At 49.2% G+C, this 207226-nt stretch overlaps 1 protein-coding gene across 2 annotated transcripts; it reads left to right on the top strand.

Annotated features, from left to right (window-relative positions):
• Nucleotides 1-7562: 7562 nt before the first annotated feature.
• Nucleotides 7563-146120, top strand: LOC144807490 (rho GTPase-activating protein 11A-like). 2 transcript variants are annotated; one of them, XM_078673128.1, is made up of 10 exons: nucleotides 7563-7655; nucleotides 15031-15287; nucleotides 18471-18634; nucleotides 25970-26116; nucleotides 26638-26712; nucleotides 31711-31881; nucleotides 87758-87893; nucleotides 115371-115476; nucleotides 117399-117537; nucleotides 142654-146120. In XM_078673128.1, exons 3-10 carry the CDS (start codon nucleotides 18487-18489, stop codon nucleotides 144255-144257), a joined length of 2526 nt encoding a protein of 841 aa, XP_078529254.1. In that variant the 5' UTR covers nucleotides 7563-7655; nucleotides 15031-15287; nucleotides 18471-18486; the 3' UTR covers nucleotides 144258-146120. The 2 variants fall into 2 exon arrangements, with proteins under 2 accessions (XP_078529254.1, XP_078529255.1); XM_078673129.1 differs by lacking the exon at nucleotides 26638-26712.
• Nucleotides 146121-207226: the final 61106 nt, after the last annotated feature.

Here is a 207226-nt window from a genome sequence, read left to right as displayed (position 1 = left end):
CGCCGCCTACGGGTCCTCCACATCCTAGGCTTCCGGTTCGGCCTCCTCTGCTTTCCCCTCCAGTACGACCAGTGGATCGGCCTAGGCCTAGGAGATCAAGGTCACGGTCAAGTAGGAGACACCGGTCAAGGAGTGACCGTCACTCTTCAACGCGGACAAGACGCCGTCACCGGAGGGACAGATCTAGGTCCCGTCACACGAACTTTTCAAGTGCCCGCGGCTACTCGCCCACCTTATCGGATTCACCACTTACGAGGGTGTCACCGGTGGATGACATCGTGTCGTTCCAAGAGGTGTTGTTGAGAGGGGCGGCGAAGCTGGGAAATACGCTGGCGGTCCCCACACCTTCTACGTTGGTGATTTTCGAGACCCTGCACAAGAAGCTATTGTCTCGCCCCCTGGTGCCAGGGCTGGAGGAGCCGGCTATGGAGCTCTTCCTGACTCCAGCATTGACGAAATCTGCTCCTTCCCGACTGCAGAAAAAATACAAAGCCCCAGACTCCTATCCGACGTTCCTTAGATCTGACCCGGTGCCGGATTCAGTGATTGTCACAGCGGCTAGGAAGCAGCACGCTACTGCCCCTTCCTCTACGGTGCCTCCGGACAAGGAGAGCCGTATGATGGATTCTGCAGGAAGGAAGGTGTGTGGTACGGCAGCAACGTCAATGAAAGCCGCTAGTTCCACATCACTCCTGGGTCGGTATGACCGGTCTTTATGGGACTCCTTACAGCAGTTTCTGGAGCACCTTCCTAGGGACAAGAGGGAGGACTTTCAGGAAATCATCGACGAGGGCATGATGGTATCCAACCAGGTGATCAGCTCGGCTGCAGATCCCTCTCTCTTGGTGGCTCACGGCTACTGCCACAGGATTAATCTTAGGCGTCATGCCTGGTTGCGCCTGACTTCGCTAATACCGGTGCTATGCTATTTGGAAGGCATGCGGATGAGGAGATGGCCCGCATGAAGGCGGAGGCGGAAACCCTGAGGGCCGTTGGGTTAGAAAAACCCTCAAGAGAAGAAGACCGTCTGTCCCTTCCAGAGACGTTTTGGTGTCCAAGGTAGAGGGCAAGGGCGTCTAGCTGGGCAGCAGCAACACCAGCTGCAGCAGTACCAGCGGCGTCCATTCCAGAAGCGCCAGAGAGGTAGAGGCGGCCAGCAGTCCTCCCCGACGCCTAAAGGCCCGGCCGGGTCTAGGCCCTGAGGTGCTACTTCCCCCTCGTCCGTTACCCACTCTGCTGGGGGGAAGCATACAAAATTACTTGGCAGAGTGGGAGAAAAATTACTCCGGACAAGTGGGTGCTGAATATTGTTCAATGGATACAGTCTGCGTTTCGTCAGCCCGCCTCCAACGATTCCACCGGTTTGCTTGCGGTTCCAACTGCGCGAGCTCCAAGTGGAGGCCGATACCATGCTAAGAAAAAGCACGATAGAGGACGTCCCTCTGTCTCAAAGGGGAAAGGGTCTTTACTCACGGTTCTTCCTGGTGCGCAAGAAGGACAAGAACGAGTTCAGGCCCATTCTGGATTTGCGACAAGCAAACAAATGGATTCGCAGAGAAAATCTTTGCATGCTGCCTTTGCACCAGATTTATCCTCCGCTGCAGAGAGGAGACTGGCTTTGCGCGATAGATCTGCAAGATGCGTACTTCCATGTGCCCATTGCACGGAAACACCGGAAGTTCCTGCGCTTCCTAGTCGGCACCAATCACTATCAGTACACCGTACTACCGTTTGGACTGAAATCTGCACCCAGGACTTTCTCGAAATGCATGGCTGTGGTGGCAGTGCACCTGAGAAAGAACAAGGTGTTTGTCTACCCGTACCTGGATGATTGGTTGCTCAAAGCCTCCACCTTCCAGGAAGCGCAATTGCATTTCAACAGGACGGCCGTTCTGTTGAACCAGCTGGGATTGCACATAAACATGTCCAAGTCTGTCCCGACTCCTGTCCAGTGCCTACAGAACTTGGGAGCCTCCATCAATACGCTGTCAGCAAGTGTGCCTCCTTCGGAGGAGCGACGCTTATCGATCCTTCGGAAGGCTCTGGCTCTCATGGCTGCTCCATCTCAGACAGTGAGGACGGTGTCGTCTCTACTGGGGTCAATGGCCTCTTGCATCTTCCTCACGCCACATGCAAGGCTCCACATGGAATGTCAGGAGGACCAGTGGGATCAGAGGCGAGGGAGCTGGGACGATAGGATCAGGCTGTCCCTTCACGACCTACAGTCCCTGAAAAGGTGGTGTTCAAAGGAGAACATCCTCAAGGGGGTTCCATTCCACAAGGACATTCCGAGTCGTCACGAATGCGTCTCTCCTCGGCGGGGGAGCGCATTCAGACCAGCTACAGATTCAGGGAACGGGGTCCCCAGCGGAATCCACGTACCACATCAACTTCCTGGAACTCGGAGCGGTTCACTTGGCCCTGAAGGCTTTTGATCCATCCTTCCAAACCAACTCCTTACTTGGGCAGACTGACAGATACGGACAAATACGACTACAATGTATTACCTCAACAAGCAGGGGGGCTCGAGATCGCGCACTCTGTCACTGGAAGCGCTGGCGATCTGGCACTGGCTGCTAGCCAGAGGACTGACGATAATGGACACTGATCTGCCAGGTGTGCAGAATGCTCCAGCGGATGCCCTCAGCAGGCTCGTGCAAGAAAACCACGAATGGGTTCTGAACGACTATGTTCTAGAAGGCATCTTCGGGAGGTGGGGCACTCCAGACGTAGATCTGTTCGCCACCGCCGAAAACAGAAAATGCAGACTTCGCCTCCAGGTATTACCAACCGGGGACTCTGGGGAATGCGCTATGGATCACCTGGTCGAACAGCTTTCTGTACGTTTTTCCACCCATTCCCCTGATTACGGCGGTGCTCATCTAGCTGTCCCGGTCCAGAGCACGGATGATCCTCATTGCTCCGGAGTGGCCTTGACAGTGGTAGTTCATGGATCTGCTCCACCGGTCTCTTCAGCCTCACATGCAACTGCCGTGTCGGCCGGACCTTCTCACGAAGTTCGGGGGGCAGATGGTGCACCCCAACCTCTCATCGTTTAGTTTGGCAGCATGGCTCCTCAGAGAGTGCAATATGGACTCCTTAATCTGGCTGAGGATTGCATGAACATTCTCAAGGAGGCTAAGCGGCCTTCCACTAGGACGTCTTATGCCTACAAGTGGAAGAGGTTCTGTATCTGGTGTACGTCCAAGAACTATGATCAGACGACCTGCAAGGAGGATGTGGTCCTTCCATATCTCTTGCATTTGGCTTAGTCTGGCCTTAATTTTCAATCTTTTACGGTTCATTAATTTGTCAAGAACCTTATACTGTTTTTCATGCTGCTAAGGTTGTGATGCGTACTCACCCTAAGTTCCTTCCTAAGGTGATCTCTGATTTTCATGTTAATCAGACTATAACTTTACCTACGTTTTTCCAGAATCCTTCCGCTCCAGAGGAAAGATCTCTTCATTCCCTGGGTGTGAGAAGGGTGTTGAAATTCTATCTAGATAAGACCAAGGACATTCGTCAGACCAACTGTTTGTCAACTATGGGTCGGTCAGGACTGGTCTTGCTACCTCGAAACAGTCCATCTCTAGGTAGATTGTGTCCTGTATACAGTTATGTTACCAGAAGGCTAATAAGACCTTAGGAGGGAAGCCTAAGGCTCATTCCAAGGGGCAAAGCGGCTAGAACGGCTTTGCTACGTAATGTTCCCATTGCAGAGATCTGCAGGGCTGCCACGTGGAAGTCGGTCCATACCTTTGCTAAGCATTACTGTCTGGACTCTGATGCCAGAGCAGATGCTCAGGTTGGGCAGGCTTTGTTAAGAAATCTGTTTGCACAGTAATGGTGTTGTCTTTTTCTCCACCGCCGGTTAGATTGTTGGGATGGGCTTGCCATTCCAGTCACTAGATTATGACTATACACCGAGATCCCTTTCTACAGAAGGAGTAGTTGCTTACCTGTAACTCCAGTTCTGTAGTAGGGGTATCTATTATAGTCATAAGCGCCCGCCCTCCTCCCCGGTGGATAAAATGGTACTGTATGGTATGCTACAGGCCTTTCGTTATACGCCTTCAAAAAGAACTGAAAGTAAAAGGAGTTTGCTGTGCATCATGGGATACCGAGGGTCTCTGGAGAGTTCCTAAAGGCACGGTATCCCTTTTCCAGACATATAATGGCAGCCTATGGGGGCTTGTCTGTCCATCCATTCCGCTCTATCATTCCAAGGATTTTGTGAAGGGGAAGTTTCTCTATGTGTGAAACTTAACAGACTGTGTTAGATGTGATGTTGGTGGAATATCCTTTGCATTTCTAGTTGAAGTACTGGACAGTGTAGCCTTGTAGGTATAGGCTGCATTATTGTCTTTAATTTTCTCTCAAGTGTCTATGCATGTCTGCACTGAGGACAGCTTAAGAGATTATTTTTGATTGCTCCGGGGTCCACACACATGGGCGGGACTATTCACTAGATTATGACTATAACAGAGATACCCCTACTACAGAACTGGAGTTACAGGTAAGAAACTACTCCTTTCTTGTCGCTCCTATTGTCTCGTCTGCTTATTCTAAGTCTTTCTTTCCTCTTCCTGTTTTCGCCAACCAGCTTAGCTTTACCCCATTGTATGTGTGATGGCTTGTATCCTTCCACTGCTCACATTCAGGGAACTACTTTTTATTTAGGCAGTGAGTCACAAGGTTTAGGATTTGCATGTCCTTCATAGCTCACTCCGCTATATTGGAAGGATTACAATTTATGGGCTGCAAGTAACAGAAGGATCTATGTTAAAGACAGTAACCCATTTACCCAACTACATAAAATAAAAATCTGTCATCTTTGTTACATGATGTGCTTTGCAGAAGACCTATTAATCCTCTATGCTACTTTGATTCAAAACTCGAACTAGACAAAACGCAAACAAAACATGTTATCCCTCCGTTATCTTACCATTTTCATCATTTCTGAAGATTTACGGGCAGACAAAGATCTCTGTAGCAGGTTTTTAGTTTGAGTGCGGACTGAATAAAATCACTTGCTGTATTCAATTTTCAGGGTGCATTTATATTATAAAGTAAGAGAGGACGTTGGAGGTTGGGGAAGACTTGGAAATGTGTAAGGGATGCAAGTAATTCCTAACTGAGGAAGGTGGGCCTTAACAGTTTTCAAGGCAGAAGGCATGGAAACGATACTAGGTAGAGAAGCAGGGCGTTGGATGGAAGTGCGAAGGTAGAAGGTTAGTGAGTGAGCACGGAAGAGAGTTCTTCAGAGAGGAGGTGAAGGTTGGCATTTCTTGGAGAATCGAAGGAACCAGTCATTTTATTTTTGGTCAAATAGTACACCAGCATGTAAGGCACAAAGGTTAAATGGGTTTGCAAGCCCTGCCAGTGCCATCCAGTGTTTAATTGCAGTCGTTGGGTGTAATTTCTAGGCAGTAGACCAGATGACCTAGGACTAAATCTCCTGCATATGAGAGTTAAATGTGGCTAGGGGTGAGCAGCAAAAGGCTGAAGGAACAGTTTCGTTTGTGTTAAGATTGGGAAACCAAACTGTAGAGGACTAGAGTGGAGATTGTCTGTTAAAGACTACCCACTCTAGGACTTTAGAGAAAACGGCAGCTGAGACCGGGTGGTGCTTGAAAGAGAGGATCGCCTGTGTTTTTATTTTAGTTTTTCCCCCTCCTTCATTACAGGAGTGGTGTTATGTACTGTGTGTATTGGCGCATTTCAAGTTTATACCTAGGGTTAGAGACCACTTAGATTAAGATAACAGCATGCGGGCACAATGGGTCATAGGAGGGATTAGCAGGTTAATTTAAAGGATTAACACGTCGGGATAAAGTAAGAAGGAAGGTAACGTGCGTTGAGCCTTATGGGGAAGCCTGCGAAGGGAGCAAGAGGGGCTAAGCAAGGTGCAAGTGCGGCTTAAAGGGTATAGATGTTAATGTGAAAGTAACCGGAGGATCAAATGGAATTTGTCCTGGAAGGGGGAAGAGTGTTTTTTTTTTCTTTTAAGTGCCTTAGATGAGCACTGACTAATGTGAATAAGTCCTGGCGGCAGCGGGCTGCGGCTGCATTGAGGGAGCTGAGCACATATAGGTATATTTTCCTCTGGACCCCATGCACGCCCAGTATATTGCATCTGAACCATGTCTTTTTTATTGATATGCAATACTTTGTTATTGCAATACACATTCTTCGTGCTGATTTTTAAAAAACAAACGTGCTAAATCTCACAATGACGTTTAGAGTTTGAACTTACTGATTTGCATCCTAGTTAAAAATTCTATATATGAAAGCACCGCTTATTTACTAAGGCTGCACCACTGGAGCTTCAAAAAGAGCTCGCGTTCGTTGGCTGTCAGCTCTAGAAACCAAATGTTTGTCTCCTTGATAAATAAACGTATGTAGTACAAATCTCAGCTGTGCAGTCTTAGCCGCATGGAATTTCAACAAACGTGTTTCCCAGTCTTCATGTGCAAAGTTCAGCAGCTCTCATCATCTTCCAGATCACCAGATATAATCTATTTGGAGCCAATCAGCCTTTCTTTCTTCTGATGACTCTTTTGAAATGCTTACAGTAGATATAGCTTATGGTGTCCCCTGTTGCAAAGCTATAGAACTGGAACTCTCTATACCTAATAATGCTTGAATTATGCACATATGAGACGTCTGTTAGGAAAAAGGTGTCCATACCTTGTGCATAACTGCCCCGGTGGTTTGTGTAGGCTTTTAGTTTTTGTTTACTTTAGGCTTCGGTGTATAGTCCAAAACAATTGACCTTTCAGCCCTCTCCATGCCTCCCCCACCCCCATATCCTTCACACACAGCAGTAAGTAGAAGGAAGTTGCCAACGCTGTCCACATCCATGTGCTTTAGAACTGCAAAATCAAATTCAGCTTTTATCTGTAAGGAAACCTTTGAGGACCGTCTCTTCTCTCATTCAGCCACCAGTGAGTGGAGTTTTTAGACTTACAAAGCGCTTGTGACCATGGATGGGTTTCAGTGCAGCATGCGTTTTACCATAATATGACATAAACATTCTTGCTAGAATTTTCCATCATGAATTGCATATCTGCAAGAAGAGTAACATTTGGCTTCTTACTCACAGGTGACCTAGTCCGGATAATGTACGCCATACAGTCCTGCAGCTGAGACCAGGACAAATATTACTTTGAATTGCCTTAAACTACGACACTAGCTCTGATCTCTGTAGAGGTTCCTCACCTTTCTGAGCTGCTTCAAAACTCAAAGTACAACTCTTGATGCTAAAGGAGCTAAGACCATGCGCTTCAAATCGGACACCACTGCTAGTTGTTCTGTTCTGAGCAGTCTGTCATCTACTCGCTGTTTCTACTGTCTCAGTGTGTCGTGGTAGCCATTGCTTCTGTTGCCTAGTCTGATTTTGTGCATAAGTCTGTTTCTTGTGTCTTTAATTAATCTTCGGCCATCTGTAGAAAGCGCTGTCCCTTACTATTGGTGTGCGGATTATGTATGATCTTACAACTACTCTGAACATGCAGTGTCCTGACAAATGTAACCATTATGTTCTTTTCCTTAGCTTTGTTGTTGCCGCGTGCAAACATTTGGAACTCCATGCCAGCACAGAGGGACTTTTTAGAAAATCTGGTTCTGTTGTTCGGCTGAAGGCATTGAAGGTATGTAGATAGGTGGGGTTATTAGCAATATTACGTGGAAGTAGTTTATAGAGCAGAGGTTAATTCATTGGCTTATATGGGTTTCATCAACCTGTGTCCATGATTTTCCGCTCGTATGGGCTCTATGCTTGCCTTGAGCAAATATCAGGGTACTCCATTGTGAAGCCAGTCTGGCACATTTATAAAAAAAAAAGGGGAATACTCCTTGTTGACATTGCAAATGTTAATTATGTGAATTATGATGTAGCTGCATTTAAAAAAAAAACATTTTTATTATTTTCAGCACCTGAAAACAAGTACAGAGCAAGCATGTCACTGTCAGGCAAAAGGCCTCACGTCCCCCACCACACCCCCCCCACACGTTCGAACAAAATTTAGGTTCTCCCTAGCAATAATCAAACACATATGTATTAATAACCGAACAATACTTTCGTAGTGCATAGCACCTTGGGCTCGAACAGCTCTTCCTTGTGGACACATCGTAGTTACACACAAACAGCAATTCTCATAGTCCTCCATCCAAACCATGGTAACGCCTCCACTTGCACCATACTCTACGAAATTTCTTCGGGCACCCTCTCGTCCTATACATGACCCTTTCGGTCGCCATGTACAAATCCATTCCCCTCCTCCATTCACCTAATTGGGGTGTATCCGGTGCCCCCCATTTCCTGGCTATGTCCCTCTTGGCCACCACCAGCGCTAGGGCTAAAAAGATCAGCAGTGGATGGGCCAGGTCCACATCATTCGTCATCCCCAGGAGAATGAGCTTCGGGTCCAACGGGATATCCACCTCTAGTAACTCACCCAGTTCAGCGGTGACCTCCCCCCAATAGGTTTGTATATGTGGGCACGACCACACTGTGTGTAAGAAATCACCATTCGCCATTCCACTTCGCAGACAGCTAGGGTCAGACACTCTCCCCATCTTAAAGAGCCGCAGTCTGTCGAAGTACACGCTGTGTAGGATCTTAAATTGTATCAGGCGGAGTCGCGATTTAATCGCTACCTCCCTAGGGTGCATTAATACTACCCCCCAGTCTATATCATCCATCTCTCCCACTTCTTTCTCCCAAACGGCCCGTAGTCCAGTCAGCCTATCTGGTTTATTATTCATGATTGACTTGTATGTCAGGGAGACAGCCATTTCCGGGATCTTTTCCTGTAACAGGCGGCCTTCCAGAGGGGCGTATTCAGGGAGTGTCTCCTGTAATGTCCTTTCCGCCCGCCACGCATGTCTGAGTTGTATATATTTGAAAAACTGTGAGCGGTGCAGCCCAAATTCAGCCTGTAGGAACTGAAATGACTTAGTCCCGCTCTTTACCACATCCCCCAGGGAGGAAATGCCTATGTCATCCCAACCTCGGAAGCCTCTCAGCTTACTAAGTTCTTTCAGCCATGAGCAGTCCCAGATCGGGGTCTGCCTCGTGGGTCTATGTGTCCATCCCGTAGCTTTCGTGGCCCTCTGCCATGCTCCCAATGTGAGTCTAGTGGCCGGTAACCGCCTGGCTCGTCCCTTCCCCTCATATATGTAGTGTAAGCAATTGTGCGTGCCCATAGTGCGTCTCTCTAGCGCGTAAGTAGGATGTGTGGCCGGTGCATGGACCCATTCATTGATGGGGGCCAGGTGTTCCGCCCAGTAATAGGCCTCCAGGTCAGGAAGCGAGATCCCCCCCATCATACTGGTTTCTCTGTAGGGTCGCCAGCGCAACCCTGGGGTGCTTCCCTACCCACAAGTAGGACCTCAGTTCCGCGTGCACCTCCTGGAAAACCTTGGGCTGCAGCTCAAAGTATTCATTTTGGAATGCATAGAGAAATCTCGGTAATGAGATCATTTTGAACATGGCTGCCCGTCCAAGAAGTGTCAGGGGAAGCAATTGCCATCTACTCGCATCCGTTTTAAAGTTACGAACAACACGGTTGATATTGCGGTCATATGAGACGGTCCTGTCCTTTGTGATAAATATCCCGAGGTATAGGAATCCCACGTTAGTCGTCTGCAATCTTTCAGGTAGCTCAGGCCACTCTGTCTGACCCCGGGGATCATAAAGTGTTGACTTATGCCAATTGATTTGGTATCCAGATCTGGCCCCATATTGATCCACTTCAGAGAAGAGCGCCGGTATGGTAGTCTCCGGCCTCGTCACATATACCAGCACGTCATCGGCATATAGGGACAGTTTCTCCTCCTGTAGCCCTGCCTGTCTCAGTTGGAAACCCGTCACCCTAGGGTTCTGCCTAATCGCGCATGCCACGACCTCGATAGATAAAGCAAACAGGAGGGGGGACAAGGGGCACCCCTGCCAGGTTCCCCTTTGTATGGGAAAGGTCCTGGACAACGTACCATTTACCCTGATTCGGGCACTAGGGCCTGAGTAGAGGAGGCGAACCTTGCGTCGAAACTTGGGTCCAAAACCCAGATGCTCCAGGACTCCCTCCAAGAAGGGCCAATGTACTGCATCAAACGCCTTTTCAGCGTCCAAAGACAGGAACCAATGGGGCTCCACCCTACCTTCCACTTCACAGAGCCAGTTATGTCTCCTACGGAGATTGTATCTAGTCGCCCTTTCCGGGATGAACCCTGTCTGGTCCATATGTACCAGAGGCGTTATGACTCGGCGCAATCGAAGAGCCAGTATCGTGGCATAGAGCTTTGCCTCAACATTCAGCAGGGAGATGGGGCGGTAAGACGCGCAGTCATCTGGAGGCTTCCCCGCCTTATGAATTGGGATAATCGTGGCCTGTCTGAGGTCCAAGGGTAATTGACCTTCCGTTTAGGCATCACGGAATAGGCCCAAAAGGAGTTTAGTCAAAAGGTCTGCCGTCTTCTTGAAGAACTCCGCGGGGAATCCATTGGGGCCTGGGGCTTTACCCGCTCGAAGTTTCGTGAGTGCTATCCGAACCTCTTCCACCGTAATATCGGCCTCTAAGTCCTCGCAGTCTGCCTCGTCAAGCTTTGGGATATCAATAGTAGCTATATAGTTCAATGCGTCCTCCTTGGTCCCCAGATCACGGGCCTCATAAAAAGTCCAATAGTAGGCAGCGAAAGCGTCTGCTATCTCAGCATCAGTACATGCCCATGCATTCGAGCACATCCTTACTCTGTCCACCCACCTCTCATCCCTCTCTTTTCTACTCAACCACGCCAAAAGCTTCCCGGACTTATCACCCACATCATAGATGCGGTGCAGGGTAGCCAGCGCCTGTGTCTTGGCCTCCCCGGTCACTAATTGTCGATATTGGGTTTGAACATCTACCAGTTGTCGCAAGGTCCCTTGGTCTTTAGTTCGGTGGAGGTCTGTCTCCAATTGCATTATCTGCGTTTCAAGCGCTAGGATCTCTGCCTGCCCCTTCTTCCTAGCGTCCGCCAGCCTACAATGTGCCCTGTCTCTAAGCACCACTTTAAGCGCTTCCCACAGCACAACCTTGGAGTCTACTGATCCCACGTTATCAGCCAGGTATACCCTTCAAGAGCTCTGGGCTCTGCAGGTCCCAGGCCGAGAACCGAAGAATGCTAAGTCCAACTTGTCTCCTCCCGCCCACAGCTAATAGTAGCGGCGAGTGGTCAGACACCCCTCGAGCACAGTATTCCGCTGAATCTGACATCTGTAGCGACTATCTCGGCATGAAAATATAGTCCAAGCAGGAGTAGACTTTGTGGGCCCCAGAGAAGTAGGAGAACGCCTGAGCAGTCGGGTGCAACCACCTCCACACGTCTAGGAGGCCAAGGGCAGTCATGGTTTTGGCTAACGGAGTCAGGGTCGTGGGTCTATCTCGATCTCCCGTCCTATCAACCGGTGGGCTCATTACATCATTGAAGTCCCCCCTCAAGGATCTGCACCGTGTCTGATGTGTTAAGAATAATGTCTGATATTCCCCTGAGCGTATCCGCCTGCAGTTTGGGTGGAGCATAGGCAGAGATAAATGTATATTCCCTCCTTCCCCACATTTCTCGCACTCCTACATATGTCCCCCGTGGATCGGTCCAGACTTGCGCTACTCTCATTGGAGGGCATTTCTTTATCATTATCGCAACCCCCCTGGAACCAGAGGTAAACCCAGCGTGGGCCAGGACTTTATATTGCCCTCTCGCTAGGAAGGCACATTTCGTACCCTTCAGATGTGTCTCCTGTAGGAGTACCACGTCTGCTCCAGAGCGCTTTATATAGTTATTAACCAGACCTCTCTTAACCCTACAGCCAAGACCATTAACGTTCCAAGTCATCACCTTGAAGCCTTCCCCATGCGATGTGTCTCTATCTGGAGTCCCCATAACCATTGTGATGGAATCTCATCAAACGGCCCCGGACGCCCCTTGCCGGCATGCGCCGAGAGGTGTTCAAGTGTTGCCGCCCTGTGTGTCAAAGAGCCTCTGGTGGCACCGCCGAAATCGTGGTGGTGCAAGGTGTACAGTGTGTGTGCCTGTCCGACAGGTGAATGCATTACTCATGTTGTTCATCCCCCTCCCATCCAACTGCCCCTTCCTGTCAACCCCTCCCCCCCACTACCCCAACCTGCCCATCCAATCAGATTCAACAGAACCAAACTCCCCCTCACCCCCACCTCCCCCCCCCCCCCTTTCAGTCCCATCCCTCTGCAAGGCGGAACTGTGAGTAGGAGAGGGTCTGTCGCCCTCCCAAAGATTCCCCCCCCCCTTTCAACCTACTCTGTCCACCTCAGTGTAAAACATGTAATACATACCCAGCTAATCAGCCTCAAGAGTCAGAGCTAAGGAATTTGATCAAATAAAAGCCAGAAACCAATGAAAGCAATAGGTATAAAGAGGGTGTATCAACTTGCGTGTCCCCTTAACGACGAGCTGCAATCTCAGGTGCCCGGACTGCCCCCGTTCAAGAACGTGAGTCCTGGGTGTCCGGCCAGGGGTCAGTCGTGTGCCCTGAAGCGTCCCGCTCCAAATCTCGGATCGCCTTTTCCAGTGAGTGGACGGAGCGCGCTCCCCCCCCGCCCCCCATTTCACCTCCCGATGAGTGGCCTTCCGAGTCTTCTCTCTCTTCTCCTTCCGATCGGGCGGTTCTTTCCAGGCAACTGAATCTAGATCCAGTCGCGCCGCTCCTTCCGGGTGAAGCCGATCGTCCTTGCCGTCTGTTCACCGTGGCGCGTCCTGGGTATGGCGTAGGCGGCATCAGTCGCCGATTCCTCTGTGCCCTTTGTCTCTGGGCCTTCGGCCGTTCCCATTGTGGTCTGTGAGGAGTCGACCTATCCTGCCCTCCTTGTCTAACGTTGTCCTGTCTGTGGAATATGGGCCGTTCCTCCAACCACTGCCAGGCATCTTCCGGATGGTTAAAGAAGTGTGTTTTTGTCCTTATAGATCACATTTAGCTTTGCCGGGAAGAGCAGCATATAGGTAATGTTCATGTCCCTCAGCTTCGCTTTGACCGCGTCAAAGGAGCGACGTTGTTTTTGCACTTCCTGGCTGTAGTCTGGGAAGATCATAATATTCGTGTTTTCCACGCGGATCTCCCCCAGCTTTCTGGACTCTCGCAGTATCGGGTCCCAATCCGCAAAGTTGAGGAAGCGTGCAATGACAGGTCGGGGTCTCGCTCCCTCCGGCGGCCTTGCCAGAAGGGCCCTGTGTGCCCTTTCGATGATGAAGCAAGTCGGCCCTGGCCGCCAAGAACAGCGAGCTCCTCTGGTCTCCCAGTGAGGCCGTCCATGCACCAAACGAGCGTTGGCGGGTCCGGTACCTGCAGCGGGCAAGACAGCACACCCCTCTCCTCTCACGGCCGCCGGTGATATACCGGTGTCAGGGGATTGTACCGCCGAGTGCCACGGGTATGTTCCTCCCGTCCCAGCGGGTGCCTCCGTCCCTCGTCGCGCTGCCTTCGTGCGGCCTCCTTCACTCCGGTGTCTGCGCCGCCCACCAGGGGGGGTTCAATGGCCTCGCCGGAGCCCGTAGCGGAATGCCTCAGGTCCCCAGAGCGCCACACTCCGAGGCACGGCCACCCCCACACTGCCGCGGAGCACTTGCCGTCCGTTCCAGATATGCGGCGGCGGTCCCTTCTTCCGGTGGGAGGCCCCGTCCGCTCTCCCCTCTCCAGGCAGATCCCTTCCGATCAGCGCGCTGCCGCCATCTTTGTTCTCGCGGCCGGGCTCGTTCCGATCTTTACTCCGCTGTTTTCGGCCGATTTCCGCCTCTTTGGTGTACAATTGCAGCCCACAAGGAAAGGCAGTACCCTTACGTTTCTTCGAATGTCGAAACGGGGTTTTGGGCATCAGTATAACGACGGATTCAGAGCAGCTCGCCCGGAGCTACGAAGGAGCACGTCTTAGCCGGCCATGCTGTTGGCCACGCCCGATGTAGCTGCATTTTTATTTGGGGAAATGCAAACGTTTAAAAAAAAATCTAAATAAATCAATGTTGGATTATGAAAGCGAACATAATTTATTTTAAATTGGTTTTGCTCGTTTAACCTCGTGCTGGAGCTAACCATTTTTCAGTTCAGCATTTTGTCAGACTGATTTTTGTAGTGGCCATAAGCTGCCTTTATCATCCTGTGTCTGCTCATGAAAATAATGAGCTATTCCAAGCTACCAAGCATGGGTAAAGACCTGCACAATGGAGCTTTGTGCCTGCTGCGTCCTTTTTTCCCCGGTCTACAGTTGACTTTATTTTAACATTTTAAGTTTATTTTATTTTTATAAAACCGGTTTCAATCCTTCAGTAGTCATAAACGTTTTAGGATTTTATGAAGTATTTGCAAGGTAAGAAAGTGTGTTGTAAATCTACTGCTGCTGCAAGTATTTGATTTCTAACGTTGGAGACCATCATGTCAATTAGATGCTTCTTTCATAGGAAGCTTTTTCCATAGGAAGAGAATTCCACCAGTTTCTCACAGGTGATCCGTAAGTTTTTATTGCAATTTGTCCATTCATTATATTTTTTTTATTTACAGTTTTATATACTGTGGGCCGTGTCTGACAGTTGTTGGTTTACTATCCATAGCGACAAAACATAAGAACATTGAGGACTACGTTACAAAAAAACAGACATTAAAAGAATTATTGAAGCAAATATGGGTAGATCTGTTAAGAAATGAGTTGCATTAAATGGCGTGGTTTTTGTCTCCTCACTGTGTAATACTCTGCCAATCCCTTAAGGACAAGTCGGGTTATCGTTTGTTAAACCTTAGTGCAACCCTGGGTAGCTGTGGCTCTGAGCAGTCTCGGACTTACACCAAGGAACAGGTGTAAAGTTTGCTCACAGCTGAGGTTACTCTGAGCTTGGAATACAGTATGTTCGATTCTTTGCAATGCTGATATTGATGTTTGGTGAAATAGTATTGAAATAATAATGTCCGTATTCCTTCCTCTTTGCTGCGGAAAGATACATTAATTAAAAAACCCATTTCTGCAGAACCAGTTGGATGTTGGCGATGGCTGTTTGGCCGCCGCTCCACCTTGTGATGTTGCCGGACTCCTCAAGCAGTTTTTTCGGGAGCTACCTGAGCCCATTCTGCGACCCGATTTACAGGATTCCTTCTTCAAAGCCCAGCAGCTGGGCAGTGAGGAGGAGAGGACTGCTGCAACACTGCTCCTTTCCTGCCTGCTGTCAGACCGAACCATTGATACTTTGCGGTACTTCTTTGGGTTCCTCCAAAGGGTGTCCCTGAAGTAAGTAAAATGTCAGTCTGTTTTGAAGCTCCTGTGAAGTTCCTTGAATGTGCAGTGTTTTGAAGAGCAACTTGCAAATGTAAATTTCCACTTAAAACAGTGCAAATTTTATAATTTGTACTGGGATTGTGATTCCTTTGTATACATTTTCCTCTGTCTGGAATTTCACTTGGTGTCTTAGACAGTATTCTTGTCTTCTACCACAGGGTCCTGCTTGGTACGAGAATGTATATGTCCGTGTGCCTGTCCTGCACCTTAATTAAACGTTTATTTCTCCTCCTAATTCTGGCAATGTTGCAGTGAACTGAAGCAGGCCTTGGGCAGGCATAGCATATGACTGAGTTAATGAGAAGGCCAATTTTGACACGATGTTCATCACATTTAGCTAGGCTCTTTGTGGTGCATGTCGAGAGTATGTGCAAGAGGGTAGAACTCCGTATTCTTGCATGATGGTTAGCATTTATTGATCACCTGTTTCTTAAGCTCCATGTGCTTGCTGCAAGCTGATTCAGGGCACTACCCGCCATCTTAATCTCCATGATTTGCTCGTAAGAAGTAGGAAAGGTGTCATTTTTTTTATGCACAGTGCAACTTTTCTAAAAATAAATAACCTTTTTCTACTACTAGCCAAATAAATCTATGAGAAGGATTTGCAAATGTTGGACAGACTGTGATTCGGGTGCTTAGTTGCAAAGATGTCATTTAACTTCGTGTCGGCAAGATTGTTTGTTATAAAAGATTTCGAGTCTCTACTGGTCCATAAGCCAAGCTCTGTGGCACTTCTCCTAATAAGCCATGACTTCTGATAAAACAATAACTGCAGGTTTACCGGACCCTTGAACAACTCGCTGCGATCCATTCCGCTCTAAACTACGAATGAGCTATTTACTATTTATCGCCCAAATTTGCATTTGCTAAGGAACTTAATTGGATATAAATGCTGGCTTAGCGAAAGAGTTGTGTGGCATGCCAACACTTGAGAGACTGACTTCAGTGTGCCATGTTAACATGGTTCGAAGCTCAAATCCAGAATTATTGCAGGGTGGTTGCTGCCTTGAGGTGGCATGAGTGGGTCCCCTGTCCAATGTGTCCCAAAGTGGGAGAGGTGTGGCGCCGCGGCCAGGGCGACTGACGCTGGAATCTGGGGATCAGGGTTCGATCCCCGGCTCCGGCGGCAGGTTAGCCCAGCACCATGTGACTCTGGGCAATAGCTTGCTTAATCTTCCCGACGGCCCCCAGCGCCTAGAGACCCTTACGGGTGATTGTGCGCTTTACAAATGTGGATTATTATTTATTATTATTATTATTATTATTATTATTATTATTATTATTATTTTATTATTATATTATTTCTGGTATGGATGCTGAAGAACACAAGTCTGTCTGGAGTCTTATTCCTGGGGTGTGGCTGGAGGTGCAGGTATTGACATCCTGAATCTTAAAGGAGAGCTGGCGGCCAGCGATTGGCTGACCACCTGGTCCTCTTGAGTTCATACCTGATGAGTAGGTTCTTTCCCTCAATATTGGTCCTTAACCTGAAGAACCGGGTTATTTAATACCCAGCGGCGCCAGGGGCACGCCCAAAGTCTTCGGGTTCCACCTGTCTTAGAATACAGAGACACAGGACTCTTCTTGGTGGCGTCAAAGATCAAATTTATTGGCTGCAGCCAGTAACAGAAGTCCTAGAAATCATCACGGTATGAGTTCTCAGGAGACTGCTCAATAATTTTACACAGCAAGTCATCCCTTTTTATGCCAAACATTATGTTCAGGCAAACATTCCTTGTTTACAGTTTAACCAATCACATGTTTCCACAACTAAAGTATCACATGACGACAAACCCACTTTTCAGTTGCCCAGCCCATGATCAATCATCGGTCAAACCCAACATTCTTCTTTAGACAGGTCAAACGAACCCATAATAAAAAAAAAGGCACAACCCAATCGTAAATAGACCATAAAGAAAGGAGCAGAAACAGGTGAGAGTAGGATAAGGCATATTTGTGTGCAATAAAACTTTTACGATGTCCTGTGCTCTGATCCTTAATCTTGATCAGCTAAAGGGCAGGAACTGGTTTAACAAGGTCAGCTTCAGGCAACAGGGTCAGTTCACTCAGGTCAAACAGGAGTCAGCATGAACTGGAGCTAAGGTGTACACGTACTTAAAAGACTTGTTCAGCCACAGTCATCGGCCTATGTGAGGGCAACCACAAAATGGCTGCCATACACAAAATGGAACCCAAGGGTTCAGAACGAAATCCCTAAATACGTAGTGAATCCATTAGTCTAACATGATGAAAACACTCATACTTGCAGCACTAACTAGTTATGGTTCGCTAATATCAAATTCATAACGAAACCATGACCTTTATGGAACGCGTTCAGAATTCACGGAACCTCAAACCTTCATTACACACCTCCAGTGAAGGCGAGGTATGCTAACTGGGGGGCGCTTATCTCCTAGAGACGTTAAGATCTTTGTGTTTGTGTCATTTTGCAGTGTAGTTTGAAGTCTTTAGTGTTGCTGCGCCACAGACTTCTATGTAAACATGATCTATATCTATTTTACAACTTAACCACTGCTCTATAGGTATGAGTGGTGTCAAGTTGACGTTTTTAAGTCCCATTTTCTTGTCCTCACGACTTGAGTAAGAGACTTGTGTTGCTAATAAATTAAGGTATTGCATTGGATAAGAACAATGTCAGTTATGGTCTCACTGAGCTGGAAATAGTAGTGCGTAGTCCACTTACATTGCAGGTAGTTTCGATTGCTTGAGTTTCCCTCTGAAGGGGAACTGGAGCAACCCCAGACTGACCAAAATGGCCGACCCATTTTTGGCATTGCATGTGTTTTAGTTCAAAGAGAACCTGGCCTGGCAGTTTGGGTTGCATTTGTTCCATTTGGAGCAGGGCCAAGGCTGAGTTGCACAACTGGTTCCTGTCTGAGATGGCATGATGGTCAAAAAACGACGAACAGCAATGCAACCCAAAGTAATTACCAATGGCTGAGATCATTCAAATATTATACCTACCGCTTTTTTTGTACACCCCTCCCACCCCCCAAATCTGTAGAGGTAGATGTTTTTTCCGAATTTACATAATTCAAGACTTTCTAATTTTCCTAGGCATTTATTGTAAAATATTCAAAGTAAGCTGGGCACGTTCTTTCTTCTAATTTTAAGGTCCAGTGAGAACAAGATGGACAGCAGCAACTTGGCTGTGATCTTTGCCCCCAACCTTCTACAGTCGAGCGACGGAAGTGAAAAAATGTCATCAAGCACCGAAAAGAAGCTACGTTTGCAAGCTGCTGTTGTGCGCACGCTGATTGATCATGCTCAAGATATCGGTGAGCACCTCACAGTCTATGGGTGTTGAGATTTTGATTTTGCTTATTTGATGATTCTATATCCCTGCATGAATCCAAATCACCCTAGGAGAGGCAAACGGTGTGTACAAGTTATGACATGTCTTATGTTGTGAGCGCCATGAGATTACCTGTCCTTAGCAGGAATCGGTTTTGTGATTGCTAAGTTTGTGTGTGTATTGAGTATTGCACTTGGCTGTGTATCTAAAGCGTCTGCACGACAATCCTTTGGAGTAAAGATTCTTTTGAATTGTGCATCAGTATAACTTGTTTTTCTAGAATACAATTTCCTTTGTCCTCTTAAAATTAAGTTTCATAGATAGATCTTAATAGTGAATGTTTTCTTTTGTTCATTGATATATATACGGCATGAACAAGGCTGTAGGGTGGAAACGTGTAACAGAGGATGCATTTCATACAATAAAACATTTCTAAGTACTTCAAGTGCCTGTCTATGCTCTTGTCCGGAAGATTGTGGAGATATATATTTTTACAGACCTTGAAGCATTATATAAGTATTAGGAGGAAGTTGTATGCCTATAGATATTAAGAAATCCGTGGGAATTGGCATTAAGCTTGTATTGCATATTTCCACATTGACGCATCTTTGCACTTTACTAAAGTACTGTATAGAAGGCCTTAATTAGAGCAGCTATCATCCATGGGTATTTAACCCGCGAACCGCAGGAACTGCATCATTTATGGGGTTGGACAGCCTCATAAGTTTTTGTGTATTAGGTTTACATTGCGTTTTCATACTGCAGCATTGTTTTAGATTATTATATACTAGGGCTGAGTGCAATAGGGATGCAGTGAGGCACCCAGATATTTTAAATCCAAGAGGATGTTTACATTGCTAATTTGCACTGAGACCACATTTGCACTTTATGGGCAGCCACAATAGCCTATGTGTATTACGTTTACATTATGTTTTTACACTAGCATTGTTTGAGCATTCCATATACTGTAGCTGAGTGCAACTGGGATGCAGCAGGGCACCCAGATATTTTAGTCTATAACATGTTTACATTGCCAATTTGGACTGTCAACACACTTGCACTTTACAGGATACTCAAAAAACTTAAGAACAAGAGAAATGCCTACTTTAGGAAAATAAAGCGCACAAAGTCGGACTTCTTCAGCCGCCAGTTGGACCAAGCGAAGAACAGGCCGAGAAAACTGTTCGAGCTAATCAAGACCCAAACAAAGGCACAACCCACACAATCAAACAGCACAACAAATGACACACCACACTGTGAAGCCTTCTCTGCTTTCTTTAAACTAAAGACTGACAACATAAGAAATGACCTCATCATGGATGTAAGCCGATACCCCAACCACACCAGAATGGCAGACACTCAACCTAAAAACAAGGCATCCTGGCAGTACTTTGATACCTATTCGGAAGAAGCAATACACAAACTGCTCTGCACCTTGAAGCCCTCTAATCACCTCACAGACCCTCTACCTGCTAATGCTGTAAAAGACTTTATCCCCTTGCTCCTCCCTCTCTGGACCAAGATCATCAACAGCTCTTTGCAACAAGGCCACATTCCAGACTCCCTTAAGGTGGGGCAAGTCACGCCTATACTCAAGAAACCTACAGCTGATCCGTCTGACCTAAACAACTATCGGCCCATCACCAATATCCCCACCCTGGCCAAACTGCTGGAGAAATGTGTCCAACTCCAACTAACAAAACACATTGATCAATTTGACCTCCTCAACCCTCATCAATCAGGCTTCAGAGCGAAACATAGCACGGAAACAGCTATGACACACATAATTGATGACGCCCTCCAAATTCTGGATCGCAATGAGTCCTGCCTCCTCATCCTTCTTGACCTCTCGTCAGCATTTGACACGGTCAAACATGAGAACTTGCTGGAGCTGCTAAATACTCGAATGGGGCTATCGGGAACTGTTCTCAAGTGGTTTTCGTCCTTCCTTCACAACCGGTCTCAGAGGTTCAAGATCGACAATGTGATATCTACACCTATGCCTGCAGATCTAGGTGTTCCACAAGGATCCACCCTCTCCCCTACACTGTTCAACCTCGTTATGGAACCGCTCGCCACCTTGCTTCAAGCATCCAATGTTCAATTCCATATGTACGCCGATGACACACAACTCTATCTAAAGTTACAATCCCCGGAAGATATCAAACATCTGAATTCCACGCTTATTAACACCCAATCTTGGCTGGCCGATAATCACCTCAAACTAAATGCTCTGAAAACTGAGTTCCTACTCATCTCACCCCCGGCGAAAACCTCCACCACCCAAACCTGGCTCAACAACCTAACGGCACTCAATGTCCAACCTACCATCGTGGACTCTGCGAAATCCCTAGGCATCACACTCGACGCCAAGCTCAACATGCAGCAGCACGTCAGCAAAGCCACAAAAGCAGCTAATTTCCAAATTAACACGCTGAGGAAAATTAAACCCTTCCTCCCGGCCAAAGACTTCCAAACTGCTGTACAAGCTTTAGTCATCCCTCGAATAGACTACGGAATTGCGGCCCTCAGCGGTCTCCCGCTATCCACAACAGCACCCTTAAGAGCCTCCCTGAACGCTGCCGCGAGACTCATTACTGGCTCTAGAAAGCATTCGCACATATCCCCAGACTTAAAGTCTCTAAAATGGCTGCCTTTTGAAGCCAGAATACAGCTAAAAATTGCAGTTATGACTCACGCGGCCGTGCACCACAAGGCACCCAACTACCTCGCTCAAAAGCTGTCTATATCAGGAGGTTCGAGAACCAATAGGAGTACAAAAAATCTACTCCTGAAACCTCGTAGATTCCGGAAAGGGAAAACCTACAAGCGCTCCTTCTCAGGAATGGCACCCAGGATCTGGAATGCGCTCCCTCCGGAAACCAGGCTGATCTCCTCCACGGCACTCTTCAAGAAAGAGGTGAAAACCATCCTTCTGGCCAAGATCTCCTGATCGTTATAGATGTTGGTTCAGAGTCTCTGCATTGCCTTGTATCACTGCTCACCCTATCCCTTGGCACTACACTCTACTTGTAGAGTGGCACTACTACGCTACTCTCTTACTACCGACCAAGATATGATACACGTTGGTTTACTGATCCACCTGAACACCTCTGTATTGGATCAATGACTTGTGCTGTCCTATATTACTTCCTTACCTGATTGTATATGGATTGGTTTTATGTATGTTTTTTTATTATCCATGTTATTACCATGTTATTGACTTTTATACTGTTCCCAGTATCTCTGTTGACCCCTTTCTGCCCCTACCCTGTCTTTGTGAAGCGCTCTGATATCTGTAAGGATCCTGTTCGCGCTATATAAAACTTTGAATAAATAAATACCAATAGCAGCCAATTATTAGAGCATTTATGCCGTGATTGCAGCTAACAGTAATATACATATATGGATGCAGAACTACAGTAGGTTGTCAGTAAAATACATGTATTAATATGCCGAAGCTACTTTAAGCAATTTCACATTAAATAAATGGCTGCGACCTGCGGTGATATAATATGCTCAGTGGTGAATGACTAGGACAATGTGTTATTTTAGCACGAGTATACTAGGTTGGCACTGCCGAAGTAATATATGTTCATTATTAACATGAGCATTGATTTACTTGCAATCTTTGCACAACGTGTACAGTTATTTTGTATGTATTTAAAAAGTCAGGAGTATTTGACACAGGCAACCGATCTTACAAATCTTTCTTCCATGTTTATGCTGCAGCAAGTCACGAGGTCTCAATCAATTAAACACTGTCACTTTAAATATGAGCACTGTGATTATACACGTTGTCATGTGATCAAGGCTCCACGGAGCCGAAACGTTATGCGACTAAATCTGCAAGGAACTAAATAAATTTGCACTTATCTGAAGGTCTGTGTCCGAGGTTTTTGTCGAAGCAAGGCGGGAATCGTTGGTTGCTGACGGGAACATGGTGAATTGGATATATATATATATATATATATATATATATTATTCTTCACGTGCTTCCCTAGTACATCAGACAACTTAGTCCAGAAACATAAAAAAGGCCTGCTTTAGGCGTGCAAACACATCTATGTCCACCCTAGAGTCACACTTTTGCTTCGGGGGAGAGGGTGCCCCTCCCTCCTGGGGTGTTTGGGGGGCCTTTGGTAGATCTGGCGCTGGTTCAGCCCATTTGGCAATCTGCGCTGACATGCCCTGCTCCAAAGGCTCCATGGCCTGGTTTACTGCCCTATGTATGGAATCATCCACTGCCTGATAAAACTCATCGTCCTATTGGAGGAAGGACAAGGAGCCCATCTCCTGGTACTGATCTTGGTCTGACTGCATGGCAAGTCTGGCTATAGTGACTCAATGTGTGAAGCACACGCGTGACACTACCGGCAATTTCTGCGAGTGCTGGGAGCAGAGATTATGGTGGGGAGGGGTCCCAGAATGAAATGGGTGGACCAGAGGCACACAATTCGCGAGCTGATCCCTTGGGACACACTCTGTTGGCTAATGTGGGCTAGTGCCATCGGAGACAGTGTCCCACACTGCGCTCTCAACTGCACATTCAGACCCTGCAGGGTGTCGGGAGCAGACCTCGTATGGTGTAAATACACTTGGGGAATAAAGACCCAGCAAGTGTCACTCGGGTAGCTAGAGACCAGGTTTGGCTTCTCCTCAGGACCGCGTGCATTTGGCAGTAAGTTTGAAGGGAAACTCGTGCTGCCGAGAGAGGTGCCACAGCGCCCCCAAGCGATGGGAGGATCTCAACCGCAGTAAATAGTGGGCAAAACGGTGCGTAAAGCACACAAGTTTCCCGCGACTGGCACGGAATCTGGAAAGGATTCAGATTATCACATAAAAGAAACATACTACTGTACGCCCTCAACAACATTAAACACCATATTATACAGCAGAAGAGAAAAAAGCAACTTAACTTGCAGCAAAGAAAGAGGAGTGAACAGAGGAAGGACCACGTTGGGACCATGCTACAGGCCGAGAGGAAGGACTTTTGGACTTGGACTTTTGCCTGGTGTTCATGGAAAAAGTAGTTTTGTGTTTTAAAATGGCTGCTGTTAAAATGAAGCGAAGGAAGAAGGCATAATCCGCGCCTCCGTGTCCTTAATAGAATTGAAACTTACCTTTACTAAAGCTAGGCGAAGTTTAATTCTGAACCATAAAAAAATACAATGAGCCTGGAAAAAAAGGGATGGCTTGCATATTCTGGATGTAAAGATTCCATTATGTTGGTGAGCTAAAATGCGTGGTTTACTATCTCAATGACGCAGGTTATAAACAACCTTTTCTTCAGTTAACTTTATTTTTCCCTTTCTTATTGTGATCCATAACTCCCACTATTTAATATATTGTGGTTAATATAGTGCAGTGGCCATAAACTTGTATTCACTATGGAAAGTATTCTGCCCTATTGATATGATGGGGAGTAATATTCAGGGAACTATTGCTGCAGATGCAACAAGGTGATAGCTAAAATTTACTTTCATGGTTATTTAAGGTGCTTGGGTGTTTTGGTAGAGGACTTGGAAGATGAGTAGGACTAGGGATCAGATTGGAGCACAGGTAAAACTTGGGGAAGCAAATAGGTGGAGAGAGGACTTGGGAGAAGATGGAAATGACCTGGGCAAGTACTGGATGAGGATTGCATGGGGTGCAGGATTTGGGGTTTAGTGGGAAGAGAACGTTGAGGAGGATTAGGTTAAGTAAGGGGGCTTGCAAGGACTGGGATAAGTTTCAGGACTGGGAATTAGGAGGATTGGGGAGGAATGTTTGGGGTGGTAGGATTGAGGAGTGTTTGGGGAGATAGGCTTGAGGAAACGTCTAGAGAGGATTGAGACAGAATTGAGAAGAGAGGATTGGCGTAAAAAAACGGCGGGAGATGGGGGAGGGGGGATTGAAGGAGGAAGAGTATTTTTGTGATCATGTCTAAAACTGGCCCTCTTGACTGTTTTTGGTTTGTGGGTGCCAGTCCTGAAACTTGTTAATTCATGATTGCATTAAATATTGTGTCTGTGTGTTTTTCCCCTACTTAGTAATCTCCCAGCCGACTCCCCCAGGGAGTTAATGGCAAGGTTTTGGGCTAGTCTACTCCCAATCTTGATACTAGGTAGGCATAGAAGCACATGCTAATGTTCTTGTGTCGGGGTCTTTGCTGTTGAAATCAGTGAACGTGGCAAGTAATGTGTTGCAGCTCAGGAGAAAGTTGCAGATTCTTTGACTTGCAGACATGTGTTGCCATGAAGATAGGGGGAAAAAAAATCAAGAAACTTCACTGGGACTGAGTGCGCACTAAACCACACTGTGGCTGTGGCACCTGCTGTTCATGAAAGTTGTTTTAAAAAGGATTTAATACCAGTGGGTACTTTGAATTCTATCTTGGGACGGCAAAGGCTGTCCGTCATTTAAAAGCAGTGGTTCAGGTAGTTGCGCCTCTTTCTATGACACTATGCAATTCCTCCTTGTATTCCAGAACTACAGACAGCTGGAAAGCTGTTTGGATTGTCCTATTGTTGAAAAATAACAGGCGCCAACCCTGTAATTTCCTCTAATTTTATGTTTATTTCTTAGTTTCCATTGGCAGCTAAACTCACTGAACATGTAGTTTGTCTTTCAACCTTGAAGTCAACAATATTTTAAATGAAACAAAGTATCCTGGGATTTTAAGTCTGTAAAAAGGGCACTGCAGTCCTACACCTGAATAATAAACAAGAAATCCCACTGGTTTAAAGTTCTAATGTATAAAATAATTATTTTCAGAGAGAAGACAATCTAAATTATAATAGTAATATAAAGCAAAACATAACGTTACCTTTATTAAATCATTAAAAAAAGCTATAGTACAATCTTTCAGATTCATGATTAGATAATTACAGGTGCATCTATATGTAGATATGTTGGGTTGTTCTGGTAAGTATCACAAAGTAGAGCCTTTGGGAAAACATTTATGAAGGTTATTTTAGCAAATACTATAAAAACATATGCTAAAGTAGTCTTTCAAATCTTGAGTGCATAATTACAGAATTTATATAGAAGTATAGTACATTCTTTGGGTTTCGCTTTGTGCAGTCAGTTCTTGATATAGCATATGAGTTCCTAAAATCTAGAAGTTCAGTTTCAAATAATTCATTGTCTATTTCCAAAGATGATCCTCCAGTTCATTTTCCCATATATAGGTTGCGCATGTCGGTACGATTGTCAACTAGATTGGCCGCCCCCTGTTTAACAGACCTAGTTGGTCGAAAGTTCCCATCACTTTCCTTGTTTCAATGTACTGTCTAAATCTACAGTTTCTGAAATACTCGTTCTCTTGGTGACGCAGGGCGTATTCCTGATTCCATTCTGGAGAAGATCCCTGCTATGCTTGGAGTTGATGCTGGCTGTCCCATGCCCTTCTTGGAGAACTACGAGGATGGTGAATGGGAGTCTCCTGGTGAGCGTAAGAAGAGGAGACGGCGCAGTGTGGGAGGTGAGGAGGATGTTCTTGCATGTATGTCAAGAATAATGCGTATCAGGATATGGTATTTTTGAGGTTTGTCCATAACCCCTATGCAAAATTAAACCTTACTGGTGCGTGTGCTGGAAAATACTGATTCAAGCCCCTGCTGCACGCAGTATTTTACAAGTTGTAGTATTTTCTATGTGTAAACATGTTCCCACAGCACCTTCCACTCTGGAAAAACCCTAATGACCTGATAGTCATCTTCAGTGTGCACTATGGCAGTAGTTACCTCATCTGTGGCCCAGTTCCCTCTGCAAATTTGACCTTCAACTACGATCTCCAAATAGTGCGCATGAAGAAAAATCTTGCTTCAATAGGGAATCTGAGCACTGCACAATGTGTATTCCTTTCACTGCCATGCTTTTTGCCCAGGACTCAACTTGTCCTTTAGTACAACCACACCATAAGTAAGTGTACTCTCTTGGTTGTAGAACAGCAAGATGATCTGATTTTTAAGTTGCATTAGCTTTGTGTATCTTACATTTCAGATATTGTTAGTGGAGCGTTGAACAAACTTAAAACTAATCGCACACCCACCACTACTCCCCAGACCGACCGAAACGGTAGGTACATGTAATGCTGCATGTGGTAGACCAGCTCCAACATCCCTAATGAAGTGTTTTATAACCGCTTATAATTATGCTTTTTTTATATTGTTTTTTTTTTTAATAATCCACTAATGTGGCAGCCATTTTGAACAAATTCCTATTGCTGGTACTTACTGAGTAACATTTCGGAGGGATATTGGACTTGATTCAGAAGCAGCTATGGTAATTGCTTTTTGTGCACTTTGCTTCTTCAGGGTTGACCTTGGCACTGCTGCTTGTAGTTTACAGATAATACCCTTTCCTGGCTTTTGAAGTAGTGTTTTTCCCTACTAGTGCTCCCCATGTCCTCTATTGTTCATTACTAAAGAAGTGCTTTGGCTTGGACAAACATCACTTAACAACATTTCTTTAGTTAATAAGTTAACGCCTTCTTTCTGCATTGAATGGCTATAATTAACGTTCCTGCTTCAGTCTTGCGCCTCGTAGTTATATTTGTTAATGTTCTTTTGGATGAATGTGTACATTGTGATTGTTTTGCAGTAGATTCAAGCGTACCATTTCTAAGCTTTATTCAGAGCATAATTTTCAGAAACCCATGACAACCAGTCTGTTGGAATTCTTTTTTTTATAATACACACCTGTTTCTTAAAGATTCTTATTTCAAGATGGCTGGCTGCGTTTTTTACACAATGGTCACTGAAATGTGTTCTCTGAATTGCACTGTCATCAAATGATTTAAACTAGGATACGCACATTTCCCCTTTATCTCTTGATTGGTCTTCAGGTATACCCTTTACTTCCATAAAAGGGTTTATATGTTGCATTCCTTTTGGTATCCGTCAAAACGGGACGTCACTTAATTTGGGAAAGGTGAGACGATAAGACCTTGTATTGCTATAAACAGGTTTCACAGTTAATGTGGCTTGTCTTTGTTTGAGCAGTGAGTGTTTCATCTCAAATTCCTGGAGCTGTCTCCAATAGTCCTTCACCTTTAAGGTAAAGCATCACTGTACTGAAAATTGAACAAAATGGAGACTCAAAGGTATTAGTTCCTTTTTAAATGTGCTACCACTTGTAGGTGAAGAAAGCTCATTTTCTGAAACCTGCACAGGTACTACGATTATTTTGATCATTGTTGGTATCCATAGAAAATATAGACGGTGGAACTTCCCAAGCCTGAGCATTCTTCATGTAACACCTCTGAATCTATGCGGTACATGTGGTTTTTTTTTCATCTGGATGCTGGTGTTCTAAAACATTTTCTGGAGAGCCCCTGATCTCATGTCAACATCAGTTTCTAATGGAAAGTATGACTATCCATAGAACATTCTGTGTAATTGATCATGGAACCTTGTACTTCTGTTGGATACTTTTTACTGCTGATTCCTCAGCTTTAAAATATCCCCAGACAGACTCGGACCAGAGAATTCGGCAGCAATGCTCCCACATGCCGATTGTTTGGGATGTGTGGATCTGTGGTGATTGGGTTCTACCACAGAAGTGGTGGAGCAAAGCTGCAGATAAACACCATGCCTTGTCCGGTTCTAAATCTTTCTCATACTGTGTCCTCCGAAGTAGATCACTAAAAAAAAGAAATGCAAGTAAGAGTGTGCCAAAAACTAACTTGGTACCTTTAGATGTTCAGGATTTCACTTAACAGAATGGGGAGGTTGAAGGGCAGTGAGAAATCTGCGGGTAGAGTATCCACCAGAAAAAGCATTTCCAGAGGTAAGTAACTTTTTTTTTTCTGATGGATCGTTCTTACCCAGGGGTCTCCAACCTTTTCTATGGTGAGACCTATTTTGATCATTCAAAAAATGTCCTGTGCAATTGCCCAACATTAAGATTATGAAAGGGTGCACCAATTAAACACCATGAATCAAGCCTTCCCAATTATGCTCCAGTGAGCATTAAAACTTAAAGGAAGAATGAAGCAGGAATGGAGGGAAGTAAAAAGAAAAAGCAGCGGAGAAAAGAAAAAGGTCCTGCAGAAAGAGCTTACAGACGGTGATGGGGGGATGGGGGCAGGTCTGGCTAAACCCAAGTGTGGGCTCCGTCTTAGATGGCCTCAAGACCATGTTTGCACAGTTGCTCAGAGACCCCATGCTGTGGGGTGAGGGTGCAAGAGGGCTTTGGGCTGCGGTCAGTCTGAGACTCACTCAAGTCTTTGTGACCTAGTGAAGAGGGGAAGCAGGGCCACTCTTGATGCTGCCCTGGTGGATCCTGATGTCCTTCAGTGGTAGGTCTTGCTTCATGCTGTTGGAGTCCTCACTGGACCACCAAAAAGCCTTAGTTACGGCAACTGCTCCAGTACCCAGGGTTTTGGAGCTGGGTGGCTCCTGGAAGACCTGGCGTCTGCAAACTTGGCCAGGAGACCGATCCAACCCCCCTGGAGTGCGAAAACAGTCTCCTGTTGAGCTGCATGTTTAGTGAGCCCGATGGCTAGCAACACCTTGGAGTGGCAGATGCTTTGTGTCGCAGGGAAGCAGCTCCTTTTGTGGTTGTTGACGTGCCAGGAAGTCCTCCAAGGATTTTAGGAAGAGTGTCCAGCACTCTGTGAAGTTTGTTCCAGCGATGGCCCAAGTGCCAGCAACCTGGCAGGGTTTTGCGCCAGTCTTGGGTGCAGGTCTTCAGTTCTCGCTCTCTTCGGTCCTTCTTACCTCCTCAGTTCCCAGTAGTCGAATTTGATTTCTTGGTGTCAGGGGCCACCTAAATGTTCAATCTAGGGACGTTAAGTGGAGTGAAGGGTCTTAGCCAATTTGCTACTTACTCCTGGGGTCACTATACCCCCCTAGATGTAAACACAAAAACTGAGGCTCTTACAGCACACCATTTGTCCTTATTTGGTACTGGTTGGGTTCGTCAGACCCTTAGGTATGTATAACCCTAAATTATAAACCGAGCAGGCACAACAGTATTGAACAGAAACTGAAATCCAGAAAGTTCATTTATTCATGCTGTTTAGCTGTCTTTATTCATGTTATAAAAGTATTAAAATTCCCAGCACCCGATTATCCGACACCTGTTTAGTCTTTGCTTAGACTTTTTCAAGGCATACACGTAGGAGTCCAGAAACCAATATCGAAAATCCACCGCATTTATTTTTGCGTTGTGGTATGCATACGGAAATCCTCAGTCCCAGTATTTATATACACAATTCAGCTCAAAGTGTCCCACACAGACCCACGGGCATAATCTAGATATCCGTCCTTTTGGTCCAGGAAATCCAATCGGTTTCAGAGCTGGGTGTAAGCAATAATTTGGTCATTAGAAATGATTCGCATCCAGGCTTTTTTAAGTTATTTTACAAGGTGTAGTGCTGTGCCATTTGAGCAGCTCCACATTAGAAAGTTCGAATTCCCCCCTCGTACGTGGATCCCTATTCATGTCCATGCTGCAATACGGGCTCTAACCTCATACTCTGCCAACCTGTCCTTCTATTGTTGCATGCGAGTCACCACATTAACATCCTATCAAAGGCTTATAATAGTGCTCTTGAGGAAACAACCAACAAAATATTTCTTGTTTCATGATCAGTATGGTCCAACCATCATTCGTTGTTTTCTAAAATATCCAATATCTTTATCCCATCCGCATGTCGCCACATTCCCGAGAGCGACCCACCCAGATGACCACTTTCTGTGCAGACTGGGCATCACCCTGTCCTAGAGTGCCTAATTCCACCACACACAAGATGGTGGAATCCTAACTTTCGTGTTCACTTCAGGCTGCTCACCCTGTAGGGGGTGTCCAGCCTGGCAGTGCAACACCCTACTGCATTTCTAATTTACTGCCTGTCCTGGTGCTAAAAGGGTCTACGGGCGGGGACCCCTTCAGGTCTGGGTGAAGGCAGGCTCACACATCAAAGGCAGTGTGCTCTTTGAAGCTCCCTGCCTTGACATGCTAATTTACTAGCCATCCTGCTGGAGGAGGTGTAAACATCTGCCAGAGCAGGCATTGTGTCTGCCCTCTGAGAGCGGGCCTCTCACCTCTTAGGGGTCCGAAACCAGTCTGTGATGGCAGGCTGGGAGGATCAGTCCGCAAGCCAGGACACTGGAGAACTGGTAGGGTTCAGAGAGTACCTCCTAAGGTAACCTCTGAGTGCATATATTAATACATTTATTTCTGGAATCAGTGTGGGCTTATTGATATGTTTTGATACTGAACACCATAGGTTCAGTGAAGCCATTAGGTAGCTGAGAAACTAGTTTTGACCAGTGCCCAGTACATACCTTTAGATGGCTTCCCTGCTATCTAAATTACAGTGGCATATCTGCTCATGCCGATATGTCCTAACATGCTCTGATGCACCCTGCCTTGGGGCTCCATGGCCTACTGGAGTGGTGACTTGCATAAAGCTCATGTAGTGTCTTTGGCATGGCACACAGGAGTACGCCATGCAAGGTTTTGAATCATGGTTTGCACCATGTCACGCTTTCTGCAAAGGCAGTCTTTGTGGAATTCTTGTGGGTCCTTTTGGCTGACATAAAATATGTTGCAGCCCTTAGGGACCCTCTTTAGCACCTAGGCGCTAAGTACCAGGGGTATCATTAACTAGGAACCTACCTACAGGAGGTGGTAAAGTCCTGTACAAATTGTGAAACAATCAGACATCACTTTGTTCTAAGGAAGGAGTCCTGGCCCTGAGGTCGGGTTAGCAGGCCTCAGTGCACTGTCAGTCGAAAATCCGCTTCTAGCAGCAAAAAATGTGGGGACAACTCCAACAAAAACCTAGTTTCCTACTCCCCTGTTCTAACTTCCCCCTTATAAGCAATACCACAACAGTACCTCCCAAGATAGTGGGTCTAGGCAGGCGCATCTGACAAAACTATTTGCATCTAGTCTACTGCCCGAGGGTATTCTGAAGGTGAGGAATATGTGGTTTCATAGAAAGAGGATTAATTTCATCCAGTGCGTTGCTTGTCGCCATTTGGCTTTCTTGTCTACAATCATCTATGTCCAAGGACGAATGCAGTTTCAAATGTGCTTCATACTGTTATCTTTTCTGTTTAGTTTTTTCTTCTATGGTGACTCCTGTGATCCTTACTCCAAGTACAAAGCGCAAACTCCCAGTGGATTCTGGTACAGGCTTTTCCAACAAGAAAAGGAGGTCGTTGAAACATAACCTGGGCTTTGATCTTCTGCCCAGTAGCCTTTTCAGTGGAGGCTTTTCTCCATCATCAGGTGAGTGATTTTAGTAACAAATGAAACAAAGGTCGGGTTTTAGGGAACGGCACAAGGGTAAAACCCTAAATACAATTGAAAAAATACAAGAGTACCCTGCCAAGGTAAGGAATTGAGTGGGGGAAAAAGTGAATCATTGGTCTCCAACGTGAATTCTCTTTTATAGGCCAAAAGCCCTCACCCATTGGCCAGGTGCCATGCTTCATCAGACTCCTCACTCCTGTGGGTGTGGATTACAACCCTGCTGTTGGAGTCTTCACTTAGGAGTTTTATGATCAGGATTGTATGGGGGAGGCTGTAAAGGGTAAGAATGGTCCCTCTTGTTAGTGTATACCGAGATGCAAGTAAGCTATAAAAAATCTCTCAGGTGCAGTTTTCATCTATTATTTCTGTTCCCTGATGGGTATGATTAAAATAAATAGGAGAATAATTAAACTCTTTGATAGGTCAACATGTTTCAGCCCACCATGTAGTCCCTTCATTCAGGTGCAAATGGGCTTTCTTCACGAGCATGACGTGGAAGCAGTTGCTCTGTATTAATGTACCCTAAATGGACTGTAATATAGTGTACTGCAGAGGGCTATACTGGTTGTTAAAGGCCTTGAACCCAAGTTCTAAGCCTGAGCTGAAGACCCGAGCTCCCCAGTATAGCCTAAGGGAGAAGGGCTATAAGGCTATTAGAACGTTCCACCCACAAAGGTTGGAATGTTCTCAAATAAGAAACCGAAAGATCAACATTGGAATGTTGGAGCAGAAGGCTTATACCAGCCATTTATAAGCACAGAGCTCAACCACTGTCTTCAATGGTGCTCTCAACATTCCAATGTTGTAATAGTTGATAAATACTTGATCCTTAGATCTTTAAAGACTCTAATGTCGTCTAGTGGAATCCTTTTGGCAGGTAGAGGCACTGTTTGATGAGGAAATGATAAAAAATTATTTATTACAGTGATCAATCAATATTGAGGACATGCACACGTGATCATGATGCAACATTGCATACTTGTGTAATTTCTCGTGAAACAAACCAAATTGTTGTCTGTGCATCCATCACATTGTGAATAATTACAAAGATCATGCCCCTAATAACCTTATTAGCTTATGGTCCTGCGTGGGCCCTCTGCTCTGAGAATGGAGGTTCAGGGGACAATTATAGTTGGAGTGGAGAATGATCACCTGATCTTAACTAGCGAGAGGATGTAGCCTTACGGCTAGAGCGGTCAGCCTCGAAGCTGGGAAACCGGGTTTTGAGTCTCGGCAACGACACTCAACATCCTGTGATTATGTGCAAATCACTTATTCTCCCCGTGCCTAACAAAAATGAATGTGTCTGTGTGTAACGAAACTAACTATCTTCCGGTCTAGTTCGCGCTATATAAAACTCTACAAAAAAAAACCTGTGAACATGATCCTAAATGTAAAGAGGATCTGTGGTTCTCTTATTCCCACTCACAAATGCTTACCTCGGCAGGGTACTTGAGTGTTTTAGTAGCTAGTTTGTATTTTTAGATCTTCTTGTGGGTGTTAAACATTTTATTTTATGTTGGTTTGAACTGAACAGTAGGCACAGAGTGTGTGTTATACATTCTAATTTTACTTAAATGCGTAATTGGGGTGGGTGATTAATCAACACTGCAGCTTCAAATCGCCACTTCTGCGCCCTTTTATGCTCTTTACCCGGGACTTCTTTTCAAGAGCCTAGGCAATACCATGATGTCCTGGTAGTCGCAACCATATTCCAGGAATGTTCTAGCCTTTTCAATTCTATATTAACTTTGAATTACTTTGCAAAAGCGTTTACTTAGTCTAATAAACAATTATTGTATTAATTGAATGTATTTACTTCAGCAGACTGTTTGCTTGAACCATAGAATGTCAGAACTGATCCATAAACTTTTGCTTTATGAATCTTCCAGCATCTGCAACATAACAGCAGCATTTTGCAGCTGTACTGGAAATAGACCTTGATATAAGAACGTGTTGGACCTCTATAAGGCGCCATATGCGACGCAGACATTGTTTCAGTTTCTGTGGCTACAGTGGACACTGGATCTGGAGCAGTTGTTTACTCAATGGCCGTTTAAGCCATTTCATTTTTTCAAACCCTGTTTAGAAATGTTTGCACATCATGTGTCTTAAGTCTTAGCTTAAAGCTGTACAGTAGTTTTAGAAGACTGTCTGTTACTGATTCTTGTGCCGCTTATATCTGGTGCTTGAGTAAGTAGCATGACAAATTGTTGTAAGACTTGTGCCAAAAATTGCTCCCATAGGCACTGATCGAGAAGATAAGCCAAACTTTATAGGCTTTAGAGGTTGTAAAATCTAGATCAACATCATGATTTTAGACTGGATCCAAATATCTGGAATAAGAGAAGAGCATTGCTCCCAACCCAGAAAGAAAACGTAGGCTGGATCTGATGACAGCCCTGCATTGGTCTCGCATTTGAGCTTCCCTGTGCCAGGGATTTTGGCACCTTGGATTGAGACCTTTAAGGATGTACAGCAAAAATCTTTAAGGCTGCTCCTTAGTTTCCCTTGCCAGCTCCGAACCAGTCTGTTTCAGCACCATCTGAGCCAAATGGCACAGCTGTGATGCTGGTAAGTTCACCCTGGTTCCTATATGGAAAAGTAAACCATAAATCTTTACTGGGTTGAAGTTGCTTTTGAAGCTCTCTGAACCATTTATAGCTCTGCTCTTGGCACCTGTATTGGAGTTGGTGGTGTTATTATCACCTTAGTCTGGCACTGGTTTCAAAAGTGCCTTTGGGAAATCACAATGTTCATGTTACAGGAGTGTCCAGAGAAGGCGACATTACCTCTAAAGATGACAAAGGAAGCGTCTTAAAACACAATGCCGGATTTGTTTGATTCACACTGATGCCGTTGTCCTATATAACACGATACAGGGATTCAGATTTGTTTATGTGCACTTTAGACTGATGCTGCTTTACCTGCAGATACCTGCAATGCAGACAAAGCATCTGTAATGAAGCAGATGAGATGTTGAATAAAGATTGTTACTGGCAGATGCATAAGTCTTTCTTGTTCACAAATTCTTACAGGTTAGCAGGCGACTTGGGAGTTTCTCCAGTTAATGAGACTCTTACCGACTTTAATTCATCCAATACCACACACATGGGTCCTTTTAGGGTGTTGCTGCAGGTTGGAATGGCAAAGTCCAGACAGATCTGCCTGGATACTGGGATCTGTTGTATGTTCCATGATCTTGCCAGTTTTCTTGTGACAAAGCAAGCACAAGGAGATGATGGACGGAGCGCTGAAACTTTTCAGACACTCCCCTCCAGTCACAGATCGCAGTTGAATCCATCATCGTTCTTTAGCTCACTTCGCCACCCCAGTATACCCGACTGTTGGACTTGGCCTTTTCCCCCCAAAATATTTCGCTTTTCACCCCTGTTAGACCTGTCTGACTTTTTGGCGAAGTCCCTCCTAATTTTTATTTATTTTGTCCCCTTTTTGCCCCTCATACCCTTATTAATTTTTGTGTCTACTGGATTTTTATAGGTGTTGGCCAGGGGGATAGGTGTTCCCTCTCCCCCTCATAGTTTTTTACCTCAGGTTCAGAGGCCTGTTCTGACAGGAAAGTTGGCACCACCTAAAATGGTGGCCACCAACTGCCCCAACTGTCACCAACAGAACCTGGCTATAGACCAACATAGGGCATTCTAGAACCTTCTGGTCCATTCTGGACCACTGAAGGGCAGCCTATATAAGGCGGAATGCGGGGCAGCCATTTTGTCTACCTGTGAGAGTCAGCTGGAGGACAGGCTATCCTGGCAGGTGGGAGGAGACTAGTGTAAGGGTTGAACTCCTGGACTGGGAAGCAGCCTAATAATTCCACTTCTCTATTCCTCCTGTGGGTTCCTTGTCCTGTCCCCGCTGGGAAAGTTGAGGGAGACCCTGGGCGCCTGACTGACCCCTAACTTCAAAATAGTAGGGTGTAGGTAGGGTAAGGAGACTGCAGCGCAGTGGAGCGCAGTCCTCTGCCCAGCAGTGGAAACAAGAAGATAACTGTTGTCCTGGGTGGCGCTGGGCACCTCTTACCTGGGACAGAACTGGCAAGGAGCTGACCCTGTGTTAATGGACCAGTGGTTGGAGCCTGGTGGAGGATTCCCTTGAGCCTGGGCAACCTTGTGAGGCCAGCGCCGAGAACGGGACCCCGGGGGCACCTGTCGCGCTGTGGGTCAGTGTCCAGTGAATCCTGAGATAAGTAAGAGCGCAGTGCTCCTTCCCGGCGCCAGCGCGCTAATCCCCCAGTGAAATTGCAGGACTGTGGTGAGAGAGAGGGCCGAGCATTGAGCAGGCCCGGAGCGGAGTCGCTTTTCCCCCGCGCATGCGCAGTGGAGGCCGGGGGTGTGGAAATCGACGTCGTCACCTTTTGCTGAGGAGGCGGCTTCGGCGAGTGTTTGTAAGTGACCTGCGCGCCGAGGGACAGATCCGGTTGTGAGGAGGCGGCTTCGGCGAGTGTTTGTAAGTGACCTGCGCGCCGAGGGACAGATCCGGTTGTGAGGAGCAGCCTGGCAAGCGGCTGACGCGCTGTGTGCAGCGCTCCGGTTCTGTTCTCTCCAGAGGCGGAGAGATCGAGGCTGTGTGAGGAGCAGTCCCAAGGTACAGGGGGTGGGCGGAAGATCCGTCTGCCGGCCCCCCTTTTCAAGTAAGCAGGGAGGAGTGTGGGATAGCGTGGGAGAGCTGGTCAGGCCTCCTACGCGTTCAGCTTCTTCCTTCCACTGACCCTAATTAAGCACAAGAGGAGGAGAGCCTGAAAACAAAAGCCTTATTAAATAAAATACTGGCTGACTCAAGAAGCCGATTACCAGTGGGGGTTCCAGGAGCATAAAGTCGCTATAACACCCTGGGCTCTTGATCACTTATGACAGTTTGCCCCCTCCCCCCTTCTGCTACTGGAGTTGAGTTCTTGGGTAATCCTTGCTATGAAAAGTTGGTATATTTGAACCCTCAGAGTTTATGCAGTAAGAAGAAGGAGGGAACTCTGGTGCTGGGGGAGACGCCTATAGTACATTGCATAATACCCATACACAGTGTTTCTGGAGTCTAAGCTAGTGCACTGTTGAGGCTTAACTTACATTAATAGACCTGAGAGTGTTAATATTGACTAAATGACAAATGTATTGTAATGTTAAATCTATCTGGAGAATTGCCTAGCCGGTTAGAAGTGCTTGCTATTACTAAGTTAACTCGAAATGTATTAAGTGACAATCTGCCAATAATTTAAAAAGCGTAATTGTTGACCCTGAAAGTGATTTAAACTGCTTTGAATTATTTACATGTGAGCTACTGAAATTTGACCACAGAGAGAATATTATTTTTACATAAAGCAGCACGTATTTTCATATAATTTTGGTGTAGTGTTTTTCTTTTTGAGTGCTATTGCGTGAAGTTACCTTTGGGTGGTCTGCAACCTTTACACTGTGCCTCTAGATGTTAGTCTTGCCCTAGGCCAGGCTACCTAATTCCAACATATTGGTGCCTAGCGGTGGGATTGCGGACTTGGTTGCAGCTACTTACTAGTAATTTGACGTAATACACCTAACCTACACCAGGAGTTTTCTCCTTGCGGCCCTCCCAATTAGTCCTTTTGTTTTTTCTAAATTTATTCCTGGTGGTGGGTGGAGTTGGTTTTAGGTTACCCTTACCCCTCTGAAATTTCTGGTGTGTGTCCAGGTTTGCCAGACTCACAATGGAGTTTGCAGTGGAAAACCTGGAGGTCTATTCCGTGCCCCAATTGAGAATGTTCTGCCAACAAATGGGGGTCTTTTTCAAACAGGGTGCCAGGAAGGGGGAGCTCCAGACTAGCCTTAGGGCCTGGGTGGAGGCACACCAAGAGACAAAGGAGGAGGATGAAGAGGTTGACCAGGACATGCTGGGGGAGGTAGAAGAGTTATTCCGCGATAAGGGGGAAAACTTACTCACCAAACCAATGTCCTATTCCAGTAAGGGCAGTAGCATCTCTGGGAGAAGCCTAACAGAAGCCGAGCTCACCGATAGGAGAGAGAACAGACAGCTAAAGTGGGAGTTGGCTAAGTTGGAGCAGGAGAAAGAGGAGAGGAGGATGGTCCACGAGTTTAGACTGAAGGAACTGGAGCTCCAAAGTCTGCAACGGGGGTCCTCTCCTGTTAGGAATGGTGGCAGCGAACCAAAAGAGTCAGCCAGGGAGACCAAACCCTATATCCCAAAGGACCTGATAGCGAGTTTCAGTCAGGGGGATGATGTAGCTAAGTGGCTGGCCGCTTATGAGGTTTCTTTGAAGGTTCATGGAGTGCAGGAGAAGCACTGGGGGGGTAGTTTGTACAAGTACATGCCTCCTGCTGGTCGGGACACCTTGCTGGCCCTGGATCCAGAGGAACAGACAAACTACCCCACCATGAAGTTGGCGTTATTGAGGAAGTTTGGGCTCACCCCAGAGAGGTACCGACAGAAGTTTAGGGGGAGTCACAAGATGGGCACTCAGAACTGGGTGGACTTCCTTGATTATGCCAGAAAGGCCTTAGAGGGTTGGGTCAAGGGCAGTGAGGTAAAGGATTATGAGGGGCTGTACAATCTATTTTTGAAAGAACACCTCCTCGAGAAATGTTTTCCCGAGCTGCGCCAACACCTGGTAGACAGCAAGCTGACCAATCCCCGGAAGCTTGCAGAGGAGGCGGACATCTGGACAAGTACTCGGGTGTCCTCCAAGGGGACTGGAGGGGAATCTCAAAAAGCCGGACAGGGCGCCCCCCAGAAGAAGGAAGGGGGGGAGAAAAAGAAAGAGTTCTCTAAAGGTCCCCAAAATAACTTCCAAGGGAAGGGAGCAGGTTTCACCCCTAGGGCAAACCCGCCCCGGAACCCTTATCCTGGCCAAAGCCAGCAGCCCAGGGTTCCCCACTGTTTTGAATGCGGTGGCGTTGGACATTATAAGGGAGATGTCAGATGCCCAAAGAGACCACCCCCTCCCACCGGAGGAAAGTCACCGGGAGTAGCTAGTGTAGCGCTCGGGGAGGAGTTGCCCTTAGATAAGGGGGGTGAGTGGGCGGGTGTCACCTTAGTGTCCCTGGGAGAGCGGGAGATGGTGCCAAAGATCCAGGTGCCCCCAAATACTACAAAGTATGGGCAATGGGTTACCATCAATGGCCAGAGAGGGGAGGCTCTGAGGGATACAGGAGCCAGCATGACTATGGTGAGAAGTCAGCTGGTGTCCCCAGAGCAGGTTGTTCCTAATGTACTCCACCCCGCCGCGATGGCTGACGGCAGAATGGGCCACTATCCAGTGGCTGAGGTTCCCTTTGAGTGGGAGGGGGTTGCAGGTTCACTTCGAGTTGCCGTAAGCCCTGCCGTGCCAGTCGATTGTCTGTTGGGGAATGACATGGAACACAACACTTGGAGAGAGGTGGAATACCGGACGCATTCTGCGATGCTGGGTACACCTAACTGGGCCTGTGTCAGCACAAGGTCTGCGACTGCCCGGAGAGGGAGTTCGCCTGGGTTGGAGCCTGGAACAATGGCCCAACCCGCTGCTAAAAAGGGTCAGAAACGGAGACAGGGACAGCCTGCTCCTGCTTCCACGCCCCATGTGACAGATCGGCCACCTGCAATGGTAGGCCAGGAGTCCGTGGAGGGGGAAGTAGACTCTCTGGAGGATTTGCCCATCCCTGCTGAATGGCATGTGGAGGGAGGCCCTACCAGAGAGGAATTCTGTAGGGGGCAGAGGGAGTGCCCTACCCTTGAGGGACTGAGGCGTCAGGCTGAAGCCCAGGCAGCAGGTGATGCTACGGGACACCACCATATTTACTGGGAGGATGGCCTCCTCTACAGTGAACCTAAGGTTCCTCTACCTGGCTCATCAAGGGCCTTGGTGGTCCCGCAGCAATACCGAGCCTTTCTGCTGGAATTGGCTCATGCGATACCACTGGCAGGACACTTAGGCCAGGACAAGACCTTTGCACGGCTTGTTCTCCACTTTTACTGGCCTCAGATGAAAGCGGCGTCCAACACATACTGTAGGACATGTGTATCCTGCCAGGCCAGTGGGAAGACAGGGGTGAAGCTAAAGGCTCCCCTGGAACCACTTCCTGTCGTTAGCACCCCCTTTGAAAGGGTGGGCATCGACATTGTAGGGCCATTGGATCCACCAACAACAGCTGGTCACAGGTTCATCCTGGTTCTGGTGGATCATGCCACACGGTACCCAGAGGCCATCCCTCTGAGGACTGTTACTGCACCTGTGGTGGCTAGGGCCCTGATGGGAATCTTTACTAGGGTAGGATTCCCAAAGGAGGTTGTGTCTGACAGGGGGACTAACTTCCTGTCTGCTTACATGCGGACTATGTGGAAGGAGTGTGGGGTGACCTACCGGTTCACCACTCCTTATCACCCCCAGTCCAATGGACTGGTTGAGAGGTTCAATAAGACCCTGAAGGGCATGATAAGAAGTCTGCCAGAGAGTTTACGGAGGAAGTGGGACATCCTCCTACCTTGCTTACTGTTCTCCTACAGAGAGGTGCCACAGAAAGGAGTGGGCTTCAGCCCATTTGAATTGTTGTATGGGCATCCAGTGCGTGGGCCTCTCAGCCTGGTGAAGGAAGGATGGGAGAAGTCTCCCAGAAAACCTCCCCAGGATGTGGTGAGCTACATGTTGGCCTTCAGAAGCCAGATGGCCAAGTTGTGGAAGCAGGCTGCTGACAACTTGGAGGCCAGTCAGGCAGTCATGAAGGAATGGTACGATCAGAATGCTCACCCGGTGGAGTTGGAGCCTGGCCAGAAAGTCTGGGTGATGGAACCTGGAGAGCTAAGTGCCCTTCAGGATCGTTGGACAGGCCCCTTTGAGGTGTTGGAGAAAAAGGGTAAGGCCACTTACTTGGTGGATCTTAAGACCCCGAGGCAGCCCCTACGGGTGCTGCATGCCAATCGCCTCAAACCCCACCATGAGAGGCCAGAGGTCATCCTGATGTTGGTGACTGATGGTGCTGAGGAAGCAGAAAGCGAGCCTCTCCCAGACCTCTTTTCATGTCAAGAGAAGGATGGGTCGGTGGAGGGAGTGATTCTCTCCCCGTCTCTCACTCCTGAGCAACGAGAGGACTGCCGACAGGTATTGGGGCAGTACTCTTCACTGTTTTCCCTTGTCCCAGGCAGAACCCACCTGTGTACCCATGATGTGGACACAGGAGACAGCCCCCCAGTGAAATCCAAGACCTATAGGCTGTCGGACAAGGTGAAGGCTAGCATCCATGGCGAAGTTGCCAAGATGTTGGAGCTAGGGGTGATAGAACCGTCCAGCAGCCCTTGGTCCAGTCCGGTGGTGCTAGTCCCAAAAGCTGCCCCACCGGGCACCACACCAGAACTGAGGTTCTGTGTGGATTACCGAGGACTGAACTCAGTTACCAAAACTGATGCTCATCCCATCCCCAGGGCGGATGAGTTAATTGACCGGCTAGGAGCTGCCCAATACCTCAGTACCTTTGACCTCACTTCAGGGTACTGGCAGATCTCCTTGACAGATGGAGCAAGGGAAAGGTCAGCCTTTTCCACGCCCGAGGGACACTTCCAGTTCTGCGTGATGCCCTTTGGTCTCAAGAACGCTCCTGCCACATTTCAGCGACTGGTGAACCAGGTCCTCTCTGGAATGGAGGGATTCTCGGCTGCTTACCTGGATGACATTGCTGTCTTCAGTAGCAGTTGGGAGGACCACTTGCAACATTTGCAAGCAGTTCTCCAGGCGCTGAAACAAGCTGGATTGACCATCAAAGCCAGCAAATGCCAGATTGGGCAGGGGTCGGTTGTGTACCTTGGACACTTGGTGGGTAGGGGGTCAGTGCAGCCCCTGCAGGCAAAAATTGAGGCAATCATGGCCTGGGAACCCCCCAAGACACAAACTGAGGTCCGGGCTTTTCTGGGCCTCACAGGTTACTACCGTCGCTTTGTGAAGGGGTATGGCACTATTGTAGCGCCCCTCACAGAGCTCACCTCTAGGAAACAACCTCGACGGGTAGTATGGACAAAGGCTTGTCAGCAAGCCTTTGAAAAGTTGAAGCAGGCAATGTGCGAAGCACCGGTCCTGAAGGCTCCCGATTTCTCCAAGGAGTTCATTGTTCAAACAGATGCATCCGAACATGGCATTGGGGCAGTGTTATCGCAACTAAATGAAGAGGGCCTGGATCAACCTATAGTCTTCTTATCCAGGAGACTGCTTCCCCGGGAACAGAAGTGGAGTGCCATTGAGAGGGAAGCTTTTGCGGTGGTGTGGGCTCTGAAGAAGCTGCGGCCATACCTCTTTGGCTCGCACTTCCTGGTTCAGACTGACCACCGCCCCCTTCGTTGGCTGATGCAAATGAAGGGGGAAAATCCCAAGCTGTTGAGGTGGTCCATCTCCCTACAGGGAATGGACTTCCGGGTGGAACATCGGCCTGGAGTGGACCACGCCAATGCAGACGGTCTCTCCAGGTATTTCCGCCTTAGTGATGAGGACTCCCAAGGGGTTGGGTAGTTCTCCCCACTTTCAGCTGGGGGGGACGCGTGTTAGACCTGTCTGACTTTTTGGCGAAGTCCCTCCTAATTTTTATTTATTTTGTCCCCTTTTTGCCCCTCATACCCTTATTAATTTTTGTGTCTACTGGATTTTTATAGGTGTTGGCCAGGGGGATAGGTGTTCCCTCTCCCCCTCATAGTTTTTTACCTCAGGTTCAGAGGCCTGTTCTGACAGGAAAGTTGGCACCACCTAAAATGGTGGCCACCAACTGCCCCAACTGTCACCAACAGAACCTGGCTATAGACCAACATAGGGCATTCTAGAACCTTCTGGTCCATTCTGGACCACTGAAGGGCAGCCTATATAAGGCGGAATGCGGGGCAGCCATTTTGTCTACCTGTGAGAGTCAGCTGGAGGACAGGCTATCCTGGCAGGTGGGAGGAGACTAGTGTAAGGGTTGAACTCCTGGACTGGGAAGCAGCCTAATAATTCCACTTCTCTATTCCTCCTGTGGGTTCCTTGTCCTGTCCCCGCTGGGAAAGTTGAGGGAGACCCTGGGCGCCTGACTGACCCCTAACTTCAAAATAGTAGGGTGTAGGTAGGGTAAGGAGACTGCAGCGCAGTGGAGCGCAGTCCTCTGCCCAGCAGTGGAAACAAGAAGATAACTGTTGTCCTGGGTGGCGCTGGGCACCTCTTACCTGGGACAGAACTGGCAAGGAGCTGACCCTGTGTTAATGGACCAGTGGTTGGAGCCTGGTGGAGGATTCCCTTGAGCCTGGGCAACCTTGTGAGGCCAGCGCCGAGAACGGGACCCCGGGGGCACCTGTCGCGCTGTGGGTCAGTGTCCAGTGAATCCTGAGATAAGTAAGAGCGCAGTGCTCCTTCCCGGCGCCAGCGCGCTAATCCCCCAGTGAAATTGCAGGACTGTGGTGAGAGAGAGGGCCGAGCATTGAGCAGGCCCGGAGCGGAGTCGCTTTTCCCCCGCGCATGCGCAGTGGAGGCCGGGGGTGTGGAAATCGACGTCGTCACCTTTTGCTGAGGAGGCGGCTTCGGCGAGTGTTTGTAAGTGACCTGCGCGCCGAGGGACAGATCCGGTTGTGAGGAGGCGGCTTCGGCGAGTGTTTGTAAGTGACCTGCGCGCCGAGGGACAGATCCGGTTGTGAGGAGCAGCCTGGCAAGCGGCTGACGCGCTGTGTGCAGCGCTCCGGTTCTGTTCTCTCCAGAGGCGGAGAGATCGAGGCTGTGTGAGGAGCAGTCCCAAGGTACAGGGGGTGGGCGGAAGATCCGTCTGCCGGCCCCCCTTTTCAAGTAAGCAGGGAGGAGTGTGGGATAGCGTGGGAGAGCTGGTCAGGCCTCCTACGCGTTCAGCTTCTTCCTTCCACTGACCCTAATTAAGCACAAGAGGAGGAGAGCCTGAAAACAAAAGCCTTATTAAATAAAATACTGGCTGACTCAAGAAGCCGATTACCAGTGGGGGTTCCAGGAGCATAAAGTCGCTATAACACCCTGGGCTCTTGATCACTTATGACAGTTTGCCCCCTCCCCCCTTCTGCTACTGGAGTTGAGTTCTTGGGTAATCCTTGCTATGAAAAGTTGGTATATTTGAACCCTCAGAGTTTATGCAGTAAGAAGAAGGAGGGAACTCTGGTGCTGGGGGAGACGCCTATAGTACATTGCATAATACCCATACACAGTGTTTCTGGAGTCTAAGCTAGTGCACTGTTGAGGCTTAACTTACATTAATAGACCTGAGAGTGTTAATATTGACTAAATGACAAATGTATTGTAATGTTAAATCTATCTGGAGAATTGCCTAGCCGGTTAGAAGTGCTTGCTATTACTAAGTTAACTCGAAATGTATTAAGTGACAATCTGCCAATAATTTAAAAAGCGTAATTGTTGACCCTGAAAGTGATTTAAACTGCTTTGAATTATTTACATGTGAGCTACTGAAATTTGACCACAGAGAGAATATTATTTTTACATAAAGCAGCACGTATTTTCATATAATTTTGGTGTAGTGTTTTTCTTTTTGAGTGCTATTGCGTGAAGTTACCTTTGGGTGGTCTGCAACCTTTACACTGTGCCTCTAGATGTTAGTCTTGCCCTAGGCCAGGCTACCTAATTCCAACATATCTTATCTAGATTGTCTCCCCCATGGGATTAAACCTGTATAGGCCATGAGTGGTGTGAGACACCTTGTGAAAATGTAATTACCTGACATAATGTGAGCACTTGTAAAATCCCCCATTTTAAAACTGCACTTCCATTTTAAAACTGCACCTGACTGAAATGTATTGCTTTTAAAATGGATGCCATGGCCATGGGTTTTGCCACTGGACTGACATAGGTCAGCGGTCTAGATAATATTACCCAGCTACCCCTAGCTTTTGGAGGGAAAGCCTGGCACCCAGGGTGCTCACCCCCTCCCCTAGAACCAGTTTAGGCTAGATGTGCCAACATTCTAGAAGGTCCTGGCACTGCCTGGGAGGAGGGTATAAATAGGGAGAAGTGTCACCAGAGAGTCAGTCAGCGCAGGGACAAGAGAGGGGACCTGCTGTGAGGTGCTACCGCCACATGGGCCTGTGAGCTGGGCCCTGCACCCCTAGAACCCCCCCCTCTGCTGTCCCCATGGGCCCCTGACAAGGGAGGGCCCCTGACTAGGTCCCTGTCACAGTTGGGATCTTGAACCATGCCAGCGCCGCGCTGAAAGAGTACTGGGAAGGGAAGGAGCTAATTGGATTCCCCCCAGGAGGTGAGGAGTTGCCCCTGAGGAACTGCAGTGGGACTGTCTACCCCCTCTGGAGGAGCTGTGGCCCCCCTTGGAAGTGCTGGGCCGGGTGGAGCCGCCTGGGGAGGATTGAGCCCCTGTGAGGTGTACCTGCTGGACGCTGTGCTGTGGAAGCGCTGTTTTGGGGAGGTTGGTGCCCCCAAGGAAGCTGTGGCCCCCTTTGCCAGCTGTGTGAGGAGCAGTGCGCTGTAAATAGCGCCATCTGCTGAGGAGAATCGCGCTGTGCAGGTGCTGAGGAAACTGTGAGGAGGAATAGCGCTGAGGAGCCTACCCTCGTTCCAGCGCGCTGTCCGCTATATAATTAATTAATTACAAGGGAGCCTACCCCTTATCGCCGCTGGGAATCACCGCCGTGGCCCGGCGTGTGTGGGACCCCCCCCCCCCCCCACATTGCTGTGGGCCTCGTTGCGGCGGCCCCCGGTGCCAGGAGAGGGCCGCCGAAGTGGAGTGAGGGCCGCGCTAGGCCCTGAAGCCGCCGTCTACCTCGTCACGTGACGGGGGCCTGACCGCGTCATCGGCCCGCCCCCGCCACGCACTGATTGGCCTGCGCGGCCGTGACCCCTGAAGGCCGCGCAGGGATTGGCTATAGGCCGGGAGATGGGGAATCGAAGCCCCGGGTCCCCGTGAGGTAGGAGGGGGACCCGGGTGAAGCTCCGTTGCGGGGCCCCCGTGCTGAGGAGGGAGCCCCGAGAGAAGCGACCGGAGCGGGAGGCCACCCCGCCGGTCTGTGCCCCACGCGAGGGGCCGGTGGAGAAGGCGGGGCCGGGGCACGCTGTCGGTGCCGGCCCGCCAGAGCGAGGAGAGCGTCGCCAAGCCCTGGGTCCCCGTGAGGGAAGGGGACCCAGGTGAAGTGTTGGTGCGGGGCCCCCGTGGTCAATGGGGAGCCCCGAATTGGAGCGACCGGAGCGGGAGGCCACCCCGCCGGTCTGCGGTCCTAAGTGAGGGGCCGGGGCACATTGTCGGTGCCAGCCCCGCCCCCTCCAACGAAGCCGGTTGCAGGAGCCTTGTAACGTGGGAGGAAAGCCAGGCAGGCTTCCCCCACGGGTGCCCAGACACCGTGTTGAAGCCCCAGGCCCCTCTGAGAGAAGGAGGCCCGGGTGAGGCGAGTGTGGCCGTCCAGACGCCGTTTTGGAACCCCTGGGCCCCAGGTGACGCCGCGGAAAGGGGGGCCTCGAGGCACATTGTCGGTGCCTGGTCCCCCCCTGCAGAGGAGATCCCAAAGGACGCCCTGCAGAACCTATTGAGCCCGGTGAGTGGGGCCTACATTTAACTGTGTGGGGGATAAAGAGGTCAGCGGGGTACATTGCCGGTGCCCGCCCCGGGGACTATGGTACTTTATCAGGCGGCCCGTCTGGCAGAGGGCACCTGCAACTTGGGCACGAGAAGTATTGAACTGCCCTACATCGCCTGTACCTAACTGTCCTTCTAGACAACTCAGGAGCAAGCCGGTTGTCCTTATCGCATATTTTGGGGTAGAGAGTTTTATTCTCCCTTAGTGCAAATATAGGTCCCTGCTGAACGGGTTGCCCTGAGGTCCCCAGTTATTAAGGTACCCTGAGGAAGGAAATGTCTAAGGGAGTCCCGAAGTAAGAAGGGTTAACTGCTGTGTACACCCTGATGTTGATACCCCTTAGTGATGGTAAAGGGAGCCTAGTTGAGTCCTGACAGGTGTTCCTGATCTAAGAGGAGGGCCCCTACCTGATATCATGCTGGGTGATGTATATTCCGCCTAGGTTGGTTAACGGGTTGGCCTGATGTTATTCCAGGCCCTTGTTATGTACCAGATTGATGGGCCAGATAGGCTGATTTATTGCAGGTGTTCCTGCCCATGTTATGCCGTGATGCCCTAATGTTTTCTTTCCCTAACAGGGGTTGGGTTGGTATGGTCACGCATGAGGTGTACTTACGCTAATGTTGCAACTTACAATTTCAGCCAACCCCCTAAGGATGAGAGCCTGAGTTGGCCCCGCCAGATTGGCCCCAGGACTACTGTTATTTAATCACAATTGTTCTTTATTTCAGCATGGACTACTTCCTATGTAAATAATTCCCCCCTTTATTCACTTGGCTCTGGCGCCATTTGGCGTCCTGTGTGACACTACTGTTTTGCATTCTTTTGCCTTGCAGGTTGGAAACCCTACTAAACGACGTATCTTTTTCCAACTCAAACTGGTGTCCTGCCTCTTTTGTGGTGTGCCTGGTGTGTTGACTGAGGGTACTGCGTGAGTGCTTCACATGTCCTCGAAGTTTGGCCTGCCCGCTTGATGCCATGCTACCCCCTTTGAGACTTGGGCAACCCCCATTTCCAACATTTGGTGGCAGAGCGGTGGGATAGGACTTGTGTTTACGCAGTACCACAGCGGCCACGGGTTACACTACAAATAGAGCTTTGGATGTAATCCGAGCCTTGTTGTGGGGATTATTGTTGTGTGCTAAATTGCTTCCTCCTGAAAGTGTTTGACAATTGTGTCCCCTTGTTCCACTGGGAGGGTGTGTCCCGGGTGTACCTTGCCACGATGGGGTTGATTTACCAGGAAGTGGAACTGATGGAATACACCGAACAGGAGGTGATAGACTTCCTCCTGGAGAGAGGGATACCCCAGTAGGGAACATTAGGAGGAATTTGTTTCTCTATGAGGCCCTCAAGAGGGGAGAGCCCTTAGAGATTAATGGGGACTTGTCTGACTACCCTCCCGAAGTTTTGAAGGGTCAGTGGGTTAGAGACCAGAGAGAGGGCTCCCCATCCAGAACCCTGGGAGGTAATTGCTCCGATGAGGAGGAGGAAGAGTCTAGCAGGGCAGAGACGCCAGTAGCTGTGGAGGACACCGAAGATAGGGAGTCTCGCACTGGGTCCAGTCCCGGGGGCACTGCCCCATCCCTTTCCCTGTCCCCAGAAGAGTGGGTAGATAGGAGAGAAGTAAGGGAGTATCAGCTGGCGCTGGCAAAGCTCAGGCATGCCGAGGGCTTAGCGTAGCTGAGGGTAGAAGAGCAGCGACTAGAGACTGAAAAAGTCCTAGCGCTGGAGAGGATGGCGGAGGCGGAGAGGGCCTTCGCCAGAGAGAGATCAGCTCAGGTGGGTAGGTTGTCCCCTGAGAGTGGTTTTAGGAGTCTGGATTCACTGAAGAGGGTGGGATCCAGTGGTGGCAGCGAGTGTAGGTCCAGTGCAAGGAGTCCCACTCCCGAAACCCAAGAGACTGTGCCTGATTCCCCGGAAGAGGAGGACGGGTTAGTGTTTAAGGGCAGGGGAAAGCTGTTCCATCAGTCCTGGGGAGAGTTCGAGGAGGAGTGTTGGACTGTACTGGAGGATTGGGTGGTGAGGAGAGCAGTGGAGGATTGGGAAGGGCTGTGCCATGCCGTTATCCGGGAGCACATGCTGAGGAGTTGTTTCCCAAGACTGCGTCACCATCTGTTGCGGTGCGGGTTCTCAGACCCCAGGGAACTCGCACGGGAGGCAGACCTCTGGGTAAGTGCCAGAGCGTCTGGGAAGGCTGAGGGAAGTGATCCTGAAGGGAGTGAGACGGGGAGGTGTCCCGAGATGCCCCAGCTGTGGTCACCGGGCCTGGAGTGTTCTTTAAGAGAACCCCAGGTTGGGAGACTAGGCTGTCCCGATGTGTCATCCAGAGGAAGGGATCCCCTCATGTCAGGAGGACCCGGAGCATCAATAATTGGAGCTCCAGTGGTTCGGGGGTCTGACCAGTCACAGGGTTTAGATCCTGGACTGGGGTTCCAGGTTAAGTGGTTGCCTGACCTGGAGGGTGGGGTACCTGTAATTCAGGTCCCTACCAATTTGACTCCCAGGGGTACTACTCCCAGTGGGAGGGTGCGGAACTCTGGGAGGGGGTGCAGAGGGAGGAAGGTCTCTTCTCTGTCACCAGCTCAGCCACAGGGCGCAGATCCTGGGTTGGGTGGCCAGGGACAGGGTTTGCCTGCTCTGGTGGGAGGGACCTCTGTAATCAGAGTCCCCCCGGAAGTGACTCCCAGGGGTACTACTCCAGTTAGGAGGGTGCGGGACTCTGGGAGGGGGTGCAGGGAGAGGGAGGACTCGCCCCTGTCACCGGTTCAGCCTGTGGGTTTCGGCTCCAGGTTGGGGAGAGAGTTGTGTGAGGGTGTCCCCCAGCGTAGGAGATGGAGGAACCCTAGGAGGAGAAGTAGGGGGAGGAGAGCCTCGCCCCTAAGGGCTGGTCAGTCTGAGGGTGTAGACCCCAGATGGGTGGACCAGTGGCAATTTGGAGAGAGAAGAGTGGTCCAGGAGAATTACAAGCCTGAGGCTAGAGCCTCCCACTCTAGGAAGGAGAAACATCCCACTAGGGAACACCAGTGGGGTGGTTTTGTTGGTGAAGGGAGGGTTGCGAAAGAGAACCATCGGGTTCCAGAGTGGAGGAGAGACTGCAGGTGCTCCTGTAGTTGCAGGCCTGCGTCCACCTTTTTCCGCCCCAAGCAGGGAAGCCCATCAAGGCATTGATATGTCTACCCTGACTTTTGGCTGGGGGGGAGTCGTGTTGGACTTGGCCTTTTCCCCCCAAAATTTTTCGCTTTTGACCCCCTTATCTAGATTGTCTCCCCCATGGGATTAAACCTGTATAGGCCATGAGTGGTGTGAGACACCTTGTGAAAATGTAATTACCTGACATAATGTGAGCACTTGTAAAATCCCCCATTTAAAACTGCACCCCCATTTTAAAACTGCACCTGACTGAAATGTATTGCTTTTAAAATGGATGCCATGGCCATGGGTTTTGCCACTGGACTGACATAGGTCAGCGGTCTAGATAATATTACCCAGCTACCCCTAGCTTTTGGAGGGAAAGCCTGGCACCCAGGGTGCTCACCCCCTCCCCTAGAACCAGTTTAGGCTAGATGTGCCAACATTCTAGAAGGTCCTGGCACTGCCTGGGAGGAGGGTATAAATAGGGAGAAGTGTCACCAGAGAGTCAGTCAGCGCAGGGACAAGAAAGAGAGGGGACCTGCTGTGAGGTGCTACCGCCACATGGGCCTGTGAGCTGGGCCCTGCACCCCTAGAACCCCCCCCCCCTCTGCTGTCCCCATGGGCCCCTGACAAGGGAGGGCCCCTGACTAGGTCCCTGTCACAGTTGGGATCTTGAACCATGCCAGCGCCGCGCTGAAAGAGTACTGGGAAGGGAAGGAGCTAATTGGATTCCCCCCAGGAGGTGAGGAGTTGCCCCTGAGGAACTGCAGTGGGACTGTCTACCCCCTCTGGAGGAGCTGTGGCCCCCCTTGGAAGTGCTGGGCCGGGTGGAGCCGCCTGGGGAGAATTGAGCCCCTGTCAGGTGTACCTGCTGGACGCTGTGCTGTGGAAGCGCTGTTTTGGGGAGGTTGGTGCCCCCAAGGAAGCTGTGGCCCCCTTTGCCAGCTGTGTGAGGAGCAGTGCGCTGTAAATAGCGCCATCTGCTGAGGAGAATCGCGCTGTGCAGGTGCTGAGGAAACTGTGAGGAGGAATAGCGCTGAGGAGCCTACCCTCGTTCCAGCGCGCTGTCCGCTATATAATTAATTAATTACAAGGGAGCCTACCCCTTATCGCCGCTGGGAATCACCGCCGCGGCCCGGCGTGTGTGGGACCCCCCCCCACTGCTGTGGGCCTCATTGCGGCGGCCCCCGGTGCCAGGAGAGGGCCGCCGAAGTGGAGTGAGGGCCGCGCTAGGCCCTGAAGCCGCCGTCTACCTCGTCACGTGACGGGGGCCTGACCGCGTCATCGGCCCGCCCCCGCCACGCACTGATTGGCCTGCGCGGCCGTGACCCCTGAAGGCCGCGCAGGGATTGGCTATAGGCCGGGAAGGCCGGGAGAAGGGGAATCGAAGCCCCGGGTCCCCGTGAGGTAGGAGGGGGACCCGGGTGAAGCTCCGTTGCGGGGCCCCCGTGCCGAGGAGGGAGCCCCGAGAGAAGCGACCGGAGCGGGAGGCCACCCCGCCGGTCTGTGCCCCACGCGAGGGGCCGGTGGAGAAGGCGGGGCCGGGGCAAGCTGTCGGTGCCGGCCCGCCAGAGCGAGGAGAGCGTCGCCAAGCCCTGGGTCCCCGTGAGGGAAGGGGACCCAGGTGAAGTGTTGGTGCGGGGCCCCCGTGGTCAATGGGGAGCCCCGAATTGGAGCGACCGGAGCGGGAGGCCACCCCGCCGGTCTGCGGTCCTAAGTGAGGGGCCGGGGCACATTGTCGGTGCCAGCCCCGCCCCCTCCAACGAAGCCGGCTGCAGGAGCCTTGTAACGTGGGAGGAAAGCCAGGCAGGCTTCCCCCACGGGTGCCCAGACACCGTGTTGAAGCCCCAGGCCCCTCTGAGAGAAGGAGGCCCGGGTGAGGCGAGTGTGGCCGTCCAGACGCCGTTTTGGAACCCCTGGGCCCCGGGTGACGCCGCGGAAAGGGGGGCCTCGAGGCACATTGTCGGTGCCTGCTTCCCCCCCTGCAGAGGAGACCCCAAAGGACGCCCCGCAGAACCTATTGAGCCCGGTGAGTGGGGCCTACATTTAACTGTGTGGGGGATAAAGAGGGCAACGGGGTACATTGCCGGTGCCCGCCCCGGGGACTATGTTACTTTATCAGGCGGCCCGTCTGGCAGAGGGCACCTGCAACTTGGGCACGAGAAGTATTGAACTGCCCTACATCGCCTGTACCTAACTGTCCTTCTAGACAACTCAGGAGCAAGCCGGTTGTCCTTATCGCATATTTTGGGGTAGAGAGTTTTATTCTCCCTTAGTGCAAATATAGGTCCCTGCTGAACGGGTTGCCCTGAGGTCCCCAGTTATTAAGTACCCTGAGGAAGGAAATGTCTAAGGGAGTCCCGAAGTAAGAAGGGTTAACTGCTGTGTACACCCTGATGTTGATACCCCTTAGTGATGGTAAAGGGAGCCTAGTTGAGTCCTGACAGGTGTTCCTGATCTAAGAGGAGGGCCCCTACCTGATATCATGCTGGGTGATGTATATTCCGCCTAGGTTGGTCAACGGGTTGGCCTGATGTTATTCCAGGCCCTTGTTATGTACCAGATTGATGGGCCAGATAGGCGGATTTATTGCAGGTGTTCCTGCCCATGTTATGCCGTGATGCCCTAATGTTTTCTTTCCCTAACAGGGGTTGGGTTGGTATGGTCACGCATGAGGTGTACTTACGCTAATGTTGCAACTTACAATTTCAGCCAACCCCCTAAGGATGAGAGCCTGAGTTGGCCCCGCCAGATTGGCCCCAGGACTACTGTTATTTAATCACAATTGTTCTTTATTTCAGCATGGACTACTTCCTATGTAAATAATTCCCCCCTTTATTCACTTGGCTCTGGCGCCATTTGGCGTCCTGTGTGACACTACTGTTTTGCATTCTTTTGCCTTGCAGGTTGGAAACCCTACTAAACGACGTATCTTTTTCCAACTCAAACTGGTGTCCTGCCTCTTTTGTGGTGTGCCTGGTGTGTTGACTGAGGGTACTGCGTGAGTGCTTCACATGTCCTCGAAGTTTGGCCTGCCCGCTTGATGCCATGCTACCCCCTTTGAGACTTGGGCAACCCCCATTTCCAACACCGACTATATGAAAATTAGTCTTGACCGTGTTCCTCATGGAAACAGCCCAGCCCGAACTGCCAAGCCAGGTCTTCCCTAGACCGGAAACAAGCATCATGGAACCGGTTTCGGGGTAACACCCCTCATCATCCAGGCTAGCTTGAATCCAGTGGCAAAGTGAGCAAGGGACCCAGGGACCCAGATCTGGGCATACCCTGCCAACTTAGGGCGAAAAAGCAAACACAAGGAGATGATGGACGGAGGCAGAGGTCAAGACTGATTTGCATTTGGCTGGGTTCAAACTGGATTGGCATGTTGAGCAATAAAACATGGCTTTAGACCCAGATCGCTGTACTGAAATGAATGTATGGCATTGTTCTGCATTCTGTAAATCAATTGTCATATTTCCATTTGTCACCCGAGTGTGGCGGGTAAGCCCAGGCGTGAGTCCCTTGCTCATTTGGACACTGGATACAAGCTAGCCTGGCTAATGAGGACTGAAAGCCCGAAACCAGTCCTAGGATGCTTGTTTCCAGTTCAGGGAGGACCCGACCTGGCAGTTCGGGCTGGACTGTACCCATAAGGCACAGGGTCAAGACTGATTTGGATATGGCTGGGTTCAAACTGGAATGGGGGTTCAAACTGGAATGGCATGATGAGCAAAAACACGATGGATTTAGGCCCAGATCTCTGTACTGGGGTGAATGTATGACTTTGTTCTGAATTCTGTCCATCAATTGTTCCTTTTGCAGTTTTCTTGTGACAGCATGCCTGGATGAGAGCCACAATTTTTCTTATATAAAGACTCAGTTCAAAACTTTTGTTCTTATGGTCCCCATTAGGTAAATACCGCAGCCCCCAAGATTAATTGTTGTCTTCCTCCTCAAGTTCTTAGCACAATTGATATCACACCAGCTATTGTTCATTTTTCTCATGTTGTGGATTGGATAGTAGGATTTCTTCTGAAATGGAATGAGATTATCTCAAACCATTGAGTCTTGCAGATAATCAGAAGTGTTTTTTTTCCTGTAGGCAAACTTCTTGATGGAGCTTTCCACTCTCAGAGAAGCGTGCCATATAGGTGGTTGTGTCTTCTCAGAGAGGAAAGGTCCTTTGTTCACACTAATTTCTAATTCCAAAGAATTGAGGCTTGTGGCATATTTTGTATTTCTCCTTTCTAAATAGATTTCTTACGAGATGAGTTTAAGATCTCGACTTTGTCATATTCTGACTTTTCAGGAGCAGGAATGGATTATGTACCAAGACTTTCAGAGATCCTACTTCTACATTACTATACTTCAGGATCACTGGAAGTTTTTCAGCAATTTAGAAGGTGATCATCTCCTCCATTTTAAAGTTATTTCTTTTGACCTTTCATGAACAAAGTGTCATTATTAAAGTCATGGCAGTAGTAGCAGTTCATTTGAGAAGAATGTCAATTGTTTCTCTTTTTCTGGGTAATTGACTGATGAGTGTCCTCTCCTTCCATTGTGATGGAAAATGTGGCCATTGCAACTTTTCTTTTTTGGAAGAGATTGGTTTGCTTGCAAACTCTTTTCTCAGGTGGTCTCCTCCTCCTCCTCCTCACCTCCTTCAGAAACCATTATATTGGTACCGTTCTAGACTCATGTAATAACCTGGTGTTTCTTCCTTCAGATAGGGGTGCCAGTATTAAAGTGTTCATGGTGTTGGAAAAAGAGCCCTGTTTAATCAGCTACCAGTACTTTGAATCTTTGTTGGCCACGTGTAAATACCAGATTGTTATTGTGGTACCTGAAGTGGGACCTACATATTAAATGGAACCAGTTTCGGCATAAATAAGAGGTTATGACTCGGTCCTCAGGTTCTGAAATTGTTGCCTTGGTTGAAGTGCTACTTGACCTCTTATTCTGGACCATTTAATCTCAAATTTGAGAGCTCTCCGATTATCATTGTAGGTGTACTAATAGTCCTACATGGGAGATATATGCTGATTCTGACAGGCAATACAGTGATGTCTATAAACAAGCACACAGTGAGCAGGTTTTTTGCCTCCTGTGCATTGTCGATCTAAAGCTTTAGCAGTGGGCATCAAACTGGCATATTTTGTCAGCAGTTCTATAGAATGGCAAGGAGAATAAAATGGCATGGTTTCTGAGCAGACTGTCCGTGACTAGCCATCTTGATGGCTACTGTTTAGGAAAACACTCTTAAGATGAGTCTATGGGGGAATGCGATGTTTCTGGACTGGACGGTTTCTCCAATACAGTTTTCTACCTCCGTCATTGATGCAAATTGTGACTTGCAAGATTTTGCTTCATGTGACGTTTGCTCCATAGGACTTCTTTTGCTTTGAATGTTCTGAGCTGGGGTTGCCTTTGTTGGTATCATGTTTTTCTCCTTGAAAAGAGATTCCTGCATGGCCTCTTCCTTGGAGTGAAAATGTGTGTTCACACAGTGTGGAGGACCATAATTCCACTCCAATGTAATGAAAGTTTAGGTCTTATTCTTTATTGCCTTCAGCTTGATAGGTTGAATATTGTTTTTGCATCTTGTAGATCATCACACAGCTATTTACACTTGCAGATTGCATTTGCGCGAAGGTCGCTGTAGGCTCCGAGTGTTCCTAATTTTCAAACTGCTTTTTCGCTGACACGCACGGTAAGACGAAGTACAAGAAGTCTAAGAAGCGACGCCGCTCTTCGCCTGCCACTAGCCTGTTGCACGACACGGCTGAGGGTGCGGGTGGTGCCACACCCGCGGTTCCGGCAGAGCCTACGCAGTTGCTGACAGACTACCCGCCCTTCCCGGGTCTGTCGGCGACTCCGGCCCAGCTGCCGGAATTTCTCTCAGCCATGGCCTGCCTCTTTGGCCCATTAGGCCCCGCCGGCTCGCCTTCCGGGCGCCCGACATAGTCGATGGCTCCAGTCTCGGCACTGCGAGACCCCCATGGATCCTTGCATGGATCCCAGCCAATGTCTGTTGGCCTTGTATGACCTCCACCAACATCGACGTCTATGGCACCGGCGTCGACCTGCTGCCCGGCTGACGTCTACGGCTTCCACCCCGACATGGATACTGTGCCAGAACGGTGCTGATCGACGCCGATTCTGACGCAGCTGGGAGATTTCTATCCCTTTCTCCATCCTCCTCCTTTTCTGCCTGCCCGTCAAGTTACGGAGGACAGGGAGGGGTATGTAGACCCTTCGCAGCCCAATGCGAGTTAGACCCGGACTGGGAAGAGGATTTGGAGGACGCAGGTGGACTGGACTTTTCTCCAGAACCTGCCACACTATCTCCTTCTACCGTGGCTACAGAGGAGGGTGGTACTTATTCAGTGGTGTTGCGTAGGGCGGCAGAGGCCCTCCACCTCGAGTTCTACTGTGGCCGTCAGGACTAACCTCCTGACGGAAGTGCTTTGGCTGGTTGCTTCCTCTGAGGAGCCCCTGTTGCCCTTCAATGACTCACTTACTGACGTTCTTTTTGGCACCTGGTCCAGGCTCTACACAGTGGCTCCTGTGGATAGGAACGTAGCCCGACACCATCGCCCGTCCCCGGGTGACACCATTTTCCTCTGCCAACAGCCTACCCCCTGAGTGCTTGGTTGTCCAAGCCTCTGCGTCCCCAAGCGCATTCCCTCCCGCCCCTCCGGACAGGGAATCCAAGAAACTGGAGCAGTTTGGGAAGAAGATTTTCTCTTCCGCCAGTTCAGGGCTACTGTCTGTGACCACCACATGCCTCTTGGGCCGTTATTCCCACTCTGTGTGGGATACGGTAGTGCAGGTGCTGCCTCAGTGTCCAGAAGAGGCCCGGACAGTGCTCTCCCAAGCTATTGCTGAGGGGAAAGATGCAGCCAAGTTCACGATTTGTTGTGGCCTTGACACCGCCGACTCGCTGGGCAGAGCGATTTCCACGACAGTGGCGCTGCGGCGTCACGGCTGGCTGAGGGCGACTGGTTTTTCTGGAGATGTCCAGAACACTCTAATGGACATGCCCTTTGATGGCACTCTCCTTTTTGCCCCCAAAGCAGACACTGTGTTGGAGCGTTTTAAGGACTCACAGGCTACGGCCAAGTCCTTGGGCCTTTCGGCCACGCGCACTCCTTCGGCTTCTGCTTTTCGCTCCTTTCGTGGCCAAGGAAGGGGCACCCTAACGCATTCGTTTCAGAGCCACAGGCCTGCGCAGCAACAGTCTCGGGGCAGCCGCGGAGGTGGGACCCGCCTCGGTGGGTCACGGGGCCAACAGGCGGATCAGTCCACCACCTCCCCTGCCAGTGCCTCCAAACCTTCCTAGTCCGGTGTTTCAGGACCACCAAACGCCAGTGGATGGCAGAATTTGCCATCACCTCCCCCATTGGCGCACCATCACTATGGATAAGTTGGTTTTACAGATAGTGCGAAGGGGCTTCTCCCTCCAATTCGAGACTACTCCTCCAGCCATGCCACCTCAGTACCACCGCGTGTCGGGGGATCACTTGGTACTTCTCCAACATGAAGTTGCAGCCCTCTTGGCCAAGGGGGCCATCGAGCGCGTTCCAATGCCAGAAGTAGGTAGTGGTTGTTACTCCCACTACTTACTGGTTCCAAAGGATAAGGGCCTGCATCCTATCTTAGACCTTCAGAACTTCTGTAGTAGGGGATCTCTGTGTATAGTCATAATGTAGTGAATAGTGGCGCCCATGTGCGTGGACCCCAGAGCAATCGAAATAGTCTCTTAAGTTGTCCTCTTCTGCAGTCCTGCATTGACACTTGAGAGAAATTCAAAGACAAATAATGCAGCCAGACACTAACAAGGCTATATTGGCCAGCACTTCACCCTGAAGTGAAAAAGGATAGCCAAATATAGAAATGTACACATTTTACAGAGTTTCACACAGAGAAACTCCCCTTCACAGAAATCCTTGGTCATGATAGAGAGGAAGGGTTGGACAGACCAGCCCCATAGGCTGCCATTATGTGTCTGGAAAAGGGATACCGTGCCTTTAAGGAACCCTCCAGAGACCCTCGGTACCCTATGATGCACAAAGGACTGGCCCCTCTGTTGGTATTGCCAGTGTTGTTTTTGCTGGCCTTGTTGCGTCTGGGTGTCGCCCTGGTGGGACTGGTGGAAAGTCTGGTGCGACGTTCCCGGCTGGTTTCCCCCCACTCCCGTTTGGTCTCCGTGATGGGGTTCCTCTCTTTGTTCCTCTGAATTGCAAGGCCTCCATGGATCTTGCGGTGTCGTTGTAGGAGAGTAGGGTCTGCAATCCTATGGTCCCCCCAGATTTTTGCTTTTTGCTTCACTGGTATACGACTCCCTGGCTGTGGGCCTGCTAATTAGACCCACAGCCTAGCTGTTCTCTTTCTAAATTGACACACATGTACTTTAGGTGCATTTACCAATTGGTATTGGGACACCTTATCAGCCCCTGTACAATGTACCGTAGGTACCCAGGGCATAGGTGCACCCAAGGCCTACCAGGGGCTGTAGCATGTATTATGCCACCCCTGGCTGGCCATCTAAACAGACACAACTGGCTGGTAAGACAGCTGGGGCAAGGTGGTGTAATCACCCTTTGATGTAGATATAGTATACCTATATCTAACCCCAAAATGGACACATATACTCCTATCAGTCACTCCTATGGCAGGCCTTATCAATCCTGAAGGCAGAGTGCTTGGAATTATGTGAGATGGTGCTCTAGCATGAGCTGAGCCTGTCTGCAGCTTGCGGAACCAAGTCCTTAGAGCTGTTCCATGATAACGCTATACCATATACTCTTAAGTGCATTATAATCCTCGCTGTTATTGCTAACTTTGGTATAGCATTATCAAAACATGTCGAGTAAGGTGTCGTACGAATTGGAATACTACCCCCTCGCCAGTTCTGGCGACGGGGGTAGCATTCCACCCTTTTAGAGGGACACGACATGTATGTAACTGTGAACCCCGGTTAAAGTTAAACGAAGCCTCAGCATCACAAAGGTGTCTCGCGTGTGAGTTCACACTCTGCACACGTGTCCCGTGGGCCTGCTGCTACTTACCTAAGGTTAGGGTAGTGTAGTCCCAGCGATCCTACAGCCTCTGGGCATCTTCATTTCCTCTATCGATCTCCTTATATCATTTACTTAGTATATGGTTTGTCGTGCCCCTAGGGCACCATTGTAATTTGTGCAACTTATTGTGTTTTTCTTAAAGAGATGGTTATGTGCTTAGCCCTCTGATCTCATAAAGAGTTCAGAGGTGTTTGTTAGTAATAAATATATTGTTTATTTTCATAACAACCTGTGTTGTGTCCTTTCATCTGGTATTCAAGGGGTTATATATGGTAAAACAGCTGGATTCACATGCCAAAAGAGTTTAGCCTAAGACTGCTTTGTCCATGCTACCATTAGGATAGCTGGTCTATAAGGTTGACTTACAACCAATCACCATAAGGGTTGTTTGGACTGATACAAGGTGATCACTAGAACTAGTGAGCATCATATATCAGGCCAACTTCGCACAGTCGTTGTCCTTTTTCAGCTGGGTGAGCTTTTCGTCCACTGGTGCTCCGAACAGTGTCTCACCGTTAAACGGGGTGTTCAGGATGTTGTGTTGCACCTCTGGTTTAAAGCCTGACATTCTGAGACAGGCTTGTCTCCTTTCCGTGATGCCCAGCATCATAAGTCTGCTGGATATGTCTGCACCGTCCAGTGCTGTTTTTAGGCAAGAATTTGCCACGTTCTTCCCCTCCTCTACCAGGTGCGTAGCTCTTTGCTGGTATTCTTGTGGGAGGTGTTTGACTAACTGGCCCAGTTTGTCCAGGATCTGGTATTGGTGCCTGTGCAGCAGGGCGTTGGAATTAGCCATGCGCCAGTGCGTTGCGGCATTCCTCTCGATCTTTCTCCCTGTCGGGTCCATCCTTCTGCTCTCCTTGTCTGGAGGTGGTCCTGAAGTTGTCGGGACATTTGCCCTTTTCCTTGCTGTTGCCGCAATGATGGAGTCTGCAGTAACCGATCCCTGGATGTAGGGTGGGTCCTTGGAGGAGTGCTTGTACTTCTTCTCCGTCCAGGCTGTGACGGGTTTACAAGTCACAGGCTCTTTGAAGGCCTCTCTCCCTTGTCCTTGATGCTTTCGAACATTGGCAAGTACTAGCTCCTAGTTTGTATTGGGAGCAGTGTTTCCACGAGGAAATCTGCCTTCGGCTATTTCTCCTCGAATTTTACTCTGAACGCTGTTGCTGCGGTCTTGATGACTTCATTTTAAAGTCCAATGTTGTCAGGCGGTGAGGACCTCGCAGAATATGTGTCCGCTCCCTCTTCTGGACTCTGTTTCGAGGTCCTGCCACTCTAGGTCCTGTGTGTCCGAGTATGTCGAGCCCTGAAATGTTCTCTGGTTGTCATCTGCTGCCTCCTCGTGGTAGGGGGTCTCTTCTTCCCGATATTCCAGATCTTCCTGGCTTTCCGACTGTCCTTCGACAACGAACTCTTCTTCTTCCTCGACGAACTTGACCACCGGTGGCTTTGGCTTCGACGGAATTGTATACACTTTCATCCTTTCGTCGAAATCTTTCTTTCGCTGCAGGATGTTCTCCATGTCTGCCTCGAGTCTTCTCTTCTTTCTTTCCATCTCGGCAGCCTGTTCGGCGTCGAGGGATTGTGCCGGTCTCTTTGTCTGGCAAGATGGCGTCGAGACGGGTTTCGGCGTCGAGACTGGTTTCGGCTTCGAGACGGGTCTTGTGTCCTTCATTGACGTCGAAGAGGTCTTCAGCGTCGAGCGTTCCCTTTCGTGGACGCTTTTCCACGACCTTGGCTGGTCGCTGTCCTTCGGCGCCTGGGAGTCCTTCTGTGAGGATCCGCTGGCCCTGGATGTTGCTGCGGACGCCGAAGCTTTCGGCGTCTGCGCTTTTGGGGTCTTGCCCTCGTTTTTTCGAGAGTCTTGGGCAGACTGTCGAGTCTTTCGGGCCTTTTTGGGGCGTCGAGTCTCCTACCTTTTCTGGAGTCTTCGTATTATCGGTGTCTACGACCGTGTAGCCGTCGTCTTCGGCGACGTGATCCTCCTCGTCGGTCGAGAGTCCCAGGCCTCGAAGGGACGGTGGTTGGCCCATGCCCTGCATGGCGAAGATAGCTCTTCTTTGCCTCTCTCTCACTAGAAGGGTCTTCGGCGTAAAGGCGGAGCAGGAGTTGCAGTCCCTGCTTTAGTGGTCGACCGGCAGGCAGAGGTTGCAGACTGGGTGTTGGTCTTTCTGCGCGTACTTGTGGTGGCAGTTCCGGCAGAATTTGAAAGGTTTGTTGTCCATCTCTTGCGTTCAGGGTGCCCCCTGATTGCGCATTCTCTTCTGGACGTCGAAGTTCCTTGAAGATCCTCTTCCTTCGTCGTCCCCTTCGATGATGTAGTCTCACTTTGTCTTCTCAACTCTTTTCTTCCCAAAAACTTGGCTTTTGCCTTCTCTTTTCTCCAAATCTCTGGAGCCCTCTCGGGAACGATCCAGATCCAACGGCGGAAAAAAGAATCTGAAGATGGCGCCCAAGGGTGGGAGCTTCCGCAGGAAGCTTGCCGACGTCACAGGAAGGACACCAAAAGGTGGGACGTCGACCCCCCCCACCTGGGCTACAAAAAAAAAAAGAAAAGACTAAGATTCCGGACCCAACCACTGGACTGCGGAATAATGCACATTATAGTGAATCCAGAAGGATCTTCAAGCTGCAAAACTACACCGACGGGTAAGAAACTATTCGTTACTTTCAGTTCTTTTTTCCGGCGCCTGCTAGCAGGACCCTGGAGCATTGTGCACTACCTTTATTGGTATCACCTCAATTTTTGGAGCATTTTGATAAGTCTCAGTGTTTCACTCGACGTCTGGGGCCTTTATCTTCCATTTGCTGTCTTTTTTGAGCAGCTAAGCCACCTCTTTCTTGTCAAAATGCAAGCTTTATATGACAAGTGCCATGAGTGTGGCAGGGAGAAGGCCAAGTCAGACTCCCACAGAGTTTGCAAACTCTGTCTTCCATCTTCTCATGTTCCTGACTTCTGTGTCATCTGCAAGTCATTCTCCAGGAGGAACCTGCCTGACAGGGAGAAGATTTGTCCCAAGGCCTGGAGCAGAGAAGACATCAGGATGCAGGTGGGACCTCGGCATGGAGGGAATCCATCATCTTCCACTTTCCGTGCTTCGGCCTCTGGGGGGCTCCCCAGTCACAAGAAGGCCCAGAAACTACATCGGTCCCGGTCGACGTCAATGGCTGTGATGTTGAAAGGTATGACGATGATATGCTCCTCATCGACCCGTCTGCGTCGAGGGGAAAGACGTCAAACCTCGGTCGAGGACTTCGCAGACTACGTCGACACACCATCGTCGTCGATCTGAGTCCCAAAGACATTGGCGCTCGCCGTCGAGGCGACACCGCCGTTCGCCGTCGACCCGCAGGTCGCCGTCGAGAAGGAGATCTTCCCCGTCGAAGAGCAAGTTGACATCGAGAGGAAAGTAGACGTCGTGCAGGAAATCAACGTAGAGGAGAAGTTCGTCTTCAATGAGCAGGTCACACTCGATGGTCAGCATTTGAACATCTTACAGCCCTAGGTCAGGGCGGCGCTGGCGTTCTCCGTTAGGGGATACTGCCTCCAGCGCGCCATCTTCGAGGCTTGCCCGTAAGAGGAGAAGAGTGATTCGTTCCTCGGACTCTGAATACTCCAGGACCTATTCACCACCTAGGTCTCCGGAGACGGCCCAACATGTGGTCCCTCACCTGTCGTCTCCACGGCCTCGGACTCCTCCTCCTCCACAACCTCCTCTACTTCTTCTGCCGCCTCCTCCACCTCCGCCTCTGGTTCCGCCCATACTACCACAGCCTCATCCACCGATGCCAGTGATTCTGCCTGTGCCCAGAAGGCCGAGATCTCTCTCCCGAACGAGACCTCGCTCTTGTAGCCAGCACAGGTCTTCCACCAGATCTCGACATCGCTACCACCGTGAGAGATCACGCTCAAGGAACACTAGGGACACAGATTCCTCTAGAGGTGGCAGATATTCGCCGACCTTGTCGTACTCTCCTCCTACGAGGATGTATCCTGTTGATGACATCGCCACTTTCCACGATATGCTGCTACAGGGAGCGGCTAAACTGGGGATTGCGCTGGCTGAGCCTACCCCCTCCACTTCTGTCATCTTCGAGACACTGCAGCGGAAACTCACGTCCCCTGCTTCCTCTAGTGCCTAGTTTGGAGGACCCAGCTATGGAACTACTTCTGACTCCTGCCTCTGCGAAGTCGGCTCCATCACGACTTCAGAAGAAATACAGGCCCCCGGACTCTGACCCCGCATTACTTCGGACGGATCCTCCTCTGGATTTGGTTATAGTGGTGGCGGCAAAGAAACAGCACTCTACGGCTCCATCGTCCACAGTGCCAGCGGACAAAGAGAGCCGAAGACTGGACTCGGCAGGAGGAAGGTCTGCAGTACAGCAGCCACTTCAATGAAGGCAGCAAGTTCAACTGCCCTTTTGGGCCGCTATGACCGCTCCTTGTGGGAGTCTCTCCAGAAATTTATTGAACTCCTCCCGAGGGATAAGCAAGAGAACTTTCAGGAGGTTCTTAATGAGGGGATGATGGTGTCAAACCAAATCAGTGCGGCTGCAGACACATCTCTCCTGGCAGCCCATGGATATTGTCACGGTGTGACTTTGAGGTGGCACGCCTGGTTGCGGCTTACCTCCCTCACACCGGAGGCGCAGCAGCGGATTGCCAATCTGCTCTTTTCGGGTTCCACGCTTTTCGCTGCCCATGCAGATGAGGAAATGGCTTCCATGATGGCGGAAGTTGAGACACTCAAGGCTGTGTGCTTGGAGAAGCCCAAAGAACAGTGTAAAACTTTCCACCCCTACCAACGACGCTATTCCTCCAAGCGGTTCCAACATGGGCAGGGTCGTCAAGCTGGGCAACAGCAGTTTCAGTGGCGGCCTTTTCTGAGACTCCAAGGGGACAGGGGCAGAGACGCCAAAGGGACAGAGACAACCAACAGTCCATCCCTCTTCTGTTACCCACTCCGGTGGGGGGGAATATTTCAGAACTACCTGGCCGAGTGGAGAAAAATTACTCCGGACAAGTGGGTGCTGAATATTGTTTGCAATGGATCCAGTCTACGTTTTATCAGCCCTTCTCCAGCCATTCCACCAGTTCGCTCACAATACCTGCTACGCAAACTTTTAGTGGAGGCCGATACCCTGTTAAGAAAAAGGGCGATAGAATCTGTCCCTCCATCTCTGAGGGGAAAGGGTCTATACTCAAGGTTCTTTCTTGTGCGCAAAAAGGACAAAAACGAGTTCAGGCCCATTCTGGATTTACAGCAAGCAAACAAATGGATTCGCAGGGAAAAATTTTGCATGCTGTCTTTGCACTAGATTTATCCTCAGTTGCACCAAGGAGACTGGCTTTGCGCCATAGATCTGCAGGACGCGTACTTTAATGTTCCCATTGCACAGAAGCATCGGAAGTTCCTGCGCTTCCTAGTCTGCACCAACCACTATCCGTATACCGTACTTCAGTTCGGTCTGAAGTCTGTGCCCATTTTTTTTTTTAATGCATGGTGGTGGTTGCAGCGCACCCGAGGAAGAACAAGGTGTTTGTGTATCCATATCTGGACGACTGGTTGATCAAAGCATCCACGTTCCAGGAAGCGCAACTACACTTCAACAGGACGGTCGTTCTGTTAAACCAACTGGGTCTGCACATCAACATGTCCAAGTCTGTCCCGACTCCTGTTCAGTGTCTGCACTACTTGGGAGCCTCCATCGCTACTTTCGAGGCAAGAGTGTGTCCTTCGGAGGAGTGACGCTTATCGATCCTACGGAAGGCTCAGACTCTCATGTCCGTTCCATCAATGACAGTGAGGACGGTGTCCTCTCTCCTGGGGTGGTTGGCCTCGTGTGTCTTTCTCACCCCACATGCACGCCTCCATACAAGGCCGCTGCAGTAATGTCTGGAGGATCAATGGGACCAGAAAAGAGGGAGCTGGGAGCACAGGATCCGACTGTCTCAACATGCTCGACAATCCCTGAAGTGGTGGTGGTAAGCAGGAAATCTCCTCAAGAGGGTTCCGTTCCACAAGGACAACCCGACACAGACCATTGTGACGGATGCATCTCTCCAGGGCTCGGGAGCGCATTCGGACCATCTTCAGATCCAAGGCACATGGTCTCAGACAGAAGCCACGTAACACATCAATTTTCTGGAACTCAGGGCTGTTCTTCTGGCGCTGAAGGCCTTTTACTCGTCCTTCTGGCCCCGCTCCCTGCTTGTGCAGACGAACAACACAACAACGATGTATTACCTCAACAAGCAGGGGGGCTCGAGATCGCACACACTGTCTCAGGAAGCGCAAGCGATCTGGCACTGGTTGTTGGCCAGGGGACTAACGATAACGGCTACCCATCTGCCAGGTGTGCAGAATGCTCAGGCAGACGCACTCCCCTGACTCGTTCAAGAAAATCACGAGTGGGTCTTAAACGACGAGGTGTTACGAAGCATCTTCGCAAGATGGGGCACTCCAGAAATCGATCTGTTCGCCACTGCAGACAACAGCAAATGCCGAGACTTCGCCTCCAGGTTTTACCAACCGGGGACGCTGGGGAATGCACTGTGGATCAACTGGTCGAACAGCTTTCTATACGCTTTTCCGCCTATTCCCCTGATCCCAGCAGTGCTGGTCAGGCTGTCCCACTCCAGGGCCCGGATGATCCTCATTGCTCCGGAATGGCCTCGGCAGTGGTAGTTCACTGACCTCCTACACCGGTCTCTCCTGCCCCGTCTTCGGCTTCCATGTCGGCTGGACCTTCTCACGAAGTTCTGAGGGCAGATGGTGCACCCCAACACTTATGATTCACTACTTAGAACAATCACTTTCTTTAAACTGGCCCAGCTTTCTAGGCTACTACTGAAAATGTTTGTATGTTTCCAAAGATTGTAATGAAATGAAATTCCAGCATTTGTAAAGCGCACAGCTACCTCCGGAGAGGTGTCCTGGCGCTGGGGTCCATCGGGAAGATTAAGCAAGCTATTGCCCAGAGTCACATGGTGCTGGGCTAACCTGCTGCCGGTGCTGGGGATCGAAACAGGAGTCCGACAACCTGGCCGTTGCGCCACACCTTGAGGTTCCGTGAATTCTGAACCCGTTTTATAAATGGCATGGTTTCGGTACGAATTTGATATTAGCGAACCGTAACTAGTTAGTGCGACAAGTATGAGTGCTTTCATCACGTTAGACCGATGGATTCACTACGTATTTAGGGATTTCGTTTGAACCCTTGGGTTCCATTTTGTGAATGGCAGCCATTTTGTGGTTGCCCTCACATAGGCCGATGACTGTGGCTGAACTAGTCTTTTTAAGGACATGTACACCTTAGCTCCAGTTCGTGATGACTTCTGTTTGACCTGAGTGAACTGACCCTGTTGCCTGAAGCTGACCTTGTTAAACCAGTTCCTGCCCTTTAGCTGATCAAGATTAAGGATCAGAGCACAGGACATCATAAAGTTTTACTGCACACAAATATGCCTTATCCTATTCTCCCCTGTTTCTGCTCCTTTCTTTATGGTCTATTTATGATTGGGTTGTGGCCTTTTTTATTATGGGTTCGTTCGACCTGTCTAAAGAAGAATGTTGGGTTTGACCGATGATTGATCATGGGCTGGGCAACTGAAAAATGGGTTTGTCATCATGCAATACTTTTGTTGTAGAAACATGTGATTGGTTAAACTGTAAACAAGGAATGTTTGCCTGAAGCATAATGTTTGGCATAAAAAGGCATGACTTGCTTTGTAAATTTGAGCAGTCTCCTGAGAACTCATACCGTGATGATTTCTAGGACTTCTGTTACTGGCTGCAGCCAATAAATTTGATCTTTGACGCCACTCAGAAGTATCCCGTGTCTCTGTATTCTAAGACAGGTGAACCCGAAGATTTTGGGCGTGCCCCTGGCGCCGCTGGGTTCTAAAACCCGGTTCTTCAGTTGGCGCTTCCAACGTGGGGCGGCTTCTGCGGTACCGGTCCAAGCCTGAAGATCGTGAGGAGCTTCGTGAGGAAATTCTGGAGGACGGCCACCACTTCATCCACCCCGGCATGTCGAATGTGGACTGAAGGTCTTTTCTGCGAGGCTTCCCGCTTTCCTGACGGCTACTAAGGACTGCTGCCCTGACTGTCGCCCTGTCTTGGACCCATTTGTGATGCTTTGTAAGGCGAGATGATAGACGGGTCTTCTGGTGGCGTGACTGATACCTCAGTTAAGTATAAGTGGGTCGCTCCCAGTCCTTCGTTTTTGGATCTTTGGTTCTTAGTTTGTTTGGTCCTTAGTTTTGATTTGAAAATTGCATTTTCCAAAGCCGAGGGACTCGTATATTTGCGAGACTATCGTTGTAGATAATCCCTTGAAGTTTGATGCTAGATTAGTGAGCGAAGATGCCTGGTTTTAGCAAAATTGGGAGAATATTCTGTTGTGGTTGTAACAGGGATTCCCGATTGGAGGATTCATGTCCGATACCTACAATTGGAACTCCGACTTATGAGCTCTATTCTAAACACGGCGTGGGCCCCATTATGTTCAATAAAGTATGGATCCGTTATACTAGGAAGGATGGTGACTTACGATGGCCCCAATATGGTAGTTTTGATACTGAGATTTTAGATAATTTGGAAACGAAATTGTTTAGGAAGAAAGCCCGGCCGGCAATGTTTGACTCCTTTCGCCTTTGGTGTAAAGAAGCCAAAAAGAGAGAAATCAAACAAGCTAAACGAGATAGGAATGTCGGTACTACAAGCTGCTAGGCAGTATAGGGATGACGGAGAGGAGCGAGCGAGTGAAGTTTTAGATAGACAGCGTTGCATGGCCATAGATAAATGTTATCAGGCCTTGCCGTCTTCTCCTCCGAAAGTGACGGAAGACCCTGAAAAAGATCCTTTGATGTCTCATTTACGGAGATTGCCACCCCCTTATGTGCAGGGTGCTACTGCGCCTCCATTACCCCCGGTTGTTCCACCCTTTGTTGTGCAACCTCCTGCTGTTGCTCAGCCACACGGTACTCCACAGATGGCTTTACCTCCTACTGCGCAACCCGCTCTAGGGTCGCAAGCTTCGCTACCAGCTTTGCCTCCAACTCCTTTGCCTTCCGCTTCTGCATCTGAGACTCTTACTGTTCTTATTCCTACACCTTCTTTGCCTCAAAATACTTATTCTCCTGTTCTTATGTCTGCTTCTTCTCCTACTGTTCGAAAACGAATGACAGAAACTGTTTCTAGTTTGTCTCCATTGTTTGGGTCATTGAATATGACCCCTGTTTCGAAACGTAAGCAGAGTCGTAGCCAGCTTCCTGGTTCCGAGGAACGGGCTGTGTTGGATTTGTTAGCTCGTAAATGGATTAGAAATGCCTCAAGGTATAGTTTGCCAGCGGTTATGGAGGTTTTCTTTCAGTGGGAACCGCCCAAGCAAAGGTATGTTTTTAATGTAATGTGTATGTTTCTGCGTCAGGAATGGGAAGATAATGATTTGGGTTTGATCCCGCAGGAACTACTTGATGATCAGTCGAATTTTGCTAAAGGGATGATATTGGAATCTGATATTACAGATGCCGTAGAGACGATACTGGCTTTTAGATCTAGCCTTCCGCCTCAGACATTGTGCGAACCTGATTCCTCTGTTAGAAGAAAAGCGAGACCGTATCCCATGAGAGAAGTTCCTCCTGTATGGAAGGAAGCAGTTCAGGCTAATGTAAATCAGGGTATTGTTGCCGCACCGGCTCATTTTCAGCAAGTATGGGTACATGTCCCTTGGAAGAGAGCAGAGGTCTTGGCTCTTAAGCAGACCTTACCTGATCCTCGTAAGAATCCTGCTGGTTATTACAAAGAATTGTCTCAGACAGTAGATGCGTGTATTATGAATTTAGCCGACATCGACATGTTGATGGGTAATGTAGTTCTGTAGTAGGGGATCTCTGTGTATAGTCATAATCTAGTGAATAGTCCCGCCCATGTGCGTGGACCCCGGAGCAATCAAAAATCTCTTAGTGTCAAAAAATGCAGAAATGCATAGACACTTAAGAGAGAATTTAAAGACAGATAATGCAGCCTAAAAAGGCTACACTGTCCAGTACTTAAACTAGAAATTCCACCACAAAATCCACAAAACAGCAAAAGCCTGTACAGATTTCCATTGCTTTAACAGCAAACTCCCTCAGGAATGATAGAGAGAAGAACCTGGACAGACAAGCCCCATAGGCTGCCATTATGTGGCTCAAAACAGGATACTGTGCCTTTAAGAGAATCTTCCAGAACCTTCTCCCAGTATCCCAGAATGCATAGCAGGTCCAACTTACTTTCAGTTCTTTTTTCCGGCTCCTGCAAGCAGGACCCTGGAGCATTGAGCTCTCCCTTTTCAAGGGTTTTGTTGGTGTTTTTTCACTAAATTCGATTTTGTGTACTTTTAAAGTACTTTGGTGTCTTTCTTCTTGGTTTTCTGCACTCTTTTGTTGTCCATAATGCCTGCATTATTTGACAAATGCCCGGAGTGCTCCAGGAAGAAGGCCAAGTCAGACCCCCATGAGGTGTGTATCCTCTGCCTTCCCTCTTCCCACATCCCAGAGGAGTATGTGATTTGTAGAGGCTTCTCTGGCAGGACCCTGAAGGACAGGAGGAAGATCAGACTTCAGTGACTTGAAGAAAGAAGACTGAAGGCTCGAGATGGGTCTGGAGGGGCTTCTACTGCCCATGCTGAGGCCTCTGGGGGCTCCCCAGGGGCAGGAAGTCCAGCAAACGTCCAAGGTCTCCGTCTGGGTCGGTTGCTCTGACCACGACGTCGAGAGGAAGGTCCACGGCCAGTTCCCGGTCTCCCCAGGGCTCTGGGTTGAGAAAACGTCGCCCGTCGACGTCGAGGGACTTACACAGGCCGCCGTCGAACCCGGTGTCGATTTCTTCGCCGTCGGCGTCGAGTGGACGGCATCGGAGGGCCCGGCGTCGGCGCTCGCCGTCGAGGCGGCTTCGCCGGCGAGGTCGTCGTCGAGGCCGCCGTCGAGGAAGGCGAGGTCGCCGTCGAGGCGGAAGAGGTCTCCGGCGCTGAAGAAGTCGACGTTGAGGCGATCAAGGTCGACCTCGGGGCGATCGAAGAGGTCGTCGTCGAGGTCGCCGTCGAGGCGTCAGCGCCCGTCGAGGTTTAGAGGATCGTCCATCTGGTCGGGGTCGACGTCGAGGCATAGAAGCCGGTCGACGCCGAGGTGCGTGGAACGGTCGACGCCGAAGGGCCACTCGACGTCGAAGGAATCACGGTCGACGTCTGAACACCGGTCTTCGACGTCAGGGGGTCGTAAGGACAGGCCGAGGACTGTGGGGGGCTCCCCTCAGTCAGGACTGGATGGTGGCTCGCCGGGAACGGCGTACTCAGAGGTGTATACCCCGAAGAAGACTGTTAAGCCGCCTCCTCCTCCTCCTTTGCCTAGAGGTCCTCCTCCGAGGGCTTCGACCCCTCCTCCATTGCCTCCTCTACCTGCTCTTCCGTCAGGACCGCAGTCCCCGGTGCCGGGTGCTCCTCCTCCGGTTCCACCGAGATCGGTGTCGATGCCCAGACTTCCGACACCTCCGAAGAAGACTCCTAAGTCGAAGGTTCCTCCTAAGCCCAAGACGTCCGACCCGGGGAAGCCGGCGGAGCGTCCCAGGCCCAGGAGATCGAGGTCACGCTCCGGGAGGAGAGACAGATCTAGGAGTGGACGCGGTTCCTCCTCGAGATCCAGACATCGCCATAGGAGGCATAGGTCCAGGTGCCGTTCGGCCTCTGGGACCCGTTCATATTCACCTACATTGTCGGATTCACCGGAGACGAGGGTGTCTCCGATAGATGACAATGGCACATTCCAGGAGTGTAGGAGAGTAGGGTCTGCAATCCTATGATCACCCAGATTTTTGCTTTTTGCTGCACTGGTTTACGACTTTCCCTGGCTGTGGGCCTGCTAATCAGACCCACAGCCTAGCTGTTCTCTCTATCCAAATTGTACTCAGGTACTGAATTGGCACTGGGCCCTCTCCAAGTCCCTGTACCCAGGGCTGAGGTGTACCCAGAAGTCTCCCAGGGGCTGAAGCATGTATTATGCCACCCCCGGGCCGACTAACTAAACTGACACAACTGGCTGCACGACAGCTGGGGCAAGGTGGTGTACTCACCCTTTGCTGTAGATATAGTATACCTATATCTAACCCTAAAATGGACACACAGATCTCCTATCAGTCACTCCTATGGCAGGCCTTAACAATCCTGAAGGCAGAGTGCTTGGAATCGTGTGAGATGGTGCTCTGGCATGAGCTGAGCCTGTCTGCGGCTTTCGGGATCCATCCCTTAGCCGTTTCCATGATATCGCATACCATATACTCTTAAGTGCATTATAATCCTCGCGGTTATATGCCAACTCTGGTATCGCTTTATCAAAACATGTCGAGTAAGGTGTCATACGAATTGGAATACTAACCCCTCGCCAATTCTGGCGACGGGGTTAGCATTCCACCCTTCTAGAGGGACACGACATGTATGTAACCCCTAACCCCGGTTAAAGTCAGACAGAGCCTTAGCATCCACAAAATGGATGCTGCCACCGAGACACAAGTCTGCCCACCTGCTGCTGGGAGTCCTCCCAGAGCAGGAGATAAGGACAAAGGGTTTCCTGCCAGGGGCGGTGCCAGCACCGTCCCAGACAGGATTTTGTGTAGCCTAGGTAGGCAGGGCTTCAGAGGAAGGTGACTGCACGTGGCACCCCGATGCTCACTGTGCATAGGCTGGCTTGAACCAGTTCCAGGGACACTCCAGACCCTGTGCTGGGGAAAAGCCCGCCAAGGAAGTGGGTGTACCCACCCCCCTCCTGGTCCCACCCCTAGGGCAGGACTTAGTCGCGTGCCAGCCCCCTTTTCCCAGATAAAGGTAGGAGCAGGCCCCCTTCCAAATTAGATCATCTTTGAATCCTGAAACTACTTTCCACGAAAGGAACTCAAGACTTCTTCCTAAGATTTCTCCCTTGTGACTAAGGAGTAGTCACCCTGCATCCGCAGGCACCATCTAAAGAACACTGTGGTCTGCTGCAAGTCCTTCCTCCGGAATCCGACTGCCCAGCTCGACGAGAACCGGCTTCCCTGGCACCTCTGACCTCTACAGCCCAGCTGAGAACCGTGGGTGCGACGAGACCTCGAGGGACCGGCCATCTGCAAGACTGCACGACTTCGGCACAGCAAGCCCGCCGAGTAATTTCCTGGTGAGTGCTTTGGGGTACGAGAAGCCCCGACCCTGAGCAGCTCCAGCACCGAAGTGCAGCCTCCCAGCATCTCCACGATCTGCGTGGGGCCCTTCTGCTTTTTGCTGCTCACCGCGTTGTTTGGCTACTAGCCGCTAGCTGGTGGCCTTCTGAACGACGCCCGACGACATCACTGCTGCTGGTCTGGTTGCTCCAGACTGGCCCTTGCTCCCTTCCCGAAGAGGAGCACCCCGGACCTTCCTGGTCCACTCAAGACGCCATTTTGAGTCCACCGCGTGGGCTTGAATTAGCCAAGGCTTGTTGCCCAATCCTGGGTAACTTCGACGCCGACAGCTTCATCCATCGTGGGACAGCTCGCCTCTCCATCCTGGTCGCCGACAACGCCTCCTGGTCCGTGAGATCTGCAGAGCCAGCGTCGCCCACTCACCTAGTCGAGGTGACTACCATCCGGTGCCCTCCTGGTGCCCACTGACTACAGGCTAGTAGTCACGAACTTGGTCCCCTCTGCTTTCAGGTGTCATCCATCTTCCAGATCCAGGCTTGGATCAACTCGAACTATCTTCACTGGTCGCCTGCCAGCATCTTTCTTCCAGGCTCCTGGTCCGGCAACGAGGATTCCAGACGTCTTTTGAGACCTATGCAGCTGCAGCCCCTGGGCTAGGTAACTTCGGCATTTCGGTGCCCCAGCATAGCCTCACTATCCAAGGGTCAGGATCCACTGTCGTTTTCTCCCTACCAGGTCGGGTTCGCCCGTGAACACTAACTTTAGCGTTACTAGCTACCATAGACTTTGTCCCGCATCCCGCGTGAGAGTGCACACTCTGCACCCGAGTCCCCTAGGCCTCCTAGAAGTAATCTAACGATTCTATAGTCAAGTCCTAGCGATTCCAAAGTCTATTAGTACTGTACTTACCTGCTAGTAATTTCGCATTCCACTTTTAAAGTATATGGTTTTTCGTGCCCCTCGGGCATTTGTGTATACCGTGCTAACTTAAGTATTTTCGTAAGAGTTTTGTTGTGTGCTTAGCACCCTGTCCTCATAAAGAGTACAGGGTTGTTGTGATTCTAATAAATACATTGTTTATTTTCATAACACTTGTGTGGTGTCCTTTCACTGGGTGTTCAAGGGGTAATGTGATGGTAAAACAGCTGGCTTAACACGCCCTCTAGAGTCTTAGCCTTAGACTGCTCGTATCCATGCTACTAGGATAGCTGGTCTATAAGGTTGACTTACAACCAATCATCAATAAGGGTTGTTTGGACTGATATATAGTGATCACTAGAATAGTGAACACTGCACATCAGGCCAACTTCTCACAAGGAGGTTCTCCTGAGAGGGGCTGCGAAGTTGGGGATCAAGGTGACGGCCCCTACGCCCACAACTTCTGTGATCTTCGAGACTTTGCACATGAAGCACCTGTCTCGCCCCCTACTGCCTTTGGTGCCAGGAATGGTCGAGCCTGCTGAACAGCTCTTCCTTACGCCGGCGGTGGTGAAAGCTGCTCCCTCCAGGCTTGTCAAGAAGTACAGGGCTCCAGAGTCGGACCCGGCCTTCTTACGGAAGGACCCAGTGCCTGATTCGGTGATTGTGACGGCGGCTCGGAAACTACATGCTACCTCCCCGTCCTCCACTGTGCCTCCGGATAAGGAGAGTCGCTGGATTGACTCAGCTGGACAGAAGGCGTGTGGGACGTCTTCCACGACGATGAAGGCCTCCAGCGACTCGGCGTTGTCGGGGCGATACGACCGTGCACTGTGGGATTCCATGGAACAGTTTGCGGACCTTGTCCCGCGCGAAAGGAAAGAGGACTTCATGGAGATCGTCCAGGAAGGGATGCTGGTTTCGAACCAGGCTATCAGCGCCGCGGCGGATATCTCCCTGCTGGCCGTGCATGGATACTGCCACGGTATCAATCAGAGACGCCATGCTTGGCTCCGGCTGACGTCGCTCAAGCCTGAAGCGCAACAACGAGTGGCAAATATGCCGTTTTCCGGCGACACCCTCTTCGGGAAACACGCAGATGACGAAATGGCCAGGATGAAGGCCGAGGCTAAAACCCTGACGGCAGTGGGCTTGGAGAAGCCAAAAGAAAAGAAACCCTACCGCCAGTTCCAACGACGGTTCGGGTCGCAGGGTAGAGGAAGGGGACAGTCTTCTGGGCAACAACAGCAGCAGCAACAACAGCAGCAATACAGAAGACCCTTCCAGAAACGTCAGAGGGGTAGAGGTGGACACAGTCCTCTACCGCGAACAAGGGCCCGGCTGGGTCTCGCCCCTGAGCGGTTACTTCCCCTTAGTCCGTTACCCGCTCCGGTGGGGGGAAGCGTTACATTTTTTCTGGCAGAGTGGAGAAAAATTACTCAGGACAAGTGGGTGCTGAATATTGTTTGCAATGGATACAGTCTTCGGACGAACTCAAGAGCTCCAAGAAGAACTGCAGAGCACTCGAGAAAACCTGGCGCACAGACCCAACACCGGACAACATGACTGCCCTCAAGCTCGCCACCCGAAAACACCACCAGCTGATCCGCGCCACCAAGAAAACTGCATTCAAGGAACGACTGGACAACAACGCACACAACAGCAAGGAACTCTTCAACATCGTGAAAGAGCTCTCCAACCCCAACGCCGGAAACAACGACATCACCCCTTCGCAAGACCTCTGCAACTCCCTCGCCTCCTACTTCCACAACAAGATCGCGGACATACACAACAGCTTCAGCACTCAACCAACGCACGCCACGACCGAACCACCGCCCCCCACCACCACCCTCTGCGCCTGGACCCCGATCAGCACCGAAGACACCATCCGCACGATGAACTCCATCCACTCCGGATCTCCGACAGACCCCTGCCCTCACCACGTCTTCAACAAGGCCGATGCTGTCATCGCACCCCACCTGCGGGACATCATCAACACCTCCTTCGACATCGCCACCTTCCCGGAGAGCTGGAAGCACGCCGAACTCAGCGCTCTACTCAAGAAACCATCAGCAGACCCTACCGACCTCAAGAATTACCGCCCCATCTCGCTGCTCCCGTTTCCGGCCAAAGTCATCGAGAAGACCGTCAACAAGCAACTGGCCGCCTTCCTCGAGACGAACGGCTCCCTCGACCTCTCGCAGTCTGGCTTCCGGGCCAACCACAGCACCGAGACCGCCCTGATCGCAGCCACAGACGACATCCGAGCCCTGCTCGACAACGGAGAAACAGCGGCCCTCATCCTCCTGGACCTCTCCGCGGCCTTCGACACTGTCTGCCACCGCACCCTAGTACAGCGCCTCAGCAACGTCGGAATCCAGGAGAAGGCACTGGAGTGGATCACCTCCTTCCTCACCGGAAGGACACAGAGTCCGCCTCCCCCCGTTCAGATCGGAGGCCACCGAAGTCATCTGCGGCGTTCCTCAAGGCTCCTCGCTCAGCCCAACTCTCTTCAACGTCTACATGAGCCCCCTCGCAGCCATCGCACGCCAGCACAACCTGAACATCATCTCCTACGCCGACGACACCCAGCTGATCCTCTCCCTCACTAACGACCCCGCCACCGCCAGAGCCAACCTGCACGAAGGGATGACAGAAGTAGCCAAATGGATGTCGAACAGCCGCCTGAAACTGAACTCAGACAAGACGGAAGTCCTCATCCTGGGATCCTCACCCTCCGCCTGGGACGACTCCTGGTGGCCCCCCGCCCTGGGCAGCGCACCCAAACCAACTGACCACGCACGCAACCTGGGCTTCATCCTGGACTCCTCCCTCTCCATGACCAGACAAGTCAACGCCGTCTCCTCGTCGTGCTTCCACATCCTGCGAATGCTACGCAAGATCTTCCGATGGATCCCCACCGAGACCAGGAAGACGGTCACCCAGGCCCTCGTCACCAGCCGTCAGGACTATGGCAACTCCCTCTACGCCGGAACCACCGCCAAACTCCAGAAGCGACTCCAGCGGATCCAGAACACCTCAGCACAACTCATCCTGGACATCCCCTGCCGCAGCCACATCTCCGGACACCTGAGAGACCTGCACTGGCTCCCGGTCAACAAGAGAATCACCTTCCGGCTCCTCACCCACGCACACAAAGCCTTACACAACCAAGGACCAGGATACCTCAACAGCCGCCTCAACTTCTACGCTCCCACGCGCCAGCTTCGATCGACCAGCCACGCCCTCGCCGCCGTCCCCCGCATCCGAAGAGCCACCACAGGAGGAAGGTCCTTCTCTTACCTGGCCGCCAAGACTTGGAACTCCCTTCTGACCCACCTCCGCCTGACCCAGGACCACCTCGCCTTCAGGAAGCAGCTCAAGACCTGGCTATTCGAGCAGTAGCGAACCTCCCCCCCCCCCAGCGCCTTGAGACCCTCCGGGTGAGTAGTGCGCTATACAAATGCTCTGATTGATTGATTGATTGATTCGGTTCATCAGCCCTCCTCCATCGATTCCTCCGGTCAGCTCGCAGTATCAACTGCGCGAGCTCCAGGCGGAGGCCGACATCCTTCTAAGGAAAAGGGCGATAGAAGATGTACCTCTGTCTCAAAGAGGAAGAGGTCTGTACTCCCGGTTCTTTCTAGTCCGCAAGAAGGACAAGAACGAGTTCAGGCCCATTCTGGACTTGCGACAGGCAAACAAATGGATTTGCAGAGAAAAGTTTTGCATGCTGTCGTTGCATCAGATTTATCCTCAGCTGCAGCGGGGAGACTGGCTTTGCGCCATAGACCTACAGGATGCGTACTTCCATGTGCCCATTGCACACAAACACAGGAAGTTCCTGCGATTTCAAGTCGGCACCAATCACTATCAGTACACGGTACTTCCGTTCGGGCTGAAGTCTGCTCCCCGGACGTTCTCGAAGTGCATGGCAGTGGTAGCGGCACACCTGAGGAAGAACAAGGTGTTTGTCTACCCGTACCTGGACGATTGGTTGATCAAGGCCTCCTCCTTCTCGGAAGCTCAAGCACACTTCCAGAAGACGTGCGTTCTCTTGAACAAGCTGGGGTTGCACATCAACATGTCCAAGTCTGTCCCGACTCCGGTCCAGTGCATCCAGTACTTGGGAGCCTCCATCGATACGCTGTCAGCAAGCGTGTCCTTCGGAAGAGCGACGTTTATCACTCCTTCGGAAGGCTCAGGCTCTCATGTCCACTCCATCCACGACAGTGAGGACGGTGTCTTCTCTGCTGGGATCGATGGCCTCTTGCATCTTCCTGACACCACATGCGCGGCTGCACATGAGACCGCTGCAGGAGTGCTTGGAAGATCAGTGGGACCAGACGAGAGGATCTTGGGAGGACAAGATACGACTGTCTCTACATGCTCTCCAGTCTCTGAAGTGGTGGTGTTCAGCGGAGAATCTCCTCAGAGGGGTTCCCTTTCACAAGGACATTCCCACTCAGACTATCGTGACGGATGCTTCTCTCCTGGGATGGGGAGCGCACTCCGGAGACATACAGATTCAAGGGACGTGGTCCCTGTCGGAGTCCACGTACCACATCAATTTCCTGGAACTCAGGGCTGTTCACTTGGCGCTGAATGCTTTTCAACCGTCCTTCCGGACCAACTCTCTGCTTGTACAGACGGACAATACGACCACGATGTATTATCTCAACAAGCAGGGGGGCTCGAGATCACGCACTCTGTCTCAGGAGGCGCAGGCGATCTGGCATTGGCTTCTGGCTCGAGGACTCTCGATAACGGCCACTCATCTGCCAGGTGTGCAGAATGTTCAGGCAGACGAGCTGAGCAGATTGATTCAGCAAAACCACAAATGGGTCATAAACGACGAAGTACTAGGAGAAGTCTTCGCAGGGTGGGGCACTCCAGACATAGATCTGTTCGCCACCGCCGAAAACAGCAAATGCCGAGACTTCGCCTCCAGGTACTACCAGCCGGGGACGCTGGGGAACGCGTTATGGATCAACTGGTCGAACAGCTTTCTGTACGCTTTTCCACCCATTCCCCTGATTCCAGCGGTTCTCATCAAGCTCTCCCAATCCAGGGCGAAGATGATTCTGATTGCCCCGGAATGGCCCAGACAGTGGTGGTTCACGGACCTGCTTCACCGGTCTCTCCTTCCTCACATGAAGCTGCCGTGCAGGCCGGACCTTCTCACGAAGTTCAGGGGGCGGATGGTGCACCCCAACCTCTCGTCTTGGCGGCATGGCTCCTGAAATAGTGCAATATGGCCATTTGAATCTCCCAGAGGATTGTATGGACATACTGAAGGAGGCTAAGCGACCTTCCACTCGGACTTCTTATGCTTACAAGTGGAAGAGGTTTTGCATCTGGTGCAAGTCTAAGAACTATGACCCTACGACCTGCAAGGAAGATGTCATCCTTCCATATCTGCTACATCTGGCGCAGTCTGGCCTTAATGTCCATTCCATTAAGGTTCATCTGGCTGCTTTGACTGCCTACAGGAAATGCCCTTCACAGACTTCCTTCTTCCAGATCCCTGTGATCAAGGATTTTTTGGAAGGCTTGAAGAAAGTGTTCCCTCCTGTCAGGCTTCCTTCGCCTTCGTGGGACTTGAATGTGGTGCTGTCCAGGTTGATGAAGGAGCCTTTTGAACCTATTCATAAGGCTTCGTTGCAGCACCTGTCCTGGAAGGCGGCGTTCCTCGTGGCCATTACATCGGCCCGCAGGGTGAGTGAAATTCAGGCGTTGAGTTGCTAAGAACCTTATACTGTATTTCATGCTGCTAAGGTTGTTATGCGTACTCACCCTAAGTTTCTTCCCAAGGTTGTTTCTCTGATTTTCATATCAACCAGACTATAACTTTACCTACGTTCTTTCAGAATCCTTCCTCTCCAGCGGAAAGGTCTTTGCATTCCCTGGATGTTAGGAGGGTGTTGAAATTTTATCTGGATAAAACCAAGGATATTCGTAGGTCAGACCAATTGTTCATCAATTATGGATCAGTCAGGACGGGTCTTGCTACCTCTAAACAGTCCATCTCGCGGTGGATTGTGTCCTGCATACAATTGTGTTACCAAAAAGCTAATGAAACCTTAGGAGGTAAGCCTAAGGCTCATTCCACCATGGGCAAGGCTGCCACGACAGCATTGCTTCGTAATGTTCCGATTGCAGAAATCTGCAAGGCGGCCACTTGGAAGTTGGTTCATACCTTTGCTAAGCATTATTGCCTGGACACTGATGCTAGGGCAGATGCTCAGGTTGGACAGGCTTCACTGCGAAATCTGTTCGCAAAATAGTGGTGTTGATTCTCTTTTCTCCACCGCCGCTTTGGTGTGGGGATGGGCTTGCCATTCTATTCACTAGATTATGACTATACACAGAGATCCCCTACTACAGAAGGAGTAGTTTCTGTCCTGTAACTCCAGTTCTGTAGTAGGGGTATCTCTGTTATAGTCATAAGCGCCCGCCCTCCTCCCCGGTGGAGAGAGACATATTCCTTTAAGGAATGCTACAGGTCTGGCGTGTTACGCCTTCAAAAAGAACTGAAAGTAAGTTGGACCTGCTATGCATTCTGGGATACTGGGAGAAGGTTCTGGAAGATTCTCTTAAAGGCACAGTATCCTGTTTTGAGCCACATAATGGCAGCCTATGGGGCTTGTCTGTCCAGGTTCTTCTTCTCTCTATCATTCCTGAGGGAGTTTGCTGTTAAAGCAATGGAAATCTGTACAGGCTTTTGCTGTTTTGTGGATTTTGTGGTGGAATTTCTAGTTGAAGTACTGGACAGTGTAGCCTTTTTAGGCTGCATTATCTGTCTTTAAATTCTCTCTTAAGTGTCTATGCATTTCTGCATTTTTTGACACTGTAAGAGATTATTTTTGATTGCTCCGGGGTCCACGCACATGGGCGGGACTATTCACTAGATTATGACTATAACCAAGATACCCCTACTACAGAACTGGAGTTACAGGACAGAAACTACTCCTTCCGCAACCTTTGTGGGCGAAGATTCGTCATGAGAATCATGCGGCAGAATTAGGAGATACTTGGGCGAATATTATTGCTGCAGATGGTAGACAACAGGGAGGTGCTAAACCTGAACCTTTGGTTACGGAATTGCCAGGTAGAATTATTAATTTAATGAAGACGATGATGCCTGCTTTACGAGTGAATTGGGATAAGTTAGCAGCATGTAAGCAGAAGAAAGATGAAAGTGTATCTGATTTCTTCATTAGGTTTGAAGAAACATTTATAGATCATAGTGGTCAGGACATGAGTACGGAAGGTGGGCAAAGATTATTTGTGGACAAATTTGTCTTTAATTTGCTCCCTGAACTTTCTAATAAGTTGAAAGATTCTGAAACTTCTTGGGCTGTTTATTGGTGACTGCACAGTACTATGAGAATAGGGATAAGGACAAGAAAGAAAAAGCAGAGAAAAAGACAAGACTTAAAGACAAAGGTTCTTTTACAGCAGGCGTATCCGCCTCGCTAGAATCAGCAGGAGTCACAGAAACGCCCTCAGTTTCAGCAACCTCCACAGTTTCAGAGACCGCAACAGAACGCTGGGTATTTTCCTCCAAGACCCCCCTTGGGTTTGAATCAGTGTGCGTACTGTAGGGAGGAAGGTCATTATAAAAATGAGTGCCCTGTTTTACGCGTGAGTGGTATGCCGGCCCCGAGAGGCCGTGGTGGTTTTCAGCAAGTGTCAAGAGGTAGAGGACGTGGTGGGTTTCCTCAGAACGAATGTTCCTTTCCCCCACAAAATTCTATGAATTGCTTTGATAAACAGAAAATTGCATCTGGTCAGTACTATGCTGATGACTATCATGTTGTGAGTGAGAATGCTGACTATGATTGCTAGGACAGCCATGGACAAAGAGAGGGAGTAGTGTCGGTTCCAGTAGATCAGAGTGGGCCTTATGTTGCAGTAACCACATCGGGTGTGGTAGAGCCTTTTCTTTTGGATACTGGTGCAGCGAAGAGTTCTATCATGCACTCTAAACTCCCTGGCGCACCTTTGTCTGGTTTAACTAATGTTTCAGTAGGATTCTCTGGCGCCCCAGTTCGTAACCCAGTTCCTAGTCCCTTGTCTCTTTCTTTAGGGCCTTGTGAATTGGAAGCACCTCATTTTAATGACAGGTTGTGGTGAGAATTTGTTGGGTTTGGATTTGTTGAAAAGGTTGCATGCAACATTGCATTGTTCTCCTTCGGGAGTACAGCTTACATTGGGTAAGAAAGTGATCTCTCCAATGTATTTGTCTAAAGATCGGCTTCCACCGGAATTGCGTTCTCCCCCTGATACTCTTTGGGCTACTGGTCCTAATGATGTGGGTCTTTTGGAGATTCCACCTTACGTTGTAACGCTTAAAGCGAATGTTAAATTGCCGCGCATCCCCCAATATAGGATTTCTAGCGATGGTGAAAGAGCGCTTTTAGCGATCATCTATGATTTGATTGAGAAAGATGTGATTGAAGAAACGAGAGGTAATGTGTGTAACAGTCCCGTTTTGCCTGTCCTGAAGCGCACTGACTCTACTCAGCCACCTGTTTATAGGTTTGTGATCGATCTTAGAGAGGTTAACAAGATTGTCGTGCCACAGTTTCCAGTTGTTCCAGATATTGCTGCTTTGTTAACTTTGATTCCTGCTTCAGCTGCCTGGTTTTCGGTTATAGATCTGAAGAATGCTTTCTTCAGCATTCCAATTGCCGAGGAAGGTAGAGATATTTTTGGCTTCTCTTTAGGAGGCCGAAGCTTCCGGTTTAAGAGAGCTCCCCAAGGGTATTGCGAAAGTCCTTCTATTTATAGCCAGGCTTTGAAGACTCAGCTTGATACTCTTGCGTTGCCTGTTGGTACTGCTCTTATTCAGTATGTTGACTATTAGTGGCTGCTGATGATGAGGAAACTTGTAAAGAAGCTACTATTTCTTTGTTGCGACATTTGTCGGACTTGCATCATAAAGTGTCACTTTCTAAGTTGCAGTATTGTCGCCAAGAAGTGACCTACTTAGGTCCTCTCTTGTCGAAGGAGGGGAGAAGGTTAACCCTAGAACGAATTCAAGCGATTGCTCGAATGACTGTGCCAAGTACACAGAGAGAAGTGTGTGCTTTCTTGGGTATCACGTCATATTGTAGACAGTGGATTCCGAACTTTTCTTTATTGGCAAAACCTCTTATTGGCATTGACTTGTAAGGATATACCAAACCCTCTTCCTTGGTCCGACGATTGTCAGAAAAGTTTTTCTGAATTGCGTGATGCGTTGTGTTCTGTTCCAGTGTTTGGTACTCCTGACTACAGTAAGCCTTTTACACTCTATGTCCACGAGAGAGAGGGTTGTGCACTGTCAGTTTTGACTCAACAGTTTGGTGATAAGCATCGTCCATGTGCGTATTTCTCGTCGACTTTAGATCCGGTAGCTAGAGCGTTGCCAAGTTGCTTTAGAGCTGCAGCGGCTGTTTCCATCCAACAGTCTGCTGGATTGGTGATGGATAATACATTGGTCGTGATGGTTCCACATGCAGTGGATACTCTGTTAAATAGAACCAAGACTCAGCACCTTACTAGTGCGAGGTTGTCGGGTTATGAGTTGACGCTTTTGGCTAGTCATGTGCACATCAAGCGGTGTAATGTGTTGAATCCAGCAACATTGTTGCCGATTTCTGTGGACACAGATGGTCAGGAACAGCATGATTGTTTTCTTAGGACGGAGGAGGAAACTAAGGGGAGAATCGATTTAAAAGATACTCCTCTTTCGGATCCTGATGGTACGCTATGGGTTGATGGGTCATGCTACAAGCTCCCGAATGGTGATACGACTGCAGCATATGCCGTGACGACATTGTGTACGATTGTTGAAGCTGCACGTATCCCACAAAATTCAGCCCAAGCAGCAGAGTTGATTGCACTGACGAGAGCGTGTGTGTTGTCGAAAGGAAAGAGAGTGACTGTGTATACCGATAGCCAGTATGCGTTTGGTGTTGCTCATAGTTTTGGGCGTTTGTGGAAAGAACGTGGATTTCTTACTTCGCTTGGTACGAAGATTCAGCATGGTCAGTTGGTGAATGAGCTTCTCGAGTCACTTACGTTGCCGATACAAGTTGCGATCGTGAAATGCAGTGCACATAAGGTTACCGATGATGTTTCTCGTGGTAATGCGTTTGCGGATGAAGTTGCGAAAGAAGCGGCGAAAGATGTGACGAGTCGAATGTATGTTGCGGGTTCAGCAAGATGGGTTCTGGATAGAGGAATGTGTGAAGATACGATAGTGTGAAGTCAATTCAGGCTAGAGCTACGGAGAAAGAATTGAGTGTGTGGAGAGAGAGTAAGGGAAAATTGGATTCGACTGGTTGTTGGACTGAGCTGTCAGAACCTCAGCGATGGTTGTTACCTGATGCGTATGTGCTTGCAGTGGTTACGATGGCGCATGGAATGGCTCATATTAGTGCGAAAGGGATTTGTAAGTTGTTGGCTCCAGTATGGCAGAATGCTGGAATTCCTAAGTGTGCGGAAAATCTGGTAAAGAACTGCATGGTTTGTCTGATGTATAATCCTGGCAAGGGAACTCCAGCTGGTCACTTTGCGCCTCCGACGTATCCGTTCGAGGTGCTACAATTGGATTTCATACACATGGAAAGGTGTAATAATCTAAAATACGTCCTTGTATTTGTTTGTGCCTTTTCGAGATGGGTAGAGGCATACCCCCTAAAAGATAACACTGCCTTGTCCACAGCTAAAGTCTTGCTCAAAGAATATTTCCCTAGGTTTGGATTGCCAAGGATGGTGTGGAGTGATAATGGAAGTGCGTTTGTGGGCCAGATCAGGAAGAAAGTGTGTGAGGGTTTGGGCATCCGTCAGAAGTTTCATGCTGCAAATCACCCCCAATCAGCTGGCCTAGTCGAGTGCTATAATGGCACTCTGAAGCTGAAACTAGCCAAGATTCAGGCGAGCTCTGGTCTTCAATGGCCCGATGCTTTGCCGTTGGCACTTTTGTCGACAAGGACTACAGTGCATTCCCGAATTGGTCTTAGTCCCTATGAGATCGTGTTTGGCCGCCCGGCAAATGTATGGGGAGTGACGAGGCCAACAAAGTTTAGCGAGATTGAACATCCCATGCTGGTTGACTACTTGTATGATTTGACGATTCAGGACACGCCATTGACCCTGGTTCCTGGGTGTTGGTGCGCAACTTTCAGCGGACAAAGATTGATCAGCCCCGCTGGATTGGACCATTCCAAGTCCTTTTATCGACGCGTACCCCAGTGAGAGTTCAGGGCAAGAAGAACTGGATCCACGGCGCACATTGTAAGAGGGTATCATTGCCTCTGCCGTACGACCAGTGGGTCCAGGAGGGTGTTGGTGATTCAGAGACTGATACAGTGCCACGTTACGTTCCATTCAGTGACGCACGTTTGGTTGGGACAAGTTCTGAGCGCGAGGATAACGATATTTTGCAAGAGGCTGTGTCTCCACCTGCACGATTGGACACTACTGAGCCCGAGTTGTTGTTCCGAGATCAGACCGTGCCTGGTAAAGGCCGCTATAATCTACGACCGAGAGCCGATGGACTAATAAATAATTAATTCCTTTTTGCTTTTGAAAAAAAAAAACGCTCTCTCATCCGAAAAGCTGTTTTAATCTATTTTTCTTTTTTCGAACCGACATCCGGGTTCAGCTGTAGGGTCGCGGTATGAAGCCTTGGAGTGTACAGCCATGTAGACCTAAGGTCGACGGTTCTGGTTTGTTGTAGGGCGTTCCCTGGACTTACAGACGTACCTTTGAGCCGAAGAGAACCACCTGCCGCGAACAGCACGGTTAGAGGATGGAGTTTTTTGAGATCGAGAGAGCTGTTGTAGAAATGAACTTTAAGACGAGACTGTGTAGACTAATGAGTAGCAAATGTTTTTTGATAACATGTCTTTTAATGTTACTTAGCATAACGATGTTTTTAGTGGAATATCTTGTTTTTTCTTTCCAAGTGACTTTTGCACCCACCATACAACCTATGTCTTTTCCTACTACTACTTCTTCGCATTCTTTTCATCCTTTGCCTGAACATGAATCTATCAGAAGATTGGAATTCGTTAATAATTCCTTTGTGCAGCTTCTGCATCAGCATCAGCTAGTAGTGAACACCACTAATTGCTGGGTGTGTGGTCTTATGCCTCATACCACAGATAAGGGTATTCCTTACCTGGTTCTGCCATTTAGCTATAATGGATCTGTATGGGCATATAGGACGATGTTTATTTATGCCCATGAAGTTTACCCCCTGCGTTCTATGAAAGATAATCCAAGTAATAGTGCTCTAGTGAAAGGAATAGTAGATATGATTAGAGGAATCGATTCCTATGAGACTATCCGTAAAGATGAGACACTAGCTTATATTGGTTGGAACGTGACTGGATATGGTGTTAGTCTGAGTGAAAAGCAGCGAAGGGAAAAATCATCCCCGAATTGGATCGTGCCCCATCGTGGTCATTTTTGTCTGCAAGGTAATGCTAAGAATCCGAGAGCTCAGTTAGGGAAGATTGTTTGTACTGAGACGTATGTTTTTGCGTCCCAGACTTCCCCACCGTTTTTAGCAGCTAAGGGTACGTATTTTGTGTGCTATGATAGAGCATATACATGGTTGCCCCCTGATTTTTCGGGAACATGTTATGTTTCGTATCTGTTGCCCCCTACGTATACTGCAGCGGCAGATTACCACAGAACTAGAGTAGTTCGAGGTGCCTTCAGTAAGGAAGATACTTCAGGACAAGAATTGGGAGATTTTCTTAAGGGTTTCCAGCCGTTTTGGGGACCTATGGTTAATAGTAGGAACATACGGCAATTTACGAGAGTGGTTGAGTCCACCATAGTTGAGACTGCCGGTGCCCTTAGTAATTTGACTGCTGAGCTCCAATCGGATCGTCTTATGACTTTGCAGAATCGAGTTGCGTTAGACGTCATACTTGCAGACAGAGGAGGGGTATGTAAATTGATTTAATCGAGCTGCTGCATTTTTATTCCAGACAATGCTCCTACAGTGTACCAGGCCATTTCCAAGCTACATAAGATCTCCGAGTCTGTACACATGGACGAAGGAGATTGGTCGTTGATGGGATGGTTTTGGGGATTGTTATCCACTTGGGGATGGAAGATTCTGATGATCATTGGGATGGCTTTAGCGATTCTTTTTCTGTTCTGTCTTTGTGTGCAGTGTGCTCCTGCTATATGTGGCCTCTGTGCTACTACGTGTGCAAGGAGGCCTGCCCCAAGAGAGGTACTAAGGGATAGGATTATGCTACAGCAACATCTTGATGATCTGATGAATATAGACCTGGACTCAGATTGACGTGAGTTTAGGTTATTGCCTATGTAAGGGCAAAAGGAGGGCCTGAGGTTCTGTGAATTCTGAACCCGTTTTATAAATGGCATGGTTTTGTTACGAATTTGATATTAGCGAACCGTAACTAGTTAGTGCGGCAAGTATGAGTGCTTTCATCACGTTAGACTGATGGATTCACTACGTATTTAGGGATTTCGTTTGAACCCTTGGGTTCCATTTTGTGTATGGCAGCCATTTTGTGGTTGCCCTCACATAGGCCGATGACTGTGGCTGAACTAGTCTTTTTAAGGACATGTACACCTTAGCTCCAGTTCGTGCTGACTTCTGTTTGACCTGAGTGAACTGACCCTGTTGCCTGAAGCTGTCCTTGTTAAACCAGTTCCTGCCCTTTAGCTGATCAAGATTAAGGATCAGAGCACAGGACATCATAAAGTTTTACTGCACACAAATATGCCTTATCCTACTCTCACCTGTTTCTGCTCCTTTCTTTATGGTCTATTTATGATTGGGTTGTGGCCTTTTTTATTATGGGTTCGTTCGACCTGTCTAAAGAAGAATGTTGGGTTTGACCGATGATTGATCATGGGCTGGGCAACTGAAAAATGGTTTTGTCATCATGCAATACTTTTGTTGTAGAAACATGTGATTGGTTAAACTGTAAACAAGGAATGTTTGCCTGAAGCATAATGTTTGGCATAAAAAGGGATGACTTGCTTTGTAAAATTGAGCAGTCTCCTGAGAACTCATACCGTGATGATTTTTAGGACTTCTGTTACTGGCTGCAGCCAATAAATTTTATCTTTAACGCCACTCAGAAGTATCCCGTGTCTCTGTATTCTAAGACCGGTGAACCCGAAGACTTTGGGCGTGCCCCTGGCACCGCTGGGTTCTAAAACCCGGTTCTTCAACCTCTTCTGCACCCATGCAAGGGTGCAAGTCTGCATGTAGATGTGGCTTTTCCTTTATAAATCTGAGGCTTCTGTGTGCAACTTACATTGATTCTAAATCAACTAGAAACTGCAACCACATTCAAAATAAACTCATTTACATTTCATTGCTCCACAGTCCCTAAATTGGTTTTAAACTAGTTCTATCTACTTTTAAAATACCCACTCTTATCGACTCGCACCGTTTTACTTTAGTGTATTGGTGTGTTATGGATGCAAGTGAGTGTGGCAGTGTAAAATATTGTTCCTTTATAGAGATTTTATTCTTCTTAACAGAAATTGCCTCATTTTTCCATTAAAGGGGTTTAAAGGACAAGGTCAGTGCTCCACTGCATTCTACCCGCACATAAACCTAATGTTATGTATTTATTTACATCATAATTGTGTTTTGGGAATTATGAGAGTTTGAATGACCTGTTTTCACATTGGAGCCAAAAACGTTGATCACTGCAGAACGGATCTGACTAGGTTCTATGCTGATAATGCAGTGCATCCAAGTTGTATTGCTCCATCAGTATTATTGCTCTTCCAGAGGTTTGGCTGACCAATCCATACAATATTTTTGTTGCTTGAACGCATGTACATTGCAGTTATCCTGAGCCTAAGTTGAATCAAGCAATATTAGTTGTGCTTCTTACTTTGTGACTCCGTGTACACTTGTAATTTGCCTTGCTTTGACTTTTAACCCTTTCTTGGATTTGTGTGCCTTCTCTTTTGCAGCTCAGTCTGATGCAAGTCCTAGTGTTTCTTTTGAGACCTCCCAGAACTCGCTCTCCCCCTTCATTATCAGTGCAAAACACCTCTCCGGCTCTGGAAATCTGAGGAGCAAAAGATATGAAAACAAGAAGATACACAGGTAAATCCACTCCCTGAATCTTTCACACCTAACACTCCTACTTTTTAGGTCTCGTGCCTAGCAGTGCGAGTGCGTCACGCAGCGCGAGGCATTTTGTAAACAAAAAACGGGGTTTCAGCAGTCACTTTGGACTGTGAAACGCTTGTGCGTGTGCTTTTTTGTATAGTGTTACCCCATTGGCCTTTGCGTGCGTTTTATTGTAAAAGACTGCACGCAATTGGCCCGAAGCACGCGCATACCTCCTCCCATGGCCTATTAGTGTCTATTACGCACACCAAGCGCGTAATCGACACCAATAGGCCGTGGGAGGAGCTATGATTGGGCCCACACAGGCGTGACGTGCGCGCCACTTGTTTTAGATGAACCGTGTTCACTTACTCCTCATATCTGCATGGCAAATTCTCCACCATTTAAAGAGGCTTGCTCTTTCCAACCCATTGGGCCGTACACAGTGTATCCTACTAGTTTCTGAAATCCAAGCCATCCAATCGGAGGAGGAGACGAGGCCTGGGCACGTTGAAGGCGTCTCATTTCTACCAGTTGCAGTTACGGTAGTTTTGGAGGCGGGGTCCAGTGAATGCCAGTAGGCACTGACAAGCGGGCGCGAAAAAATTGAAGCACACTGCATCATAGTCTTTCCTTCCCCTGTCTTGAGTTTTTGTCGTTGCACGCAACGAAAGGGGATCCGTTGCTGTGCTGTGAAAGTTGTAGAGGTGGCTCAACAAGGTGAGGAAGGGGTTGCGAGCCGATTTTCTAGGGTCGCTTACCGTTCGTTGCCTTTCCGCTACCCTTTTTCTTAAAGAGGTTCGGCTGAGGTGATCAAACGGAAGCCTCCTTTAGTGGCGTTCAACGCGAATAAGCAAAGTCAGTTTATTTAAGCATTGCGTAGGTTCTAGAGGTGCTGTTTGCTTTTGAGCAGTCTCTGTGCAGGACTTCCCTTTGTGTTTACAATTTCCCCATTCCACTGTTGCCTGCATGATTGATACGTACGCTCCAAAACAAAATTGCATCACATTGTTAGCTAAGACTACTGTGTTTTTGTAAGCTCCTATTTTATGTTTTTGACAATCAGCATCATGTTTGATTTATTCGGATGCTTAGATGGCGATAACATATAGGTGCTGCACATGCACGTGTTGATGTAAGACGCGAAGCGTATGCATTTTATGTATTTCTCGTGATAAAACACTGGCTAAAAACGAGCATGTTTACTGTGTGAATGCGCAGATGATGTTGCCTTGAAACCGTACGTACTGTGTATGCTGGATGTGGTTAGGGTGAAGTTTTGTATTGCATCGACCTCGTCTTGTCAAATTACAAAATAATTGGCAGACGTTTGCATCATCAAAAGTCTGCCCGTTGGTAATGGAATGTGGACGTCACTTATGTTACAGAAGACTTATAAGATATTACTGGACGTGCTGACAAGAACCAGTGACGTGGTTATACAATGTGCCATACCCCATATGTCACTAACCTTTGTTAGCAGAAGATTATGATCTGTTTGTAGTATGACTTCGTAACATTACAGCAAACATTATCAACCAAATCTCACTTATACATTAAATTCCTGTCATTCCCCGCTTCCTTAATTCCAATATGTGAACATTTCAGTTGCAAAACCCCGCTAATTGCTACTACCTCCTTTCTTTTTATCTTCCATCCAGCCTTTTCCTTTCATTCCCCAGACTCCCTCGCACTCCTGCAATCCCCCCATGCGAACTCCCCAATTTTGCTCCGAAGTCCTAAACTTACTCTTTCCCTTCCTTGAGCCTTCCCTCCCCAAGTGAATATACCTGTACCGGACAACCCCCTCCCCCTCCTCCCCCCAAACTACTGTCACTTTAGGGCTCCAACGTGTCTTTCGGTTTTATCGTGGCAAAAAGTTTCGATTCTCTTAACTGGAAAGATCCTTCTGCTAGATACTGAAACAGCCTGCCTACTTGGTTATTGGAGCCTATGCCTACCTGACTTCATAACACTACAGTAAACATCATTAACCAAACCTCACTAATACATAAAATTCCTGTAATTCCCCCTCTCTTATACTCCCAACTTGCGAACATTGCAATAAAAAAACTGCGCCGTACGCTTCCACCTCTTTCCTTTCCATTCTGCCTTTTCCTTGCATTCCCCAATATCTCTCACGACCCAGCAACCATCCCCAAGCCATCTACCTTAGTGTTGATCCAAAGCCCCAAGCTTCCTCTTGCCCTCCTTTGTTCTCCACCCTCCCCTCCACCCCACCCCCTCCCACCCCGCGGCACATAAGCTTGCACCAGACTCTCTATGCCCCCCCCCCCCCCCGTCAACCTGCTTCCACCTGGGAAAACCCTGTGTTGTGTTCCTTCCCCACGTACCCCTCCATACTTAAGTCAAATAATTGATACTCCCCTGCACACCACACTTAATTCCATCATTTTGCTAAAACCTCCCGCAACTCTAACATTTAATAGGCCTGACCGAATTTAGACAAAAGCCCCCTGTCCACATAAAATAAATAGCCTTCTTCTTGATTGTACTTATGAGACAAAACTTCAATTCCCATAAACGGGCAGAAAACCCTCATTGCTGTATTCAGCTTCCTTTTATCCTTATGCATAGCATCCTTTTATGCCCCTCCAATACTTTCTATGTACAAACTCCTTCCATAAAGTGCTAGTTCATTGACTTTTGAACACCTGTTAATACTCCTTCATTTGTTTAATGAGCATCAGTCTACCAGTTGCACTATATAATTGACACTTGGCGTTTTCACGGTCAACAGGGATGGTTCGCTCCCGGCTGAACCACGCTATGTTTAATGTGCATGTTTAGCAGTAGTTGGCTGGTGCACTCTGGGAGGGCTAAATACCGGAAGAGGCGTGACGTATGCATGCCCTTGACAAATAGAAAGAACGCAAAATGGAATGACGATGGTGCCAGCAAATCTGAAGTCTATGGACTTCTGTAAGTCCACAAAGCAGATACAGCATGTCTCTGTTTGAGACAGCACATATGTGCCACGTAGAGCTGAGACCTAAACATTATGTGACTTCAATAAAATGCAAGCATTTGCAATGCAATAGGTTTTGCATTTGGTAGATTTTGAGCTATTGGCATTGTAAATGACAATGCCTTTTATTTATTTGTTTAAATGAACTTGCAATAATAAAAAGCATTGTCATTAACAATACCAATAGGTCAAAGTTTCAAAAATGCGAGACCTATTGCATTGCAAATGCTTGTTTCTGGTGCTTTAAATGTATACGTCTATACAGTGCTCTATTCAGCACTGTCCCAATGACATATTCTCAGTGACTTTCAAGTCCTGTCCTGGTATGGGTAATATTTCAAATGTGTGCACATTCACTCCCACCTACTCTGCTGGTCCTTTGAGCTAGGGCTGAACTATATCAAATAAATCTAAGTCACTCTTCTTTGTGTCAGTACTTTGACATGTACGTTTCCTCCACTACGCTTACCATTTTTCCATCACTCGTACAATTCCGCCCATAACTTTTACGCTCCTCTCAAAAAATATTTGTCTTCAGTTCACTTCCCTTTATTACTGTTGAGTAAAGCTGTGCTGTGTGCCCTGGTGCATTTTATATACGAACGTTCATGTGCAAAGCTGTGGAGAACAGGCAGAGATCTTCAAAACAAAAAGAGCTCCACATATCCCATGTGTTCTTTAACTTCAGCTTCATGCTTTTGTTTTTCAGTCGATATTTATGATAATCCTACACTAGACTCCCTTCTTACACATCCGTCTGACACTAATGTACTTTCTGCAGAGAAGGGACCAAGATGAACCTTACCCCACAGCCTGCCTTATCCAGCAGCTGTACTTGAGGAGTGAGAACGTATGTGAGGAAAGAAATGTGGTGCAGATACAAAAACTGCTGTAAGATAGAAAAGGTGTGGATTTATGAGATTGTTTGGCCTGGACTCAGGAAACTAGGGGTAATTGTCCTCCACAACTGTTGAGTTACTCCCTCACTTCAAGTAATCCCAAACCAAAAGGTGTTCCACAGTGATTGCGTGGACTTAGAAAAATAAAATAAATAGGAATTACACTAGATCATCTGAAAGAGACACGTTAGTATTAGATTCCTTACCTTAGAATATCCCCAGGCGTCAGACTGGATCCGGAAATTTTTGCGTAGCAGTACCCTTGCGCGTCGGTAGGCGTCGTCTGCGGCTCCGCGTCCGTCGTCGGTGTCGTGGGCGCCGTGATGACGTCAGTTCTTCTTTTTTCCGCGCCAGCAAGCGCAGATCTGGAAAAAGCAGTAACCCTAGTCTTTTTTGACTAACTTTTTTGATCCTTTTGATTGCTTTTCGAAGTCTCTCGACTCCGAACGGTGCCGTAGGGATGCCCGGCTTCAAGCACTGTGACGATTGCGACCGTCTGATGTCGGTCACGGATCCTCACCGCGTCTGTTTGTCATGTTTGGGCGTCGACCACGACGACAAGGCCTGCTCTGACTGCCGGGCTCTTTCCTCGAAGGCCAGGCGGGAGCGGTCCCGTAGGTGCCTCGAGCTCCGGCAGTCGGCCCCGCGCCGTGAGAGGTCCCGATCCCATGGGAGGTCGAGGGACAGGTCGCGGGCTCGGAGCCACCACAGCTCCGAGGGTAGGCCGCACTCCTCCGGATCGAAGTCGTCGTCAGGTAAGAGGCACAAGAAGTCCAAGCGGCGTCATCGCTCCTCGGACTCCCCCCCGACGCTCGCACGATGCGGCCGGGGGTTCGGGTGACACCACCCACGCGGCTCCGTCTGAGTCGCGGGCGCTGCGTGCAGCTCCACACCCTCCGGTCCCTGGGCTGAACGCGACGCCGGAGGAGATCGAGCGCTTCCTCATGGCCATGAGGAAACTCTCTCCTCCGACGGGCTCCGCGGCGCCTTCGGGCCCAGCGGACCCGTCTGGGAGCCCTAGCGGGTCGGCGGCTCCGGCCCGACGCCGTCGGGTGCTTCGGCTGCCGACGCCTTCGGGCCCGGCGCCGCAGGGCCCCATTATCCCGCCGGTGCCTTCGGGCCCGGCGCCGAAGGGTCCAGTTGTTCCTCCGCCGTCGCCTTCGGGCCCGGCGCCGCAGGACGCCGCTGGTCCTCCTTCGGGTTCGGGATCGTCGCCGGTGGATCTGACGACCTCCCCGGTGTTGGACTCTCAGGTGTCGCCTCCGGCGCCGTCCTCGGGCGGCGCCGGCCCCGGTCCTGCCTTCGTTCCTGTTCAGCCGTCGGAACGGCCCCGTTGGGCGCTGCTCCAGACGTCGTTTAGTGAATTTCACTTTTATGAACAGGCCCATTGCTTGAAATCCCTGAATTTCAGGAGATGGGTGATGAAGAGGACTGAGAGGGGTCTGAGGACCTTCTGACCAGGGAGTGTCAGTCTCATGAGGACTGGACAGGAGACCTTGGGGAGGCCAGTGGCCTGGACACCTCTCCAGACACTGGGTTTGTCTCCCCTCCTACCGTGGCTTCGGAGGAGGGGGCAACATATAGTGTGGTGCTGATGAGGGCTGCCAAGGCCTTGGGCCTTGAGCTCCCCGTCGCGGCCGTGAGGACTAACCTCCTCACTGAGGTCCTTAAACCGCAGTCAAGCTCGGCCGAGCCTCTGCTGCCCTTTAATGAGGCCTTGACCGATGTTCTTCTGGGCACTTGGTCCAAGCCCGCTACGGGTTCGCCCGTAGATAGGAACGTGGCCAGGCGCCACCGCCCAGCCCCGGGCGACCCATGTTTCCTGTCCTCCCACCCTACCCCCGAGAGCCTGGTCATCCAGGCCTCCAATTCCCAGACCGCATTCCCGTCCGCTCCCCCGGACCGGGAATCCAAGAGGTATGACCAGTATGGGAAGATCTTCTCATCCCTTAGTCTAGGCCTGCGGTCTTCCAACACCGCCTGCCTCTTGGGACGTTACACCCGCTCTGTGTGGGATAAGGTCGCGGAAGTGCTGCCAGAGTGTCCGTTGGAGGTACGGGCCAAACTCGGCCAAGCCCTTGTGGAGGGCCGGGATGCAGCCAAGTATTCCATCCGGTGTGGGCTGGATACCACTGACTCGCTGGGTAGAGCGATGGCAACGACGGTGGCGGTCAGACGCCACGCCTGGCTGAGGTCCGCCAACTTCTCGGCAGATGTCCAGAGCACACTCATGGACATGCCGTTCGATGGCCGTCGCCTCTTTGGCGACAAGGCAGACCATGCGCTTGAGCGCTTTAAGGACTTCAGGGCTACGGCCAAGTCCTTGGGCCTCTCGGGCCAGCGCCAGCAATCGGCTGCCTTTCACTCCTTTCGTGGCCACGGAAGGGGTGCGCCCACACGCGCCGCCAGCCACGCACCGCAGGGCAATACCCAACGCGGTGGCGGCCGTGGTAACTGCCGTCCGGGCGGTCGGGGGCAGCGGCGAGGTCAGTCCACACCTTCCCCCGCAGCATCCGCCTCAAAACCCTCCTAGTCCGTGCTTTCAGGCCCATGTGACGCCAGTGGGGGGCAGGGTTCGCCATCACCACCTCCACTGGCGCACTGTCACATCGGACAGGTGGGTACTGCAAATCGTCCGAAGGGGCTACTCCCTCCCCTTCGAGGCGACTCCTCCAGCCATGCCACCGCAGAACCACCGTGTATCGGGGGATCACTTGCGACTTCTGCAGGAGGAAGTTACGGCCCTCTTGGCCAAGGGGGCCATCGAGCGCGTTCCTGGGCCAGAAGTAGGGTGTGGTTGCTACTCCCACTACTTTCTGGTACCCAAGAAGGGCAAAGGGGGCCTACGCCCTATCTTGGACCTACGGAACATCAACGGCTTCCTCCGGAAGGAGAAGTTCAAAATGCTGACTCTGGCTCAGGTTCTGGCTGCCCTGGACCCAGGAGACTGGATGGTAGCGTTGGACTTGCAGGACGCTTACTTTCATATCCCCGTCCTGCCTGCCCACCGGCGCTACCTGCGGTTCATGGTGGGCCACGAGCACTTTCAATTTACCGTGCTCCCCTTCGGCCTTACCAGCGCCCCACGGGTGTTCACAAAGGTGATGGCGGTGGTCGCAGCTCATCTGCGCAGGTTAGGGGTTTCAGTCTTCCCCTACCTCGACGACTGGCTGTTGAAGGCGGGCTCGCCCCAGACAGTCGTCAGCCACCTCCAGACGACGGCGGACCTCCTGCACCAGCTGGGGTTCTCCATCAATGTGCCGAAGTCACACCTGTGCCCCTCTCAGCAGCTCCTCTTCATCTGAGCGGTTCTGGACTCGGCGCGGTTTCGGGTTTATCCGCCCGAACAGCGGGTCCGGGATATTCAGGCTCTGATTCCCATCTTTCAGCCGTTATCCCGGGTTTCGGTCAGGTTGACGCTGCGGCTTCTGGGGCTGATGGTCTCCTGCATCCTACTGTTGCATCACGCCAGGTGGCGGATGCGGGCTCTGCAGTGGGACCTGAAGTTTCAGTGGGCCCAGCATCAGGGCAACCTATCCGACCACGTCCTGATCTCGGAGGGCACTGCGAGACAGCTGCAGTGGTGGCTTACGGACCGCGATTGGGTCAGCGGCAGATCCCTCTCCCTTCCCCAACCGGAGCACGTAGTTGTGACGGACGCGTCCCTCCAGGGCTGGGGAGGCCACATGGGAGAGGCGGAGATCAGAGGCCTCTGGTCTCCGGCGGAGACCCGGCTCCACATCAACCTGTTGGAGCTCCGGGCGATTCGTCTGGCACTGAAGGCATTCCTCCCCTCTGTCCGGGGGAGTGTAGTGCAGGTATTCACGGACAACACCACCGCCATGTGGTACTGCAACAAACAAGGCGGAGTGGGGTCGTGGATCCTTTGTCAGGAGGCTCTTCGCCTTTGGCAATGGCTGGAACGCCAGGGCGTGACCCTGGTGGCTCAACACCTGGCAGGTTCTCTGAACGCCAGGGCGGACAAGCTCAGTCGTCGGTGCATGATGGATCACGAATGGCGTCTGAACTCGGACGTGGCGCAAGGCCTCTTTCAGCGATGGGGAGAGCCTTAATTAGATCTATTCGCCACCGAAGAGAACGCGCAATGTCATCAGTTCTGCGCGTTGGAATTTCCAAGGCGGCACTCGCTCGGAGACGCTTTTCGTCGCGAGTGGAGTTGCGGTCTGTTGTATGCCTTTCCGCCTATACCTTTTCTGCCCAGAGTGCTGAAGAAGATCAAGCGCGACCGGGCCCAAGTCATCCTTGTGGCTCCGGACTGGGCGAGAAGGTACTGGTATCCAGAGCTACTCAGTCTGTCAGTCGATCCCCCGGTTCGTCTGCCTCTTCAGGAGGACCTTCTGTCGCAGCAGCAGGGGACGGTCCTCCACCCGAACCTGTCCAGTCTCCACCTCCATGCTTGGAGATTGAGCGGCGACAGTTGAGGCCATTTGACTTGCCTCCTGAAGTTTGTAACATCATTCTGGCAGCCAGACGTCCCTCCACAAAGTCGGTATACGCCTGCAGGTGGAACAGATTTGTGGCATGGTGCACAGCAAAGGCTGTGGATCCCCTCAATGCCCCTCTTTCTGAGGTTCTTCTCTTCCTTCTTTCTCTTGCCCAGCAGGGCTCTGCTCTGGGCACTCTCAAGGGCTACCTTTCTGCCCTTTCAGCCTTTCTCAGGCTACCTGATCAGCCTTCTTTTTTCAAGTCCCCTATTGTATACAGATTTCTTAAAGGCATCACACACACGTTTCCTCCTGTTCCGTTTGTGATGCCTCAGTGGGACTTGAACCTGGTTCTTACGTTTCTGATGTGCGCTCCCTTTGAGCCACTTCACAACTGTCCTCTTCGCCTTCTGACTTTGAAGACTGCTTTCCTGGTTTCCATCACCTCTGCCAGGAGAGTGAGTGAGCTCCAGGCTCTTTCTTGTACTCCACCTTTCCTTTCTGTCCATCCGGACAAAGTGGTGCTACGTACCAAACCTTCTTTCCTGCCCAAGGTTGTCACGGCCTTCCACATCGGGCAGTCTATCACCTTGCCAACCTTCTTTCCGCCACCGCATCCCTCTAAAGAGGAAGAGCGGCTCCTCCGTCTGGACCCAAAACGTGCGCTCTCATTTTATTTGGATCGCACACGCCAGTTCCGGGTGGATGACCAACTCTTTGTTGGTTACGTGGGCGCTAAGAAGGGGAAAGCGGTACATAAGAGGACCATCTCCCGGTGGATCATCTTGTGTATCCAGGCATGCTACTCCCTGGCTAGGAAGGAGCCCCCGGCTGGATTGCGGGCTCATTCTACCAGAGCAACGGCGGCTACCACTGCCCTGGGCAGGGGTGTACCCTTACATGTCATCTGTCAGGCAGCTATTTGGGCTTCACTGCACACGTTTGCAAGACACTACTGCCTGGACAGCCAAGTCCGGAGGGATGGCTTCTTTGGCCGTTCCGTCCTCCAGGACTTTCTGGTGTGATTATTGGTTCGCAGACCCACCACCGGGGTTGGTATTGCTGGGGTATCTATTCTAAGGTAAGGAATCTAATACTAACGTGTCTCTTTCAGATGCACAAGTTACTACTTGTGTAACGACATATCTGAAAGAGACATTAGTTAGTATTAGATTCCTTACCGACCCACCCATCCTCCCCGTTCTGCGAACCAATATCTAGGGTTAGGGTTGTCCCCTTCAGGGCCCTAGTTTCAATGGCACCAGTGTTGGTTTTTAACATGGCTCTGCGTTTCTGGCGCGGAAAAGCTGTGTCTAAGAACTCACGTCAGCACGCGGAGGCGGCGTCTAAGTACTCCGACGGCGTCATCACGGCGCCCACGACGACGGACGCGGAGCCGCAGACGACGCCTACCGACGCGCAAGGGTACTGCTACGCAAAAATTTCCGAATCAAGTCTGACGCCTGGGGATATTCTAAGGTAAGGAATCTAATACTAACTAATGTCTCTTACAGATATATCGTTACACAAGTAGTAACTTGTGCATATATGCCAAGAAACTCCTAGTTCAACACTTCATCTTTAACATCCAAAGCAATCAAGAACCTCAAGTATCCAAATCTGACCCGGAAGTATTTAGTAAGAGGCTTGGTCACAGTCCAGCAACACATTTAGCAATAGCCTCATGTGAGAGTGCCTCACTTTGTGCCTGGTATTTGATGTGGTTTCAACTGTAGTACATAGAGTACCTGCCAACCAGGCCCCCTGTACCACTGCCTCTTCTCTAAAACTATTACACAATTGGCCCTTTGGGCCCCCTGTAAGTCCCTAGTAAATTGTACCTGGGTATCTAGGGCTTTGGTACTGAAGTGGGTCCCCCTAGGGACCCCTCACCTTGGTCCTGCAGACTGCCACTGCAGCATGCATGGCCTGGTACAGACAATTACAAAGTCGACATTGCGCACTGCCTGTGAGCCATGCCAACTTGCACTGCCTTAGGTAAAGGTAAGTCACCCCTCTCGCAGGCCTTCCAGCCCTAAGGCAGGGTTCACTATACCACAGGTGTGGATATATCTGCATCAGCAGATATGCCCCTATATACCCATACAATATTTAAGTCCATTCTTTGATATTGTAAGTGCCAGGGAAGCCATAGAGCACATGGGCTGGGACGGGGCACGGGGCAGAAGGCTATGCCCTACCCACAGTCAAAAGGTTGGTTAGATCCCCTAGTCAACTAATAGCGCTACGCCCGCCTACTAACACCAGGTGTACCACGCTCGAACTCCACAAAATAGGAATCACTTCCTGCCAAAACTGCAACCTCACCCTTATCATTTGCAAACCTCACCCTGACTCCGGGAGGAGGCACAGGAAACGCAAACAGCCCTGTAATGTCAAGGCACAAGAATACTTGTTCTACAGTACTAACTGCCGTTCATTACCGAAACACAAATTAGATATCTTTAATCTCCTACTAGAAGACAGACCTAGCGTCCTCTTCCTGACAGAAACGTGGCTACACGAGAGTGCTGGCCCGGACGTTGCTACTGCCCTCCCCGCCAACTATGCAATCACTAGAATAGATTGAAATCAACAACTTGGTGGTGGAATTGCAATCATCTTCAATAGAGATTTAAAATGTACGTTAGATCCAGTTGACATCCCTGACTGTGAAGCCGGCTCTTTTAAAATAACTTTGAATCCGAACTTTACGATGTCTGGCCTATTGATATACCGTCCCCCCGGCAATTCGTCCCAATGGGCGTCAAATCTAGCCAATCATATCACCCCGTATTTCCTAACCTCTAAAAACTTCTCAATTATCGGTGACCTTAATTTACACCTTGACTACCTTTCTATCCCCTCTTGCTCGAATTTGTTAGAGGATCTGACGGCCTTTAACCTGACGGTCAATTCTGGACCTACCCACAAAGCGGCCACTTGCTCGACCCCATCCCTTCTAACATTAATGATTTAAAATGGCTTGACACCTACCCCATTTGTTGGTCTGATCACCATTTAGTAAAATTCAGCATCAATCTCCCACCTTCCACTACCACGCAGTCTGTTTTTCTGGCCGCGCCCAGGAAAAACTGGAAATTATTGGACATGGCAAAATTTAACTCTGCACTCCACGAAAACCCCCCCAGAACAGGCCACAACATGGATAGCTTAGCAGTAACCACTCAACTATGGCTCAGTGAAGCCGCTGACCACTGCTTACCCACCTCTCTTGCCAAAGGAAATAGACACCGTCACCCTGACCCATGGTTTAATGACAGCTTGAAAGTTTAGAAATCAAAATCCAAGGCACTCGAGCGTCAATGGCGTAAAGACTACGCCCCTGACATAAAAAAGACCTACCATGAAGCCAGAAATTTATACCACACTGCTTGCGCGAAAGCGTGAGCCTTGTTTGTTGAAAACACTATCAGGGAAGCAACCAACAAGCCGAAAACTTTGTTTAATAAAGTCAGAGAACTTGTGGGTGCACAAACCACAGCTACGGCTCCCCCCTTAAATACTAAACAATGCCAAGATCTAGCCTGTTTCTTTACCGAAAAATCGAGAAAATTATCAGGGACATCAAAACCAACAACAATGTACCATCTTCTTTGGCCGACACAGAATATGCTCCCCCTGCTGAGAATACCTTGGAATCCTGGCCCTCCATTAAGGTTAACACACTGAAGACCATCTTTAAGACCATCAAATCCGGCTCCCCCCGGGACCCGATTCCCATCAAAGTACTTAAACAACAGGACGATCGCTCCCTGGAAATTATCGTGGATATGCTCACTTCATCATTTGAGCTTTCAACAGTCCCAGCCCTCTGGAAACACGCCATGATAACGCCATTGCTAAAAAAAAAAACACAGCAGATCCAGAAACCCCAGCAAACTATAGACCTATATCTCTACTCCCTGCTTTCTCCAAATGCTTAGAGAGACACGTCCACTCAGTCTTATCCACCTTTACTGAAAACAATTCGCTTTTGCACCCTTCGCAATCAGGTTTCCGGGCTGGTTTCTCGACAGAATCCACCCTTCTAGGAGTTACGGAACATATCCGGAACCTCCTCGATAATGGTCAAACGGTCGCGCTCGTACTTCTAGACCTGAGCGCGGCCTTTGACACCATTTCCCACGAAACACTCATCAAGGTGTTATACAGGAACGGAGTCTGTGGGAAAGCGCTCGAATGGATCCGGTCCTTTTTGGCTCAACGGACATTCCTAATAACATCCTCTTTGGCCTGCTCCGACACCTTTGAAGCCCCGTACGGAGTGCCACAGGGATCTATTTTGAGCCCCCTGTTCTTTAACCTTTACCTCAGACCCCTGGCCGATCTTGCGGAGAGGTCTGGTCTCACCCTCATGACCTACGCCGACGATTCCCAAATTATTTTCTCCCTGTCTGAATCTTGTCCTTTAGCTCCATCCCTTCTCAAATTAGGGCTTCAAAACATCCTAAATTGGATGACAAGAAATCAATTAAAGCTTAACGGAGACAAAACCGAGATTCTTCTACTAGGGAAACAACAAGATCTTTGGAACCCCTCACACTGGCCCAACCAGATGGGAAATTTTCCCACCCCAGTCACTCAAGTACGTAATCTGGGAGTCATCATGGATAGTTCCCTCTCCATGAAACAACAGGCCAGCAAAGTTGTTGGCCTGTGCCTTACCATCATCAAATGGCTGAGGATAATCCTTTGGATGCTGCCCTCTACTCAAAAAACCGTAGTCAATGCCCTCATAACATCTCGGCTTGACTACGGCAATATTCTGTACCTTGGTTCCAACAAAGCGGTAGTCAGTCGGCTGCAGCTTGCCCAAAACTCAGCTGTTCGACTACTATGCAAAATTCCCAAAAATTCCTGAGTCTCGAACTACCGTTGTGAGCTCCATTGGCTCAGGATCGAAAACAGACTCCGCTTCAAAGCCCTGAACTATATGTTCAGAATCAAAGCAGGTACCGCACCAAAATACCTTTTAGCTTTGGCTCATCCTTATGCTCCCAAACGAACCCTTCGATCGCAATCAGCCGCCAACTTCTGCGTACCTAGATTCAAACTTGCTAGAATGGGAGGCAGATCCTTTGCCCACCTAGGACCATCCCTCTGGAATGCACTCCCTCTCTACATTCGAAGGGAGGAAAACCATGCCATGTTCAGAAAGCACGTCAAGACCTGGTTATTCGAATAATATCTTGACTAACCAGAAATCCCCTGCCATCTTTGTTCTTTGTCTCGGCGCCAGGAAACCCTTCTTGGGTAGCTGTCGCGCCTTACAAGTTTAAAAAATAAAATAAATAAATAAGTGGGCTGGAAACTCAACAACTTGAGTTCCCCAGCACCATGCATGATGGCTTCTCTGAAACTAGTAGTGTTTGGCACTTAGCTACTACTCCTCAATAAACACACACTGATGCCAGTGTGAGATTTATTGCACCATGTACTCAGAGGTGCCCCCTAAAAACCTACCAACCTTAGTGTGGTCACAGACTGGCTCTGGGCAGCCTGCCACTACCAGGCATGTTTCTGTACCCCTGGTTTGCAAGCTGCTGGTCTCTGCGACCTGAAACCATGCACATGCTGGGCGGGGGAGTCACACCTCCCCCAGGATGGGCCCAGTGTTCAAGAGGGAAGCTTCAAAGGCCTGCCGCCTATGTAATGCGACCCCCAACACCCGGTTTACTCCCCCCACTTTAGGTGGGAAAACCGGCTGGAAAACATAGGAAGAATTGGTGTACCCACCTCTGACAACTCCACCCATAAGGGGTGGGGGAGGTGGAGCACATCTTTCAGTCTCCGCCATCTTGACTCCTCCAATCGGGGCTAGGACTATGACCCCTCCCACAAGAGGGTAGCATAATTGAGGGTGTAGTCACCCCAGGTAAGGTGCCCATTCGCCCTACCTGACAGTTCATTAAAACACCCCTATATTTAGTATTCTGATAGATACAGTATCTGCCTGTGGATTCCTCAACTTGTGAATATCCCCCTTGCGTCAGCAACGTTCAGAAAATTCTTTGTAGCACGCCGGCGTGGACGACGTCATAGGAGCACGGCATCGCTCGCAACTCCGTCTGACGTCACCGACTCCTTATTAGGCCCACGTCGGCTCCCCCAGACCCTGAATCTAGTTCCTGACGACAAAGAAGATGCTGTGTCGCAAAGCCTGAAGACGCCTACTGACTTGGCCCCAGCCCTACCGGCCGGCCCCCAGCTTCAAAGACCCTGCAAAAGAAGACTGCGCAGGTCCTCCAGCCAGTGACTTTCAAAACCTGAGGAAGACTGTCTGCCCTTCAAAAAATACCAGAGACTCCCGAAGACAGTGGATCTGTCCCCAAGAAACCTTCACTAAGGACTCCTGTGCCCTCCGGATCTGTGACTCCTACCCACTATACACCTGGCACCTCTAACCCGTGTCCAGGTGGCCCACTGATCCAGAACAGGTTCCCCAGCGATTCCGACCAAGTCCAGCGTTGGCTAACCCCTCCTGGACTCCACGACTACGCCTGCAGCCTGAATGCAGAGGCCTCACCCACCCGACCATGATTGGCTCCGGTAAGAATCCGACATCAATGGACACCCCTACACCCAAAGCCCCTGGACCTTGGAGACCTGAATAGACCGTGCACCTCAACCCTCAACACCTCTGCTGTCACTGGTCTCCCTCCTGCAGCCTCCGGTGCGACGCCTGTAGCCTGTTTGTCCAACAGAGTTTCTCCATTGAAGAGCATTAGGCGCCCAACGCTGTATTTGCACCCAGCTGCCCGTTGCTGGTGGTGTAAGTTTAGTTCCAATTTGTGACCCTCTCTATGCTTGCTCTAATCCCCGAAGCTTGGCCTGTACTACCGATTTACCTACCTGCAAGCAGTGTGGCTCCACGCACCCCTAGTCTCCATTGAAACGCATTGGCCCTAGCGGCGAATTTGACACCTGCACCTGGCCGCCCATGTGTCGCTGATGGTGCAGACTTTGTGCTTACCTGCACCCCACCCTCTTCTGACCATAACCTCTGAAGACTGGAACTGTAAGGTGGGTACTTATCTGTGAAACTGCATTATTGTTTTCCTCAATAGGATAACAATGAACTGTTTGAAAATTGCACTGTCAACCTTTAACTAAAGTATTTTCCGTAAAAAAAGTACTTACCTTTTTGTGAAGATCATGGTCTTAAAATAAAACTCACACAGCTTATTTTTCTAAAATTGGTGTGGATCTCCTGTTTGAGTTGTGTGTGCAATAAATGTCTCCCGCTTCTGTGTTAGGCCTAAGGCTGCTCGCCCACACTATCACTAATAGAGCACTTTGCATTGAGCCTTGTACACTTCTGGGCAATCTGTGCATGGTATATCCCCCTAGTGGTATACCATATACAGAGCCAGCTTCCTAATCCTCCCCAAATCTATTACCCTAAAAGCAGGAAGTGTAAACAAAAATGCATGTTGTAACTCGGTCTCGCTGTGTTGATGAGGCTCAAGTCAAGGTGCAGGAGGAATAATTGTGAAGTGCCAGACTCTATGTAGTGAATCTGTTTTTATGTAATGTCATTCCCTTCAGTGTGCACATCTTGTCCAAGCATCCCAAACTGATCGAGGACACTTTTTTTCTTTCTTTTCTTCGTTATATTTTTCTAATCTTTTTCCATTTTATTTATTAATTTTTGCTGTGTCATTTGTTTACAACTGCAGCTCTGACCATGCGTATTCCTCGGGCTCTCTATGCACATTTATGGCTAGTATTGTGGCTGAACTTTCTTTGTCTGATCTATTTGCTGCACACATCAGTGTAACTTAGTGTACAAAACTGCACCATTTAAGTTCCCATTGCACACTTGCCTGTCATGATCTTTCAGAGACCCAATCTTAATCTAGGAATATTTGAGGCAGCCACTTGTGTAACACCTCACTCCTTTTTAGGTGCCTACATTATTGCTTCTGGTTTGTGTACTACAATGGCCAAGCGTACTATTCCACATATTTGTCTGAAACTAGTTTTGTAATGTAGCAATCTCCTCCTGCTTTCTTCTACTATTATTAATCGCATACAGCTGAGCACAGGAGTAAAATCTTGATTAAGGTACCTCATGGTAGACTTTTCAGTTACAATTAACTATCCACTTTTTGCTCTTTGCTTACGTGTTTTGTCCTTTTATCAGCCAGCCCTATAAGGAGAGGTGTATTGTTTGAGCATCGAAGCAACTGCTATTCAGTTTTAGAATTGCAGCGGCTATTCGTAATTTTCCGTTACATCAACACTACTTTGCAGTAGGTTAAATTTCTGATGAATGTTATCCTCAGATTTACCTTTAGAATTCATTCAGGCTCCAGAATGGATCTGAAACTTTCATAGCAGCCCTCCCGCGTGCTAATAGGTGCCGTCATCTGATCCCCGTGAACTTGCTCCACCTCTTGATGTGATGGTTCGGAACCGTATATAGGTGCAACCCCTGTATGATAAAATCAGTTTACATTTTAATTTTTACCCACAAACTTAGAAGCAGAACACCTCTGACATATTGGAAGAATGTATGCAAAACTTTGCTTGAAATCTCTTTAAAACCCTATGAGGTGAGGAATGTTCGTTTGGAGTATCCACTTGAAAGGGTATCACTAGGTAAGTAACTGGTTCTTCTGAAGGATACTTGGAACCACAAACTACTCATCTTCTGAATAGATACTAAAGCACTACTTCCAAAAAAAGGTGGAGGGGGAAAGAAGGAGTCTGAGGAGTGGACTTGCATGAAGAAATCCTGCAGACCAGAGTGGGCAAAATGACCCTCCCTGTGGACCAGAGAGTCAAGGCAGTCATTTATTTATTTTTTCCTGGTGAAGGTATTAATAGACACCCATGGAGCCACCTGGAAGATATCCAGCATTGGAACACCTTTCGCCAATAATGCCATGATGGCTCTGGTGTAATGTGCCTGTAAGCCCTCTGGAGTATCCTTTTTGGCTAGGTCTTAGCATGCCTTTATTCACAGGCCATTCCACCTAGACCATGTGTGCTTATGGACTGGCCTTTCCATTCTCCGCACCAATAAAGCTTGTTAAAAGCTGGTCATCCACCCAGTGCTCAATCATGTTCTTAATGTAAAACTAGGAGCTCTTCTAGGGTCTAGTCGGTGAAGCCATCTCACCTCCAGAAGGAAGATATGCATAATTGTGATTTAAGCAGTTAACATGCCTCTACCACAAGTTCATCCTCTCTTTCGCAATTGGTCGATTACCCCTAAAAGGCTTGCAGCCTCCTGTAACGCTTACCCAATTTGGAGCCCGCACCACAGACATTGTACCCAAGCTTCAGTCTTTGCTGAGACTGGAGAGTGCTATATGACAGAGTACAGGTTTTCCTTAGAAACCTTGGACTGCCAAATATTGACGTTTCTAGAAAGGACACAGACCTGCTCTCACTGAAGAAAAAGGTGTTCAGGGTGCTGTGCCCGCGCCACAATTTTTTCAGTCAGGTATGCACACTATTACAAACCCTATTGAAGTCTAATGTCTGCTGCAGACAAAGTTTCATCTGCACCCTACACTCAGATATGCTACAGAGTCAAAACCTTTCGCCCGCTTGACTTTTAGATTTGGAGCAAGCTAACCCACTGCCATGCCTACAGCAATACTATTTCAGTTTCTGAAAGGAACTAAAAATTGTTTCTGAAAGGAACTAAAAATTGTTTTATTACCCTACATCTTTGGAAACGACGAATCGAAAGGTAGCATGATCGAGGTTTGTGGAATCTCGTTCTCATGAAACTGTCAGATGACTTAAGATATTTATCATTTTAAAAGGGGGGATGCAGACCCGATCACATGCTAACATTACTTTTGGTCCTCACTGGGAAATGTTTCCTAAAATAAATTTGTATGTGTAATTGACTCTGACTGGTTTGCATTTTTAACTGGCAGTCCAGATGAAAATGCTTGGCATGCCCTTTTGTGGTGCTACTTCATGAGGTACGGAGCATGTGCATGCTAATGAGACTACGATGGCGGGAAGCGTAATACGCTCATCTAGAGCAAGTCCTTCACCAGCATTCTCCATTCCTACACTTGAGCTTCCTAGATAACCTGGTGACCTACTGTGAAATGAACAAACCACAAGCTTGCTCTCCATGCCACTAGATTTTCTTATCCCCTTTTCAATACTACAATCAATCAATTGCAGCGCACAGCTGCTTCAGAAGAAACATCCCAGCACTAGCAGCAAAACTAAATCTGCACTGTGGGCAAATGGAGAGCGATGGGCACTGAACCTCAACAAACGGGAAACTTTCAGCTTCTTTTTGAAGATGAACTTAGAGGGTACCAAACGTAATTTAATAGGATGTGAGTTTCAAAATTTAGCCGTAAGAAAAACAAAGAATCTACCGCCTTTTCTGGCCTCAAAGTTTTGGATCTTGAAGGAGCTCCAAAGTTAGATCTTAAAGACCTGGATTGATGGTAGGGTTTGTCTTTTCCTTAAATAAGGAGGCCCTTGGAGAGCTAAGGATCTGAATGCAAACGTGCATTGAATTGGATACGTTTAGCTACTGACATCCATTGGAGGCGCTTCAAATGAGGTGAGATTGGTTGTTGATGTGGAATGTTCAAGATCAGTCTTGCTGTAGCATTCAGCACAATCTATGAACCAAAAAGGCAGGAAGGCTCAGATATAGACTGTTAGCATAGTCCAGTCTGGAAGTACCAACTGTATGCACAATAGATTTTTGTGTGTTCGAGGCATGTGGGCTGCTAAATTCATATCTATTGCATAGATCGCCGCCTAGTGTTGGGTCCGGATGATTGCACATTGTTGTCCTGGAAGAGTCTTCGAAGTATCACGAGATAGGTGGCTCCTCCCCTGGACTACAGTGCGCATGGGCATCGACTCCATCCCCAGATTGGTTTTTTCCGCCATTGGGTTCGGATGTGATTTCGACGTCTCCTAGTCGGAATCGAATAAAAATACTTAAAAGGCCTTTGTTACCTCGTCGGTATTGTTCGCGTTCGGTCTCGTGCTTCATCCGACTCTAGGAGTCGGTCTTCTGCGGAGTCGAGTAACTCTTCGGACATCGAGGCCCTGTCGTCGCAGCAAGACCACGACGAAACTACGATGGAACGGAGTCCGTTCAAGTTCTGCCCTGTGTGTGGTTCAAAGTACCCACACATCGACGTGCATCCAGTCTGTAACAAATGCCTCTCGCCGGAACACGACGAGGCCAGCTGTATGGCCTGTTCGAAGTTCAGGTCGAAGAAGACGCTCAAGCTTCGGCGCCCGGCGAGCGGCTCCGGCACCCGACGACATCTTCGACGACCCCGAGGCAGAAGGCACAAGCCATCGTCTGCAGATTTCACCACCATCGACGGAGGTCGAGGCCGAGTCCGGAGAACCCGTTGAGGGCCAGGACCTGGAATACGTCGAGGAGGTAGGGGACGACGAAGAAGTTTATGGGGCCGCGGAAGATAGCTCGGAGGAAGAGCTATGCCCCGAAGGTTACATGACTCCGGCTCAGGTCACGGGATCGCCACTCGGCCTTACCCACGACCCTGCACCGCAATCCCCGGCCCCGCCTTCTGGCCCGGCCACGGACACATCAGCGGAGCCACCATTGCGCATATCGAAACCGAAACCTTCGGATTTGACCACAACAAAGATGGCCGACGTACCATCGAAACAGAAGAAGCCTGCTACGTCATCGGCTCCGTCGCCTTCAGTGGCTCCGAAACCGAAGAAGGCTGTCGAGCCGACGTCAAAGAAGGTCGTCGAACACGTGTCGAGCACGGTTGCTCCACCAAAGTCCACAAAGACTGTCGTACACCCATCGGACGCGACTGCGCCGCCGACAGGCAAACTCCCAGTCGAAGCGCAGTCGACGAAGGGCCCCGAGCCGAAGTCCGGAGGCCCTACGCAACGGCACAAAGAAGCCGGTCCAAAGCCAACAGCTTCGGCGCATAAGCCTAGGAAGGAGGCCCGAACCATCGGGGTCCAAGATGCGTCGGAGGCTCCGGGACGCACGGACACCTCGTCGACGCTGGGGTCCTCCGATGGTGACGGGCATGGGTCATCGGTAACTAAACCCTCCGCTTCCTTCACGAAGCAAGTCACCGACTCACTCAAACGGATTCGGGAGAAGACTTTGCCGTCGACAACTCACACGCCGTCAGCCCAAAAATTGGTGGACGCACAGAAGAAGACTCCCACGCAGATCCTCTACACTCTGCCGCCGAGGGTGGCACCAAAGGCCTTTGCACCCCGGTCGGTGTCAAAGGACACAGAGGCCTCACAACACTCTATGCTGAGTGGCCATTTCAGTCGACATCAAGCTTCAGAAGAACAATCTGAACATTATATCGACGCCGATACGGGAAAATTGACACTCTATAAGCGAAAGATTACATCCCAACCATTGGAATCATATGTCATACCTCTGAAGAAGAAAAGGCCAGCACAGGACCTTCCTGCCCTTGTTGAACCTATTCATCCTCAACCAAGGAGGAGCCCATCACCCTCTCCCACTGCTTCTGGGGGAGATGACGATAACCAGGATGACCAGTACAATTTCCCAGATAACAATGACCCTGATGAGCAACAGGACTCATGGGTGGACAATGGTGACCAGGGAGGCCAACAAGTGGTACAGGACCCACAGGTTTATGGTGTACGGACATCCCCGACTGAGGATTCAGCGGCATTCAATGCCTTGATTGAACGGGCGGCTGCAAATCATAATGTGGACATGCATGCCGACCCGGTGGAAGAAGATTTTTTGTTTGACACTTTCTCTGCCGCAGAAAAAAACGTTAAAACGCTTCCAATGCTAAAAGGTGTCCTCAAACATGCACCGGAAATCTTTAAGGAACCAACCAGGGCAAGAGTGGTGAACCCACGTATTGAAAAGAAATACAGACCGGCACCTGGAGACCCAGCATATATTCGGGGACAGTTGCCTCTAGACTCTTTGGTGGTCGCCAATGCCCGCAAACGGGCGAACTCCCAGACGACGGGTGAAGCTCCTCCCCCAGACAAAGAGTCGAAAGTGCTAGAGGCGTCTGGTAAAAGGGTGGCTGCACAGGCAGCCAATATCTGGCGCATATCGAACACACAGGCACTGTTGGCACGATATGATAGGGTGCATTACGACACCCTAGAGCAGCTCCTTCAACACCTTCCAGATGAGTTTAAAGAGGCAGCTGAGATGCTAATACAGGAGGGCAAGCTCATTTCAAACGCTGCAATTAAGTGTGCGCTAGATGTTGCGGATACAGCGGCTAGAGCATTTAACACTAGCGTGATGTTGAGGCGACAAGCATGGCTTCGCATATCAGGGTTTAAACCTGACATTCAAACAACAATACTCAACCAGCCCGTTAATCCCGACAGGCTGTTTGGCCCGGACGTTGACACCACCCTCGAGAAGATTAAAAAAGACAATGAGACAGCTAAATCCATGGGGGCGCTTCAGTCTCAGCAATTCAGGGGGAGCACTTTTCGTCGCTCAAGTACCCGTGGTGTTACCAGAGGACACTTGGCACAGCAGACGCATTTCACCAAAGGCGGCGCGCAGTCCTCGTACCCCAAGCAGGGTAGAGGGGGTTACAGAGGAAACAGTGCCAAGGGCAGGGGCAGAGGCAACAAAAACTCCCGTTCCTCTGCCACCAACAAACAGTGACTCTCTGTCACTGCCCCCGACCATCCAACACCTGTCGGGGGGAGACTCCAGCAGTTCCTGCCAGTCTGGACGTCCATCACCACAGACAGGTGGGTGAGAAAACGTATCCAATACGGTTACTGTTTGGAGTTGACATCCACTCCACCCAACATTCCCCCAAGAAAACGTCCTATGTCGGAAGAGCACTTGCACTTATTGCAGCAGGAAGTTCTTGTGATGCTACAAAAAGGCGCAATAGAGCTCGTACCAGTGGAGGAGGAAGGAACAGGGGTCTATTCCCTGTACTTCCTCATCCCGAAAAAGGACGGATCCCTCAGACCCATTCTGGATCTACGCCCCCTCAACCTGTATATCCTATCAGAACATTTTCATATGCTAAAACTGCAGCAAATTCTTCCCCTGCTAAACCAAGGGGACTTCCTAGCAACCTTGGACCTCAAGGATGCTTATTTCCACATACCACTCCACCCCTCCCACAGAAAATACCTCAGGTTCACCATCGAAAACAGGCATTATCAATTCAAAGTCCTTCCCTTCGGAGTGACCACTGCCCCCAGAGTGTTCACCAAGTGTCTGGCGACAGTAGCGGCGCACCTCAGGAGACAAAATATACATGTCTACCCTTACCTAGACGACTGGCTGGTTCAAGCAAAGTCTGAACAGTGCGCCGCACACATGTCCCACACTATTCACCTCCTTCACAGTCTGGGGTTCTCACTGAACTACCCAAAGTCGCACCTTCAGCCTTCTCACGTGCGGCAGTATCTGGGTGCGACAATAAATACTCTGACTGCTACAGCTCAGCCAAACCAAGCGAGGATCGACAGCATTCAGTCGCTCATCCAAAGGTTCAGACCACAACACTCCCTACCAGCGAGTGTTCATGCAGTTGATAGGCATGATGGCCTCATGCATCTTCATAGTCCCGCACGCAAGGCTGCATATGCGTCCGCTCCAAGAATGCTTGGCACATCAGTGGACTCAGGCTCAAGGACAGTTGAAAGACCTAGTGTTGGTGACCGGTCGGGCATACAACTCTCTGCATTGGTGGACTCCACACAACCTTTGCAAGGGCCGACCATTCCAAGAGCCTGTGCCACAGATTATCCTAACAACGGACGCATCTCTCCAGGGGTGGGGAGCTCATGTGCTCCACTACACGGTGCAGGGACTGTGGTCAACGCAGCAACAAAAGATGCACATCAGCTACCTAGAGTTGATGGCGATCTTCATGTCGCTCAAGTCCTTCAAAGTACATCTGTGCAACAAGGTCGTGTTGATCCGGACGGACAACATGACAGCCATGTACTACATCCAGAAGCAGGGAGGGACACACTCTCCACAGTTGTCTCATCTGGCTCAGAGCATGTGGAAGTGGGCCATTCAAAGGAACATCTTCCTCATGGCGGAACACCTCCCAGGCAAGGACAATCAGATGGCGGATCTGCTCTGCAGGTACAGCCATCAAATGCACGAGTGGGAGATACATCCATCAGTACTCCACCCGTACTTCCAGCAGTGGGGTCATCCGGAGATAGACCTGTTTGCCACAAGGGAAAACGCAAAATGCCAAAGCTTTGCCGCCAGGTTCCCTCACCCACAATCGCAGGGCAATGCGATATGGATGAACTGGTCAGGCAGATTTGCGTACGCTTTTCCCCCAGCGCCTCTCATTCCGCTGGTGGCAAGAAAGCTAAAGCAACACTCGATGACGCTCATCCTGGTTGCTCCAACGTGGGCACGCCAACCATGGTACACCACGTTTCTGGACCTTTCCGTGGTACCGCATCAAAGACTGCATCTCACTCCCAGGCTATTAACGCAGAACCATGGCGACATTCAGCATCCAGATCCGCAACAGCTCAATCTGGCGATCTGGCTCCTGAGGTCTTAGAATTTGGCTATCTCAACCTGCCTCCTGAATGCATGGACATCATCAGAGAGGCAAGGAAGCCCACTACCCGAGCTTGCTATGCCGCAAAGTGGAAGCGGTTTGTCATTTACTGTACAGAGCATCACATTGACCCGCTAGATGCATCCATTCCTAACATCATCTGCTATTTGTTACATCTTTACAAATGCAATCTAGCTTACGCTTCCATTCGGATACACTTATCCGCCATAGCGGCTTATCTCCAGAACAGGCAGCATCTCTCCGTTTTCAGGGTGCCTGCCATTAAAGCCTTCCTGGAGGGACTGAAAAGAGTCATTCCTCCCAGAACACCACCAGCTCCAGTGTGGAACCTCAATGTGGTCCTCACTAGACTGATGGGCCCACCTTTTGAGCCGCTACATTCATGCGAGATTCAGTTCCTGACATGGAAAGTGGCCTTTCTCATTGCTATTACATCTCTCAGGCGTGTTAGTGAGCTGCAAGCGCTCACTATACAAGAGCCATTCATACAAATTCATTCAAACAGGGTAGTGCTTCGCACTAACCCCAAGTTCCTTCCGAAGGTGGTGTCAGTTTCATGTCAACCAAACTATTGAACTGCCCGCATTCTTTCAGAACCCACAAACAGTAGCGGAAAGAATGCTCCATACGTTGGACGTAAAAAGGGCACTCATGTACTACATTGACAGAACACAACAATTTAGAAAGACACAGCAACTTTTTGTTGCCTTCTCAGCCCAGCACAAAGGCAACCCTATTTCCAAGGCAGGAATAGCCAGATGGATCATTAAGTGCATTCAGATTTGTTATCAAAAGGCTAAACGTACTTTAACGGTCCCCCCAAGAGCGCACTCCACACGCAAGTTGGGGGCCTCCATGGCTTTCCTGGGGAACATTCCTTTGGAGGACATTTGTAGAGCAGCCACGTGGTCTACACCACACACGTTTACAAAACATTACTGTGTTGATGTGCATTCCAAGCAGCAGGCAGCTGTAGCTCAGGCTGTTCTCAAAACACTTTTTCAGACTTCTGCAGCTGGCACGGGCGGCCGCCGTTGATGGAGGGACTGCTATGTATTCTATGCAATAGATATGAATTTAGCAGCCCACATGCCTCGAACTGAATATGCTACTTACCAGTATGCATCTGTTCTTGGCATGTAGGGCTGCTAACATTCATATCGCCCACCCTCCTCCCCGGTGCCCGTAGCGGCTGCAGATCCTTCTTGCATTCAATCATTAGCATGGACATCATTTACACTATTTCACTCCATCTCTGCCACAATGGCTAAAAACAATCTGGGGATGGAGTCGATGCCCATGCGCACTGTAGTCCAGGGGAGGAGCCACCTATCTCGTGATACTTCGAAGACTCTTCCAGGACAACAATGTGCAATCATCCGGACCCAACACTAGGCGGCGATCTATGCAATAGATATGAATGTTAGCAGCCCTACATGCCAAGAACAGATGCATACTGGTAAGTAGCATATTCATTCTTTAGGCACCAGTTTTTTTGAAGAGATTTACGTTTCCCAAAACACTGCAGAGACGTTTAGAATTGGGATTAGAAAGGTAAGATTGAAATCAAATGGTGTTCCCAGGGTTCTAGTTGTGCAGGCAGAGGTTGGAGGAGTACTTATTGTATTGTCAAAACACTAGAATGAAATCATGATAAGGGACATAGCTAAATGAATTGCCTCAATCTTCCTGCCCCCAAGATAATTCCCACAAGTACCACATTTTCACATTGCGCCCAACACGAGGGTAAGCGCTGCGCTGGGACGCCTCAGGGTAGCCATCGCGCTATATAAACTGTCTTTTCATTTCATTTCATTCAATCAGATCATCATGGCATTCTCAAAGTTCTTATTCACAAGGTTCTTGTTTGTCATTCAGTCTACCTCCAAAAGGCGTACAGAAAGTCAGTCAAGGGTCCAAAATTCACCATGACTGTAAATGTTGCAATGCTGCAAAGAAAAAGCCACATGGCCAACTGTGTACTGCAGTGCATGAACCGAATGGTACATCCTTCCCTCTATTTGCACCCTGCAAGATCTCTACACTTCCAGGAAAAACATCAAAGAATTCAAAACCTGGGGACACCAACTACAGCACCTAGCTTGTGCGATCTAGAGAAACTGCCAACACCAAAACATTCATAATGCACTAATGGTGTCTCAACTTGCATATCCATGACCGAGAAAGCACACCACAGGTTATCCTGCTTGCTACCAAATATTTGGGAATCACATTTGTAAAGCGATGGCTAACCTGTGGCACCAGCAGAATGTGTTCCTGTTTGCGGTCTTTGGTTAACAATTGTTTTGGGTGCAAAAGTGTCTAAAACAATACTTTGTTGTATTGTGTGCCTTATATTTAATCATGACCAAATAACATCTATTCTGTACTGCAAGGGTGGGTTTGCAAATGTTCAGAATGCTTCCCTGCCGTCTGAGTTTTTTTTCCTTCGAACCGAAGAGTACAAAAAAGTTGTGAATGTAATGCGTGAATTAATCTTAATCTCACAAGGAGGGACAGGGATTTAGTAGGTCCAGCATACAGGCCCCATGAGATTGTGATGAAACAGGAAAGTACGCTGTTCCTATGGGGAAAGGAGGAGTGCGTCAGACCAAGAATGTTGTGTCAGTTACAGGGGGCTCTTTGCTGGAGGTCTTCACGGTTTGCCGTCGTGAATCTAAAAGATGTTGTGGAGGAAGCCTTTGTGTGGTGAGTAGCAGTTGGATGGTGTATGTGTGGTTAAAAATGGCTACTGGATTCTCCAATGATAATTTATTCGCGCAGAACCTGGGCCATGAGTAAAAACACTGACTACCATCTTTTAGCTTCACGGCGTCAAACCGAGGAGACCTCCAGCAAAGAGCTCCACTGTGGGGCCCGTTGGGCATTGCAGTGTTGGCCCAACGAAGAGCTGCCCTAAGATGAAGCATGACACCCCTCGCGGTGTGTGAGGGCCCTTTCTCCTTATAGGAGCTATCCCTGTACAACCATGTATTTTCCCATCTACCACCTGTCTGTAACGAACACAACATTCTTGGCCTGTCACACTCCCCCCTTCCCCTGTAGGAATAACTTACTTCCTTGTTTTATTTGAGTTAATCTTAGCCATTGGTAATTCACAGGGCAGTCTATAGTTTTATTTTGCCAACCATACCACTTCAGATTAGATTGACCATATGCAAATCAGCCTTTGTCATGCTTCAGGCAGGACTAAGGCTGATTTGCATAACGTGTCACTGTCAACATTGGCGCAATGGGTGTAAAACAGTGTCTGGAATGTTGCGCGGAGCGAGTGCAAGTGGCTGAGATTAATTCAAGCATTCCTTCCATCACTTAATTTTTGCCGCTTTTTCTACCCACACTGCAGAGGCGCCTTACAGGTAAGAAGGCTTCTTGCTGTTATATATACTAACATGGGACAAATTCCTGAAATATCATGCAACTATGGAAAACAGCTTGGCATGCTATTTTATGTTTTACTGATTATTTTAGTCTGTGGTCCGTTGGACTAGAAGCGAAGTTGATATGTTGTATCAAAAATTGCTTTTGTTTTCCAGAGTTGAATCCGGAAAAACAGGATGCTTCTCTCCTAAAATTAGTCGAAAAGAGATGGTTCGCCGTTCACTGCGTCTAAAGTTCAGCCTGGGAAAAAGCAGCAGAGAGGTATAAATAAAATAACTATTCTTAATTTATCAAAGCTAGTAATGAATGTTAATATACTCCGGTCTTGTTCATGCACTTGTGTGAATCTCTTCGTAAGCATTCTGCTGCTGTATCTTTTTGGGTGCTCTTGTCTCTTCTGTCTGTAATCTAGGTCCCCTAGGAAAGGAGGCACAGATGTAGCTGCTCCTGTTGATTGTCTGGTCTTCTTCCCCCACCTCAACTTCTAGCATTGCATGCACTGTTACAGAGGGGGCAGTCTTATTGCCTGTACATGTGAGAGTGCCTACCTGGTGAATGGTGTACCTTGCATCTGGAGCACATTGCATGCTTTATGGAAGAGCCAAATAAGCCCATAGTGGATCTTAGTTTAGTCTCCATCCGACATGAAAGTTTCCACACTTAGCTCTTTGTGGGGCAAGAGCAGCAGTACCAACAAGTAAGTGAAAATGGGTAGGGAAGGAGGAAGGATGCCCTTCCAAAACCATTTCCCCAACCACCACATACTCTCAGATGCCCTCATTGGCCGTTCATAATGCCGAAATCATACTCCTGTTGGAACCTATGTGATACGAATTCTACAAGGCCCTGTTAAATTACCTCAAACCCCTATCCCCTTGAGAATGTGGGTGGACAGGAGTACTGCATTTGTTTGGTGTTTTGTAGTTTAGGGACCCACATAGCTTCTATTGCTAATGCTAGACAAGGCTAGTGGTTACTGTGGGTAGCCTAGATATTTATGTAAACATTGATTAGTTAGGGCGCTATCACCACCTTCCCCCACAAGGCCTGAGGCGATTGTGGTGACATGCGCACAGGTTGTGAGTAGGAACACAGTAGGGCTTAATTTGTGGGGATCGATCACCCATATTTCTCCCCCCAATGTGTGGGGTTGCCCTCATTACCTTATGAATTTGTCCTTTTAGACTGCGTAGAGCTTTAACTCACATTTTGCAAAACTTATTGAGTGTTAAAAACGTGATTGAGAACCTTTAACCTTTTTAGAAGGTAATATCCATGATTTCTGCTTTGAAATCTTCACAGATTTCCTATCCACCTCTGTTAATGTTGAAAATGTGGCAAGGGAACTGCCAATTTACTGTATTTGTATTGCCTCAAATGCCCTGTAAGACAACGGTGCTAGTAAAATTTAACTTGCCTTGTGCATGGTTGAAAGAGTAGATTTTAGTGTGGCTTTTGTGGGAAGAGTTTTTAGTTGTGTGTGAAGTTTGGAGAGTACTCCAAACTTCAAGAATTTGTTGAGTGGACCTGTGAGTAGACCATGCCCAGAGCACAGAGATGTAAGAATTGTTCCTTTGGAAATTCACCTCCACACTTTGCTGCAGATCCAGCAGCTAATAAAATGGATACATAGGCATATGAACGGTTGCCATGGAGGGGCATGAAATATATGCATAGCTTAATTTGTCTGTTAAGCGAAACACCCATCTTTCAAAAGCGCCATTTCTCTTCTTTCCTTTGGTCAACACAAACACTTGACTCTAGCAGTTCAGACAGTGAAATGCGTGTGCAAAGAGAATGTGACGATCATGAAACGTTTTATGGTAGATTCAAGGGAAACAATCCGGATTTGACTTCTACCTTCAATTGTCTTACAAAGGATTTTACATCCCTGATGGGCAAACAGCCCAGTCATCTGCACCGGGCAAGACCGTTGACTACGACTGGTCGTGCTTCAGCTTCTCATGTGTGCACTATTGCTAGAATCCAAAATTACATGTCTTCCGTGATGGATTTCCTATGCCTTGTCTCTGTGGGGGATAAATGCAAAAGTTACTCCAGAACATGCATGCACACAGGCTTGATTTCATTATTCCTGTACTATCTAGACTCCATCTTTCTTGGACTTTTCTCCCACGGGGTGTACTTAACTGTATTTTTCCCCATTTTTCCACCTGCTGAAGAATCTTGTAAACAGTCACCCACCAACCAATGGATCTGAAAGCATCGGTTGGCGTCTTGCAACCCAACAGGAATCTGAACAAAAAGTTGAATTGCCCAAGACAAATGCATCTCTCTCCCCGGTGAAGGCTACTAAGAGGAGTAAGTGATGTACAACCAAAATGAAACTTCATTAATGATTTAGAATTTAGTAACCTAAAGGGTTTGTTTTTCACTTTTCTATGTTCTTGTCATTTTCGATTATTATTCTATTGGCATTCATTTAAATTAATAATGCATATGTTGAAGGCTTTTTGGTGGACATTCTTATACACAAGGACAGTACTGCGTTATTTGAACATCATAGAGACTTGAGAATTTTCAATCTCGTAACATTTCAATCTGATAGACCTCTAGCCGCAGATTCCTTAAGTTAGAGTATCTCCCCAGGCATCAGACTGGATCTGGATAATCTTTTTTCCCCAGTAATACCTCTGCATGCCGGGAGGTGGCGCCGCCTGGCTCCGTCCTGACGTCGTCCACGGAAGTGACGTCAATGAAGCCACTCCAGGCGTGCTGACGTCCGTTTTCTCTTTTCCGCGTTCTAACACGGATCCGGGAAAGTAATACCGTGGGCCTGTTATTGTTTATTATAGGCCTATTCGATGCCCTTTCACGTCTAGGTTCGATGCCCTTGTGGGCTTCAAACCGTGCAGGGCCTGCTCGCGGCAGATGTCAGCGACAGACCCTCACGAACTCTGTAGATGGTGTTTGGGAGAGCACCTTACCTCCGTGGAGTGTGATGTTTGTCGCATTGAGCTGCTGTCTGCCCGGATGTCCCGAATGGACCCTTCGTGATGCAGGTCTTTCTCCAGCGGGTCATTCACGCGGCGTGGCTGGTCCCGACACCATCGGCGTCATTCGCCTACCTCAGGTAAGCATTACCGTGCCTCTGAGCCCCACAGGGGGGGGGTAGGGACTTTGGTTGGGGACACAGCTGGCGGGGTTTACCCTTGGCTCCAACGAGTGCCCTGACTCTGACACTCGAGTCGCCGCAAGTAAGCATTTGACCCTCCCTGGCGCGCCTCCGGGCCCCCTAGGGGGGGTAGGGACTCAGGTTGGGACGCTGCCGGCGGGTTTACCCTCGGATCCAACAGAGTGCCCCGACTATCACACCAGAGTGCCCCGACTCTCACACCAGAGTCACCGCTACGTCGGGACATGGCCTGGAGGGGCATCCCACGATGTTTAGCCTTTCCTTAGTGCTGTCGCACAGCCTTCCGGGGCTCCCTGTGGCATCGCTAAGAGTGGTTGCGCGTTGCACGTCACTGCATCGGCGTATTCTCCCGCAGGTTTCCACCTTGGGGAATGTCCCCAGACCTCAGGGCCAAAAAAAGTATTGTCCGCCAGAAAGAACGCGAGTGGAGACGACATTATGATCCATCTGTGAAAACCCAATATTTGGTAGCCCGTTCCACCTATATGAAGGCCATTCTCTCAGCTAAAGCTGATTTCTTCTCTGTAATTATTGAAAGCTCCTCCAATAGGTCAAAGGACATTTTCGCTATTGTCGACAAACTCACTAACCCGGCAAGAACCTTGCCCAAGCCTAAAGCGACACAAGAATTCTGTGACACCCTCAACAAATACTTTCAAGATAAGATTAGGCTTATTAAGTCTAGCATTCCAGTTACCCCCCCCCATTCCCCACGACATCAGTTTTCCCTCCAATACTTCTTTCCTTGGCTCCTTCCCTCTGCTAGATGTCACGTCTTTGCACACTTTGACAGCCAGGGTCAAGTCAGGTTCCCATCATGATTGTTGTCCCCCCCCAGATGCTAAAAAAGGTGATTACTGCCCATCCTCTGCCTATACTGAGTCTTCTCAACAACTCTCTAGCATCAGGAGTGGTGCCCAATTCTTTTAAAGAAGCTGTGGTGATGCCCCTGCAAAAGAAGCCAGGCTTGGATCCCACCATGCTTTCTAATTATAGGCCTATTTCTCTTTTACCTTATCTGGCGATAGTCTTGGAAGCTCATGTCACCACTCATCTTTCTAATTTCATCGAGCAGTCAGACTTTCTGGACCCTGCTCAGGCGGGATTTCGTCCAGCCCACTCTACTGAAGCGGTTATCACATGAGTGCTGGACTCATTACGTTATAATGCTGACTTAGGCATTCCCCAGGGCCTGGTTCTGCTTGACCTGTCGGCCGCGTTTGACACGGTCGACCATGACATTCTTCTCGACCGTGTCAAACTGGCCGGCATACGTGGCCTCGCCCATGATTGGGTCAGGTCTTTCCTTGGCTCTCGCTCTCAATCAGTAGGTCTCCCTCCCTTTTCCTCGTCAAAATTGTACACCACCTGCGGAGTTCCACAAGGATCCTCCCTGTCACCGATTTTGTTCAATATTTAGAAGTCTCCTCTGTTGAAACTGCTCAAATCTTTCAAAGTCAATACTTTCAACTACGCAGACGACCTTCAACTCACTTTTACCATCGATGATACCCCTGAATCTGCTCTTCAATTTCAATCCATCATGCTTTTCATAGGCCAGTGGATGGACAGTAACCAGCTTAAGCTGAACCCCGGAAAGACCGAATTGGTCCTTTTCGGTAAGAGTAAGCTTTTCTGGGGACCACACTACTGGCCATCCAAACTTGGTCTCCCCCCCCCCTATTCCATCTAAATCTGTGAAAAGCTTGGGGGTACTAATTGACGATGAGTTATCGCTGAGACCTCAGGTTAATGCTGTGGTGTCCTCATGTTTCTTTCAGCTTCGGAAAATAAAGAAGATAAGCCGGCTGTTCACCCAATCCGTTCTGACCCAGGTTGTAATGGCCCTGGTGCTGTCGCATTTGGACTTTTCCAATGCTATTTACCTCGGCCTTCCGGTATCTCTCAGCAAACGTCTGCAGCTGGCTCAAAATCAAGCCACCAGACTCATCTTTCGTCTCCCGCGCTGGCAGTCTGCTAGACCGCTACTTAGGCAACTCCATTGGTTACCTGTTGTACAACGCATTCGCTTTAAAGCTGCCTGCATGACGTTTAAAGCTTTTAATGCTCGCAGCCCCAAGTTCATTCAGGATCTTCTACCCAAATATGTTCCTTTGCGCAATCTCCTGTCTGCCTCTCAATCTCTTTTGATTGTCCCCCGCTTCAAATTCCAACGTAAAGGAGGACGCAGGTTTGCCACGCTCTCTTGCAAGCTCTGGAATACTCTCACCCTGGAGATTCGTTCTTCTACTTCTCTTGTCCAGTTTAGGCAGCTGCCCTAAGACGTGGCTCTTTGTGCATACATCGGCGTAACTCCTCTATTTTCTGTACTCCCTGGATTTAGTCTCCAGTATTGTCAGTTAGCGCCATGAAACCTTCGGGTGTACGTGCGCTGTACAAATTCTGGATAAGATAAGATTGAGTCTACGCGGGTCCGACTCCGAGCAGGACCTTTTCGGAGGTCACCAACGCCGGCTTGAGGAGTCGAGGCCTTCGAAGTTGGCCGGCTCAACTCTAGGCCTTTTCGGAGGTTGCCAACGTCGACTCGACTCGAAGGGTCGAGGCCTCTTCGGAGGTCGCCGGCTCGACTCCAGAGGGGGACTCAGAGGAGTCGGGGCCTTTTGGGAGTTCGCCGGCTCCACTCGAGGGGTCGAGAGCTTTTCGGAGGTTGCTGACTCGACTCGGGCGGCTGAGGCCTTTTCGGAGGTCACCGATGCTGCTCCACTCCGCCAGTCGGGGCCTTTTTAGGGGTATCCGATGCCGGTTCGACGACTCCGATTAACGCCGGTACTGTCTCCAGCCTTAGTGGTGGAGGATGTGATCTTGGTGGGTTCACCACCTCCTGAGTCATTTCACTGCTCTCCAGAGCAGGCACCAGTGGAGCATTGGCCTTCACCCTGCTGCTGAGCCTCCAGTAAGTGGCCAGTTTAGTTTGCGTCCATCACCTACTGATGACTTGCTTACAACCGCTTCGCGGGTCCACGGAGGCTAGTGGACATTCATCAAGCTGTTTGCAGGGCTGCAGACATTTTAAGGATGGAGCCGCCGTTACTCTCTAGTCCTTTGGAGCCTTGCTGGATATTCTCCACCAGGGCTCAGCGAACATGGCACCTTTGTTACCTTTGCGGAGTCATTGTTGACATCCTTCTCGGGCAAGATCTCCAGTTCCTTGCTTATTGCAGGACACTGGGTCTGGTTTGCCCCTGCCTGTCCTGTGCATAATCATAGTTCTCAAGGAGTGGCTCTAGTCTATTCCTTTCTGCCTCTGGATCTGTGCTCCACCCCTGATGTTTTTCTGGGTGTGAGTACTTGCTCCCATTATGGCACAGGTGCTTCTTTAGGTGGCATTACTTTGTGTATTCTTCTCAACATTCTCCATTTTGGTGGAAAGTGTTGGTCTTTGGCGGTGTTGGCTTTTGGCGCCAGGTTTCTGTCTGTGCCTTCTTACTTTCCTTTATGGGCAGTCTTGTGGTCTGTTTCCGCTGTCTCACAGGAGACCAGGATTCTTCCCCCTTGGGGACCTGTTATTTTTTTCTGCATTCTTAACTGCTATGCAGCACACTGGTGTCGTGGTGCTGCTTGCATTACTCCTCTATTTAGGATTTGTCTCTCCACGTATGTGTGTCGACATTCCTGTCTCTTTTGTGTATATCGTGGATTCTACACGCCACTGGGGTGCTTGCATACAAAGTCTTTTTTGCCTTAGTGTCAGTCATTCTTGCTTACTCTTTCCTTCGGGATAGTGTTCTCTGTGTGTTCATAGCCTTTAAGGTTATCCACTCACAGTGGTGCCTTTTAATTCGTTTGGCTGGATGCTTAACTCCTGAGCTTTTGCTCAAATGGTGGCTCCTCTGTCTCCACTAGGCTCTGGGCTCTCCCCTGCCACTGTTGTCCCATGTCCTAGGCAGTACACATTAAAGTTTTTTTCTTCCACCCACGGACCTCGTGCTGCAGCGCCGGTTCTTGGGCGAACAGTCTTCCGACTGTCCCCTGCTTATTGTGACTTCCACTGTGGTCTGTGTGTTCAGGCGGTATGCTCTACCGTTGGCATGTCGTTTTGACCCTTGGTACTTCGTTCCTCTTGGGTTATAGGGACTGATGCCTGGATCCTTCTTTGAAGGTCTTGCTGCATTGTTTCTTACGTTGGCATGAACTTTCTAGTTCTGTTTTCCGTTCGTCTGTGTCTGTGCTAGAGAGGTCTCACACCGTCCCTATGCGGATTTGGTGTCTTTACCATCCCTTGTTCATGCTCCTTAAGGTGGGTCATGGGTCTGATGCCTGTTGTCCTGGCATTGCGGTTTCCACCATTTTTTCGTCAGCCTCTTGACGACTATGTTCTGATGGAATTTGGTGGTTGTTTCGCAGACCCTCCTCCTGTGGGGTATGGTTTTGATATCTATTCTATGTTGAGGGATCTGCGGCTAGATGTCTATCAGATGGAAGAGTTACTTACCTTCGTTAACGATGTATCTGGTAGAGACACAGTCTAGCCGCAGATTCCTTAACGCCCGCCCATCCTCCCCACTCTGTGAAGACCTTTTCATATGGTGTCTTTTCACCTAGCCTCCCTCTTTCTGGTGGCTTTGGTGTTCCGGTGGTGTGCTCTCGCACCTCATTCTGGGGTAGGGTGTGTGGCTCTACGTGGGGCCCTTAGACTACCCTCCGTCCTAGTGTTTGGTTGGTGGCGTGCTCTCGCACCTTCCTTTGGCAGCTGTCGAGCCCTTTGGCTCCCAACTCCGACCACGTTTTTAGTTGGTTAAAGTCTACTTTTCACTGCCCTTTTTGTGCCACCTGTGTTCTTCATGTGTGCAGTTATTCTGTTTTTATTCCCTCCCACCAACCACCTGTGCCTCCTTCTTTCTATGGCAGTCGATTGAGTTGGGTTCTCTTTAGTGCTACAGTCTTTCAATCTCTGGAGGGTGTTTGTAGTGAACTTTCCTGTAGGTTTTCAACCCTAGTCACCTGTCTTGCATCAATCAGGTTGCTTCGATATTGTGGTTCTATTAATTTCCCTCCTGTGGTGACTAGTTGTGCCTGGTTTGTCATATCTTTTGTGCTGCACCTCCCTCCCACCCCTCCGAGGTGGGGCACGACTTGGCAATTTGTTGGGCCCTTGCTTGCAGCAAGTGCTCTGTGAGCTCTCTTCAGTCCCTCCGGGTACTGGGCGCTTTTCTATTCTTTCTCATCCAAATGATTGTTCTCTCATTTTCAGGTTTCTTATCGTTGTTTTTTCAACGATGTTGCTCTTTTTTAACACACACTGTTCCTATGCTATCTCAGTTTTTTGCATGGCTCCGCGTTGTGGAGCTGAAAAGTTTCCTGTACCGTTGGCGACCTTCGAAAAGGCCTCGAGTTGAGCCAGCCAACTTCGAAGGCCTCGACTCCTCGAGCCGGCGTTGGGGACCTCCGAAAAGGTCCCGACTGCTCGGAGTCGGACCGGCGTAGACTCAACATTCCCCAAGGTGGAAACCTGCGGGAGAATACGCCGAAGCAGTGACGTGCACCGCGCAACCACCCCCAGCAATGCCGCAGGGAGTCCCGGAAGGCTGTGCGACAGCACTATGGAAAGGCTAAACGTCGTTGGATGCCCCTCCGGGCCGTGTCCCGATGTAGCGGTGACTCTGGTGTGAGATTCGGGGCACTCTGTTGGATCCGAGGGTAAACCCGCCGGCGGTGTCCCAACCTGAGTCCCTACCCCCCCATGGGGCCCGGAGGCGCGCCGGGGCGTGGGGGTCAAATGCTTACTTGCGGCGACTCAAGTGACAGAGTCAGGTCACTCGTTGGACCCCAGGGTAAACCCCGCCAGCTGTGTCCCAACCCAAGTCCCTACTGCCCCGGTGGGGCTCGGAGGCACGCCAGGGAGGGGGGGTGGTAATGCTTACCTGAGGTAGGCGAATGACGGCGATGGTGCCGGGACCCGCCACGCCGCGTGAATAACCCGCTGGAGAAAGACCTGCATCACGAAGGGTCCACTCGGGATATCCGGGCAGACAGCAGCTCAATGCAGCAAACATCGCACTCCACGGAGGTATGGTGCTCTCCCAAACGCAATCTACAGAGTTTGTGAGGGTCCGTCGCAGACCTCTTCCGCGAGCAGGACCGGCACGGTTTGAAGCCCACAAGGGCATCGAACTTGGACGCGAAAGGGCTTCGAAAAGGCCTATATAATAAACCATAACAGGCCCGAGGTATTACTTTCCCGGATCAGTGTTAGGACGCGGAAAAGAGAAAACTGACGTCAGCACGCCGGGAGTGGCTTATATGGCTCCATTGACGTCACTTCCATGGACGACGTCCGGACAAAGCCGGGCGACGCCACCTCCCGGCGTGCAGAGGTATTGCTGGGGAAGAAAGATTTTCCGGATTCAGACGCCTGGGGAGATATTCTAAGTTAAGGTATCTGCGGCTAGACTATGTCTCTACCAGATATATCGTTACCGAAGGTATTTAACTCTTCTGTCATTTACAACACTGGAATACTACTTTACAAAATACTGTGCTTGCCTAAGTGAAGTTTCCTCTATCACTCTATAAATTGTTTTATTAAAGAAGTGTTTAAAAGGTGAAAATCTTGAGACTGAAACACTTGCCCTTCATGTCCAGGCCCCAGGCCAAGTGCCTTGTTCTGATACTGGTAACTTGAATGACGATGTTAGTAATTCCTCTTTGACTTTTTTGGCATTAGGGGTTTTGGCTAAGTGTTTTCAGATTTGAGTGTTTGTGCTGACTTCCAGATCACTGATTAATGACTAACTCCTAAAGAAGTATGAAAACGTAACTACTTCGAGCCATCTGTTTCTTTTTTTCCTAAGCAAGCATGTGGGAAAGTTTCAACATTTTATATATCCCTAAGTATGCAGATGGAAATTATTCTTTTTTCTACTTTTTATGGTGTAGTGCAAACATTTGCCAATAAATGTGTTCACCAGCATTGAATCTCCCATCGAGTCGCATGCTTGCATCATTTCTCACTGTTGGGTGGGAATCCCTGCAACATTTGTTGCAACAGCAGTACTAACATGCATACATGTAATAGGTTGTAAAAGTAGCCCATATACCTTATTGTTTTTGGCCTAAACCACACCCTCCCCTCAGAGACCACTATTACTCAGACATTCTGGTGTGCAAGATATACCATACAGACTTTATTAAAAAGAAAGACTGTTTGCACATGAATCTAAAAACACAACACTGGAGTTCTGTAGTTACGGGAAAGGCTTCTGGAATTATGTGGCAGTGGAGGACCAAATTTACTGTAGGGATCACTACATTATGCAGGATGAAAAGACAAATTAGTAACTTTTGATCTGCTTGAGCTAAAAAAACAATTTTTGATCTTAAAATCTGCAGATGATGCTGTAAATTAATAATTGTGCGAAAAACACTATGGCCACAGCATTGCATAATTCCAGAAACCCTGGTTATAGGTAATTAACTTTAATCTCCAGCAAAAAGAGCACCAGCCGAAGGTAAGCATCTTATTCTAAAGATTGGCATCCGCAATTGCTATTCCTGAACCGGCAAGAAAGCTGGGACATTTGGTAGATCATCATTATAGAGAACTTGCCACTTTTGGAGCCACACAGTATTGTGTGGATTTTCAAAGAAAGAACTAAACTGGTTTGGGGACAAGCAGCTCTTTGTAACCTGTTTTAATATGGTGGGTAATTTCTTGGCTTTACTCTTTCTATAATGCTAAGTGTTAGTGAAGAAATTGAATCTATGAAAGATCCAATTATAAAGTTAACACCAAATACAGTTTGGTGGAGTTTAGCAGATTCACATATATTCCTACCACCTTCTTTAATGAGGTGCATGGTATAGCATGCGTACTTGTTAGGAAATGACACATAACATTAAAGAGGTTTGGATTTCAGAGATGGCACATTTCCACCTTGACCACACATTCGACTCCTAACTCAAAACATGAGGTTGATGTCCTGCTTACATTGATGTGTTTGTGTGCATGTTCGTACTGTTTGTGGGAATCTTGGTTCTTGTTGTAGTACCCCCATCCCTTTTTTTGCCTCGTTTTTGATGCAACTTTGACTGCTGTGTACTGGGTCCCTGCTAACCAGGGTCCCAGTGTAGGACGCTGGCTCTGTATATACTATACCAAAGTAAGGTATAGTGTGCACCTGAGTCCAGTGAAACCCCCAAAGGTAGGCCGAGATAATACCTTACTCTCTATTTTGTGGTAGTGTGGGTGAGCAGTAAGGTTTTATCAGAGGGTAGTGTTCAGCATTTATTGTACACACTCAGGCAAGAAATTATGTCACACATTCAAAGACTGAACTTTGACCAATTTGTTTGTATAAAAAATATTTAGTTGAAAAATATTTTCTAGAACCAAGCCAGGCCTGGTGCAGGTGAGTGTAATAGTACTTTGCAAGAATAATGCAGGTAAATACAGTTTTGCAGCGTGAATCTTTCTGGATTCACTATGCTGTGCATATTCCGCAATCTGGTGGTTGGGTCCGGATTCGTAGTCTTTTCTCTTTTTTTTTTTTTTGTCGTAGCCCAGCTGGGCGTCGACGTCCCACCATTTGGTGTACCTTCGGTGACGTCGGCGTGCTTCCGGCGGAAGCTACCACCCTTGGGCGCCATCTTCAGATTCTTTTTTCCGCCGTTGGGTCTGGATAGTCGCGTGAAGCTCCAGAAGTTTTTGAGGAGGAAAGGAGAAAATATAGCAAATCTTCAACAGAGAAGACCTGAGAAGATCGGGAGAAGAGGACCTTTAGAGAAGAGACGACGAAGAAAGGAGAGAACTTCGAAATCTTCGATGTCCTTGGAGGAATGCGCACACAGGAGGCCCCCTGAGCGCAGGGATGTACAAGACGCCCTTTAAATTCTGCAAGAACTGCCACCACAAGTTCGCACAGAAAGACCAGCACCCGGTCTGCAACCTCTGCCTGCCTATCGACCACGAGAGCAGAGACTGCAACGCCTGCTCCGTCTTCAAGCCGAAGACACTCCAAGTTCGAGAGACAGAGGACGGCTCACCACACAATGCAGGGCAGGGGCCAAGCCCCGACGCTTTATGAACTGGGCCTCTCCACAGACGACGAGGACAACATCGCCGAAGGCCCAGATGACTTCACGGTCGCTGAGACCGATAAGAAAACGCCTGATAAGGTAGGAGAGTCTACGACCCCGAAAACTCCCACAGGGCCTCGAAAACCAGAGGCAGACTCTCGAAAGTCTGAGCCCAGAGCCTCGAAAGGAGCACCGGCGCTGAACAAATCGACGACCGAAGCTGCATCCTCCGAAAAAGAGCCCAGCGGATCCTCCGAGAAGGACTCCTGGAGGCCGAAGACAAGCGAAAAGCAAAGGTCATCGAAGCAGGCCCCCGAAAAAGGGCCTTCGGCTTCGACGTCGAAAGAAAAGGAGCCGAAGAAAGCTTCGACGTCGACAGGGCCGCCGCCGTAAAGGGCGGCCGAAACGCTCGACGACGAACAGGCCGCAGAGATAAAGAGAAAGAGGCTCGAGGCCGAAATGGAGAACATCCTTCAGAGAAAGAAGGATTTCGATGAAAAAATGAGAAGTTCCAAGATCTCCTCGAGGCAACGAGCGTCGCTGTGGTACAGGAGCTCGAGGAGTTCGACGTCGAAGAGCCGCCGAAAACTCCAGAACCGTCGGAGCACGAAGAGGAGGAAGACCTCTACTACACAGAAGGGGATTACGGGGAACAGCAGTCAAGCTACGGCTCAGGTTCCTCGACGGCCCAAGACCAGGAATGGCAGGACATCGAGGCCGAAAACCCAGAGGAGGCGGTAGAAACATACCCCTCGAGGCCTTCACCACCGGATGACATTGGGGCATACAATGAGGTGGTCAGAAAGGCGGCAGCAGCTTATGGAGTTAAGATGGAGGAGGAGAAGCCAGAAGCAGACTTCCTGCTCAAGACATTGCTCCCCATACAGACAAGAAGCCAGTTCCTGCCCATGCTCAAGAGTATCACAGACCAGGGGAAGGAAGCCTTCAAGGACCCGGCTACGTGCAGATCAGTAACGCCGAGGACGGAGAAGAAATACAAATTCTCCTCCCAAGACCCAGCTTACATCAAGGGATCCGTCACAGCAGATTCTATAATCGCTGCAATGGCCAGGAAAAGGGCAAACGTCCCAACAACGTCTGGACCTCCACCTGACAAAGAAAGCAGGAGGATGGATCTAACTGGCAGGAAAATTGAGAGGAACGCCGCAGCGCACTGGCGGATGGCGAACTCCAACGCCCTCCTGAATAGGCATCAATACCAGCCCTGGGATGAGATGGGACAGTTGCTCAAGCACCTCCCGGAACAATACCGTGAGAGGGCATCACACCTTGTGGAAGAGGGGAAGAGCATCGCCAATTCGTGCCTGAAGACAGCCTTGGATGGGGCAGAAACATCCAGCAGACTGATGGCTATAGGCATCACTGAGAGAAGGCAAGCCTGGCTCAGGATCTCAGGTTTCAAGGCTGAGGTTCAGAACAACATCCTGAACACACCCTTCAACGGGGAATCACTGTTCGGAGCCCCAGTTGATGAGAAGCTCACCCAATTGAAGAAGGACAACGAGACGGCAAGGTCCATGGGGGCCCTGCAGTTCAGGGGGATGAGTAGAGGCACTCCTACACGGAGGCCGAACGGCAGAGGTGGAAGTCAGCGAGGAGATTCTCACCAGAGTTTCCACCAGGGGCAACAGAATGACAACCAAGGCCAGCAGAGGCAAGGCTGGAACTACCAAAGCAGGGGCCAGTCCTTTCGGTCAAGAGGAAATGGACGGGGCCAGAGAAGGAGAGGCGGTGAACAACCACCCTCTAAGTGACTTCACACGGGAGAAGGTGCTCCACCACCCAAACCCTCTGGGGGAGGAGCACGGAAAAAGAGAGAGGAGAGGCCTACACGGACAAAACACAAAGGAACATGTAACGCCGGTAGGAGGAAGATTGAGATTTTTTCTCCAGGAATGGAGAAAAATAACAGACAAGTGGATACTCAATATCATGCAGTTCGGATACTGCATAGAGTTGGAAAAAAGGCTACCAAACAGAAAACCAAAAAAAAGACAGCACTTGGGAAGAGAGCTGCAACTACTGCAAGAGGAAGCCAAAGAACTCCTCCTCAAAGCGGCCATCGATTGAGTTCCTTTCAAAGAACAGAACAAGGGAGTGTACTCAAACTACTACCTCGTGCCAAAAGTGGACAAAAGTCTAAGACCCATCCTGGACCTATGGTTCCTAAACAAATACGTCGAAACTCAGAAATTCAAAATGACGTCCCTACAAGAGGTCATCCCACAGATAAAGACAGGGTACTTCTTGTCCACCATAGACCTCAAAGATGCGTACCTGCACATCCCCATGAACAAGCAGCACAAGCACATGCGAAGGTTCACAGTAAACGAGGATCACTACCAATTCACGACCCTCGCTTTCGACCTAAAGTCCGCACCAAGGGTGTTCACCAAATGCCTCGCGGCAGTGGCCGCACATCTAAGAAGAGAGGGGATACACGTGTACCCCTACCTCGACGACTGGCTGGTAAAGGCAAGCTCTTACAGGACATGCAAAGAGCATGCAGAACAGGTGACCAGAACACTAGCAAGCCTGGGTTTCTCCATACACTGGGGCAAATGCTCAATAGAACCAGAGCAAGTGAAGATCTTCCTGGGAGCCCAGATCGACACCGTCCAATGCAGAGTCTTACCGAGCGAAAAGAGAGCGCTCAGCCTACTGATGGAGAAACGTCACTACCAGAAGGGGCTAGCTCTGACAGTGGGGACTGTGAGCAAGATCTTGGGGATGATGGCATCATGCATACACTTGGTCCCCAATGTACGCCTACAGATGAGACCACTCCAAGAGTGGCTACAACAGCAATGGTCACAAGCTACAGGAAGTTGGGAGGATCTAGTGGTTGTAACGCACAGGGTGCAGGAGGAGATAAGGTGGTGGACCAGGGAGAGAATAACAGAAGGGAAACCTCTAACACCACCGGACCCAACAGTGACCATCACCACAGACTCATCCCAGAAGGGGTGGGGCGCACACATGAACAGGCTCAGAGTGAGGGGTCTGTGGAGCCCTACAGATGCAGTCAGGCACATCAACTACCTGGAACTGAAAACTTTGTTGCTAGCCCTCAAGGCTTTTCAGAAGCACCTGTACAACCAGAAGGTGCTAATACAAACGGACAACACCACAACGATGTTTTACATAAACAAACAGGGGGGAACTCAGTCGTTCCCTCTGTCACACTTGGCACAGGAAATCTGGAAATGGACTATACCACTAAAAATAGACCTGCTAGCCATACACCTGCCAGGGAAGGACAATGTAGAAGCAGATTGGCTCAGCAGGCAGACTTCAGCGTCCCACGAGTGGGAACTCAATACTCACGAAACAGAGAGACTATTCAGGAAATGGGGCACGCCAACAATAGACCTATTTGCAACACACCAGAATGCAAAATGCCAGTACTTTGCATCCAGGCAACCAGAGGCACTGTCCCAGGGGAATGCCCTATGGATAAGCTGGTCAAGAACATTTGCCTACGCTTTTCCCCCCGATACCACTGATCCCGAGGGTTCTCAACAAATGCATGAAGAGCAACATGACGCTCATCCTTGTGGCACCACAATGGGCCAGACAGACCTGGTTTTCTCAGATAATGGAGATGGTGCAGGGGCCACCACACAAGTTCTCAAAAAGAAGAGACCTACTCTCCATGGAAAACTGAGAAATCCTACACCCAGAGCCAGAGAGCCTCAACCTCTTAGCCTGGCTCCTGAGGACTTAGAATTCGCGCACCTAAAACTACCAGAGAGCACCCTGCGGGTGCTACGAGAGGCAAGAAGGCCCAGCACACGCAAGTGCTATGGGGAAAAATGGAAAAGATTCACTCAATGGTGTTGCAAGAAACAGCTCCAAAGGAAACTGACCAAGGAATCCACGGTGCTAAGGTACCTCACGCACCTAATTAAGGCTAAGCTAAGCTCATCCTCGTTGAGGGTGCATCTGGCAGCGATTTGTGGCATACACAAGAGGAGAAACAGGGAGAAGCTTTTTCACATCCCAAGTCGTCAAAAGATTCCTGGAAGGAGCTAAAAGAATAGCGCCGCCAAAAAGAATGCCGCCACCGGCATGGAACCTAAATGTGGTACTGACGGAGCTCATGAAAGCACCTTTCGAACCCATCCACAAAGCATCACTGCAAATGTTAACAATAAAGACGGCCTTTCTGGTAGCAATCACCTCGCTACGGAGGGTGAACGAACTGCAGGCACTCACACTGCAAGAACCCTACATCCAGATACACAGTGACAGGGTCGTGATGAGAACAGACCCACACTTCATGGCAAAGGTGGTGTCAAGGTTCCACATGAATCAGAGTATTCAGATACCTAGCTTCTTCCAAAACCCCACTACAAGCGCAGAGAGGTCACTCCACACCCTAGACGCTAGAAGGGCTGTGATGCACTACATTGAGAGAACGAAGGAACACAGGAAAACAAAACAGTTCTTCGTATCCTTCGCAAACAGTTACATGGGCAAACCAGTGACTAAAAACACCATAGCGCGATGGATCGCACAGACAATACAATTCTGCCACAAACAAGCTGGCCAGGAGCTAACTGGAGGGGCACAGGCCCACTCCACCAGGAAGAAAGGAGCAAAAATTGCCTTTCTGGCCAACACACCAATCCAGGACATATTCCTGGCGGCAACATGGGCTTCAGGGCACACTTTCACTAAGCACTATTGCGTGGATGTACAGATGAACAAAGAAGCACAAGTAGGACAGAAAGTGCTTCAACATATATTCAACAACCAACGCTCATCTTCCACCCAACTGCCACAAAAGTGAGGAAAACCGCTACAAAATCTATGCACAGCATAGTGAATCCAGAAAGATTGATGCTGCAAAACGAATAGTTTCTTACCTGTCGGTGTAGTTTTGCAGCTTGAAGATCTTTCTGGATTCACTAGCGAACCCACCCGCCTCCGCCAGAAAGATGAGGCTGGAGAAGAAGGTGGAAACACATTGAAAGAAAGAAAGTTGAAACTTAGAAGATACGTGAAAAGATACGTGAAAAGAATTACGTTGAAAAAACGATTAACAAACAAAGCCATGGATTCACTACAAAGACAGAAAAGGAAAAAGAGACAGAAAAAAGAATCCGAAGATTGCGCCCAAGGGTGGTAGCTTCCGCCGGAAGCACGCCGACGTCACCGAAGGTACACCAAATGGTGGGACGTCGACGCCCACCTGGGCTACGACAAAAAAAAAAAGAGAAAAAGTACTACGAATCCGGACCCAACCACCAGATTGCGGAATATGCACAGCATAGTGAATCCAGAAAGATTTTCAAGCTGCAAAACTACACCGACAGGTAAACTATTAGTTTGAATGCAGTTGAATGCAATTGGCTTGGTTACAGGCAAGTTATTTGTTCATACTTGGAATTAGTTTTCAGTTACTATTGAGATTACTTTTAATTTTTTTCTACTCTGTGTGATAGGTCTAGATATCACACTGGGATATTTCCTAGATAAAAGGTAAGTAAATCAGTTTTTGTACGTATTTCGTTTCCAACTCCACACTTAAAACCATTTTCACAAGAAAGCAGTCAATGCAGTCCTTTGGGAGAAAACCAGGTTATCGGTTACCAGTAAGTACTTAGGTTTGAGAGTTGGTTTTCTGGGGTTAGAACAAGGGGTTTCCCCAGAGTCAAGGAGGCACTCTCAAAGCACCGTCAGCGGCACTTGGGCGACCAGGTGCAGAGTGCTGATGCCCAATGTTATCCAATGGAGGATGTGGGAGCAAAGGTCCTTGTGTTAGGCTCAGGTCAAAGGGGGTCAGAGCAGAGCCTGCAGGTGATGTCGGGGAGTCCTGGAGGTCAACCCACAGTGGACTCTGACTATGGAGCGCTGGGGGTCTTTGCGCAGGGGGATCCAATTTAGCACACAAGGTCTACCCACAACGGCATAGGCGTGGCTGGGGACAGGGTGCTGGTTTGGTGTAAGGTGCCCTGTTTTGAATGGGGATTCTCCGGTTGCAACAAACACTGCAGGCTCAGGGACGAAGTTCTTATGGAGGCGACCACCGGTTGGAGAGTTAAGTTGGGATGGGATACCAGCACACCTCCGGCTCTGGTTGGAGGGAGTGGGGGTGATTGAAGATCCTCCAGAAAGGGGCTGCAGGCGTCAGTTGGAGACTTTAGGTACCGGTACAAAAGGGGGTGGTGATGGACGGAGCATTTGAACTGGGGTGGCAGAGTGGGCTAAAGAACGGTGATGGATTAAACCCAGATCTTTTGACTGGGTGTGAGTGTTTGATTGGTTCAGATTCTCCGTCCATCACCACCCCCTTTTGTACCGCTTTGGCCGCCATAAGTGTGGCAGGGTATGGTCAGACGTGAGTCCCTTGCTCACTTTGCCACTGGATTCAAGCAAGCCGGGCTGAAGACGGCTGGAATGCCAGAAACCGGTCCTCGGAAGCTTGTTTCCGGTCCAGGGAAGGCATGGCTTGGCAGTTCGGGCTGGACTGTTCCCAGGAGGCACAGGGTCAGACTGATTTGCATATAGCCATGTCTGAACTGGGGCGGCAGAGTGGGCTAAAGAACGGTGATGGATCAAACCCAGATCTTTTGACTGGGTGTGAGTGTTTGATTGGTTCAGATTCTCCGTCCATCACCACCCCCTTTTGGAGACTTTAGGTAGGTCAGGGATCCCCAGGTCAGGATCGCCGGGGATTACTAATCGTGATGTTGGGCTGCTCGAACTTAGGCTTTGGGCATTGGGTGCAGAGTGGTGCAGACACGTGGATTTGGCTGGAGCCAGAGTCTGTGGTTGAGCAAATCCGGTACTCACGGGAGACAACGCCTGGTTTGGGAAGGCAGGGCAGGTCCTGCGGTTGCTTGGGGGCTGCTGGCTGCAGGAGACCTATTTATTTATTTATTTTTAATATAGCGTGAACAAGACCCTTACGGGTATCAGAGCGCTTTACAATAAATGTGTATAGGCATATCAAAACAGTAAAAATAAGCGGGACTGTAAGAATAATATAAAAAAAATTATCAAAGGGCAGAACAAACATTAAGGATAAACAGAACCATAGAGATTGGCAGCAAAGACAATCACAGATAGCAGGGCAAGTCAGATAAGGTGCAAGACCGGACCGGTCGGTATTGAAGGATGATGGAAGAACATTGATGATGAAAATGTCACAATAAGTGGAGCAAAACTGTACATATAAAAAGTCAAGCATTAGTTTGGTAGGTAAGATAGATGGAATATGGGTTCTCCACTGTCAAGTGAGGCAATGTTTACGTAAATTCAGCCATAAGATGCCTTTTACTTCCAGTTTGAAGGAAGAGGTGGAGGGATTCTGTCTTATTTCTGGTGGCAGGGCATTCCATATCCTGGGTGCCATTCCTGAAAAGGAACGATTATAAGCTTTTTCTTATTGAATTTTTGTGGTTTCAGAAGGACGTTTTCCGCACTTCTTGTTGATCTTGTTCCTCCAGATATTGTGAGTTTTTGTGTGAGATAGCTGGGTGCACTATGATATAGGGCCTTGTGCGTCATGCGAGCTATTTTCAGGTGGATTCTGGCTTCAAATGGCAGCCAGTTTAAAGATTTTAGATCCAGGGAGATGTGGGCCCTTTTTTTCGAGCCAGTGGTGAGTCTCGCTGCCGCGTTGGTGGAGGCTTTAAGAGGGGCTGTGGCAGCTTTGGGGAGACCGCATAACGAGACACTGACATAGTCCAGCCGCGGTAGAACTAAGGCCTGTACCGCTAACTTGAAGTCGTTTGGAGGTAGGAAGGGCTTAAGCTTCCTTGCTGTATTGATCTGAAAATTTGCTCTTTTTGTTGCATTACTGATATGCTTCTGCATATTGAGGTTACAGTCCAAGGTTATACCCAGTGATTTCGCCGAGTCCACAATGGTTGGTTGAACATCGAGTGCTGTAAGGTGTTTTATCAAATTGTGCATAGTGGGGACTTTGGCGAGAGGAGCAATGAGGAGGAATTCAGTTTGAGGTGATTCACTGCCAGCCAGGTTTGGGTGGTCTTAAGAGTATTGTTGAGCAAAGTAATGTCGTCCAAGGTATTGATCTTGAGGTAGTTGGGTATCGTCTGCATACATGTGGAATTGCACGTTGGATGTTTGTTAAAGATCGGTGAGTAGTTCCATGAAGAGGTGGAAGAGTGTAGGGGATAATGAGGAATCTTGTGGGACTCCTAGCATAACAGGAACTGGTTTGGACAGTGTGTTGTTGCTTGAATTTTTGAGCCCGGTTTTGCAGAAAGGAGGTGAACCAGTCGAGTACTGGTCCTGAAAGACCCATTCTGTGTTTCAACAGATCTATCAAGTGTTTGTGTTTGACCGTGTCGAACGCTGAGGAGAGATCTAATAGGATGAGGAGACATGCTTCATTACGATCAAGTAGTTGAAGTGCATCATCAATGATGTGTGTCATGGCTGATTCCGTGCTGTGATTTCCACGGAAGCCGGATTGGTGTTTGTGAAGTGGTCGATATGTTTTGTCAGTTGGTGATGAACACATTTTTCCAGAAGTTTGGCCAGGGTGGGAAAATTGGAATTAGGGCGGTAGTTGCTGAGGTCCATGAGATCAGCTGTGGGTTTCTTAAGGATGAGAGACACTTGCCCTATCTTTAGAGAGTCCGGGATGCAGCCTTGTTGAAGAGAACTGTTGATGATCTTGGTCCATATGTGTAGTAGCATAGGTGTAAGATCTTTAACCGCATTAGCGGGGAGAGGGTCAGTGAGGTGATTGGAGGGCTTTAGGGCACTGAGAAATTTGTCTATAGCTTCTTCAGAATAGGAGTAAAAGTATGCCAATGTTGCCTCGTTTTTCACAGTAAACTTGGATGGGATTTGTTGAGAAGCGTTTGGGGGGTGGGGGGGGGTGGATTTGGTGAGGGGGCCAGAGTGAGGGATTAGGTCCTTGAGTAGATCTTTCTGGATGTTCTCAGTCTTTAGGTTATGGATTTCGCTGGAGCAGGTTGAGGTGGGGACAGGCCGGTAGGGCTGGGGCCAAGTCAGTTTGTATCTACACCCCCCCCCCCTCCCCTTCTTTCAGCATGGCTTTTTCGGTCCTTCTCTCTTCTTGTCTGAAAAAGCAAGGTTCATGGTTGCCCCTAAATACCAAATTTTGTGGCGTTACAGGTAGGTACTGGTCTGGACCAATTGGCCTCTTCCTTGGGGTGGGTACACTCCCTATTATGCCACCATCTAGGGGGAGCATAAGCCTCACTCCGGTTGGCTGGACCCCCGCCCCCCCACCCATCTTCAAGATGGCAAGGATAGGTTTGTGCTTCGTCTCGCAAAGGTGGGCACACCTCTCTTCCTAACTTGGTTTTCCAGCAGATTCTTCCGCCCAAAGTGGGGGTCTGATCCAGTGGGGGCAGTTGCTGGGAGCAGCAAATGGCTGGGGTAGCTCACAAAGGTGGCAAGACTTTGAAGCTCCCCCTTCATGGACCCTGCCCATCCTGGGGGAGCAGGCTTGGCAGCTTGACCCAGGGTGTGCTTTATTTCAGGACCCCGAGAGCGGCAGGGTCTCGACCCAGGGGTCCAGAAACCTGTCTGGTGCTAGCAGCTGGCGAGCAGCCACTCAGCCAGGACACTAGGGTCTGGTTGTTTTTTACGGGGCATCTCTAAGATGCCCTCTGAGTGCATTTTTCATTAAATCCCTCACTGGCATCAGTGTGGTTTTAATGTGCTGAGACGTTTGATATCAAACTTCCCAGTTTTAAGTAAAGCCATTATGGTGCTGTGGAGTTCTATATGACAAACTCCCAGACCATATACTTTTTATGGCATTACTGTACTTACAATGTCTAAGAGTGGACTAAGACACTGTAGGGGTATGACTCTTTACTTTGTTCTGCACCAAAACACGCAGCCTGCGGGGCGGGGGTGTGTGTGTGTGTGTGTGTGTGTGTGTGTGTGTGTGTGTGTGTGTGTGTGTGTGTGTGTGTAGGGGGAGTCGGGGGGGTGTGTGTGTATGGGGGACGGGGTGTGTGTGTGTGTGTGTGTGTGGGGCGGGGTGTGTGTGTGTGTGGGGCGGGGTGAGTGTGTGTGTGGGGCGGGGTGTGTGTGTGGGGCGGGGTGTGTGTGTGTGTGGGGCGGGGTGTGTGTGTGTGTGGGGCGGGGTGTGTGTGTGTGTGGGGCGGGGTGTGTGTGTGTGTGGGGCGGGGTGTGTGTGTGTGTGGGGCGGGGTGTGTGTGTGTGTGGGGCGGGGTGTGTGTGTGTGTGGGGCGGGGTGTGTGTGTGTGTGGGGCGGGGTGTGTGTGTGTGTGGGGCGGGGTGTGTGTGTGGGGCGGGGTGTGTGTGTGGGGCGAGGGGTGTGTGTGTGGTGCGGGGTGTGTGTGTGGTGCGGGGTGTGTGAGTGTGGGGTGGGGGTGTGTGTGTGTGTAGGGGGCGGAGTGTGTGGCAGGCGTCCTGAGGGTGTGTGTGGGGCGGGCGCCTTGGGGTGTGTGGCACCCTGGGTGTGGGGGGCACCCTGGAGCGCGCTGTCTGTGTGTGGGGCGCGCTGTGTCTGTGTGTGGGGCGCGGTGTGTGGGGTGCGCTGTGTGTGGCGCGCTGTGTGTGTGTGTGTGGGGCGCACTGTGTGTGTGTGTGTGTGTGTGTGTGGGGCGCGCTGTGTGTGTGTGTGTGTGTGTGTGTAGGGCGCGCTGTGTGTGTGTAGGGCACGCTGTGTGTGTGGGGCGCGCTGTGTGTGTGTGTGTGTGTGTGGGGCGCGCTGTGTGTGTGTGTGTGGGGCGCGCTGTGTGTGTGTGTGGCACGCTGTGTGTGTGGGGCGCGCTGTGTGGGGGTGTGGGGCATGCTGTGGGTGTGTGAGGCACGCTGTGTGTGTGGGGCGTGCTGTGGGTGTGTGGGGCGTGCTGTGGGTGTGTGGGGGGAACGCTGTGTGAGAGAGAAGGTACAGGGCCCCTAAGGGTGGCACAATAAGTGCTGCCCTTGGAGGCCTTGCTTGGTCACAGTGCCCTTGCTACCTATGGTACCTTTTTACAAGAGTCTTAAATGTGGCCAAAAAGTTCCCAATTGGGTTTTACAACAGTACAGTTTAGGGAAAGAACATAGGCCCTGGGTACCTGGTTGGCAGGAACCCAGAGCACACTCAAAGTGCATCAACATTAGGCATAAAGTGGCGGGGGGGGCAACCATGCAAAAAGGGGAAATTTCCTACACCCAATACAAGTGTTGTTTCCCTAAAACTGTACCACAATTTGGCACACATTCAGCATTCCCTAGTAAATGGTACCCCTGATACCTAGGGCATCGGGACTGATGAATGTCCACTAGGGTTGCAGCACCGATTGTCCCAGCCAGAGACGCTTTACCATGAGCATGCAAACTACCATTTCAGGCTGCCTGTCTTGGTGCAGGGTAAACTAAAGAGTCTGCATAGCACACAGCCCTGTGTGCCATGCCCACATATACTGCATGAGGTATAGGTAAGTCACCCCTACCGCAGGCCTTATAACCCTAAGGCAGGGTGCTCTATATCCCGTGTGTGTGTGTGTGGACATATCTGCCTGCGCAAACATGACACTACAATATCATGTCCATTCTTGGATATTGTAAGTGCACAGGAAAGCCATAGAGATTGCCTGTGCTGGATACTTGTCTTTACGAGTTTCCTAGCTCAATGATGGCTTCCTTGTACCCTAATATATTTGATACCAAACATCTTGTCTTCATAAATCCTCACTGATGCCAGGTTTAATAATAAAAGCATGCAAGGATCACCTTACAGCAGTGTTTCCCAAACTGGGGTCCGCGGACCCCTAGGGGTCCGTGACACATTCTCAGGGGGTCCGCAGGCAGCAGTTTTAAAAGCACAGAAACGTTTCTTGTATAATTAGCAGCTTTCCAGCAACAATAAAAGTGTCAAGAGAATGCCAGTGATTAATGTATCTGCTGGAGCATGAGGAGAGTTTTGTTCAGTGGCAGCTTTGATTTAACTAATGTACCACAGAGGGTTAATGTGCCTACTGCAAAGAACGTGGAACATGCATTTTACAAAGCAGTATTTTATGTGCATAGGTTCGTGGTTACTGATGTTGTCACAGAGATTCTTTCGTTACTGTGCACTTCATAAGTGACAATCGTAATCTAGCAGAGGTACCTATAAACTGTTTCAAGAGCTGCTTGCAAACTGCATGGTACCAGTTAGTAACTTATATTTTTTCCCAGTTATTCATTATCCTGATGCTGCTAAAAAGATTTATTTGGGTGGAAATACATTTTTTATGTTAGTCAGTGCTAGCCACTGTGTTATGTTCTGAATCCTAAATTTGTGCTTTTCCAGACCAAGCACTCTTTAAACAATTTATATACACACTGATTTACATGTATGATTCAATGTCTCTATATGTGTGTGATGTAAAGTGCTCTGACATCCTAGAATGGTATGAGAGATGCTATAAAACAAATGAAATAAATGTGTAAGAGGGGCTATTACTTCAATATAAAATACTAAGGGCCAGATGTACGATCCGTTTTTATATGCGCGAACGGGTTCGCGAACCCGTTTGTGCATGCAAAAACTTATTGGACCATGTACATAGCCTATTTCGCGAGTCGCAATTTGTTTGCGACTCACTAAATAAGTTTTGCAACTTGCTATTTGGAAGGGGCATTCCCTTCCAAATAGCGAGTCTCAAAACCATGTACAAATGTTTTGCGGTCGCAAAACAGTCGCAATTACCACCTACTTCAAGTAGATAGTAATGCATTCGCAAATGGGAACGGGTCCCCAGGGGACTCCTTCCCCTTTGCAAATGCATGCAAAATTATTTTTTAAGGGCAGGCAGTGGTCCCAGGGACCTCTGCCTGCCCTTAGAAAATGAAACCAAAACGATTTATTTTCTTTTTTTAAATGCATGGTAACGGGCTGCATTTTTTTAAAACTGCTTTATTTAAAAGCAGTCCCAGACCTGGTGGCCTGCAGAGCCCAGCAGGCCACCATCCCTGGTAGGGCTGGCATGCCTAATGGGCTCGCAAATTGCGAGAGGCTCATTAATATTAATGAACCTCACAATTTACACCCCATTGGGAATCCCTAACAGTGTTAAACACACTGTTGGTCATTTTATTTAGCGACTCGCAATTTGCCACTCGCAATGTGTCGCCAATTGCGAGGCGCGAAATGAAATGGTCGTACATCTGGCCCCAAAATCCTTAGTACTTTGAGTATTTGTTTTGTGTGCACATGTGTGTATTGTTTTCGAATTACCGTTTTAATATTTGAAATTTAACTCCTACAAATTGCTTGGGGGTCCCTGGCTTCCAGTGGTGACTCAATGGGGGTCCTCAGGAGTCAAAAGTTTGGGAACCACTGCCTTACAGGGTTCCCAGAAAACCTACCAAGCACTAGTGTGGTCTCGGACTAGTCTTAGCCAGCCTGCCACCACCAGATATGTTCTGACCTTATAGGGTGAGAGCCATCCCTCTGAGGTCAGGATAAAAGCCTGCTCTATGCAGAGGTGCTTCACACCTCCTCCAGGACAGGATGGCCTTCCAGAGCGGGAAGCTTCAAAGCCGAAATATGACCCAGGAATCTTCAGATAGTGGGGGATGCCAGCCCCCCTCCCTTTCCTGCTCCACATGTGGCGGGAGGACAGGTGGGAAAATTAGTTGAAATAGGAAGTGGGTCCCCATTCAGCCACCACCACTCCTAAGGTGAGGCAGGTGATGTGGCGCCCATTTTTCATTTTCCGCCATCTTGGTTTGAGAGGGAATTAACCTATTTGGGCCAGGGTAATGCCCTTACCCACAGGAGGTGATTACTTAGAGACTGTATACGCACTAAAGGTAGGTGGCCCATTGGCTACTACCTGTCACCCCCTTTAACACTCCTAAATTTAGTATTTAGGTGGCATCCCTGAACTTAGATTTTACTGACACAAAGTCGATACGGACACAGAAGAACTGCCAACCCAAGAACTGAAACCCTGCGGCAGAATTTTGGCGCCAACCCTGCCTCTTGCCTTAAGGACTCTACAATTGTGGTGTGTTGTATCGTACTGCAACTAGGAAGCCTCCATGAACCCTGGAGCCCCTTCAGCCTTCAACAAATCTCCAAAAAACTCCCTTGGAGTGGGGTTACCCCATCCCTTCCCTGCAGCTGCTGGCAACGAACCGCAGAATCCGGTTTTACTGAATTGCTGCTCCCTGGTGACTCAGACACAGCACCAAAACTAAGTGGTACACCCGCTCTGGAGGATCAAATGTGTCCAGCTGCCCAGGAAGCAAGCACCCGTCGAGACCCCCGAGATCCACTTTTTGAGTGACCCAGCTGTCCTGGAATTGCCTCTACAAGCTACCTGCACCTGACCTAAAGGATATCTTGACATGTGCCCTCGGCTGACCTATCTGCGCTGTGCCCGACCGGCTTTGGTAATTACGATCCAGCTGTACTCCCTTGATACTGAGGCCCTTGCAACATGCTCCCTCGAGTGGGACCCCTTGGGCTTACCTTTAAGTCCCTTGGTGCAGTGTGTTTTGAAGTGGACCCCCTCTTTGTAGTGAACCAGTTACCAACGACCTCCGAACCCTGCTGCTGACCAAATCCAGGACGCTCCCGACAATCCGCTGGTGGAGCATTGGGTTACTTAAATCCTGAAGGTGAACCTTGAAATCCAACCGTTTGATTTTTATATGCATTTTTCTATTTTCTCCCATTGACTTCAATGATGCATAATTGCACACAAAAATAGAACTAGAAAATTCATATCTTTAAAAGTACTAATTGTAGAGAGAAGTTCTCGGTTTGAAAAGTTATATACATTTGTAAATTGGTCTCAGGTTTACTGTTGAGCGTCATTTATTGCCTTGGGGTACAAGAAATGCTTAGCACTATCCTCTGATAAGGCCCACACTACCACAAATAGAGCGTTAGTATTATCTACTTTTGCCTCTGTAGCAATCCAGGTATCCCTGGACTCTACACAGTGAACTTTGTTTTAGTAGACGATATAGAGCCAGCATCCTACACTGTTAAAATAAAAAGAAGTTGTTCCAAAGATTCTTGGGTATTACGGCATGGCTTCGCTGTATGGTTGGGTAGGGCCTTAAGTTGTGAATTTCATGTCTCCAAGTTGTGTGATGAAGCCACTATTGACACCTTGTTTTCATTAGGGCTTCTTTAGCTCTATTTTCCCAATAAATTTTTGTATATAAATATCAGGACCCAGGCTGTGTTTAAATGTCTAAAATGATGATGGTACCAAATGACTAATCTAGTTTTTACTGTCTTTAAGGTGCAAAAATGATCTGCAAATCAGAAGAAAACCTACTGACTCCAAAATGTTCAGATAGCACGAATTACCGGATGTCGTGGACTGGACCTGGTCAGTCTAAACCCCCTCTCAGTGATAACGAAGGGACACCTGGTATGGGAAATCTCAACCCTGCTAATTTTTATTCGGAGCCCTTGCTGGTTGTCGGGAAGCCTCCTGCTTTCCCATGTGAGTCTAGACTTGGACCTGTAAGTTGTAAATCTGACCAAATGCTGATGGAGTCCCCGCTCGGTGGGGAGGAGAAACACATTGCAGAAAAAACATTGGTAATGATCAAGAAGGCCTTTTCAGAATCTGGGAGTGATCTTCATGGCCTCATCATGAATTCTCGCTCTTCATTGGACAGGGAAGAAAGGGCAACTGAGACTCTTGCTGAGCCTGGAATTGGAGCGGGTACCACTGTATTGCAAACCATCCTGCACATTACAGGTATAACTGGACATGTTGACCAGAACACCTCACGTGCTAACAGTCCTGGTCAGGAAAAGAACTCCAGTGTTGTGAAAGAAAATGGCGTTTCTGTAAAGTCAGACCCTGAAATGGAGAAATGTGTCGCAGAAGAGACGCTAAAGAGTCCTTTGTTAAATAGTAGCAATGAACCATTACCAGTGACGACTCCTTGCCAGGGTCCTTCATCAGAAGATCAGGCGAGTGAAAGAATAATCGAAGCAATCGCTTTCCTGCCGCCTGACGTTCATGATGATGCGAATGTTGGTGTACGTTCTTCACGTTGTTCATTGGACAAAAATGTTATGGTTTCTGATGTTGCTGTGGTTGCAACACCCCTGAACTCTCCTCCTAGTGTACACGAGTCTGAGGATACACACCTTGCCAAACTACGCCAGGTAACAGTGGCTTCCAGTGAAGCGGTTTCCAAGTCTTTAGTGGTATCTAAAAGTGTGAGGGTTTCAGATCACATACAACGGTTCAACAAGCTCTCTTTGGATGATAACCAATCTAAAAAGGTGAAATCCCCGCTCCAGTTCCAGCGCACACCTGTTCGTCAGTCTGTTCGCCGAATTAACTCACTTTCTGAGATTAAAAAACAGGAGGCTTCCAGCATATTGGTAAAATCTAGCACCCTTGGTCCAACTTTGCATAAATCGTCCAGTTGTGACCATAATTTCTTTTCCCGTGTGGCGGAATTAGCAATGAATTCTGCTCCATCCAAGCCATGCCCTGTAGCTGCAAGAGTACGGCCAGCACCTGCTTCTCTTGTGCAAAGAAGTACAAGTGCCATCTCTCCGACATCTGATTCCAAAGCGACCTCCAAGCTAGGAGCAGATACTTTGTTGAGAACTCATCGCGTTTGCAAGCCAAAGGTGGGGCTTGTCACCCAATCCAAGTCTGTGTTGGAAGATTTAACAAATCAGGATACAGCAAAAGCAGCTGGAAGAGATGCATTGGACAAGAAACCAAGGGCATGCAAAGCTGCTGCACCAGCTCCAGATACTGGTCTGGCTCGTAAACTTTCTGGGAAGGAGAAGGGCCGGTACAAAGGCTCCCCAAAGAATCCAATCATCAAGGCCCAATTGCTTCCTGCTTCAAGGCCTCTGGAGTTGTGAGCAACTGCACATTTGCGAACTGGTTTCTTTTTGAGGGCCTCCAATCTTTTTACTGTGCAGTATGTACATATAAAATAGGATCTCTCTGCAAAAACTGTTTTACTTTTAAATATTTTAATTTTTTTAAATCCGAATATTCCCAAAAATAAACGGTACAAAAGTAGAAATAACTTGCTATTCTAAATCAAGTGTCAACCTAAATGAGGAACTAGACTTGAATATTTAATTTATTGATTGTGAACCCCGCTCATGAATCTGTGGGTTGGTGTTCTTGTCGAACCTAATGACGCGATTACTGTACCTCTACCTCCCCTTGCATTTAATTCACCCACATTTGTGCATAGTGGGCAAGGTAACTTGGGTTTCATACTTTAGGTGACTACCTACTTCAAATGTTGTAAGAAGCCTTCTGATGTCTATATATACTGTATAAAACATTTATTAAGTACCTGTTGAGCAAGGTAGTAATGCACGTTATTTATCACAAAGGCTGGATTTGTAGCGTGAACTACTTGTTTCAATCCTTTGTGAAATGGTTACCAGGCGCAAGATTATATTATACGTTTGACTGGCATGTGTGCAGTTTGATTTCTGCTGAAATAAGATTTCTCAATACTCCCCAGTTCTTGGCATGTCATGCGAGCTGCTTTGAGGTTGGATGGTCATCTGGATTCATGAACTGTCCATCCCTTTGTGGGTTACTAAGTGTTGTGCCAAATGAAAAGCTGAATACCTGCCAGACTGAGCTACTAGACTCTTGTGAACCTGGCAAGATTCTGCAATCACTGGGCTTTCGACCTCCATGATTGACCGTCACTCGCTGCTGCGAGACTGTGTGGTCGATTTGTACCTCAGCGGGTATTGCTTCCTATTTGAAGGAGCCAATGGTTTGGTTACATGGAGATGCTGATTGAGGCAGTAGTGTGCGTGTGTGCCAACACTTTTTTGTTCTGAACAATAAATGTTGTTCTTGGTTGATGTCATGCTGCGTATGTGAAAGGAATTTTCAGCTTTTCACAAGGGTCAATCTGTTATGTACATCAGTGTGGCTCCTTTTGTTCATGAAGTAGGTTTTTTTTGTTTTGCAATATTTGTCTTAAAGTGGGAACTACGTTTTTTATATATATATTTTTTCTAAAATGTTTTGCAATGGGACAATTGAAACTGAAACCGAATGTAAAACAAAAAGAATTACTCTGTCACAGGGCAGATGTTTACAGTTTGTACATGGCTGTTGGATGATGTCTTAAACTCTTGAATCGTCTTATGATTTTTAGATTGCATGCTTGTTAATGATTTGATGGTTTCTATTTCTGTGTAAATATTCAGTATTTATTCAGTAGTGATTTCTAGCAAGAATCAGTCTTGCTACAGGTGAAAAACTTTGATTGCAATAGCATTGCGGGAAATGTGGTGATTGAATAAGAGGATGGATGGTGATTGAATAAGAGGGTTGATGGTGATTGAATAAGATGGTTGATGGTGATTGAATAAGATGGTTGACTTCCTGCACAGTCAAGCTAATGGGCAGCTACGAACTTTTATTCTGAGATGGACTGATGTTTGAACACTTTGGCATATTCAGCTGAGAAATGTAGCCCTTTGTTAGTGAGGTATCTTTATTTGCATGTATGGATCAGTTATTTTGGTCTGTGTGCTTTAATTGTCAAATTTTATTATTTTTACATACGAGTTTTGCAAGTGTTAGAATGTGGGTGTAGGATTGGTTTATCATGAGGAATATCACAGTAGCATCACAGTTTACTTGGCTATAAATTGTGACAATCTGAAGAGCGGTCAGCATTTCAAATTAAATCAGTCATGTAAACCAAAAAAAAAATAAAGTATCCGCATATTTTCATACTTTGGTTTTTCACCTCATTGATAGCTGTTATACCACACTTAAATGGGATTTTTAGTGAGAGAAACCTTGTTGTCTCCTGATTATCCATATTTTAAGCTATCAAGACAATGTGCAAATGTACTACTCCCAGCTAAGCCTTCACGACTTTTTGCCCAGTGGATCATTACGTTTTTGTGTCCTTGTTCCTTTAAGCCTATGAAGGAGAATCCCTCTTGTTGTGCCATACCAATGGGCCGGGCCCGTTACAGGTAAGCCTCTACACCTGAGTCAATTGTCTGCGCGGTCAACGAGCGTCTGACTCCCCTGTTATCATTTCCTCTGCCCTATGGATTGGGAGGGCAGTGTTTCTTCATGGACTCTCTTCTGAGAAGGGGAAGGTTTACCTTGGCGTAGGATAGATTTACATTTCATTGATCCATTTGATTTGTTTTTCTTTACCAGAGTCTTCAGCCGTGATGTAAGTGTTCTTATTGTACTAGAGCCTTTTCAGTTGCTGACCCCCCCCACCTCCAACACCCATGCCCTACTCCTCCTTCCCCAATTTGCAGTGTGTGTTGTGTGTTCAGTGTTCAGAAGTCTTTCACGGCAGGTGGTAACATTAATGATGTTCCTTTTTTGGTTACTTTGGGTTCTGTTGTGTTTCTACAGAACCAGATTATTTTTTTTATAGAATGGTATGTTTTTTCAGTAATTAATGCGATACACTGCATCCTATCTGCTTGCCGCTATGTCAAGTGGTGTGGGTTTGTTAGATCCTTCCCTTTAGTGAAATGTTAATGTATTTGTTTCATGTTGCAGAGTGTGTGGATAAGAGCTCCTGTTCTGTCAAGTATTTGCCACATAATTTCGGGATTTAATTTAAAAAAAAAAAAACGGAATCTTGTATTAGCATGCAATGTACTGCTCTGCAATGAACATTTATTGGCAGCTATCAGCCTGTGCGACTGACTTTCTAGGATGTTGCTCTATTTTTTTGTTAAGTTTCTTATGACATTTGCTTAATGCTGCCTTAGGATGACCTCAGCACACAGAGGGAGGTGGTAGAGTTGAAAACAATGGACCAGGACTAGGAGAGAAAGACTCAAGGTAGGGGTAATTGAAGGAGCAGTGTGGATGGGGTAATCTTTGCCAAACTGTCTTGCTGGACAGACTGATGACACTGTAGGTCATTGGCCTTATTTGTCAGACACTAGGTGTGGACTGAGAAGAAAATAAATTTGGGAAGGTGGAGATGTGTGGCCCCATTCCCCAGAGCAGTCTTCGTTTTTCACTGCATAATTTATTAGAGTAAATGTGAGATTTGGCCAAACACCAATTACTTGCATCTCTTGGAGCCCTGAAATCCCACAGCAAACCACTAGTTCCTTACATTCTTTGGTGCTACACCGGTGACTATAAGAAACCCCTCTCCCCAAATCCCCTCCCCCCCAAAAAAAAACATTTAAGCTGTCCCCTAAGAATTCATCCACTGTGCTTAACTTAAGGCTGGCTAAGGAGGGTCTTTTAACCAAAAAGTGACAAAGTATTGCTGGGTCAGCCAACAGATTCCTCATATGGTGTGTTTTACTCAAAAAAAGGTTTTCCTGTCTTTAGATGATGCCAGGGTGCTGACCATTCCAACTTTGTATGTGCCCCTAACATCTACCCTGTCAGGCAGCTGATTGGAGCCCTCTTCGTTATTATGACCCCCTTTGATGCCATGCCTGTTGGAAGTAGATGAGGGGTTCGTAGTGGCAGTCCAATGTTTGTCTGTTACCTTCTTTGGGACTGGGGGAAATAACTGCACTAGTCGGTTTTCTGAGGACAAGCCTCAAGGGGCTTTCCCTTTAGTTGCAGAAGACGAGATAACCTCTTATAAGGTTAGCTGCTTGGCCTCTAGTTTGCTTATACAGCCTTCAAGCACATGTGATTTATAGTTCAAAGTTGCCAGAGTGGGTTAGACGCTACCTTTAATGTGGAGGTATAGACCAAGAACATAGACTCTACAAAAAGGCTCATGCCTGTTTGGGAAAGAAGAACTAGACTTGGCAACTCCCAATAACTTTTGCTCTTTAAACACAAACTGCTCTTATGCCTACCAACTCAGCCTTACTGACCAAGACCATACATTTCTTGCTACTTAATTTAGAGATGGCATGAGTATGTCCTAACCACAGTAAGTACCTTGCAGCTGCTTGTGCACCAGTTAACACCGGTACCAAATTGATTGACCTTCTCCATCCATGAAATAGAGCCCAAATATGCAGAAAAGTGTCCATGTTAAATGCCAGTACCCTCCAGGGGTCTAGGAGACCCACACATTTCAAGTGGATAAGTAGGGGGTGCAGCGAGCTGGTTGCAGTTGGGGCGTTGGGATTGGAGAGACTTTTTCTCTTTGCTTTAATCATCAATATATCTAATCTAATGGTTTAAGAAAGTCAAGCAAGGCCAACCTAGAGGTCGGATCCATGTAGGGGTTCCACGTTGGATTCATTTGCCTGATGGGAGCCCATTGAACATGCTGATCTTCGTGTACAAAGTCTCTGTAGAAAAATAAGCTCAAGTGAAAGCCTTTGATAAGCATTTGGTGGATTAGATGTATTGGTTAGAATGAAGATGTTCATGCTTGGACATAGTTACAAAAAAATATACAGCGGGACAAAATCCAAGGTGTCGTCAGAGTAGGCTCCAAGATAATCTTCATGTGACTCCAGTGATCCATTTTTAGGGGAAATGAAAAGCTCCAAGTGGGATGTGATGGTGCAGCCATCTGAGCTGGTTCCTTGGCCAGCCAGATGCTACTGCTTAAAGCATGTCTGTTTGGAATTTTTGTTAAATAAAATGCTTCTTTTATCCTGCAAATTAGGTAAGTGGTCTGCAAAATGAAGTTTTAAAGCTAAATTTAGTTCTTGAAGATTATTTCATGATCGCTGCAACTGGACGAGCATCACAGTTTCCAGACTTCTTGAAATTAACTTGCATGGCCCTTAACACAACTAGTGCCGTCTTCGCTCAACAAGACACCAATTATCTGGACTTTAGTTTGTCTTTTAACTTGTTTCCCCATTTTGTAAGGCAGCTGTCCTCAACAGGATTGTTTCATACAGACCTGTGGCCATATTATCCTAAACCGCTGTCTTTGAATTCTGACCCTATATAGCAAAGATTCAGGCAGAGGTAGGAGCATCCTCCCCTATGTGGTCTGGCGAGCAAGCAGGGAGTCAATCAAGGATGGAAGGCATCCTCCTTCCAAACTGGTTCTGACATGCAAGTGTGCCACACATTAAATTCTAAAATGGGATCTACTATGCCATTAGCTGGTGATTTAATCCAGTTATATAATATTTACCCACTCAACCCTCCTGATTTTGATAAAGTGTGCTAATTGGCACCAAGCCTCCCAACCCCCCTCCCCCCCAATTATTCCTTGTGTTATGAAGTCCAACCTGATTGAGGACAAGATCGTAGCTGAGGAGCGCCCATCTTCCCTTTAACAAACTCCTCTCTGTCCAGTTCTAGCAAACCAGCCACCTTTTAAGGTATTCTAGTATGTACTGCTTCTACAGATCCGTAGAGTCTCCGTGTAGTCTTTCCCAAAAGAAGCTAGATGTGATCTGAGCAATTTTAACTAACAAATGTGGAGACAGGAAATTGGTACACACCTCCGCCAGCACTCGTCCACACCAAATCCCATTTACTCCTAAATAAATCCACATACTCCTCTGCTATTTTGTGCATTTCTTTTGAACCTGTGTAGGTATGTGGCATATGCCTTGGGCGTGGATAATCGGTGTTAAATGGTATGAAGGCCTGGAGCCTGGTTTGTGAACCACTTTTTCTTTTGAGGTCACTCAGGGACTCCATGGTCCATATGTTATAGGTACCAAAATCTGGTTGCAAATGGGGATTTTCTGATGGATACTTCTAACTGCAGATTCCTTATCTTTGAAATATTCTCCAGGTGCAGACTGAATCTGGAAACTTTTCATAGCAGTGATCCCGCGTGCTGCTAGGTGGCGCAACATGTCTCCGCGTTGGCTTCATTCACCTGGAAGTGATAGAGTGGAGTTGCATATGTGCCACCCCTGTGCACTGATGTCCATTCCTTTTTGCTCCTTTGAACTCAGATCTGGTGCTCTGTGCCCTCTTGTCAACTATTTGATTATTTTCAAATTTAAATCCAGTTTGCAAGGGAATGATGACCATCCCCAAACGACTGGATTCAAGCTATGCCTAAACTGTTGAAAACAGATGTTGGTAATGGACCTGCATGAACTGTCCCTTTGTTGTTTGTGCTGTGGGTATGACTCCAAGGCATATGAAGAGTGCGCCCTTATGCATATGAAGATGATACATAGTTCCTTCTAGAAAACCCTGCCATTAACAGTCATGTGCAGGATTGCGTTAATAAAAATGGTGGCCCTGCCACGCTTACTTTACCACTTCACAAATTTACCACTGCACATTAGACCACCACTGTACGCTAGACCATCACTGTTTAGAGACTTAGTCGAGCATACAGCAGTTCATCTAGCACGGATCGCTTAGTAGAGTGGCAATAGTTAAATCATACCCCTCTGCCTCCCAAGGTGGCCTGTCGCCAACTAATATGGAACATTATTATCTGGCGGTGCAGCTCCAGTGGGCGGCACATTGGCTCAGTGCGCGGAACCTCAGAGATACGGCGACGTGGGAACCTGGGTACACACAGCCTCCGATAGTGACACTTTTTCACCCAAACAGGTCAGGAAGCCCACCCACGCAGTTACTGCTTAGAGTGGCCTATAAATGTTAGGCCTCACCCATTGGCTCATACCGTATGCACCTTCTTTACCAATATTGGGCAGCCCCTGAAGACATTGGGCAGTGGCTAGCGCAGAGCTCACGCAGTGGGAGGATGCGGGCATCCTAATATTAGGGGATCTATACACAGATGGGCATCTCGCGGAGGGCTCTGGTCTGCCACAGGGCCAGTTTTGCAGCGTGAATCTTTCTGGATTCACTATGCTGTGCATTATTCCGCAGTCTAGTGGTTGGGTCTGGAATCGTAGTATTTTTTCTCTTGTTGTTTCTTCGTGGCCCAGGTGGGTGTCAATGTTCCACCATTTGGTGCCCTTCCTTGATGTCAGTGTGCTTCCTCCGCAAGCCCCCACCTTTGGGCGCCATCTTCAGATTCTTTTTTCCGCTGTTGGGTCTGGATCGTCACCGAGAGGTTCCAGAGGTTTTGGAAAGGGGAGCGAATCAACAGAAAACCACCGAAAAGTTGGAGTTTTTCAACACACAATCAATTACTCAGAGCCGGGACGACAAAAGAGGAGAGAGACTAGAAATGACGTCCAATGGGGAATGCGCATACAGGGGGCCCCCTGAGCGCCGGAATGGACAAAAACACCTTTCAAATGTTGCCGTAATTGCGACCACAAGTACGCGCAGAAGGACCAGCACCCGGTTTGCAACTTCTGCCTACCAATCGACTACGAAAGCAGGGATTGCATCGCCTGCTCTGCATTCACCCTGAAGACCCTCAGAGTAGGGGAAAGACAGTCGAGCGAACTACACCATGCAGGGCCAAGGACAACATCCGTTGCTCCAGGACTTGGGCCTCTCCAGCGGAGCAGAGGACAACGTCGCAGAGGGACCAGAGGACTACACGGTCGTAGAGATCGATATGAAGCCGACAAAGGAGGTAAGAGACGTCGACCCCTAAAACTCCAACAGACTCTCGAAAAACAGAACCAAAGTCCTCGAAAGGAGCACTAGCGTCGGAGCAATTGGCAGCCACAGCTGCGTCCACTGACAAACAGCCCAGCAGATCCGTCAAAAAGAACTCACAGCAGGCGAAAGCTCAAGAGAAACCTAAGTCGTCGAAGCACTCCCCCGAAAAGGCACGCTCGGTCCGAAGGCGGCTTCGACGTCAACATAGACGACATCGAAGAGAAACGGCGACACTCTCGACACCGACCAAGCAGCCGAAATGGAGAGGAAGAAGAGGAGGCTCAAGGCCGAAATGGACAGTATCTTTCAGAGAAAGAAGGATTTCGACGGGCGGATGAGCAAATACACCATCCCTTCGAAGCCCTCGACGGTTGTCGAGGAGGAGATCGAAGCGGAAGATCTGCCGAAAACTCCGGAACCTGCAGAGCAGCAGGACGAGGAGGGCATATATTACTACGAGGGAGAAGGTGAGGAAGACCAACAAACGAACTTGGGGTTGACATCCTCGGTGGCGCAGGACTTGGATTGGCGGGTACTTGTCGCCGAAAGCCTGGAAGAGGCTGTAGAATCATATCCCTCGAGGCCTTCGCCACCACACGACATTGGCATCTATAACATGGTCATCAAAAATGCTGCAGCAACATATGGGATAAAATTAGAGGAAGAAAAACCAAAAGCTTGCTTCCTCTTAGAGACCCTGCTCCCCACTCAAACTAGGAGACCATGCCTGCCCATGCTTCCAAGTGTCCTGGACCAGGGCAGGGAAGCCTTCAAGGAGCCATCACCCTGCAGGTCTGTCACCCCTAGAACTGAGAAAAAATATAAACATTCCTATAAGGACCCAGCATATATCCAGCGATCCGTACCCGCTGATTCAATCATTACAGCAACATCCAGAAAGAGGGCCAACATTCCTACAAACTCTGGGCCACCCCCCAGACAAAGAGAGTAAGAGGATAGACCTCACAGGAGGGAAAATAGAGAGGAATGCAGCAATTCACTGGCGCATTGCAAACTCCAATGCCCTATTAAACAGACATACGTACCAACATTGGGAGGAGGTCGGACAGCTATTAAAACACCTCCTGGAACAATAGCAGCAGAGGGCAACACACCTAGTGGAGGAAGGCAAGAACATGGCCAACTCCTGCCTGAAATCGGCCCTGGATGCAGCAGACACATCCAGCAGGGTCATGATGATTGGGGTGACAAAGAGGAGACATGCCTGACTTAGGATTTCAGGTTTCAAGCCGGAAGTCCAGAATAATATTCTAAACACACCCTTCAATGGGGAAACGCTGTACGGGTGCGCCAGTAGATGAGAAACTGACGCACCTCAAGAAAGAGAGTAAAACTGCGAGGTCCATGGGAGCGCTGCAGTTCAGAGGAATGAGAAGGGGCACCCCCTCAATGAGACCAATTGGCAGAGGAGGGAACCAGCCGGGAACGTCCCACCAGACCTTCCAACAGACTTATCAGGGCAACAACCAAGCGCAGCAAGGGCAGCAACAGCAACCTGGCAGTGCCAACCTAGGGGTCAGTCCTTTCGGGGGCGGCTGAATGGACTGGGACAGGCCAGAAGTGGGGGCCAGCAACCCACCTCCAAGTTACTTTGCTGCACCGAACATGCCCACCCACACGACACCTGTACGGGGCCGGCACACCAAAAGACTCAAAAAGCAATTAGAGACACATAAAAGAGAGATGAGCGAACATATAACACCGGTAGGAGGCAGACTAAAATACTACTTCCAGGAGTGGAAGAAAATAACAGACAAATGGATACTCAACATCATACAGTTTGGGTACTGTATAGAACTAGAAAGCTAGCCACCAAACAGGAGGCCAAAAAGCAAAACTCACCCAGCAAAAGAACTCTCGCTCCTTCTGCAGGAAGCACAAAAACTCCTCCGCAAGGAGGCAATAGAGACAGTGCCGTTCAAGGAAAGAAACAAGGGAGTGTACTCCAGCTACTTCCTCGTACCAAAAGTGGACGAAATGGTTCCTAAACCAATACATAGACTAAAAAATTCAAAATTATGTCCCTACAGGAGGTTATTCCTCAAATAAGGGACAGGGATTTTATGTCCACTATAGACCTCAAGGACGCCTAACTACACATTCCCATGAACAAACAACACAAACATCTACTGAGATTTGCCATCAACAAAACGCACTACCAGTTCACAGCCCTGGCTTTTGGACTGAAATCCGCACCAAGGGTCTTCACAAAATACCTCGCAGCTGTACTGGTGCACCTACGGAGGGAGGGAATTCATGTATGCCCCTACCTCGACGACTGGCTGATAAAGGCAAGTTCCTACAAACCATGCCAACTACATGCACAGTGGGTCACACAAACGCTGACGGAACTGGGATTTTCAATACACCTGGGGAAATCCTCAATGCAACCAGAACAGGTTAACACCATTCAGAGCAGGGTGTTCCCCAGCGAGAAGAGAACACTTGCCCTGCTGAAGGAGACCCATCAATACCGGAAAGGGCAAGCTCTGACAGTGAGGACAGCGAGCAAGCTCATGGGGGATGATGGCGTCCTGCATACACCTAGTTCCAAATGTACGACTACACACAAGACCATTTCCAGGAATGGCTACAACAACAATGGTCTCAAGCAACAGAGAGTTGGGAAGATCTAGTGGTTGTAACGCACGCAGTGCAAGAGGAGATCTGGTGGTGGAACAAGGAAAACAGGAGGGGAAAGCTATTTACACCACCAACTCCAACAGTGACCACCACCACAGACGCATCCCAGATGGGATGGGGAGCACACATGAACCAGCTCAAGGGGAGGGGTCTGTTGACATCAACAGATGCGATCAGACACATCAACTACCTGGAACTAGAGACTGTGTTCCTTGCCCTAAAAGCATTCCAGAAACAGCTTTACAGGCGGAGAGTGTTGATACAAACTAACAACCCCACAACAATGTTCTACATCCACAAACAGGGAGGAACACAATCAGTAGTGCTATCAAACCTATCGCAGGAAATATGGAAACGGGCCATCCCACTACAAATAGACCTGGCGATACACCTACCAAGAAAAGACAACGTGGAAGCAAGACCTGCTCAGCAGACGGACATCAGCATCCCACGAGTAGGAGCTCAATACATAGGAAACGCAAAAACTATTCAAGAGGTGGGGGGGGGGGGGGGTCCCACAAATAGACCTGTTTGCAACACACCAGAATGCAAAATGCCAATACTCCGCATCCAGACAGCCAGGGGAGCAATCCCAGGGAACTGCCATATGGATAAGCTGGTCGAAGACATTTGCCTACGCTTTTCCCCCGATACCACTGATTCACAGAGTGATTAGCAAATGCAGAACCAGCAACATGACGCTGATACTGGTGGCACTACAGTGGCCCAGACAGTCCTGGTTCTCACAAATAGTGGAGATGGCGCAGGGCCCACCACACAAGTTCGCAAAAAGAAGAGACATGCTCTCCATGCAGAAAGGGGAGGTGCGTCACCTAGAACCAGAGAGCCTCTGCCTAGCAGCATGGCTCCTGAAGACTTAGAGTTCGTACTCCTAAAATTCTCAGAGAGCACGCTGCGGGAGGCAAGGAGACCTTCCAATCGGAAGTGTTATGTAGCAAAATGGAAACGGTTCACACAATGGTGCATCAGGGAAAAGCTCCACAAGAAAATTATCAAGGAATCAACAGTGCTAAAATATTTAACACACTTGCTAAAAACAAACCTACGCTGTAGCTCGCTAAGAGTACACCTAGCAGCGATAGTAGCCTATACAAGAGGAGAAGCTGCTTTACATCCCAGGTGGTAAAAAGATTTCTGGAGGAAGCCAAGCGAATCGCCCCCCATTCCCCCCCCCTCCCCCCCCCCCCCCCCCCCAAGGATGCCACTGCCGGCATGGAACCTTAATATAGTTCTAACGGAACTTATGAAAGCGCCTTTCGAACCCATCCACAAGGCCTCACTACAGATGCTCACAATGAAGACAGCCTTTTTGATAGCAATCCCCGCGCTTCGCAGGGTAAGCAAGCTGCAAGCGCTAACACTACAAGAACCCTACATTCAAATTCACAATGACAGGGTGGTAATGAGAACAGACCCACACTTTACGCCAAAGGTGGTGTCAAAGTTCAACATAAGCCAAACAGTACAGATTCCAAGTTTCTTCCAGAAACCATCCACAAGCGCGCAGAGGGCACTGCACACTCGGGACGCTAGAAGGGCAGTAATGCATTACATTGAAAGAACTAAAGATCATAGGAAAGCAAAGCAATTCTTTGTGTCTTTCGCAAGCAGTTTCCTGGGAAGACCAGTAACAAAAGGCACCATTGCACGATGGATTGCACAGACTATCCAATTCTGCCACAAGCAGGCAGGCCAAGAACTACAAGGAGGGGCATAAGCCCACTCTACCAGGAAAAAGGGAGCAACAATAGCCTTCCTGGCAAATACATCCATCTAAGACATTTGCCTGGCGGCAAAATGGGCCTCAGTGCACACATTCACTAAGCACTACTACGTGGATATACAGATGAACAAGGAAGCACAAGTAGAACAACAAGCATTGGCATTGCCAATAGGTCTCGCTTGTGGGACCTTATAAGTATTTAGTTTTGCAGCACAATATGATGAGTGGCGTTGCGTGTGTGAGTGGCGTTGCGTGTGTGAGTGGCGTTGCGTGTGTGAGTGGCGTTGCGTGTGTGAGTGGCGTTGCGTGTGTGAGTGGCGTTGCGTGTGTGAGTGGCGTTGCGTGTGTGAGTGGCGTTGCGTGCGTGAGTGGCGTTGCGTGCGTGAGTGGCGTTGCGTGCGTGAGTGGCGTTGCGTGCGTGAGTGGCGTTGCGTGTGTGAGTGGCGTTGCGTGTGTGAGTGGCGTTGCGTGTGTGAGTGGCGTTGCGTGTGTGAGTGGCGTTGCGTGTGTGAGTGGCGTTGCGTGGGTGAGTGGCGTTGCGTGGGTGAGTGGCGTTGCGTGGGTGAGTGGCGTTGCGTGTGCGAGTGGCGTTGCGTGTGCGAGTGGCGTTGCGTGTGCGAGTGGCGTTGCGTGGGTGTGTGGGGTTGCGTGTGTGAGTGGCGTTGCGTGTGAGTGGCGTTGCGTGTGTGTGGCGTTGTGTGTGGCGTTGCGTGTGTGTGGCATTGCGTGTGTGTGGCGTTGCGTGTGTGAGTGGCGTGTGTGAGTTGCGTGTGTGAGTGGCGTTGCGTGTGTGAGTGGCGTTGCGTGGGTGAGTGGGGTTGCGTGTGTGAGTGGCGTTGCGTGTGTGAGTGGCGTTGCGTGTGTGAGTGGCGTTGCGTGTGTGAGTGGCGTTGCGTGTGTGAGTGGCGTTGCGTGTGTGAGTGGCGTTGCGTGTGTGAGTGGCGTTGCGTCTGAGTGGGGTTGCGTGGATGAGTTGCGTTGCTGTGTGTGAGTTGCTGGTTGGGGGAGTGGGGGGGGATGGGCGGGGGAGCAGCAGGCAGATGCGAGTGGAGCGCGCGCTGGAGAGGGAGGGGGTGGGAGGACTTGGCAGCGGGAGAGAAGGAGAAAGGAGCGCGAGGGAGGCGTTTTTAGATACATGAAGCCAAAATTACAAGTGAGCATGTTACAAAAGCAAACGTTAAGTTACATGAGACAATAGTGACAGTTGTGCAAGTATCAAGAGCAACAAAATACAAGAGGTAGCAAACGATATGCAATAGCATATCTGAGGGAACACGGCCTGGGGGAAGCTGGCTGGGGAGGGGGAGGAGAAATGAAAGGAAGGCTGTGTTTGCGGGGAGAGAGAGGGGAGGTGCTGGTGTGGGAGGGGGGAGGTGCTGGTGTGGGAGGAGTGCTGCTACGGCAAGGCTGTGTTTGCGGGGAGAGAGAGGGGAGGTGCTGGTGTGGGAGGGGGGAGTTGCTGGTGTGGGAGGAGTGCTGCTAGGGGAGGAGAAGCCCTGGCCGTGAATGCTTGTGCATGTTCACGTGAACTGCAAGAAAACGCCGGGCTGAAACCCCTTAGTTTGAAGAGGATTTTGCCGACATGAATTCGATCCTATCCATTCCTGCGGAATGGGACAGGCTCGACCTAAAAAGTGCTTCAACATATATTCAACAACCAACGCTCATCTTCCACCCAGCCGCCACAAACTTAGAAAACCGCTACAAAGTCTATGCACAGCAAAGATTCATGCTGAAAAACAAATAGTTTCTTACCTGTCGGTGTAGTTTTGCAGCTTGAAGACTTTCTGGATTCACTAGCGAACCCACCCACCTCCGCCAGAAAAATGAGACCGGAGGAGGAAAAAAAAAAAAATTTGATACAAAGATGGAAAAGGACCTTTAGAAAAATGGAAAAGGATAAACAAAGATGACACAAAGACAAGAAAAAAAGAATCCGAAGATGGCGCCAAAGTTGGGAGCTTCCAGAGGAAGCACGCGGACGTCAAGGGAGGACACCAAATGATGGAACGCCAACACCCACCTGGGCCACGAAGAGAAAAAATACGAAGATTCCGGACCCAACCACTAGACCGCAGAATAATGCACAGCATAGTGAATCCAGAAAGTCTTCAAGCTGCAAAACTGCATCGACAGGTAAACTATTCGTTCCTTCTTCATGCCGATGTGACTTGCACGCTTGGCGCACAGTGAGGCGACGTGGCGCATGAGCCCGCCACGCACCTAACTATACAATACTTACAGGAGTTGGGAGCTGGTCGACATCTCACCAAATGGTTTGAGGAGTTGCTCAGAATCCATACGGTGCTGGCACTGCTCTAGTTGCGCGCCCACTGGGATGCGGATGTCCCGAGATCTACCTCAGACCGTGAATGGGGCCACATACTTGAAGGCCACACACAGGTTCCCTGTAACATGCCGTTCTGGCTCCTTCAATTCTACATAATACACAGAGCCTAGCTCATGCCGGAAAAAATAAATAAGTACTTTACTCGTACAGATGTAAAATGTGCCAGATGTAGCGAACCTCCTGCATATGTTGTGGAGAATATATGATTATACCACGCTTACATTTACCACGCATGGCTTTACCACGCGAATTTTACATCGCAAGTGGCTTTACCACGCTGGTATTTACAACGAAGGACTATACCACGCGTAAAAAAGTCTTACCTGCACGTCTTTCACCAGCAGCCCTTACTTCCATCCACCATGGAAACAAACGTCAAAACACGTCTACTAAAATAAAAAAAGGACTGCTATTTTGACGTACACGGCACGTCTTTGGGGGAGGCTTTTTCCTTGTATTTCAAAAATAATGTGCGTTTTTTTATTTATGTAATCTGCTCTTTATTTTGGGGGGGAGACCCCCAAGCCCACGCAGAACAACTGAAAGGAATACCACGTCTCTCCCCAACCCACGCAGAACGTACTTGCGTGGTAAAGACGGTCGTGGAAGGCACCCGTGTTGAAAAAACGTTTACGTGGTAAGTGTAGCGTGGTAAACGTTATGCGTGGTGATGCCTTCGGAGTAAATGATGTTTCCTGTTGTGGACATGCACAACCATTCAAACATATTGGGGGGAGGTCACCAGGAAACTGGCTCAATGCACGGAACGGCAGTTAACCTTCTCATGGGAGGTGTGCATCTTGGGCCTACACCACAGATCGAAGAAACAAAAGGCAACATCTAGGTACATAGATCTTGGCCTTATAGTTGCTAAGAGATTACTTACGCGTCGCTGAAAATCGCCCGATCCCTCAGTGGCACAGGCCTGGGATCAATCACTCCTATGTTAGACGCAGGTGGAAAGCATCACACTCCACTGGGAAGACACAATAGGACTGCGCAAGCAACCATTGGCGCTGGCTTGGGATGCCATCCTGCCAGATTTTCGCGCAGCAGGGCGTGATGCAGATCAAGATACAGATGTATCTGCGAGTGATACAGAACAAACATCGCCGCGACTGGCGTCCACTCAAACCCATTAGAACGCGGGCACAGCGCGGTTGGCTGACGATATTCCCTGACATGCAGCATTTCCTGCAGATCTTTGCGGAAACATGCACTTGTAATACCATAGAGACATGACATCAAGCCAACAACACATTCAGCGAAGGAGTCGTGTACTCAAAAATGTATGACTTCAGCAGATGGCGCGCTTGTTATTCAACGAAATTGTAGATGCAAACTCTAGTTCGGATTGCCTTTCTGTTCTCAATTCCTGCCTCTCCCCCCGTTTTTTTCCTTTTCCTTCGCTGGTATAATCTTCCTTTAGTTTTATTATTCAGACAGGTCACTCCACGGCATACCAACTTTGTAAACATACTAAATACAATATCAAGTCAAATGTTGTATTGAAACTGGAAATGTAAGTTATACATGCTGACTAATGTATGCTGTTTAATAATTCAAACCGGAACACAAGTAATAGTAATAATAAACCAATTTAAACAAAACATGTAGATGATCCATAGTGTAAAGTGAAGCAGCAACTTGTAGGAAGACTTCATGGATGTGACACAAGTCCTGCTCAAAACCGAGGATGCTGATTTGGCCCGGTTCTCCAGGATCATTGTGCGACAGGTCTTCTTGGTGGTCAACGACACCTGGAAAGTCACTCTATCTCAAGAGAATTTGCAAGGCGTGAAGGTAACAATTGATCTCTCACCCAATTCTGGATGAAGGAGTTGATTCCGTACCTGATCTTCATGGCGCCTAGAGTTCCCTGGGCCACTGGCAATGTCGCAGCAGGTTGAAGCTTTTAAGGAGGCCAAGCTGTGTATTTATGACATTCTCCCAGTTCATTCTGACGTGCCTTTAGGCCCCAAGGATCCTCTTGGGCATCCAGTCAGGATCCATCTTCTGTTGTGTCTGAGCCCAACCTCCTTGTTGGTGCTGAGTCTTACTAGAGTTTAGCACCACCCAGAGATGACAGTGGTGTGGATGAAGCATGATTTACCTCTGCATTATTTTGATAGTTTATACATGGATTTACAGGAGGCCAGTGGGTTGGATACTTCCCTGATACAGGGTCTATTTTACCACTTGGGCTGCTAACAGAGTAGTTCCTTGCCGTGTTAATTAGATGTGCTGCTGAGGTAGTGGACATACAGCTGCTAAGTTAAGACAAAGATACTTACAGAATTTGTGCAACCTGGACCTACTTCCTCTGAGCTCTTACTCCTATTCAACAAAGCCCTAATTGACACGGTGATAGGCACTTTGTCAAAGCCTTGTTCTTACCCAACACTGGGCAGGCAGGTAGCCATATGCTTTAGAATGTGCCTAGTGACCCTGATGTTTCTTACCCAGCATCTCCTACTCCTGAGGGTTTGGTTGCCAAGCCACCAACAGCAAGGTGAGGTTGGTCAACATGGCTTGCCTCTTAAGTCGATGTATGCATGCCCTCTGGGACAAAGCCAGCGAGATATTGCCACTGGTCCCGGAAATATTAGTAATCTCCATGGCTCAGACCCTTTATTCAGGATGCTCCGCCATATGTAGATGTGATCCACCCGTTTTCCAGGTGATGCACAGGCATACCTTATGGATAGCCCTTTAGATGGATTTTTCGTATTCGACGAAAAAACGGATTTCGCCTTAGAATGCGTAAAAAAAAAGTTGGGCCATGGGGGGTTCTTTTGGCATCTTGACCCCTGCCAGACAGTCTCCCCATGAGTGCATGCCTATTTCGGCCTGCTCCAGAGAATTTGTGTAAGGCCACGCCAAAGTCCTCTGTCTCCACTGCAGTCAGCCCAGTCCTTCAATAGATGGGAATCTGGCTGGCAGCACGTGGGTCACCGGTGGCTTCAATCTTTCAGACTCCCCTCCCATGCGTCAACAGCATCCAAGCTGCTTTAGTTTCCCTTTAGCGGTGCACAACTGCACTGTGGTAGGCAGGATCCAACACTGCCTGCCAGGGTGACAATCTTTCACATCAGACGGATGGGCCCTCCATATCGTCCAGCAGTTCCATGCCCTTTTATTAATTTACATCCCACCACAGTTTCCTTCCACATCAGAAAGGCTCTCAGAGGAGCACTTTACCATCTTACAACAAGATGGGTGAGCACTGTTGTCCAAAGGGTCCTTGAAGAGGGTTCTGTACTCTGAAATAGGAACGGATTGTTACTCCTGCTATTTCCTTGTACATAAGAAGGATGGAGGACTTACTTTTATTTTAGATCTTTGCCCACATAATACCTTCCCCGGGATGGGCAGATTCAAAATGCTCACATTGACCCCAGTTCTGTCTGCCCCACATCTGGGTGACTGGATGGTAGCCTTGGGCCTGCAGGACGCATACTTGCAGCTTTACAGATGGTATCTCTGGTTCAAGGCTGGCAAAGAGCAGGCTCCCCTTCGGCCTTACAAGTGCCCTGTTTGTGTTCGGAAAATGACTGGAGTGGTCGCGGTCCATCTAAGGGCGTTTGGGTGTATACCAGTTATGCAGCGTGAATCTTTTCTGGATTCACATGCTGTGAATTATTCTGCCATCTAGTTGTTGGGTCCGTAATTGTTGTTTCTGATAGATACATCTGCCAGTGGATTCCTCACCTTGTGAATATCCCCCTTGCGTCAGCAACGTTCGGAAAATTCTTTGTAGCACGCCGGCGTGGACGACGTCATAGGAGCACGGCATCGCGCGGGACTCCGTCTGACGTCACTGACTCCTTATTAGGCCTACGTCGGCGTGATGACATCAGTTCCCTTTTTTCCGCGTCGTCGACGCTAACGGTTTCTAGGATCTTCTGTGATTCAGATAGTGATTTTGTAACTATTTGTGTGTTACGGTTTCTGTTCTTCGTCGAAGAAGACTGGATTCAAGCAGTACGGCTAGTGTGCCCGGATGATGTCGATTACCGATCCACACGAAGATTGCTTGTGGTGTCTGGGTTCGGATCATGATGTCAAGGGCTGTCGATCCTGCTCTAAGATGAATCCTAAGGCTCTGAGGGAACGGGAGGCAAAACTACTGCTGGCCAAAGTTAAAGGTAAAGAAGTCAAGAGATCTTCGAGGTCAAGATCTAGACGCTCGAGATCGAAGTCAAGATCGAGATCGAGAGCCAGGTCGGAGTCAGCGTCAAAGTCGGATTCTGGGCATGCTTCGTTTTCCTCGAAGAGAAAGCACAAGAGGAAGAAGCATAGTTCTCGGCATCATTTGGGGTCGTCGGACTCGAAGAGTAAGTCTTCTCGAAGACATCATAAGGACTTTGTGTCTCCTTCTCCTGCTGGTGAGCCTGAAGGTGGAGCCTCGCCGGTGCGGTCTCGAGAGCATTCTCCGGAGCTAGAACCGGTTTCGGGTCAGTCTTCGGAGCATGAAGAGGACGTGGGAATTCCTCAGACACTGGCTCCGGAGGATGACCTGGAAGGTCAAAAGGGTCAAGAGGAGCCGAATCCGGAGCAGCCTCCTTCGGAGCAGCCATTGGGTTCGTACCCTCCCTTTCCTGGTCCTGGTCAGGACCCTTTGCATTTCTTAAATGCCATGTTTGGTGTTTATGCGAGGGCAATGTACCCCACTGGAGCACCTGCGGGTCCCATGGGTCCCTTGTCATTTAACTTGGGTGTCCCCCAAGCTTATGCTCCGACGCCTTTTCTACCATTTATGCCGGCGCCATATGCTCCTTGACTCGGTACGGCGCCGCCGAGGTCATCAACTCCGTTCACGGCTTTGCCGGCTCCGGAGCGACCTCGGGATTTGGATCGGGGCTCGACGCCGGTTCCGGCTTCTCAACCTCCAGTTGTTCCAGTTCCTCGTTCGACGCCGGCTCCGACTCCGTCGGAGTCGTTACCGGATCCGATGACTTCGGTTCGTCTGGAGTGGTCGAGGCGTAGAGCCTGGCGTCTCTTGGAGGAGAAGGAATATGGGGACCCTGAAGTAGAGGAAGGCGAGCTTCAGGAGCAGGAGGATTGCTTTGAGGATCTGCATAGTGCAAGTAGCCTGGAACTTTCTCCAGAAGGGGGTTGCCTGTGGTTTCGGACGCACCCTCTAGGGATGTGGTGCCATACCATGTGGTTATCAAAAAGGCTGCGGAGTTGCTAAATTTGGCTTTGCCTACAGTGGAGTTCAAATCTAATATCCTCGCGGAGGTCTTACATTCGCCTTCTTCAGTTGTTGAGCAGACTCTGCCATTCACTGAGGCTCTGACTGAGCCTTTGTCTGCACCTGCGGTGTCCAGATCAGTGGCGAGACGATATAGGGTGGCACCTGGTGACCCTGAGTTCTTGACTTCTCATCTGTCGCCGGAAAGTCTGGCGGTGCAGGACGCTTGTTCGAACAGGTCAGCAGGTTCTTTTCCCCAGGTTCCTGGAGATAAGGACTCCCAAGAAATTGGATCAAGCTGCTAAAAAGGTTTTTTCCTCGGGTAGCATGGCTTTGAAATCTACAAATGCTACATGCCTACTGTGAAGGTATGTGCATGCCTTAATGGATTCGGTAAAGCAGTTGTCAACTATGCTTCCGGAGGAAGACAGGAAAAACTTTAATGAGGTTGTCTCAGACACTCAGGCGGCAGCCCGCCAGGTTATTCAGAGTGGCATGGACACGGCGGACTCTGTGGCTAGAGTGATGGGTTCTTCAGTGGCCACCAGAAGAGCCCCTTGGCTAAAGTCTTCAGAGTTTTCCGCAGACGTTCAGGCTACTCTTATGGATTTGCCTTTTGACGGCATATGCCTCTTTGGAAAGAAAGCTGATGCGGCATTGGAGAGGTTCAAAGATAGCCGGGCGACGGCTAGATCTTTGGGCCTGCAAGCGAAAGGCTCTACCACCAGGAAGTTCAGGGGCTTTGGGAGGTCTTCTTTTCGTCCCTTCAAACAAAGCCAACAACAGCAGCAACAACAGAACCCTCTGTATAAGTCATACAGAGGTAGACAAAGGGGTCGTGGCCGTGGACGTCAGGCCTCCTCCTCTACTTCCTCCTCTAATACCCACCCCCCACCTACAACAGCAAAGCAGCCCTAGATCCGCCATTCCGGATCATGCGGGTCCGGTAGGGGGTCGGCTTACTCATTTTCTACGGGATTGGGAATCGGTTACATCAGATCTTTGGGTTCTCAATCTCGTAGAAAATGGGTATGCACTTCCTTTTCAGGAATTCCCTCCCAATTACCCTCCTTGCCAAGGTTATTGTTCGGAAGACCACCTGCTTCTCCTGCAGGAAGAAGTCCTGGCACTGTTCAGAAAGGGTGCGATAGAGGTGGTTCTGGAGCAGGAGAGGGGTCAGGGGTGCTACTCCCGGTATTTCCTGATCCCCCAAAAAGGATGGCAAACTTCGACCAATCCTGGATCTCAGGATCTTGCACTTGTATCTGAAACAGGAAAAGTTCAAGATGCTCACTCTTGTGCAGGTTCTTCAAGCGCTGTTGGAAGAAGACTGGATGGTGTCGATCGACTTGCAGGACGCTTATTTCCACATCCCCATCCTGAAGTCGCACAGGAAGTATCTCCGTTTTACGGTGGGGTCGCAACACTACCAGTTTGTGGTCCTTCCGTTTGGACTTACTACTGCGCCTCGAGTTTTCACCAAGGTGATGGCAGTGGTGGCAGCACATCTCAGGAGGTCGGGGATTCCTGTATTCCCGTATCTGGACGACTGGCTGATCAAAGCGGAGTCGCCAGAGAAAGTGCTCCTTCATCTGCAAGAGACAACTCAGTTGTTGCACAGGTTGGGTTTTTCGATAAATGTACCCAAGTCTCACCTGGTGCCCTCCCAGCGCAACCTGTTCATAGGTGCGGTACTGGACACTACTGTATGTCGTGCATTCCCTCCACCTCAAAGGATTCGCATCATACAAGAAATGATTCCTTTTTCTACAATGGAGCGGTTGTTCCAGTTCTGAAGGTCCTTCGTCTGCTCGGTCTGATGGCTTCTTGCATTCTGTTGGTCAACCATGCACGCTGGCACATGAGGGCACTCCAGTGGTGCCTCCGCAAGCAGTGGTACAACGGAGATCTCAGGGAGTCAGTGAGGTTCAGGGCCACCAGATTTGTCTGATGGCAAATCATTTGGCCGGAGTTCTGAACGTACGTGCAGACATTCTCAGTCGGCAGTTCTCTGTCGACCACGAGTGGAGGCTCCATCCGGAGGTTGTTCACGACATCTTTCAGATGTGGGGGACTCCTCGGGTGGACCTGTTCGCCACTCGCGAGAATGCTCACTGCCTGTCATTCTGCAGTCTCCAGTACCCGATGCAAGGAGCTTTGGGGGGACGCGTTTCAGTTGAGTTGGGGAAGTCCACTCCTTTACGCGTTTCCTCCCATACCCTTGATTCCTCGGGTTCTGAGGAAGATTCGCCAGGACCTGGCCAAAGTCATATTGGTCGCCCCAGATTGGCCAAGAAGGGTGTGGTACACGGACCTACTCCACCTCTCCTCTCACCCGCCGCTCCGTCTCCCTTTCAGGGTAGATCTCCTCTCTCAGATGGAGGGGCAGGTTCTACACCCCCACCTCCAGACATTACACCTTCATGCCTGGAGATTGAACGGGGCAACCTGATTTCCTTTTCTCTCCCTCACGATGTGGTGGATGTCATTCTTTCGGCCAGGCGTGACTCCACCAAGTCCATCTATTCGTATAGGTGGTCTAAATTTGTTGTTTGGTGTAGGGAGAAGGGTATTGACCCTTTGAGGGCTCATTTGTCTGATATTTTGCAGTTTGCTCTTTCTTTGGCGCAGCAAGGATTTGCTGTTGCCACAGTCAAAGGTTACCTTTCGCGTTGTCGGCATTTCTGTTTGCCGGATCAGCCGTCTCTTTTTAAATCTCCAGTGGTTTTGAGGTTTCTGAAGGGCCTCACGAATAAGTTGCCTCCTTCTCCATTTATCGTGCCTCAATGGGACTTAAATCTTGTCTTAACATTCTTGATGGGTTCTCCCTTCGAACCCTTACACAAGTGTCCTGTGAGGCTTTTGTCTTTTAAGACGGTCTTCCTAGTTGCGCTCACTTTGGCAAGAAGGGTGAGTGAGCTTCAAGCTCTTAGTTCTAAGCCCCCATTCCTGACCATTCAGGCTGATCGAATGGTTCTTAGGACCAGGGCTGCTTTTCTGCCTAAGGTGGTAACTCCCTTCCATCTAGGACAGTCCATTACCCTTCCTACCTTCTATCCTCCCCCTCACCCTTCCAAGGAGGAAGAGAGACTGCACCGTCTGGACCCTAAGAGGGTGGTGTCCTTTTATCTTGATAGAACAAGAGACTTTCGAGGGGATGAACAGCTGTTTGTTGGTTTTGCTGGCTGCCGGAAGGGTAGAGCGGTGCACAAGCGCACACTTTCCAGGTGGATAATTCTGTGCATCAAGATCTGCTACTCTCTGGCGGGTAAGGACCCTCCTGAATGTATAAGAGCTCATTCTACCAGGGCAAGGTCTGCTACTTCTGCATTGTCTAGAAGTGTACCTGTTGAGGACATTTGCAGAGCGACTTGGGCCTCCCTCCACACTTTGGCGAAGCATTACTGCTTGGATACCGAGGTGAGGAGGGACGGCCACTTTGCGCGTTCTGTCCTTCAAGATTTCTTGGTGTAGCAGGGTGGACACCCTCCTCCGGGAGTGGGGACTGCTGTGGGACTCTATTCACAAGGTGAGGAATCCACTGGCAGATGTATCTATCAGAAGAACAAGTTACTTACCTTCGGTAACGCATTTTCTGGTAGATACAGTATCTGCCTGTGGATTCCTCACTGACCCACCCGCCTTCCCGTTGTCCACTCTGCTATACCTGAGTTTATGTATTTTTATATTTATATTTGTATATATATTGGGTTTTTAATACCTTTGCTACGCACAATGTGTGCAGTTTTGAGTTGTATGTACTATATACACTATGTATATGTATATCTGCTGTCATTGGTCCGTTCGGGTGCCTCGAAGGCACGGAAAAAAGGGTTGAACTGATGTTATCACGCCGACGTAGGCCTAATAAGGAGTCAGTGACGTCAGACGGAGTCGCGCGCGATGCTGTGCTCCTATGACGTCGTCCACGCCGGCGTGCTACAAAGAATTTACCGAACGTTGCTGACGCAAGGGGGTATTCACAAGGTGAGGAATCCACAGGTAGATACTGTATCTACCAGAAAAAGTGTTACCGAAGGTAAGTAACTTGTTCATTTTGTCCTACTACTTTTTTTTCTTTCTTTCTATTGGTGGGCACTGACGTCCTTCCATTTGGAGTCCCCTTGTGACGTCGATGCGCTTCCTCTGGAAGCTCCCACCTTTGGTCGCCATCTTCAGATTCTTTTTTCCGCCGTTGGGTCTGGATCATTACGGAAGGAGTTCCAACTTTTGGAGGAAAGAATTGGTGAAAAAAAACGAGAAATATCAGGAGAATCAACAGGACATTGGATCAAGGTACCGGAGAGCGTTGAGACGGGGAACGGACTACCTCTTCAACGATCGGATAACTATGCAAGTGCATGGGGCTTGTTGTGCATTGTGATGGGGAAAAAGACTGTTCAAGTTCTGCCAGAACGGCCATCACAAGTTTGCTCAGAAGTACCAACATCCAGTCTGCAACCTCTGCCTACCGGTAGATCACCAAAGTGAGTACTGCAACATGTGTTCGGCCTACACCCCACAGACATGCAGGGCCAAACTGCAGCACCATCACTATGAGATCTGGACCTCTAAAGCGAGGTAGAGGACAATGTCGTAGAAGGCCCAGGATGAGAGACCGAGAGTGACGTCCAAGTGGTGGAGAGCAAAAAGAAGTCTTCTGGAGAGGTAAGCCAGCGTCCTAGAAAACACTAGATGAGTCTAAAAAAACAGACTCAAATGGAGTCTCGGCATCCAGGCATTCGTCAACCTCAGACGCGTCCTGAGATAAACATACTGTAGCATCTTTCTAAAAGGATTGCATGGCAAGAAAGACCCTCAAAAGATCCAAGATGTCGAAAGACGGTCAAGTAAAAGACTCATCAACATCTAAGCAAGAGAGGTAAAAATCTGAAAGGCATGGCCCGCCATTGATACCATCCACAAAAGAGCCTTCAACCTCAAAGGCCGAAGTTCGGAGAGTGAAAAGTAAATGAGGCTCGAAGCCGAGATGACAAATATTTTACAAAGAAAGGAAGATTTTGACTAAAGCATCAATTTAAAATACCACCTAAAACCTCTACGACTTGAGAAAAACGTTAAATACCTAGCCTCCCTTAACCTCTGAACTTCAGGAGGAACAGGAAGAAGCATTGTTTTTTGAGGAAGAACAAACATACATGGGGTCAGAAAGCTCTTGAGTTCCACAAGTTACAATGGCAATACCTCGAAACAGATTCCCCGGTAGAGGCTGTCAACACCTATCCTTCGAGACCTTCTCCATCAGCTAGTATTGGGATGTATAATCAAGTCATTAAAAAGGCGGCAGACACTAATGGAGTGCACAAACGCAAAGAGGAAGGTCAGATTTAAGAAATCCAGCCCCAGTCGAGTCCCAAGAAGGTGGTATACAACCCACTGAAACAAATTAAGCACAATTGAATACATTGTATTCGGAACTCAAGAAGGGAGGAAAGAGCAAAGATTAGTCCTGAACACATTTGTTATAGAGTGCAAATTCAATATGCAAAATTTTTCACTACTACTATGAAAGAGAAAAATGATCCAATTGAGTCAATATCATAAGTCAAAGCAGAAGTAACCGAAGTTAGTTATAGGATACAACAGGAAACCCGGAACATTGAAGAATGTCAAAAGGCATTATTTAATTATTCTACCCTACCCTGATAAATAAGTCATATGTATCATATGTTCTGTGAAATGTAGTTCTTGTGTAATAATAATAATAATAGGGGCATTTGTAGAGCGCTGAGTTACGCACACCGGCGTGTCCCCGCGCTAAGGTGGGAGAGACAGAAACTGGGAGTTTAGCTGAAGGGCGGGCAGTCTATCTGACATATAGGTAAGTTTTTAATTTAGCACGGAACTTAGTTTCTGCCGATTCTAAACGTAGATCCACCGGAAGTTTGTTCCAATGATTTGCCGCTAAGTACCTGAACAATCTGCCTCCCATGCGGGCTTTCTTAACGTTGGGGATTCTCAACAGTCCTCCACCCGCAGATCTTAGCGCTCGAGCTGGTTCATAGGATTCAATCAAACTCTGCAGTGGTCGAGGTGCCCTGCCATTCAGAATCCGATGGCAGGTACAGAGGGCCTTGTACTCTATTCTGCTCCTCACAGGGAGCCAGTGTAACTTCTGCAAGGCTTCCCTCGAGGGAGCCCTTTTGGGCAGCCTGAGGATCAAACGTGCTGCTGCATTCTGCAGCACTTGAAGGCGACCAAAACTTTTCCCAGGTGCCCCCAGGTACAGCAGGTTCGCATAATCCAACCTTGCGGTCACCAATGCATGTACCAGGGTTTTACGTGCCTCCATGGGCAACAGTTCCAGAACTTTCCTCAGCCTTTTCAAGACTCCAAAGCACATACCCACCACACGGTTGATTTGGGGCCCAAAAGTGAGACCCGCATCAAACCACACTCCCAGGTTTTTTGCCTCCTGACAGGGGGTGGGGGTCGGCCCCAGACAGGGTGGCCACCAAGCCGATGACCAAGCAGACTGGTCTCTCCCCACCACAAGCACCTCTGTCTTCCTACCGTTAAGTTTCAGACAGTTCATAGCCATCCAATCGGCAAGATCTTTCATGCACGACCGGAAGCCATCTGCCGCAAGACAGGGCGCGTGCGACAGGGAGATGACCAGCTGCGTATCATCGGCGTAGGATACTATTTGGAGGCCATGACTCAGTACAATGGAGGCAACAGGCGCTACATACAGATTAAAAAGGGTCGGGCTCAAAGACGAGCCCTGAGGCACGCCCTGGCCCAAAGGGACCCCTTTGGAGTAGCAGTCTCCTTGCCTCACTTGGAAGCTTCTGCCCGTTAGGAAGGCCTGGATCCACCTCAGCGCGGTGTTAGCAATACCGGTGTAGGCGTTCAGATCAATAAAAAGACAAATACATCTGTGAAAAAATAAAACACAAAAATCCCTTTAACACCCTAAAACACATAATTCAGTCTCGGCTATACTCCTTGCATGTGTTCATCAACAGGGGTATAGTTTGCAAAGTTGGTGAGTTATATTATTTGACCATTGGATTTATAATGCAATAATGCTTTAAGCACATCATTTGTAAAAAGAGCAATGCATAGATTATAATAAAGGAGCTATGCATAATTTTTCTTCTACTCCGCAACATTAGGTGATTGATAGGTCTCAAAAACACGTGTTAATGATAAAAAGATACAGTTCTTACTGCCTGTTGTCAAATTACACAACACTCGCAATATCAAGACCGATAATGTATAATACAAGTTATTTTCTAATCAGGTGGCGCCATCTTGGAGTGTAAATAGTATGAATAGATAAATTCATAATGCAATATCGCTTTAAGAGCATCGGTTATAAAAACGCAATGCACTGATTGTGAAAGAGCAATGCATGAATTTTTCTTCGACTTAGCAACGTAAAATTCTCAAGAACACATGTGTTGGTGTTAAAAAGAGACAGTTCTTATGAGTGCCTGTTGAGTTACACAACACTCGCAATATCAAAACCAATGATGTATAATGCAGTGCATTTTCTAATCAGAATGCGCCATTTTGGAGTATATGTAGATGAATGTGAAGACCATGCATTCAAGATAGTCGAAATGAAGCGAAATATATCCAAGTCACGCAAAACTAAACAAAATGACCCAGCACTAGTTGTCAAAAGACTTAGTATAAGAAGTAGAAAGTGATTTAACAATAAGGTAATTAAAAAATCCTAAACGAGAGCAAAAGCGCTTATCTTTAGATTTACAGGTTATCTTTCTCCAAAAGTATATGGTGGTGTCCTGTTAAAAAAAAATCGAAAAGAGCCGAGCACCCACAAGATGCACAGTATGCACCTTTCCTGAAGTGATCACACCTGCAAAGAGTTATAGACTAAAAGTGTAAACCCAGCCGAAGTCACGTGAAACAGACCTATCTGGGTCACGTCATCTTAGAATGTCGAAGAGTGGACAATTCTAAGATAGCCACCCACGAGAAACAACCGTCAAACTTTTTAAACAAGAATGATTATACAATTCAAATGCATATCCTTACCATATATCAGTTACCCATGTAATCAGTATACACAGAAAGACCACTCACGATAACGAGTAAAAAGTTAAAACATATTCCCAAAAAGATGGGCGCCATATTGGAAAAGTGTATTGGGTGACTTACGATGCAAGCTTTAGTCTAATAGAACAACAACCCAAAATAAAGGAATGGTAATAACGCACCAGTAATCAAATATAGTACAAATGGGATCGTCAGGTGCTTCTGGTTTTTTGACTCTGAAGTGCACTCGGTCCTTCTGAGCAGGCTCCATTGCCTGTGCTCTGACACTCAAATGTGCATGTGCAATTGGCTGATCCTTAATTGGCATATTTAACTTACCTAGAAGTCCCTAGTATATGGTACAAAGTGTGCCCATGGCTAGTAAGTTAAAGTTAGTGGACTGCAGCACTTATTGCACCACCACTACAGTGACCAGATGATAACATCCGTCTACGTCTGTCACTGCAGCCTAGTTGGGCATCTTTTCAACTGCCAACCCAACATGGCAAAATAAACGCTTTTGACAGGTGAAACCCTTCCTTTTTAGGTCTTGCTGAAGCCATCCCGTTAGGGATGCTTTGGCGAGATTAAAGTAAGGGCTTTCAAAAGTGCACCCAAAGTGCGGATCGGGTACAGTACATGTGAGCACAACCACGCGCATTGTACACAGCTTCCATTTACCACCAGACACTTTGTGCGCACGTGCCGCGCTCCGCCTCTGCTGCCACACGCATTCAGCTCACCAGGATGCACACCCCCTCACCCCCCATATGCTCACTCGCCAATGTCCCTCTTACCCTTCCTTTGATCTCCGCCCGAGTTCTCACAGGCTCCTTTCCGCCCCCTTCTGACCTGGAGGAAGTATCATTAAGGTAGGCCTCTGCCAGCATTCTTTTTCCCCTCCCCTTTTAACATGATTGCATGGATGACCGGTTTTCTCCATCATGTCCTCCATTTCACTCCTCCGCAGGTACCACTCGTTCTCCGGTTCAGTTCACCTGAGGCTCTACACTGCTTTTGCTTCATCTTTCACCATCTTTTCACTTTAGATACGGAGGCCAATTCTGACCCGTTTTTGGCCTCAACCACACAGTGTGTTGCCTCACTACCATGCAGGTAATGTTCCGCCATCTCCATTTTCTCCACTTTTATCCCGTTTTTTGCATTTTCATGTTTAATGGTACTCTGTTTCCTTTTCCCTTTAGAGAGGCTGGTATTTTCATATGTTCATATCTACCAACATACGCATGCTGGACAGTCCCTGCAGCAAGTCTCTCATTAGGTTTTATCCTCAGCTTGTCACAGTCCCTCTTTTCTCTAGTTGTAACCCGGATTACTGGTCAGCAGCCGCATCTACCTACGGGACGTTTGATTACAATATTGATTTTGTACTGCTGGAGTTTGTATATATTTGAGCGAAAACTTTGTGTGTTTGGATTATATCACTATGTTTAGACCACGTCAGCACCACCACACACACTGCGCCCTCACACTACTTTAGGCCACACACACTGCGCCCTCGCACTACTTTAGGCCACACACACTGCACCCTCACACTACTTTAGGCCACACACACACTGTGCACTCACACTACTTTAGGCCAGACACACTGAGCCCATACACTACTTTAGGCCACACACACTGCGCCCTCACAGTACTTTAGTCCACACACACTGCACCCTCACACTACTTTAGGACACACACTGCGCCCTCACACTACTTTAGGCCACACACACTGTGCCCTCAACCTACTTTAGGCAACACACTCTGCGCCCTCACACACTCTGCGCCCTCACACACTCTGCGCCCTCACACACTGCACCCTCACACTCAATTACACTCTACTGAATACAACATACACTCCACACAATACCACTCAGTGCCACATAATTATATGCTACATAATTACAATGGAACATACACTCCACACAATACCACTCAGTGCCACATAATTACACGCCACACAATTGCACTTTACTGAATACAACATACTCCTCATACCACTCAGTGCCACATAATTACAGGCCACATAATTACACTGCACTCAATGCAACATGCACTCCGAATAACACTCAGTGCCACATAATTACACGCCACATAAATACACTGCACTCAATGCAACATACACTCCAAATACCACTCAGTGCCACATATTACACGCCACATAATTACACTGCGCTCAATGCAACCTACACTCCAAATACCACTCAGTGCCACATAATTACATGCCACATAATTACACTGCGCTCAATGCAACCTACACTCCAAATACCACTCAGTGCCACATAATTACACGCCACTAAATTACACTGCACTCCATGCAACATACACTCCAAATACCACTCAGTGCCACATAGTTACACGCCACATAATTACATTGCAATCAATGCGACATACACTCCAAATATGACTCAGTGCCACATAATTACACGCCACATAATTACACTCTACTGAATGCAACACACACACCACACAATACCACTCAGTGCCACATAATTATATGCTACATAATTACAATGCACTCAATGCAACATACACTCCAAACAATACCACTCAGTGCCACATAATTACACACCACACAATTACACTCTACTGAATACAACATACACTCCAAACAATACCACTCAGTGCCACATAATTACACACCACACAATTACACTCTACTGAATACAACATACACTCCATACAGTACCACTCAGTGCCACATAGTTGCATGCCACATAATTACACTCTATATATCGCATCACCACAGCATCACTCAGCATCACCACAGCATCACTCAGGGGCACCACAACATCACTATGCGCTACCAGAGCATCACTGAACACCCACAGCATCACTCGTTGCCACCACAACATCACTCAGTGCCACCACAGCATCAATCTGCAACCATTGAACAACTGGTTCAAATATGTTCTCTCAATGTTTCAAGCATTATTACAAATCTCACAAAAAGATGTTAATATTTCACTTCTGTTCTTGGATTTTCGTCACACTAAAATACACTGAACATAATCTTTACAAAAGTTTAAGCTATTGCCATTATAAATTACAATAACATTTTATTTAAGTATTAATTATTTTTAAAAAAATTAAAGCAATTGTTATTTATAATATCAATACATCTAAGTCACGTAAATACAACACATATTGCATTACAAATGCAATAGGTGTAACATTTGCGAAAGTTAAAAGTATTGGCTTTGTAAATGACAAAGCTATTAATTTCGCTATTTTCAAAACCAACACATAAATAAAAAAAAATGTCATTTACAATAGCTCAAACTTTCCTAATGCGAGACCTATTGCATTGCAAATGCTTGTTAATATGTAGAAGTCACTCCTAGGAAAAGCCTTATTACCCACAAGGCAGGGCACTAAATATTAAAGAGAAGTATGTATTCCTCTTTAACCTCACATGTCCTGACAGTAAAAACTCTAAATAGTATTTTTTGCTGTAGGAAGGACGGTGGCCCTACTGGCTAATGTGGAGTTTCACTAGGCCTGCTTTAATTGCTAACTTCGATTTGGGACCACCATACCTCGTACTCTAAGGTAGTGACTTCTTTGATACATTAAACCTGACTTAGTGTTGAAGTCGAATTTAATGTAACATTAAATGCAAAGGTGACTTTAGAAAGTCACCTTTTTCTGCCCCAAACGTCTAGTATCTACTTCTGATTAACTGTGCAGTTCACCCCAGACAGCCTGCTGCCCTCCTGCTAAGAGGTGTAAAGCTCTCCTAGGAAGGGAACAAAGGTTTGCTGAAAGTATGACCATCTACCAGAATGGCTCCGGGGATGTGCCACAGATGGCCCTGGTTCAAATGACCTACCACTATTTGGAGGCAAATGTGAATCATTCCTTAGCTTGCCTGTTCCTTTGTGTAGATAGGCTGGCATTTCCTCTAGAGGGGGGGTGGGGAGGGGCATTGCAGAACTGGTGTTCCAGGAGCCTGCCTCAATATAATGGACACACCTCCGGGTTGTGCCTATGGCGCTATCCTGGGGAAAAAAGGGTCCCAGCATCTTAGATTTGGGCAGAGTGATTCAGTGTGTGTTTGTATGTGCCCAACACATGTCCATTTTTGCCCCATTGGCTAGTGAGTTTTCTCCCCACCATGAGTGGCACCCCTGGCCTCCAGCCTCAGAACACTGTCTTTCTTGGAAAAAACAGAAGGACTGAACCTGGGGACACCAGAAAGAAGGCTGCACCATGGGTGACTGCACTTACTGCATCACAACAGGATTTCAGAAAGATAAGGGCTTCTTCCATTGAACCCGTGGCGAGAGACATAAAGGGTTGGACCTCCAACCACTCGTGCAAAGGACCAGTGCGCAGACTCCAAGGACTAGTTGTCTAGCCTCCAAGTAAGCTTCTGGGACATGTATGCTAAACAAGTGTAGCACCTGCAAAGTGTCCATCTGACCTGGACTCCACTGGCGTAGCTGAGAAATTGAGTCCTAGCCTCAGGAGGTCTTTCTCAAGTCCTGGACCCTTGGCTAGTGGTATATTGTACTCTCGCCACAGGACAGCAACTTGTGAGCCAAAGGTAATGGTTTTTTAACGCATAGCCTGAGGCTCATCAATTACCGCTACTTGCTAGTTTGTGGGTAGCTTGGATGCCGTTGAGAGTCAAAGCTTTCATTGGACTGCTGGACTGGTCTGATCTGGGACGGTGAACCCCAGCTGCAGAGGACCTCGCCTTCGATGAGAAAAGAACCAGAAACGTTTTTAAGTGCAAAGTCAAAATCATGACCGGGACCAAGCTGGCACCCACTTCCAACTCAGACTTCCATTACAGTGGTCTGATACTTTAACTTTCCCTGGACCCTCGTGTTTGAGGCTTATAGTCTATAGACTACCACTGAGTGAAAAGCAGTCTTTTATGAAAATCTTGCAAAAAATCATAACTTCAGTTCTCTTGATCTGAATTTTGCCATTTTGATGTCTAATTAAAAACACGAAAATGTCGTGGGATTATATTGTGTTGGGTTTCATAGTTATTAACCGTTATGGTACTGATAAATGCTTTACATCCGAAAGAAACAGGTTAGTATTAGATTCCTTACCTTAGAATATCCCCAGGCATCAGTCTGGATCCGAAAATTTTTGCGTAGCAGTACCCCTGCGCGTCGGTAGATGTCGTCTGAGGCTCCGCGTCCGTCGTCGTTGGCACCGGGATGACGTCGCCGGAGTACTTAGACGCCGCCCTCGCGTGCTGACGTCAGTTCTTCTTTTTTCTGCGCCAGCAAACGCAGGTTCAGAGAAAGTGGTACCCTTTAGTCACTTTTTGACTAAGCTTTTTTCAATCCTTTTTGGATCCGTTTCGAGTCTAACAACTCCATCGGTGCCGGTAGGGATGCCTGGGTTCAAGCCCTGTGCCGACTGCAACCGACTGATATCTGTTACGGACCCCCATCGCCGGTGCCTGCATTGTTTGGGGCCCGACCATGATGACAAGTCGTGCCCCGACTGGCGGGCCTTGACGTCGAATGCTAGGCGGGAGCGGTCCCGTAAGCGCCTCGAGCTCCGGCAGTCGGCCCCGCACTGTTCGAGGTCCTGGTCTGGAAGGAGGTCGAGGGACCGGTCGCGGGGCCGGAGTCATCGCAGCTCGGCAAGTCGGCACCACTCGTCGGGCTCAAAGTCCTCAGGTAAGAGGTACAAGAAGTCGAAGAGGCGACATCGCTCTTCTGACTCCACCCCCCCCCCCTACGCTCGCGCAATGTGGCAGGGGGTTCGGGTGACACTGCCCACGTGGCTACGCCAGAGCCGCAGGCATCGCGGCCTGCTCCATACTCGCCGGTCCCTGGGCAGAACGCGACGCCGGAGGAGATCGATGCCTTCCTCATGGCCATGAGGTCGCTCACTCCTCCGTCGGGTTCCGCGGTGCCTTCGGGCCACGTGGTCCCGACTGGGAGCCTAAGCGGGCCGGGTGCTTCAGCGCCGTCGGCTTCTTCGGTCCCTGTGCCGCAAGGCCCCTCTGGATCAGGTTCCGAATCCGGGTCGCCACTGGTCGACCTTACGACCCAGCTGGCGTCGACCCCTAGGGTGTCACCCCAGACGCCGTCCCCGCACGACGCCGTCCCTGGTCTACCCCTCGGTCCGGATCCGGCGTCGGAGCGGCGTTGCTCGACGCCGCATTCGGTGCCGGCCGAAGAGGAATTCTTCGAGGATCTGGGTCCATCCTTTACCCCTGAATTCCAGGAGATGGACGACGAGGGAGACTGGGAGGGGTCTGAGGACCCTCTGGCACGTGAGCACCAGTCATTTCAGGACTGGACACAGGAACTAGGGGAAGCCAGTGGCCTGGTTACCTCCCCAGACATTAGTTTTGTCTCCCCTCCTACCATGGCTACGGAGGAAGGGCTGCTTATAGTGTGGTGCTGACGAGGGCGGCCAAGGCCTTGGCTCTTGAGCTCCCCGTCGCAGCGGTGAGGTCTAACATCCTCACAGAGGTCCTTAAACCGCAGGTAAGCTCCCCAGAGCCTCTACTGTTTAATGAGGCTCTCACGGAAGTCCTGTTGGGCACTTGGTCCAGGCCCACTACAGGTCCCCCTGTGAATAGGAACGTCGCTAGGCGCCACCGCCCTGCTCCGGGACACCCTAGTTTCCTGTCCACCCACCCCACCCCCGAGAACCTGGTTATCCAGGCCTCTACTTCCCAATCCGCATTCCCGACTGCACCTCCGGATCGGGAATCCAAGAGGTATGAGCAATTAGGCAAGAAGATGTTCTCCTCCCTTAGTTTGGGGCTGCGGTTGGTCAACACCGCGTGCCTCTTGGGCCGTTACACCCACTCCCTGTGGGATACAGTTGCGGCCGTGCTGCCTGAGTGCCCGGAGGGAGCCCGGTTGAAGCTCGCTCAAGCCCTCGTGGGGGGACGAGATGCAGCGCGGTATTCCATACGATGTGGGCTGGATACCACTGACTCGCTGGGAAGAGCGATTTCCATGTCTATGGCGGTTCGCCGCCACGCCTGGCTGAGGTCTGCCAAGTTCTTGGCCGATGTCCAGAACACCCTTATGGACATGCCGTTCGATGGCAGCCACCTCTTCGGTGGCAAGGCAGATAGGGAACGCTTTAAGGACTACAGGGCTACGGCCAAGTCCTTGGGCCTTTCGACCCCACGCCGGCTATCTTCTGCCCAGCACTCCTTTCGTGGCCACGGAAGGGGCGCCTCCACACGTCCTGCCAGCCACGGGCCGCAGACTACCATTCAGCGCGGCGGCGGGCATGGTTACCGTTGCGGCGGTAACATGGGACAACGGCGCGGCCAGTCCACATCTACCCCCACAGCATCCGCCTCAAAGCCTTCCTAGTCCGAGCTTTCAGGCCCATTTGACGCCAGTGGGGGACAGGGTTCGCCATCACCTCCTCCACTGGCGCTCCATCACATCGGACAGGTGGGTGCTGCAAATCGTCCGAAGGGGCTACTCCCTCCCCTTCGAGGCGACCCCTCCAGCTATGCCACCGCAGTACCACAGCGTGTCGGGGGATCACTTGCAACTTCTGCAAGAGGAAGGTACGGCTCTCTTGGCCAAGGGGGCCATCAAGCGCGTTCCTGGGCCAGAAGTAGGGTGTGGTTGTTATTCCCACTACTTTCTGGTTCCCAAGAAGGGCAAAGGGGGCCTACGCCCTATCTTGGACCTGCAGAACGTCAATGGCTTCCTCTGGAAGGAGAAGTTCAAGATGCTGACTTTGGCTCAGGTCTTAGCTGCCCTAGACACGGGAGACTGGATGGTAGCGTTGGACGTCCAGGACGCCTATTTCACATTCCCGTCCTGCCGGCCCACTGGCGCTACCTGCGGTTCACGGTAGGCCACGATCACTTTCAGTTTACCGTGCTCACCTTTGGCCTTACCAGCGCCCCACGGGTGTTCACGAAAGTGATGGCGGTGGTCGCAGCTCATCTGCGCAGGTTAAGGGGTTAGGCTCGCCCCAGACAGTCGTCAGCCACCTCCAGACTACGGCCAACCTCCTGCACCTGCTGGGGTTCTCCATCAATGTGCCGAAGTCGCACCTCTGTCCCTCTCAGAAGCTCCTCTTCATCGGAGCGGTTCTAGACTCTGCGCAGTTTCGGGTTTATCCTCCCGAACAGCGGGTTCGGGATATTCAGGATCTGCTTCCGATCTTTCAGCCGTTATCCTGAGTCTCGGTCAGGTTGACGCTGCGGCTTCTGGGGCTGATGGCCTCCTGCATCCTTCTGATGCATCACGCCCGGTGGTGGATGCGGGCTCTGCAGTGGGACCTGAAGTTTCAGTGGGCCCAGCATCAGGGCAACTTGTCTGACCATGTCTTGATCTCGGAGGGCACTGCAAGACAGTTGCAGTGGTGGCTCACGGACCACGATTGGGTCAGCGGCAGTTCCCTCTCCCTACCCCAACCGGAGCACGTTGTTGTGAAGGACGTGTCCCTCCAGAGCTGGGGGGGGGGCCACATGGAAGAGGCGAAGATCAGAGGCCTCTGGTCTCCGGCGGAGTCCCGGCTCCACATCAACCTTTTGGAGCTGCGGGCGATCTGGTTTGCACTGAAGGTATTCCTCCCCTCTGTCCAGGGGAGTGTAGTGCAGGTGTTCATGGACAACACCACTGCCATGTGGTACTGCAACAAACAGGGCGGGGTGGGGTCGTGGACCCTGTGCCAGGAGGCTCTGCGCCTCTAGCAGTGGCTGGAACATCAGGGCGTGACCCTGGTGGTTCAACACCTGGCAGGTCCCTTGAACACCAGGGCGGACTAACTCAGCCGTCCGTGCATGATGGATCACGAATGGCGTCTGAACTCGGACGTGGCGCAAAGTCTCTTTCAGCAGTGGGGAGAGCCGTGGTTAGATCTATTCGCCACAGAAGAGAACACGCAATGTCATCAATTCTGCGCGTTTGAATTTCCAAGGCGGCACTTGCTCGATGCGCTCTTTGTCGTGAGTGGAGCGGCGGTCTGTAGTATGCCTTTCCGCCTATACCACTTCTGCCCTGAGTGCTGAAGAAGATCAGGCTCGACCGGGCCCAAGTCATCCTTGTGGCTCTGGACTGGGCATGAAGATACTGGTATGCCGAGCTACGCAGCATGTCAGTCGATCCCCGATTCGTCTGCCTCTTCAGGAGGACCTTCTGTCGCAGCAGCAGGGGACGGTCCTCCACCCGAACCTGTCCAGCCTCCACCTCCATGCGTGGAGATTGAGCGGCGAAAGTTGAGGCCATTTGACTTGCCTCCTGTAGTCTGTGATGTTGTTCTGGCAGCCAGGCGTCCCTCCACAAAATTGGTATACGCCTGCAGGGGGAACAAATTTGTGGCATGGTGCACAGCAAAGGCTGTGGATCTACTCTCTGCCCCTCTTTCTGAGGTTCTTCTCTTTCTTCTTTTGCCCAGCAGGGCTCTGCTCTGGGCACTATCAAGGGCTACCTCTCTGCCATTACCGCCTTCTTAAGGCTCCCTGATTAACCCTCTTTGTTAAAGTCCCCAGTTGTAAATAGGTTCTTGAAGGGCATCACTCATATGTTCGCCCCTGTTCCGTTCGTGATGCCTCAGTGGGACTTGAACCTTGTTCTGACTTATCTGATATGCGCTCCCTTCGAGCCACTTCATAACTGTCCTCTTTGTCTTCTTACCCTTAAGACTGCATTCCTGGTTGCCATCACCTCTGCCAGTAGAGTGAGGGAGCTCCAGGTCCTTTCTTCACAACCTCCTTTCCTTTCTGTCCATCCGGACAAAGTTGTGTTGCGGGCGCGACCCTCTTTCCTGCCCAAGGTAGTCGCAGCCTTCCACATGGGGCAGTCCATCACCTTGCCCACCTTCTTTCCGCCTCCGCATCCCTCGAAAGAGAAAGAGAGGCTCCACCGTCTGGACCCAAAACGTGTGCTCTCATACTATCTGGATCGCACACGCCAGTTCCGGGTGGAAGACCAACTCTTTGTTGGTTACGTGGGTGCTAAGAAGGGACGGGCGGTGCATAAATGGACCATTTCCCGATGGGTCGTTTTGTGCATCAAGGCTTGTTATTCACTGGATAAAAAGGAGCCTCCTGTGGGGCTACGTGCCCATTCCACTCGGGCCACAGCGGCTACTACTGCCCTGGGTCAGGGAGTACCCTTGCAGGACATCTGTCAGGCATCTACGTGGGCTTCGCTGCACACGTTCGCAACACACTACTGCCTGGACAGCCAAGTCCGGAGAGATGGCTTTTTCGGCCGTTTCGTTCTCCAGGACTTTCTGGTGTGATTATTGGTTCGCAGACACACCACCGGGGTTGGTATTGCTGGGGTATCTATTCTAAGGTAAGGAATCTAATACTAACCTGTTTCTTTCAGATGCACAAGTTACTTGCCTTCGGTAACGATACATCTGTAAGAAACAGTAGTTTGTATTAGATTCCTTACTGCCCCACCCATCCTCCCCGTTCTGCGAACCGATACCTAGGGTTAAGGTCATTCCTTTTCAGGGCCCTAGTTTCATGGCACCAGTGTTGGTTTCTATCATGGCTCTGCGTTTCTGGCGCGGAAAAGCTGTGTATAAGAACTGACGTCAGCGCGCGAGGGCGGCGTCTCAGTACTCCGGCGACGTCATCCCGGCGCCGACGACTGAGGCGGAGCCGCAGACGACGACTACCGACGCACAGGGGTACTGCTACGCAAAAAATTCTGGATCCAGACTGATACCTGGGGATATTCTAAGGTAAGGACTCTAATACTAACTACTGTTTCTTACAGATATATAGTTACCAAAGGTAAGTAACTTGTGCACTTTTTTTCATTTGAGTTAACCCTGACTGCTCTGTGCCACAGCCAGTGCCGGACTGGCCGTAGCGGGCACCGGGCATTTCCCCGGTGGCCTGCCACGGTTGGGGGGCGGGTTTGTACCGATTTTGTTACAGAGCCGTTTTGCAGCGTAGCTGCAATATCGGCTGCTATAATGAAATCGGCCGAAACAGGCCATGGCAAACAGCTCGGCTGCACCCCGACCCACGGTGGGGCTGGCCGAGCACTTGCCCAGGGCAGGTTTTGGTTTCCAGCCCTGGCCACAGCTACCCAGGACTAGGCTATGGTCTGATTTAAAGAAACCAAACTGGTCCTGATAGTGATTATCAACATTATTACTTGATGAGGCCTCACAGCCACCCCAACTAATAATCCACTTTTCACACAGTAACCGGACAGAGTGACCCTTCCTTGCCAACAGCCCAGTACAGGAGAGAAAGCAGTGCCCCTTCTTTCCTCCAGCTCTCCAACCGCTCTCCTCCAGATACAATTAACTGTCATCGAATTCAGAACACTACCCACAGCATTCTACAATAAACATGAGACAGACTACCTAACTATGCAAAGTCATAGAATGAGCACCGGGGGAGGAAGTGTCGACTCCGGCAGTGGTTAGAACAAGGGAGAGAGACCCCTACATGGAAAATCAAAAGGGTTTCCCCTAAAATTAAACTTCACACACGCTCAAACTCCACTCTTCATTCACCCAAATTCCACCAAAATATTATAGACCAAAAACACCACAGAAGTTTAGAAAATATACATGGCCTCAATCCTATTTTCTAAAATATTATATTAAAAATTATATCAAATAGGCACCTTTAAAGTTCAATCACAGACAATTTTTTCTTAAATCATAAAAGGGAGAATACCTGAGGCTCTTAAATATATCTTTGTAAAGTAGCATCTCTGCTGATTATGTCAACAGTTGTCCATTACTAAATTGAATTCCATTCCATATATAGACCCCCTGTGCACTGCAGATCCTGCTGTATGATTCGTCTATGTGATGATGAGCAGAGATGCTACGTTATGAAGATTAGAAATGTCTTCATCCTGACGAATATAATACAATCGGTAATCGCTATCAGTCCTAGCATATCACACGCTGATGTCACATTTGTTTCAACTTTTTGCCACCTGGAGGCATTTTTGATGTACTGCATGCCAAATTGGTAAATGAACCTTACCTTTCCTTTCAACAGTGTTAGGGTACTATTTTATATGATGTTACAACCGCTATATTATTTTGGGCAGTTGTTACTGCTTACTTTTAAGTTTAAAAATAAATGTTATGTCTCAATGTTGATTATGCAGAATATAACTCCACCAACTTTTCTTGCCTTTTTTGAGGGAAGCCTCTTTTAAAATGGCCTACATGGAAAAAAAAGTGTTAGCCAACAATTCGAAAGCTAATTGCTGAAGAAGGTTACTTGTTCTTGGATCGGGAGGAATATAGGTTGTTTTCGGAAATGTGCTGGGTTTCCAATATGAGTTTGTAGACTATGTCAATACAAATACAAATGTAAATGAATGTGAAATTCGTATTAGGAAATTGGCCAGACATTGCCTGCCCAAACTTTCAACTGTTCTTGAAAGGTACTACTTTGGTGTGCATGTCAAATAGGACAACACAACAGTTAAGGTGTATGTCACCGCTCCTCTGAAACTAACTTCCACCAGTTTGGTGACAGAAAAAAGGAAAGAATATGTAAGCAATTCATGATAATGCAGAAGAATGTTAAGGGGTGGGGAAGAGTTGTCTCAAACATGATCTGAATATTTAGTAGTAATTGCCACAACCAAGCAATTTGAGCACTTCCTTGCTTGCACTGTGAATTATGCAAAGATAAATACATTGCTACAGTGAAAAAGTGTTAAATTGTGAATGTGGTTGGTTTTACAAATAACTGAAAGGTGTGGACAGTGGTGATTGTGTACATCCCATTGGAAATGTTATTCTGATTAGTATATGGGTAAACATTTTGATTTGGGTGCACAACTCAATTTTTTCAGAAAATTTGTGGTAATGCTTACAGAACCTGATGTAAGGCTGCACAACTACCTGTGCAAACCAAGTTGAGTTAAGAGGTTATTTTGATGCTGTCATTGAATTAAAAAGGAAATAAGATAGAGGGAAAATGTGTGTTCTCTTGGGTGGGGATACCCTATTGAGTTGACCACATCAGAAGATTCTTTGGAAGTAAACCTGGATACCAACGCCACTCCTCAGGTGCAAGTTTACTGTCAGTGATGTGGAAAGCATACTCATAAAAAGTTCCTATGGCCTTTTCTGAGAAGAAAGTCTCCTTCATGCGTTATGTACACTTCACCAATTTAAAGAAAAATGGTATTTGTCGTCTGTAATAAGGTGAGGTGCGCTCCTTGTTGTGCAGGCAAGATGAAAATCGAGAGACTTTCTCATGAAGAAATATTTGAACCAGTAGTGTTCGCGGAGCGGTTATCTCTAGTTGTGGAGGTGCACCAACCAAATGGGGATATAAGATTTTGTATCGAGCTTAGAGTGTTAAACAATGGGATAGTTGCGGACAGGTCTCCATTACCTAATATTATAAATGGTGAGTATTATTATGCCTTTTGGAATCTTCTGAGTCAATAGCAAGCCATTGGCTTATATTCTGCTGCATCAGTATTCCAGTGCATCATGGTCCAACCTATTTGATGGTGTCCATGGAGTGCCGTTTTTTTTCCCCAGGATGGCATCCTGGTATGTGATATCAGTTTAGATCACCATCTCGACAGTTAGATCTGTGCTTAAAATACTGTGTGAGAGTGGTTTAACTTTAAAGGCCATATAGTGCATTTTTGCTAACACTGAAATCAACTACTTGGATCATGTACTTTCTGGTAAAGGGTTATAGACAAAAGCAAATAAGTGAGGAGCTATAAAAGACATGATAATACTATAATTGTTATCAAATCAGCTGCAGAAAAATGTTAAATAAAGGCGTACTTTTTCTATGGAGTGAGGATTGCAAAAAAAGGATTAGTGCATTTGAGGAACTGTTTGTAAACAGCCCCAAAGTATCAAAGTTTTGAAATGTGTAACTTGCGATCTGATCACAGCTGCTGGTGAAAAAGAGCCTGGGGCTGTTTATAACAGAGAAGGAATGGAAGTGGGTACCATGGAGCAGAATCTTTAAGCACCAGGGTGGACAGACTCAACTGCTGCCTTGCGTTACTTTGCGTCAAGGTGGCATTCCGTGGGCGTTACATGAGCTTTCTCATGCAATTACTCATGGTTTTTGATGCAAATTGCCATCTACAAAGAATCGCAGACAGATGTGCACCAAAATCCTACACCTCCTCATTTTTCCTGCTTTGCATGTGTGCTGCATTGTACAGCACATGTACAAAGTGGAAAAAGCCTCGAAGCTTAGTTTCTGCACTGGAAGGAAGCCCCCTCTCCCCAGTACAAAACCTATGCTGTAGAGCGCACAGACATCCTTCCCCTATGGCGCAAGGGAGTCTGCATTAGCACATGGCAGACAAAAGGGAGCCAGTTCAGGCAGAGACCAGAACAGCGGTACGTACATCTTAGTGGATATGGTGATGTTCTGCTGCATTCCTTTCACGCAACTTAGCACAGCAAATGTAGTTGCTGCGCTGCATGCCTTCTTAGTAAATCTGGCTCCCTGTGTCTGAAATAAAACAAGTGCTCTAGGCAAACAGACTGTACCTAGTGCAAGCATATGTCCATTAAAAGTACACTTTTCAGAACTCGGTTGATAACACCCTTGTATTACCTCTCAACAGAATAAGTCTTAGTTCCCATAAAGGTTCTACTGATTCCATCAATTAAACCCTATACTGGTTCCCAAGCAGCCTTTGCATTTAGTGATTAACCAATTTCACACAATTACATTTCTTTCAGTGATCAGGCACCCTGGGCCTGTTTTTTCTTTAGCTCGATCCCTCTCTGAGTTCATAGACTGTGCCCTGCCTTCAATTTCACCCAGCTGCATCTATGGGTTCCATTATAGTCAGGCTTTAGTGGCCTCCTGATGAGAGCTCTGGCACTTTTTTTTGTATTACAAATTAAGCACTGGCAGGGGCGATGCTGGAGGACCCTCTGGCGAGTGAGAGTGTGACACTTTTGCAGTTAACGCCTGTAAGCCGAACAACAGCATGTGCCAGCCCTGGGAGTTGGGATACTTGCGAAGACACCTCGTACTTTCTCAGCCTCGAGAGCGGTGCTTTCCGCCTTAGCCCAAACCATAAGTGATCTGTGCTATGCCTCCACCGGGGAAGAACGAGGGTATTTCCATCGATGGGTAACTATGCGCTTAGCCAGGAGTTGTAGAAGTGCACCCTTGCACTGTCCTTGATTGTGCATGTGTAACGCCCCGGTGAACAAACCTCCCAGCAGTGCAATGCGGCCATACCTGTTACTGTGGTTACGGCTCAGCTGTGTAGTAATGTCTGGCCAGTGCTGTGACATGGATGGACAAGCCCATAACATGTGTAAAGAACCAACGCATGGCAGCGTGAGCACTAGGCCTGAGCGCTAAATTCCGTTCTGCTTGCGGAATTTGGGTAATTTTGCTTTCCGGGGAGAGAGCGGAATTGCCAAAAATGGAGTGATTTCTGGCTTTGTGGAATTTTTGGCTTGTTCGCGCTTTCAAAATGAGTGTTTGCAAGATATTTCTCCCCGAGCACGCAAACGGCATTTGTGAACAGGGAAAAAGTATTGCGAACAGGCGGAACAATCAATTTGGCGTGTTCGCTGAACCTTTGCGTGCTCGCGGAGATTTTTTACCATTTTGCAGAACTTTGCGTAGCACAACTATGCATATTCTGCCCACCCCTAGTGAGCACAGGGCTCCTGCACCTGGGAATAAAGTGTTGACTTCGGCTGGGCCCAGCCGGTTAATCTCTTAGCAGTGCTTCCACTGCCTCCGACACTTCATCCTGATCCGCTCAGCCCTCCACAGGGCTTGGTCGCCCCACTCACTGCTGCCGCTCCTGCCTGCAGATTCCTTCGCTCGTTGGCCGCTGCTCCTGGGAATTTCCCGCTGCTTCTTGGAATTTCCCGCCACTGCCTCCCTGCGGACCCGCCCCCCTGTGATTCCATTCGCCGCCCCGCTCCCGCCACCCAGCTGCTCCTCCCTCCCGGCTCCTTACTTATGACGCCCCCAGAGCGACCGCTCAGTGGACGCGCGCAGCGGGAGCACCGATTGAGCGCCAAAGGTAAGCCCGTCTGCGCCCGTCCGCGCCTGGCCCGCGCCCAGCGCCAGGACCCCTGGCCCTCCCCGCCGAGGCAAGACGACCCGACTGACCTACGACGCTGCCACTCTCAACGCACTCAATGCCGGCCGGACCCACGCCTGCTGCCGAGCCACCCCGAGACGCACCCACGGACCCTTCACCTGCTGCACCTGCAAGTTTACCTGCCTCCGAACTTGCCCCGCACCCGACAAGACAAATACCAGCAGCAACCACCTCAAGTGCATCCTGATCAACACCCGCTCCGTCCACAGACACGCCGTGGAACTCTGGAACCTCCTCGACGCTACATCACCGGACGTCGCCTTCCTCACGGAAACCTGGATGAACGCCTCCTCTGCACCCGACATCGCCATCGCCATCCCGGACGGGTACAAGATCATCAGGAGGGACTGCATCAACCAGACCGGAGGTGGCATCGCCATCGTCCACAGGAACACCATCCGCATCACGACCGACGCCAACGACTCCTTCGCCGCAGCGGAACATCTCCACTTCCAGATTCACACCGACCCTAAGACGACCCTCAGAGGCACCCTTGTCTACAGACCCCCGGGACCACGCACACAATTCAGCGAAGACATCACAGACTTCATCAGCCCGCACGCCCTCCCCTCCACCGACTACATCCTCCTCGGGGACCTCAACTTACACCTGGAGAACAACAAGGACCGCAACACACCCGCCCTGCTGGAAAACCTCGCCAACCTCGGACTCAAGCAACTGGTCAACACCCCCACCCACTACGCCGGCCTCACGCTTGATCCCGTCTTCTCTTCCAGCAAGTACATCACCTTCAGCCACGCCACCGGACTCCACTGGACCGACCACAGCTGCGTCCACTTCAGCTTCAAAAGATCCACGACCCACCACCACCCGCAACAGGTACCTCACAGGAATTGGAGCAAGATCACCGCAGACCAGCTCACCACCTCCCTCAGCCAGAGCTCACCCGCCAACACAACGGACCCCAACAAAGCAGCCCGCAACTTCACACAGTGGCTGACCGCCTGCGCCGACGACCTCGCGCCACTAAAGAACCCTCCCAGCAGACCCAGAAGCAAGAAGGCATCCTGGTTCACCGACGACCTCAAGGACTCCAAGAAGACCTGCCGCACCCTCGAGAAAGCCTGGCTCCTCGACCGGACCACCGACAACATGACCGCCCTCAAACACGCTACCTGCAAGCACCACCAGCTCATCCGCACCACCAAGAAGAAATCCCTGAAGGAACGACTGGACAACAACGCCCACGACAGCAAAGAGCTCTTCACTATCGTCAAGGAGTTCTCCAACCCCAGCACCGGCACCAACGACATCACTCCGTCACAAGACCTCTGCGACTCCCTCGCCTCGTTCTTCCACCGCAAGATCGCTGACATCCACAACAGCTTCGGCGCCCCACCCACGCACCCAACCGTCGAACCAACGCCCCCCACCGCCACCCTTCGCACCTGGACCACGGTGACCACCGAAGACACAGCCCGCACGATGAACACCATCCACTCCGGATCACCGACCGACCCCTGCCCACACCACGTCTTCAACAAGGCCGACTCCACCATCGCACCCCAACTCCGGAACATCATCAACGCCTCCTTCAACACCGCCACCTTCCCGGAGAGCTGGAAGCACGCCGAGATCAGCGCCCTCCTGAAGAAACCTACAGCGGACCCCACCGATCTCAAAAACTTCCGCCCCATCTCGCTCCTCCCTTTTCCTGCTAAAGTCATCGAGAAGATCGTCAACAGACAGCTGACCGCCTTCCTCGAGACGAACGGATCCCTCGACCCCTCGCAGTCCGGCTTCAGAGCCAACCACAGCACCGAGACCGCCCTCATCGCAGCCACCGACGACATCCGGACCCTGCTCGACAAGGGGGAAGCAGTGGCCCTCAGCCTCCTGGACCTCTCCGCTGCGTTCGACACGGTCTGCCACAGCACCCTAGTCCAGCGCCTCAGCAACATCGGTATCCAAGAGAAGGCACTGGAGTGGATCATCTCGTTCCTCGCCAGAAGAACACAGAGTCCGCCTCCCCCCGTTTCGCTCCGAGGCCACCGAATTCATCTGCGGCATCCCGCAAGGATCTTCACTGAGCCCCACCCTCTTCAACATCTACATGAAACCTCTCGCAGCCATCGCACGCCAGCACAACCTCAACATCATCTCTTACGCCGACGACACCCAGCTGATCCTCTCCCTCACCAGAGACCCCGACACCGCCAGAACCTGCCTACACGAAGGGATGAAAGACGTCGCCGAGTGGATGAAGGACAGCCGCCTGAAACTGAACTCGGACAAGACCGAAGTCCTCATCCTGGGATCTTCGCCCTCCGCCTGGGACGAGTCCTGGTGGCCCCCAGCCCTGGGCACCGCACCCAAGCCAACCGACCACGCACGCAACCTGGGCTTCATCCTGGACCCCTCCCTCTCGATGACCAGACAAGTGAACGCCGTCTCCTCATCGTGCTTCAACACCCTGCGTATGCTTCGCAAGATCTGCCGCTGGATCCCGACCGAGACCAGGAAGACTGTTACCCAGGCACTCGTCACCAGCCGACTGGACTACGGAAACGCCCTCTACGCCGGAACCACAGCCAAGCTACAGAAAAGACTCCAGCGCATCCAGAACGCCTCCGCCCGACTCATCCTGAATGTCCGCCGACACAGCCACATCTCCAGCCACCTGAGGAACCTGCACTGGCTCCCCGTCGACAAGAGGATCACGTTCCGGCTCCTCACCCACGCACACAAGTCTCTCCACGACCTGGGCCCCAAGTACCTCAACGACCGCCTGACCTTGTACACGCCCACCCGCCAGCTACGGTCCACCAGCCTCGCCCTCGCAGCCGTACCACGCATCCGAAGAGCAACCGCCGGAGGAAGATCATTCTCTTACCTGGCTGCCAAGACTTGGAACTCCCTCCCCATCCACCTTCGGCTGACCCAGGACCATCTCGCCTTCAGGAAACAACTCAAGACCTGGCTGTTCGAGCAGTAGCATACCCCTGCCCCCAAGCGCCCTGAGACCCTCCCGGGTGAGTAGTGCGCTATACAAATGGCATGATTGATTGATTGATTGATCCGACTCCAGTTCTGAATCTGAAACCAGCTTCAGTCACGGCTCGTTCTATGATGCTAGAGCAGAGTAATTTAGCCTCAACCCTTTATTTGTCACAATTATGCTATTATATTCTCATATATAACATTATACTCACTGTGTGTTTTGATTTCCTTAATGTGTGTGAAGCATTTAAATGTACTAATGTAATGTAATCATATTAGAGCTTTATATACATGTGCACTAATGTTCAGTGAGACATCTATTCATGTCTTCTCTTATTCTCGTTTTGCATTTTATTCTTAAAGTTGTACGTGCATATGTATATTCATGTATACAAAGTTTATGCTGACTGCTGAATTAACATAGCCTGACTATAGGCCTCAGTTGAAATGTGTTTGGCTTTGCCAGTATGATTGTAGGAGAGTAGGGTCTGCAATCCTATGGTCACCCCAGATTTTTGCTTTTTGCTTCACTGGTTTACGGCTTTCCCTGGCTGTGGGCCTGCTAATCAGACCCACAGTCTAGCTGCTCTCTCTCTAAATTGACATCCATGTACTTTAGGTGCATTTACCAATTGGTATTGGGACACCTTATCAGTCCCTGTACAGTGTACCTTAGGTACCCAGGGCATAGGTGTACCCAGGGCCTACCAGGGGCTGAAGCATGTATTATGCCACCCCTGGCTGGCCATCTTAACAGACACAACTGGCTGGTAAGACAGCTGGGGCAAGGTGGTGTAATCACCCTTTGCTATAGATATAGTATACCAATATCTAACCCTAAAATGGACACATATATTCCTATCAGTCACTCCTATAGCAGGCTTTATCAATCCTGAAGGCAGAGTGCTTGGAATTATGTGAGATGGTGCTCTAGCATGAGCTGAGCCTGTCTGCAGCTTGCGGAACCAAGTCCTAATAGCTGTTCCATGATGACGCTATATCATATACTCTTAAGTGCATTATAATCCTCGCGGTTGAATGCTAACTTTGGTATAGCATTATCAAAACATGTCGAGTAAGGTGTCATACGAATTGGAATACTACCCCATCGCCAATTCTGGCGACGGGGGTAGCATTCCACCCTTTTAGAGGGACACGACATGTATGTAACTGTGAACCCCGGTTAAAGTTAACAAAATGGATGCTGCCACCACAGACACAAGTCTGACCTCCTGCTGCTGGGAGTCCTTCCAGCGAGGGAGGCATGGACAAAGGGTTTCCTGCCTTGGGAGGTGCTAGCACCACCCCGACAGGATTTTGTGTATTAGGTAGGACAGGCCTGAAAGGAGTGAGACATGCCTGGGGCACACAAGGTGCCCTGTGCATACACCGGTTCAAACCAGTTGCTGGGGCACTCCAGCACCAGCGCAAAACCGGACAAAGGATAGGGGGTGTAACCACCCCCCTTCCTGGTCCCACCCATGGGAGGGACCTAGTCACTAGTGCAGCCCCCTTTAGGAGAATAAAGGTAGGAGCTGGTCCCATTCCAAATTAGATTTATCCTGACAACTTTACAAGAAGAAACTCTGGACTTCGACGTTCTGCTCCACAGAAGACTGAAGAATCTCCCTTGTGGGCAAGGAGTGTCCACCCTGCAACTGCAGGCACCATCAAGCATCCTAGCGGTTCACTTTGTCGTCCTTCCTGCTGGAACTAGACTTCAGAGCCCGACGAGATCTGGACTTCCAGACCTCTCCGACCTCAACCTACATCTGCAGCACAGCTGAGATCCGTGGGTGCGACGAGACACGTGGGACCGGCCATGTTGAAGAAGCTGCACTTCGCTTCCAGCACGACTTCAGAGGCATCCTCGAGAAAGTGCTTTGGGGATTGAGAAGCCCCAGCCCCGAGCAGCTCCTGCACCAAAGACCAGCCCCCCAGCATCCATGAGATCTGCGTGGGGCCCTTTTGCTTGGTTGCTGCTCGACGCGTTGTCTGGTCACTTGCCGGCTGGCTAGTGGCCTCCTAGACGACGATCCTTGAAATCTACACTGCTGGTCTGGTTGCTCCAGACTGGCCCTTGTTCCCTTCCAAAAGAGGAGCACCCCGGACCCTCCTGGTCCACTCCAGATGCCGTTTTCCACTCACCGTGTGGGTTGCCTTTGCCAAGGCCTGTTGACACCAAATCCGGATCCGACACTGCCGACAGCGAGAACCTGCGTGGGACAGCTTGTGCCTCCATCCTGGTCGTCGAAGACACCTCCTGGTCCGCGTGGCTGCAGAGACAAGCGTCCACTCTTCACCTGATCGCGACGACAGCACCTGGTTCCTTCCTGGTTCCACACCGGTCACTGGCTAGTGACTTTGAACACTGTCCCCTTTGCTTTCAGGTCCTCTTCTTCCTCGATCCACCCTTGGATCGCACCGGACATCTTCCACTTTGACGCCTGCAGCATCTTTCTTCAAGGCTCCATAGACTTCGACGCGGAAACCCGACACACTTTGACACCTATGCACCCGCAGCCCGTGGGTGAGGTAACAAGAGCATTTCGGCGCTCAAGGGTAGATTAACTCTCCTAGTGTCCAGATTCCCAGTTGTTTTAGTCCTAGATGGTAAAGACTGTCCGTACTCACCTTTTTCGTAAACTGTACTGTCCATTGACTTTGTTCCGCATCTTGCGTGTGAGTTCACACTCTGCACACGCGTCCCGTGGGCCTCCTGTTACTTACCGAAGGTTAGGATAGTGTAGTCCCAGCGATCCTACAGCCTCTGGACAGCTCCATTCCTTCTATCGATTTCCCTATACCATTTACTTAGTATATGGTTTGTCGTGCCCCTAGGGCACCATTGTAATTTTGTGCAACTTATCGTATTTTTCCTAAGAGATTGTCATGTGCTTAGCCCTCTGATCTCATAAAGAGTTCAGAGGTGTTTGTTATTAATAAATATACTGTTTATTTTCATAACAACCTGTGTGGTGTCCTTTCATCTGGTATTCAAGGGGTTAAATGGTCGACGTCCGTGAACGTCGAAGAGACAGTCGACGCCCAGGACAGAGTCTAGTGGTAGTTCATCCTCGGTGGTTAGTATTTCCACATCTGAGAAGACCCGGTCCGGCGGTGCCGGCGCTCTTCTTCAGGGAAATCTACCTCCAGAGCACCCTCCCCGAAGCCTGCTCATAAGAAGAGGAGAGTAATTCGGTCTCCGGACTCTGACTACTCCAGGACCTACTCGCCTTCACGACCTAGGACGCCCACGCCTCCTCCCTCCTCTTCCTCCACCGCCTCCTCCGCTGCCTCCTCTTCCACTTCCTCCGACTCCTTCACCGCCTCCTCCCGCGACCGCCTGTGCTGGTGGTTCCAGCAGCGCCCAGGAGACCAAGATCTAGGGGGAGACACCGCTCTCGCAGTGGACGCAGGTCGTCGACCATATCACGACATCGTCGTCATCGAGAAAGGTCGCGGTTCAGGACAAGGTACAGCGACTCTTCCAGTGACTGGAGGTATTCTCCTACATTGCCAACGAGAGTTTAGCCAGTGGATGACATCTTTACATTCCAGGACGTGCTACTGAGGGGAGCAGCAAAACTGGGGATAGCACTGGCGGTGCCTACCCCGTCCACCTCGGTCATCTTTGAAAGGCTGCAGCGTAGGCATCTCTCTCGTCCATTACTTTCTTTGGTGCCAGGGTTGGAGGAACCGACCATGGAGCTCTTCCTGCCACTGTGAAGTCTGCTCCATCTCGACTTCAGAAGAAGTACAGGCCCCCGGATTCGGATCCTGCGTTTCTGAGAATGGATCCTACACCGGATTCTGTCATTGTGACAGCAGGCAAGAAGCAACATTCTACTGCTCCTTCATCTACGGTCCCTCTGGACAAGGAGAGCCGTCAAATGGTTCGGCAGTGAGGAAGGTCTGCAGTACGGCGGCCACTTCTATGAAAGCGGCGAGTTCAACTGCGCTTTTGGGTCGCTATGACCGGTCGCTGTGGGAGTCACTCCAACAATTCATTGAACTCCTCCCGAGGGACAGAAGAGAAGATTTTCAAGAGCTCTTGAATGTAGGCATAATGGTTTCCAATCAAATCATCAGCGCGGCTGCAGACACCTCTCTTGGCAGCTCATGGGTACTGCCACGGGGTAAATTTGAGACGCCACTCCTGGTTGCGACTTACCTCCTTGAAGCCGGAGGCGCAACAGCGGATTGGCAATTTACCCACTTCAGGGTCCACCCTCTTCGGGACAAATACGGATGAAGAAATGGCCCGCATGAAGGCGGAAGTCGAAATGCTGAAGGCTGTGGGCTTGGAGAAGCCGAAGGAACAGCGGAAGTCTTTCCGTCCTTACCAAAAGGCGCTACTCCTCCCAGCGATTCCAGCGTGGGCTGGGTCGCCAGGCTGGGCGACAGCAGCAGCAACAACAACAATATCAGAGGCAGCCCTTCCAGAAGCGTCAGAGGGGCAGAGGTAACCAGCAGTCTTCATCGGGGAATTATGGCCAGGCTGGGTCTAAGCCCTGAGGGATTACTTCCCCCTCGTCTGTTACCCACTCCGGTCAGGGGAAGCATTCAGAATTACCCGGCAGAGTGTAGAAAAATTACTCAGGACAAGTGGGTACTGAATATTGTTTGCAATGGATACAGTCTACGTTTCCTAAGCTCTCCTCCAGCTATCCCACCGGTTCGCTCGCAGTACCTGCTGCGCAAGCTTCAAGCGGAGGCCGATACCCTGTTACGAAAAAGGGCAATAGAAGGCGTCCCTCTGTCTCAAAGGGGAAAGGGTCTATACTCAAGGTTCTATCTTGTCCGCAAAAAGGACAAAAACAAGTTCAGGCCCATTCTGGATTTGCGACAAGCAAACAAATGGGTTCGCAGGGAGAAGTTTTGCATGCTGTCCTTGCACCAGATTTATCCTCCACTGCATCGAGGAGACTGGCTTTGCGCAACAGGATGCGTACTTTCATGTGCCCATTGCACGGAAACATCGGAAGTTCCTGCGCTTCCTAGTCGGCAACAACCACTATCAGTACACAGTACTTCCGTTTGGTCTGAAGTCTGCACCCAGGATGTTTTCGAAGTGCATGGCGGTGGTGGCGGTGCACCTGTGGAAGAACAAGGTGTTTGTCTACCCGTACCTGGACGACTGGTTGATCAAAGCCTCCACCTACCAGGAAGCACAATTGCATTTCAACAGGATGGCTGTTCTGTTTAACCAACTGGGTCTGCACATCAACATGACCAAGTCTGTTCCAACTCCTGTTCAGTGTCTGCAGTACTTGGGAGCCTCCATCGATACTCTCAGAGCAAGCGTGTGTCCTTCAGAGGAGCGACGCTTATCGATCCTTCGGAAGGCTCAGACTCTCATGTCTGTTCCATCAACGACGGTGAGGACAGTGTAATCTCTCCTGGGCTTCTTGCATCTTCCTCACACCACATGCACGCCTCCACATGAGACCGCTGCAGGAATGTCTGGAGGATCAATGGGACCAGAAACGAGGGAGCTGGGAGGATAAGATCACACTGTCTCAGCACGCTCAGCAGTCCCTGAAGTGGTGGTGTTCAGCAGAGAATCTCCTCAAGGGGGTTCCATTCCACAAGGACATTCCAATACAGACCATTGTGACGGATGCTTCTCTCCAGGGCTGGGGAGCGCATTCGGACCATCTGCAGATTCAAGGAACGTGGTCCCAGGCGGAGTCCACGTACCATATTAATTTTCTGGAACTCAGAGCTGTTCATTTGGCGCTGAAAGCCTTTCATCCATCTTTCCGGACCAACTCCCTGCTTGTGCAGACGGACAATACGACCATGATCAGGCGGACGCACTCGGCAGACTCGTTCAGGAGAACCACGAGTGGGTCTTAAACGACAAGGTGCTAGGAAACATCTTCGCAAGATGGGGCACTCCAGAAATAGATCTGTTTGCCACCGCCAAAAACAGCAAATGCCGAGACTTCGCCTCCAGGTTTTACCAACCGGGGACTTTGGGGAATGCACTATGGATCAGCTGGTCGAACAGCTTTCTGTACGCTTTTCCGCCCATTCCCCTGACTCCAGCAGTGCTCATCAAGCCGTCTCAATCCAGAGCGCGAATGATCCTCTTGCTCCGGAATGGCCTCGACAGTGGTGGTTCACTGACCTACTCCACCGGTCTCTCCAACCCCATCTGTGGCTTCCATGTCGGCCGGACCTTCTCACGAAGTTCGGGGGGCAGATGGTGCACCCCAACCTCTCATCGTTGAGCTTGGCGGCATGGCTCCTGAGATAGTACAATATGGACACCTTTAACTTGCCTGACAACTGCATGGAAATACTGAAGGAGGCTAAGAGGCCATCCACCAGGACCTCCTATACCTACAAGTGGAAACGGTTCTGCATTTGGTGCATGTCCAAGAACGCTGACCCTACCTCCTGTAAGGAAGATGTCATACTTCCGTATCTACTGCATTTAGCTCAGTCTGGCCTTAATTTCCATTCTATTAAGGTTCACCTCGCAACATTAACTGCATACAGGAAATGCCCTTCACAAACATCCTTTTTCCAGATACCTGTCATTAAAGATTTTTTGGGAGGGATTGAAGAAGGTATTTCCCCCCGTTAGGCGTCCTTAGCCTTCGTGGGAGCTCAATGTAGTACTGTCGAGGTTGATGAAGGAGCCTTTTGAGCCTATTCATAAGGCTTCTCTTCAGCATTTGTCTTGGAAGGCGGCTTTCCTTGTGGTTATAACATCGGCTCGCAGGGTGAGTGAGATTCAGGCTCTGTGTTGTCAAGAGCCCTATATGCTGTTTTTCATGCTTCCAAGGTTGTCATGAGGACTCACCCGAAGTTTCTTCCGAAAGTGATATCTGATTTTCATGTCAACCAGACAATCACATTACCTACGTATTTTCAACACCCCTCCTCTCCGCCGTAGAGGTCCCTTTATTCTCTTGATGTGTGGTGGGTGTTGAAATTCTACTTAGATAAGACAAAAGACATTCGTAGGTCAGATCAGTTGTTTGTGAATTACGGTTCAGTCAGAACTGGCCTTGCCACCTCCAAACAGTCCATATCTAGGTGGATTGTGTCCTGTATACAACTATGTTACCAGAAGGCTAACAAGACTCTAGGGGGTAAGCCTAAGGCTCATTCGACCAGAGGCAAAGCGTCTACAGCCGCTATGCTGCGTAATGTTCCTATTGCTGACATCTGTAGGACTGCTACATGGAAGTCTGTCCATACCTTTGCTAAGCATTACTGCCTGGACTCGGATGCCAGGACAGATGCGCAAGTTGGGCAGGCTTCGCTGAGGAATTTATTTGCTCAGTAGTGATTCTCTATGTTTCTTCCACCGCTGGGGTTTGGTTTGTTTGGGATGGGCTTGCCATTCTATTCACAGATTATGGCTATACACAGTGATCCCCTACTACAGAAGGAGTAGTTGCTTACCTGTAACTCCAGTTCTGTAGTAGGGGTATCTCTGTTATAGTCCTAAGCGACCCACCCTCTTCCCCGGTGGATGAAACAATGTTTTCCTGAATGCTACAGGCCTGGCTTTATACACCTTAAAAAAGAACTGAAAGTAACTTGCCTTGGGCTGTGCATCATGGGATACCGAGGGTCTCTGGAGTGTTCCTTAAAGGCACGGTATCCCTTTTCCAGACACATAATGGCAGCCTATGAGGCTTGTCTGTCCAACCCTTCCTCTCTATCATGACAAAGGATTTTTGTGAAGGGGAGTTTCTCTGTGTGAAACTCTGTAAAATGTGTACATTTCTCTAGTATTTGGCTATCCTTTTTCACTTCAGGATGAAGTGCTGGCCGATGTAGCCTTGTTTATGTTAGGCTGCATTATTTGTCTTTGATTTTCTCTTAAGTGTCTATGCAAGACTGCAGAAGAGGACAACTTAAGCAACTATTTTGATTGCTCCAGGGTCCACGCACATGGGCGGGACTATTCACAGATAATGACTATAACAGAGATCCCCTACTACAGAACTGGAGTTACAGGTAAGAAACTACTCCTTTCACTTTAATGTCTGCATGTTGTCGCACCATCACATATCTCTCACCAGGTGATAGTGTGTATGCCCTGCGGCCATGGATCCTCACACCGTACCTGTCTCCCAACAACGCACATGAAAGGCGCTACAACAGGGCACATAGGCGCACTAGACCGTGATCAAGGGCACATTTGGCATACTAAGGTGCCTCCCACAGGAGTGGCGGAGACCTGCAGTATGCACTTGAGACTGTCTGCCTAACAGTGGCAACATGTGCCATGCTCCGCAACATGGCCTGCAGGGTAGGATTGCCATGGATGTGTCTGTATCCGAATTGGAGGATGAGGACCCAGGACAACCTGTCCAACAGCAGAAGGCTGTAGCGCTGCAGCAGAGGGAAGAAGGCGAAGGGCCCAGATAGCTAACAATTGTTTTTAAAGGTAAGTCCAAAGTAATGATACACTCCCCTCTACATAAGACAGTATAAATTGTGAATTCAACTTTGAATTGGTGCTTCATTGTGCAATCTTGCACAAACAAAAGCAGTACAACTTGTCCAGCACAAAACGCATGATAAAACAAATGCTTAACTATATTGTGGTTACATCACCACAAATTTAAACGTAGATGCGGGACAATGAAGGTGCAGTTACGAAACACAATTCACTTCCTACCTCTACGTCCAGGCTAGCTAGAACTGCCACTTGGAATCCTAACCTGGCGGCTGCAGCTCCCATGCATAATAGGTGTTTCCGCAGCAGAAACGCTACTGTGGCTGGATACCTCACTGTCAGCGCCCTCTGTAGCACCACCACTGGCAAACATATTAGTTTGCAGTGTCTCCACTGCTGCAGCTATTTGTTGAAGGCTGCGTGCCATATCACCACTGTGGTGGCCCATCTCCACCTGGAGACCCAGGGTGCGCTTTGTGTGTTGGGTAGTTGCATGTGCTAGCCTACCAATGGCTCTGTTCAAAGCATCCATCTTATGTCCCCTGCTGCGCTCCATGCGTCTGTGCTGCCCCCTCTCCTCAACCAATTCTTTGCACAGATTGCCAATGGCACCTGTGAGTGCATCAAATTTAGCTTCCAGCCAGCACTGGGTATCAGTCATCTTTTGTGTGATGTTGCTGAATTCCTTGGTCAGCTTAAGGTTCATCTGCCTCTATTGTTGTTGCAAGGGGAGAACAAGGGAACCCTACTCACTATGGAACCAGGGTGATTGACTATACCAAGAAAGCAATGGTTCCTGTGGAATAGTATGTATCTAAATGATATATTAGAGCGCAATCGCGATGCGAGGGTTAAACTGATGTCATAGAGAAAAGGACCAAAAACACCAAAGGTTTGGTTGAGCATATATGTATTAAACACATAATAAACAAAAATTGCACAAAAATGAAGGAATTTGTGCAAAATTGTCCCAAGTGTGACATGAACCGAACAGTTGAGTGACATTGTGAAAATATTTACAAGGTTTCACAAATTTTTCTACCGAAAACGACCATATCTGAAGTTATCACACAATATGCAGCAACTATATACAGTGATAGGTGCTGTGTCAGTGGTTCGCTTTCTTCAAGACTGTCGACGGGGTTTCGACCCTCTCTAGAATGTGGGGTCTCATCAGGACCTATGATAGTAGGGACATCTGGGAAAAGAGTGAAAAATTATGTGAGGTAAATATATGGACCTAGTACCAGCACAGTAGTACGCCGTACGGACTGCTGGGTTGGATGCACTGGCCGGACCCTGGTAAAAGGAGTGCCTCATGATGCTGCTGTTTGCCCTGTTGCTGGTGTCACACTGGCTGTAGCCTGTGATGAGGTTGCTGCAGCAGTGTCTGGGACTTCAGGACAACATGACCCACTTGATGCTCCCCCATCCTGCCCTTCCTCCATCTGGACCTGATCGGGGCTTCCCTCAGTGTCATCTGCACTGTGCTCTCCGCCCAGTGGTGTATCTATGTTGCCAAAGATGTAAGGAGAAAATAAAAAATGTGAGTCACTATCTCAGTGGTGTTGCAATGTTTCTCAGCTCATGTCATCCTGTAACTACACTGTAAATGTCACTGACTATGTTTCCCATACTGCGCCATTTGGATTTATTGTGTGTGCCAATGGAATTGTGGATGTGGATGATTAGTATGCACGCGCAGAACAGGCTTTAGTGGTTAATTAAACATTTCTTAAACATTTCACTCTTACCAGTGTTTGGTGGTGGCTGTGATGTGACAAGGGTTCCAAATCCACCAACAGCCGCCCTCTCCAGGGTACTCTCCACCATGGCCTCTGCTGCAGATGGTTCCGATGTGGTAGATGGCTGTCCTCCTGTCCCTTGTACCTCTCGTAGATGTGCTGCCACACTCTTTGGCCCTGGAGCGCAGGTCATACCATCTTTTCCTGATGTCATCCATGGACTTGTGTGCCACACCCAGGGCATTGATGCGCTGCTGAATTCCTTTCCAGATCATACGTTTGTTCGCTTCAGGGACACTGTGCGATGCCCTCCCAAACAACTCTTCGTGATTATTGCAGCATTCCTCTATGATTATATCTATCTCCTTTTCAGAGAATTTGAGCTTTCTCAGCCGCTCCTTTCCACTCTTGTCACTGGCCTTGCGGCACATGGTTTCTCAGATAGCCTGCATGCAGTGTTGAAATGTGCTGCTGCACCTAACCATGTGCTAGAGAATCTGCTCAGGATTTCCTGGGACACCACTTCCTGTTTTAGGGTCCTTCAGCACAACCAGGAAGTGTGTTTTCATGTTTTTCTCGAATTCGCAATTAGCGTGTGCAAAATGGGTTTGTTTCTGCAGCGCACACTATCTTTGCATGAAAAAGGGCCTTTTCTGAGGAGGACGCTTTTGCAAGCACATACTGACTCGTAAATAGCCACGACGCAAAATAGCGATGTTAGTCATTAGCGATTCGCACTCATGGTATCGCTTTGCCACTTGTAATTTGCAAGTCGCAATTTTTACCGGTCGTACATCTGACCCTTAGATTCTGTCTTGACTTGGAGTGGAACAGTGGTTTATGCTGTTTCTGGGAGTGTTATGCTTTGGGCTAAACACATAGGGGCATATTATCAACAACTAGCGATATTTATTGCTAAATGAGCTCAGCGATATTTTTCTTATCGCTGGATTTTATTGCAAAGATAACGTGCTATTTGCAACGTTTATCTCAAATGCGATAAAATATCCGGCGATAGCGTCTCAATGCGTGAATATCGCTGAAAAACCAGCTATATTCAGGCATTAACGCCAATAGGGTCTTAACCTGAATATCCAACTCCCATTGGATATACAGGTTAAGAAGTGGTCTGAGCAGGCGTTAGATTTTGGTGATATTCGCACTTAGCGCGAATTTTTGTTATCGCTGTGCCTGCCTTGCTAATAGGCAATAACGATGTTAGTGAGTGCTTTCAGTCGCTAACCGGTTGGGTACGCCCACTTTGCATGTCATTAGCGATAAATATCGCTGACATGCAAAGCGGGCCCCAAAACCGATCGCTATTTCCTAAAAGCTGTCGCTAACTGTTAGCGACAGCTTGCTAATAGGTCGATGAAATTATCGCCGCATTGCGGCCGCAAACAGCCACAAATGCGGCGATAATTTCATATCGCCCGCCTTGCTAATATGCCCCACATTCCCTTTTTCTAAGACTTCTATAGAAGTCTATATGACGCTGACGCCTTCTAAGCTCCCTAGCTAGACACCATCGTTAGATGATCCTGTAGTCAATCTATGTTTATAAGAGGGAAGGGAAGTTTCTTTATGGGACACCTATTTACTATACTTTGTTTCTGAATTGCTGTGGCTGTTACTATTCTGTACCTCAGCTTATTACAGTACATTTTCTGCTTATTTACTGGAATAATTACTATCCTAAAATGAATCCATTAATAAATAATTGGGATTCCTCGTCCTTATTGGGGAGTCACATTTGCTTCACAAGTCAGTAATGTATTAACGCACTTGGAAGGAGGGTGTTGTCTTCTGCCACTTTAGCACTGCAATCTCTAAATGCTGTTTGTTTATCTAAGGAGATATACTTAGACTCTCTAGGATATGTGAGCAAGATTTTGACTAACCTTCAAGAGGAGTTTCAATACTTTTGCCCAGACATTTCACACTGGCCTGGCATGGCCAAGCATAGTTTAAGGGCCGGCTTGGTCACTAGTCTAGTGAGTTGTTGCCATGCCTGCATCCGAGCCATGGGCGTTTCCAGGGAAGTACAGGTGTCCCTTATGGACAAGCCTTTTAATGATTCTAGGCTTCTTGGTGAATTGGTAGCTTCAGCTTTGGAGCACTTCAAGAACAGCTGTTCTATAGGCGGCTTCTTCGCCTTACCATCCTCAGCCCGACAAGGTCACCATCAATTCTGGAAGTTCAGAGGGTACCCCCGGGGCCTGGCTTACTGCCAGAGGCAGCCATCTGAGCGTTCAGTCTTCCACAACCGCATGGAATCGCGGACATTCAGGATGCTGATGTTTTGGGCTTTTTCCTGTGTTCTGGCCTGGACGGTTCTGAGGCTTCTTGGTATCTGATCTTATGTATGCTTCTGATGTCTCATGGCTGTTGGCACATGCTTGGCTCTGCAGATGAACCTTTGCCTTTAATGGTCTCCGCACTGGGGGTGCCTCTCTGAAATTATTTGTGTGTCTGACAAGGGGACCTTCCATAATGGATGAAAGAGGCCAAAATGACTTGTAGAAGCCATTCTCCCTGCCCATCCAGATCTCACATTGGTGACTGATGCCTCATCTCTCAGCTGGGGAGGCCACCTGGATGAGGTGGGGATGAGAGACCTCTGATAAAGAGCAGAGGTAATCAATTTTTTGGAGCTGTACAATCTGGCTGGCCCACTCTGCCTTCCATCAAGGGCAGCCCTGTTCAGGTTCTGATGGACAACTCATTCACTATGGGGTACTACAACAAGCAGAGTGGGGTGGTGGGTCTTGTGTGCTGTGCCAGGAGGCAAGGAGACTATGACGCAGGCTGGACCTACACGGGATTTCCCTGACTGTCAACCGATGAATGCCAGAGCAGATAAGCCCATCACACATTTAGCTGACAATGAGTGGCGTCTGCACCTGGATGTTGTTCAAGGCAACTTCACTCACTGGAGCGTATCTTGGTTAGATCTTTTTGCTACTGTTGAGAATGGTCATTGCTGAGCCTTTTGTAAAGTTTGCTACTATGAGCCACTGAGTCTGAGCATCTGCTCCACTCTCCGTCTTCAAGAGGACCTTCTGTCCCAGCAACAGGGTTCCGCACCTGAACCTCCATATCCTACACTGCCCGGCTTGGTGATTAAGCGGAACAAGCTGAAAGGCTTTGACCCACCTGTGGAAGTGGCGGACATGATTTTAGCTGCCTGCAGCCCGTCCACAAAGTCAGTCCATTCTAACCGCTGGGCTAGGGTCGTGTCCTGATGTGAGGATTGTCGAGTCAACCCATTTCAGACCAAGCTTACTGCTTTACTTCCATCTGTTCTGTCTTTGCAGGGCTAGGTTTTGCAATTACCACTATTAACGATGAATTTCTTCTCATTTGGCCTCCCTGTGTATGACTGTTAATCCCTCTTTCTTCATATCAACTGTTCCGATGTGCTCTTTTAAAGGGCTTCATTTCCCTTTTTGCACCATTTGTTATGCCAAGGTGAGATATTGTTATGGTCCTCACGTTTTTAATATTCATGCCTTGTGAACCCCTGAACAGTTTTTCTTTGAGATTGCTGACGCTTAAGACTATTTATTACAGCGATCACTGCAGCACGGTATGTCTGTGAGCTGCAGGCACTGTCAAAACAGTATGTGTACATATAACCTTTTTCTGGGACAAGTTGGTGCTCCAGACTCGGACATAATTTCTTCCGAAAGTCGCGTCACCCTTCCAGGTTGGACCTGGAAGACCATCATTGTAGGAGAGTAGGGTCTGCAATCCTATGATCACCCAGATTTTTGCTTTTTGCTGTACTGGTTTACGACTTTCCCTGGCTGTGGGCCTGCTAATCAGACCCACAGCCTAGCTGTTCTCTCTATCCAAATTGTACTCAGGTACTGAATTGGCACTGGGCCCTCTCTAAGTCCCTGTACCCAGGGCTGAGGTGTACCCAGAAGTCTCCCAGGGGCTGAAGCACGTATTGTGCCACCCCTGGGCTGACTAACTAAACTGACACAACTGGCTGCACGACAGCTGGGGCAAGGTGGTGTAATCACCCTTTGCTTTAGATATAGTATACCTATATCTAACCCTAAAATGGACACACAGATCTCCTATCAGTCACTCCTATGGCAGGCCTTAACAATCCTGAAGGCAGAGTGCTTGGAATCGTGTGAGATAGTGCTCTGGCATGAGCTGAGCCTGTCTGCGGCTTTCGGGATCCATCCCTTAGCCGTTTCCATGATATCGCATACCATATACTCTTAAGTGCATTATAATCCTCGCGGTTATATGCCAACTCTGGTATCGCTTTATCAAAACATGTCGAGTAAGGTGTCATACGAATTAGAATACTAACCCCTCGCCAATTCTGGCGACGGGGTTAGCATTCCACCCTTCTAGAGGGACACGACATGCCTGTAACCTATAACCCCGGTTAAAGTCAAACAGAGCCTCAGCTCCACAAAATGGATGCTGCCACCGAGACACAAGTCTGCCCTCCTGCTGCTGGGAGTCCTCCCAGAGCAGGAGATAAGGACAAAGGGTTTCCTGCCAGGGGCGGTGCCAGCACCGTCCCAGACAGGGTTTTGTGTATTCTAGGTAGGCAGGGCTTCAGAGGAAGGTGACTGCAAGTGGCACCCCGGTGCTCACTGTGCATAGGCCGGCCTGAACCAGTTCCAGGGGCACACCAGCCCCTGAGCTGGGGAAAGCCCGCCAAAGGAGAGGGGTGTAACCACCCCCCTCCTGGTCCCACCCATAGGGCAGGACTTAGTCGCGTGCCAGCCCCCTTTTCCCCGATAAAGGTAGGAGCAGGCCCCCTTCCAAATTAGATCATCTTTGGAATCAAGACACGACTTTCTGCGAAAGGACATCAAGATTTCTTCTTCAAGATTCTCCCTTGTGACTAAGGAGTAGTCACCCTGCATCCGCAGGCACCATCTCAAGAACACCGCGGTCTGCTGCAAGTTCTTCCTCCGGAATCCGACTGCCCAGCTCGACAAGACCCGGCTTCCCTGGCACCTCCGACCTCTACTCACCTCTACAGCCAAGCTGAGAATCGTGAGTGCGACGAGACCTCAAGGGACCGGCTATTGCCAAGACTGCACGACTTCTTCACAGCAAGCCCGCCGGGTAATCTACTGGCGAGTGCTTTGGGGTCCGAGAAGCCCCGACCCTGAGCAGCTCCAGCACCGAAGATCAGCCCCCCAGAATCTCCACGATCGGCGTGGGGCCCTTCTGCTTTTTGCTGCTCACCGCGTTGTTTGGCTACTAGCCCGCTGGCTTGTGGCCTTCTGAACGACGCCCGACGACATCACCACTGCTGGTCTGGTTGCTCCAGACTGGCTCTTGCTCCCTTCCAGAAGAGGAGCACCCCGGACCCTCCTGGTCCACTCAAGACGCCATTTTGAGTCCACCGCGTGGGCTTGAATTAGCCAAGGCTTTGTTGCCCAATCCTGGGTTCTTCGACGCCGACAGCTTCATCCATCGTGGGACAGCTCGCCCCTCCATCCTGGTCGCCGACAACGCCTCCTGGTCCGTGAGATCTGCAGAGCACAGCGTCGCCCACCCACCTAGTCGAGGTGACTACCATCCGGTGCCCTCCTGGTGCCCCCTGACTACTGGCTAGTAGTCACGAACTTGGTGCCCTCTGCTTTCAGGTATCATCCCTCTTCAAGATCCAGGCTTGGATCACGTTGAACTCTCTTCACTGGTCGCCTGCCAGCATCTTTCTTCCAGGCTCCTGGTTCGTCAACGAGGATTCCCGACGTCTTTTGAGACATATGCAGCTGCAGCCCCTGGGCTAGGTAACTTCGGCATTTCGGTGCCCCAGCATAGCCTCACTATCCAAGGGTCAGGATCCACTTTCGTTTTCTCCCTACCAGGTCGGGTTCGCCCGTGAACACTAACTGTAACTTTACTAGCTATCATAGACTTTGTCCCGCATCCCACGTGAGAGTGCACACTCTGCACCCGAGTCCCCTGGGTCTCCTAGAAGTAATCTAACGATTCTATAGTCAAGTCCTAGCGATTCCAAAGCCTATTAGTATTGTACTTACCTGCTAGTAATTTCGCATTCCACTTCTAGAGTATATGGTTTTTCGTGCCCCTCGGGCATTTGTATATACTGTGCTAACTTAAGTATTTTCGTAAGAGTTTTGTTGTGTGCTTAGCTCCCTGTCTCATAAAGAGCCAGGGTAGTCTTGTTATAAATAAATACACTGTTTATTTTCATAACAACTTGTGTGGTGTCCTTTCACTGGGTGTTCAAG

Source organism: Lissotriton helveticus, unplaced genomic scaffold (genome assembly GCF_964261635.1).
Source record: "Lissotriton helveticus unplaced genomic scaffold, aLisHel1.1 SCAFFOLD_754, whole genome shotgun sequence".
NCBI classification, from domain to species: Eukaryota; Metazoa; Chordata; class Amphibia; order Caudata; family Salamandridae; genus Lissotriton; species Lissotriton helveticus.
Note: the sequence above shows the minus strand (reverse complement) of the source record. Positions and strands in the feature narration are given on the sequence as shown.

Excerpts from the sequence above, each read along its gene's own strand:
- LOC144807490 (XM_078673128.1), top strand. The coding sequence starts at position 18,487 with ATGGACAGCAGCAACTTGGCTGTGATCTTTGCCCCCAACCTTCTACAG. Across the intron at positions 26,117-26,637 it reads GAGACGGCGCAGTGTGGGAG|ATATTGTTAGTGGAGCGTTG; the intron begins GTGAGGAGGATG and ends CTTACATTTCAG. Across the intron at positions 31,882-87,757 it reads AGGCTTTTCTCCATCATCAG|CTCAGTCTGATGCAAGTCCT; the intron begins GTGAGTGATTTT and ends TCTCTTTTGCAG.